General features: G+C 32.7%; 17 protein-coding genes, 1 long non-coding RNA gene and 4 pseudogenes across 21 annotated transcripts; 5 read left to right on the plus strand and 17 right to left on the minus strand.

Annotated features, from left to right (window-relative positions):
* Nucleotides 1-1,299: 1,299 nt before the first annotated feature.
* Nucleotides 1,300-7,393, minus strand: LOC128184608 (uncharacterized). Of its 2 annotated transcripts, XM_052854165.1 has the most exons (5): nucleotides 7,181-7,392; nucleotides 4,692-5,039; nucleotides 3,829-4,029; nucleotides 3,298-3,370; nucleotides 1,300-3,134 (listed from the first exon to the last, which is right to left on the minus strand). In XM_052854165.1, exons 1-5 carry the CDS (start codon nucleotides 7,266-7,268, stop codon nucleotides 2,666-2,668), a joined length of 1,179 nt encoding a protein of 392 aa, XP_052710125.1. In that variant the 5' UTR covers nucleotides 7,269-7,392; the 3' UTR covers nucleotides 1,300-2,665. The 2 variants fall into 2 exon arrangements, with proteins under 2 accessions (XP_052710125.1, XP_052710126.1); XM_052854166.1 differs by lacking the exon at nucleotides 3,829-4,029 and having other exon boundaries at nucleotides 7,181-7,393.
* Nucleotides 7,394-8,550: 1,157 nt separating this feature from the next.
* LOC128186081 (uncharacterized) lies at nucleotides 8,551-11,039 on the plus strand. The gene is made up of 2 exons (XM_052855809.1): nucleotides 8,551-8,695; nucleotides 9,214-11,039. Exons 1-2 carry the CDS (start codon nucleotides 8,639-8,641, stop codon nucleotides 10,768-10,770), a joined length of 1,614 nt encoding a protein of 537 aa, XP_052711769.1. The 5' UTR covers nucleotides 8,551-8,638; the 3' UTR covers nucleotides 10,771-11,039.
* Nucleotides 11,040-17,283: 6,244 nt separating this feature from the next.
* Nucleotides 17,284-32,482, minus strand: LOC128186403 (uncharacterized). Its single transcript, XM_052856217.1, has 5 exons — nucleotides 32,315-32,482; nucleotides 24,174-24,521; nucleotides 23,109-23,231; nucleotides 18,162-18,264; nucleotides 17,284-17,851 (listed from the first exon to the last, which is right to left on the minus strand). Exons 1-5 carry the CDS (start codon nucleotides 32,382-32,384, stop codon nucleotides 17,695-17,697), a joined length of 801 nt encoding a protein of 266 aa, XP_052712177.1. The 5' UTR covers nucleotides 32,385-32,482; the 3' UTR covers nucleotides 17,284-17,694.
* A 10,439-nt stretch (nucleotides 32,483-42,921) lies between these two features.
* On the plus strand, nucleotides 42,922-45,988 carry LOC128186400 (uncharacterized; annotated as a pseudogene).
* A 1,000-nt stretch (nucleotides 45,989-46,988) lies between these two features.
* Nucleotides 46,989-48,113, plus strand: LOC128185330 (uncharacterized). Its single transcript, XM_052854954.1, has 3 exons — nucleotides 46,989-47,445; nucleotides 47,690-47,836; nucleotides 47,996-48,113. The coding sequence occupies exons 1-3, from the start codon at nucleotides 47,276-47,278 to the stop codon at nucleotides 48,111-48,113; spliced, it is 435 nt and encodes a 144-aa protein (XP_052710914.1). The 5' UTR covers nucleotides 46,989-47,275.
* Nucleotides 48,114-52,910: 4,797 nt separating this feature from the next.
* On the plus strand, nucleotides 52,911-64,493 carry LOC128186396 (protein white-like). 2 transcript variants are annotated; one of them, XM_052856211.1, is made up of 20 exons: nucleotides 52,914-53,122; nucleotides 54,192-54,324; nucleotides 54,467-54,515; nucleotides 54,633-54,822; nucleotides 55,130-55,201; nucleotides 55,458-55,556; nucleotides 55,813-55,979; nucleotides 56,788-56,859; nucleotides 56,961-57,063; nucleotides 59,710-59,805; nucleotides 59,906-59,934; nucleotides 60,057-60,162; nucleotides 60,460-60,597; nucleotides 60,836-60,928; nucleotides 61,119-61,176; nucleotides 62,514-62,591; nucleotides 62,838-62,943; nucleotides 63,712-63,812; nucleotides 64,103-64,170; nucleotides 64,332-64,493. In XM_052856211.1, exons 2-20 carry the CDS (start codon nucleotides 54,207-54,209, stop codon nucleotides 64,434-64,436), a joined length of 1,848 nt encoding a protein of 615 aa, XP_052712171.1. In that variant the 5' UTR covers nucleotides 52,914-53,122; nucleotides 54,192-54,206; the 3' UTR covers nucleotides 64,437-64,493. The 2 variants fall into 2 exon arrangements, with proteins under 2 accessions (XP_052712173.1, XP_052712171.1); XM_052856213.1 differs by lacking the exon at nucleotides 63,712-63,812 and having other exon boundaries at nucleotides 52,911-53,122.
* A 5,874-nt stretch (nucleotides 64,494-70,367) lies between these two features.
* LOC128186405 (uncharacterized) lies at nucleotides 70,368-86,539 on the minus strand. Its single transcript, XM_052856220.1, has 5 exons — nucleotides 86,406-86,539; nucleotides 83,012-83,029; nucleotides 82,728-82,871; nucleotides 81,853-81,925; nucleotides 70,368-71,183 (listed from the first exon to the last, which is right to left on the minus strand). The coding sequence occupies exons 1-5, from the start codon at nucleotides 86,449-86,451 to the stop codon at nucleotides 70,925-70,927; spliced, it is 540 nt and encodes a 179-aa protein (XP_052712180.1). The 5' UTR covers nucleotides 86,452-86,539; the 3' UTR covers nucleotides 70,368-70,924.
* On the plus strand, nucleotides 72,401-75,001 carry LOC128186399 (uncharacterized). Its single transcript, XM_052856214.1, has 2 exons — nucleotides 72,401-73,024; nucleotides 73,315-75,001. Exons 1-2 carry the CDS (start codon nucleotides 72,582-72,584, stop codon nucleotides 74,444-74,446), a joined length of 1,575 nt encoding a protein of 524 aa, XP_052712174.1. The 5' UTR covers nucleotides 72,401-72,581; the 3' UTR covers nucleotides 74,447-75,001.
* LOC128186395 (uncharacterized) lies at nucleotides 75,009-80,752 on the minus strand. 2 transcript variants are annotated; one of them, XM_052856210.1, is made up of 6 exons: nucleotides 80,053-80,752; nucleotides 79,478-79,933; nucleotides 78,762-78,993; nucleotides 76,892-77,013; nucleotides 76,509-76,708; nucleotides 75,009-75,725 (listed from the first exon to the last, which is right to left on the minus strand). In XM_052856210.1, exons 1-4 carry the CDS (start codon nucleotides 80,599-80,601, stop codon nucleotides 76,973-76,975), a joined length of 1,278 nt encoding a protein of 425 aa, XP_052712170.1. In that variant the 5' UTR covers nucleotides 80,602-80,752; the 3' UTR covers nucleotides 75,009-75,725; nucleotides 76,509-76,708; nucleotides 76,892-76,972. The 2 variants fall into 2 exon arrangements, with proteins under 2 accessions (XP_052712170.1, XP_052712169.1); XM_052856209.1 differs by having other exon boundaries at nucleotides 77,704-78,993.
* Nucleotides 86,540-91,990: 5,451 nt separating the features above from the next.
* Nucleotides 91,991-96,032, minus strand: LOC128186407 (uncharacterized). The gene is made up of 7 exons (XM_052856222.1): nucleotides 95,885-96,032; nucleotides 95,112-95,129; nucleotides 94,623-94,958; nucleotides 93,880-93,990; nucleotides 93,209-93,281; nucleotides 92,561-92,653; nucleotides 91,991-92,509 (listed from the first exon to the last, which is right to left on the minus strand). The coding sequence occupies exons 1-7, from the start codon at nucleotides 95,937-95,939 to the stop codon at nucleotides 92,086-92,088; spliced, it is 1,110 nt and encodes a 369-aa protein (XP_052712182.1). The 5' UTR covers nucleotides 95,940-96,032; the 3' UTR covers nucleotides 91,991-92,085.
* A 1,349-nt stretch (nucleotides 96,033-97,381) lies between these two features.
* On the minus strand, nucleotides 97,382-102,905 carry LOC128186404 (uncharacterized). The gene is made up of 4 exons (XM_052856219.1): nucleotides 102,817-102,905; nucleotides 102,283-102,378; nucleotides 100,046-100,127; nucleotides 97,382-99,917 (listed from the first exon to the last, which is right to left on the minus strand). Exons 1-4 carry the CDS (start codon nucleotides 102,869-102,871, stop codon nucleotides 99,515-99,517), a joined length of 636 nt encoding a protein of 211 aa, XP_052712179.1. The 5' UTR covers nucleotides 102,872-102,905; the 3' UTR covers nucleotides 97,382-99,514.
* Nucleotides 102,906-103,574: 669 nt separating this feature from the next.
* Nucleotides 103,575-112,296, minus strand: LOC128186398 (uncharacterized; annotated as a pseudogene).
* A 900-nt stretch (nucleotides 112,297-113,196) lies between these two features.
* Nucleotides 113,197-115,270, minus strand: LOC128185331 (uncharacterized). Its single transcript, XM_052854955.1, has 3 exons — nucleotides 115,255-115,270; nucleotides 114,128-114,209; nucleotides 113,197-114,014 (listed from the first exon to the last, which is right to left on the minus strand). The coding sequence occupies exons 1-3, from the start codon at nucleotides 115,268-115,270 to the stop codon at nucleotides 113,612-113,614; spliced, it is 501 nt and encodes a 166-aa protein (XP_052710915.1). The 3' UTR covers nucleotides 113,197-113,611.
* Nucleotides 115,271-115,986: 716 nt separating this feature from the next.
* LOC128185332 (uncharacterized) lies at nucleotides 115,987-131,396 on the minus strand (annotated as a pseudogene).
* Nucleotides 131,397-139,157: 7,761 nt separating this feature from the next.
* On the minus strand, nucleotides 139,158-145,741 carry LOC128185333 (uncharacterized). Its single transcript, XM_052854956.1, has 7 exons — nucleotides 145,672-145,741; nucleotides 144,256-144,273; nucleotides 143,751-144,077; nucleotides 143,165-143,323; nucleotides 141,557-141,574; nucleotides 141,076-141,396; nucleotides 139,158-139,243 (listed from the first exon to the last, which is right to left on the minus strand). Exons 1-7 carry the CDS (start codon nucleotides 145,739-145,741, stop codon nucleotides 139,158-139,160), a joined length of 999 nt encoding a protein of 332 aa, XP_052710916.1.
* A 16,590-nt stretch (nucleotides 145,742-162,331) lies between these two features.
* Nucleotides 162,332-168,464, minus strand: LOC128186408 (uncharacterized; the record flags this gene model as incomplete). The annotated part of the gene is made up of 6 exons (XM_052856223.1): nucleotides 162,332-162,849; nucleotides 163,468-163,543; nucleotides 163,833-163,946; nucleotides 166,397-166,720; nucleotides 166,983-167,000; nucleotides 168,410-168,464. Coding segments are annotated over 6 exons (1,065 nt in total), but the record flags the coding sequence as incomplete, so codon positions are not given.
* A 7,124-nt stretch (nucleotides 168,465-175,588) lies between these two features.
* Nucleotides 175,589-179,524, minus strand: LOC128186401 (uncharacterized). The gene is made up of 2 exons (XM_052856215.1): nucleotides 179,152-179,524; nucleotides 175,589-176,902 (listed from the first exon to the last, which is right to left on the minus strand). The coding sequence occupies exons 1-2, from the start codon at nucleotides 179,358-179,360 to the stop codon at nucleotides 175,909-175,911; spliced, it is 1,203 nt and encodes a 400-aa protein (XP_052712175.1). The 5' UTR covers nucleotides 179,361-179,524; the 3' UTR covers nucleotides 175,589-175,908.
* Nucleotides 179,525-181,810: 2,286 nt separating this feature from the next.
* Nucleotides 181,811-183,232, minus strand: LOC128186406 (uncharacterized). The gene is made up of 3 exons (XM_052856221.1): nucleotides 183,130-183,232; nucleotides 182,640-182,715; nucleotides 181,811-182,433 (listed from the first exon to the last, which is right to left on the minus strand). The coding sequence occupies exons 1-3, from the start codon at nucleotides 183,143-183,145 to the stop codon at nucleotides 182,076-182,078; spliced, it is 450 nt and encodes a 149-aa protein (XP_052712181.1). The 5' UTR covers nucleotides 183,146-183,232; the 3' UTR covers nucleotides 181,811-182,075.
* Nucleotides 183,233-196,837: 13,605 nt separating this feature from the next.
* Nucleotides 196,838-203,662, minus strand: LOC128186402 (uncharacterized). The gene is made up of 6 exons (XM_052856216.1): nucleotides 203,315-203,662; nucleotides 201,321-201,338; nucleotides 200,405-200,740; nucleotides 197,812-197,973; nucleotides 197,591-197,669; nucleotides 196,838-197,479 (listed from the first exon to the last, which is right to left on the minus strand). The coding sequence occupies exons 1-6, from the start codon at nucleotides 203,367-203,369 to the stop codon at nucleotides 197,107-197,109; spliced, it is 1,023 nt and encodes a 340-aa protein (XP_052712176.1). The 5' UTR covers nucleotides 203,370-203,662; the 3' UTR covers nucleotides 196,838-197,106.
* Nucleotides 203,663-207,652: 3,990 nt separating this feature from the next.
* Nucleotides 207,653-225,186, minus strand: LOC128182772 (uncharacterized). The gene is made up of 2 exons (XR_008243466.1): nucleotides 225,097-225,186; nucleotides 207,653-209,044 (listed from the first exon to the last, which is right to left on the minus strand). It is a non-coding gene; the product is annotated as an uncharacterized LOC128182772 (long non-coding RNA).
* An 8,454-nt stretch (nucleotides 225,187-233,640) lies between these two features.
* On the minus strand, nucleotides 233,641-246,129 carry LOC128184783 (uncharacterized; annotated as a pseudogene).
* A 6,140-nt stretch (nucleotides 246,130-252,269) lies between these two features.
* Nucleotides 252,270-268,993, minus strand: LOC128184788 (uncharacterized). Its single transcript, XM_052854376.1, has 6 exons — nucleotides 268,939-268,993; nucleotides 254,918-254,935; nucleotides 254,453-254,791; nucleotides 253,815-254,033; nucleotides 253,283-253,385; nucleotides 252,270-252,554 (listed from the first exon to the last, which is right to left on the minus strand). The coding sequence occupies exons 1-6, from the start codon at nucleotides 268,991-268,993 to the stop codon at nucleotides 252,380-252,382; spliced, it is 909 nt and encodes a 302-aa protein (XP_052710336.1). The 3' UTR covers nucleotides 252,270-252,379.
* Between the last annotated feature and the right edge of the window lie 2,217 nt (nucleotides 268,994-271,210).

Here is a 271,210-nt window from a genome sequence, read left to right on the forward strand (position 1 = left end):
AATTTCTAAAATATGCATTGTCAAATACTGATGACGTTTTAAGTCTTTCTGTGACATAGGCAAGATCTATATATGATATAAACTAATTTGAAAATAAACAAAAATAATATAAAATTAAATAGATTTTACTTCTGACAAGGCACTAACCAAAGTAATTAACTTCAGCATACAATGCAATTATTACAAACCAATACTAACTCCCTTTCAATCAGTAACCTTCATTTGACTGCAGGGATAACGCTAGCCTAAGGAATAAAACATGAAAATCCTTCAAAATATCTTTCATCCATTTACATATATACCTTTTTTTCTTCAGAAGATTTCTCCTTAATACTTCTATGAAAAACGAGACCCATTGTCTCATTTTGAAACCGAAGGGATATGATCTGAATTAATATTAGAACGATGACGGCCAATATCGAAGACTACACTAATTAAGCTGAACAAAATTTGGTCAGAACCTTCAGATTATGCAAGCTTTATCATTTTATAAGACTTTTAGACGTATGAATAAAGTATTTGAATTGTGATATTATAGACACTTTTATATTAAAATATTCTACTGAACCACATCAACGAACATGGTCAAATTTGTCTGACTGGTTTTGACAACATATTCTTTATTTAGTTAGTGAAATGCATTTGAGGAAATACTTTTTTGTGGAAATAGTTGTGCCGAACATTTTTGTTAAATGAAGAAGTTGAAAACGTTTCTAGTAAACCGAGGTTATTTAATAACTTAATTCCTGTTTCATCTATGAAACATTTATGTGACGGTTTGTCTATCTGAATCAACACTTAAAATCTGCTTTCACCTCGATCTCTTGATCTCGGAAAAAAAATCTTCCGCATGCAAATTATGTGTTCACTTTGGTACATCATTCTGGTACAAATCTGTATATATTATATATAATACCGAGTTATTGTGAAAACGCATCAATTGCATTTTTCACCAAAATGTAACCTGTGCAACTACAACTTGTATTGTGCAGATATTTATTACAAACTGGATCATTTTATCTCGTGTGATGTCAAATGTTTTTTAAAATTACGAAAACCTAGAAGGAATTGACCAGAGATATTATTTTACACACCTTTTTTATATTTGAGTGCTATAAAAACTTGTAAACTACTAACTCTAGTGCGTCCATCTGTCCGTTTTTGTCATTTGAAGAAGACCACCCATTTCGTTTTAAAGAACAATCAACAGAAGACCATACCTAATGTAATACAGGGGGTGTGACATATCATCATCTTCCCCAAAGGTTTTACTTCGTAAACAAGTGTTATGACTTTGAGACAAAGCTATATCGTATATGCATTTTTGCATCGAATGTACAACTTTTGGTTGTGTATTCTAATTACCGTTTTTTAGGTGATTGCAGCATCCGCTAAATCAAGTACATTGCCAATTATTAAATCTATAATTACTTAAATTAAATAAGTACATTCAGGACTACGCTTGATCAAATGCCCGTTAGCCTGTGGAAAAATATATGTCTCTTACTTTTAAACCTTTTTTATGGTTAATGAGTCCATGATTAATTTAGCCATGGACTCATTGACGATTAAATGTTTTAATTAGTAAAAGAGATATTGTGCATGCCGAATATATAGTTTTTTTTATTACTAGTTATGTATTTTCAGTAACTGTTGCATTTATGATGAGACAAAGGCGTGAAAATAATGTGATTAAAGAATACCAAAGCAAATCCAAAAAATTAACTGACAGATTAATGAAAAACAATAAAACAAGTGTTTATTAGTAAAATATTATACTATAAAGTTCACCGTAATAACAATACAAAAAATGTACATGTACCTTGAAAGATCTCATTTGGTATTGAAACAGTGCAGATAGATTTTTGCAGATTTTTCCTTAAGACTAGCGTCCACATTCAATTTTCAGATCAACTTATTAAATGCAGTTGTAAGATTTGCTTTTAAAACTTATTTTCCAGGATTCAGATTGTAAAATTCAAATGAATAATTAAGACATATTCTTAATCAAAACCACAAATAGTAAATTATGTATTAACTATAAACCCCCGATTAATATTTCTGAAACACAGATGATTTATATCTCGACTTTATCTTTGCAACCATTTATTATCAAAATGGTGTCCGCGCAAAAAAAACCCCGAAGTTGTAAACAATTTTGTAAAGCTTTTTCCTTGATATATCTAGCTTAACTTCCGCATTTCAAGCTTTTTCATTTTGTATGCTCGTTTTTTAAGGTCAGACGACACGTTCCTCGAGAATCTTTCATGTATCTCCTCGTAATAAAGAGTTCTAATAAATAAATTAATTTTATAATTACTTTTAATATGATCAAAATTTACTTGGATTTTGATATATGTCTAGATGGCCGAGTGGTTAGAAACGTGGTCGCTCACTGCCAGAGGCGTATAGGTTCTAGAGGTCGTAAGTTCAAACCCCGTCCGGCGGAGATATAGTTCTAATATAATGAATTTCGCTGTGCTGTAGATCTATTTTATCTTATATCAGCAATTTATATTAAGTGTATTTTCAAGAAGATTATATAGGAAATTGCATACTCTAGTATTTTGCAGAAATGCCTGGTAAGGTATCCTAATTTTTTGCAAGAAAGATTGTCAAAGTAGTAGTAAACCATTAACAAATTCCTGGAAAAAGTTATCTAAAATTAAGGAACGTGTCGTCTGACCTTAACTTGAGCATACAAATTTTCAGTGGGATTGATATCTTCCACCTCAGACGTCGGTCTTTTTGAAACCTTATTTGGTTGAGCATAAATTGCATCACTACCGGTCTCTAACATTGGATTATCTTCTTTTCCTGTCTTATCTTCCACCATGCTACTGGTCTCTAACATTGGAATATCTTCCTGTTGTCCTGTCTTTTCTTCCACAATGCCTGCTGCGCCACTTGCCTTAATGTTCTCTTGATGAGAATGATCCAAGGGGTTGTCTTGAAGTTCATCGCAAGGACTTCTGTCTATGTCCTCCATTGTTGAATATCCTCCATCAGCCTCGTTATTGAACTGGTGATACGGAGGATTGTACGGAAGTTCCTTGTTGCCATTGGCCACGTTGCGTTGCCTTCCGTACAACTGTATGTCAGATTTATCTGTACTTCTCTCGTGGTTTCTTCTCCTGCAATAAAATCAGTATGCAGTAATTGCTTACAGATTATGTATGTTTGGTTGGAATGAAAATTATTCATTCTTTTTCAATTTTAAAAAGGAGAGAGAGATAGAGAGAGAGAGAGAGAGAAAGAGAGAGAGAGAGAGGGAGAGAGAGGGAGAGAGAGATTTACCGTATACAGAAAATTATCAAAAAAATAACAGCAATAATGGCAATTCCACTTCCTACAGCGACAAATATTAAGTCTAAAAAAACAGAAAAAAAGGATCAATATGAATATTTGTACACCATTGCATATATCAACGTAGCTAACTTAATTAGAGGAATGGGGAATCATATTTTTAGTACTAAAAGTGATATTACGGTGTTCAATTCCATCGAATATAGTCAAAAGAGCGTTTTGATATATTTGATCCCGGTCCGAATATATATCAATAATGAATTAATGACATTTTAACATTATTTCGTTTACTTAAGCAAACCCTATTTCCGCCGCAACAGTAAATCTTTTGCGACATTCATGAAATGCATTGGACGATGCGGTATACATTTGATTTCTATTGTTATCACACTGGCAGACAAAGACACTAGAAGATGTGAATATTGCTGGAGATACTATTGGATATTTATAGTAGATATAAATAATTTTAATCAAAGTAAATCAACAAAGTGCATCCTATTTATAACAACTTTGTTTTCATACATGGCACTTCCTCTGTTGCAGAGGGGGGTTGAATGCTCTCCAGATCCCTTTTAGAATAAGTTGAAACTGCAACTGGAGAAGTGTTTGTGAAAAAGCTGTGTTTTGCTTTTGTTATTACATCACTGGGCTTTGCTGATGAACTTTGAAGTGTTGACCCACAAGTAACAAATATCGGTATTACATTTGATGAACTGTTTGCAACTACAAGTAACAGAAATTGGTGATAAACTGTTAATTGCAACTACGTGTTTGGATACTGATTCGATTTAATTAATTATTGATTAACATGAATTGAACAAATTTCGATGTTCTTCACATTGCAATTTCGCTATTAATTTTTAAAAGGTTATTAGCACTGTCATCAAGTGTACAAAACTAAACGCATTAATATTCCATGGATGCATATTGCTACAAAAAGATATTTTATTTTACAACATGTATAGATCATAATAATCTTGTTATAATGGTCTTTATCATGTTGATCTTTTAGTAAAGACACAACAGACTTAGATATTAAACAAATGAAAAATTTTAATGTTGTATCAAAGATATAATGTATCTATGATCTCAATTGCAATGCCGCGCGCTTTCTATAAAGAGTTTGCAGACTGTATCTCAAGGGGTAAAGAGAATCAGGAAGATATAATAAAACATTGTGTTACGGTTGGTTACCCCCCCCCCCCCCCCTTGAAAAATGATACATTATAATTCATATAAAAACCTAGATGAAAGGTATAAAAATTGAAATTCATATTAAATTGGTCAGATTTGAAGATAATCGTCTGCGTTATTGTGCTTTTTCGGTGATGGTTAAAAAAATACATTTATACGAATATATCAAAATCAATTTCAAAATTGTATACTTCCAAATATCGTGATATCCTGGAGGAATCTCTCTTGTTCATTGTTAGTGTTGACTGATCTGGATGTCATATAAAGCACGTCATCATGTGTTACTGGGAATGTTTGTCTTAGTCTCGGGCCTTTACATGGTATTGTGGTACTCAGTTTCGTCTCATTCACTTTAAGTATGGAAATTTCCATGTAGCAGTTTTCGTTTATGGCAGTCGATGCGAATATTAAACTTCCATTATATTTTGGGAGTATTGTACAGTTACAGTGTGAATTTATTGCGGTGTAGTCTACACCAAAGTTATCTCCGGTCTTCATCTGTCCATCACAGCTGGAAATGACAATTTTTGCACTTTTACCTGGAAATAAACAATGCATGTTTAAAGTTGGTTGTGTTGTCAATAAATTTCCCAATAGATTTATCTTAAATTTAAGTGACGATTTTTAAAATTTATTGACTATTTTTTGTTAAAATTTTTTTTTCATAATTAGGTTTAAGATTTAAACGAGGAAGACAGATCGACGATGAGTCAGTGCAATTAATAAAGAATCTAATCTGCCAATTTCCATCACTTTTTGCGTAATATTTCGATAAACGTAAATACTTTAAGGTACAACCCACATTTATTTACTACAGTAAAAAAGACACAATAACTCATATTGAAACGACCCCCAACTGCGTTTGGTTGAATGACAAGTTTTAAAAAATCTACGGAGATTTTGCATTGTACACGACATGAAGTGCCCGCAGTATCAAGTTAAAAAATCAAAGTATGTCTTTCAAAAACATCCAAAATGGTTAAAAGATATACGATCTTTACTCGTAAGAAACTTTTCACGCTTCTTAATTTCTCCGGATTAAAAATGCGGATATGTCATAGATGAAATATGGACTTTTTTAATTTTTACTGAATTTAATTTTTTTTTTCACAGACAGTTACGTTTTATTTTTAAAAAAAATCTACAAAACACTTTAGATAGACTATTAACAAATGAAACGTAATCCCAACCAACAAGTCTATGGGTTGCTAGTTTGTGTTGCATAAGCTGAAGTTTATTCATCTATTCAAAAAGAAAGGAAAAGTCCCACGTTGAAACAGAATAAATTTCACGATGCAAATAAAACATTTGAAAATTTTCAAAACTTTTAAATATAGAAACAAACGCCATTACATCAAATTTCAATCACAGGATGAAATCACAGCTATATGAAGCTCTGCCATTCAGTCAACTGAATGATAACTGAATGGTCTGGAAAGGCAACTGAATGGCACAGATATGCCATTCAGTCACATTTCAGTCACCTTTCAATTGACTGAATGGCAGATATTCATCTTGTGAATATCTCAAACTGTGACAAACAGTTTAACTAATTATCTATTAGTATTTAATTAGCCTGTTATTGTACTTCCCTTTTTTGAGTGTTTTAAAAAATTGAAAAATAGGTCAACGTAATGTACAAGTGCAATATGCGTTGTATTCTGAGGCTATACATTTTACCAGACGAGATTAATGCTATAACATTGTGAAGTACAACACCACGCGCCAAATTAAAATAAGCCTGTTTTTCCTTTATATAGCACTTAAAAACAACTTTGTAACGGAAACATTTGAACTCCTATCTGCAGTTTTAAAAGTTTCTAATGCCTCTTCATAATATTATCAGGAAAACTGCCACAACTAAATCGTAATTAATATTATTACGTAATAATCAACGTAATCTTATTCAAATCATATATATATATATATATATATATATATATATATATATATATATATATATATATATATATATATATATATATATATATATATATATATATATATATAATGTTCCTTTTTTTTGCTAAATAGAATTTCCCTCTTTCTCTGGGGATCATGGGGGATTTTTATCCGTTGTGTAAATACGCGACTTCCTAATAAACGAACAATGCTGAATTTTTCCAGGAAACAAATCCTTCGCCACCGGAAAGAAATGTGGAACACAAAGTGACCTTGATATGAAAGTTATCTATTTTAAACTTAAAGCCTGCACTTATACATGTAACAAATAAAGACTTATCTACATACATGAAATTAAAAACTGAAACAATTTTTGTTAGTTCAAAGACTGCCACGATATGACGTCTTTAAGCAACCTTTATGTGGAAGGTATTTGGGATATGCAAATTGACGAATAATTGATTACAAATTCAGGTATTTCAAAATTTTTGGATTAAGAAAAAATCATTTTGAATTTCTTATCATTTGTGACAAATTACAACATCTTTCTTGGTTTATATTTTGTTTCTTGTCATTTTTAAGTAAGAAACTAAAATAAAATCACTGCAAATATTATTATAAAGGTCTTGTGATATCACGTCCAATCACATGTATTTTCTTAAAAATCGGTATAATTACTAAATGATCCAGGTTTTAAAAACATAGTACATTTTTTCTGCACACCATCTCTCTTAACCCCCCCCCCCCCCCAACTAATAAATTATCTTCCATGACTCACCATATAAATGGCAATCCAAAATAAAAACAGCGACACAGGATGAAAACAAAAGATTCTGAAGTATTTTCAACATTTTCCCTGAAAGCATTGTGATCTCAATAAACAAATGTATAACTGCTATAGGAACAAGTTATCACATTTTCCTTCACAGCGGCTTTGGAGTTTTTATGTGTTGATCAACATTATCCTAAGGCCGGATAAAACCTAGAAGTTAGAAAAATGCACATATAAAGGCAAAGAGGCGGGGATACTTATATCATGTAATATGATTTGATTGACGCGCATTGCTTGCAACTGATGGTCAGCCACAGAGGAAAACCTATATCTAGAATATAAATTTTTGAAAAAAAAGAAGAAAACAAAATCATCAGTCTGTTTCTTTGTAAGATACATAGGAGGTTTTTAATTCCTTTTTTGCCAGCAAAAATACACGTTGATTGTTATATGCATTAATGAAAAAGGCAAGGCCTTTTAAATGGATTTTTTTCATAACCGGTTTATGGTGACTTTCATAAGATTGAAGTATAAATGAAAATAAAACGAGTACGATTAGTTTATTGTTAATACTCCTAATATAAATAAAAAATATGACATGAACTTTGTCTTCCGTATTACTTACTCTCTTTAATCCATAAATCAGTAAAACAGCTTAAGGCTCATCATGTCTCTGTGTATTTTTTTTAAACACAAATGTAAGGTATTTTTGTTTTTTTCCCAAAAAGTATATTTAAAAAAAAAGTACGTTCTACGTGAAATATATTATCGGAAACAATTGGCCATCTTATTGACGGTGGACTAGCTCATTAAGTTATACTCAAAATCATGAATTGGTTGAATTCATTTTTGTAAGACCACACATAACAACATAACAAAGAAACGTGTGGTCAAAATCAAGACACGCCTTCAGGTCATAAGCAATCTTTGCGCAGTAAGAATTTTCAATGCTTCTTTATGAGAAATATATGGACCGGACACACATTTTGCACTTTTCCTCTTAATGACCTTGAACTTGCTCAAATGACCTTTGGTTAATTTCATGAAACGCCCATTGCTTATGACCTGACTGTGTTTCATGACTTTAAGTCAACGCCATTTAGACAAGTTCAAGGTCATTGTGAGAAAAAGTTCATAATGTATGTTTGCTTTGAAGCTTTCTTAATGAAAAACATTGGACATAAGATTGCTTATGACCTGAGGACGTGTCATGAACTTGACCTATTTTGTGGGGGGGGGGGGGGGGGGGGTCAAGTTTAGCATAAGACAAAAGATGTTCCCTCGAACATAGAACGAGGAAATCGGTTTGTTGTGTACGTTATTTACAATGTTTATCAAAATGTTAAACATAATTAATTTATACATGATTTCAAAAATTCGCGCACTTGGGTTACTTCCCCTAACTATGACGTCAGACGAGGAATCTTGATAACTCGCCACGCTGCATCATAAGTAATCATTGCAATGTCAGAGTCGATTGTTTCACCAAATGTGCCCAGTTGCAGTATAGAATCTACGTTGGTAAGTTATTTATTTATCGGTGTATATATATTTCCACTCATTTTTAATTATAATGCAATTTAAATGCCAACGTATGTTGTCAAGTGACGATGAAGAGGAAATTCGAATCAAAACATCTTTCTCAGTCGAAGACAGAAAGAAGCAATATAAACATGATTTTTGCATGTCAAATGTTAATTTTGGTAGTTACGTGTTTGTAATTCTCATTTATGCAAGTATGGTGTTCGAAATTATGTTTAACACTGTTTAAGGTTTATAAAACCTGAGACAAAAATAACATGTTTTTTTATGTCTCTGATAGAACTAAATGTAGTGAAAAAAGAAGTGAACTTCTGTTGAGTTTGAGACCAATGATTTTCTTTGACAACAGAGTTGTTATTTACATATCTGGTGACAGTAATTTAATAATTACTAAAACAACATTGTAGTAATTAAGATGTGTTTTAAAACATAATGAATATATATTAATGTTATGTATTAGTTATGTATAAAAAATAAATTAATATTTTTTATTTCAGAGTAATAGAAACTGCTGTGTTCCTGGCTGTACCACATATGGATACCCTATAATTCCAGGTCATGGAAAAATCAGCTACCACAATTTCCCTCCCGCTGGTGATCCATTAAGGAAACAATGGATAATTAATATTAAAAGAGATGAAAGTGATTTATTTAAAGTAACATCCAGCACTGTTGTTTGTTCACTTCATTTTACGAAAGAAAATTTGGAGTACCATCCATTTAGTGGAAGAAGAACCAAACTGCCCGGATGTGTGCCGACTGTGTTTAATTGTTGGAAACACCTTAATCACATTTACAAAGAACAAAGATCAAGACCATTAAATGCTCTTCAAAAGGCCAAGAATGTTACCAAAGTCGCAAACACCAAGTGCAGTAAATTGCATGACAACGGTGAGACATGTCCTGAAGCTGTTGATGAAGGAAGTGTATCGGAAGTACCAGTAGAAAACATTTTCAATGACGCTAGTGTTTGTGCTAATGAGCATGAATTGGACAATTTTTTCCTTTCTGATGAAATTAAAAAACTGAAAGAAAAAAATGAAAAAATGTTGAAAGAATTTGAAAAACTGAAGCTTGAAAATTTGACTCTAAAATCAAACATTAATTTGTTAAAATTTGCCATAGAGAACTTGAATGACAAAGATGTAAATTTTTACACTGGGTTTTCTAGTAGAGCAGTATTTAATGAAGTCTTAAATTTTTTGAATCCAGGTCCAAATGGAGAAAATATGATTCTTAATACTGCTAATATTGATAATATTGATGAGATTCAATGTAATGTTAAGAGTGGTAGACCTAGGAAACTTTCTCCAGAGAATCAGTTTTTAATGTTTCTTTGTAGAGTAAAAGTTGGATTATTTGAGTATGATTTGTCGAACAGATTTGGTGTTTCAATTAGCACTGTAAGCAATGTTTTAATATCTTGGGCCAATTTTTGTTATCAACGTCTTGGAACTTTGAATATTTGGCCAAGCAAGAAGCAAGTTTTTCAGTATATGCCCCAGTCTTTTAAGGAAAAATACCCTTCAACTAGGGTCATAATTGATTGTACTGAAATAAAGGTAGAAATGTCATCATCCTTACTTTTAAAGTCACAGACTTACAGCAACTATAAGAGTGCAAATACATTAAAAGGTTTAATAGGTATTTCACCGTCAGGGAGTGTTAGTTTTGTAAGTCAGTTATTTACAGGCTGTATTTCAGACAGAGAAATTACAGAACGTTCTGGTTTTCTTCAGCTTCCCTTTGATAAGGGAGATAGTATAATGGCTGACAAAGGCTTTAACATTCAGGATTTGTTAGATGAAGTACATGTAAAACTAAATATTCCACCTTTTTTAGGTATGTATGATCAAATGACAGGTGGGGATGTTTTAAGGACACAAAGCATAGCTGCAGAGCGAATTCATGTTGAGAGAGCTATAAACAAAATCAAATCATTTCACATTTTTGATCAAGTTATTCCTCTTAGTTTAATGGGATCCATCAATCAAATTTGGACAGTGTGTGCACTTCTTACTTTGTTTCAAGAACCTATTATTTCTGTGTCTTGATATCCTGTAATGAGTATCATTTGTACATGTAATGATGTGTAACTATCTTTTAATAATGACTGGAATAAGTGAATGACTGCTGAAGTATACTTGTTAAATTACAAAAGTTGTTATATAAATTCATTGTAATTTAGTTGAGAAAGACTGTTTATGCTGCATTTCGATAGTACATAATATATGTTAATGATACTTGTTTCAGTTTGTTGGTGTATATATTGCAGGAAAATTCAACTGACTGCTATTGAATAATAAACAAAGACATAAATACATTTTCTATTTTTTATTCAAATTATACCTGCAATGTTCAATGTCAAATTCAGGATGAATCTGAATGACAACTTTGTAGACTTCGAGTCTGATGGAGCACAGGGACAATTTGTGAAACATAAAACTCATGTAATTTGTTAATCATACTTGTCCAGTAATGTTTGTCAAAAGCAATGCGTTCAATAATCAATCCTTTGTTAGTATACACAACAAAGTCACACCAGCGAGCACCACATATTCCTAGTTGACCTTGCACTTGGCTGTAGTAGTGATGGTTTCTTTTCAAACATGGTAAACCTTGGTCATTCAGTTCACAGTAGAATGTTGGGTCACAGCAAGCATCAACTGCAGATATATCTCTATGCTTATAAGCACACTTGACTTCCAACAAGCCTAGGCCATACTTTGCATCAAATACCTTTCCATATCGAGAAGCTCCTGCCCAACAAATTTTTGGATTTACAAAAAGACCACTGCTGTAGATTTGTACTGGATTCCTTGCTCTTTCCATATACTGCTTATATTTATATTTAGCTTTTTCCTCATTTTCTGTTCCGTACTTTACAGAGGGGACATTTGAAAGATCTTTTTTGCTAATCACTGTATTTTTAATAAAACTTTGATTATTTTTTGTTTTTCTTTTCATTACAAGCCCAAATTTACTGGCTGTCAGCCTATTCCTGCGTTCGTTAAACCATCTATCTGATAAACTTTGTGTTCTTGTACTTTTCTCGATTTCAGTTGCCTCTGTATTGTTTAATTTTAGTTTAAATTCATCTTGGACATCCATAGGAACCTCAAGCTCACAGGTTTCTTCCCATGGGAATGGTATTGGGTCCTCTGGGGGTTTTTCCTTAGATTCTGGTATACCAGTGCAGTCAATATTTTCAGCAACATGAAAATTTGGCTCTGTTAATGACAGCTGATAACTTAAAACACTACCAACTGGAACAGTTGTTCCTAGTCTGGTCTTAACTCCATCTGTGTCATTGCAATTAAAAACAGAAAAAAATGCCAAGTTCCCCCCTAAAGTCTTTAAACCTGTTGCTAAATCTGAACCATTAGGATATTCTATGTCTGTTCTTGTTGATTGATACAGTGTAGGTTTTATTCCTGTAGACTGAGAGCCATAATTTGGTTTCACGACACGGCACTCCATTATGGGCTCTGAAGAAATTCCACCCGTCCGACATTTAGACCATTCTGCAGGCTTTTGGGTGCATGTCTTATTTAAGGGAAATTCAGTCAGCTTCATTTTTTTGGCATGATCAATTGTGTAAAGCAAAGCAAATATGTGATTGCAAAAGCCTGTTATACCAGCAACACAGGAGCACTTCCCTGACTCAACAGAGCCAGAATTTGAATTTAGTTTGACTGAGAGAGAATGAGGCTGTTCATTTTTCCTCTGTGAACGGTAACATTTACATTTGATGTGTACAGAGTTGTTTTCTTTCATACAAGTAACATCATGTATGTAACCATCCCAAAAAAATTTATAACCCTTTTCAATGGGTTTTTCTACATATTGTGTATTTTTTCCTGATGATTTAGCATGTTCAGATATCATAATATGTGAGAAAGTTTCCGGTAATATGACCGTACTTCTACTCCAGGCTTGCGCTTGTTTAGTACATGTAAGAGAACTTTTTGTTTTTTCATCTTCCTTATGAATTTTATTTTTTTCTGCATTTTGTTTGTTTGTTTTACAGTGAGAACATTTTATTTGTTTCTGCAGTAAGTGACTATGCCCGGGATCTGGGTCCGTTACTGTGAATGTTGTACACGCCGATAAATGCCTGATCCGATTACACAACTGCGCTTTTGTGTCTGACTTTTTAAATGAGAATCCTCGGCATTTCATCCACCATTCTAGTTCTGATTTTTTTACACTTTTCTGGTTCTTTTGAAAGAATAGACCCAGGGATGTCATCTAAAGTTAATACGGAACATTCTGAGTAGATGGTGTTGCTTGTAAGATTCGCCAATACTTGCGACTCGCTCATCATGACATCGACGATTTTTTCTTGTATACCTGTTTATAACATGACATCTTTTAACAATATTCGCTTTAAAGATACTAAACCATCGGTACTATTAATTTTAAATTAATTTAATGGTTCATTTGTGATTCAAGCATTTTTTAAAATAATCTACGGCAATATAACACCTTTAATTAATATAGAGCAGAAAACTACTGTTTACATCAGCGAAGTGAAAGTAGACTCGTAATCGATTATATTATATAGGCTTAATATTGATTTAATGAGCGTAATTATCGATTACATTAGTCAATTACAAGGAAAATGTTAACAGTTTCGATTATTGTTATATTTTTTCTTACAACAAAACGTTGCAAAACATATAACTCACGCAAATTTATGTCGTGTATAATATTCTTTCATACATGTACGTAATTACGTTTATCCTCGTTTGACGTCATCGCTAAGTAAGGTAGATAACCCTTCCGCTAGAGGGCACGATTTATTGAAAGCGTGTATAACATATTTAAAGTAAACCTGTGAAAAAAATCATTTATCTATGAATTTAAGTTTTCAAGTCGACAGGTATACAAGTTGATAGATAGATACTGATACCCCTTGCGTGAAAATAAAAACTATATGTGTCGTAACGCCACAAATGCCCTTGCAGGGGACCAAAATTTCAAATGCCAAACGTATAACATTTGTTTGATTGCAGATTAATTGATGATCAATGAAAATTACTCATTTTATTTAAAAATTCAAGAGGCACAACTCTGTCAAAAATCATCGGAGTTTAAGCTTGGCCTGTAATTCCTAATAAATTAACCATTATGATATATGAAATTTACATATGCATCATTCAGTGAAAACTACGAGTTTCCCATTTTTTCCAAGGTTCAAGAGGCATAACTCTGTCAAAAATCATCGCGCCCGAACTTAAAGCTGAACACCGCTCGTAAGTGGGCACCATCACACAGATACCTGCTATATATATATCCTTCGATTTCGTTACACCGAAACTCGTGGCTGACATGTAGTATTCCTTTCGTGGTCTTTGGATTTGTTGCATTTAATTCTTATTTTATGTGCACATTCTGTCTGTAAATTATATTTTGACCAATTTATTTGATGTACATTGTAAGTATTCCTTTGGCTTGAAAAAAGTGCGTAAAACTTGATAATTTCATCGCAACCGAGTTACACGGCGAGGCAAGATGTCCACACAGGTGAGAAATATACAGCAAAATACTTTAAACTGTTTAGAGGTCTGCAGCTTATATAGGGGTTGTAGGGATAACGGTGATGAGAGAGAAATATGGCGGACAGTGCCTATTTAGGAGCGGTGTTCAGCTTTAATTCAAACTTTATCTGTATTTTGCCAGTAAATAACCTACATATGAAAATCAAATATCAGATTTATATATGCATCCCTTAAAAAGCTAGAGAGCGAAAACTGAGAATTTAAAGTTCAAGGAACATAACTCTGTCAAAAATCATCTGACGAGAACCAGATTCGACCAAATCCTGTATATTCATAAAATACATCCATATAATAAATTTGTATTGAATATGTGCAACGTATGTTGAGATATTAATCGGAAAGTGAATGATGACGGAATGACAGAAGGATGGAATGGGGTAACGCTATATATTCCCCGGTCTTTTCATGGCGGGGGGCAATGATGGTTCTGGAATATTCCTCTTCATAGCTACGAAACAAGTATTTTATAAATGCCAAATTGTGCGAGAACACTTCATCAAACTTTAAGAATAAAATATGCAAGACACTGTTCTCATTTAATACGGATAAAACAAAATTTTATGCAGAACAGAAAATTAGAATCATATATAATCTTTCCGAAGAAGCTCAAACAAGTTATGAGTTAAAGGTAGACAGCTACGTTGACTACGCAAAAGAAAATAATGTCAAAGAATTTAAACTTTATCAAATTATTTTTTATTTAAAACTTGATGTATGTTAATATGACAAAATGAATATTTTTATACATAATTTACTTGACATTTAAAATAAATAGCAAATTCATTATATTTTTCAACATTTTCTCATACAAATTAATTGGATATCATATTATTTAATGATTTAAAAGACAATGAAAGCAACGTTGTTGATCTAAGCAAATAAGACACCGCTTTCCCCGAATTCACGACTGTAGTCAGTCCTAATTTAATTGCTTCCATCTCTTTTTGATGTCTTTTAATATAAATACACATACATGTGAAAACAACACAGTTGAAATCGATAAAATATCCAAGATATCTTTATTGACACATTTTCATTTTTCACTCATAAAAGTTCACAGGAACGAAAAAATATTTCTTACGGAGATTTATTTTTTTATATTAGTGGATGAACCTATTTTAAGCACAAGGGTATTAATGATTATCAAAATATCAAGCGGAAAGTGGTGGTAGCAAAAACTCAGGACAGCTAGGGTAAAGCAAAAACACGTTATGTACATTCTGCGTCTTGCAGTTTTGTTACACGTACTTCGTCAGCAGGTGAACTCTCTATTAGGAGAACAGGTAATGATCTTTGAAGCTTCCTCAGAAATGTCCGTTAAACTACTGAACTAAGCAAAGATTCTTTCCAGTGTTCTTAATGAACAGAAGGATACCTTTTTGCAGGTTTGTTTATTGTCTTTTTATAGAATATGTTTACTATTCTGCGAGATAAAGAACTTTCAGTTAAGACCCTAACTGCTATCATGTAAAAGCTTTAATTATTTGCTTTCTAAAGCAAAATGGATCGATGCAGAAGAAAGGGTATACCATCCATTGTTCAACATTAGTTGGGGGAACATAGCAAATACAGCAGTTAGTGTCCAATATCAAACGTTCCAACGAGTACACACAGAAATTTACCCCGGGATGCTGATCTTACAAATATCGAATTAAACTGATTTAGTCCAGAAGCATTAAAGAGAAGCGAGTCAAACTCATTTATAAGGATTCTATAAGAGAGAAAGAAAAGTCAAAGAACAATGATTCGAAGGTATTTACTGTAACAAGTGTAAATTATGTAATTAATCTGAAATGTAATATCAATCGTAAATGTTTGGCTTTTGATTAAAGTGTTCATCATCAATGCATTATTCTAGATGATTAAAATAGGGAGTTAAAGAGATAGTTCAAAATACATTATACTGTGTTACGTATTAAGAGGCACTTTATCATAATAAATGAGTTCTTTGATTACACAAGGCTTTAACAGTTCAAGGAGAACCATTGCTCGTAGATGGACATGACAGGGAGTCTCATGTTTGCATTTTACGAATTTCAGCTTCATTTTATAGTTAAAAATCTTATTCCAGACTCATCTGACTGTTATTGGAACCCATACCCTATAGCAATGAATGTTAGAAAAGACTATAAAAGTTAAGAAACAAAAATTTATTAAATTGTATACATGTTCACTATATGGCCATAATGACCAAGTAATAAGGCATCATTCTTTAAATATTTTGAGGTGCTTTGGGCTTTATTAGATTTGTTCACACCCAAACAAAATAATCGCCTCATAATACTCAAAATATTTCTTTTCAAAGCTGATCACAAGACAGATTAAAAATGACAGGGAAAAAACAATCTGTAATGATTGACAAATGCAAGGACTTCAGGGCCTGAAGTCCTAAACAAAACAAAACAAATAAAAACAATATAAAAACAGAACAGGTTGTGGTAGATGAGTTATAAGACACTTGTGCGTTCCTTACTGACTACTATCATTCTAGAGGGACTTATGTTAATGTAACTATTTTTGCGGCTTTATACAGTAGTTCAGACGCAATTGCCCCTTACTCTGGCTAAGTGAAATTTGAGCGCGCAAATTCATATACGCGTCCTTATAAAAATTCCTAGAATTTCAAAAAAACCTTTTAAAATACATGTACCTTATTTTCTGTTTTAAAAGACAAGACCATATAATTTTATTTTAATTGGTAGCAAAATAACGGTACCTTATAATATAAGTCCAAATGTATATTCCCATAACCATTCATTTAAAGTAATACATGTATAGCTCACAGTATAGAGCATACATGTATAAAGTATGATTACTTAGTATTTTTTCTCCCTATTAGTCAAGTCGTATAGCTTCATTGTACTTGAAGATCAGAAGTTTTGTTAAATTATCAATTTTTGTCCTTATAAACATACAACTCTTTAAGATTTAATAACTAACATCAATCTTATTAATTATATTATTTACCAATACCCCGTTTGTAACATCCCGACATTCATTTTGAGTTTTTAAATTGTATCTTTTTTTTCTGTTTTTATACACATTTTGATTATTTTTTGTGTACATAACAGCTACGGCTTTCTTTGGGCAACCGAATTCCATTATACATCAAAATGTAAAGTATAACCGCCTATATATTAATATATTAGTACGCATTTTTTTCACTGCATCTTTTTTTTTTAATTCCCTTCCTTTTAAAAAGACAGATATTCTGTAAAACTTATTTGTTTTATTTTATAGTCCGAATCAAAGAAAATAAAGGTATCATCACAAAGTTTGCATAGGGTAGTGATAACAAAACTTTTAGATAAAAAATCTATGCTTTCTTTTAGCTTGACAAACCTAAATGCTACATTAGAGACAAACAATATATACAGACACACAATAAAAGCAGATCGAGTCAAACAAGGTGTATTAAACATTCATGTGTGTGTAGTTATCCTGTCCGGAGAGGGAATCGTACTGGTTTTCTGATACCGTATTTCCAAGTTCTGTGTAAGTTTCAGCTGTTGCTTCAGTTCCACTTCGAGGACTTATTTGTACGTTTGTATTTTTTGATCCACATTTTTTCCTGACAAAAATAATGGTTTTAAGTTTTATTTTAACAAAATACATGCAGAAGTAGTATTAGCAGTAGCATTAGAAGTAGATGTAGTAATATAAATTTTTTAAGTAATAGTTATTCTTTTATTTTTTTAAAATCACGTTAAATTTATAACCTTTAGTTTACTCTTTATTTTAGATCGTCTTATTAATGTAATCCAAATTTATGATATCGCTGTTAAGCAGCTTTTGTGTTTACTGGATACATTCTTGTTATTGAAAATCAGATGATAAAATGCATGTAAATTGCAAACTAAAGACGGAATAAAAAAAATTACCTCGATTTGAAGTGGATATAGGAGTACATATTCATTATTGTTGAAACAATGGAAATTACCACAAATATAGCCAAAGGAATTTGTAAGGATAAAAATGCCTTGCCTATATTGTGAAAAAAATAAAACGTGTTAAACTTAATTAAACTTATAAGTTTAAGGAAGGAGTCTTCTCGTTATCAAACATACTTCTTATAATAAGAAATTCATGAAATTTTGACACAGTCAAATGAATAAGATTACCAAATGATAATCACAGTTTAATCAAGTTTGTCCTTTTTGTTTTCGCATAAAGGTCAGGTCAAGGTCACTACCTTAAAGGTCTGCTAAAACAGACTCATTAATCTGCAGCACTTCTGAATTGCGAAACATGTGATATTTTTCTAGGCCAATATTCCGCCAAAAATACAGTCCTTGTTAGATTCGAAACATTGATTACTTTTTCTTTGCCAAGTTGTATGATAGAAAACCAGAAAAGACTCCTTCCATAAATTATCATTTATCAATATGATTCCTAGTCAATTAATAATGAAAAATTCTTTAACTCCAATTCTACGACTTCTTACTCTAGGATATGAGTTATTCAATCAGAATTGTTTTATTGACAAAATATCTTATTTTCTTGACAAAGATATATTATCTATCAAAATGTTTTAAAAGTTTTGAAAATAATATATAACAAAAGCTGTGCTAAAGAGACTGATAACCTCGCAAGGCTAATTTCAAATGGGGCAAATGGGAATTTTCTTATACATTGTAATTCAAAACAATAAAATAATTGATTCATAAAGGTTTGTCAATTCAGAACTTCACTGTGAATAGATAGGCAGTGCATTTTACAGACTTCTGTACTGAATGGTATTTTTTTTTCTTTCAGAGAAACAAATCACACAGTAAGAATAACCCCTCATCTTGCAGTTGATGAAAAAGCCATGCGAGGCTCCTATGTGTATAAAACCTTAAATATGTTTTTAATCTGAGTCTCTTGACAAACGCAAGTAGGCTTTTCAAAATTTCCCTCATTCTCCTAAATGCAACTTTATTAATCACGTAAGATTCTGATGTTCTTGGATAAAGTCACAAAACATTATCAGAATTTGTATACTTCCATTATTTAATTGTAAAAAGGAGAACGTTATATTTCAAATATTTTCAAAATTTTCAATACACTCGTACAATCACAACAAAGGTTCTGAAAGTAATTTACATGTACATTTTTGCCCTATAGTGTCACTTCGTCAGTTCATTAACCTACATACAGTGTAGTTGAAACAAATTCTAAGCATCAACTTGCAAAAATCATTTCTTTCATTATGTTATTCATTTCTTTATCACGTTAAAACTTATGGTTTTTATGAAACAGCATAACCAACAAACCACTGTCCTTTTTACACGCTAAACAAAAGCTCTATTTAAACCATGGCTGAAATATGGCCCTCTTTAAACAACAGTTAGTCACAATTTTCTTTGATGTTCCCTATTAGATCCTGAGAAATGAACAAACAGCATATATAAAAGGAAGATATATTGGAAGCAACGCAAGGCTTATTCTTGATATTTTCGAATATTGTGAAAATAATAATCAAAACGGTATATTACTATTCCTAGACTTTGAAAAAGCTTTCGACTCAGTTGAATGGAATTTTCTTTTTAAAACTTTGAAAAAATTTAATTTTGGACCAGATTTTATAAAATGGATAAAAATCCTTTATAAAAACCCCGTTTTCCGTTTAAAAAATAATGGATGGATTTCAAAAACATGCGCAATGAATAGAGGTATAAGACAAGGGTGTCCGATTTCTGCTATATTATATTTATTTGTTGCGGAAATTTTATCAAGTAAAATTAAAGAAAATAATTTAATACATGGATTTACCTCGAAAAATTTACAAGATGAAATAGAAAATGTACAGCACGCGGACGATATGACGGTTACTTTAGGAGATATAGAATCCATGAAACATGCTATTGGCACCATAGATAAATTTTGCAAATTAGCTGGATCAAAGATAAACCTATCAAAAACTGAATGCATATTGTTAGGAAATTTAAAAGACCAGTTCGAAAATCTAGAAGGTATTAAAGTAGCTAAACAAGCTGTAAAATGCTTAGGTATTTTTGTAGGACACGACAAAATCGAGCGTTATAATAAAAACTGGATGAGGATTTACCACGATATTGAAATTTTGTTTGCATCATGGAAAAAGAGAAAATTAACATTATTCGGTAAAGTTACTGTAGTTAATTCTCTTGCCTTACCTAAACTTATATATGTTTCTAGTATTTTAGAACTTCCCGGAAGAAATTATGTGAATGATATAAATAGAGTAATATACAATTTCATATGGAATAAAACAGACAGAATCAAACGAAATACGATGATAGGTGATATTATGGATGGCGGTATAGGCATTACCGACATAGACTCTAAATTAAAGGCTATAAAGGCAACGTGGATTGCCCGCCTAATTACAACTAATCATGTTGTAAAAAAATATATAGATAGTCTCTGTAAAGCGCTGAATATCAATATAAACTATTTAATGAGCACAACAGAAATATCGACTGAAAATTATGGTATACTAAAAAACTTTCCAGAATTTTATAAGCAAGTTTTTACCTGTTTTAATCTATGTAAAGATTTTAAGCAAAATAATGACAGATCAATAAATACCGAATCGTTTTTATTACAACCAATTTGGTCGAATACTTCATTTACTTTTAAAGGTAAAACGATATGTTTTGATGAATGGATTAAAAGCGGAATACTGTATGTTAAAGATATCTTTGAAGAAAATGGTAAATTAAAAAGTACAAGAGATATATTTGATAGGTTAAACAAAAAAAGCAATTGGATCTGCGAGTATAAAATAATACAAGAAGTGTTTAAGAAATTTGAATTCATGTATAATTTTTCTAAAATCCCCTATATCAAAATGCAACAGAATGACGAAGAATACAAAACTAAATGTTTTTATTCGAAGCTTGTAAAGCTCAAATTTCAAAGTCCAATTTCACAAGGAAAGCTTGGTAGGGATTTCCAGATCCAAGATAAGGAAATTTGGAAATCAATATATTTCAACAAAATTAAAAATGTCAAAGATAAAAGTATTGCGGAATTTAATTATAAACTTCTAAACAATTTACTAAGTAATAATCTGTTAATCAGTAAGTGGAATAAAGGGGTAAATAACAAATGCAAAATATGTAGAACCGAGATAGAAAATGCACAGCATCTAATTTTTGATTGTGTAAATGTAAAACATGTTTGGCATATGGCAAGCCAATGCTTAAATTTTAATATTGTTTGGAAAAATGTCATTGTTGGCTTTTTTGTTGATGATAACGAAACAACAAAGCTTTATAATATCTTCCTCTCATTTATTGCATTCAGAATTTACAAATATAAAATGTTCTGTAGAGTCGAAAACTTAGAAGAAACAAGCCAATCGTTAAGAATGTATATTAAAGAGAATACTTTATCATATTGTTCTGTTCTATCTTTTTTACATCAAATGAAAGAAAAGAAACTTTTTCAAAATTTTGCATTTTTACTATGAATATTCATTTATGCTATGAATATGTACTTATGCTTATATCTATTATGTATGTATATATATATTTATATACGCCCACCCTCCGAGGGAGACAGTCCCTCTGTTGTATACAAGGGTTTCTAACATGGACACAGACTTTGACTGATGGTAGGGAAACCCTTTGTTATGTGTGGGCCAAAATATAAAAAAAATCACATGTAAATTATCAATGCAAGGATTTATTTTCTCTCACTTTTTTTTGATTAACACATACATGTTTAAATGTACGTACGGTGTACATGTAACATTTTTTTTCCCATAAAATCTTGATATATATCGTATACGTTTTTTCAACATATATTGATTTTTTCCCCCCTTTTTTCTGACTATCTCATATACATATACAGTGTACATTTTTAGTTTATAAAAACCTGATATATATTGTAACTCTGTTTTCACCATATGCTATTTTCTGATATGTTATTATGTACTTGTTTATAAGGAATCAATACATGGTATTAAAAAAAAAAAAAAAAAAATATCCTGAGAATTATAATTGGCAAACAAATATTTTGTATTGTGAGTAAATAGAATACTTATATATTTGGGACATATATTTGGTGTTTTTGTAACGGCTATCTCCCTTACTTTTCAACAAATGTACAAGAAAATCATTATATCATGTCTAATGTTATTAAGGGGGATGTGCGGCCATCTTGTACTTTTGAGGATAAAAATGTAAACATTTCTTTACTGGCTTGTTTCTGCTTGAAACTGGCGGCCAAATTTGTTACCAAAAGATATAAAAGCAATAAATATGAAGTCCTACATGTCATTTTGTTTGAAAAGTATGCATACAAGAACAGGACAATGTCTTTTTAATCACGTAGAACAGCTGTCGAACTGCACAGATATAGACTTATTTTGTAGATTTAAAAATCTGAAGAGCGTCTTTGGTTTGAACGACTTTCAAGATAGGAAGTTGTTGTTTTGCAAATCAATTATACATATATCAGAGCTGTGCATATTACTTGTTTTTTTTTTTTGTTTTTGATAATTTTTGAAAAAAATACCAGCTGTTGAACTTCGTCATTTTCGCGCAGATTATTGCATATAGGGTACCCAATTTCTCTGGATGGGTTGTGGTTATCAATTCAGGGATGGCAAATGAATTTTGAATACTGTTCACACAAACGAAAACCCGATTTGCTGTCACATTGACAGCTTTTTTCTTGTTAAAAGTAGCAGGTGCACATTTTTAGATGATGTTCAACATATGTACAGAGTATTCCATGCAGTAGTTATAAAGTTTATACGGAAAAAATATGTGTCTACAAACAAACGGTTAGACAGACAGACGGTCTGGCTGATTCCAATATACCCCACTAAACTTCGTTTGCAGGGTCATAATTACCAGACACGTCATCTTTGAGATCACTAGTACAAGTTGTTGTTATTGTTGACTCTTCTCCAAGGGGACTTCCACATACTACACTTATACTTCCACTGGATGTATCTGAAGGTATGGGTTCTCTGCCTACAAGAGAAAAAAAAACCTTTAAAAAAACAGATATTATATTTAACTAGGTTGTTAAATTATCAAGTGAGGCGAGTGACTCATTATTTTAAAAAATACAACTTTTTATTGTGGGGTCGACAACATAATGTATCTATAATCTGAAATACAATGTCGTTTGCTTTTTTAAAAGAGTTTGCAGGTCGGGTCTAGATCTCTAGGGGAAAAGGAAAAAGCGGCTAATGTAGAACATCTAAAATCATTGTTTTAACGAACGGTTTCTGTACAAAAATGATCAGAAGACGATAATTTATAATTCACAGCAAAACAAAAATAAATGGAATAAAAAGCAAAAAGCACACTTTAAAAATTTGTGTGTGTGCTTTTTCGGTAATGTTCCCTTAGGATGATTTAAAATGTACAGAAAATATATTATAGCTCATCATAATCATTCTATGTAACGCGATATCTGATCAGCTCTAGAAAATCATTTTCCAGGGCAATAAAACTTCATATTTCCCTGTCATCGTCATATTTTTCATCATATTCCACCCCTTCGAAAGCCACGTGAATTATCATTCCATTTTCATTAAAAATCTCGAGTGTAAGCAAGTTATATCATTAAACAATTTATTTAAAAAAATTTGGATTATATCAACATTTCAAATCCTTTTTGTATAAAGAAAACTAACATAGAAAAAAGCCAGTAACATTCACTTAAAGATTACAAGATCTGGAAAACAATTCAAACCCGATGTATTCTATATTATTACATGTCATTCGGTTTCATAAACAATTATTTGCACGAACGTTTATGAGATATGAAGATTTATTCTCCTAGAAAGATTATTTTTCATTCGGGCGTTGCCCTTGTGAAATATGATTTTTTTCTGGTGAAATAAATCTTCATAGCCATCATGCAATAAATATACAATGTTTTAAAATTAATAAAAAGTGGTATACCTTCAAATACGATATATTGAGAAAATATCTCTGGATCAATCGCAGTATTGGCCGATCTGGATGTTATATAAAACACACTGTCTTGTGTTACAATAACAAATAGCTTATGTGCCGCTTCTTTACATGGTATTGTGATCAAGGTATTAAATTCCGACTGCTGCAATCTATGTATGGCAATTTCTGTAGAACAATTTTCTTTTATGGTACCTGTTTCAAAGCTTAAACTTCCATTAAATCTTGGAGTTATTGTACAGTTACAATGTGAGTTAATTGCGGTGTAGTTTACAGTAAAGATATTTCCGGTCTCCATCTGTCCATCACAGCGGGAAATTAAAATTACTCCATCACCTGAAAATTAAAAATTCATGTTTTTAGCTTGTTGCGTTGTCAATTCCTAATCTTAAATTCAAAGATATGAATTTTTAATATACATGAATGAATCATTATTTTGTAATTATTTTTCAAGTTTAAAAATCAAAATTTTTCTTTTTATTTTTTTACATAGTTTTTCTTCACAAGAGGATTTAATCTAAATACCTGTATTGATTCGACCATTTATCTCTTTAAAATCTATAGATTTCAGTTGTTCATTAGTGAAGGATGGCTGTAAGCCGATGATTCAGATCAATTAATAAAAATATATAATGCTGTCAAAACTGCCAGTTTCCATCACCTTTTTGCTTCATATATCAGTAAACATAAGTTCTTTTTAGTACAAAACTGCAAACTATGCACTAGAGTAAAAATGTCACAAGAACCCATTAGAAACGACCATTACAATGCGTTTGATTGAAGAACACCATTTGAAAGATCCACATTGCAAACGATATGAAGTGTCCGGATGATAGTGCTAGAGGATTTAAAAGCGATGATTGTCGAACACATCTAAAAGGATAAATTAAAGATATAAGATTTTTTTCGTTAGAAATTTGTTTCACTTTGATTAATTTCTCTGGGTTAATAATACGGACATGTCATAGAGAAATTACGGACTTTTTCAGTACAGCGAGTACAACTTTTTTCCACAGACAAATAAGTTATTTATGAAAATCTACCAGACACAGGGATAGCGTATAAACAAGTGAAACGTTATTCTATACATCATGTTTTTAGCCGGGCTTTGCTGAAAGCAGAGTCCTGGATGTAGGCAGGCAAATCGCCAATGAAACTATAAATAGCACAACTTCAAAAAATAAACAAAAAACCGAGCAGCGTCAAAGTAAAAGCTTCCGCTTTACCAAATATTTACACAGAGAGCCATGTTTTGTCAAATCTTTCGGTTTTTTATTTGTTTGCGAATAAATTTAGCGTTGAATTTTTTCCCTTTCTTATTAATTACGTGTTTTTTAAACAAGACTTTGCGTTTTGGACACATGTAAAATGCGCATGAATTTCCTTGAACTTCTTTTCAAAGCACTCATTTGGTGTTTGGCCGCACATAGAAGTAATAAGGGGAAGGGGGTTGATTTTATAACGATTGTTTCAAATTGCATTGCAACTGTTGATTTTTTTCAACAAGACAGACATATTTTTAGTTATAGCCGCTAACAAGACAATCCAGTCGCTCTCTGGCGCATTTCCGACATCAAAAGCATGAGAGAGAGAGAGAGAGGAAGAGAGAGAGAGAGAAAAGAGAGAGATTGCCAGTTTTTACTACAAATTATGCATAATGACCCATCAAAAGACCCATCATTATGCGACACTCCTTGCTGATGTATGGATCTAGAGGGGGAGATAGGGTCCGTCCCCCGGAAAATTCAATATTAATAACTTCACACATGCAGTAAAAGGGGAGAGAGGGTCCGGATCTAACCCCCCCCCCCCCCCGGGAAAATTTAATTTTATTAATTATATATAACAAAATCTCCAAAATATGTCTCGGATTCCTCCCCCACCCCCGACAAATATAATTATCCATCTACCCCCCCCCCCAAAGAAAACGTTATGGATCTGCGCAGGCTGTTGAAAATAAATCATAGTTCTAAAAAGTTCATCGTCTGCCTCATATGGCCTTTTATACAGCTAAAATTGTCTTTAAACGATAGAGAGCTCCACAATTATAAAAAGGCGAAGGCGAGAGTGCGAAGTTGCGATGGCGAAGGTGCGGTAGTAGTACCGCATCTTCGCTCCTTCGCCGTCGCACCTTCGCCTTCGCAACTTCGCACCTCGACCTAAAGGCGAAAGTGCGAAGGTCGAAGTGGGCCCATCGGAACACCATACACAACAGAAAAGCTTGTTTCACACGGTAATGATATTGCTGATGCAAACGAGTTTTATCTTGCATTGAAATAAGGCCGATATTGCTGTGGATCTTTTAATGATCACAGATCATTCTATTCTTGATACGGACAAAATGTCCTCTATTCCATTGAAAGCCATTCCAGGCACAATGATGATTCATCAAGTTATCAGTCACCGCTAAACAAGTAACCCAAATGCAGTGAAAACCCAACATCCATTCTGTTTCTGCACAAAATCTATGGATTCTTCTTGTTTTAATGCAAAAGTTGTCTCCTTTACAATCCATTGCACTACAGCAAGATGTTTCTCAAGCATATGTACCAGATCAAGAGGAAAATGAGTTACATGATATACAGATGTATCCTCTTACTCATGGCAACGCTGACGTAGATATTATTGGAAAGTGGTGTGTAGTAGTATACAATAACATGCCGTATCCAGGCAGTATTCAAGACACAGACCAGGACTCAGTTGAATTGAAGGCGATGAATAAAGTAGGTATCAATCGCTTCTTTTGGCCAATGTAAGAAGACATAATCTGGTATGATTATGAACAAGTTCTAATGTTTGCTCCGGAACCGAAACGTGTTGTTCCGGAACCGGAACATGTGACAAAGCGTTATGTACAAATTCGACCGTACATTTGGTCAAAGATTACTGCAACACTTGATATGTAACCATTTATTAGTGAGTGTTGCCCAGTTGACAGTCAATACACAGTAAGCACAGGCAGTGTCTTTTCCGTTACACATTTTCTTTCCCGTTACATAACAATGTTTTTAACATCACGAGAATTGACCTGATTTTTTTCATCATTTTTTTTTATCAAACTTTGTTATTGTATTTTAAATTTTGTCAAAGATGTTTGTTGTTCTAAAAAGCTAAACTGCTCATATTGGCCCAAACTGAGAAAAATGGCCCAAAAACACCAAGACACTAAGCCTATATTAATTCTGAATTTGAAATGGGTGCTATGTGAATGGATTACTGGTTGGAAACATTTAAACAAACCAAGAAATGTTTGTAAAACACTCATGCCCCCCTCCCTTGGAAACATCCACAAAGAAAATGAACGTAAACTGCAAATATTTGGAATATCCAAGGGGCATAACTCTGTCAAAAATTGCTCTATCATACCAAAAATCATATTGACCTCGATATTATTTAGATAAACCTGTATACTAAATTTCATATCAATATGTGCACCCTCTGCAAAGAAAATGAGTGGAAACTCTAAATAACTTTAATTTTTCTACGTCCAAGAGCCATAACTCTGTCGAAAATTGCTCGATCTTACCCAATGTCAAACTTGACGTAGATAATATCACGATAAACCTGTATTCCAAATTTCATTCAATATGTTCATCCTCAGCGAAGATAATGAACGGAAACTGTTGGTGGACCGATCGACAGACCGGCGGACAGCAGCAAAGCAATATGCCCTCCCTTCTTCAAAATGGGGCATAAAAATGCTTTCTTTGGTGATTCATGGGGGATATGAATGTGGAATACATTATTACCAGCATTAGCGGATTATGTAATATTTTTTCCTGCAATGATCGCTACCTTCACAACCTGCATGAATCATCAAAGAAAGCATTTTATGTTTCGAATTTGGTAATACATCTTTCTTGTTAAACATTGTATACGATAAATTTCAATAAAAGAAACAGGTTCATGTATAACTCAATTTTCCAGGGAATAATTATTGGCTGTTTCGTCCATAGTGTTGGCAAACAATCCTAGATATATTCATCAAACTAAATCAGAGCTTTTAAACCATATATACAGGTACTATTATGACGCAGATTTTTTCTAAGGATGTACAACAATGTCGGGATGTGTCGGAAACTTACTACATCAACACCGGAACCCAAACTGATGTATACACAAATTATGAGCCATCAATGTACTGTTCAAATACTCAACACTTGTTATAAATTATTTTTTGATAAACGTGTCGCAGATAGTAATTGGTACATTATATTTCATGGTTTCAGGCCTCACACTGGTTCAAAATTTTGTGTTTGCGCAACCTTTTGCGCAGATAATCATCATTTTTCTTTTATAGTGTTTATCACCATATAATAATTCACTTTTGATAGGATTTTACCAGTACACATTCTAAACGGTAACACTTGTCAATGCATTGATTACTTAAAATTGTATAGCATGTATATTTCATTTTTTTTCTTCAAATTATCCTAATTATCTACAAAAATATTATTTGGAATCTATATGGCTATGTATAACGAAAACTTGTCACAAGTTTATAAAGCTTTTAAGATTTTTACAGAAAATTAAATATTAAAATAATAAACACCTCGCGTATGAAACACTGTGCCGGATAATTATGCCAGTGCCAAGGTGGCATTTTTGCACACGCGTCAGCTGCATATATCGAAAAATTCAAATATGCCATATGATAGACCATTGCTTAAAAAGTTAACAACCACCTTTGTTATCATTGAATCTCACCTGTCAGGTGAGATATATACCTTTCAAAAATGAATTCCTATAGGAAAATAATTTTTCTCATAGGAAAAACAATATTCGTATAGGTAATTTGAAATATCCTATCGGAATACAAGAACTTCCTATAGGAATTTCAATTCCGGTAGGATTTGATAAAATCTGATAGGAAAACTTAATATCCTATAGGAAAACCACATGTCTGAATCAAATTCCTACAGGAAATACCATTCTCCTATAGGAAATATAATTCCTATAGGACTTTTTAAAAATCCTATACGATTGTCAATATTTCCTGTAGGAGAGTCAATTCTCCTATGGGAAATATCATTTTCCGATGGGATGTTATTTTTTAAAGGTAAATATCTCACCTGTCAGGTGAAACACACTAAAAACAAAAGTGGTTTTATACTCTCTAGACAATGGTCTATCATTTGGTATACATGGATTTTTCCGAAACTGCATCTTAAGCGTGTGCAAAAATGCCACCTTGGCACTGGCATAATTATCCGGCACAGTGTTATGAGATAAATGTGGTTATTTAGCATATTCATACCAAATGGTTTGTTGTTTCACGGGGGAACATGTCTACAGACCAAAATACATTCCAAAAGAGCATTCTGCTTTGTAACGTTTCAAAACATAATAAACAAATGTGGATTTAAACGATTATTTACTTTCATATCTACATGTAACATTAACACGTGTAAGTTTCATGCACATATCGGGCGCTGAATAATATATTCCTTTCTCATAGTGACCAATTTCAATGAAACACTTTTTAGACCCCCTCTTCCCCGTAAGAAAAACTTTTGTTTTAAAAAATAATTATTTTACTACAAATTTTATTTCGTGATACAAATCAATTAGGAATTGATTTAACTTTTAGTAGATAACTTTCTTTTTGAATATCTGACAGAAATTCCAATATATTTGGATGTAAAATGTAGGAAAAGACGGGCGTTAGCGTTCTTGTTACATGCAATTATTTACGAATATTTATTTAGCTTGCACTTTCACTTCCTTTTTTATAGTGTTTAAATTAAAAATAAAAGATCAACCTGCTCATAATGGCGCAAAATGCGTTGTGTTCTGAAAATATATGTGTACATTTTACCAGTATATTGCTATAACACTTTAAAGTACGACACTAAAACTAATATAAATAAATGTAAAATTTGTCACGCGAAATATAACAAGCCAGTTTTCCGATATAATTAGAATAAATTAAATAATATGAAATTTTCAGCATTTTGGATCTGATATATCTTCTCATTAATAGCACAGATAAAATAAGAACACAACGATTGAAAACAATTGCCCATGACAATACGTCAAACCATTAAATTGGTATTTTTCTGTGCGTGATTAACATGAACTGCAATATTTGTAATCATTTCCATATGAGGCAAACGGCAAATTTTACTTTTTGCGCACGCATTCCGCATTGCACTACTTTATTTACTTTATATGCAAAAACAACCTCAATTATATATTTAATTACATGTAGATTACTGAAAACGTTACTCTTATCCGTTTGCCATTAAAACAAAACACTATTTAGCAAATACTTAATGATTAAAATCACGTTTTTTTTATATATCCGTAAGAACATTTATCGGAAGTATACTAAAAGTAAAGCTTATTCATGCCTTGCTATTTTATATATATATATATATATATATATATATATATATATATATATATATATATATATATATATATATATATATATATATATATATATATCTTATTCCATGTAGCGCAATGCTTTCGATCGTTTTACATTAACAGAGCTGACCAAAAAGATTACTTTAAATTTGGTGTTTATTTTGTCCTCGACATTGTTTTAAGGTTTCTCCACCCTCGATGTTTTTATGGTTTAATCTGTGTAATTTTTGTTTAAATTTGATGATCAATATGCAAACAATCAATTTGAAGTTAAATATCGGTATGTTGCAAATATTTTGTTCATGCTGTAGGAGCTAACACAGGTACACTATCAGGACAGTTATAGCAACGACTGCTCTCTTATCAAACATCACATTTATTTTAACTAATTTCGATATAATAAAGCAATTTTTAAAAGAAATTAATCGCAATCCTTTATTTTAAGTATTTTAACATTTTAAGGCCATTTAAAAATTGCCAGTATGAAAGCTATCACATTTACAGTGCATTTTGATACGATTTTTCAACCATGAATAAGTACAGTTTAGCAACACAAAACGTCTATAACTTTTGAAATAATGGTTCAAACTCACTGAAAATTGGTACATTTGTAATTCGTTATATATCCTATCGAAATCTGCAAAGAAATGTTTACCTTGCCAGGTAAAAAATTTTGATTTGTGGTCTCTCAAGTTTGCCTATATACGGTTTTATCAGTTTTTCATTGAATTCAGCGATTTCAACTCAAACTACGCTCTATGAATTGTTAAACATTGGTGTCATTTCACTTTACATAGCTTAAAATGTGTTAAACACAAGTATAAATCAAGAAATATTGGCAAAACTATGCACCACATAACACTTGATATATCCGATAACGGTAAAATATTCCGGAATGCTCACAATGACGTCACACGACAATCGAAAGACCTTAAATACATTTATTAATCAATCAAAGGAAAAGTTATTTTGATATATTTTTTCTCTTCCCATAAGTGTAATTTCATTTCCATTAGCAACTTAAAAGAATCCAGAAGCTCTGAGCGAAATTCAACTAAACCGGATATGTTTGTGATATTAAGCAAATGCCAATGTCTCGAGTCGCAACCAGAGGTCAAGATCAATGCATCATTTTTAACTACTTGAAATTAAAATGGAAATCAGTCATCCCGACGACAAAATAAATAAATGTGCTTATTTCATATATCAAATACATTATACTGTGTGAACACTTAGACCTAAAGTTCAGTGTTTATCACTTACAAACATCTTATTAACGAAAATACTTGAACTACTATCTGCAGTTTAAAAAAAACCATGTGTCAATAACACTTTGTAAATATTATCAGGAGGATTTTTACATAATTAATAGTAAGCATTATATAAAAATTTTCATTGACATCATTTAAAACAGGGCAATTTTTTTTCTCCATTTTTTCATTTCTTTCTTTCTCTCAGTGTAATGTGTGATTATTATCAGTTGTTTATATATGCGACTTCCCTTTAAACATACAATGCCGAGTTTATCTAAAATTAAAAATATAATTACTAAAATTATGATACAAAAAGCATGCATTACTCAAAATGGTCATTGGAAAGGACGCAAGACTCATTCAACTGAGACCGGGCACATGTATTTTTTTTGGGTAAAAATCGGTATAAATAAATGATTCAGTTAATATCATGCATTTTATCAGCACACCATACTTACCCCCCCCCCCCCCCCCCCCTCCAAACCCAGAAAATTAATGACTCACCATTACTTTGCGGCATCCCGGGATGAAAACAGCGGAAAAAGGATGAAATAAAAACAAGTGTTTTCAACATTTTTTCTGAAAGCAGAGTGATCCCAATACACAAAATGTCTTAACTTATTGAAACAAATTATTGCATTCTCCTAAGCAATCGGCTTACAGCTTTTATATGACGATGAGGATGATTTATGTAAGGCCGGATATGACCTAGGTCCTAGAAAATTACACATATAAAGGCAGAGGCGGAACTACTTATATCATAATATCATTGCATTGGCCAAACACTGCTAGCAACTGAGTAAGCAGTGTTTAGTCACAGAGGGAAAACTGTTTAAATCAAAGTACTGAAGAACTGTCGGGAGTTGATTTTATCGATTATTATCAATTTTAAAATCAACAATATGTGATTTTGCATGGCAAGTAGTTTCTAATCTGTATTTGAATAACGCACATTTTTATAGTATGAATTCTTGAACTTTTACGACAAGAATTTCGAGAAAACTTTATATGAATCATGTTGTGTAATATTTATAGATAGAATTAATTCCATCAAACTGTGTATCAGTAATCGAAATGTTTCTAAAAATTGTACGCGTCTGGATCCACGCAATATTGAACTCTTGTCTCGTTCAACCAGACGCTCGGCTGTCTCCGTTAATCTCCAACTACATTGAGAAACTCACTGCCTGTCGCAGATTTACGGATACAACCGAGCGTTTGGTTGAACGAGACTATATTGAACTCTGGCGTAGGAATACATACAACTACAAAAATAATTAAATTGTTCGTACTATATAAAATTTGATTTTTTTCAAGGTATTTATAAATACGTTTCCTTGAAAACCAATGGTACAGCATACAGTACACCAAATTTATCTATTATTTTCAGAAGTCTTGTCAGCGGTGATGATTTGTGCTTAGGTCCAAACACTGTTTCACTTTCGGTTTGCCAAAGTAACTGCACAGGAGAGTTGATTATAATCAACTCCCAAAAATGAAGAGTAAGAAAAAAAAATCATCAAAAATATTTCACAACTCTGTTGATTTGTAAGATCTCTGAAAAATTTTTAATTATTTTTTTTTCAGCAAAAGTAGACATTTATTGTTACATGCGTATTAATGAAAAACGCAAACCTATATATCTGGGGTTTCTTCACTATAGGATTGAGATGACTTTCATTAAACTGAAGGTATATATGAAAATGAAACGAAGACGATAAGGTATATATAATTTGTAATTATTATTCATGACCTAATTAATTGTCCAGTATCTGAATTTCCTTAACGGTAAAATGTCTAGTGGACTTCCAAACTTTTGGCCTATTCTGTCTTTTATATTATGTCCATACCGTTACGTTTTTGGTTTGGGCTACTTATTTTCGTTTTGAAAATCTAAATCTTAAAATATAATTGACTCAAAGTTGTGGACGCGCTTGAATTTAAAAGGAGGGTCAAGAAGAGAAGAACAAAGGGTCGAAAGAGGAAAAATTAACATGTAAGTCATCAAAAGAACAAATCAATAGCCTTGACCGTTTACATGTTATAATTAATTAAAAATATAGTGTATGGAATTCAAATTTTTTTAATGAAAGATTAAACAAATTTCATTCCATGGTTTAATTATGATAGTGATTATCTGGCAAGGTTATATGTCAAACCGATTTTTTAAACTTATTTTCCTTACTGTTGCAGTCTTTACCATTACACCTATGAGAATAACGGTAGAGACTAGTTCGTAACAGTAGAGACTGAATAAACTTCAAGTATACATTTTACAAGTTTTACATTTTACCTTTTACAAAATATTGTTTCATTATTTAGGAAATGTCGAAGAACTTTATAAAACGTCTAATTCAAAGTCAAGAGGCAGAACTTTTACCATTTGAAGAAGATCTGCGCAACCAGATATCTTTTTGTGATTACAATCAGGAGTATATCTAAATCATTAATTGAAAGAAGGTGGTAGGAAAAAACGCCAGCGAATATATTCAGGAACGGGACAAATTGAAATTGTTACTGTTAAAACATGGGTATGTCAGCAGCAGAGAGAATGCAAAATTACCGAGGGGAAATGAAAAACGATCCTGCAAAATATGCCCAGTACCTGAGCAAAGAAAAACAACGTTATAAAAAACGGGGGAAAACTGGTGAGCAATTTTAAATTGCAGCCATTGTAATTTCGTATGTTACATCTTTCAATAAATCAACACGGGGATCATTTTTATGTTATACTTAATCTAATCCTTTATCTTTTTGTACGATTTCTGGATATCTTAGACACGATCCTGGGGCGATTCGGGGGCATTTGTCTCCAATTTTGAGCAAATTAAAAGAAACTAGCCCAGACATAGAACAGTTCACTTTTTATCAGATGGCATTACAACCCAGTACCGGTCAAGGAAGAATTTTTCCTTATGAAAGAGGTAATGCACAATACTTATGGGTTTGAAACAGTTACCTGGAAATTTCAGAGGCAGGCCATGGCAAGGGGGCACCTGACGGTGTTGGGAGGGGGGGGGACTAATAAAGCGCACAACTATGGTGTTCCGATGGGGTCACTTCGACCTTCGCCTTTAGGTCGAAGATGCGAGAATGCGAAGTTGCGAAGGCGAAAGTGCGACGGCGAAGGAGCGAAAGTGCGAAGATGCGACGGCGAAGATGCGATGGCGAGGAAGCGATACTACTATCGCTCTTTCGCCTTCGCACTCTCTCCTTCGCAACTTCGCACTTTCGCCTTCGCCTTTTTTGATAGCATTCAGAAAGTCTCGGTCGATTACATAGAATTTGATGCAGGCATCGTACTCGCCAAGGTTTTCCGATTAATCCATGATATCATTGGTACGCATGCGCTAGGCCATTGTGCTTACTATGAATGTTTATAAATATTTTAAAGTGTATATGTGACATATATGTTTACCAGTGCTGGCTATGTCTAATCATTATATAATCAATATAAAAAGTAATGCCCGCCATAATGTATACATATGCACTTCCAGACTCCTGTCACTTACCAGCTGTCTGTTTACCGTGGGTCAAACACAGTAACATTCTAATTTCATTATGCGACACTCCTTGCTGATGTATGGATCTAGAGGGGGAGATAGGGTCCGTCCCCCGGAAAATTCAATATTAATAACTTCACACATGCAGTAAAAAGGGAGAGAGGGTCCGGATCTCACCCCCCCCCCCCCCCGGGAAAATTTAATTTTATTAATTATATATAACAAAATCTCCAAAATATGTCTCGGATTCCTCCCCCACCCCCGACAAATATAATTATCCATTCACCCCCCCCCCCCCAAAAAAAAAGAAAACGTTATGGATCTGCGCAGTCTGTTGAAAATAAATCATAGTTCTAAAAAGTTCATCGTCTGCCTCATATGTCCTTTTATACAGCTAAAATTGTCTTTAAACGATAGAGAGCTCCACAATTATAAAAAGGCGAAGGCGAGAGTGCGAAGTTGCGATGGCGAAGGTGCGATAGTAGTACCGCATCTTCGCTCCTTCGCCGTCGCACCTTCGCCTTCGCAACTTCGCACCTCGACCTAAAGGCGAAAGTGCGAAGGTCGAAGTGGGCCCATCGGAACACCATACACAACAGAAAAGCTTGTTTCACACGGTAATGATATTGCTGATGCAAACGAGTTTTATCTTGCATTGAAATAAGGCCGATATTGCTGTGGATCTTTTAATGATCACAGATCATTCTATTCTTGATACGGACAAAATGTCCTCTATTCCATTGAAAGCCATTCCAGGCACAATGATGATTCATCAGTTATCAGTCACCGCTAAACAAGTAACCCAAATGCAGTGAAAACCCAACATCCATTCTGTTTCTGCACAAAATCTATGGATTCTTCTTGTTTTAATGCAAAAGTTGTCTCCTTTACAATCCATTGCACTACAGCAAGATGTTTCTCAAGCATATGTACCAGATCAAGAGGAAAATGAGTTACATGATATACAGATGTATCCTCTTACTCATGGCAACGCTGACGTAGATATTATTGGAAAGTGGTGTGTAGTAGTATACAATAACATGCCGTATCCAGGCAGTATTCAAGACACAGACCAGGACTCAGTTGAATTGAAGGCGATGAATAAAGTAGGTATCAATCGCTTCTTTTGGCCAATGTTGGAAGACATAATCTGGTATGATTATGAACAAGTTCTAATGTTTGCTCCGGAACCGAAACGTGTTGTTCCGGAACCGGAACATGTGACAAAGCGTTATGTACAAATTCGACCGTACATTTGGTCAAAGATTACTGCAACACTTGATATGTAACCATTTATTAGTGAGTGTTGCCCAGTTGATAGTCAATACACAGTAAGCACAGGCAGTGTCTTTTCCGTTACACATTTTCTTTCCCGTTACATAACACTGTTTTTAACATCACGAGAATTGACCTGATTTTTTTCATCATTTTTTTTTATCAAACTTTGTTATTGTATTTAAATTTTTGTCAAAGATGTTTGTTGTTCTAAAAAGCTAAACTGCTCATATTGGCCCAAACTGAGAAAAATGGCCCAAAAACACCAAGACACTAAGCCTATATTAATTCTGAATTTGAAATGGGTGCTATGTGAATGGATTACTGGTTGGAAACATTTAAACAAACCAAGAAATGTTTGTAATACACTCATGCCCCCCTCCCTTGGAAACATCCACAAAGAAAATGAACGTAAACTGCAAATATTTGGAATATCCAAGGGGCATAACTCTGTCAAAAATTGCTCTATCATACCAAAAATCATATTGACCTCGATATTATTTAGATAAACCTGTATACTAAATTTCATATCAATATGTGCACCCTCTGCAAAGAAAATGAGTGGAAACTCTAAATAACTTTAATTTTTCTACGTCCAAGAGCCATAACTCTGTCGAAAATTGCTCGATCTTACCCAATGTCAAACTTGACGTAGATTATATCACGATAAACCTGTATTCCAAATTTCGTTCAATATGTTCATCCTCAGCGAAGATAATGAACGGAAACTGTTGGTGGACCGATCGACAGACCGACGGACAGCAGCAAAGCAATATGCCCTCCCTTCTTCAAAATGGGGCATAAAAATGCTTTCTTTGGTGATTCATGGGGGATATGAATGTGGAATACATTATTACCAGCATTAGCGGATTATGTAATATTTTTTCCTGCAATGATCGCTACCTTCACAACCTGCATGAATCATCAAAGAAAGCATTTTATGTTTCGAATTTGGTAATACATCTTTCTTGTTAAACATTGTATACGATAAATTTCAATAAAAGAAACAGGTTCATGTATAACTCAATTTTCCATGGAATAATTATTGGCTGTTTCGTCCATAGTGTTGGCAAACAATCCTAGATATATTCATCAAACTAAATCAGAGCTTTTAAACCATATATACAGGTACTATTATGACGCAGATTTTTTCTAAGGATGTACAACAATGTCGAGATGTGTCGGAAACTTACTACATTAACACCGGAACCCAAACTGATGTATACACGAATTATGAGCCATCAATGTACATTGATGGCGTTTATTCGCAAAGAAATAAAAAACCAATAAATTTGACAAAACATGGCGGAAGCTTTTTTTTGTTTTTTGTTTACTTTTGAAGCCCGGCTAACAAGAGGCTAACAGACCTTATCGGTCATCCGAGTACCACAGCCCATACTTAGACCAGTCGAGAAATTACTAAATAAGTAAATAAGTAATTTTGGCCAGCCAATTATAACTTTACTACTAACAAGTCTATTTGTTTATTTAGAAAGTTCAAAACTGTTTCAGCTGTTTTGTTTTCATATATAAAAAAAACTTGTTTAAATCTTTTAATTAGAAAACTTCTATATTACATTATGCTTAGTGATTGATTACTAAATATGAACATACACGGGAAGATACATATGTAGCCCCATTGTGAACAAGCAAGAAAAAATAACTCCATCAACTGTTAACCCCCCCCCCCCCCTTGTACTCTTTTCAACGCTTTTGAACGTTTGCACAATATCTTTACTTTGATTATACGAAAACTTAATTCATTCTTCTTTTTTTTTTTTACATAATATTATGTTAATATCATAATATTTGAAATTCCAGAGCATTTACCACCCCCCCCCCCACGCCCATAACCCTTGTCTTGCATGAAGGTAACATAAAATTGTAAAGAGTACATCCTTCCTGTGACCTTCAACTTGCACATATGACCTTGAGTCAAAATCATGACACATCCTCTGGTCATAGTAATCCTTGTGTTCAGTAGGAACTTCCAATATTTCTCCACAAGAAAGCACTGACAGATGGACGGACAGACAGAAAAACGGATAGACAGACAATAGATTCATATACATGTATACACCCTCCATTTTATTTGCAGGGGTCAGTATATAATAAAGATGGGGAAAGTTAGTTAAATGAGTATGTTTACTTCATGTTAGCAATTATATCATACAAACATCCAAAGTTTTTTTTGTTTTTTTTTTTTATCTCGGGATAAGTTTTATATGAAACAAAAGAGTTCTCTTCATAACTGACAAACCAGTATTTCATGAATATTGTACCAAATTGTACGAGAACATTTAACGTGTCTTTAAGAATCCAAACGCTGGGCATTGTTCTTGTTATGTACAAACCTTATGAAGATATCAAAATCAGAACCGAATTTGTTTTTTCCGAAAAAGCTCAATCAAGTTATGAGTAAATGGCAGACAGTTACGCTGACTACATAAAAGAAAAAAAATGCCGAAAAATTAAAACTTCATCAAATCTTAATTAAAGTCTTAATGTATTGAGCGAGTACCCATTATTGCCGGTTTCAATAAAAACAAGGAAAACTTCGCAAATCTTTGTTAATTTTTCATAACGACGTCAAAAACGTCATTTTTTTTATACACTCACGAAGAAGCCATATAAGATATCTTACCAACAAAGTTCAAGAAATTAGAGGCAACTCCTTCAATAAATACACAACCATTACTACACACTCGACAGCACATGACGTCTTTAAAATCCTTAGTATTTCAAATGCATACCTTGGTAAACTAAATTAAAGTGTTCGTGCAAGAAAAAGGCCTTAAAAAGAAATTCGGTAATACTGAAATCCATAAAACTTCTTATGCTCCTACTAATGAAATTAAACATCACCCGGTTCATTACATTTACATTTCACCCTAATGGAACGGGGCATAAATCCTATAAATCAGCCATTTCTGCAAAATTTCATTACCTGAAAAAGTTATTTATCTTGATAATAATAATAAGAACTAAGGGCAAAACTAATTTAAAGTTTATCTATATTTACAATTTGAAGTAAAGAAAAAAAGTATACAAATGCAGAGTAAATGAATGCTATCCAAGAGGCTAAGAATCACAAATCCGTAACAAATGCTGCTAAAATGTACATCATCCCAGTGTGCACTTTCGAGATAAAGATTTGGTCATCAATGAAAAGGATTTCCGGTGAGATGCCTCTGTAGGCTCCAAAAAGATGTTCTTGTGAACTACATTAAATACTGTGCAAAAAGGGCTTTTCTGCTGACATAAAAAAATGAAGGGAAAAAAAAACAAGTCATTATTCAAAGATCAATTGTAATGTCACATGCGTAAAACTTAAGGGGCTTGAAATTTAAAAAAACGCAAGGTGAATGAAGATATTTTAATAAGAATAAATATAAAGGTATCCCTTTTGAAGATTGTTTTTTAGGGAGGAGATACATTTACATTATTAACATTATTAACAGGTAAATTAACAAAAAACAAATTGACAAGAAAGAATACATCTAAAATCAATATATTCAGCTATATAAAACAAATAGTATTTAATAAATCAGATAAACATCGCGTTTATATATTATACCGTTACATTAACACAGATATATAAGACATGAACAAATGTAAAAAATCATAACAGTGATTAACACAAGAAGAAAGCACTAAATATATAATCAATCAAACAGGCTTCTGTTTGAATAAAATTTAGAAAGTAAATTACATAAGACATTTTGATAAGAAAACAGTACCATCAAAATTAATACATTTGTACATGTACATTGTTTATACACACTTAGAATGAATTCTAACACCTGTTATTTCAACGGCCATGTACAAGACATTTAGAGAAAATAGTGATATACATGTACACATGAACATTGGGCATAAGAAATTAGCAAATTGAAAAAAAAAATCTTTGTAGTGATTAACAAGAAGAAGAATGCATAATGAAAAAAAATCATTAAACACTGTCAGGCTTTTGTAAGAGAGATAATTAAAAATGGAAAAGAAGATGTAACTGGCAACACCAGCAAAGGACCATCTAATGAGTGGATAAGTTTTCTGAAGAGGCACCCTAAGATCACAATGCAAACACCAGATTTTTTCGACTGTGGCAGATAAGGGATGGCGAATTCAACTGTCATGAATGACCACTTCCAATTGTTAGAAAATGTGAAAGTTAAGGTAACAACACCGTTTTCATTTTGTAATTTTAATATAGAAAAAGCAACGATATCAAACATACTGCATTTAAAACCAATCATCAATATTGAACAGGATGCTCATAACTCTTAAAAAATTTCAAGATACTTGACTTTAATATACAAAATTTGAATTCGACAGAAAACTCATTTCGCTCGAGCTTCCAGCCATAAAACGTTTAAGATCTTAATGATATACATAAACATAAGATATGTTATTTAGTGCGTTCAAAATAGACTGATAAATGGTTTCATTTTAGTTGACATTTTATTACAAAATCCAAATGTTTTTATAATTTCTTTTCGACTATAGCTACAATCGATAAACTTGGTCAAATTGCCAATATGAACAAAACAGGCTTCGGAATATCAAAAGTAAAGAAAACGGTTTCGCAAAAAGCTAGAAAACATAGCTACACACGAAGTATCTCCACCACAAGTCATATAACTGCAAATATATGCGTCTTTGCAAGTGGAAGAGTGCTTCCATCTTCCGCTATGTACGAGAACTGTTTCCTAATTAAGTGGAACATACAGAGAAAGTGAACATACAGAATGCAAACAGTATTGCCTGAATCTCCGTCATTCAGACTCTTCCATTAATATTTTAAATAGAATGTGTCACAGGGGCAGATGAGCAGACGAGAAAGTCACGGATATTTTTTATTGACGAAGCCGTATCCGGGCAACTTTAATTTTCCGGATTGCTAAGTGACTTATGGCGGCAAAAATGAATAGAAAATCACTATGAATGAAAATGTTTTTATATCTTGTTATTATTTACCGTGTATTAATTCATTTTGTTTATAAAGGTAAAGTTTAAATATTTCAACTAATTAACTTAGTATACTTCAATCATTAACTTATAAATCAATATTTACATATCGCTAACCCCTGACGTCATGGGGTTATCATTCATTCTGAGCAATGATGAAGATGAGCTGCACAATTTCAATCATTATCCTTGTAAGTGGGAATTTAATATTTATAAACAATGAGATTGCAATCAAAATGACATAAATAAGTGAAAGAGGTAACAGGTATTGTTAATCGATCATTTTAAGTTTGGAAAGTTCTTATATTGCTTGTAATATATCACACACTTGTAATGTAGACTGACGTATGTAATCGCTATTAAAACGAGAGATTCCCTTAAACGTATGTGGTAGAATATCATGAATGATGATGAACAAAATCATTATGGTATTGTTTGTTGGTATATGTATTTATATCGTTTGATAAAAGCAAAACAAACAAATAAACAAGGTACTGTGCATATCGATATAAGTAAAGTGGGCGGGGCTCTTTGATTTAAGCAAAAAGGGTAGGGCTTTTTGTTTCCTGTTTATTGTAAGGCAAATTTTGTTTATAATAAAAAGATTCAGGTTAATGATTCCAATTAAGGGCCCTTGCATGTATACATGTGTATGATTGCTCTAAGGTTACAGTGAATGTCTATCAATGAAAGATACATATGCACAAAATATGGATAATGTACCAGACACTGCATGCACTGTTATTCATACCCACAACAGTTCAGAAGTTCACATACACACATGTATTATAGATATATTTGCATTCCAAATGTATTCCTCATAAATGGTAATTGGTTTATTTTGAAACCATACTTGCAGATATTTTGTTGTCAGATGCATTTTCACAATATCAGGTGTCCTATGTCCAGCAGTAAGGCTGGATCCCTGGCGACGTGGAAATGATGTGGTGCAACAATATTATAAGATTCTGATATTGTTTATCTTGAAATTGTCTTAACATGATAAAACAACTTGTTATATAAAATTGCTGTTATGCAATAATGCATATTACCTTCAATCTGTGAACTGAGTTCATCATACAGATGTGTAGGTCTGTACATTTCACAGTAGCAATATTGATAATCATCCTCTGCATTTACATTTTTTGAAATAAACTCTTAGTTAATATTCATAAAGGCACATACTGTTTAATATTAAAATTTATTTATTGATATTTTCTTGACTTTTAAAGGCATACATACTGAGCTTGATTATGTCAAGCTCATGCATGTATACAGGGATGGAGCATAATTACTTTTCTTTTTCAGTGAGTAATTGTGCTGTATATATGAAAATAGCTTATAGTATCATAATGGCCATAAATAATCCCTCACCTGGGGCAAGAATTAATCATCTTATCTGTTAGCATTTTTGGTAAAAAGTATTCAGTGCATCCCATTTTAAATTGTTCTTTTAGTTGTTACACACAGTTGTTTTATTTGTCTAAACAAAGTCAATGGTTTTATAATTTTTTACTAAAATTAATATTCATCCTAGCTTCCTACAGTTGACCAACAAACACCACAAACCGGAAACCCCCAGATTATGACGAATGGCACATCTGACCAAACAACTGAGGTAAACTACTGGTAGTTTTTATTGATTTAAAAACTTCCTAGCATACCATACATCCAGGTTTTTTTTTGTTTTTGCTTGGTACAAAATTTGCCAAAATTGGATAAATGTGCAATTTTTTATTTTCCTCAGTAATTTTTTGCAACTTAAAAAGTTTCTTATAGCTAACAATACCAGTTATAATTTCTGCTTATTTATTGAAAAAGTTTAGAATATATCATTGCAAATATTTCAAGATATACAGTACCTTAAGAGGGATAAATGGTTATGGCCAGTTTGAAACTATTTTAATCTCTTTAAGAATAGCTCTTTATAAAATACATGTATAGGAAAAAGTCAAATTTTAAAGCTAGAATATTTAATTGATTTTTTTCTTTGCTATAAAAGAAAGAGTTTATATCCAAAGATATCATATCTTAGATTTGAATAAAGGTCTGATAGATAATCCGGTGTTCATTTAGCCTCCTTAATTACAGTAATAACCTAATATTTTATGATATTCTTACAATTAATGAAAACAGATGTGATATATAAATTCACAGGATTGTTTTAATAGTTTCAGCTGCAAAACGTTGAATTGGAGGAAATGGAATTGAATGTTAAAGAGGTATTTTAACTATAAATTTCATTTATTATAAGATCATGTATAAAATTACCCAGCAAAAATGATAATGAAGGTTTGATGTGCAAATTTAGTCAAACAGCCTTACTTTCTACACTTAATAGCAGATAATTTAGATTATGATGGATGATTTCAATAGCTACCCTTAATTATACTTACATAAACTGGGTGAGAACAATTAATACTTTTTAAGAAAATGATTCACTTCATAGAAAGCATAAAATGTTCAAACTTAGTTTATACTTGTATAATTTATGGTAGCTTTTGAATTGTTTGATTGAATTAAGTTGCCTGAATATTTATGTTAGGATGAGGCATTATTTTATATGTTCATAAATTCAAAATGTTGGAAGAATTTATGTATAAACATGTACATGTTATTTAACTCCATTATCTGTTTCATTAACATGAAGATGAATTGTCAGTCTAATGCACTTTTCTGGTAAACTTTGCACCGAGTTCAAAGTACATGTAATTGTATATAGTGTCGTTTGTAATTGTCCAATAGAGTTTCATAGACTTACAAGACTTAGCTGCCAGTGAACAGTTAAACATTATATTGTTTGCAAAACATGTGCATCTGAAGTTATATTAAACCATGTGCATATGTCTTCTATCATATAGACTTGCTTCAAATTTTAGGCAGAAGATTTTAATGAGCTCGTGAAAACCTACACAGATGCAGATGTGGAATTTGAACAACAAAACGGGTACCTGTCATCATTTTGCCTGCAAAGAAATCCAATCACAGGTGATGGTAATTGTCTGTTCCGCTCAATAAGTTTCTCCCTGTATGGTCATCAAGATAATCATCAGGAGCTAAGAAATTTGGCCGTCAAAACACTGAGAGGTAATATGCATGTTTTTCAAAATTATTTTCTAGATGATGCAGGTACAATAGATGAACAAATAAACCGTTTAGGCCAACAATATACATATGCAGATCAAGAGTCAATTTTAGCACTGTCCATGGCTTTGAACATTAATATCTTGGTCACATTTGGAGGAGATGTACATAATTCTCAAAAAACTACCTATGAACATACTTTTTCACAAGGTCAGCCTCAACAAACCATCCATATTGCATGAAGAAAAGCTGGTGGAGGTCATTATGAGTCTATCACCGAGGTAGATACAAGTAACCAGTTCTCTTCCTTTGTCCCTAGGTTAGATCCAGTGTTGTTACCAGGTCAAGATCATAGCAATACAAAACCAAAAGGTTCACAATTTTCAAAGCCAATCAATATGCATAATTATAAATCACTTAGTTCTCCTCCTTCAATATCGGCACTGCACTCTTATGTTAAATCTGAGGACATTCCACTAAGTCACAGTCAAGGTTCCAAGATGTGTCATCAGTGCAAGGTCTCCTTTAAAAAAGTAGAGAATTTAAAGAAACATGTCAAAAGGTTTCATTCTGGTCAGGGTCAAGCTCCATCTGTTTGTTCTAAGCGTAAACTTCAAGCCTGTATGATTTCAACATGTTCCATGCAGTTTCAAACAGAAGATCAACTTATAGAACATGCTATAAATGTTTATGATGCTAATATTAAAGTTGAACATATGACATTTGACAATTTAGCTCAGTTTTCAGAATTCCGAAGCAATGAAGAGTTGTCCTCTAACACTAAATTCGTTCGGAGGTCAAGGCCACAGAAAAATAAAAAGGGAAATAAGGTCTATACTCTAGTCTGTCACAGGAATGGGCCAGTCACTGCACACAGGGCAAAAGGAACAAAACCAAAGACTTCTCGTAAAAAATAGAAGGGACACTGTCAAATCAATAGCCTTTGCCCAGCACGTTTTGCAGTATGTGAAACAAGTGATGGAAAGGTGGTGGTAAAGTATATCAAATCCCATACCCATTCCTTGTCATTTGAACAGAGTAAGTATTTACCTATTCCCGACAGTTTAAAATCAGAAATAACCAGTATGCTTGCTCTTAAAATTCCAATAAATAATATTATAGACAAAGTAAGGGAACATTTTAGTGACAGAGAGGGTAGGGATAATTTAGATGACCTTAAGTATTATCATTTGATAGATCAAAAGAAAATTCATAGTTTGAAAACACGACTTGTAGATCCTTCAATTATTCAAGACAGTAATGATGCTCTGTCAACTTCTTTAAAGGTGGAAGCTCTACGTCAAGAGTCATTCAACCCAATCCTCCTATATAAACAACAAGGCATTGAAGATCCTGCCAAAAGTCTGCCAAGGAGGACTTTATTTTGGCCATCATGACCAAACAACAGCTGGACATGTACCAAAAATTTGCAGGCCGGATTTTATACATGGATTCCACACATAAAACAAATAGTTATTCATTCAAGTTAATTACTCTCATGGTAGCTGATGAGTTTCGTAAAGGTTATCCAGTTGCATTTTGTATTTCTAATAGTGAAGATGAATTTGCAATATCTTTATTTCTGTCATCAGTTAAGGCTCTCTCCCCTGAAACAAAGGTCAAGGTTATAATGACAGATGATGACAATGCAGGGTGGAATGCAGCAAAGTCGGTCTTTGGTTCTGATCTTCAGCAGTTCCTTTGTACCTGGCATATTCAAAGGTCATGGATAAAAAATATCCACAATCATTTTAGGAATGATGCTCAGAAAACAGAAATATAATGTTATCTTTGTGCCATGCTGCAAGCAAAATCAGAGAATGATTTCAATAGGTATAAAGAATCATTGATCTCAAAACTTCTTACTATGAATCCTGGGTTCTTAAAATATTTGATGGATAATTACTTTAATCGTCCTGAGAAATGGTCATTGTGTTTTAGGAAAGGAATAGAATATGGCAATGTTAATACCAATATGTTTGTAGAAAGTTTTCATAACCAGCTGAAAACTATATACTTCTCAGGGAAGCGCAATAGGCGCATTGATGTGCTTTTAGACACTTTGTTAAAGATAGAGAATTACCATTTTATAAGACACCTACAACGTGTTTCTTATAACAACCTTTCTGATAGTGATGTGCATATTAAGGATAGGCATGACAGGGGTTTAGATATTGATAATTCCAGGGTTAAGCAAATTACCAGCAGTATCTTTTCACTAGTTTCTGAAACAGATAATCATATTATAGAGGCCATGCTGGTTGATTGCTCACAGAAACATTGTTACAGCAAATGTAAAAATTTACCATGCATAAATCTTTGCTATCACATGTATCAATGTTCTTGCAGTGATTACCATAATGGTCATATATGTAAACATATTCATAAAATTCATTCTCTTTCCAGTGTTTCAGATACTATTGTAAGAGATTTAGATGAAAATGAAGTGCAACTTTGTCATCCTGAACCAACAGCTGCATAACCTAAAGAAAAGACATCCAAAATACAACTGCAGCGAATTGATAACCTTCTCGATGAACTTGGTCATCAGGTTAAAAATCCACAAGTCATAACATATAGATTATCTACAATAATTAAGTCTTTAGAAAGTTTATTTTCAGGTAATAAAGCGTGCATGACCATTCAAGATGAAAATCCCATGAAGCTAAATCCCACCAAAAGAATTGCAATAAACGCAAATAATATACCGCAACCATGGTTTCACAAAACTGAAAAGAAAAGGGGACGGCCGAGGAAAACACCACTGAAGAGACCAGCAGAAGAGGATATGAAAAAACTTCTGAGGTTTATAAATATTTTTTTTTAAATATACTTATCAATAATAGGGATGATTTTGCTTTGGTTGAATGGTCACAGAAGATTCACTGATAAATACTTGAACTATATGTTAACTATGGAGAAATATATAAGAGAATATAAACCCTACATGTATTGTAAAACTTGATCAAAATGTGACTTGTATTAAATGCAATATACTAGAAATTGATTAACAAATGCTAACTTCTATTGAATCTCATTAATATGACAGGAATGAAGGGGAGACTCCTACACAGACACAGGGGACAGCAGAAGGACCATCTCATGGCTCTGTTGCTCCCTACCCTCCACTCAGGTTGGTTCATCCCCAAGGACAACCACTGCAAGTGTCTCGGAGTGATGGACAAAATGTGTTTTCGTAAGTTACTTCGTTAAATTGATTTTTAACATGAATTTTTTAAAGTATAATTTATAATCACTTACAAGCACATTGAAACTACTCCTGTCAAGTGCAATAAATATGTTGAATTTATTGATGTTATTGTGCTTATGTATGTTTATTGATTTTATTACAAAGTATTGGCCAAGGTGGACTGGGTCAACCATCTTGGATGAGAATACCACCATCTATGTTAAGCAAAAGGATAACTGTTGTCAAAGATGGAAAGCCTTTTCCACTAATGATACATAATTAATTGTTAAACTATGAAATTAAAAAAAACACGTTTTAAAAGTTTTTGGAAAGGTAAAAAAACAAGAGGCCAATTGGCCTTAACGGTCACCTGAGTAGCATATATCCAATACACAAACTTGTCATGGAGTCTCATATATGCATCTAATTAATTAGGTTTCATAATGGAGTAGAAAAATTAAAAATTTGTAATGACAACCACATTTAATTCAAAAAGAACTGTGAAACCTATAATTTTGGTGAAAAACTAAAAGATCTGGTCTACAAAATAATGAATTCAGTTTTCCTTTCAGGTGTGTGGGAGTAAAGAAGATAATTTTTTAACGTTATATGCATTAACATCTATACATCCATTTTGGCCCTGCCCTAGAGTCAAAACCCATACCCCAGGGGACATGAAAATTAAAATTTCAGTAGAGGACTTCCTGGTAAACATAATTATTAGTCGTTTTTTTTTATACAGATGTGTGAGAATAGAGAAGAAGATTTTTAAACATTATATGCATTAACACTTTATTGCCATATTGCCCCCCCCCCTCATGTCCTGAACCCCTGACCCAGGGGCCATGAATTTCACAATTTAGGTAAAGGAGATTGTGGATATCATAACCATGTATTCAGTTTTTTGCCCACATGTGTGGGAGTAGAGAAGAAGATTTTTTAAGATTTAAATCATTTTTACTATATGGCCATATTGGCCCCACCCTAGAGCATGAACACCTAACAAAGGGGTCATGAATTTCACAATTTTAGTAGAGAGCCTCATGGACATCATAATCATGCATTTAGTTTTTAACAAATATATATGGGAGTAGAGAAGAAGATTTTCTAAGATTTAATACATTTTTACTATTTGGCCATATCGGCCCCACCCTAGAGCCTGAACCCCTGACCGAGGGGTCATGAATTTTACAATTAAGGTAGAGGGCTTCATGGACATCATATCCATGCATTTAGTTTTTAAAAAATATATATGGGAGTAGAGAAGAAGATTTTCTAAGATTTAATACATTTTTACTATTTGGCCATATTGGCCCCACCCTAGAGCCTGAACCCCTGACCCAGGGGTCATGAATTTCACAATTTAGGTAGAGGGCTTCATGGACATCATAATCATGCATTTAGTATTTAACAAATATATATGAGAGTAGAGAAGAAGATTTTCTAAGATTTAATACATTTTTACTATATGGCCATATTGGCCCCACCCTAGAGCCTGAACCCCTGACCGAGGGGTCATGAATTTCACAATTTAGGTTGAAGGCTAACCCGGCTTCATGGACATCATTATCATGTATTTAGTTTTTAACAAATATATATGATAGTAGAGAAGAAGATTTTCTAAGATTTAATACATTTTTACTATTTGGCCATATTGACCCCACCCTAGAGCCTGAACCCCTGACCCAGGGGTCATGAATTTCACAATTTAGGAAGAGGGCTTCATGGACATCATAATCATGCATTTAGTTTTTAACAAATATATATGGTAGTAGAGAAGATTTTCTAAGATTTAAAACATTTTTACTATATGGCCATATTGGCCCCACCCTAGAGCCAGAACCCCTGACCCAGGGGTCATAAATTTCACAATTTTGGTAGAGGGCCTCATGGACATCATAACCATGCATTCAGTTTTTTCCTTACATGTGTGGAAGTAGAGAAGAAGATTTTTGAAAATTTGTCTTTTTTTGCATATTTGGCCCCACCCGTGGCACCACAGGGGTGGTAGAGCCATAAATTTCACAATTTAGCTTCTTCTTACCATAGAGATGCTTCACACCAAAAATGGTAATGATTGGCCTGGTAGTTTTCAAGAAGAAGTTAAAAATGTAAAATTGTTAACGCACAACGCACGACGCACAACGCACGACGACGGACGAAGACCAATTGCAATAGGTCACCTGAGTGACTCAGGTGACCTAAAAATTATTCACAGAGGATTACGAACTCACGAATCACAATAAACACCACTCCTGTACGCTGTAACATGACACTTTTGGAAAGGAAACTATTTAAAAAAATTATACTGCATTTTATAACTAATTCGTCACAACATAGATGTGTCTCATAACAAATAAATGATTTAAATTTGACACGGCTTTTTAAATCGCTGGTCAAAAATTTTCAATTTATTAAATTTTTTTTGTCGAGAACAATGAACAAAACTACATAGTCCTTGCATTGATTTTGATGAATCAGACCCATTGGCTCTCATCTAATGTTCATAACAGAAGCACTTAACGTAACATATTTTTCTCACAATTTTTTGCACAAGTTACAAATCGCTGCCATCTTGGAGTTATTTAAAACTGTGTCGTTGATGTCATTAACAAATGGAGTTTTTTGTGCTTAAAATGCATCAGTGATTTTTTGCGATCCTCTCCATCTTCCAAACGGTCAACGGCATCTAAGCTTTACATACACAAGGTGAGTTTGCAATATCGTTTGATTTAGAAAACATCAATAAAAATTAGTCAATCGTTTCCATCTTCGCTAGCCAAGATATAACGATCCATGCTGCTGCACTTTGCTCTTAAACTAGCGAAGATGTCCCTTTTCAAGCGTTTATATATGTTGTCAATAAGTCGCGTGTTAGGGTAGGCACTGGCACGATAAAGAGTCTTTGGTCACTTATATCTCAAAAGGGAGAAATATCAGTTTAAAAAGCATTTTAGAAAGAAAGATGGACTCGGAATGAATGAATGTAGTACTACATTATAATATTCATGAAATTGTATTTTAGAAATAAGGAAACATTCCTTGAGTATTACGAGCTGATAATTTTGGTCGGAGCGTGGTCAAATCCAATAAAAGCCCGAAGGGCTGAAGGGTTTTATGATAGAGGATTTAATTGGATTTGACCACCCGACCAAAATTATCACTTCATGATATTTAAAGAATGATTTTTTATTACTTAAATTTATATAATTTCCAATTATTTCCACACTTAAATCAACATGTTAAAATCACTTTTTTTTTCATGTAGCACAGGCTATGTATTGCAACGCGGCGCAAACAATATTACCGGTTTTCGGTTACACAAGTAGAATCGATCTTCTGTCGAAGTTTAAACTATGCAAAGTAATTTAAAATTAATTTCTTTATGGTAACACAAAACCAGCATTTTATGCATCGATGGTAAACAAAGCAAACGTCAAAAAGATTTTAAAAAATTGAAATAGGACTATCTCTGATTTGCCAACACATATTTGAAATCTTATTTCATTTATTTATAACGATTTTCAAAGTCTTTAAACAATCATTCCCACCTCAATCGAGGGACAAACCTTAAATAAGGGGCAAAATGACGCAGTAGCCTTGTATGTTATTTTTTTTTTTGTAAAGAAATTTTGTACATTAATTTCCCATTGATATATGGTTTATTTCACCGGGAAAACTACTGCAACGTCTTCTATCATACATTTTTACCATACACATACCCAGCAAAACATCATTAGAACGCTTAAACAAAAACATTATTATGAATTCGGACTAAGCAACTTTAACTGGCCTTAATTACATTTTTCTTCTCAAAAATTAATTGCTCTTTTTTTATAACAGTAAAAATAAAAATGTTGGCAGGATGTTATTCCCGATTTCTTTCATTTCATTATGAATGCATGCAATGTAAAAGAGAGACACATGTCTGTCGTGTTTAATTTTTTTAAACGGAAAATAAGAAATGATTTTTAATTTTCAAAGATAATGGATTAAACGGTCGGACAATCTATAATTTATCGATTGGCCATTCTGCGATCAAGTGCAATCCCTATATTAACTTCAGTAATCAATGCTAACAAGTTATCGTTGTTTTAGTCATAACCCAAAATGACCCAATATTTACATGATCAAAAATATTGATTCAGTCAGCTCTTTCACAGTTCTGAAAAATGTACCATTGGCAAGGTAATTTTTTGTCAATGGACAATGATGATTCTCCGTAGAAGCTAAAAAAACATACGATACAAGTATTTATTGACTAGTATGAGAAGAATGAGTGGGCCTCTACTTAAAAATTAATAGAAAAAACCCCGCATGGTTGCGTGTTTTACATTATACGCTTATCAATGTTATAAATAGGAAGGCCAATATAGTGGAGGCTTTAGTCAAGCGACGGTCGCGTCCCTCGAGCTACTTGTAAAGTATGTTAAAATAACTGTCATATTCAATAGTCACTAAAATTTCGATCGACCCTTGCAGAATTTACTATGTTAACAAAGTGCATTAATATCAACAATATAAACGCAATGTGAACAATAAAATTTTTAAAAAGCGCATTGACTTGGTCCCGAATTGAACGCACTTCCAAATATATATATATATATATATATATATATATATATATATATATATATATATATATATATAATATATATATATATATATATATATATATATATATATATATAAGTTAATAATTTTTCAAAGTGCGTTGAACATTGAAACAAGCGTGTGTTGTAAGGCGCTTTTAAAAAGGATAGTACATTTAAAAAATAAAATGTGTTGTTTGGTTAAAAACATCATTTAAATGTTCCCTACAGGGGCGATGAAGATTCGCATCATTCTTCACTTATAGTTCACAGTGATCTAAGTGGCCAATTGACAGCTTAACGTAGATCCAGAAACATAATGAGGATAAGACACAGCAGGCATCACATATTGATTAATCAAACATATACGTATGTGTATCGAATATTCTATTACATGTATGCCTCCTAGTTGCCCCATCTACTGCACACAAATATTCATCTATATAAAAATTGCTATGATAATCACAACTGCATCATTTACATACAAAGTTACAAGTGAAACATTAACGACGAAAACGTCAATTAACTGTACCCTCCAGGGCATTCATTGTTAATTCACTTGGAGTTCATAGTGTTATATGCGGCCTGTTTTCCGTACATCATTAAGGTTGAAGCACGGTGGGTTGTATCAATGATTGATGGATGTTAAGCTGAGATATGTGTAAAACATATGCTGTATAGTTATTCCGCACATTGAAAGGTAAGTGTAATCGATTGATTGAAGAGAATGTGTTACCTTTACGGTAGTTTGACTTTACTAAATGTGATACATACACATACAGACAAGTATATCTGTATGTTAACTAGTGTTAAGATGGTGTTTAGGGCACAAACATTTTTTCTTCACGTTAATACAGAGTTTGTTGGTTATTTTAACTCCAGCTTAGAACATGTCTATCTATATTGTTTTATTCTAAAAGTTAGTCTTCAGTATATGCAGGATTACACGAAACCGCGTTAAACATTATTTTCATTTTAAAAAACGTCCGCCTCGTATAATACCTGTTTGTTATTGTATAACAGTTTTCGTCAATGTTAACAAAGTATAAATAAAATGTTTATAGGGAAATGACAAGAGATACACGTGTCTATATAAATTATTTCCTGTTCTCTGATGACTATTTATTTAGACACTAAGTGTTGATATCGATTTCCATTTATCACAATATCCAGAAGGATACAGTACGTTTTATTGATTTTTGGCGTACTTAAAGTTTTAGGGCGACAATGACGCAAGCAAGACATGCGTTAATTTTCTTGACCACCAGCCTTCGTTATCACATGAAGTGTGTACTTTGTTTCATTTAAGCGAAAATTTGCATTGTATTTGGGAGCTACTTACGAAATACAACTTGCCGCAATTGTATTGTATGTGTGTGTCTTATGAAATCACAAAATTATAAAATTAAAATCATAAATAAATGCACACTTGTGCAGATCAAGAGCAATTGTTATGTACATCAGCCTAATATAGAGACATAATTGTCCAATACATAACAGATCGCCCTCAGCGCATGAAGGAGCAATTTTACTAGCCGAGAGTCTTGTTTTCAAAATAAACACTCCACACACTTGGGGTCAAGCTTAGCAATGTGTGAATGAATGTAATTATATACCAACCTCAGGGATTGGTTCTTGTTTATACTTTACCGAGAGTGGTGTGTTATACATGTACAAGTACACATTGTGTATCCATGTTTTCCATTGGGAATTATATTATGTAAACTTAAAGTTCTCATCATCAGACTGGTAGTATAATATTACTTTAGAAAACAACCATTTCCATGGAGGAGTTGGATCCGGTTACCCTGACTTGGAAAGATGTCAATGTTTATTCAACTCAAAAGAAGGGATGTTTTCACAGACGGAGCGCTAAGTTATCGAAACATATATTGAAGAACGGTAAAATTTTAAAATTGAATTATTTTAAAAGAAAGTTACATTAAAGAACATGCATTTTAAATGTTGCGATAAAAACCTACGGTGATGCTTTTTCTACAACTAATTGTTACTCTATAACTAATCAATGCTGAATTTATTTCAGTCAGCGGAATGATTAAACCCGGAAAGCTTACAGCATTTATGGGAGCTAGGTAGGGTATATATGAATTATTTCCCCAAAGTTACGTGTACATCGACAAATTCCTTTTATAGGAGTAAAACCGAGAAAAATAAATTACAACAAATGTTCATTGTTATTCATTTATTAGCGGAGCGGGAAAATCAACCTTGATGAATGTTCTAACGTTCAGAAATAGAGGAAAGCTCAAAATTGACGGCGATATTCGAGTTAACGGAGTCCCGGTGGATAAATCCAAGATATCCAATATATCTACCTATGTCCAACAGGATGATTTGTTTGTTGGCACCATGACCGTCAGAGAACAACTTACATTTCGGGTTTGTACATCTCGAATAAACATGAATATGCAATATGCCAAACCTTGGATAAAAATAAAACGCATGTATATAATTGAAAGTTAATTTTTAATAGCACTATGTTCTATAGATATATACTCAGCAGTTGCGTTGGAAGCAACTTAAAAGGGAGGGCTAGACCTTATCAGAAATCTTGACAAGCAAAAAAATTAGTATTTACATTATTAATCAATACGTTTAGAAATAAATTCTCAGAATAAATGAAGATAAAAGAATAAGCGCTTGTGAATACAGTAACTGTTTAAAATATTTATAGCACTATTTCTAGGCAATGCTACGAATGGACAAAAGAAAACACACACAGGAAAGACTACAGAAAGTGGACGAGGTTCTTCATGAGGTTCGACTAGTTTATTAAAAAATCTGGTTGCTTGATATACTAAAAATACATGCACTGCTTTTTATGTTATTGATATATGTTTACAAATGCTTATTTTCTCAGAATATATAGCTAAATTTGTCACTGATAGGTAATGTTACCTGTATGACAGATTGGCCTTTAACTAGATGAACTGTTGTATTTATATTTCTTTTTCTTGCCCTTGATTCAAAACTTTACCTAGGAAACTGTATTGTATCTAATTTTTATTTTACAGCTAGGTCTACAGAAATGTGCTGACACGATTATCGGTGTTCCAGGAAGAATCAAAGGAATTTCTGGTGGAGAAATGAAAAGGCTGTCCTTTGCTTCAGAGGTTTCATTTAAAAGCTTTACAGCAATGATAAGAATAGATCAAAGAGGGGTTGTTTAACAGCTCTGGTGTCGAAATATCAGACGATAGAAAATTTTACCAAAATTCTTGATACGACAATGTGATTATTTTCCGGAAACTCCATGGTCGGTGTCTTTTATAATAATAAGTAATTGTCAATTCTATATTAAATAGTATGATTATATGTAAACAATTGTGTACGTTACAATAATCGATTAGATCTTACTGTTTTGTTTAGCTTTTGACCAACCCCCCTCTCATGTTTTGTGACGAGGCCACTTCCGGTTTAGACTCGTTTATGGCTCACAGCGTCATTCAGTCTTTAAAAACACTGGTCTCAGAGGGGCGGACCATTCTCTGCACTATTCACCAACCATCATCTGATGTCTTTGAGCTTTTTGACGAGTGAGTACATATCTCAAAACTCATAATAATCAAAATTAAGAATCACAGTACAACAAATATATACGTCTAATTTAAAGTAGTGGCGAATGTCAACAAAACAATTTACATACTTTTAATGTATTGAAACATAGGGACCAAGCCCGCTTTAACATTTATTTTGATGTAACCATAAATAAAGAAAGGGGTCGAACTCTGACGCAGATAAAAAAAAACTACCAGCTCGCTTCAAAAGCCTATTAAGTCAATTAATTTTCATAACATTTGCAATATGCATGTGGTTTTAAGGAAAGTGGTGTCCGAGATACATTCATGCCGAATTTAAAGTTGATAGGTCTTAAAATAGCAGAGGTATACGTCATTATTCTCTCGAAGTCGCCAGTTTATTTTTACTCGGACATATACCGGTCCAGGGCTCCCGATGGGTTTTTGCCTATGAAAACAACAGAATTTCGACAGGTGGAGAAACATTCGCACTAATCTCGTAAAATCTCACATCTAACGCACGCTACTTACATCCTCAAACAATGATAACATTCCTTAAATTCCTTTTGCAACAACACCAACTTCAGACAAGGCCGGCCATTGTGATATCTAATGTTAATGTCAATTTCATTGGTTGATATTTCTGATGGTCCAATTAGAATCAGTCTTTCTCGAAGACGGCAAAATGGCTGGCCTTGTCAGAAGTGGATGTGGTTGCAAAATAAAAGTTAAGTTTTTAATACTTGTTAAAGTTTATTCCAAAAAAGGACGGAATGACTTCGAAAAACAGTGTTTCTATGTGAATGATTGAACTCCTGTGCTGTAGAGTGTTCCTGTTAGCAGAAGGTCGAGTGGCATTCTCAGGACCCGTCAGTGATGCTCTTGAATTCTTCAAAAGGTGTCGTAGAAAATGAGCAGTATCTTCTTAATTTCAAAGTTTCAAATCATCTCTGTATTCTCTTACTTGTATATTAAATGTAATTTTTTTCTACTCTTAAGCAATGGTCATCCTTGCCCAAACAATTACAATCCGGCGGACCACTTTGTCATTACTCTGGCTATTGAACCTGGGCAAGACACACAGTGCAGAGAAAGGGTTAAAGTAAGACACACATGTAATATGTTCAATTAAAGAAATATAAAATGCAATATCGGGAATGTTCAAATATAAAAATAGCGTACTATGTTGTTTACTACGTTTTGAAATGCTGACTCATTTTCAAAAAAGATGTGTTTAATCTTGATACATGAATAAATGGAAGATTCAATATTTAAGTAGTATACAGGAATGTGCACGTACCTATGTAGCATGCCATAATTTTGTGCATCATACATACAGACTCTGAAACGTACTACTACACCACACGCTCGCTAAACGGTTCACACGAAACGCTGAACGGTTTACACGAAACGCTGCACGCTTTGCCCGAAACGCTAAACGATTTACACGAAACGCTGAACGGTTTACACGAAACGATTCTCGCACGAAACGATTTGCTCGCTTTTCACACGCTTTGGACACGCTTTTATCCTGATCGATTCGGATCCTCTCGGATTTTTACCCTGAATCTGTTTGTAAGAATAATTTTAAGAAAACACGAAATAATAGAAATACTGATATTAGAAACATTTATGTACAGAAGTATTGAATTGATTAATTAAATTAATTTGGTACTTATATTTAAAGCCAAATTTTTTTTAGTCACAGAATTAACCAAAACTACTACTTCTATAAATATATTTGTTTTGCCTCGGACTAGAATGTCGCGACGTCATTGGATGAAACGCGTCACGTGGCTGCCTTACAAATTTCTTTAAAAGGCAAGCGTCAAAATTTATAGGGCAACATGGCGGACGTAACGTTATTTGAACTGATTTTCTACACAAACGTTTGTTTACATATCAAACTTTAGGTCCTCGACAAAACAAAACACTTATTAGGTTTGTTACTGACTGTTTAAAGAAATTTGTGGGGTCGGTAAAGTCCATAGAAGGCTCGGCTTCGCCTCGCCTTCTATGGACTTTACCGACCCCACAAATTTCTTTAAACAGTCAGTAACAAACCTAATAAGTAATATTATTGCTCAAAAGAAATATCTATGATTCTTATTAGTGCCGTAAATAATAAAAATTTCAGAGAAAAAAGTTACCGTAACAAAATATTCAATACCAAAAATAAAATCCGTATGATTACAAACTGAAATCGGTTTTTCAGTATTCGGCGGGATATCTTTTTCTTCTTACATTAGCATTTTTATTGGTTTCAGAGAATATGATGTAAAAATACGAACAATAAATTAAACTGATATTAATTACATTGATAATTTTGAAAGTTGCGTAAAATAAAATTAGTCACATAAGTTAGAAAAATGCTATATAACAACCGATTATTTTTCATGTTGTATCATTCGCGTAAATAAATATTCCGTACATAAAATCACAGAAAAAAATCAATCGATTAAACAATAAAGAAAGTTGTCATTACTATTTCGGATTTCGAAAAGAACAAAAAAAAAAAATGAATTAAATTTTTGTCTCAATATTCGTATACATAACCGGCGCCCTGCATAACGGTGTACAATATATCTATCATAATCTATTTGAATTTAGTACAATGCATATAGATTCCCTTAATAATTAATTACATGTGTACATTTTAGTAAAATTTCAGTGTGTTAATTACTTGTTGTTTTCTGTTATCAGTGTTTAAATAATTAAAATAATAACTTGTAGAAATATTTTTAATCGGGATTCAGAAGAATTTACTTCCCGCATTTCATAGAAATTAACAGTATATTTTCTTTCTATGTTTACATTTATTTTTGTTCAAATTAATGTTCAATAATCTATCATTAAAATTGTGTGCATCTTTAAAAACTGATTCCGACTACCTTGAAGTCATTAAATTTCTATTGGCTATTGACAAAAGAAGAGACGCGTGACCATCCAATGAAAACGAATACACAGAGTTTGATTGACAGGTTCAGCCAGGTGCAGGTCCTTCCTGATGTCCGAGGTTATGTGTGCTGGTTGTACACAGCCGAATGGTCTCAGTAACTAGTCTTCTTTCAATTCGCGTATCTTTCTTTTGTTTGTTTAAAATTAATTCAATTTTGTAAAAAGATAAGTATATCGTTTCTTATAGATTTTTTTTCATGAGAATATCTACAAAAGAGTTTTGCCAATCACAAACAGTTTAAAGTAATGTTTAACACAAGCGCTATTTTGAAACAATTAAATTGTCAGAGAGTTCCGAACGAAATCTGATGAACGTTTCACACGGTTCTCGCACGCTTTGCCCGAAACGATTTACACGCTTTGCCCGAAACGCTGCACGCTTTGCCCGAAACGCTAAACGGTTTACACGAAACGCTTCACGATTCACACGAAACGCTAAACGGTTTACACGAAACGCTAAACGGTTTACACGAAACGTTTCTCGCACGAAACTCGCACGCTTTTTTGGTGTAGTAATACGTTTCAGGGTCTGTATCTTGATTATTTGATGCATAAATTTAAAAACTGTCAACTTTAAATTATAATATTATTGGTTATAATATTATTATGATGTAAAATAGCTTACCGTTGCGAACGTTAATGGGTTGAGGGGTTTACTATTGGTATTTGACAAAACATTTGAGCGTAGCAGAATTTGTGAAGTCATTCATTTACTTGCAGGAATTACATCCATGTTTCATTCTAGTTTACAATATGAAATAAATAATATCTCGTTTCTTTTAAAATACAGAATATATGTGACAGTTTTGAGACCTCCGAAGCAAATAAAGAAATCACGGAGAAAACCAAAGAGATGTCAAGTCACCCCGAAGAACATTTACAACAAGTCAGTTGGTTTTTTCTTGCTCTTTCGCCTTTTTTAAGCTTGCATCATCTATTCCACGCTAAAATTTTATTTACATAATATGAAAAAAAAATCTTTGTAGGTGATGGACAGCCTTAAAGAAAGTTCAAGGTATATTTGTATACAACTTAGATTTATCCATGTATGCACATCAAACGGTATATTCTATCAGATGAAATGTGTAAGACAGTAATTTATTTTATTGATTTTGAAATGTTAATGAATTTATACAGGTATGAGGCATCAATCCTACAACAAGTGAAGTGTGTATTTTGGAGAAGTTGGATAACAAATATACGAGATCCTATGGTGGTTCGAATTAAGTTCATTCAAACCGTTGTAAGTATTCTCTTCCCCTCAAAATGCTGTTCTGTTTTCCCATAATATTAAACCAATAAAAGATGTTTTAAGTTTTCAGCACGTTATCTAGTTCAAAAATTAAAGTGTTGCATGTTTTAACTAGTATTAAAACAAAAGGTAATATTCTAAGTGTCAAGTTTTCCAAACATTTCAAGAAAACGTAATTATCATGCCATGTGAACGAATCTGTTAAAAATTTCGTTAAAAGACGAGAGACAAGTTGCGATAATACTCTTGATGTCTTTCATCGACCTGCACTATCTTCTTTTGTTTCAGTTCTTTGCCTTGATTCTTGGGTTGGTATATCTCAAAACAAACGATGATTATGAACAAAAGGACATTATGAACATCAATGGAGTCATCTTCATTATAATCACCAATCTCAGCTTCTATCATGTGTTCTCCGTACTTAATGTAAGGACAAGGAGTGATACACCTTTTGTTTCTTGTTAACAAATCTGAGCAACCTTTACTACAGTCAGTGTCTTATTTTTTGTGTACGGGTTTTATATTCTGGTTTATCAATCAAGTGTTATATTTTTCGAAGAGATTCAAGTAAGGAGCTTTTAAGGTCTTTATAGTATGGTAACCTCTCTTTAGTAGGATTTTACGTCTAACATTTTAAACTTTCTCTCCCTCTATTACTATGTAGGTGTTCCCCTTGGAGGTTCCGGTCTTTATGCGAGAGTATGGGACGGGACTATACAGCGCAGGGGTCTACTACTTAAGCAAGACTATAGTCGAGGTTGTAAATCATGTTACAGTAACTTCAATATTCTTTTGCAAGTTTTGACACATGACACAATGTTTATGTAGTCATAAAACTTTCATAATACCTGTGCATTGCCCCTATATTTTGTATATTTTAGTTCAATAATCTTCGGCATAACATTCTTACGTACCATTGTTTAAAAAAAGTTTTTTTTTAACTTTAGATTCCCTTTCTTATCATCATACCTATCATATACATGTCCATATTGTACTGGATGAGTGGTAAGTACTTTTTTTTTTTTTTACAAAGAAACTATTTTTAAGAAATTTTTAGATTTAACTTTATGGGAAAATTACTTGTTACCGCTTTATACATGTATTATTAGCTAATAATAAGGTAACAGATGCATACGAATGAGCGGACTAGTAATTTTAATTAGGACAACATTTTTTTAAACATTACTAACTGGGCATCAACAATTTACCTAGAAACTGTGTTTAAGGTCATTACGCTCCTGCATGTGTTCTTCAAGCATAGCACCAATAGGTAAACTTCTAGTCAGATAAGGTCTATGAAATAGCTTAAAAATATTTTCAAAATTGTTTTTAATTCATGTACATCGATCTGCTATGACTATGAATTTCAGTATTGACCTAAATACTACATTCTAGGTCACTGTAGCTGCAATTATGTAGCCCTCTCCGATTTTTATATCTGATGTTTAATGGAGAGGGCTACAACTTCATACGATTTCCTTAATGGTGCAAAATAAATTTTTTAATGTCTGAAAAAAAAAACGTTTTTATCTTTGACTTCTTTTAGATAAAATGATTATTTAATTCAGGTTGATCAAACGAACAGTATTTAAATCAAAACCAGATAAAACACATCAGCAAGTTTACCAGTCGTCTTTTTCTGCAGCCATTGCAGTTCTCGTGCGATTTTATTGGATTTACGCTCAGAGTTTTTCTGGGCTTAATTATGTGAATGTCCGTGTATGGAGTTGTAGCCCCCCCCCCTTCCCCCCAAAAAAAAAATCGGGAGAGGGCTACATTATTACTACTAAGGTCCCTGCACAATTTTCAACTATAATTTTGGCGAGGTCTTGAATAACTATTAGACAAACAGATGTTTATGCATTGAAAATCCAAAAGAATTAATTTATAATAATAATCTTCTAACCAAAACCAATACTTTTCTTACACGTATCAGCTTATCTATTTTGCTTGCCTTCTACTGCTAAATATACATACATATTTGGATCGACAGTTACATTTACATATAAAAAGTGTCAAGATGTGTTGTATTGGAAATGAGAGAACTTAATTATAGCTGAAGTTTAATTCATCCAAGGTCCTTTTAGAATACATCTCAGTACCTTTAATTATAAGATTACAGGACATGATATGTATTTTGGAATCATTTACATGTAAATTCGTTGGAGCCAATTTACGTGGATTGTGGGTTTTAGGCATAACCGTGGGGCTGCTAAAATGTGAAAGAGATCTACCAATGAATACCACAAAAGCCACCACAAATTCTAATGATTTCACAGTATTTAACTCCAAAACGAAATATATTTAGCAGCTAAATATGGAATATTTATTCTCTCATTAAGGATTTATTCAAGACGGAGAAGCATTCATCACCGCCACAGGAGTATCCATACTAATTTCCAACGCAGCAGCTTCATTCGGTAAAAAATATTTCTTTTAAATAAGCTTACCTACATTTAATGACATTTTAACATCTTCCCCGTTTAAAAGTGACATGATAATTTAACGGACAGACATGCAGTTCTTTGATTTTTCAATAGAGTTTTTGTCTGACGCCTGAAAGCAATTTAAATTCCTATATCTCTTTAAATGCATGTTGAATGCTCTAAAGATTAATTGTAACTTCAGTAACATGCGCTTATTTGTGTCAATGTACTTACATGTAGGTTACGTGATATCGACTGCCGCCCCCTCAACAACAGCAGCCTTGGCTATTGCCCCAGCTCTAATGATTCCCTTTCTGTTGTTTGGTGGATTTTTTCTAAACAGTGGGTATGTACTTTCTTTTTTTCAACCAAAGAATTCAATCTTTATGATGGAGTTCTACATGTACGTCAAGGCTATCAAATATTGGTTTTATTGCATAATTGTTATTGAGAGTTGTTTTTTTATTTATTTGAAATTTGTCATTTGGTCTCTAATAATTAACAACTTACGAATAGCGTAACCTTAAGTCAGTAAAGTTGAATGTGAGTATTTCAAATTGAAGATCATACTATTTTTAACAAGATAATTAAAAAAATATTTTTAAAAATTCGGCAATGATTAAGATATTGAGCTTCTATTAAGTTAAATTAATATTTTAAAATCTTTGATCTGACAAAAACCGGAAATGAACGAGGTTGAAAAGTTAAATGGAACAAACATGGATTGTCTGTAAACAATTTTAAAATAAAAATGATGTTCAATCTCACGTTATTATAAAAAGGACCCCTGATTTACACTCCCGATGTTGTTAAATATCCAGTGTGGCTAAATTAATAGGGTTCTCTGCTTTCAAAAATAAAACTTAAGGAAGATACATGTATATACAAAACTTAAAGAGCTCTTAGTTTAGTGATCGTTGTAACGTAATTGCCATTTGATTGTATTAAACATTTTGAACAATGGCAAACAGATAGTGATTGCAATAGATTGTTTTAGTCTTTACTGATGTTTCATCTTGTTTTCGATGGATTGAAACAAAATTCAAAAAAAGAAAGTGTCGTTAAATGTTTAAATTTTCTGAGCTTTGAACTTAATGTTCTGTTTATTCAATAGATCCACACCCGACTACCTAATATGGCTGAAATACATTTCTTGGTTTTACTATGGCAACGAAATGTTGGTGGTCAACCAGTGGGAGGATGTTGATAATATAAGTAAATATGCTTGCTGGCCAAGGGAATAATAATTACACAAGGCAGCTAAAAAAAAACAAAGATAAAAAAAAAATGAACGTGTAACGGAACTTGAACAAATGAAATCTAATATATTTTTTGAGAAATCGTACATTGAGAAATTAATTCATTATATAAAATTCAATAACTCAAAAAAATATGCTTGTCTCTTTTATTCATCCAATGTTATTATTCAAAATACAATATGAACATATAAAATGTGTGTATAAATTCTTCGTATGAAGTGGAAATGAAATTTATTTTCTTTTTAGGATGCAGCTCAGGTCCTTCATGTGTTCCAAATGGAGAACTAGTAATTTCAACTTTAAATTTTAATCGGGTATATTGCCTTTTAGTCACATCTTTAACACTGAAAAATTTTGAGTCTTTAGAAATTTCATATACAATGTAAGATTAAAAAAGTAAATATTTATTGATAACAATTATAACATATTCGGTTTTTGACTAATTTATTGGATACATGTAACTCTTGTTTTACAGGACAATTTTCATTTAGATCTAGGACTGCTCTTCGTTCTAATCGCAGCATTCCGATTAATTGCTTTCCTGATTCTTTTGATTCGAGCAAAACGGTCGTCTTTGTAATAAAATACTCATCTGTGATTTAAATTCGCTGTGCAATAAAAACATTTAAGTTGTCAATACTTTGTTGTTTTATAGTACATTTTTGCACTTTAATGTAATAAAATTTAGATATGCGTTTCCTCTTAAGGGTCATTTTACTAAATCTCGTATAATTTGCTTAAAATGATTCACTACCAGAAAATAGAATTCATCAGACTAGGTCAAAGGATTTTATCAAAGTTGTTTTTTTTTTGGCAGTGCCTCATCTGTCTTAATTTGGCAAAATGCTGTACATTATTGGCGTAAACTAATATAAGATTTTGCATATGTAAACGGCTTATAAGTTTCTTTTGAAGACATTTCAATGGATTTGGTAATGAAGTCAACGCTCTTAATTTGCAAACGAAACAAACATTCATGTATAGTTTACAATATGTATTAACGATGCCGTTGTACATGTAAGCGCATTTCACCCGATTAATGTAATTAAATTACCAACAAGAGGCCCACAGGCCTTGACGGTCTTCCGAGTGGTTAACCCTAAAATGGATTAAATAAGGAGGCCCATGTGTAAATATCTGACTGTGATACCCCCCTCCCCCAAGTCAATTTCATATCTCCGTTCCAGTCAGAACGATGTGAATTGTTTCAAACGTTTATTTTGAAAAGCCCTACGGGGCTGTTCCAAGGAACACCCTAACATAATACCATTGTTTGTTTTTACACAAATTATATAACGTGTTTGTAGTAATAATTTTACTAAATCACTCTCATTAAAGAAAAAGAGAAGTCAAACTTACAGACATAAAAGGCAGACCTAGACAACATTGAAATAGTAACCATCTCAAAGGCCCCGCTTAAATAATGGCGAATTTTGCTTTGACTTTGACCTATACCTTAAAAAAAATATACAGCTGGCATAGACATTCTAATTCAATCACATTACTCCTAACGTACAGGCATTTTTATTAAATCTGAGTAATATTAGACAAATGGGGAAATAATGTACGGTCTAAAACTGATCATAAAGAGATCTGGTATGACCTTTATTGGACGCCATTTACTAAAAAGCCCTGTTAAAGTAAAGTACTAGCAAATAGGGCTCAGTGGAAATAATAATATGCTCTAAAATTAAAGATTTTTGTGTGTGATCTGATATGACCTTGACACTTGACCTACAAACATAATTCAAGGTCAGTGCATACCCCATGTGGGTGAAGTATGAGTCGAACTAGACCAAAGGGAATGAAGATATTGTCTGGACAAGGATTTTTCATATTAATCTGGGATGAACTTTGTATTTGACATTGAAAATAGTTCACGGTCACTTCACACTCTTTTAAATTACTCAAAAGCTCTGTTTATGTGACATAAGATCCAAATAAGGCTAAATGAAAAGTATATATATGCTCTGAACAAAGGATTTTAGCGTGGTCTGATATGACCTTGACCTACAAACTTCATTCAAGGACACTGCATATCCTTGACCATAGACAGTGGGGAGAAAAGAAGCCCCGGACAAGGATTTTATATATAATTCTGCCATGACCTTAACCTTAGACCTAAAAACATGGTTCAAGGTCACCGCAAATCCTTTACCCAAAGGCACTCTGTGGGTGACGTAAGAGCCAAATTGGGTCAAGGGGGAAAGAAGAAATGCTCCGGACTAGCGATCTCAGACGGGCAGACGCACTAAAGGACAGAAAGGCGGACGGACAAACTGTATACTACAGAGCGCCCGCAAAACAGGATAGTATTTAACGAAAATTGGGATCAAAAATTTTGTACAGCTTTTGTGAAAATAAAAATAAAAAAAACTGGGATATGTTTGGGGGGTTGCTAAGAAGAAAGTTGCAGCTCGTGAAGTAAATAAAAAGGAAAGATGTAAAATGGTGAAAAGAGAAAAAAGAGTGGATAGTTAGAGAAAAGAGTGGACAGTTCAGCAAGAATGGGTTAAATGGATTTTTAGTGAAAAAAGTCAGATTGTTATTGTTAACAACATGGTCTATATGTGGAGAAAAGTTGATAAATTCAACCATCAACTCGCGTGTCCTGCTTCACGGCGAAGGCTAAGTGTTGTGATCTCAAGGTGTGTATGTTTTTAAGGTATTGGCACATTGACTGATGTTCAAAGTAATAATAATGCTCAAGAGCACTTGGTATTTAGCCCGTAATTGAAAGGCATTTCCCAAACAACGTTTATACATAATGCCCATGTCTGTACATTGACCTACTGATAGAATAAAGTATAATGTTATAATAATATAATATAATATCAGCAGCGTTACCCTGATACCTAAAACCATATACTTCACATTCAATAGCAGCATTATTTATTGGTCATAACGCCTAATTATTTGCATAAAGCATCGAAAGGGGGTGCTTTTGCCACCCCTTCCCTCTCAAACTTGTTATACCAAATATTTTCTTTAATTTATATATAGACAATTGAGGTATCACGGAGTTGCTCCTCACTGGAGCAAGTATAAAGTTGAATTAAAAAAAGGAAATTAAGGGAGTAGAATTTTCATGAATTTGGTATTTTTGGATTAAATGAGATTGCGTGCGACATTTTTTACAGATGTACTATCATTGTCTTTAAAATTCGAAACAGGCATATTTGGCAGCAAAGGGTTCTCGTGTTTTTTTTTGTTGTTTTTTTTTTTAGAATAAACGAATCGGACTACTGGCAATTATGGGAGGTGGTCTTAAATTTTCTTACAATATTTGTTTAGAAATGAAAACTACAAACTTGCTGGTTTTCAGGCCATTTTGATCATGGATTGTAAAATCGCGCTGTTTTGGCCTTTGTCTTCGGGGGATATGTTAATATTCACTACGTTTTTAGTTTTTGAAACATCTTACTCTATTCCAATGTAAAACTATTTTTTAATTGTATTCATGTGTAAATAAAGAAGCAGATGATATAATATACATGAGTTTTTGAACAAAAATAATTCAACATTTGATATAAAAATAACTTTTATGGTCAATTTGTGAATTGAAGAAAAACCTTGGTGGACAAATCAAAATCGTCACGAATGTAACCTATGGAAACCCGTTAATGTGACACATTGTGATTTTTTTCGCATTTAATATCTTAAAGAAATTTTTAGTAAATCAAACAAACAAATAAAATCATTCTGTTTTGATAAGGAAATTTGTTTTGCCTCGGACTGGAAGGTCTCGACGTCATTGGATGAATAGCGTCACGTGATTGCCTTATAAATTTCTTTACACGGCGAGCGTCAAAATTTATACGGCAACATGGCGGACGTAACGTTATTTAAGCTGATTTTTTACACAAATGTTCAACCATACCTTTGTTTTTTAGCCCCAAAATATTTAGAGTGACCCCCCTTTGCCCGTGACGTAATATTATGATCCTACAATATGGCATCCAGGTTTGCACAGGCGGCTGAAGAGAAAGGCAAAAAATTAGAAAATTAAGCTATGAATTTTAATATTATGTATTATCTTTTGTTTGTTTACATATCAAACTTTAGGCCCTCGACAAAACAAAACACTTATTAGGTTTGTTAGTGACCGTGTAAAGAAATTTGTGGGATCGGTAAAGTCCATAGAAGGCTCGGCTCCGCCTCGCCTTCTATGGACTTTACTGACCCCACAAATGCCTGTACACAGTCACTAACAAACCTAATAAGTAATAATGTGGGCTAAAGCAAATCGTTTAGAAATTCCCTATTGCTGGAAACCTAATAGCATCGGCCCTTTTTTCGCAGATATGCAGCATCATTTAATATTACACTAAAGCTGAGGACATGTTTGCTCATTACAAATATTTAATTTGTAGTACCATATTACATGTATGAATAAATATCCTTCAAAAGTATCTCAAGATTTACATTGTTATTTTAGCCTAGTTACCATAGCATCGGGTTTTGATTTAAATTTATATTGTCTTAGTTGCAAAGCCACAGACTAAAAAAAAATCCAATCAAAATAGTATTTTTTAAAAAATAAACTCAAATCATTTGACAAGGAAATTTTCTTTCATTTAAAAATTCACAATATTTCGTACTTATTATTTTGAAGTTTTGAAACTGCTGCAACTAAGTTTAATTTGTCTTCAAAATAGCTTATAATCACATTTTCTAATCGTTTGCTTGTTAACACAGTAACCGGTCCTCATAGCAACCGTTCAAGGTTGCCTTTCATATTATTAACCAGTGTGTATCAATTTATTAAATATGAAGAATATCAATGACTATGCTAGGCCATTGAATTTTTATAATAAAATAAAACTGATTTTACAAACACGCTGTAATCTTTCTACGCAATTGCGCGTAAATTACATAAATCTCTTCACAAAATGTTTCAAAGATTGTCTTCTTATTCCTGAATTAAATAATGATTTATTTGTGAACAGTTATCAAATTCCTCATTAATTCAAGGAATATACATGAAGAAAGGACAGGGCAGCAGCGATGTCTTTAAATGACCCCTAACCTTTGGTTTGTTGAGGGGTTTGGTAGTATGGTTACGTGAAATGAATATAATTTTCAAGAACCTTCCTAAGGGGGTGGGGCACAACGAAATGTGTAACTATACAATGACACGTTGCTTGACAAATAGCATTTTAGTTTTAAAAGGTTGTTCTCAAAACCGGTGCGTCTTTTTACCCCAATGAACCCCAATGATACCACAGTGAACCCCAAATGATAGCCAAATACACCTAATGATCCGCTCGTATATAAAGCACTAAAAATGGCTAGCGACACGAAAAATTGAAATTGTGAAAATTCGCGTTGTTAGCCATTTTCAGTGCTCTATATATTCAATTTACTGGCTTAGTATCTATACATTAGACCCGACACGTTAAAGGTGCCTTGTGTTATTAATATTGGGGATATGTTTTGTATAATTTAACACATGTATACAATGTACTTTGATCATGTTTGGTTTTTTTTTTTACGAAACTTGAGGTACTGCTAGCAAGCTCACAAATGAAAATATCAAAACTGAAGTCTTTCTCTAACGGAAAAGAATCGATATGTCTCTTTTTCTTAAAGTTATGTTGAACTAGCACAAATGAACAAAGCTCCCATCAGGACATAATTACAGGTCACAAACAATCTTTGAGTCAAACTTTTGCTCATTTCCCATTACAATATATGGCCCAATCAGTGAAAAATGGCACGTAGTTGACATTTCATTTGTGTAACATGTTGTTACATAAAATTCATTAAGTGCATCAATTATGAACATACTTAGTATCATATGGGTATTTCAAAGTTCATTGGGGTTCATTGGGGTAAAAAGACGCACCCCTAAAAACGGTCGTTAAGGAGAAAATATATCCCACATAAAGAGCCCCCATTATATCAATAGGTATAGAAATAAATACGTGAAATAAAATAACAATAATGGTAAATATTTACTTTTTCCAGTGTCTTTGCCTGTGATAACACTACGTATTGATTCTGTATTATATAACACATAACTTCAAATGTCGTATAATTGGGGCCCCAGCGGAGTTTGCTTATTTATATTTAAATTTTTAATCGTACAATGGCTTAAAATTATATACATATAAGTAATAAGGAATCATTCTTTAAAAATTATAAGGTGATAATTTCGGTCGGGGCGTAATCAAATCTATCATAAAGCCTTTCGGGCTTTATTGGGTTTGATCACGCCCCGAACAAAATTATCACCTCATAATACTCAAAGAATGATTCGTTATTCATTAAATATACACATAACACTCTTTTGCATAATATATCATAGATAGTGTTTTACCCTTTGTATTGGGTAATGACCCTTACCTTATTTTACACCTTTTGTCCATATGCAAGAAAAGTGAGCAAGCTTACAAACCTCCGCTCCCCCATTACTTGACAGTGCTACACGTATTGAAAGTCTGAGTATGCATTAAATACATGAAATAATTCAATACAGAAGGACAACTTCATAAAATACCTCTTGCAAAAATTCAAATCTATATCCTTTATTTTAATAACAACATTCTTAATTTGACACATTTTTCGTCTTCTATCTACATATATCTACAAGTTATACAAATTCTGTGCAGATGTGTTTATTTTTATATTCAATGTATGGCCGAAATTATAAATTCAAAAAGGTCAAAATTCCAATAAAAATATTTTTGAAAAGGAATTTTCCAGTAATATTATGCACATATAGCCATTGTGTAATAAACAGCTGTAAATTTGTAGTTTTCTTTTACACAAAACAGGGCTGACCAACGGATGGACGTGTGAAAAACAGTATGTGTCAGAAAGACTACAAATTATATACATTGTTTTTAAACAGAAGTACCATTATACATATGTATACTGTTGGGTTTTCACTTGTAGGAAATAAACAAAGTACAGTGCTCATAGCAGTTACCTGACAAATAGAAGCTAGCAAAAACAAAGATATATACATGTTGTTCAATATCTTGTAAATGCAGCATGTGGTTCAACAGGAATTCCAATCAGTGAAGTACGTAATCTTTATCGTCCTTGTGGTCATTCTATATATTACAACGAACCAATGTTTTTATGATACTTTTTCGATGCTGGTGCGTTGCATCTGTTTAGTCCCTGTAGTAAACTTGAAGCTTTTGGAATGGGTTCAGGTTCAGTCGATGGAAACCCTAGATTCCTTATTTCCACTGCAGTAAACCCCGACTTGTCGGGTTGAGGAACGGTCGTTAGTTCGGTTTCATTTGATTCCCGAGAGTCCCTCCTTTCCCTATTGTTGTCCGCCTTTTTATGTTTATCATGTTGCCAGCCTTTTCTTGTTAAAAAAATCAACAATAAATGATCATGATATACAAAAGAAAAAAAAGGTGAAATATGAATAAGTTTAATTAGTTTCTTAAAGGTGCTTGGTCCGATTTTATATCAAATTTTGTGACCGCTTTTAAGCGATGGTTATGCTACAGAGTGCCGTTAGCAAAGGATGTGCAGTGACCTTGAACCAAGATTCTAGGTCTAAGGTTAAGGTCAGAACAGAATTATCTGGCTCAATCTTTACCCACAGAGTGCTTGATTTTGAAAAAGAGTGTGTAGTGACCTAAATAAATCTAGGTCAGAGGTCAATATCATATAAGACTACCAAAGAAATTTTTCAGAGCAATTTATTTACTATCCCATAAGTCATATTTGGCTCAAAGTTTACATTAACAGAGCTTTAAGGTGAAGAGTATGCAGAGCTCCTCTACAAAGTTTCAAGGCCGAATTTGAAGGTCCTAGCAGGTCTCCTCCAGTTAAGGCGATAAATTATTTTCCAATGACCTAAGTTTGCTTTTATTAAACCCCAAAAATTGCTATAAAACCCCAATGCTACTCCTCTCAAACGGTGACACTTAGGTGCACGAAACCTTCACAGATAATCTCCGTCTTAAGAGTAGTGTTGCTTACAATGTATCTTTAAGAACAATGATTTCGCACTCCAGGCTAAGGATAGCTGTCTTTTTTGTTTTGAAGATTTTGCGAAGAATAAAAAAAATATATATAAAAACCACTGTTCCTAGTGACACAACATAACGTTCACCTTTCCGCATGTAAAAAAGTCGTGTCGTTAAAGTTTCTCTGTTATCCACCCTAAACAAAGACATTGATTTTTTGACCTTGAACACTATTAGAGACATTTACATATGCAGTAGGTATCAAAAGATTGAACTTCAAGGTAGGAAACTGATAACAAAGTCAGAATATCACTGTGTTCCATGGTACAATTATCTATACTATAATTCAATTGCAAGTCATCCTCGATTCACAGTTTGCTGAATTACCCAATATCAATTTAAATTTATAAATACCTTAGGACTCAAACGATGATCTTTTAAAAGTGAGAAATAGTTCAAGATTTCTGTTTCAAACGCCCCCTTAGCTTTACAGTTTAAATACTCGGCTAAAAGATATGTTTACGGGGATGTTGCATTGCAGCAGACATTAAAAGTACCGATGATATCATTTAACAAATTACGAAGTTTTCCCAAATGACCCCATCTTCGCTAGCCAAGTGTTTTCGGTCCACTCTGCTCCCCACAAACCCTTGGCAGATTAAGCGATTTAAACTGTGGCTGACAGGTGCGACATCTAGCGAATGCACTGAAATTAAACTACTGGGTTCAACCAATCGCGCGATAGCTTTCATAACCTACTTGATAAATATCGTAAACAAGACAACATGGCGGCTATCAGTGTAAAAATATCGGAGATACAGAACTTTTTTCAGATCCAACTGACAGAAAATCAAATTCGTGGGATAAAGGGCTTAGCGGCTGGCCAGGACGTTTTCGTAGGCACACGGACGGGAAGTGGAAAATCTTTAATTTACGAAAGTTGTCCAATTATCTTTGGCGAGTCGAGTGTGTGTGTGGTAATATCCCCACTTCTCAGCATCATGAAAGAGCAGGTGAATAGACTATCTGGTCTAGGTTTGAAAGCAACATATATTGGGAAAAAAGATTGCTGTATAGACGACGTTACGAGGGGATATTATCAGTTTGTCTTTGGAAATCCTGAAGTGCTGGTTGGAAACGACAAATGGAGAGGAATATTTCGACATCCCGAATTTTCTCAACGACACAAGTTGACAGTTATTGATGAGGCACACACAGTTTATCAATGGTAGTGTATATATGAATTAATACCTAACAGTATAAATACAGTTTATTTTATGATAATACAATTTAGAATACCCTTATAGGAATATTCATGCCCAACATTTCATGATTAAAAAATGTATTAATTTATTTGAATTTGAAATAAAAATAGCTAACACTTGTCAAGTAAGAGTGTCAAATATTTAAGCATTGAATCATTATTTCATGAAAGATATAGTAAATTGGCAAATAAATTATTAGTGACATAATTTCATCTACAAGGACTGACTGTTATTGCTATTATGTATTTCATAGGGGCGAGAAAAAGGATTCTGATGATGCCTTCAGGGAACATTTCTCAAAGATCGGCGAGTTGAGGTCCCTCAGTTTGAACATTCCACTACTCTCTCTTACAGCAACCGCAAGTCCGTCAAATAGGAAACGAATCCTGAAAAGTTTATGTTTCCGTGATAATCACATTGTAATAATTGACAGTCCTGACAGACCAAACATCAAGATTAATGTTAAATGTGTAAAAAATAATTCTGACATTAGTGACATATTTTCATGGGTTATTGACGAACTCAACTCAAGGAAAAAAAATGAACAAAGAATTGTGATATTCTGTGAAAGCATTAAAGACTGCGCCGTTCTCTACACCATGTTCAGACGGAAATGTGATGCTTCTTTAGTACAAATGTTCCACAGCAAAACCGCAGAGCACATCAAGGAAAAAATTCGCATTGATATGGAGTCAGAAGATGGCCAAATTAGGGTCCTTATTAGTACAAATGCTGCAGGAATGGGAGTGAACTTTAAAGGCCTGCATAATGTTGTTCACTATGGACCTCCACGTGACCTTGACACACTAGTACAGCAAATGGGCAGGGCAGGAAGAGATGGTGAATTCTCTGTTGAATTAATTTTATACAAAAATCATAAGGGACATTTAAAAAAAATAGACAGCGACGTTCTTTCATTGATAAAATCAGAGGATCAGTGCCGAAGAAACATTTTGTGTAAAGCATACAACGCTCATTCACACATTTTTGAACACTTGCATGAATGTTGTGATTTTTGTGAAAAGACCTGCAAATGCTTAGACTGTCCTAGGCTATCTCATCCTGTATTTAATGCAATTGAGCCACAGGAAGAGGACGCATTTCAACGTGATGTGACTGATGAGAATAAGATAACTCTCAAACATAAACTAGAACTTTTACAAAGTAATCTACCTAAGTTATTTGGCAACAATTCGGAACTAAGTGTAGAAACTATTAAGTGTATTACTGACAATTGTCACAGAATATTTACAACAAGCGATGTGATGGAATATGGAACAATCTGGCTGCTCGACACTGCTGAACAAGTGATTAAGATTTTTGATGATGTATTTGATGATATTATAATATATGGTTCATCAGACTCTGAAAACGACTTCACTTGATGTATTAAGTTGTGCATATTGAAGTTTAATTTTGTCAGAATTTAATAAAAGATAAGTAAATTTCACAGATAAAATTTTATTTTATGTATATTTTCAATCACACTTAAATAGCCTACATCATGCAAGCAGAATTTTTAGCATGGTGTAAATTTAGAACCTGAATAGTTCTGAATTATTTTCTCTAGAAGTTATTCTAGTGATTATATGACTCACTTTAAGAACCCGTGAGAACCTCATTTTTTCAAAATGGAATAAGTTGGGTTTTTTTAAAGTTAAATTGATTCCAAAATTACTAAAAATTCAGCTTAAAAATACATAAAAAATTATAACAAGTCAGAATCTAGCTATTATTGCCCTTTATGTTGACTCGTTAAAATGAATTCTCAGTTCATATTAATTGATAACACACATTCACAATGTATAAACTTTTACATCATTTCAAACGATGCTCTCTCCTTTTGCTTACTTATCCAAATGTGCAGTTTATGAAGGTTTACCTTTTCAAAAACATCTTTTATGTTTTTGAAATTTTCAAATTGGCGCCCTTGAATGTTTTCAAAGAAGTCACCTGCCATCAACTCCATCAGCATCAAATTTATGTCAGAAGATTTATCAGTCTTTGTCCTTGATTTACCAGAGGGTTTCATTGACACCTGATACCTAATATTCTCTCTCAGCTCATCTTGGATTTGACATGCTAATGCTGTAGTCTGGGCACTATTAAAGGTAAAGTTTGAACCCTGCTCTTTTATTTTCTTCTTTACTAGCTGAACACAAATTTCCACTAAGTTGTCATTTGGAATGTTTCCATCAATAGTTCCGTTAAGATTTGCTGTTGTATTCCATTTTTATTCAAAGGCTTGCTTAGGTGTTAAGATGGCCTGTTCATAGGCCATCATTCTCCACAGCCAAAGCTGATACTTGGTATGTCCGGCAACATTTGCACACAGCATTTCAAATTTTGCATTCAAAAATATCCGGTTTCCGTCGCCCATTTTATAAGCATCAGATGTATCTCTTAAGATAAGAGCAGCTTTCATGAACGACGACCGCCATACTGCAACCTTGTCCCCCTTTTTGGGTTCTTCTCGTGCAGCAGTAAGGAAATGCCAATTGTGTTCTCTCTCTAGATGGCGTTTAAAGTGTCCAATTGTCTTGTAGTTTTTCTGACACGTGCACATATACTGACTGGTGACGGCATCAAACATGCTATGTAGCCTGGCATTTTGTGCGTCTAGCCTGGCAGCTTCTTCAACCAAATCTTGGAGATGAGTTGATCCTGGGAGTTTAGAAATTTGAAAAGTTTCATTAGAACAAAATAAATGTTAACCGAACATAATAATATATAAATAGTGCCTGCTTGGGAGGGTACCAGTTGAAATTGACACCCCTCGAAAACCATTGAATATCAATTTCAACTGGTACCCTCCCAAGCAGGCACTATTTATTTTATTATACTGAATGTCTTTATTTTATAGCAAATTTTACTGCTTTTATATAGAAAAGACGTGAGTTCTACGGCGAACCGTACGCGCATAATATACGCGCATGTAACAATTCGTTCTATCGGCTTGTTGCCAAGTGTGTTGCTAACGCCGAGGGTATTAGAATGAATTGTCAACTGCGTCTAAACCAATCAGATTTTAGTATTTAACATGAAAGTATAATAATTACTATTATTCTATAAAACTTATACCTATGTGTCTCCTCAAAGATAAATAATAATTAGTATTGTTTTATAAAACTTATCCCTATGTGTCTCCTCAATGAATAATGTTCATGGAATTAACCTTGATTGATTTTTATGGTTAGATGGTTATGATTTTGCTATAAACTGCATAGGTGGAAAAGGAAGAAAATCGGCTTAAAAAAATGACTTAAATGTAAACTATGAATAATCAGCAGGTGAATTATGTGTTGTATTCAAAACAAAAAGCATATATTAGTCATATACTGTATTGATTTTCCTTGCTTAATTAATAGAATGTCATATTCATTATGAGAAAGAGAATCACGGTATGAACTTTGTACATGTTTCAATGGGGTTACATGTAATGTTAACCTTGCAAGTTGATATGTTTGTTGATCACTGCCTCAGCCAGATTTCTAAGCCATGATAGCTGCTCCTCATTTGAATACATTGATAAAATGTTGGGGTTCCACTGTTGAGGAGATCCATTTAGGTCATTCAGTCCCATAACATCCATTGTGGCCCCAAGTATAAATGCATCCAAAGCATCCTCCACAAAAGCATAATGAGCTCTATGAAAATTTTATGGATTATATGGATGTATAACTACATGTACAATTTTCAGTACACCCCCCCCCAAAAAAAAAACCCAAAAATAAACACACAAAAAACAAACAAAACCAAAACAGACTGACAATAAAATATCTGTGTTTATCTCCTTAAGTTAGGAAAATTAAACCAATTAATAGACATACCTGTATGCTTCAACAACTTTATCTTTTCCAGTAACATCCACTCTGTGAATGACATTTCGAAGTTGATAGAGTGTTCCTTGTTCAAATGCAGAGGATGGTTTGTAGAACTCCTGGTATATAAACTAGTCAAGAAAATACAAGAGCAATTATTGATACATGTATCAGATTAATAAAATGAATTGCAAAAATATTAAATAATATCCCCGATATACATGTACTGACTACTGATATGAAATATATATATTAACAAAGTATGCCTTTTTAGAAAACATAATTCATCAGATTTTTACTTTTTATGATTGATGTGCCATAGAAAAAAAAATAGTTGATTCTTTTGAAGTAAATTTGACAATTCAAACATTACAAATTCTTTCACTTCAACTGTTAGTAGGCTTTAATTTGTGAACAATATGCAATGTTAGTTAAATTTCAAATTTCATGCAAACAAACCTGAAGCATCATACTAAGGCATTGCATAACACTTGGGAAATTGTATATAATGGATTAAAGTAAAGTGTTTAATAAAAAAAGTGGTGGCTAAACTACCAGCATCCATTTTCAATACCTATGCATTTTGACTGTGGAATCACTTATATGTGTGGGGGTTATTTTTTTTTTAATTCATTGTATTTTTTATATTAAACTTGAGGCTCATAGAATTTTTACTATCTTGTTTAAAAATGAATAATAAATTCATTTATCAAGGATGTAAATTCACAGGTGAGTATCCAAAAATCTTGAAATCACAAATAATAATAATTCTACAGTAATTCATCTAACTTGTAATAAAATAATGATAATGGAACACTTACAAGAGTAACAAACACAAGCAGAAACCATCCAAATAACCAACAACTCCAAAACAGGAACTGAACCAATTCTTAGAACAGGAACAGAATATCAACCAAGGGGAATACCAGCAAAAAGTTCATCATTCTGTGAAGGCCCTCTGGTCTGTGAATAAGTCCTCCCAGTTTGTAATAATCTGTTTCACAGTTCTGCATTGCGAGTTGTGCTGTGTATGCTCGCTCATTAGTAAGCACATCACCACCAAATACTTTCCTTTCTAAAACTTCTGCTTTTTCCCCAAGAGTATGTGCTATATACTTCTGATGAATGTGCTCCAATATGCTAATTATGTCATCATGCAAATTTTCATTTTTGTCAAGCAAATCAAGTATGAAATGAGTTGACTTTTTTGAGGTTTCCTCCATGAAAGGATGATCGATGTGTTTTGGAACACAATGAGCAAAAGACTTTAAGCATTTAACATGTCTTGTGATAACCTTCAGTATATGATGGTTCATGTTTCTTTCCAAAATATTGATGTCTTGGGCATTGGGTAAAAATGAATGGTTTGGTAGTGATAAAATGTCATGCTTGGGTTTATCATCCAGCATAGTTGAATCTAGCACTCTTCGTTGTAAACCAACTAAGATAAACCAGTGAAAACTTTTCCTTTGATTTTCTTTTGTCATAGAAGAAGTCGATTTAAGAATGTCCAAATTGTCACCAATTATATCGAACGGGGGCTGAATTTCAGATTCTTTTAACTGACTTTCAATTCGAGAAATGTACTTCTCCCCATAACATTTTGTGGACTTGTCATTTGACTGGGCAACACAACTACTTGGATCTACCTCAAAGCTTGAGCACATGGACACAGCAGGACATTGTACCAACCCAACTTTAGTGAATATATTAAGTGGCAGAAGATGGCAAGCTTGTGGGACGGTAGATGTACATGTATAGTTGCATGAATCTGTTGTGTAGCATGACATATTTGACTTAGCAGTGGCTGTGTCACTGACGTAGGCAGTTGAAAAGTTCATGTCAAAGTATGAGTGCATTGTCACTCTAGAACATATACCTTGCTGACTGGAGTCTGTGAAATAACTGGAACTATCAGTCACATCTTGTTCATGGAGTGCAGATACCATTTCTTTGGTTTTCTTCTTGTTGAACTGAAGACTTGATTGATGCACCTGACATAGAATTGTGTTCTCTATCTTCTTCTTCTGAATGTCAATCAGTGAAACATGCTTCTTGTGAGTAGCTGAACAGCCCACAGAAAATCCAAGGCATCTAAGCAAATCTATTGTCTAATATGAAATGAAATGTAGATCATGTAATACATACTTATGTGCAATCACACATTAACACAAATCTAAATCTTAATTGTAATTTGATAAGGAAAACAATGGCAAGTGAAATGTTTAAAATCATAATGAATTTACATCAGTCTGAACATTAAATTGTTATCATACTGTCCAAATCTAATATGTTTCAAAATATAAAACCTACGAGGTAGGGTGATACAATCAACAATAAACAAACAAATAAATTACTTCGAGTAAATTAGCTGTTTAAATGATGATTACAGTGAGTAATGAATATCCTAAATATAATCCTTGTGTCCTGAATATTTTGAGTATTTTTTTCAAAGATTGCATTAATTTTAGATGAAAAAAGTAAAACTGGAAATGATTATTGTAAAAAATGAGTTTGTTTAGGGACTGAATTTTTAAGTCCTTAACCTTAGAATGAAGGTGATACTAGTGAGAATAATTGAATAAATGCACATACTTCATCAGTGGCTCCACCATGGTCTAATAACTGACCTACAGCATGGTGAATAAGTGACATATTTTGGTTTCTGTGGTGCAAAATAACTGCTGCTGAAGATACCAAAGCTACAGGCTTGGTAGTGTTCATAGTATCCTCCAGTATCTGGGAGAAGGCTGGAGCTTTCTCTTTCAGTTCATTTGCAATTTTTAGAAAATCAATTGAAATTATGTCCTCAGAGGTATTGCCCCTCAAAATTGAAGGATCATTTTTACCACAAAGAAGTTTACATTCTTCTTTCACACACTTTGAAAGAACTTTCACTGCCTTCTCTTTAAAGTTTTTAACTTTCACCAGTTTATTAAGAATGACCTCTGGTTTATTGCCTCTGACAATTCCCACCATCACACTATACAGTCCTTTCTCTCTTATTATTTTTGTCCGAACTTTTCTGTCATTTTGTCCTCTGTATGATATCTATAAGTTAATTTCAATATAATAATTATAATACATGTATATTGTTTGATATAATCTAAACTTGTGATTCTTTAACTATAACTACTAAAAGCTGATATATATGAACCATTCATGAGTACCTTGGCTTTCATTGGGGAGAACAGCAATTGTTGAGGCCGCTTTCTGGAGGAAGCTGAAGTTTCCATCTGCAACACTGTTTTCCTGGGTGTTCCAAGAATATGCACCTTGGATTTGCGTGGGGTTGGAGTGTGGAGAATTGTCCTTTTGGTGCGGTTAATACATTTTGTAGGGGTGACGGGACATGTAACCACACGCGAGGAAATTCCAACTGAAGCCTTCGTTGATACGGACGTCTCTATTGCCCTCGACGATAGTTTATTTACAGTATTTTTGTTCCGTAATTCTTGTAATATGGAAGCTTTTTCCACAGCTAATGCGTTTAACTTATTTTCAACGTCAAAGTCAATTTTCTCTAATTTGTTCAATTTGTTGAAACATACATAACACAAATAATGGGAATGTCCGTCATTTTGACTCGGGCTGTAATTCAGAACTTCTGTCAGTTGTTTTAAAACCTTAAATGATGATGAAAAGATTAATCGCCGGTATTTTAATGGTACCGGACCCCAACACAGTCGGCACATGCCTCCACTTACGGAGGCAGCCATTACTGTTTTTGCATGACGTATTTGATTATGAGAGATATCTTTTCATTGGATCCAAGCTTTACCCTTGGAACCAATGAAAATTAGCCACAGTTTTTATCGCTAAATCTGTCAAGGGTTTGTGAGGAGAGGTACGGATCAGAAACCCTTGACTTGGGAAGATGAAATGACCCAAGTGTCAACAATTCACATTTTAAATCTACGTACACAATAAGTTTTCGTTCTTGTGAATTTTCCGAGTAAATAATGATAATGTGTCAATAAAGATACATGTATTTAGAATATTTTACCTTTTATCATGTTCATAAGTATTTCATTTACAGGTACATATATGTGCATATCTAATAAAATCGTCCTAATGTTACACTATAAGACCTTGGGACAGGCTACAACATAATATTTATCTTAATCGGTAGATGTATATAGGAATCACCTTGTTCGTCCGTCTGTCTGTGCAATTATGTCCGGACTACATCTTTTTTATGGAAAAAAAATTGGAAGTTCTTCACAAAATGACCTTACGGTATGTCATGATTTTGACGATAGGTCATTTGAAAAAGTTTAAGGTCATTGGAAAGAAAAAGTGTATAATTTGTGTCCGGTCTATGCCTTCCTTATGGAGAAACATTTGGCATTCCCAATTCAGTTAAAAAATTGTTTATGACCTGGGGTGTGTCAAGAACTTGACAAAGGTTAAGTTGTTCAAGTGTTTAAAAAAATGCATACTGCCTGTCAATGTCATATCTTGTAATGGAATGGAAAATAATTAGAGGAAAATAATTAAATTTACATATATGTAATTAAACTAATTGAGAAATTCATTTAATCTGTAAATTTGTCCTGATCATGAGTTTTGGTCATTTTTGCAAGTTCAAGTTCACTGTAAGAAAAATGATGCATACATTACTTTCCAATAGAGAAATGCTTGAATTATTATATTTTCTTAGTGGGGGTTATTATTTGTGAGCTTCCTCGCAGTACCTCTAGCAATGTCAACTTTTAATTTTTTCCGATGCAATTGTCGCTTTCAAATTCCTTTCTACAACGTTCACTCTCCCACATCACCATGTATTAGGCTATGCATGTACGCGGTGAAATACAAATATCAATACCGTTACGTCCCTCTGTTTCTTAAAGTGATCAAATACAAAAGTTGGAGCGATTTCATAACATCATGAACATGTTACCTTTAAAAATTCTTCTTATTGAAGATATTTATTCCCACAGCTTGGGAATATTTGCTGAACTACATACCTCCTAGCAATCGTGAATATGCAGGCAATCACCACTAGTATTCCAGCTCCAACGATGCCTCCTGCAATAATATCTGAAATAAGGCCAAAATGTAGTACATATATCCTTAGTAATATTTTTAATATTTGGGCACGGAATGTCATTATTTCAGAAGAGGACATTATGGACATTATATACAATTGAATGCATTTCGTTTATCTCCAACAGCAGTAAAAGTACATAAGAAAGTATGTAAATGTTTTATATTTTTAGTATGCTGCATTATTGGTCAAAACCCCTGGTCCAAGTGTAATGAATTATACAAATTAGCTAGAGTGTTTCATAGCCATACCTTAGTTTTTCAAAAATATATAGGGAGTAGAGAAGATTTTTTTAATTTAATACTTTCACACTTGATGGCCATATCGTTCCCGCCCTAGGACCAAGGGAACATAAATTTCACAATTTTGGTAGAGGACTTCATGGGCATTATAAGTATGCATTTAGTTTTCCCCCACATGTATGGAAGTAAGAAGATTTTCGAAAATTTGACGTTTATTATAGTCTGTCCTGCCCATGAATTGATGACCCGAGAGTGATTAAGTAATGAATTGTACAATTTAGATTCATTCTCTCGAAAATATGCTTCAAACAAAAATTGTAATAATTGGTTTAGAAGTCAGAATGTAAAACGGACAAAGGTTGATAAAAATAGGTCACCTGACTGACTATGGTGACCTAAAAATAAATGGATTGTAAAAGTTCAATTAAAAATGATGTAATACAATTTTGTGACTTAACAAGAAAAGGTTTCTTTTGTTTGTATGATCTACAAATATTTTTATTTAAAAATGTGCCTGTATTGATTATTATTTACATGAAAAACAGATATTTACATTTAATGTTGTCTGGATCATTCGCAGCTGAAGAATCATTAACATTGAAAATTAATTGACTTGATCCCGACTTCTTGGTAGAGGATGGCATGGTAGTGTCTGATGTGTCACCACATGGTATACTGACGATTCCACCGTTTCCATCTAAAACACAGGTGTTTGTTATAGTCAAAATTGAAATAACTTAGTAGAATATTTGTTGCACAATATCCATCAGAACATTTTTCATTATTATTAATCAAATGTGTTATATATTAAATGTATTAAAAGAATCTACTTCTTACCGTCTGTAGTGCACTCCCCTGTAAAATAAAAAAAAATTAAATCAAAAGATATAAACTAGCAATACATATACTTACTTTAAAAATCTACTTTGTATGATGGCATACTTCGAAAAATAAAACTCTTAAGTATTACAATTTTATCAATGACGTCAAATTAAGACTTTTGCAATTCTTTCGAATCACACTCTTGATGTTTATATTATCTTATCAGTTTAACATATGGGCATGCATTTTAATGACTGACTCTGCGGTGAATGAAGATTTTTAATATATTCGATCAGTGCTTACTATCTATTCAAGATATATTACTTAACTCAGGTACTCTTTACACAGTTGCGCTGAAAAATATAGTTCCTTTCATCATCAGCAGATACAACATTATAACAAATTTTTAGGATATCAATGTATATTTTATACGTGAAAGAAAACAAAATTAACGTAAAATTGTTTTAAATAAATCATTCTTTTCAAAGAAATAAAAACGTGAAGTATTCATGATTCTACGCTATCTGCCTCTAGCTCAGTCTTTTTCACGAAAATATAGGTCATTCTTCGATTGACAATTTTTCATTAGTAAATATTGCTTATATTATTACAATAATTAAACTACTTTCATGATAATTGTTCGTTAGTTATCACATAATATCTTGATTATCTATTGTGTATTTCTCTTTTCGTTTTGCTAATGACGGAATGGATATGTAACGTGTGCACTGTTTGCTAGTGACGCAAGACTGGTGGCAGTATTTGCTACGGACATGAAGAACTATATTTTTTTTTTTACAAGTTCAGTGATTTTCACTTTGATTTTAACAGCGATCGACTAAGCACAGTAAATATTCAAGTAATTTAAAAGTCGAATATCTTGGATAAGGGGTAGCCCATATCTATTCTTATTTATGTGAGATTCATTGAAAATATTAATGCTTTTTTATCACAGATAAAAATAATGAACAATTCTGAATATTTTTTAACTAGTAAAGTATGTATCTAGGGAAATGAACCATATTTACGTGACTGATAACATTTAAAAAGCACGCCAATTTTTTTTAACCTTAAATGTTTAGAAGAGTCATCCTCCCTAGACGAAAAGAGAGTTTATGCATGTATTCACCAAACAGTTTGTATGATTTCCAAATTACTTTTTACAATATCTAAATGTTAAATTTGAGGTGTATTTGATTTGACAATAATCCAAACTTTATATATTCGTTTCGTGAACTATTTTTATTTGAGTACGCCTACAATGCTATCATGATAAAAAGTATCTGATCAGTGACTTATTAATATAAGATATGGCCGTAATACATTGAATAACTTTATTGCAAAGTGGCCAGTGTGTCGTTTAGAAAACATGTATGATTTTCTTGATCGGTTCGCAGATTAAAGATATGTTGGAAAATTTGCTCAACTTTAATTTAGGTAACGCTATTTATATTTAGGTCTCGTTTTCACGAAATTGTTAATTTGTTGAATGAATATATACTTGGAATCTGAGTAAAATCAGATCCTCGATCCAGGATCTGATTTCAATTGTTAATTCCACGTGATTTTTTTTAATGTAGTTGTTTGAGATTTACTTTTAATACCCTGAAAACAAATCATCTTCTGAGGGTTACTTTTTATTCATGAACTTCGAAACAAATACATTTATAAAGAAAAATGTATGGGAATAGACACAAATTATTAAAGCAAGAAAATAAATTGCTATCATTAATAAGTTAAATCAGTCTCTACTAAAAAGTGCAAATTTCTATGTTAAATTCATTCATAACTGGCAATGTATATGAACTCGATTTTAATATTTTACAATACAGATTATCAACAACTTTTATAAAGCCGTAGTTCAAGAAAATCTAGAATAATTATAGCATAACTGATATTTCATATTTAACATGCTTTGTAAAGCGATAACATCTTCTGATAAAACACTTTTTATATGTTTGTTCAATGTGCGATGCTTTAAAAGTCGCGTCTTTGTGCTACGCGTATTTGTTTAGCATTTTCGGCCCTGTCGAGAGGTTTAAGGTGTCATATTACATCAAACAGAAATTTATTTCCCAAACGCAGATTTATAACTTTTATATCAAAGAATTTCAACCATTTAAATTCAAATTTAAAAAACCACAGGTATGCTGATCTTTAACACAGTGTATCTATTTGCGAGACCGATCTCAGGGGAAATCCTGTGACTTTACATTTATTGTCTTCAATGCTTCATACGTTAACTTTACTGCTCTGAATGAATAACAATTAAAAATTCTTTACTCAAAATATGACAAGACATGTTTGTTTTGAGAATACATCAAGATATAGAAACAAGTGGCATTGTGCACTCCGATTGTAGTTCATTTCAACAGTAGTTTGACAACTGCGTTTAGTTTAGTTATGCTTACGAAATGTTGTGTAGGAAGTTGCTATGATATCTTCTCATATGGGCGGGGGGCTTACGAAAGCTCAACAACGTGTCTTATGTAAATTTATTTCACTCGACTTCAATTGAATTTCAATATGTTTCATCGAACGAGAGTCCCTGGTATATTTTTAAGTAGCTAAAAATTGATCTCTTTTGATTTTGTAGATCATTTTTTAATGTTTTGAATAGAAGTATTCTACAAACATGTACTTGAGATCAATTTGTTGTTCTTATAATCAGTTATTTATTTAATTATAAATGTAAATGTACGTATTAATCAAAACTTTAATCATATCTGTAATCATCCTGAGGCGTTTGTTTTTATAACCATTAACTTGAATTGTTGATTTCCACGGGACAATGACTAACATGAAACAGGTCACATTTTATTTGGCTAGGATGATATGGAGCTCAACTATGTGTCCCAAGAAAAAGGAAAAGGTAAGACATAAGCTGACGGATATTGAGATAAAATACTTATAAATTTATTTCTAATAAAAACATTCTAACCTTAGTGTTATTTCATATTTTTTCAAAAATATTTATGAGTTTAAGTTAAGTTGTACGTACCAGTAGCAATTTTTGATTTGAAAAGGACAGAAAGTTTCAAATAAATTTACGAGTACGTGATTATCGCTCGACTAATGGCTCAATCCGTTTAATCGACTTAGCCAACCAAGCAAAATTGTCATTTCTACTTTTTAGATATCGGTTATAAATCGTTGCAAATAAACCTTACAGCGCTAAAACTGTTTTATTATCATATTTCTTTGCACGATGATCCTGTTAACAATTTTAATTTACAATTACATGTTACGTAGAGTTCGTCACATTCAAACAAACTGTTATGTACTGAGAGAGTATTATTATTATTGTTAAACTTCAATGAAAAAAACCCCAGGAAGAGGTCTAAAATTATTTAACAAGAGAAAGCCAACATTAGGCTTGATTATTTAGGCAAAAACTTCAAAATCTTACCTTTTATCTTAGCAAACAGCAAAACAACCATAATAACGAAAAACATGTTTGCCTTACTTCCTGTTTACTGGGGTTACCCAGAAGTTTATTTTGTAAATCGAGAAACCGGTTTTTTAAATATAAAAATATCACCTATAATCATGTTTTTTTTAAAGAGACAGGGTGTGTGTGTGTGTGTGTTGGGGGGGGGGGGGATTCAAAATTCAATTTTCGAAGTCTTGATTTTTTTGCATAGCTACACGTAATTAGGCTATGGTCAGCAAAAGTCAATGGTTATCAATGTTCTGAAATGCAGAATGTAATTCTTTGATATGTAAATAAGACTTGTGAAGTATTTTTGTTTACATCTAGGTTCCCCTATCTATAAATAAAATTCAAGGCTAGAATGAAGATCTACATATGCACAAGCTAAAAGTAAAAAAAAATGATGAAATGTCTTTTTCATGCTTATTTCAATCATTTACAGTACAAAACAATCACTGATGTAGGCCATCCCTGATGTGGACAATACGGTGTAATATTTGGTTTCTTGTACCCATTCCAACATTTCACGACCTATTTACTTCAGGATAAGGTTCAAAGTGTTCCAACTTTTTACAGATAGTTTGTCTAATGATATATTGATGTTGTCCTAAAAACATTTTTGAACAATATTTTGATAATTCTATCGATATATTTTGGCATATTGAGCTTATATTTCATAAAAGTCAGGAAAAATTAACTCCAACTTTTGCCTAAAAATATCAATCTTATTTCATGTCATAACTCATTTTTTCGAGATATGACCCCTAACTACTTTACATTTACATGAGACATTAAATGTATGTCTGTTTGTATGCAAACTTTTGGAAAGATTGCATCACTATTCTTTATTTTATTTGAATTTTAATTTGATTGCTCGGAAATTTTGTAACAATCTTTTCATTTGCTGTTGTATTCATTATGTACTTGCATGATGCAGCCATCAGTAAAGCAAGGTTTTTGAAATTTTGATTTGGATATAACTTTTTTAGTCTCTACATGTGACCAACTTCATACTGTATTGAAATCATAACTAAATAATCGTTCAGACTATAAATATTTGTTTGTTTTCTTCAAATAATCAATTTTCATGCCAAATTTTAGCTATAATTTCAGGAAAAAAATCATTTCTGTTTAGGGCCAATTATCCCCCCCCCCGCCCTAAAAAAAGGCATGTGACGTAGGTCACAAATAAAATAAATGAACATCTTAGGTCCCCATTTTTATATTAATGATGTTTTTGATGATTGTTATTACTAGCATTTTAGGTGCCAACCTCATAAGGTTCTTATAAAGATAAACTTGTGGTTCGACGGAATTTTAAACATAGAACATAGTAATATATTTTCATATTTACGGATATTTTTTTGCACTCGAATAGTGTCCGTTTTATCAAAGCAATACTGTCACTTTTACAATCTGGCGTGCGACCAGATTTAACCATAATAAACAAATTATTTTCACGTGCTACAAGACTGCTGTATCACTTGTGGCACTCCTCCTATCGATTACAATACATCTTCTCGACATATGCCTTAAATATATCTAGAAAAAATGCCTATGCGCAGGAATAAAGGGATTCATTTTCTACACCGAAAGAAGACATGTTACAGAACCTACTCTCACTATCTTACAAAAGGAAAAAAAATACGCATTAAGAACTTCTAGAATGGCGCTGTTAAGCAAAGCAAGATTGTCCACTGAGTACTGTGTGACTATGATGCATAAGCAATGGTTTCTAGATATGTTTTAAATCTATAACAGGTCGATATGTATACACTGGTATAGTCAATGTAATACGAGTCAAACCGACGTGCATGTAACGTTTAATGAGGTCATTTGGATCTTTTGTACCGCAGAAGTTGCACGTATCCGTTTCATCGTCATCGGTTTCAACCGCTGCTTTCGCTTTTCCTGGCTTTTTCTCCTTTGTGTCATTGTTAATTAGTAGCGATGATCGTGCCATTGTTACCAGCTTTTACTTGCTGTCATTGGTTTCGCCGAAAAGATGCAAACATGGAAGATTGGTGTTCTTGAATGAACCGACCCCCCACCCTTGACCAGTGAATTTTCTCCAACAAAAGACCCACAAACAGAGAAAAGTGTTGTTGGCGGTTTAGGGAAATGGCATTGGTTCAGGTTGGATTTTGTTGCAGTGCTGATGTTTCTGGAAGCTGAGACTTGTCTATGGCATCCAAATTAAAAAGAGCTATCCTGGTTTTCCTAAATGCCTCGTTAACTCTCGCTGGGGAACAAATCTCGTCAATGGTGTTGGACTATATGATGTTTGTTAATTCATTTGCCCAAGTTGTGTAGCTGTGAAGCTGACTTTTGCTTTTAAAGGACCATTGATACTGATAAAAGGTTGAAGTATGTAGGTAGTATATATGGTGGAAGGCGTGCTTCTTGGTTTTCCCGTGCATATTCTATCAGATCTAAGGTTCTATGGAAATCATGATTGTCCATATTGAGAAGAACTGGTCTTTTGGTACCGCAATTTGGATGGAAAACCACTGTCCATGTATCCACTGTCATAATATCCGGACAACGTCCTGAAACAGACTAAAATACTGTTGCCTTACCTTACTATTTGACATCCTACGCCTGCTTCCATCCGGGGCTTTTTGGGTTCGTTCTGTTAGTTCGGCGTGTCAACTTATAAATTTTTGGAACCATTCATCACTGGAACCCTTCACAACAACGAGCACACTTTAAAAATATTTCCTTAAGTTGCAGCGTCTTAAAATTGCAAATAAATGACACTGTATCCCGGATACTGATATCGGCTACATATAGCGGTTCTCTATATCTAGGATTATATCAATAAACAAGTTGTTGTCCTTTAAAAAAGGACTACAATACGTGGACCATTTGCATGTGTTTCCAACGAAAACGCGAAAGTCTTAAGATTATCAGAGATCCCATCGACTCTAGCCCTCTGCTTTTAACCACTAAATTTGTACGTTGTATTATGTATACATGTATGTATAGCCCTGACTTTCTATTTAAAGGGTTCATACTCCTAAAATAATTATGATCTATCTATGAATGAAATTTGCAGGTATAGTACATGTATCAGGCATCCGGTGAATTCTACTTTTTACGCACACATTACGATTCGCACTACTTTGTTAACTATGCAGTGACAGCTTTGTGTAAATTAAAAATTTCATATTTGAATGCATTTTTCTTGAGATTTAAACTTTTATACAGTGACATAATTATTCAATCATACTTAAATGCTTAAAAATATTTAATCGGGAAGTACTCTAGCCTCGCCTACTATAAAAGTGAAGTTAAGTTACATGTGTATACGGAAAACAACAAAACATTGCAAATTATGCTATTTGATGCATGTTGTAGTTTCGGCATAACATTTACTTATTTCATAATACTGATTTATCACATACCACATGCCAATCATTTCTTTAAAAGGAATACTTTGTTTCTGTACTGTTTACCAACAACATCATCCGGAACACCTCGGGCCTTTCACAGAAAAAAATATTTTTCTGTGAAAGGCCCGAGGTGTTCCGGATGCCGACAACATTACAATTACAGCGCCTTTGAACTTATTTGTGCATATGGCACGGAATCCCGATCCCGATTCAGATAAACGTGTGATAGCCTGGTTCCCTTAGCTACCCATTACGCACAGGAACCAGGCTAGCTCATGCGCAGGCTGAATTTTCCCCATAGCATCCGGTTTCACCTCGCTTATATATTTTCTGCGTGGACCTCAGGGTCCACACGATAACGTTATAAGATTAAAAACACTTGCAAATACCAACAGTAACACAATTCATACGCAACATCGTGCAGTAGTTTAGAACATTTGAATAAAATGATTTAAACGTAATTTACAAAAAATATAAAAAGATATTTCATTTACAAGGTAAACCGCAGCTTACATGTACCAGGTATCTAAAATGTAGATGTTCAAAATAAGTGAATATCGTGCATATTGGTACACTTCACTGTGTCTACCATGGAGGGAAAAGTCATACGGTTGGGGTATTGTCGGGATTTTTGCTATTTATACCAGTGAACTTGTAAATAATTCATATTAGTGGATACCGTCGTAAATTTCTAATGGCCAGCTTTTAAATTAGTAGTAAACAATAAAGATGTGCTCAAAATACACCTGTAAACAAAATCTTCACGTGAGTAGCTAAATCTTATTCATCATTCACCTCTCATACACGCTCGATTGGCAATTTTTGGACAATTTTCGTGGTATTCGTGGGTTGCGCCGAAACAACGACACAACAAATATGCAAAGAAAAAAACAAACCAACAATCCACGAAAATTGGTTACTAAATTAAAGCACTCAACATTTTTTATATTTACATTGTACATATACATGTAACTTCACTGCTCATGCTGTGTCTAGTAAGGTGTAGCGCTTACAAATGTTATAGATGTTTAAATGCTGTATCTTTCAAACCCACGTCACATTTCCCCAAAAGACCACCTGCCAATTGCCTTTGAGGCAAAAAGGGATCGCTCGGGCGACAGTCGGCTATTCGTCAACCGTTTTGTTGACCGACTTCGACCTTTATTTTCGTCGGCCGACCAATTTTGTGTCCGTCGGGCCAAGTACATATTTTTCAGCATCGGTGGTCGATTTCTCCGGTTTAAATAGTCGTTGAATAGTCCGTCTACCAAACCTCGATCATCGTCCGACCATTGACTGACAGATTGTGTGTCTGTCGTCGGTCGAGCGAAGGTTATGCATTTCGATTTTTCTTAAATGTCGGCCGGCAGATATCGATTTACGACCGGAAACCGACAGAGGGACGATTCGCTTTCGGGGACGATATTAACAAATCGGATGACAGACGACCAAACGTTTACGGAATGTGTTAAACATCTGCCGTCTAACGGTTGGTAAACGGCGGCCATGGAATAAGTTGGTGGTGAATAGTTTGTGTTTTATGTACTTTTTTCTCGTGAAGATAGATGACTAAATATGTATATAAACTTGATTGATATATATATATATATATATATATATATATATATATATATATATATATATATATATATATATATATATATATATATATATATATATATATAATACGATGATGGAAATATTAATGTACCTTCATTTTACTCTTGCATTTACCAATCGTATACATTATTGTAGACAAAGATCAGAAAACTTTGAAGGCCATGAGGCTGGCTACTTGCACATGTGTGAGTTGCAATTGATTAATATAATTACATGACTTTTACCAACATGCTAAATGTCTTGAATCAAAAGGCATTGAAAAAGACATGTTTTAATACTTTATTTAAATGTGACAAGTACGCAACATTGGACGTATTCAATATATAAATCAGTTAGATCACACAAGCTATCTAAGCCGTTAAAAAGCATACAACACATTATTTGTTTCAATTAATGCAATTCAACTATGATAAATATTTTATAAAAACCAAAGTAATGTACAAATATGCTAGGTAAAATTAATTCATTTAAGATTACACAAATGATTAATTCAAACAAAGTATTCATAGAAAAAGAAACAAAACGTGTTAGAACGACATTAAATGATTATTTCAAACAGAGTATCTATAGAAAAATAAACCAAACGTGTTAGAATGACACGATATTGGTGTCCTTTATTCATGTATAATTTCAAAACAGTTCTATGTGTTTTGTTTTTCGAACTTCACTTCACGGATACAAACTTGTGCGTAATTTAGTCTTGCTTTATTCAGCATTGCATTTTTGTCCGAGTTGTTTGGAACTGCATGAAATTGTGTTGAACACATGTCTTGCTCTCTCTGTTTGTATTTCGTTGGTACTTCATGGTTCATGTTTACTTCATGCTTCGTATTTGTCTCTGTTTGATGTGAAAGATGGTCTTCTGTCTTTTCTGAGGGCAACTGAATTTCCTCCGGTTGTACATAACCTTTATGGTTGTCATTTACATGGAATTTATTGTTAATAAAAGATGCATCTGTGTGCCCTCTGTCCACTTTCTTCGACGCATCTGTGTGTCTTCTGTTCATTTCGTTCGACGCATTTGTGTGCCCTCTGTCCACTTCTTCGGATGCATCTGTCTGCGTTCTGTCCACTTTCTCCGACGCATCTGTGTGCCTTCTGTCCACTTTCTCCGACGCATCTGTGTGCCTTCTGTCCACTTCCTCCGACGCATCTGTGTGCCCTCTGTCCACTTCCTCCGATTCATTGTCGTTTTTTCTATTCTTTTTTCTAAACAAAAATAATTGTAAAATAAAAAACGACGGTAAGTGACAGAATGCAGTAATAAACGTGTAGTTCTCTAAATGAACTAAACGATTATACGAAAAGGACTTGTACCCAAGTAGTCAAGTACTCTCGTTAAGTCATCTTTAAGTTTTCTTTCAGTTATTTTTTGAGTGAAAAACGAATGGTATACGGTCAGGTTGCGTTATTTTTTGTGTTTAAGTTTACTCTTGAATCTGGATCTTTGTTAATTGTAAATGATGTAGATGTATTAGATTTTAAATAAAATCAAAAAGCATTCAGATCCTGATAGTGCATGTTCTTGATGATAAACAAATTAAGAGTTATCAGACTTTGAATTTAATGTAGCGACTTAGATATCGTCAGAGGTGTTCCTAGTTTAAAAACGAGGAAAATCGAATGTTGCCGGTGAATATTTTCGATGACTGACTAATCAACATGGACACTGAAACTATTTCACAGTTAGATAGAATAGCATTATTCGTTGTACTTTTACATAAAAAATATTCACAGAGGTTCACGAAAATTATATATATTTACCTTTTAGGCATCAGAACAAAAATTATTCCAAGAAGTATGACAATACCTCCAGCTATAGTCCCTGCCATAATGACTGAAATAATAATAATAAATGGATTACCTATCGAACATAATATCATAGTCTGGATAGCATAAGAAAATCGGCATAACGTACAACAATTACTGATATTGATAAATACACTAAGTACTGGTTTTAAATGTATTATTGTGCCCCAAGTTTACATACATTTTTTCACGAATTCAGCAGATTGCATATTTATTGTCCTTAGTTTGAATTATTAAAAAAGATTTTCTCGTACATAAAAATTGTACATAATTATTGTTTATTGTATAACGAATAATACACGAATTTTGACAAAATCTACCAATGATAAAGAGTGAAAAATAGATACGTCTATCCCTGTCATTCCTTAAACTTTCCAGTCCTACTGATTATATTATAGAAAGACCCAAATACATCCTCTAATACCGCACAACCTCCTCCCCAAACTAAAAAGAACTACATGTACCAAACCAACAAAACAATAAACATATGCACTTTTGTTAGCAAGTTATAAAACATTGCTGTTGAAACCTTGTGCATGCAAAAACAGATTTTTTTTCAAAACACTTAAATTTTTACCACCGCCAAAAGTTTTGTATAAAAGAATATTGTCGTACATATAACTCACATTTCGTTATCGGATTCGAAGGTGATGGAGCGCTTATAACAGTAATTTCTGGTGTTGGTTCTATATCTGGTGATTGTCCACACATTACACTTATATTTCCTTGTCCATTATCTAAAATAAACCGACACATTTAGATTTTGAAATATAATATGGAACGTTAATAGGGCATGGTCACGATTTCGACCAAATTTTTTTTCCTGATTTTAATGTTAACAATGATTCTGCAAGGAATTTTTAATAGGCAACCAATTTAAATTTGAGTGTCATTTGTAGAGTTATAAGTGAGTTACAAAGCTTACAATTCTTTGCTATGTAAACAAAGCTTTTGTTTACAAATAGAATGTTGAGGTGAAAATTCCTGTTTTAGCCTTAAAATGATTGTGATAAACGTACGGAACTTTTATTTATGCTTAAAGTGAATAAGAAGATAGACAAATACCTTGAAAAAGATTTTTTATTGGTATATTGAACCTATGTAAACGAAAACAGGACAGAAGCCATGTTTACATGACAAGGAATTTTGAGCTCTGTATCTTGCTTATAACTCTTCGACTGACTCCCAAATTTCATGTAATCATTTTAAATGCATTCCTTAAGCATTATAAATAGTAAAAACAGAAAAATAGAATTTGACAAAAAATCGTGACCTTGCCTCTTTAATTCGTCTCATTTGAATGTTTTAATTTGATTTAAATTGATGACAGTTCACTTTTGCACAAAATTTACAAATCGATTAACTATACCATTTTCAGTTATTTCAAGACATTGGTCCAAGTCTCCAAAATGATTTCCATCCTTTAAATATTCTGCATTTATTATAATGTTATCGTACTTCTTTACTAGGAATGTGTCGGTTACATGGGTACCGCACTCATACGTGGCGTTTTTGTTCTCTGTATACACTGTAACTTGGCTATTACAGGACTTCGATGCTCCTTTCCGTGATACAACAAGTAGATCCCCAGAAAACATAGAGACTACATTACATGTACACGGATGTTTGATTTTGTTGATATCCACATAGATAAATTTTCCCGATTTCGTTGATCCATTACATTTACTCACTGTTATGTTAGGATCTTAAATTTAAAAAAGCCCAGAAATAACTTTCAATATATGCGCATACAAAATCATATTTAAAACTTTTAAGAGAGCTGGTTGTGTTTATTTATACCAATATAAACTTGATTTCAGAAACTTAATATGTAAAAGGACAATAAAACTCCGCTTACCTCGTGATGGACATTGTGCTGCAAAATCATAAAAAGATGATAATAAGAACATGATGAATTTCAACCGGACGGCGGTGTGTAAAGGAATTGATTTTTTTTTTTTACAACCATGCTGTTTGTTGTTTCCTTTATGTAAGCTAAAGGAATGAATAGATTAAGTAACGTTCATTTGTGTTATGGTTTGTTATGCCCCACTCACAGAATCTACAATGTCCTAAAATGTACCAACCCCCTCCCCTTATAATAAAACCAAAATGGCTGTTTAAGTGCAATATGATGTATGTGCAATCCGTTAAGTTCTACTTGAATTTAAATTGTTGATAAAAAGGGTATCACATTCTTTTTTTAAGAATTGTAATGTGTCATTTCATAGCCTTTATTAAATCCGAAGCTAGTTTCGTCCCGTCCTATTTTACGTGTAACGCAGTTATAATGATTTAAACCCTTAAACAGCATTGCAAAATATTTGTAATATTTAACGTTTTGATGGTGACTCATCTTTGTAAATAAATTATTAGGCAACATTGGGAACAACTTTGATTCTTCATTCAACACTTGTTTTGTCATATACATGTAATGTAAACAACTAGATAGCAATTGTAGCTAGAGAAGGGTGTGAAATTCGTCAAAATTCAACACTTTTTACTTAATAAATAAAACAGGAAGAAAACGTATAAAATTTAAAGCAGGAAGTTTAAATGAATAAAGAAAACACATAGTTTGTGTCGTTTATTCAGTAAGTTAAACACGCTAAAATTTAGATCAAATCTTACCTTTTGTCATCACAATAAAAAGAATAATTATGATTATGTGGAAAATATCACCCATTTCCCTCAAAATTTTGCAAGGTCAGGCGTGAATCTTGAAATTATGAAGACAGCTTTAGGAATTCTAAAAATATCACACAAAATCGAGTCTCACTTTAAAGCTTAAGTCAGTAATAATTTAAAATCCATGATATCGAAATGGAAACCCTCGAAACACCATCTTGTAATCATTTTAAAATTAATTTGTAGAATATTGGACATCTCACATCTGGAGTGATTTTAATGATAGTTTAGTCAAGTTTTACTCGTACATATATGTAATATAACATAAATTTAAAAAAAAGGCTGGTTTGGTAAACAATTTAAGATTCTTTGACTCTTAAAGGTTTTAGCTTTATCACTTACACTATAAAAACCTGTCAAATTTAAAATCAAGATGTATAGGTGTTCTGTGTAAATAGTTTGCAAAATAGTGAAATTCACTTATGTCTGTTTATTGTATTTTGGAATGTATCCCTGAATTAGGCCAAAAGCAAAATGAGATCGTCTCGGCCTAAGAATAATGTCTAGTGTTCATTGATCAGACTTGGTGGAGAGGGTTTACATTTTTAAGTTGACAAGGATGCAATTCTAGAGAGAGAGAGAGAGAGAGAGAGAGAGAGAGAGAGAGAGAGAGAGAGAGTACAGGTCATCTTAGTTTTATACATGTACATGCATTTTGTTTTAAAATAAATGAATGTTAAGTGTTTAATGTAATGCTGAATCATGCAATACAACTGTTTACAACTCTCTTGTTCATTGCATTTATGAATCAAAGTACTGAAGTAGTACTGAAAGCCGGATTCTTTTGATGTGTCATTATGCATATTTTGTAGTAAAAACTGGCGATTTCTCTCTCTCTCTCTCTCTCTCTCTCTTTCTCTCTCTCTCTCTCTTTCTCATGCTTTAATGTCGGAAATGCGCCAGAGAGAGACTGAATTGTTTCTTTAGCGGCTATAAATAAAATAAGTCTGTCTAGTAGAAAAAATCAACAGTTGCATTGAAATTTGAAACAAGCGTTATAAAACCAACCCCTTTCCCTCATTACTTCTATGTGCAGCCAATCATCAATGCAATCTAATTAAAATTAGACTTGTAATTCCGCTTCTCTACGATACCCTATACAAGACCGAACCAAAAATTTACTAAGCAACGTGCTGATTCGTCAACATCTGAGGTCACTCTGAGATGACCCCGAACGGGATGTTGTTAGATCTTGTATAGCGTATCGTAGAGGAGCGTAATTAAAAGTCTAATTTTAATTAGATTGAACAACAATGATTTGAAAAGTAGTTCATGGAAATTGATGTGCATTCTATATGCCCAAAACGCATAGTCTTGTTTAAAAAACAGGTAATTAATAAGAAAGGAAAATATTCAACGCTAAACTAATTCGAAAACAAATAAAAAACCAATAGATTTGACAAAACATGACTCTCTGTGTAAATATCTTGTATAGCGGAAGTTTTTACTTTGACGCTGCTCGGTTTTTTGTTTACTTTTGAAGTTGTGCTATTTATAGTATAATTGGCGATTTGCCTGCCTACAGCCAGGACTCTGCTTTCAGCAAAGCCTGGCTAAAAATGCACTTAAACATGGCCATGACCGTCTATCGCTAGGATACATTGTATTAATTTTCTACACGTAATTGATTATAAACTTTTCTTCCATCGTTTTTTCAGTTCTGGGTTTTCCCGCACTCATGTGCAGTGGCTTTATAAATGGCGGATTACATTACAATTCATCAGACGTGTAACAAAGTTAAGAGACAAATAACTAAAGACATTATGTAACATGTTTTATGGACCCAGAGTTTGTGAAAATACTAATTAGAAGACACATGATGTATATTTTTACTTAAATGCATGTTATAAATTTTAATCCAAATACGCCACATATACCTTTAAAGAGTTGAATTAATTTTTGTTTGTTGGGACAGTGGGATTTAGAAATATATCTGGAGGAAGGAGGGTATTAATTTATTTGGTACCATGGGGGGGGGGCTCAAAATATTTAATTCCAAATAAATAAAACGATCAATGTTTACATTTCAATAACTTTGCAGCATTTGGATAACGGTTGGAGTTATTGTGTCATGCTACACGGGCAAAAGTGGCTCGCATGAATCTCATATGAAATACGCATGAGTTTCATAAAAAAATTTCTCATGAGAAAAAGACGAAAAGGAACACACAGGAAAATCATCCGAGCCACTTTTCCCTGTGTACAACTTTTACATGTACATCCCTCTTCCTATCCCTTGGCACGTAACATTTTTTGAAAATGTTTATACTCAATTTAAAGTTAAGAAATTAAGTCTTTATTTGGATACAAATTATGCCATATAAAAACCCCAATAATTTAGGTAAAAAAGAAATTATTTTTGTGGTATTATGAGGGGATATAAGTGGTCAGGGCTAGATCAAATCCAATAAAGCGCAAAGGGCTTAACGATATTAGATATGAAATTGCCATTACCGTATTAATTTGCTCAAAATATTCAAACAATGATTCCTTATTTTTTTATATATTATATTGTACTATTTAATATTTAATTAGTGACATACGTTATTTTCATTTCATATAATAATGCAAACCCACTTGGTACATATATCATTTGCGTCATTGATGAAATACACTGTACTATATTAAATAGTCACAGACAACGACACTGAAAAATGAAAATACATCCTTGAAAAGACAAATCGCATATGCAATTTGTAAATCACACTCAAATTCGTTTTAAAATGGCTATGGCTACCAAAAGCAATTTTGGCATAACTGATTTTATCAATTACACTCTAATTCATAAACTGCCTTTAGTTGCGTAGTAGGGGTTTACTGTCGTCCGTACGTTACAATAGGTTGTTGCACAGCGTTACTGAGAGAAGGCTACTAAAAAAGAAGTGTCCAATACGATATTTCCTGTGCAGTAAGAAATGTCTTAAAATAAAACTTGGTGGAAAGGAAGTTAGAGATAAATGGTTATAAAGCACTTTATATAAGAAAAAACTAAAAAGCAATGTACTATGCATATGAGTAATGGGACGAATTAAAATTACTTCCTTATAACCATGATTTCATTTCAATCAAGTTCCTTGATATGGTGGTCTATTCTATTTAAACCTGTCTATAAACTGTGTTTTAAAGTTTATTCGTTGTACAATATCTGGTAGTTATCCTCATTCAACGAAAGCAAAATAATTCTGGAAATAAAGGCATGATATACAGACTGTTAAAAACAATGTATTCTGATATTGTACTAGGATGAGGAGGAAAAGGGGGCAGGGGACCAACAGCTCTTTTAAAAAGTGCATGCATAAACTATTAACATAAAACACTACAAAGGAAGATGTATTAGCGTACAAACAGTTAAGTTTGTCAATGCGTTCAATTTAACTAATAGTTTCTTCGTTATGTTTTCATTCCTTCTTTGCGTTAGCTGATTTACAAAGGATGTGTCCAACCCACTTCTATATAGACGAGACCAAGCCAATGTTTTGTCTTTTAACTGAAGTCCATCGTGGAACTGTGTTCAGATTAAACCACGTGTGATGCTTTTTCCTACTTTAAATACCCTGTCACAAAAGTAATTTGTCACTCGGTGATCTTTTTCGGAACATCGTACCCAGGGTATAAAGATGATGGCTCAAAACTTACATGTTTGTTTGTTGGAACTGAATACATAGTTTTTGATGGTGCGCCATTCTGATACTTTATAGAACTTTTTTTTGGAACTGCATACCCAGGCATTGGCGATGCACCAATACCTTTCGGCCGTTTATTTGCTGGCACGTCATAATGAATGTTTGCTGTATCCTTCCCTTTTGAGTCTGTCAGTGGTAAAGGAGATTGCTGTTTTTGTTTTGGCGTGTATCCCAATTCATCTACAGGTATAGTGATAGCATACAATGAGGTGGCAGTATGCTCACAGTTGTTTTCAAAGCCATTGTATGTATAATTTGTGTATGTCTCCCTAAACTTCTCTCGATTCCTTATTCTAAATGTTAAGAAAGAAAAAAAATACATTCTGCTATTTACAATTAACATAGACCATCTTTGTCTAAAATGCGTTGGCATCTATCTGAAACTTTGTTTAATTTCAGGTAAATCACAATAGTTTCATACCTTTTCCGAATTATGCAACAAACTAATAGAACGATAAGTACTATACATGCAATGCCTCCAGCTGCGCAACCTACGATAATTTCTGCAAAAAATAATTTTAAAAATTCATATATATGTTACATATTATGCTTTATGTAAACATTTATCATGCTGTAATAATTTGTATTATCCTGGAAGAGTTCTTAATTGATGTATTCTCTTTTCCTTTATAGAAAACTATAATGGTCACAGCCAATAAAAGTATTTAACACAACTTTCCCATATATATATATATATATATATATATATATATATATATATATATATATATATATATATATATATATATATATATATATATATATAAATATATATATATATAAAACACATGATAATATTACCTTTTATAAATACATTTCCTTACGTACCTGATGTAGAGTAAAAACTCTATGATGTTGTATATATATATAAATGTACGCATTATACATGTAGAACCCTAATTACGTTAATATTTTTACAGATTTGACGTTTCTTTCCAAACGCCACGCAGATTTGGAAGGGTCGGAGAAAATTTCCCTAGAAATTCAAATTTCTTAAATTTACACCGTAAAACTATCAAAAAAAGGTCTCTAGCCAAACTGTAGCAATGATTTTCGAAAAAAATCTCTCAAATTGATCCTATTTAATTTTTGACAATGTAAGATTTGCGTCCTTTTCGATATTTCATTCTGGTACGGTGTTTATGGATTTTTCATAAAAATATTTTGATTTTGAATGTCGTTATAATTAATCACTTGCGCCAATGCACCAAATATTGATTATTTACCGTGTTAGGATACACACGTCACGTGATTAAGAAGTTTGTATGACGTCATTAAAATGCATCAAATATAAATTGTTAGATATCGATGTTAGTTTATGCAAAAAAGAAATTCGTCCGGTTAAAATATTTTTCTAGAATTAAAAAGTAACGTTTTGCATATTATATTAGCTTTGATTAGCCTTAACATACAGTCAATTCAAGCATATCTTTTATAACATACACCATAGCCTAACATGGCATTGAAATCCCATAGCAGATCATTGAAATCTCATACCATAGCAATGAAATCTCATAGCATAGCATTGAAATCTTTTTGATTTTCATTCGTCATATCATACCTAACAGAGCATACAGCATGATTTTTACTTGGTTTTAACTGCTTTTATTTTTTAAAATAAATGTTCACATAATAGGGGTAAACTTTGTTTGTTTTAATCATTTTACTTTGATATGTTTGGAACCCATCTGTTTTTGGAGGTGTTTTTGTTTAAATCTCATACCATACCATATCTTTACGCCATTCATTTTAATTTCTCATATCATAGCATTGCAGTAAAATCTCATAGCATATCACTAAAATCGCATACCATTGCATAGCATAAAATTTAAAAGATATGCATGAAATGAATGTAGCTGTGTATTCATGAACGTGCCATCGTTTTTATTAAAGTGGACAGGCTCATCCAAAAATTCTTGACAAGCAAATTCAAAACATTACCACCCCCTCCGCCGACTCTCCACCCGATGCTACGTACAATGTATCTGTTATTTGCTATACGGGGGACAAACATAACTTCAATAACCCAAAATACTAGAGAACAGCGCTGGCTTGATTTTTAAAGAATCTAAACATACATGTATTACTATTGCAGAAAAAAAATCTTACATCACCTTTTATGCTCATTTGAACAGTACGTTTCTACCAAAACTAAAACACAAAACTAATGTATTCTAAACCTAAATGTTTACATTATAGTAGTTAACGTTTCTTTGACTTTTGTAGACTTACATGCATGTACATGTTTTTACATTTATATTTCAGTGTATCAAGAATTTAAAATCTTGCCCTAAATCCATGACTTTACGATGAATTGAAGTTCATATTTTAAATTGCTGTAAACTTTTAAGTTTAGTTTCGCTTTGGTTTCAGGTTTGAAGCAAAGGAATAGGGTGATTTTCCATTTTTTATGATTAATTTCACCTAAACTAAAAATAAGTTTTTACAATTAATTTACTTCAATGTAAGGCACTTAATCAAGGCAGTAAATAAAACCTGTGAATTTAATGAAACTTGACGTCTAAGTGAGTGTAAATTAAATCAACGGTATGTATGACATTATAAAAAATCTTTAATTAAATTAAAAGGGTGCTTAAAGTTTAGTGCATGTTTATGCTAATCTGACGAGGGTAATTTTTATTAGTTCATGATACGTACCAATGCTGATTCCATCAGTAGATTCCTGAGAGGTTGAATTGGCTGTTGTGTTAGGTGGTAATTCGCATAGGTCACTTTCACTTCCTTGACAATTACCTGTAATATTTTTTTAAGTTTGTGTAACAAATTAGAATTGAAGAGGGCTTTACGAGTAGGTTGATAATAATTTGTTTTCTCAGTGTCGAAACATTTTGTCACGATTTTATGAAAATTTCATTATGTAGAAAATTACTCTATTTTTATCCGGCTTAGGATTGATATAAAATAGACTATATATAGCTTTAACAAAGTACGTAATTCCGTTTCATTATAAATGCGTAATGATTGTAGCTAATCTAGTTTAAATCTATCTGTTGATATCACGATATTGATACTTTTTAAAATGCATTACAAATGTATCAAACGAATCACATTTTCAAACTACCAGATAACAAAAACCGACAAGGATTTGAACACATGAAAATACAGGAGAAAAAAAACCTGTCAGATTTGAATTTATTGCTAGAAGAGAATTTAAATCGTATTGAAACTCACCGTTTGCCAATGCAAAAGTCGCATAAATCACAAAAGCATACAGAAGACCTTCCATTTTTCATTTATTTTTCTGACCCGGAAAATTTTTTATAAATCTTTCCGGTAAAGCAGGTAAAAAAATAATATTTCTTATTCAAATCGTCAATATCAGAACGCGTATGCAGGTGAATGAATTTTTGCATTAATAGTTACGGTCAAAAGAACGTAGAACGCACTGTCGACGTTTAGTACTCCTGACGTTGTCTTTGAGTCAGCTTATATTTCGCTGTCATGCGATTATTTTCTGTTTATACATCATTGATGATCATTGATGAATTATGTTCATTCCAAGCCCTGTTCATTTCATTCGATCTTCTTTTCCTCCTGATTTTGAAGAAAATGCTCAATGTATCATGCGACTGAATAAACATAGTAATCATAGAAATACAGATGAGACTCTGAACATTAAATTAAATACATTTGCGGAAAATTCAGCGGTAACGGTTGTCGAAAGAAAACCTATGCGAGAAAACGCAGTATATAAGTCGTGTTGAGCTACATTTGTACACGGCTACTAGTCGATTAATGAACCTAAAATGTGCGTTTTGTTGATACATGAACGCATGTTCTGGTCATAATTATAATGCGCGGATCTCTTTCAATTTCATGTTGAAATTTTTACAATTTGTCCATGGAGTATATGCAATCAAATATGCACCTATAAGCCTTCTCCTAACTGCAGTAAAATCTTTCAAAAATTAATCAAACTGATGCTTTCTAACATGAATCGTCTGATACGAGTATTAGTGAATATATTAAAACAGTAGAATTTTTTGATTTAATTTCATGTTGAAATATTTACAATTTGTTTATGGAGTATATGCAATCAAATGTTGAACAAAGAATATGATTTAAATGATAAAATAATTGGATAAACTATAATAATATGCACAAATGAATTGAAAAAGAATGAAAAGCAAAACAGATATAGACAACTTATTAATCAAACATTCGAAAAGGAAAGCACAAGTCTTTAAGCAAGCTTGACTGTGGCATAGCAGACCCGGTCATTGCTTTTACTGTCGTCCATGGAGTTGCTTTGATTAACGGCAGTCGATTCTATTTTAAACATCCACAAGTCCATCATCATCATGAGTCTGTGCTTGTATTGGAGCAAGTGGATTGCTGTTGTTTTGTTTAAACACCTGGGCATACACGTCTTCACTAATAACATCAGGGCAAAGTTCATCGTTCTTGTTCGGAGCTTCATTCTTAGCCAGTGAATACACTCCTTGATCTACAGTTTTGTTATTAGGAGGTACATCATAATCCGAAATAATTTTATAATTTAATTTTGAAGCCGTTTGTAGTAATCCAAGTTGCTGATCCTGTGCTGAAGAGTTATCGACTTCCTCCATATGTAGGGAAATGTTATTCAAGGGGTTGTTAGGTAAACTAATGCTGTTTCCGAAGGCCCTGTTTGTATTCCCTTTTGCCGATTTCATAACCAAACCGTTGTTTCTATCTTTCATAATTCTAAATTATAAAATCATTTTCGCCCAAATTGCAACGATTAACTAGACAAAATATAATTCAGAAAAAAATGATTTGAACATTTATTCTTTAAATCTATACAATGTTTAAACGCAAAATTGCAAGTTATCGTCAAAATTAGGATTACGACTAAACTGTTTTTATGAAAACAACATAATTATCGAAATACAAACCTGTTCATAATTATTATGATACAAATTACCAGTGCGATAGCCAAAACAATGCCTCCAGTTGCAATACTGGCGAGGACGGCTGAAAGAAAATAGCATGTTAAGTTTTCTTTCTTAAAACATGACACTGTGGTTATCATAATAAATAAAAAAAATAATATATAAATAAAATATTTACTGCATATTTACATAGATTTTCTGGATCCGTAGTCCTTGATTCCTCTAACGAAATTTTTAAGTCAGTAGTTCTGGTATTGAACACATATGTTGTTGTAAAGTATGCATCTTTTTTCTGTAGATCTGTAGCGACCAGTTTTACTGACGAAGGTTTTAAATCAGCAGTATTGGTGTTCAAAATATGTGCTGTCCAGGAATATGCATTTTTCTTCTCATTCTCTAGATCTACGGAAGTCCATTTCTTTGATGAAGATTTTAAATCAACATTACCAGTGTTAATGCCATGTTTTGGGGTGGAATATGCAATCTTCTTTTTGTTTACCGCAACTGTAGATTCTTTCAATGAAGCAGTAGAAGACATCTTTATGAATCGAGGAACAGATGAGCGGATGGTTTTGGATTTGATTGTTGAATTTAATCGAGGTTGTGTTTCGCATTTGATACTCAACTACCCTCCGCTTTCACCTAAAAAAATCATTTAGGTTTTTAAAGCCCTGTTTTACTTTTAAGGTTTATGAATTACTATCAAAGAAAAGATATATTATTGTAAGGTAAAGGGCTTTTTTTTGTTAAATTAACAACTATGTTTTTCTTGCTTTTGCGATTCTATTTAATTTGCCGGTTATTTAAAATGAAAAATATAACAAATTTAGATTCGAATATTGAACGTTTCATAAAAATTTATACTTACCCTTGTTTTAACTCAATAGCAATTACCTTATAGTAAAGGTATAACATGTTCTTGGTAAATATCTTCATGAACTACGTGCGTTGAGGGCAATTCCAAAATATTAATATTAATGATATCTTGTCTCAAGTTCTTAGTAAGACGCAGCCCTTGTGTTTTTGAGATATATCAAAATATGCACGCCAATAACATGGATTTGAAATTATTTATTGCAATGGACAAAACACATGATACAGCCATAATTTTCATTACATGTAAAAAAGAAACGTGTAACTTAAGTTACAAATTTTAGTATCGATTTGATAAGAAATTAAAAACTGAGGTTTACTTTAAGATTGTGATTTCTTTATTATACGCAATATCATTGCATTAACCCCTTAGTAAGCTTTTAAAAAAGGTTTTTTAAAATTTTTTTTTATTTATTATAAAAACCATACTACCAATCTTAAATATTGTAATGGATATTTATATATAGAAACAATTGCACACGGATACTTGTCTTCATGATGTATGGTTTTACTTGAAATTTTGAATGCATTTACCAATTTTGCGGACTCCCAAGCATTGTTTAAACTCCCCTGAAGTATTTCCTTGCCAAATGTCTGCCACAAGTAGAACTCTGTCTTTCATCCGTAAGTCAAACGTGCTAGATCCACCATCTTTGCAGTTGAAAGTCACGTTGTTGTTCACTGTAACTCTGTTGTTACATTTAGAGTGTTCTACTCTCCATGACGTCACGATTATTCGACCCAAAAACGAAGCAGTCACAGTACAAGCACATGGACGTTTTATCTTACTGAAGTCTACGTATAAATGTTTTTCAGATTTGGTCGTTCCATCACAACTAGTGGCTGTTCTGTATTCTTCTTTAAATGTATAAAATGCAGGAACTTTAGACAAATAAATGTCACTTTATGTACCGATATATCCGAAAGATTAAAATGTCATTATTGTATTAATGAAGGACACAAAAATAGATATAATGAACAAAAGCATATAAAAGATAAAAGAATAATTAACACTTACCACCATTCGGACATTGTCCTATTAAAAGATTACGATATTGATTTTTAAAAACATATATAGGTTCTTTTTATCTGAATAAATATTAAATATAATACACGTTTTACTTTCAAACGATTAAAAAAATCCATTTCTGCATATAAGAAAATTTAAACAATGTTTGAAGAAATGCATTACCCGTATCATTTTTAATGAATTTATGAAGTTTAAAACACTTTATATTACAAAGCTCAAACACTGATAAAAATCGCATTTGCAACATTATGGAGGTGCATCCATCAACTCCACTAACATGTTGTTACCTTTACGTTTTACACTTTGAACGAACTGAAAAAAATTTCTTGAAATTTTCTAAGGAGAGTCATTTTGCATTTGATATTAGTACGTCTGTCAGCCCATGGATCGCAGGAAAATTAAGTATTAGTTTAAATATCTCAACCTCGTCCACTATTTCTGATTTTTTTTTTTTGGGGGGGGGGGGGTATTAAATCAATGCTATGAAATTAAATGAGGAAAGGATATAATTATTTCCAATGAATCATTATTATGATATCAACTTTCATTATTACAAACTAAAGTATTAAATACTCATTTAATGTGTTTTAAGGTTGTTTTTAATTGGTTAATCTTAAATTTTTATAAAGATGTATGTTTTTACTAGATTTACTCGAGTGCACATAGCGTCAACTCTTTTACCAAAATAACCCTACTTCATCTTAATCAAGGCACGATGATTTGTTGTTTTGCTGTAATTAAAACCTATAGGTATCAAAGGTTGCTTCAAGTCTTTAGCAGACGGTATTTGTCGTTTAATACATGTGCATGACGTACAATAAAAAGTCAAAGGAATTTTGCATTGCAATCGACATGAACGTACCCCTGATATGAAAGTTAAGAATTGTGCGAGGTGTTCGGAGTACTTCCAAATGGAGAAAATATGTCAACAATAATAATTATAAATCTTGGAGTTTACCTCTATTTTTTATTTCAAGTTTCCTCAATTGAGAAGGTTCTCTTTTTTTCATTAAAAATTGTCAAAAGTCAAAAATGGACGGAAACAACAACTTGGGACAGACTATAGCAAGGAAGCTTATATTGCCACGTTACCACGTAACCCGTTTATTAATACATAGTTTTCAGTTCCTACCATTATTTGTTTGATTCAAATCATGTACAGTTGATGTTTTTGGTGCTTGTGACGGTTTTTAAATATACTTTTCAACTAATTTGCAAAAATGCAAGTGATTATGAAAAGGCAATTTCTGATTTATATCTACATTGTTCATAAAGGTCATAATCATTATCAATTTTTAATGATTTATTTTAAAATACCAATCCTCAAAATTAAAGCCAGTTGTATTACCTAGGTATTCAATTTAAAACATACTCAAATATGTTAACTGCATTGTCCTTAATTTCTCTGAAAAAGAATCAGCAGTAATGGTGGTTAAGACATAAACTGTGGTGAAATCCTTCTTTTTTTGTAGACTTAATCATCAATTTCTCGGACGAAGTTTTCGAATCAGCAATACTGATATTCAAGACAAAATTTTATTTCAACATTACCATTTTTCAAGTCATACTTTAGGGAGGGATATGTACCTTTTTTGACGTTTAAAACATCTGAAGATTCTTTAAACGAAGCAGTAGAAGACATATATATTAATCGAGAAGCAGGTGGTCGAGAAGTTGTGGTTTTAATTGATGATACTGGTCTGTGTTGTGTTGTACATTTGATACTAAACTTTCCAACGCCATCACCTGTAAAACACATTTTATTCCTAAAACAATGTTTAACTCGTACGATATATCAATTTAGTGCATATGAAAAAAATATCATTGCGTAAGAAAATAGTTTCTTTATCAACAAAATTTTTTCATCTTACTGTCGAATTCCATCTAACTTAATTTTCCGTTAAATAATCTGTAACATGCAGTCCTAATTATTTTGATATCAAAAATTATTTTGATTTAATTTATTATGATGAAAGAAACGCACACTCAAATGAATCTTAAAATAAAAAGTGATTTCATAACGATACTGAAAAACAATGCGTGACAATATAAGTAAGCTCTTAACAACAAAAATTTCGTATTTTTCAAAGTTATATACCAAATAACAAAGGCTATTTTTTCTAAACATAGTAATTTGATGCGTTCATAATGCATGGTGATAAAAGCAATTTCATTATATTAACCGTTATTATCGATTCCAAGGCATTGTTTAAACTGCCCTTTAGTGTATCCTTGCTGATAGTCGGCCTCAAATAGGACTGTATCGTTGATACTGACATCGAACGTATGAAATCCATTATCTTTGCAGTTGAATGTCACTTTGTTGTTCACTGTAACTCTGTTATTACATTTAGATGTAGCTCCCCATGACCTCACAGTTATACGACCCACAAACAACGCAGTCACAGTACATGTGCATGGATGGTTTATCTTACTGAAGTCTGCGTACATATACATTCGTTTTTCAGATTTATGTGATCCATCACAACGAGTTACTGTTCTGTATTCATCTTTAAATATACAGAATTAAAATTGCTATACAGATAAATGTTACTTTACGTTCTTTATATCTGGAGGAATATGATATATCATTACATGTACTGTTGTAAACAAAAGACACGAAAAGACATTACAAACTAAGAATTAAGACAATATAAAATAAGAGATTAAACATTGATAAACACTTACCACCAACTGGACATTGTCCTGTAAAAGAATAATGGCATTGGTTAATTGGAACATCAAATTGGTGTTGATTTGAGCTTTGATTATGAACAAATCTGATATATTCTTTGATATTTTTGAATAATGCAATACACATTATAATACAATGGGCTACATTGTTCACCTGAACAACAGTTTTTGTATCAGTTTTTTTTAATTGAATTTTTAAAATATAAAACTCTTTAAAAATATTGTTAAACTGTTATACAGTAGTCGGCCATGAAAAATGAGTTTGGAAAAATGTCCGACGTTTATTCAGGTCTCGTCGTCACCTGAATTTTTGAACCAGCTTTTTCTAACAGAAAGGTAAAATTTACTAATTAAGCAAACAGATATCGTACTTTGTATTTTATCCTTAGGTATGAAAATATCTCGGAATTTTCTTTGTTTAGCGATGAACAGGCTCCATATTTAATGTAAAAAAAAATACTTCTCAAAACGTTAACAACAACTCTTCCTATGTCACGAAAAATGTGGATTTTATTTGTGGACCTTTGTTCCTGTGTAGATTTGTTTCTATGTTTTAATGTTATTAATGTCTGGACGTTATTTATGTCAAAAATGTGTTGATGCTATTTTCCTGCTCAATTTAATTGGACATAGAATTCCTTTTATTATTGAATTTAAACAAACTATCGGCGATTTCAACTAATTAAGTTAAAAATTCAAAATTAAGTTTGAGTGTTTTTAAGGTTTTATATTTAGAATGGTTAATATGCGTATTTATAATACTTCGGCATAATTTGAAAGTCAAATATTGAGTTACAAGCAAGATACAGAGTTAGAAATTTTTGATTTCGTAAACAAAGCTCGAGATTTGATATTGATGGCATTTGTGATAAAATGGTATAAGTTTCAATCAAACATTGCTTCTTCTGTTGATTATTTAAACACACTTAATCAGTTTATCTTGTGTGCCTTGAGTCGTTTTACAGAAAACAAAATGTAATGAGTTGCTTTACATTATTTGTAAACAAATAATACTAGAGCTTTGTTTACATAATAATGAATCTGTATCTCTCATATCACGCGACTTCTACCATTTCAAATTTTTGGTCAATCATTCAAATTGCACAAATAAACCTTTTTATACATTAAAAATATAATATAGAAATATTTTGTTCTTAAAACGTGTTTAGGTTCCTTTAAAACCCACAGTTTTGCTGTTTATTTGGAACATCCTTCCGGTTTTTACATACAGAATCCTACATTTGACAACTGTAATAATATAACGACTTGCTCTTACCTTCCCCAAAGTTTTACACGAATCAGTGACATGTTGGTTTGCAGACGATAATTGTTTACCAAAAAGGATTAACTCAAGAAATAAGTCGGAATAACATCGGATGAGTTGTAATTTTAGTAAATTAGAAATAGAAATTTATTTCTTCTTCAAAATGTACCTTACAGAAATGCAACATTTTTAATTGCATTTTATTTCAAGTTTCTGCGCCCATTTTGCAAACTCATTTATGACACACGACTATATATTCCAATAATTTTCAAATCAATAAAGAATACCTGAAAAGAACCCTACATTTGACATCATATTATAAAATCTAAGATGCATCAACTGACTGAGGTCTCAACATGAAAAAGATGACAAATCGTAAAATGATTATGAACATTGAAAGAAGGCCCATGTGACCGTAATATGAAAATGCTTACATAGTGAAAAAACAAACACGTAGCAATGTATTTATTAGAAAGAAGATTTATAAACATTTTTCTTATATATAATTCTTTGATGAACTTAGAAACCTCTTCTGTGGTCACAGTGTTGGCTTAGGGATATTGCTTTAACAATGTAGAACCTACACTATCTGAATATGATTTCTTAATTATCTCACACTCTGTCACATTTTGTATAATTTAGTATAGCCTTTATTTTAGGACAATTATTAGGTAATCTCACAAATTGTAATATTGTTGTTTTTGAGAAGTTGTTAAACATTTTCACTATATATTTCTATAAATGTTTGAACCTCAGGCCCCAGTATTTATCCGGGGTTACTTCTTGAACAATTTAGAATTTACACTATTTGAGGATGCTTGCCTAGTTATCTCACAAATCATGATATTGTTTTATATTTACATTCCCTTTTTTCCTCCTGTTAAATTGCATTGATTTATTTGAGTGATATTTACGTATAACACAGAAGACCAAATCTGGTGCGTATGAATACATCCAGTCTTCCTTCAGAACATGACTGACTCTCCTCTCGACCTCAAACCGGATCACGACCTGATATTATACTTGGGCTGATTAATATTTCATGGATGTAAATATTTTTTTAATATTTAAATGAATTCAATTAATTAATTTCTTAAAATAACAAAAATAAATTTTATCAAATTACAGAATGAAAAATAAAATTGTGTTATTAGAATTTAAAACGCTGTGCACTAATTTAGTCAGCATAATTCGGCTGTTCCAATGGCTCTTCCGTTAATTGCGCATTACTCGTTGAATAAGGTCGAGATTTTTTTAAATAAATCATATTTGCGGAAAGAGAACAGATGTTTAAAAACGTAAATATAAGCATTGAATCATTATTTATTGAAAGTTGTGGTCTCATAACTGCAACGGCTAGCGTGCGTTCTTTAATTTGCATGCACACGCCGTTGCAGTTATGAGACCACATCTTTCAAAAAATAATGATTCAATGCTTAATTGGTCGAAGATTTTGAAACATTTTCCCTAAACATTTCTATATTAACTTTGAACCACTCGTGGGTTCCAATATTTAGTCTTAAGGTCGGAGCCTCAGTTTAACAATTTAGAATCTACACTATCTAAGGATGATTGCACAGTAATCGTACAAATAAGAAAGGCATAAATACGTATTGAACTCGGTTTACAAATAAAATTCTTATTTACATTTAGAATCATGTATTGCTTGAGATTGAAAAAAGTTGCTCGAGCACATATTCATAAGCTTTATTCAAAATACATCTATATTGAAATTTAGGGTGTAGTAGAGGAGATGATGTTAATCTTTCCTCCAGTAAACAAACTACCTTCTTTTTTTCTCTCTCTCTCTCTCTCTCTGCGAAACAATGTATGAAGTTTTACTCACCATTAACTCGCAACTGTATGCTGATGAGAAGAACAAAGAATGAAATATACACCATTTCTAATTTTATCATAGTCTTAGCAAAACCACATTAATTCAGATGAAGACTCAAAGACATTATGTCTTTAAGATGTATTTGTCTAAGTCGTAGAAGCACACGCTTCTTAACATTGACCTATTATTATACAGCTACAATCTACTGGCAAATGTTAAGTTGTTTTTTCCGCAATCAGGCCGAGAAGTTATCATAATTTCATTTGGTCTGCAAAACAAGAATTATAAGTAATATATCATATAAAGAACAATTTGAGCGAATGAGAGGCTCGTTCACGCAAACCTTTTAATCGCTTGAGTTTTATGTAATGTGATTAAGATGCAGTCTACGGTAGATAACTAACTTAGAATATGATTATTTTTCCATTGGCTTATCAAAAGTTCTGTGCCAATCAATTATGATCTCTCTTTTGTTTTCGGCTTTTAAGGCTGTCAATTAAGATTCGACATTTTTAACGAACGATAACATATGGAGAAATGGTGTACATTTTAGTTATTAGGTTGTTGCACTGTGTTACTAAGGGAAGGATACTAAAAAAGGAATGTCCATAGGGAGATGATGTAGCTTGTCCCAGTTGATATGTAGAGTTTCTAATGGTTATAGCTAACAAACATATGATCTCTAAAAATCCGTCGCTGCTAAAATTGTAATATTTTAAACACGTAACTATTCAATATTGTAATTACATGTATTATGAAAATCGTTTAAGATATTTCCTGTGCAGTAAGAAATGTCTTAAAACTTGGTGGAAAGGAAGTTGGAGATAAATGGTTATAAAACACTTTATATACTAAGTAAAACTAAAAAGCAATGTACATGTATATGAGTAATGGGACGAACTAAAATAACTTCCTTATAACCATGATTTCATTTCATTCAAGTTCCTTGATAGGGTGTTCTATTCATTTAAACTTGTGTATAAACTGTGCTCTAAAGTTTATTCGTTGTACAATATCTGGTAATTATACCTCATTCTTATAAGTTCAACTAAAGCAAAATTATTCTGGAAATAAAGGCATGGTATACAGTCTATTAAAAATAAACAGTGCATGCATAAACTATTAACATAAAACACTACAAAGAAAGATGTATTAGCATACATACACGTTAATTTTGTCAGTGCGTTTCAATTTAACTAATAGTTTCTTCGTTCTATTTTCATTTCTTCTTTGCGTTAGCCGATTTACAAAGAATGTGTCCAAACCACTTCTATATAGACGAAACCAAGCCAGTGTTTTGTCTTCCTGAAGTCCATCGTGGAACTTTGTTCAGATTAAACCACGTGTGGTGCTTTTCCTACTTTAAATACCCTGTCACAAAAGTCATTGAATTGTCACTCGGTTATCTTTTTCGGAACATCGTACCCAGGGTATAAAAATGAAGGCTCAAAACTTACATGTTTGTTTGTTGGAACTGAAAACATAGTTTTTGATGATGCGCCATTATGATACTTTATAGAAATTTTTTTTGGAACTGCATACCCAGGCATTGGCGATGCACCAATACCTTTCGGCCGTTTATTTGCTGGCACGTCATAATAAATGTTTGCTGTATGCTTCCCTTTTGAGTCTGTCAGTGGTAAAGGAGATTGCTGTTTTTGTTTTGGCGTGTATCCCAATTCCCCTACAGGTTTAATGATGGCATACAATGAGGTGGCAGCAAGCTCACAGTTGTTCTCAAAACCATTGTATGTATTATTTGTGTATGTCTCCCTAAACTTCTCTCGATTCCTTTTTCTAAATGTTAAGAAGAAAAAATACATTCTGCTATTGACAATAAACATAGACCATCTTTGTCTAAAATGCGTTGGCATCAATCTGAAACCTTGTTTCACAATAGAGTTTCATACCTTTTCCGAATTATGCCACAAACTAAGAGAACGTTAAGAACTATACATGCAATGCCTCCCGCTGCGCAACCTACGATTATTTCTCCAAAAAATAATTTTAAAAATTCATAATAACATATTATGGTTTATGTAAACATTCATCATGCTGTAATAATTTGTATTATCCTGGAATAGTTCTTAATTGATGTATTCTCTTTTCCTTTATAGAATACCATAATTGTGACAGCCCATAAAAGTATTTAACACAACTTTCCCCAATATATATATATATATATATATATATATATATATATATATATATATATATATATATATATATATATATATATATATATATATATATATATGACATGATAATATTACCTTTTATAAATACATTTCCTTACAAACCTGATGTAGAGTAAAAACTTAATGATGTTCACTGGTGTATATATACATGTACTCATTATTCATGTAGAACCCTAATAACGTTAATATTTATACAGATTTGACTTTCAAAACGCCACGCAGATTTAGAGGGTCGGGGAGAATTTCGCTTGAAATTCAAATTTCTTAAATTCACATCGTAAAACTATCAAAAATAGTCTCTAGCCCAACTGCAGCAATGATTTTCGAAAAAAAATCTCTCAAATTGATCCTAGTAAATGTTTTACAATGTAAGATTTGCGTCCTTTTCGATATTCCATTCTGGTACGATGTTTATGGATTTTTAAGAAAAATATTTTGATTTTTAATGTCGCTATAATTAATCACTTGCGTCAATGCGCCTAATACTGATTATTTACAGTATTAGGATACACATGTCACGTGATTAAGAAGTTTGTTTGACGTTAGCAAAATGCATCAAATATGAATTGTTAGATATCGCTGTTAGTTTATGCAAAAAAATAAGACAAATTCGTCGGGTTAAAATATTTTTCAAGAATTAAAACAGTAACGTTTTGCATATTATTTTTAGCTTTGATTAGCCTTAACATAAGTCAATTCAAGCATACCTTTTATAGCATACACTATAGCCTAGCATGGCACTGAAATCCCATAGCAGATCATTGAAATCTCATACCATAGCATTGAAATCTCATACCATGGCATTGAAAACTTTTTGATTCTTATTCGTCATATCATACCTAACATAGCATACATCATGATTTTTATTTAGTTTTAAAGGCTTTTATTTTTAAAAATAAATGTTCACTTATTACTTGTAAACTTTGTTTTTTTAAAATCATTTTACTTTGATATGTTTGGAACCCATCTGTTTTTGGAGGCGTTTTTGTTCAAATCCCATACCATACTAACCATACCATACCATACCATACCATACCATACCATACCATACCATACCATACCATACCATACCATACCATACCAAACCATACCATACCATACCATACCATACCATAGCACATCATTAAGCCCTTTATTTAATTTCTCATATTATAGCATTGCAGTAAAATCTCATAGCATATCATTAAAATTGCATACCATTGCATAGCATAAAATTGTAAAAGATATGCATGGAATGACTGTAGCTGTGTATTCAGGTACGTGCCACCGTTTTTATTAAAGGGGACAGGCTCATCCAATGTTCTTGACAAGCAAAATCAAAATATAACCACCCCCTGTATATGATATAAATAATTGGATAAACTATAATAATATGCACAAATGATTTGAAATAGTATGAAAGCAAAACATATATAGACAACTTATCAATCAAGCATTCGAAAAGGAAAGCACAAATCTTTAAGCAAACTTGACTGTGGCATAGCAGACCCGGTCATTGCGTTTACTGTCGTCCATGGAGTGTCTTTGTTTAACGGCAGTCGATTCTATTTTAAACATCCACAAGTCCATCATCACCATGAATCTGTGTCACAAATAACATCAGGGCAAAGTTCATTGTTCTTATTTCAGGGTTGGCCGGGAAATACCAGTGCTGGGAATTACCGGTGGTAAATACCGGTATTTCCCGTCCCGGTTAATACTACTGTTTTCCACTAAACTGGGAAATACTGGGAAATACAAATTTATAATCTTTATTTCTTTAGTTTGTTCAATGTAAAACTTATGTTTATGATAAAAGATATTAACAGTAAGCATCAAAAACCAATTTATTATACTTCCCCATTTCACTGTCAGTTTATAAATCTTTAATTCACCAGATCACCTATTCCAAAAGATTTCTATAGCTGCTAATGTACAAATTTTAGTCCAGTTTTTTTTAACTTCAAGTTTTGTGTTTTACAGATTTATAATTCAAAGCACAAAATAAACTGTTATAATTAGTGTAGGTGTTGCAAGTAAAAATTCAATAATCACACGTTGTTTTAATAAATAATTACACTTGACAGTTTTGTGCTCCTGTTTTGGGGAGATATATACTGTGAGTGGGGCTAATTGGCTTCTTCTTAGGTGTGTTGCATACTGAGGTAGTGACACAGTCACACTTTATTTTTCACAATTTTCTTGCCCCATTTTCATATTCTCCCAATAACCAGAAAATGGAACCTTTGATATCATGTTTATGATAACTGTGTAGATGCACCTATACCTGATTAAGCCTTAAAAACAAATTACAATGGTATATGAATGAACCATGTTTTGAGTATTCATAAGAGATAACCAATGCATTACTGACCTTAGTCAAAACTTGTTAAAATCAAAGACAATTATAAAATGTCATTGCTGACAAGGTGTACTATTGTCTACATCCCTACAGATTTAATTAAGACTAATGTCTTAAGTATGAAGTACTATAATATGTAGTTGTACTTTATTTCCCAGTATTTCCCGGGAAATACCAGTAATTCCCGGGAATTACCAGTATTTCCCACCGTCCTGGGAAATATGAGTATTTCCCGCTTTTTTGCCAACCCTGTCTTATTTGGAACTGAATTCTTAGCCAATGAATACACTCCTTGATCTACAATTTTGTTACTAGGAGGTACATCATAATCCGAAATAATTTTATAATATAATTTTAAAGCCGTTTGTAGTAATCCAAATTGCTGATTCTGTGCTGAAGAGTTATCGACTTCCTCCATATGTAGGGAAATGTTATTCAGGCGGTTGTTAGGTAAACAAACGCTGTTTCCGAAGGCCCTGTTTGTATTCGCTGTTCGTATTTCATATCCAAACCGTTGTTTCTATCTTTCATAATTCTAAATTATAATATCATTTTCGCCCAAATTGCAACGATTAACTAGACTAAATATAATTCAGAAAAAAGAATGATTTTAACGTTTATTTTTTAAATCTATACAATGTTGAAAGCAAATTTGCAAGTTATTGTCAAAATTAGGATTACGACTGAACTGTTTTTTATGAAAACAACATAATTATCGAAATACAAACCTGTTCATAATTATTCTATTTGCATATCCAATGTTCTTTCCCACTATAAGCCCATACGGAGGAGCTGCAATCATTACTCTATAATCGCAATTGCTTTGTATGTATGCGCAATTGCCCCCAGAAATTTTCGCCCCCATAGACTTTTAGGTAGCGAATTCTCAACAATCATAAAATGATTTTTAATCATATATATAGTGAATTTTTCTTAGAAAATTTGTTTGGTGTTTAATATAAATTATCTAAAGTTTAAAATAAAATACAGGGTATTTAAGTTTTATTCATATTTAATTTTAATACATTACAAATATTCTTTATTATTGTATAATACAAATGAGCCTAAATAAAACGAAAGTGTTTGATTTTTATATTTTCATGTACAAAATTCAATGTATAAGGAAAGATAACTCTTCCTAACTATACCATGATTTCTGTACCTTACTGTTGGCGTACTATGACGTCATAAAGGTGTGACGTCATATACTTTTCAATGACGTTATAGATTTAAACCACTAGACATCATGTGGTTTTCTCCAACTCCCTAAAATTGATGTATTTAAAACATGTCTTATATTAACATTTTAAAGGAATTACTGTTATGACATATCATTGATTTTGTTAACAGATATATGTGAAGTAAAAAACAACATTACAGTCTGAACGTTTATTTTGCTAAATGTCAAGGTTTAGGTTAATGCAGGGTATTTGCGAGTGGTAAAATGCAAATATAAGTAATAAACAACGATTATTTAGTGAACATGGCGTTATGAATAGCAACTGCTCTGCTGGCATATTCATAACGCCATGTTCACTAAATAATGTTGTTTATGTCTTAAATGATACAAATTACTAGTGTGATAGCCAAAACAATGCCTCCAGTTGCAATACTGGCGAGGACGGCTGAAAGAAAATAGCATGTTAAGTTTTCTTTCTTAAAACATGACACTGTGGTTATCCTAATGAATAAAATACATGTTCAACCTTCTGAACGATGAAAGTTATGAATATTTTAAAATTATATACGAGAAAATTAATCAATGAGACATTACTAAAATGCGGGTCATTATTAAAGCCTGATGAATTACTACGATATTCAAGTTTCGATATATCCTTAAATCAAGTTCAACTGCCTAATATTTACTGCATATTTACATAGATTTTCTGGATCCGTAGTCCTCGATTCCTCTACCGAAAGTTTTAAGTCAGTAGTTCTGGTGTTGAAGACATATGCTGTTGTAAGATATGCATCTTTTTTCTGTAGATCTGTAGCGACCAGTTTAGCTGACGAAGGTTTTAAATCAGCATTATTGATGTTCAAAATATGTCCTGTTGTAGATTTGATTGTTCGAAGTTGTGTTTCGCATTTAATACTCAACTTTCCTACGCTTTCACCTATAAAAATCATTTAGGTTTTTAAAGCCCTGTTTTACTTTTAAGATTTATTAATTACTCTAAAAAGAAAGATATGTTTTTGTAAGGAAAAGGAATTAAAAAAAAAATTAACAACTATGCGTTGTTGCTTTTGCGATTCAACTTAATTTGCCAATTGGTTTTTTTAACATGAAAGATATAAACATTTTAACTTCGAATATTTAACGTTTCATAAACATTAATTTTTACTAACCTTTAAGATAAGTAGCTTAAGTACCTTATTAAGCTTTTAAAACGATTTCTTAATATCATAATTTATAACAAGTACCAAAGTTAAAAATTGTTTTGGATAGATTTGTTTCGTATATACACATGCTGTATAAACAATTGCAAACGGATACTTGTTTGTCTTCATGATGTATGGTTTTACTTGAAATTTCGAATGCATTTACCATTGTTGCCGACTCCCAAACATTGTTTAAACTCCCCTGAAGTATATCCTTGCCAGAAGTCTGCCACAAATAGAACTGTGTCGTTGATTCGTACGTCAAAAATGCTATGTTTAGTATCTTTGCAATTGAAAGTCACGTTGTTCACTGTAACTTTGTTGTTACATTTAGAGTGTTCTACTCTCCATGACGTCACGGTTATTCGACCCGAAAACGAAGCAGTCACAGTACAAGCACATGGACGTTTTATCTTACTGAAGTCTACGTATAAATGTTTTTCAGATTTGGTCGATCCATCACAACTAGTGGCTGTTCTGTATTCTTCTTTAAATGTATAAAATGCAGGAACTTAAGATAAATAAATGTCACTTTATGTACCGATTTATCCGAAACATTAAAATGTCATTATTGTATTAATGAAGGACACAAAAATATATATAATGAATAAAAGCATATAAAAGATAAAAGCATAATTAACACTTACCACCATTCGGACATTTTCCTATTAAAAGATCACGATATTGATTTTTTAAAACATACATAGGTTCTTTTTATCTGAATAGATATTAAATATAATACAAGTGTTACTTTCAAACGATTAAAAAAAATCCACTTCTGCATATAAGAAAATTTAAACAATGTTTGAAGAAATGCATTACCCGTATCATATATTTTTTAATGAATTTATGAAGTTTAAAACACAACTTTATATTACAAAGCTCAAACACTGATAAAAATCGCATTTGCAACATTGTGGAGGTGCATCCATCAACTCCACTAACATTTTGTTACCTTTACGTTTTACACTTTGAACGAACTTAAAAAAATTTCTTGAAATTTTCTAAGGAGAGTCATTTTGCATTTGATATTAGTACGTCTGTCAGCCCATGGATCGCAGGAAAATTAAGAATTAGTGTAATTATCTCAAACTCGTCCACTATTTCTGATTATTATTTTTTTTTTTGGGGGGGGGGGGGGGTATTAAATCAATGCTATGAAATTAAATGAGGAAAGGATATAATTATTTCAAATGAATTATTATTATGATATCAGCTTTCATTATTACAAACTAAAGTATTAAATACGCATTTAATGTGTTTTAAGGTTGTTTTTAATTGGTTAATCTGAAATTTTTATAAAGATGTGTGTTTTTACTAGATTTACTCGAGTGCACATTGCGTCAACTCTTTTACCAACATAACCCTACTTCATCTTAATCAATGCACGATGATTTGTTGTTTTGCTGTAATTAAAACTTATAGGTATCAAAGGTTGCTTCAAGTCTTTAGCAGACAGTATTTGTCGTTTAATAAATGTGCATGACGTACAATGAAAAGTCAAAGGAATTTTGCATTGCAATCGACATGAACGTACCCCTTATAAGAAAGTTATTGTGCGAGGTGTTCGGAGTACTTCCAAATGGAGAAAATATGTCAACAATAATAATTATAAATCTTGGAGTTTACCTCTATTTTTTATTTCAAGTTTCCTCAATTGACAAGGTTCTCTTTTTTTCATTAAAAATTGTCAAAAGTCAAAAATGGACGGAAACAATAACTTGGGACAGACTAAAGCAAGGAAGCTTATATTGCCACGCTACATGTACCACGTAACCCGTGTATTAATACATAGTTTTCAGTTCCTACCATTATTTGTTTGATTCAAATCATGTACAGTTGATGTTTTTGGTGCTTGTGACGGTTTTCAAATATACTTTTCAACTAATTTGGAAAATGCAAGTGATTATGAAAGCGCAATTTCTGATTTATATCTACATTGTTCATAAAGGTCATAATCATAATCAATTTTTAATGATTTATTTTAAAAAACCAATCCTCAAAATTAAAGCCAGTTGTATTACCTAGGTATTCAATTTAAAACAAACTCAAATATGTTAACTGCATTGTCCTTAATTTCTCTGAAAAAGAATCAGCAGTAATGGTGGTTAAGACATAAACTGTGGTGAAATCCTTCTTTTTTTTGTAGACTTAGTCATCAATTTCTCGGACGAAGATTTCGAATCAGCATTACTGATATTCAAGACAAAATTTTATTTCAACATTACCATTTTTCAAGTCATACATTAGGGAGGGATATGTACCTTTTTTGACGTTTAACACATCTGAAGATTCTTTATACGAAGCAGTAGAAGACATATATATTAATCGAGAAGCAGGTGGTCGAGAAGTTGTGGTTTTAATTAATGATACTGGTCTGTGTTGTGTTGTACATTTGATACTAAACTTTCCAACGCCATCACCTGTAAAACACATTTTGTTCCTAAAACAATGTTTAACTCGTAATATTTATCAATTTAGTGCATATGAAAAAAATATCATTGCGTAAGAAAATAATTTCTTTATCAACAAGATTTTTTCATTTTACTGTCGAATTCCATCTAACTTAATTTTCCGTTAAATAATCTGTAACATGCAGTCCTAATTATTTTGATATTAAAAATTATTTTAATTTAATTTATTATGATGAAAGAAACGCACACTCAAATGAATCTTAAAATAAATAGTGATTTCATAACGATACTGAAAAACAATGCGTGACAATATAAGTAAGCTCTTAACAACGAAAATTTCGTATTTTTCAAAGTTATATACCAAAGAACAAAGGCTATTTTTTCTAAACATAGTAATTTGATGCGTTCATAATGTATGGTGATAAAAGCAATTTCATTATATTAACCGTTATTATCGATTCCAAGGCATTGTTTAAACTGCCCTTTAGTGTATCCTTGCTGATAGTCGGCCTCAAATAGGACTGTATCGTTGATACTGACATCGAACGTATGAAATCCATTATCTTTGCAGTTGAATGTCACTTTGTTGTTCACTGTAACTCTGTTATTACATTTAGATGTAGCTCCCCATGACATCACAGTTATACGACCCACAAACAACGCAGTCACAGTACATGTGCATGGATGGTTTATCTTACTGAAGTCTGCGTACATATACATTCGTTTTTCAGATTTATGTGATCCATCACAACGAGTTATTGTTCTGTATTCATCTTTAAATATACAGAATTAAAATTGCTATACAGATAAATGTTTCTTTACGTTCTTTATATCTGGAGGAATATGATATATCATTACATGTACTGTTGTAAACAAAAGACACGAAAAGACATTACAAACTAAGAATTAAGACAATATAAAATAAGAGATTAAACATTGATAAACACTTACCACCAACTGGACATTGTCCTATAAAAGAATAATGGCATTGGTTAATTGGAATATCAAATTGATGTTGATTTGAGCTTTGATTATGAACAAATCTGATATATTCTTTGATATTTTTGAATAATGCAATACACATTATAATACAATGGGCTACATTGTTCACCTGAACAACAGTTTTTGTATCAGTTTTTTTTAATTGAATTTTTAAAATATAAAACTCTTTAAAAATATTGTTAAACTTTTATACAGTAGTCGGCCATGAAAAATGAGTTTGGAAAAATGTCCGACGTTTATTCAGGTCTCGTCGTCACCTGAATTTTTGAACCAGCTTTTTCTAACAGAAAGGTAAAATTTACTAATTAAGCAAACAGATATCGTACTTTGTATTTTATCCTTAGGTATGAAAATATCTTGGAATTTTCTTTGTTTAGCGATGAACAGGCTCCATATTTAATGTAAAAAAAATACTTCTCAAAACGTTAACAACAACTCTTCCTATGTCACGAAAAATGTGGATTTTATTTTTGGACCTTTGTTCCTGTGTAGATTTGTTTCTATGTTTTAATGTTATTAATGTCTGGACGTTATTTATGTCAAAAATTTGTTGATGCTATTTTCCTGCTCAATTTGATTGGACATAGAATTCCTTTTATTATTGAATTTAAACAAACTATCGGCGCTTTCAACTAATTAAGATAAAAATTCAAAATTAAGTTTGAGTGTTTTGAAGGTTTTATATTTAGAATGGTTAATATGCGTATTTATAATACTTCGGCATAATTTGAAAGTCAAATATTGAGTTACAAGCAAGATACAGAGTTAGAAATTTTTGATTTCGTAAACAAAGCTCGAGATTTGATATTGATGGCATTTGTGATAAAATGGTATAAGTTTCAATCAAACATTGCTTCTTCTGTTGATTATTTAAACACACTTAATCAGTTTATCTTGTGTGCCTTGAGTCGTTTTACCAAAAACAAAATGTAATGAGTTGCTTTACATTATTTGTAAACAAATAATACTCGAGCTTTGTTTACATAATAATGAATCTGTATCTCTCATATCACGCGACTTCTACCATTTCAAATTTTTGGTCAATCATTCAAATTGCACAAATAAACCTTTTTATACATTAAAAATAAAATATAGAAATGTTTTGTTCTTAAAACGTGTTTAGGTTCCTTTAAAACCCACAGTTTTGCTGTTTATTTGGAACATCCTTCTGGTTTTTACATATAGAATCCTACATTTGACAACTGTAATAATATAACGACTTGCTCTTACCTTCCCCAAAGTTTTACACGAATCAGTGACATGTTGGTTTGCAGACGATAATTGTTTACCAAAAAGGACTAACTCAAGAAATAAGTCGGAATAACATCGGACGAGTTGTAATTTTAGTAAATTAGAAATAGAAATTTATTTCTTCTTCAAAATGTACCTTACAGAAATGCAACATTTTTAATTGCATTTTATTTCAAGTTTCTGCGCCCATTTTGCAAACTCATTTATGACACACGACTATATATTCCAATAATTTTCAAATCAATTAAGAATACCTGAAAAGAACCCTACATTTGACATCATATTATAAAATCTAAGATGCATCAACTGACTGAGGTCTCAACATGAAAAAGATGACAAATCGTAAAATGATTATGAACATTGAAAGAAGGCCCATGTGACCGTAATATGAAAATGCTTACATAGTGAAAAAAACCAAACACGTAGCAATGTATTTATTAGAAAGAAGATTTATAAAAATTTTCTTATATATAATTCTTTGATGAACTTAGAAACCTCTTCTGTGGTCACAGTGTTGGCTTAGGGATATTGCTTTAACAATGTAGAACCTACACTATCTATCTGAATATGATTTCTTAATTATCTCACACTCTGTCACATTTTGTATAATTTAGTATATCCTTTATTTTAGGACAATTATTAGGTAATCTCACAAATTGTAATATTGTTGTTTTTGAGAAGTTGGTAAACATTTTCACTATATATTTCTATAAATGTTTGAACCTCAGGCCCCAGTATTTATCCGGGGTTACTTCTTGAACAATTTAGAATTTACACTATTTGAGGATGCTTGCCTAGTTATCTCACAAATCATGATATTGTTTTATATTTACATTCCTTTTTTCCTCCTGTTAAATTGCATTGATTTATTTGAGTGATATTTACGTATAACACAGAAGACCAAATCACCAAATCTGGTGCGTATGAATACATCCAGTCTTCCTTCAGAACATGACTGACTCTCCTCTCGACCTCAAACCGGATCACGACCTGATATTATACTTGGGCTGATTAATATTTCATGGATGTAAATATTTTTTTAATATTTAAATGAATTCAATTAATTAATTTCTTAAAATAACAAAAATAAATTTTATCAAATTACAGAATGAAAAATAAAATTGTGTTATTAGAATTTAAAACGCTGTGCACTAATTTAGTCAGCATAATTCGGCTGTTCCAATGGCTCTTCCGTTAATTGCGCATTACTCGTTGAATAAGGTCGAGATTTTTTTAAATAAATCATATCTGCGGAAAGAGAACAGATGTTTAAAAACGTAAATATAAGCATTGAATCATTATTTATTGAAAGTTGTGGTCTCATAACTGCAACGGCTAGCGTGCGTTCTTTAATTTGCATGCACACACCGTTGCAGTTATGACACCACATCTTTAAAAAAATAATGATTCAATGCTTAATTGGTCGAAGATTTTGAAACATTTTCCCTAAACATTTCTATATTAACTTTGAACCACTCGTGGGTTCCAATATTTAGTCTTAAGGTCGGAGCCTCAGTTTAACAATTTAGAATCTACACTATCTAAGGATGATTGCACAGTAATCGTACAAATAAGAAAGGCATAAATTCGTATTGAACTCGGTTTACAAATAAAATTCTTATTAAGGTCTTCCGTTTCCAACGGAAGACCTTTCTATTATTGTGCGGGAAAGATTATTTTTCTTTTTTTTTTTTTTCTTCCTAGACGCGAACTTTGAGGCTTCATATCTTGCTTATTTCTGAACGGTTTTTGCTCAAATTTTCAGGGCTAATGTACTTTACAAAACACTATCTTAAGCAATTCATAAAATTTAGAATTCCCTTTCCGTTAAAGAGTTATTTCCCTTTTTTTAGGGCCTTTTGTTTCCAGACAAAGGCTCCGAGACTATGATAGCAGGGAATGGGAATCCAACGAATTTGAATAACAGAGACATTGTAGTTGTGCACATCTGTTTTTGTTTTTAGATCACGTTTTTTATTTAGGAAAAGGTAGGGGTCAAAAAACAGGATTCAAAAAAGTGCGAAAATTTAAACATATTTTCTTTTATATCTTTTAAACGAAAAATATTTTGTTAAGACATGTAGAATAAAAGTTGTGCAAAATATAGAGGGCTTTCATTTGACACCAATAAAAAAGGGCTGGCCCCTTAAATTAAGGGCCAATGGCCCCTAAAAAAGTTTGCGTAATAACTCAAAAACGGTTAGGATTTTGATATGACTGTCGCTGGAAAAGTTGTTTGTTGGGATCTCATAAAGGTCGCTACAATGTTATTTTGTATGTGATTTGTGTAGTATGAGTGTAAAAAGCTTTACATGTTAACATGTACCTGTTTTCATTTGACAAGTTAACGAAGTCTTTGCGCGTACAACTGACATAAAGTCACCGCAGAAAGTATGCTGGTTTATACAAACGGCATTAATTCATAAGAATTGTTTTTTTTAGAATATACGTGCTTTTTTTAGGAGTTTAAGTCATTGTTGTTAAGTTCTTATAATGCTCAACCCTTAAAAACGGGATTTGGAAAACAAATTATTGTTTTTCTTTTCTAGTAAACCACAAAATATGGAATTAAAAAAAATCTATGCATTACATTTTAGTTATTAACTCCATACATTTAAAATCTACCTTGAATCAGAGCTGGTGTGTACCATTACGTAAGCTCTCCCTCGCCCGCGGCCGAGAAAATCGGTCACCATGGTCGCGGCTGGACTACCTAGCGGTCAGGGGTTATCTAATACACGAGAGTTGCGTCTCTCATATATGATTTTATTTATCCGCAAACCCAAGAATTGTTTTCGTTTTGATTACACATGTTTTTTTATGGATTAAACGATTGGGTGTCAATTAAGAAATCGTTCAGTTAATTAATAAAAGCAATGTCATTCTCAATCTAAAGCAATAATAGATATAGATAAATTGTGGGTTTTAAGTTTAAAATAAATAACTTCTATTTGATAGAGTAAGGTCATTATACTGCAATTTTCAAGGCTTACTGGGTTCTGAGCTGTGTGGGTCTGTGCGTTGTACCTTTACGTAATCTATCGTTCGCCCACGGCCGAGGATCTCAGCCACGGCTGCACTACATAGCGGTTATTTATACACAAGATTCGCACACCGAGACGCACACTTCCATGCATATGAACGTGTTTGAGTTAATATAGTCGTAAATACAAGAACTGTTTTAATTTTATGTTATAAAAGTTTGTCCATTTTGTATTTATTTAATTAAATTTGAGTGTAAATGAATATTAATGAACGATATTAACCCAAATCGGAAACATCGTCAGACATAAATTAATGGTTGGTTTGTTTATATAAAATATTTTATAAACTGTACAAATAATGTTTTAAATCAACAACAACAACCCCCCCTAAATATTAAACATTTAAATGATGATCATCCATCGCCCATGGCTGAGGAGATCCGGCACGATTGGACAAGTGATCCGCGGTCGGTTCGTGATCTTGTACCTTATCACGCGTTCATGTTTCATATTTTGGCATTTTGCACGGACACAACTATATTTTATTATGTTTTCAACTATTATTTTGGTTTAAGATGAAAAGATAAATTTATTTTACTTGTACAGTTGATTAAGCATTGGTGTATACGATAGCGTACAAGGTAGTTTAAAAATCAAATCAAATTATAATCAAAGTTCCATGTTACATGTTTGCGGTAGGTGCTAGCACGAATAAAGAATATCCTGAGTTGAGACATTCGATGATTATTTAAAAGAATATTCACATGAGTTTTAAACAACTTTAAATTAGATTCTGTCGGTCATATATTAATCACTTCTGTAGTTTTTCTACATGTTCGTTTCATTATGGAAGCGAACTCATTGCTGCCCCCCCCCCCCCGCCCCCCTCCTCCCGCCCCGCTGACAGGAGCGCGCGCTGTATTTTTTTTTGGGGGGGGGGCGAAACGATATCAAGATCTGTCGAAAATCATTTTTGGTGGCTTCTTTTTATGTGTAACATTTTGTTTCACTTTCCCAACCGTTTGTTTATTCGGTCAGTCTGTGTTAATTCAATCGCCACGTGCGACCGAGAATCTTGTGTCGCTTCAGCGCACACAGCTCAGAACATATATAGCCCCGGGTCATCAATTGTTATGTAATTGAGTAACAGTTGGAATGGTGCTTTTACTACATAAAATATAAATAAAAAAATCATCCAGAAAAAATGTTACCGTAACTCAATAGTCAATACCAAAAATAAAAATCCGTATGATTACAAACTGAAATCGGTTTTTCAGTATTCGGCGGGATTTGATTTTTTCTTCTAACATTAGTATTTTTATTGGTTTCAGAGAATACGATGTAAAAATACAAACAGGAAATAAATCTGATATTATTTACATTGAAAATGTTGAAAAATATTTAAAATTAAATTAGTCACATTCGTTAGAAAACAATGTTATACAAACATCCGATAATTTTTTTCCTATGTCGTATCATTCGCGTAAATAAATATGTTCTGTACATATCCATGTACCTCAGAAAAAATTCAAATGATTAAACAAAAAAGAAAGTTGTAATTACTATTTCGGATTTTTTTCAAAGTAATTTAACATATTGAAAAGAACAAGAAATAAAAATGATTTAAATTTTTGACTCAATCTTCGTATATATTACCGGCGCTCCTTACATGTATAACGGCGTTCAGTGTATATAGATTATCATGATCTATTTGAATTAAGTTCCATTCGTAAAGATTCCCTTAATAATTTATTGCATGACTGTGTACATTGTAGGCAAATCCCTGTGCGTTAATTACGTCTTGTTTTCCGTTTACAGTGGTTTAAGTAATTAAAATAATTACTTGTAAAAATATCTATAATCGGGATTCCAAAGAACTTACTTCCCGCAATTCATAGAAATGATCAGTATGTTTTCTTTCTATGTTTACATTTAATTTTGTTCAAATAATTAATAAATTTTCTATCATTTAAATTGTGTGCTTCATCAGATACTGATTCCAATTACCTTGAAGTCATTAATTTTTCCATTGGCTATTGACAAAAAAAGAGACGCTTGACCATCCAATGAAAACAAATACACAGAGTTTGATTGACAGGTTCAGCCAGGTGCAGGTCTCACCCGATGTCCGAGGTTATGTGTGCCGCGAGTGGTCTCAATAAGAGTTATCGATGTAAATAAATTTAAAAAAGATACATGCTTATCAAAACATGCTCGTGTAAGTTAAAGTTGATTAAGGCTTGTTCCAACAGAAATCATGTTTTGCTAACTGTATTTAATATTTTTTATGTATAGCGAATTTTAATATTGTACAGTCATTTTACCGGTAACGAATCAGTATGCGGTTTCTCGTGCATGCAACTATTATTATCAAAATTCCAAATGTTTTTAGTTTTTGTTTAAATCGCGTTTCTTTGTCCTTCTAAACTGTATCAAACTTCCGAAAATATAAAGGATGAATTACGGAGACAGTAATTTCAACACCCCCTCCATGGCCAGTTTCCTAGTTTCGAATTCGTTTCCCAGTATCGAATTAAGCGCCCTTTATCACTTCTGACCGAATATTTTGAGGCGAATTAATTTAAAAAATATTCTAGAGGTACATGTTAATGGACTTATAAATGAACAAGGAAAAACGATTGTGGGAATATGCCATTTAAACAAATTATATGATCGTTATTTTTATCATACCGTTTTCCGGTCAAATTGAAACTGGACTTGAACAGTTTTCATTTCCGTTACTTTATAATATTGAATTTTCATAAAAACACTTTATAATAGTAATTGATGATAAGTAGTTGCCATTTTCCTTTGTTTTTCCCGTATATCTATCAATTTTTGCAGCCAAATAATACTGCTGTCGCAATGAACCGTAACTAGGAAAACTACACGTGGTTCTATTTGAAGTCGTAATATCATTCAAAGCTCCATTATTATTTGATATGATGTATTATCTTTTTAAATGAATTATATTTACTAATTATTCACTAAATAGGGATCAATAACAAACTTATTTTCATAGTTAGGCTTAATTGTCTTCACACTTTCGTTTTTTCCGCTTTGAACAATTTTTTATTTGTAAACAATTCGGTAAATAATCGTGCAAATGGCAAACAACTTCACGTACTGATATAATATTTATTTCTGTGTTATAATCACCTAGCTAGAATTTTTTAAAACCTCAACTTTGTCTTCCACCAATAATTTTTCTAAAAATTATTCGATACTGGCAAATATTCGTTACCGGTAAAACTGTACCAGTACTGAAACATCGTATAAAAACGTTATATATACATGTACTCTGTAACTAGTCGTCTTTTAATACATATACCTTTCTTTTGTTTGTTAAAAATAAATTCAATTTTGTTAAAAGATAAGTATATCATTTCTTCTAGATTTTTTTTTCATGAAAATACCTACAAGAGAGTTTTGCCAATCACAAACAGTTTAAAGTACATGTAATGTAAAACACGGGCTCCATTTTGAAACAAATTGTCAGAGAGTTCCGAATGAAATCTGATAAACGTTTCACATGGTTCTCGCACGCTTTGCTCGAAATGATTTAAACGCATTGTCCGAAATTCTGCACGCTTTGTCCGAAACGCTAAACGGTTTACACGAAACGCTTCACGATTCACACGAAACGCTAAACGGTTATTACGAAACGTTTTTCGCACGTAAGTCGCACGCTTTTTTGTTGTTGTATAGTAGTACGTTTCAGGGTCTGTAAATTTTGTCAGCACGCAACAATTCTAAATTGCACATTGTCTTCAAAAATTTACAAATATTTAAATAAAGAAGTTATCTTAGAGAAAAAGTTACGTGTTTTGTAAACGGGTTCGGTTTAAAAAAAAAAACCCACACAATTCCTGACATGACACATGAGTACATACTGTTTATTACAATGCTTGCTACCCTCTGAAAATTTAACTCGCCATTAAATATCTCATTTTTTAAATAATGTTTGTTACGATTACATAAACTGTGTGCGACAAATAGTTTTCCTAAAACATTTTCTTATTTTCTTTTTCAAAACACGTTTTATATGCAGGCTTTCAATCACAACACGTTTTTATAACAAAAGCAGAACTGAAAGTTTAGTAAGTATAATCGTTTGACACTATATCACATATATTTTCAACTCGCAGCAACAACGGAAGACCTACTCGTGGCTTTGCCACGAGCTCTGCTCTAGTTTACATTTAGAATCATGTATTGCTTGAGATTGAAAAAAGTTGCTCGAGCACATATTCATAAGCTTTATTCAAAATACATCTATATTGAAATTTAGGGTGTAGTAGAGGAGATGATGTTAATCTTTCCTCCAGTAAACAAACTACCTTCTTTTTTTTCTCTCTCTCTCTGCGAAACAATGTATGAAGTTTTACTCACCATTAACTCGCAACTGTATGCTGATGAGAAGAACAAAGAATGAAATATACACCATTTCTAATTTTATCATAGTCTAAGCAAAACCACATTAATTAAGATGAAGACTCAAAGACATTATGTCTTTAAGATGTATTTGTCTAAGTCGTAGAAGCACACGCTTCTTAACATTGACCTATTATTATACAGCTACAATCTACTGGCAAATGTTAAGTTGTTTTTTCCGCAATCAGGCCGAGAAGTTATTTCATTTGCTCTGCAAAACAAGATTTATAAGTAATATATCATATAAAGAACAATTTGAGCGAATGAGAGGCTCGTTCACGCAAACCTTTTAATCGCTTGAGTTTTATGTAATGTGATTAAGAGGCAGTCTACGGTAGATAACTTACTTAGAATATGATTATTTTTCCATTGGCTTATCAAAAGTTCTGTGCCAATCAATTATGATCTCTCTTTTGTTTTCGGCTTTTGAGGCTGTCAATTAAGATTAGACACTTTTAACGAACGATAACATATGGAGAAATGGTGTACATTTTAGTTATTAGGTTGTTGCACTGCGTTACTAAGGGAAGGATACTAAAAAAGGAATGTCCATAGGGAGATGATGTAGCTTGTCCCAGTTGATATGTAGAGTTTCTAATGGTTATAGCTAACAAACATATGATCTCTAAAAATCCGTCGCTGCTAAAATTGTAATATTTTAAACACGTAACTATTCAATATTGTAATTACATGTATTATGAAAATCGTTTAAGATATTTCCTGTGCAGTAAGAAATGTCTTAAAACTTGGTGGAAAGGAAATTGGAGATAAATGGTTATAAAGCACTTTATATATTAAGTAAAACTAAAAAGCAATGTACATGTATATGAGTAATGGGACGAACTAAAATAACTTCCTTATAACCATGATTTCATTTCATTCAAGTTCCTTGATAGGGTGTTCTATTCTATTTAAACTTGTGTATAAACTGTGCTCTAAAGTTTATTCGTTGTACAATATCTGGTAATTATACCTCATTCTTATAAGTTCAACTAAAGCAAAATAATTCTGGAAATAAAGGCATGGTATACAGTCTACTAAAAATAAACAGTGCATGCATAAACTATTAACATAAAACACTACAAAGAAAGATGTATTAGCATACATACACGTTAATTTTGTCAGTGCGTTTCAATTTAACTAATAGTTTCTTCGTTCTATTTTCATTTCTTCTTTGCGTTAGCCGATTTACAAAGAATGTGTCCAAACAACTTCTATATAGACGAAACCAAGCCAGTGTTTTGTCTTCCTGAAGTCCATCGTGGAACTTTGTTCAGATTAAACCACGTGTGGTGCTTTTCCTACTTTAAATACCCTGTCACAAAAGTCATTGAATTGTCACTCGGTTATCTTTTTCGGAACATCATACCCAGGGTATAAAAATGAAGGCTCAAAACTTACATGTTTGTTTGTTGGAACTGAAAACATAGTTTTTGATGATGCGCCATTATAATACTTTATAGAACTTTTTTTTGGAACTGCATACCCAGGCATTGGCGATGCACCAATACCTTTCGGCCGTTTATTTGCTGGCACGTCATAATAAATGTTTGCTGTATGCTTTCCTTTTGAGTCTGTCAGTGGTAAAGGAGATTGCTGTTTTTGTTTTGACGTGTACCCCAATTCCCCTACAGGTTTAATGATGGCATACAATGAGGTGGCAGCAAGCTCACAGTTGTTCTCAAAACCATTGTATGTATTATTTGTGTATGTCTCCCTAAACTTCTCTCGATTCCTTTTTCTAAATGTTAAGAAGAAAAAATACATTCTGCTATTGACAATAAACATAGACCATCTTTGTCTAAAATGCGTTGGCATCAATCTGAAACCTTGTTTCACAATAGAGTTTCATACCTTTTCCGAATTATGCCACAAACTAAGAGAACGTTAAGAACTATACATGCAATGCCTCCCGCTGCGCAACCTACGATTATTTCTCAAAAAAATAATTTTAAAAATTCATAATAACATATTATGGTTTATGTAAACATTCATCATGCTGTAATAATTTGTATTATCCTGGAATAGTTCTTAATTGATGTATTCTCTTTTCCTTTATAGAATACCATAATGGTGACAGCCCATAAAAGTATTTAACACAACTTTCCCCAATATATATATATATATATATATATATATATATATATATATATATATATATATATATATATATATATATATATGAAAAAAAATCACAACACCGAAATAAACTCAACTAGTTTCATTTTAAATCATCAGGAGTTTGAAAACATGTTGCTAAGTTACACAAATACACATACATACGAATACATATTTCTTATTGTGACGTCATAAAACGCTAGTATTATGTTACGTTATGTAGCCGAATTGATTATGACGTCATAATATAAAGATATACATTAAGTACGGGAAAATAAAATTCTCCATACAAATAATAGAAATATATAAAATAATTACGGGAAACAGTTTTTATCTGATACATTATATAATTATTAGGCATTTAAAACAGGTCTTTATTTGTTGATAAACAGTTTTTCTTTTGCCTCACGTTCTTTTTCTGTGGTATCCCTCAGAAACTTGTAAAAAGGAAAAACGGTAAAATTAGGACTTTTATTCCTTGCACAGTTCCTTATATGTTCACTGACGGACGTACATTGGTATTTAGGTTCCCTGATTTGTTGTCGGTGCACGGTCATCCTGTGTCTCAAGGTGTCTCCTGTCTGACCGATATAATTTTCACCGCAACCAGCGCAACGTATGACATAGATAAGGTTTGAACTGGTGCATGACATGGAGGTTTTGATGGAAAAATCGCTTCCGGTTTTAAATTGAAATGTGGATCCTTCTGTCAGATATGGGCATGTACTACATCTGGGTTTGTCGCATTTTTTGATGATAGGTGGTTCCTGGATTTTACTGGAAAACGATGCTCTGGTAAGAATACATTTAAGAGAAGGGCTTTGTCGTTTACTTTTGATGATATGTGAAGTATCTAATATTTTCTTCATGTCTTGATCCTCCTCTAGGATAGGTAGGTTATTTCTAATGATGTTGAACATTTCTGGATTTCTAGGGTTGTGCGTTGAAACGTATGGTATAACATTTTTGACGGGTTTAATTTTAACTAAAAGAAGGTCCTTTCGTTCATGGGATTTGGCTTTGTTAATTCCGTTTTGAATCAGTTGTGTAGGATAATTTCTTTGAAGTAGTAAATCTTGTAATTATGTGAGACGAAAGTCTAAGGTATCTGTATCGGAGATTATTGTGCATAAACGCCTTGCTAAATTGTAAGGAATATTATTCCTAGTATGTCGAGGGTGGGACGAGTCAAATAAAAGATATTGCTTAGTATCCGTTATTTTGTAGAAAACATCCGTTATTATCCGGTCTTCTTTTTTAAGTACCATAACGTCAAGGAAGGGTAGCATATTTTTATCCCATTCCATAGTGAATTTCAGAGTAGTGCTCAAAGTGTTGAGGATATTAACAAACTCAGTTAACTGATTTTCACTTTTGTCCCATATAATAAAACAATCGTCCAAATAACGTTTCCATGACTTTCTAATGAAGGTTTCATAGTCGTGACCAAATTTGTCTTGAATGTTTGAATATAGTTTTTCTTCTAATAAACATGAATACGAAGGCAAAAATCCTTTCATGAAAGCAGGAGATCCACAGTCAAAGAATAAAAGCAACCCAGAATCGAGAAATCACCAAGCTACGACAGATTCTATTACAAACTACAGCAGCAACCCAAGCACAAACAGAAATCAAACACGCCCGAGTATTCCTTTCCATCAGCCACCTTTCAGACAAAACAGGAAACAACGTAGAAATTATACTACACCTAGGAATTCTTTTTTAGGACATGGCCCCAGACAAAACCAAATAACATAACGCAAAACAAAGAAGCGGACCAAATACACGAACCAAAAGTAATAAATCTATCAAATCGAATTCTTTCTGACATTGAAATTAAAGTACTTGAAAAGGGATTAAAATTTACACCGACGCCTCGCTCAAAACATATTGAGGAAATTACCAATGATACAGATGCTTTTTGCAGAAGATTACGATTGGCTGAATTTTTCTTAGATACAGATAATGATGACGAATCTATTGTATCCAACAAAAGTGACTTTATGCCGCCTAAAGGTAGGAACCAATATTTGGATAAATTTATTGATACAGTGAAAACGTTTCCTATAGAACAACTTAGCGGTAAAAATACCTTTAGGAACAACATAAACAAATTAGAGTGGGATGCAATTGAAAACTTAAAAAATGATGAAAGCATAATCATTAAAGATGCAGACAAAGGGAGCGCTGTGGTCATAATGGATCGTGAATACTACAAATCATTATGCCTCTCTGTACTTGAAAATAGTACATACTATGAAAAACAACCATCATATGAAAGTAAGGAAGTCATGCAAAAACTAAAAACTATTATTAATGAATACGGACAACAACTAACAGAGAAGGAAACCAAATATTTGTTGTCATTTAACATTAAAACTAGTAACTTTTATGGTTTGCCTAAAATACACAAAAGCCAGACCATTAAGGACAAGTGCAAAATTTCCGAATCTACTTACATCAACGTAACAAGTCCAGATGATCTCACTATTAGACCCATAGTTGCAGGACCCACGTGTGAAACCCACAGAATAAGTAACCTATTGGATATTCTATTGAAACCTTATATTTCCAAAGTTCATAGTTATGTAAGAGACACTGTGGATTTTCTTAATACCATTCCTGAGAAAATCAACCCTCAATCAATTCTTGTTTCATTTGATGTCATCAACCTGTATTCCAATATTCCACATGATCTTGGACTTACTGCCATAGAACATTGGATTGACAAATTTCCCAATCTTTTACATGACCGATTTTCCAAAGACTTCGTTTTAAAAAGTCTTCAACTGATATTGGAAAACAATTATATGCATTTCAATGATATTATTTACAAGCAAAAATTAGGCACAGCCATGGGAACCAAAGTTGCTTCAACTTATGCCACACTTGTCCTAGGCTATTTAGAAGAAAAACTATATTCAAACATTCAAGACAAATTTGGTCACGACTATGAAACCTTCATTAGAAAGTCATGGAAACGTTATTTGGACGATTGTTTTATTATATGGGACAAAAGTGAAAATCAGTTAACTGAGTTTGTTAATATCCTCAACACTTTGAGCACTACTCTGAAATTCACTATGGAATGGGATAAAAATATGCTACCCTTCCTTGACGTTATGGTACTTAAAAAAGAAGACCGGATAATAACGGATGTTTTCTACAAAATAACGGATACTAAGCAATATCTTTTATTTGACTCGTCCCACCCTCGACATACTAGGAATAATATTCCTTACAATTTAGCAAGGCGTTTATGCACAATAATCTCCGATACAGATATCTTAGACTTTCGTCTCACAGAATTACAAGATTTACTACTTCAAAGAAATTATCCCACACAACTGATTCAAAACGGAATTAACAAAGCCAAATCCCATGAACGAAAGGACCTTCTTTTAGTTAAAATTAAACCCGTCAAAAATGTTATACCATACGTTTCAACGCACAACCCTAGAAATCCAGAAATGTTCAACATCATTAGAAATAACCTACCTATCCTAGAGGAGAATCAAGACATGAAGAAAATATTAGATACTTCACATATCATCAAAAGTAAACGACAAAGCCCTTCTCTTAAATGTATTCTTACCAGAGCATCGTTTTCCAGTAAAATCCAGGAACCACCTATCATCAAAAAATGCGACAAACCCAGATGTAGTACATGCCCATATCTGACAGAAGGATCCACATTTCAATTTAAAACCGGAAGCGATTTTTCCATCAAAACCTCCATGTCATGCACCAGTTCAAACCTTATCTATGTCATACGTTGCGCTGGTTGCGGTGAAAATTATATCGGTCAGACAGGAGACACCTTGAGACACAGGATGACCGTGCACCGACAACGAATCAGGGAACCTAAATACCAATGTACGTCCGTCAGTGAACATATAAGGAACTGTGCAAGGAATAAAAGTCCTAATTTTACCGTTTTTCCTTTTTACAAGTTTCTGAGGGATACCACAGAAAAAGAACGTGAGGCAAAAGAAAAACTGTTTATCAACAAATATAGACCTGTTTTAAATGCCTAATAATTATATAATGTATCAGATAAAAACTGTTTCCCGTAATTATTTTATATATTTCTATTATTTGTATGGAGAATTTTATTTTCCCGTACTTAATGTATATCTTTATATTATGACGTCATAATCAATTCGGCTACATAACGTAACATAATACTAGCGTTTTATGACGTCACAATAAGAAATATGTATTCGTATGTATGTGTATTTGTGTAACTTAGCAACATGTTTTCAAACTCCTGATGATTTAAAATGAAACTAGTTGAGTTTATTTCGGTGTTGTGATTTTTTTTCATATAATACTACGTTGTGGATTTATACTATTTATTTTTGGAATATATATATATATATATATATATATATATATATATATATATATATATATATATATATATATATATATATATATATATATATATATATATATGACATGATAATATTACCTTTTATAAATACATTTCCTTACAAACCTGATGTAGAGTAAAAACTTAATGATGTTCACTGGTGTATATATACATGTACTCATTATTCATGTAGAACCCTAATAACGTTAATATTTATACAGATTTGACTTTCAAAACGCCACGCAGATTAAGAGGGTCGGGGAGAATTTCGCTTGAAATTCAAATTTCTTAAATTCACATCGTAAAACTATCAAAAATAGTCTCTAGCCCAACTGCAGCAATGATTTTCGAAAAAAAATCTCTCAAATTGATCCTAGTAAATGTTTTACAATGTAAGATTTGCGTCCTTTTCGATATTTCATTCTGGTACGATGTTTATGGATTTTTAAGAAAAATATTTTGATTTTTAATGTCGCTACAATTAATCACTTGCGTCAATGCACCTAATATTGATTATTTACAATCTTAGGATACACATGTCACGTGATTAAGAAGTTTGTTTGACGTTAGCAAAATGCATCAAATATGAATTGTTAGATATCGCTGTTAGTTTATGCAAAAAAATAAGACAAATTCGTCCGGTTAAAATATTTTTCAAGAATTAAAACAGTAACGTTTTGCATATTATTTTAGCCATGATTAGCCTTAACATAAGTCAATTCAAGCATACCTTTTATAGCATACACTATAGCCTAGCATGGCACTGAAATCCCATAGCAGATCATTGAAATCTCATACCATAGCATTGAAATTTCATACCATGGCATTGAAATCTTTTTGATTCTTATTCGTCAAATCATACCTAACATAGCATACATCATGATTTTTACTTGGTTTTAAAGGCTTTTATTTTTAAAAATAAATGTTCACTTATAACTTGTAAATTTTGTTTTTTTTTTAAAATCATTTTACTTTGATATGTTTGGAACCCATCTGTTTTTGGAGGCGTTTTTGTTCAAATCCCATACCATACTAACCATACCATACCATACCATACCAAACCATACCATACCATACCATACCATACCATAGCATAGCACATCATTAAGCCCTTTATTTTATTTTCTCATATTATAGCATTGCAGTAAAATCTCATAGCATATCATTAAAATCGCATACCATTGCATAGCATAAAATTGTAAAAGATATGCATGAAATGACTGTAGCTGTGTATTCAGGTACGTGCCATCGTTTTTATTAAAGGGGACAGGCTCATTCAATGTTCTTGACAAGCAAAATCAAAATATAACCACCCCCTGTATATGATACAAATAATTGGATAAACTATAATAATATGCACAAATGATTTGAAATAGTATGAAAAGCAAAACATATATAGACAACTTATCAATCAAACATTCGAAAAGGAAAGCACAAATCTTTAAGCAAACTTGACTGTGGCATAGCAGACCCGGTCATTGCGTTTACTGTCGTCCATGGAGTGTCTTTGTTTAACGGCAGTCGATTCTATTTTAAACATCCACAAGTCCATCATCACCATGAATCTGTGTCACAAATAACATCAGGGCAAAGTTCATTGTTTTTATTTGGAACTGAATTCTTAGCCAATGAATACTCTCCTTGATCTACAATTTTGTTACTAGGAGGTACATCATAATCCGAAATAATTTTATAATATAATTTTGAAGCCGTTTGTAGTAATCCAAATTGCTGATTCTGTGCTGAAGAGTTATCGACTTCCTCCATATGTAGGGAAATGTTATTCAGGCGGTTGTTAGGTAAACAAGCGCTGTTTCCGAAGGCCCTGTTTGTATTCGCTGTTCGTATTTCATATCCAAACCGTTGTTTCTTTCTTTCATAATTCTAAATTATAAAATCATTTTCGCCCAAATTGCAACGATTAACTAGACTAAATATAATTCAGAAAAAAAATGATTTTAACGTTTATTTTTTAAATCTATACAATGTTGAAAGCAAATTTGCAAGTTATTGTCAAAATTAGGATTACGACTGAACTGTTTTTTATGAAAACAACATAATTATCGAAATACAAACCTGTTCATAATTATTCTATTTGCATATCCAATGTTCTTTCCCACTATAAGCCCATACGGAGGAGCTGCAATCATTACTCTATAATCGCAATTGTTTTGTATGTATGCGCAATTGCCCCCATAAACTTTCGCCCCAATAGACTTTTAGGTAGCGAATTCTCAACAATCATAAAATGATTTTTAATCATATATATAGTGAATTTTTCTTAGAAAAATTATTTGGTGTTTAATATAAATTATCTAAAGTTTAAAATAAAATACAGGGTATTTAAGTTTTATTCATATTTAATTTTAATACATTACAAATATTCTTTATTATTGTATAATACAAATGTGCCTAAATAAAACGAAAGTGTTTGATTTTTAAATTTTCATGTACAAAATTCAATGTATAAGGAAAGATAACTCTTCCTAACTATACCATGATTTCTGTACCTTACTGTTGGCGTACTATGACGTCATAAAGGTGTGACGTCATATACTTTTCAATGACGTTATAGATTTAAACCACTAGACATCATGTGGTTTTCTCCAACTCCCTAAAATTGATGTATTTAAAACATGTCTTATATTAACATTTTAAAGGACTTACTGTTATGACATATCATTGATTTTGTTAACAAATATATGTGAAGTAAAAAACCACATTACAGTCTGAACGTTTATTTTGCTAAATGTCAAGGTTTAGGTTAATGCAGGGTATTTGCGAGTGGTAAAATGCAAATATAAGTAATAAACAACGATTATTTAGTGAACATGGCGTTATGAATAGCAACTGCTCTGCTGGCATATTCATAACGCCATGTTCACTAAATAATGTTGTTTATGTCTTAAATGATACAAATTACTAGTGTGATAGCCAAAACAATGCCTCCAGTTGCAATACTGGCGAGAACGGCTGAAAGAAAATAGCATGTTAAGTTTTCTTTCTTAAAACATGACACTTTGGTTATTCTAATGAATAAAATACATGTTCAACCTTCTGAACGATGAAAGTGATGAATATTTTAAAATTATATACGAGAAAATTAATCATGAGACATTACTAAAATATTTAACGTTTCATAAACATTAATTTTTACTAACCTTTAAGATAAGTAGCTTAAGTACCTTATTAAGCTTTTAAAACGATTTCTTAATATCATAATTTATAACAAGTACCAAAGTTAAAAATTGTTTTGGATAGATTTGTTTCGTATATACACATGCTGTATAAACAATTGCAAACGAATACTTGTTTGTCTTCATGATGTATGGTTTACTTGAAATTTTGAATGCATTTACCATCGTTGCCGACTCTTAAACATTGTTTAAACTCCCCTGAAGTATATCCTTGCCAAAAATCTGCCACAAATAGAACTCTGTCGTTGATCCGTACGTCAAAAATGCTATATTTATTATCTTTGCAATTGAAAGTCACGTTGTTCACTGTAACTTTGTTGTTACATTTAGAGTGTTCTACTCTCCATGACGTCACGGTTATTCGACCCGAAAACGAAGCAGTCACAGTACAAGCACATGGACGATTTATTTTACTGATATCTACGAATAAATGTTTTTCAGATTTGGTCGATCCATCACAACTAGTGGCTGTTCTGTATTCTTCTTTAAATGTATAAAATGCAGGAACTTTAGATAAATAAATGTCACTTTATGTACCGATATATCCGAAACATTAAAATGTCATTATTGTATTAATGAAGGACACAAAAATATATATAATGAACAAAAGCATATAAAAGATAAAAGAATAATTAACACTTACCACCATTCGGACATTTTCCTATTAAAAGATCACGATATTGATTTTTTAAAACATACATAGGTTCTTTTTATCTGAATAGATATTAAATATAATACAAGTGTTACTTTCAAACGATTAAAAAAAATCCACTTCTGCATATAAGAAAATTTAAACAATGTTTGAAGAAATGCATTACCCGTATCATATATTTTTTAATGAATTTATGAAGTTTAAAACACAACTTTATATTACAAAGCTCAAACACTGATAAAAATCGCATTTGCAACATTGTGGAGGTGCATCCATCAACTCCACTAACATTTTGTTACCTTTACGTTTTACACTTTGAACGAACTTAAAAAAAATTCTTGAAATTTTCTAAGGAGAGTCATTTTGCATTTGATATTAGTACGTCTGTCAGCCCATGGATCGCAGGAAAATTAAGAATTAGTGTAATTATCTCAAACTCGTCCACTATTTCTGATTATTATTATTTTTTTTTGGGGGGGGGGTATTAAATCAATGCTATGAAATTAAATGAGGAAAGGATATAATTATTTCAAATGAATTATTATTATGATATCAGCTTTCATTATTACAAACTAAAGTATTAAATACGCATTTAATGTGTTTTAAGGTTGTTTTTAATTGGTTAATCTGAAATTTTTATAAAGATGTTTGTTTTTACTAGATTTACTCGAGTGCACATTGCGTCAACTCTTTTACCAACATAACCCTACTTCATCTTTATCAATGCACGATGATTTGTTGTTTTGCTGTAATTAAAACCTATAGGTATCAATGGTTGTTTCAAGTCTTTAGCAGACAGTATTTGTCGTTTAATAAATGTGCATGACGTACAATGAAAAGTCAAAGGAATTTTGCATTGCAATCGACATGAACGTACCCCTGATAAGAAAGTTATTGTGCGAGGTGTTCGGAGTACTTCCAAATGGAGAAAATATGTCAACAATAATAATTATAAATCTTGGAGTTTACCTCTATTTTTTATTTCAAGTTTCCTCAATTGACAAGGTTTTCTTTTTTTCATTAAAAATTGTCAAAAGTCAAAAATGGACGGAAACAATAACTTGGGACAGACTATAGCAAGGAAGCTTATATTGCCACGCTACCACGTAACCCGTGTATTAATACATAGTTTTCAGTTCCTACCATTATTTGTTTGATTCAAATCATGTACAGTTGATGTTTTTGGTGCTTGTGACGGTTTTCAAATATACTTTTCAACTAATTTGGAAAATGCACGTGATTATGAAAGCGCAATTTCTGATTTATATCTACATTGTTCATAAAGGTCATAATCATAATCAATTTTTAATGATTTATTTTAAAATACCAATCCTCAAAATTAAAGCCAGTTGTATTACATAGGTATTCAATTTAAAACAAACTCAAATATGTTAACTGCATTGTCCTTAATTTCTCTGAAAAAGAATCAGCAGTAATGGTGGTTAAGACATAAACTGTGGTGAAATCCTTCTTTTTTTTTGTAGACTTAGTCATCAATTTCTCGGACAAAGATTTCGAATCAGCAATACTGATATTCAAGACAAAATTTTATTTCAACATAACCATTTTTCAAGTCATACTTTAGGGAGGGATATGTACCTTGTTTGACGTTTAACACATCTGAAGATTCTTTAAACGAAGCAGTAGAAGACATATATATTAATCGAGAAGCAGGTGGTCGAGAAGTTGTGGTTTTAATTGATGATACTGGTCTGTGTTGTGTTGTACATTTGATACTAAACTTTCCAACGCCATCACCTGTAAAACACATTTTGTTCCTAAAACAATGTTTAACTCGTAATATTTATCAATTTAGTGCATATGAAAAAAATATCATTGCGTAAGAAAATAATTTCTTTATCAACAAGATTTTTTCATTTTACTGTCGAATTCCATCTAACTTAATTTTCCGTTAAATAATCTGTAACATGCAGTCCTAATTATTTTGATATAAAAAATTATTTTAATTTAATTTATTATGATGAAAGAAACGCACACTCAAATGAATCTTAAAATAAATAGTGATTTCATAACGATACTGAAAAACAATGTAAGTAAGCTCTTAACAACGAAAATTTCGTATTTTTCAAAGTTATATACCAAAGAACAAAGGCTATTTTTTCTAAACATAGTAATTTGATGCGTTCATAATGTATGGTGATAAAAGCAATTTCATTATATTAACCGTTATTATAGATTCCAAGGCATTGTTTAAACTGCCCTTTAGTGTATCCTTGCTGATAGTCGGCCTCAAATAGGACTGTATCGTTGATACTGACATCGAACGTATGAAATCCATTATCTTTGCAGTTGAATGTCACTTTGTTGTTCACTGTAACTCTGTTATTACATTTAGATGTAGCTCCCCATGACCTCACAGTTATACGACCCACAAACAACGCAGTCACAGTACATGTGCATGGATGGTTTATCTTACTGAAGTCTGCGTACATATACATTCGTTTTTCAGATTTATGTGATCCATCACAACGAGTTACTGTTCTGTATTCATCTTTAAATATACAAAATTAAAATTGCTATACAGATAAATGTTAGTTTACGTTCTTTATATCTGGAGGAATATGATATATCATTACATGTACTGTTGTAAACAAAAGACACAAAAAGACATTACAAACTAAGAACTAAGACAATATAAAATAAGAGAGTAAACATTGATAAACACTTACCACCAACTGGACATTGTCCTATAAAATAATAATGGCATTGGTTAATTGGAACATCAAATTGATGTTGATTTGAGCTTTGATTATAAACAAATCTGATATATTCTTTAATATTTCTGAATAATGCAATACACATTATAATACAATGGGCCACATTGTTCACCTGAACAACAGTTTTTGTATCAGTTTTTTTTAAATTGAAATTTTAAAATATAAAACTCTTTGAAATATTGTTAAACGTTTATACAGTAGTTGGCCATGAACAATGAGTTTGGAAAAATGTCTTGTCGTCACCTGAATTTTTGAACCAGCTTTTTCTAACAGAAAAGTAAATTTACTAATTAAGCAGACAGATATCGTACTTTGTATTATATCCTTAGGTATGTAAATATCTTGGATATTACACTAGAATTAACACTATTTGAGGATGCTTGCCTGGTTATCTCACAAATCATGATATTGTTTTTTAAGAAGATTTTGAAACATTTTTCCTAAACATTTCTATATTAACTTTGAACCACTCTTGGGGTCCAATATTTAGTCTGGGGGTCGGAGTCTCAGTTTAACAATTTAGAATCTACACTATCTAAGGATGATTGCACACTCAGTAATCTCACGAATTGTGGCATTATAGTCCTTTAAAAGTGGCATTGTAGTCCTTTAAAAGAAGATTTTATAACATTTTCCCTAGTATATACATTATATAATGATGTAATTCTTTGTTAAACTTTGATCCTCTCTTTGGTTAATATATCCAATAAACATTCGAAACAGGTGAGCTAATTAGACGATTAAAACACGTTTAAAATATACATTACGTGACATGTGACCTTTATTATACGATTTTTTTTAAAAAGTTGAAAAATTTGGACAAATGCACAAACGTAACCTTTGAATTTGAACGTACAAATAAGAAAGGAATAAATACAATAATCGTTTCAATTCAAATAAAATTCTTATTTACATTTAGAATCATGTATTGCTTGAGATTGAAATAAGTTGCTCGAGCACATATCCATTAGCTCATTATTCATCAATCAAAATACTGATATATTGAAAACTAGGGGGTAGTAGAGGAGTTGATGTTAATCTTTCCTCCAGTAAACAGACTACCTTCTCACTCTCTCTCTCTCTCTCTCTCTCTCTCTCTCTCTCTCTCTCTCTCTCTCTCTCTCTCTCTCCGCGAAACAATGTACTGTGGTTTCATCAATATTCGTTGAATACCAATTTTCGTGGATTTCGTTGTTAAGTTGATCCACGAAATTAAATGTTCATTGAAGTTCAATTTCAACTAACATTTTGTATTGATTGGATCATTGGCCACGAAGTTACGTATTCTTGAAACTGTGGTTTTCAGAAAATCCACGAAAATTGATACCCACGAACATTTATGAAACCACAGTATGAAGTTTTACTCACCATTTACTCGCAACTGTATGCTGATGAGCAGAACAAAGAATGAAATATACATCTTTTTTAATTTTATCATAGTCTAAGCAAAACCAAATTAATTAAGATGAAGACTCAGAGACATTATGTCTTAAACATGTATTTGTCTTAGTTTAAGTCGTAGTAGCACACGCTTCTTAACATTGACCTCTTATTATACAGCTACAATCTACTGGCAAATGTTAAGTTGTTTTTTTCCGCCATCAAGCCGAGAAGTTATTTCATTTGCTCTGCAAAACAAGAATTATAAGTAATATATCATATATAGTACAATTTGAGCGAATGAGAGGCTCGTTCACTCACACCTTTTAATCGCTAGAGTTTTATGTAATGTGATTAAGATAACTAATTTAGAATAATTATGATCATGACCCATTTTTCCATTGGCTAATCAAAAGTGTTGTGGCAATCATTTATGATCTCTCTTTTGTTTTCGGCTTTTAAGGCTGTCAATTAAGATTAGACATTTTTAACGATAACATATGGAGACTTTCATATGTTTGGAACCCATCTGTTTTTGGAAGCGTTTTTGTTCAAATCTCATACCATACCATACCATACTATACCATACCATACCATACCATACCATACCATACCATACCATACCATACCATACCATACCATACCATACCATATCATTAAGCCCTTCATTTCAATTTCTCATATCAAAGCATTGCAGTAAAATCTCATAACATATCATTAAAATCGCATACCATTGCATAGCATAAAATTCTAAAAGATATGCATGAAATGACTGTAGCTGTGTATTTAGGTACGTGCCATCGTTTTTATTAAAGGGGACAGGCTCATCCAAATATTCTTGACAAGCAAAATCTAAAAAATACCACCCCCTACCTCGACTATCCACCCGATCATTTTACTTTGATATGTTCGGAACCCTTCTGTTCTTGGAGGCGTTTTTGTTCAAATCTCATACCATTCCATACCATACCATACCATACCATACCATACCATATCATTAAGCCCTTCATTTTAATTTTTCATATCATAGCATTGCAGTAAAATCTCATAGCATATCATTAAAATCGCATACCATAGCATAGCATAAAATTGTAAAAGATACGCATGAAATGACTGTGGCTGTCTTTTCGGGCACGTTCCATCGTTTTTTATTGGGCAGGCTCATCCAAAAATTTTTGACAAGCAAAATTGAAAAATTACCCCTCCCCCTAACCTCAACCCGATGCTGCGTGTGTGCTCTTTGCTATTGCTATTCGAGGGACAATCATAACTTAAATTACCCAAAATACCAGAGAACAGCGCTAGCTTGATTTTGTAAAGAATCTAAATATATATACATATATCTGCAATAGTGATTGCAGAAAATATTTTTACATCACCTTTTATGCTCATCTGAACAATAGGTGTCTATCAAAACTAAAACACAAAACTGATAAAAAAAAAAAAACCCGAATTCCCAAAATCATGGAAATCCTAATCCGTGGGGGAGGGGGGGGGAGTATACCTATACGTCCAAAAAAATTCTTACCTACCAACATTTTTTTCACCAAATCATGAAATTCCTAATCAGTGTGTGTGTGTGGGGGGGGGGGGGGGGGGACGGGGGGCGGCTTTGACTCCAATTTCTCAATCTTTCAAGGTAAATTTAGGAACAATTATCTTTGCTGCGAGAAAAAGTGGGGGGCTGAACCCTCTATGATGCTATGTCCTTAATGGTTAGGTCTAATTTTGCAAAAAAAGTGTGTGTGTGGGGGGGGGGGGGGGCTTAGCCCCCCTAGCCCCCCCCCCCCCCCGGTTCCGACGCCTATGATAGAAGTTAACTTTTCTTGGACTTTTGTAGACTTACATGCATGTACATGTTTTTACATGTATATTTCAGTGTATCAACAATGTAAAATCTTGCCATAAATCCATGACTTGACGATGAATTGAAATTCATATTTTAAATTGCTATGAACATTTTAATTAAGTTTCACTTTCGTGTCAGGTTTGAAGCAAAGGAATAGGGTGATTTTCCATTATATATGATTAATTTAACTTGAACTAAAAATAGGTTTTTCAAATAATTTACTTCAAAGTAAGGCACTCAATCGAGGCAGTAAAAAAAAACTGTGAACTTAATAAAACTTGACGTTTAAGTGAGTGTGAATCGACGGTACATATAACATTAAAAAAAAACTTTAATTAAATTAAAAGGGTGCTTAAAGTTGAGTGCATGTTTATGCTTATCTGACGAGGGTAATGTTTATTAGTTCATGATACGTACCAACGCTGATTGCATCAGTAGATTGCTGAGAGGTTGAACTGGCTGTTGTGTTTGGTGGCAATTCGCATAGGTCACTTTCACTTCCTTGACAATTACCTGTAATATATTTTTTTTATGTTTGTGTGACAAATTAGACCTTAAAAGGGCTTTACGAGTAGGTTGATGATCATTTGTTTTCTTAGTGTCGAAACATTTTGTCAGGATTTTATGAAAATTTCATTATGTAGAAAATTATATATAGCTTCATCAAAGTACATAATTCCGTTTCATTATAAATGCACAATTATTCAAAGACAATATAGTTTAAATCTACCTAATATCAACACTATATTGATACTTTTGAAAATCGTAGTTTTCACATTTTCAAACTACAAGATAACAAAAACCAACAAAGATTTTAAACCCTAAAAATCTAACAGAAAACCCGTCAGATTTAAATAAAGAATAAAATTCAAGACGAGAACTGAAATTTACCTTTTGCCAATGCAAAAGTCACATAAATCACAAAAGCATACAGAAGACCTTCCATTTTTCATTTATTTTTCTTACCCGGGAAATAATTTTTAAAAATCTTTACGGTTAAGCAGGTTAAAAATATTCCTAATGATTTATACCTTCAATATCAGCACGCGTATGCAGGTCAATAAACATATCGCATTAATAGTAACGGTTACAACGACTTAGAACGCATGGTCGACGTTTAGTACATATATTCTTTACGTTGTCTTTGAGTCAGCATATTTTCGCTGTTTTGTGATTACTCTCTGTTTGTACATCATTGATAAATTATGTTTGTGAAATCTTAGCCCTGTTTAATTCATTCGATCTTTTTTTCTCCTGACTGTGAAGGAGCATGGTCCTGATTTTGGTCAAATTCTATTTTTCAGTTTTTATCGTTTACAATTCTTTAAGAAGACATTTCTGATGATGATTGATGTTTGAGAATCAGTCGTAGAGTTATAAGCAAAATAACAAGCTTACTATTCTTTGTCATGTCAACAAGGCTGGTGCCCCGTTTTTGTTAACATAGGTTCAGTATTCCAGTAAAACTTAAAGCATTGTTTGGATAGCAAAGAATTGTAAGTTCTGTAACTTGCATTAAACTCAACGAATGACACTCAAATTTTGGCCGCCCATTTAATGCCTTACTAAACCATCGTAAACATTAAAATTAAAAAAAAATAATTTTTGACCAAAATCGTGATCATGCCCCTTTAAAGAAAATGCTCAATGTACCATCGCGACTGAATAAACATAGAAATCAAAGAGATGAGACCCTGAACATCAAAATACGTATTGTTGAATGTCAGCAGTTAGTGTTTGTTTTAAGAAAAACAACGGGAGACAATGCAGTTTATGAGTCGTATTCAGGTACCTAGCTACTAGTCGGTAGTCAGGTACCTAGCTACTAGTCGTTTTATGAGCTAAAGTGTGCGTTTTGTCAGTAAATATACACATGTTCGGAATAGAATTATCTTTTTTCTAAGTATCTGTATATCTAGATCCATTTTTTTTTCTTTTACAAATTTCACGATTAATTACAATGTACTACATTTGGGATTTTCACTTATGGACCTTATCTGTACAAGGCTTAACTTATCACTTACGGCTCACATATGCTCACAAGGCCATTGCCCTTTTACACACTCATAACTTGTGTTCCAAACCAAGCACAGTCCATCGGCCAGCACATATATCCAGCCACCGGCTTCCATCGTTATGTCCTGGATACCAGATTCGTGTACGTTCACATCAAAATATGTGTATTGCTCAAACAAGTGTATGAAATATGATTCTGTACTTGTGCATTTACAGACATGCAATATTTTTGCCTGTCTATTCATATACTAAATGATAGAGTGTACATTCTGACTGTAATTTGAAAAATCCATAAAAGTTGTTGGATACTGTTTTATTTTATACGCTCATTTTACCAAATACAACGCTTAAGACACGCACCCTTAGTATACAAGCCTGCTCAGAACTGCAGTTATGCCTCATAATGATTAAAAAAGCAAACTCTTCTTTTAAAGGAGAACGTCTGATACAAATACTAGTTAATTCATCAAAACATCACAATTACTTTATTTAATTTTAATTTATGCTGATAATTTTTACAATTTTGGCATGGAGTATATACAATAAAAAGTTTAACAAAGAATATAAAAGTTATAATACAAACAATTCGTTTTATTAAATTATAAGCACAAGTGTTTTGAAAGATTATGAAAGCTATTAAAAAAAACAACAAAAAAACTTATCAAACATTGAAATTGAAAAACACAAGTTTTCAAGCAAGGTTTACTTTTGCATAACAGATCCGGTCATTGCATTCACTGTTGTCCATGGAGTTGCTTTGTTTTACAGAAGTCGTTTCTATTTCAACTTTGATAACAAAAAGTTCATCATCTTGATGATTTCGTGCCTGTACCGGAGCAAGTTGATTGCTGTTCTTTTGCTTGAACGGCTGGGCATACACGTCTTCATTAATAACATCAGAGCAAAGTTTATCGTTCATATTCGGAACTACATTCTTAGCCATTGAATAGACTCCTTGATCTACTGGTTTGTTATTAGCGGGTATGTCATAATCCGAATTGTTTTTCTGATTAATCTTTGAAGCCGTTTGTGGTAATCCAAGTTGCTGATTCAGCGCTGAAGATTTCTGGACTTCGTCAGCATGTTTGGACACGTTATTCAATGGGTTGATAGGTAAACCATTGTTGTTTTCAAAGGTCCTATTCGTATGAACTGTTGCTGATTTCAAAACTAAACTGCCATTTCCTTCTTTCATGATTCTAAGATATAAGATAATTTTCACACACATTGAAGATATTAGCTTTATTTTAAGTAATTCAAAACAATTTAATTTGAAAGTTGATTTTTATATATAAATACAATGTTGTTAAGCAATATTGAAAGTTATCTTCAAAGTTAAGATTATTGGTTAGTGAACTGATACAGTTTATTGTGAAAACAACGTTAACATAGTCGAAAAAACAAACCTGTTCAAAAGTATTAAGATGCAAACGATCAGTGCAAGAGCCAAAACAATGCCTCCAGTTGCAATACTGGTGAGAACGGCTGAAAGAAAATATCTTATTTAAGTTTTCTTTCTTGAAACATGAATTAGAAACAAAAATGAATACTTTCACATTTGAAGAACACAAAAGTAAAGAATTGATAAAGAACTAATCAAGTACGAGAAAAAATAGGCAATATTAATATATATATTCCAGTCACAATGTTTCTTTCGTCTTGGATAATAAAACGCCCAACATACCTAATCTAGCAATTCGATATATTTTAAACAATAAAGGAAATCTAAAAATCGTCGAGTATATCTATTATTCATTCAAGAGTAAGTTTTGTGAAAATTTATATTTGAATTAAAAAAATATCTTCGTTAAAAAAAGACATCATAATATACATTATTATGATGCAATACAATAACAGTGGCTTCAAATTTTTAAACAGATTTATAATACAATCTTAGAATAGTGCATATTTACATATATTCTCGGGTTCTGTTTTAACCGATTCCTCTGATGAAGATTTTAAATCTGCAGTACTAGTGTTAAAACATATGTTGAGGTAAAATATGGATCTTTCTTGCTCTCTGTGTCTAAAGTTGTCGTGTCGTTTGACGAAGAATTCAAATCAGCAGTACTGGTGTTCAAGCTATATGTTGTAGAAAAATATCCACTGATTTTAGTCAGTAGATCAGTAGTCGTTAATTTCTCTGGTGAAGATTTTAAAGCGGCTTTACTGACGTTCATGACATACGTAGTGGAGATATGTGCACTATTTTTGTTTTTCAATGCAACTTCAGATTTTTTAGATGAGGCGATAGATTTTGAAAACTTTTTGGTGAATCGTGGAATAGTAGAAAATACAGCTGTAGTTGTTTTTGATAATGGTGGCGGAGGAGGTCCACATCTAACGCTCAATTTGTCATCTTTAGAAGCTATAAAGTAAAATTCAAGTATCTTTTTCGTTTAGCAACTTCGTTTGAATTATAAGATCCTACTATTCATTTATCAATGGGAAATTTAATTGATCGTGATTATTTATCGTTCTCACACAGCATAACATGTCTTGGTTCATTAATGCAGTTTGATTTTCTGTTACATATATATGTATCATATACAGACCTGCGCTGCCTTGTATAGGAAAGTGTTTAACCTACGACCAAACTAATAGTATCTGTTAACTTAAAGGTGTTCAATTTTTGGAAATGAAAACATTTTAAGTAACTTTAATAATTCTTTTTACCTATTAAAGCCGTCGACTTAGCCTCCTTTTCTCCACTTTTATACGTAACCATAACCAAAGCCCCCCACCTTTTTTTCTGGCTTGTAAAGATTGTTAAAGGTTTTTAATAAGTGTAGCCCACTTCCCCTTTTTAATTTGTTTTTCCATAAGCAGACTGATGTGCTTAAAATTAAAAAAACACACATGTATTAATAAACTATCCAGTGATTTAACAATGTATTGAAATAATGCATTTGAATATATTTACTGTATTTGTTGAATCCCAGGCATTGATAAAACCTCCCAAAAGTATGTCCTGGCTGGTACTCTGCATAAACTATGATTGTGTCGTTGATTTGGACGTTGTATTCTTTAAATCTCTTATCATTGCAGTTAAAAATTTCTGTGGTGTTCACTGTTACTCTGTTTTTACACCCCGCGTCTGTTGCATTCCATGCTATGACATGTAGCTCTCCAACAAACGACGAGGTTACAATACAAGTACATGGACGGCCTATTTTACTGAAGTCTGCATGTACTCCCGATCCCGATTTAATTGTTCCATCGCATCTTGTCACTGTTCTGTAACTATCTAGAATTATACAAGATACAACGAAGGAGAAATAGATATATTAGTAAGTTATACATTATGTGATCAGGGAATATAATATATCATATATAAATGTAATAACGCCACTAAACTTATTTTTATAATATATTTTAACCTATGTTAAAGGTGAAAATGAAATAAATAAACTCACGATTATCATCACACTGTCCTGTAAAATGATTATGACATTGTTAAAATGAAACGTCAATACATAAAAATTAGGTCTTAAGACTGCGTTTTATACAACAATATTTACATCTTCCAAAGTATTATCCCCTCTAATTCTTACCGAAACTTATAGTTAATTCATAGCTCTATAGAAACAGCCAGACTGAAATCTACACGCCCCATTTATCGATTGGTCGAAATCTACAGTGGCTGAAACTGACAAGAAAATGACAGGTCAGATATCGACACGCCCTATGTATCGATTGGTCCAAACCTACATGTTATATAGCGACCTAGGAAAAATCACGGACTGCACGAAATAATCATGACGATGTCAGACTCAAAGTCTCACAGGAGACGATTTGGCTGTTTCTTTTAGCTAACTTACTTACGTACATCAACAGTAATTTAGTGAATTTTACTTACTTTTCCTAATCAATTTATCGATTAGCTTAAAGAAAGATGTTAATATAAACAATAAAATGCTTTCTTTGATGATTCATTCGGGTTATGAAGGTAGTGATCATTGCAGAAAAAATTTACATAACCCACGTTAGCGGGTTATGTATTTTTTCTGCAAGGTCACTACCTTCATATCCCGAATGAATCACCAAAGAAAGCATTTTATTGTTTAAATAGACTCTAACTGTTAAAAAAAATCGGGAAGTCAAAGCAAAATAAACTTAGATTCGTTGAACAGTTTCATAATATAAAATCGAATATGATTCGTTATTATTATATCTAGTATGATTTAAAACTTGTCATCTGTGAGGATCTGGTGTATATGTTTTTGTAATCTAATTTAGCATTCTCCATCATTACTTTATTAATATACCCCTGCTACGAAGGACAGGGGGTATATCGTTTTATCCTTGTGTGTCTGTCTGTTCAGCCGTCCATTACAAAACTTTCTGTTGCTTTTTTGTCATCAACCATTCCTTGCAGATGCTTGAAATTTAAATACCTTTTTTGCTTAGGGATGTCGTTTAGTGGGATCTATTTTAGCATCAATCGGACGACATCTTGTTAACTGAAACACAGGGCGTCCTTAAAGGTGGCTTAAAGGTGACTTAAAGGAGCTTAAAGGCTATACAACCTTTAAGCCGCCTTTAAGTCACCTTTAAGCAAGTGCTTATAGGTCCTTAATGTCCAAACTTCTTTAAGCCACCTTTAAGCCACCTTTAAGCATCTTTAAGTGGCATTTACGCTCTCTTTACACTGCCTTTACACTGTCTTTAAGTGGCCTTTAAGTCAATATTGATCAAGCTGAACATCAAAAACATATATTAAATGCAAAAGCTCTTTTATAGAAATGGGAGGGGGTCATCCGAGTGATATTATCATTTTCAAGGAAGGGGGGGTGTTCCAGGCGGTTTTAATCGTCGCTCCATTAAACACAGATCGCTATCATCAGCACCGCTCCGATGGACACAAATTGCCGTTATAAAATTCTTTATAATTTTTTTGGGGTTTCAAAATTATTGTAGGGATGAGCGCAGTCTCTGTATCTTAATATGTGCATAAAACTAATTAAAGTATGTTTGTTTCCTATTATAAATTAATCGGTGAAAAAAATCTCTCTCTCTCTCTCTCTCTCTCTCTCTCTCTCTCTCTCAGTTCATCCGGTTATTAAACAAAATAAAGATAATGAACCAAAAATGCATGATTTAATTTGATAATCGGTTTAAGGTTTTTTTTTTTCAATTTTCATTATTTCTAACTCTAGATCTGCTAGATACATGTTAAAGATGAAAAGACTCTCAACTGCCTTTGTTATATTTGGCAGGATATTACTGCTTTGTTTGTCTACACATAGTTTAGTTCGTTTGTGTATATCTAATTAGAGTCTACTGTTTGTCCAACTTAAGAAAACCCCTGGAACTAACACAGAATATACAAGATATACACAACAGTTGTGTCGTGTGCCCAGGTGCATGTTTGTGTATATCTAATTAAAGTCTATTGTTTGTCCAACTTAAGAAAACCCCTGGAACTAACACAGAATATACAAGATATACACAACAGGTGTGTCGTGTGCCCAGGTGCACGTCAGGGTTTCTAAAGGCGTTGAATCTTAGTATGTACGAGTATACGATAAGTCTAGTGAATAAAAGTTAATTTACATTTGTAATTCATTTTCAAAGTATTATTTCCTAGCTTTGGGTTTCAAAGATGTTACGTCTACAAATTAACGATACATGTATGTAAGAGTAAACTCTTGAGGCTTATTAATTAATGTACCGGTGATCATAAATAGGGGTTGATCATTTAAACATATTTATAAGGGTAAATATGTCAAATATACCCGGCCTGGCACATCATACAATTGTATATATAAGTCATTTGCAATTGCCACATGCAGTAAATACGTCACCGGTAATTGGTAATTTTGTTTGTTATAGAATTGATAGTTTAAAAATCATGTACATACAATTACATGTAAATATTTAAACATATTGGAACGGCGCCGCGATCATGAAAACCGGGAAATTGCGGGAAATTGAACAAATACCCTAATAGTATCAATGCATTTAATAAAAGAAATGATTTCATTTTCTTTCTTACATTTTTATAGCTATAAATTAGATGAACGTATATCTACTCGGTTTAAATTTATTAACTAAGAAAGCCTACTATAGTGAACCTAACGGTTTCCATTTAAGTATAATATATTTTTGTTCACTGAAGACCAAGTTCTGTACATGCATGCATGTAATTTATAAATTAGGTATAATTGATTGTTACAAACTGAATGGTTTGTCAAAATCTTTTCAAGTAAACACATTCAATACAGTGATTCAATATCCACTGATATATAGAATATAAAAAAGTGCATATATATGTAAGTTGCCGTGGCGCAGAGGAAGTGTGGTGATGCTAGTAAATTAAGGGTCCCGGGTTCAATTCTCGCCGTGGTCGGTTTTTTTGTGTTTTATTTTTTCATTTTTCTTTCTAGAACAAAAACCGTTTTAATACCTTTTCTTTCATAAAGATAATACATTTTGTTGGAAATTAAGCACAATATTGAATTAATTTTTTTTAATGGCTTAAAGGTGGCTTAAAGGTAGCTTAAAGGTGGCTTAAAGAAGTTTGGACATTAAGGACCTATAAGTTGGCCTTAAAGGTGGCTTAAAGGTGGATTAAAGATAGTCTTTAAGCTGCCTTTAAGCCATCTTTACGCTTTCTTTAAGCCACCTTTAAGCAACACATATAGCTTAAAAGTGGCTTAAAGATCGTCTTTAAGCTACCTTTAAACACCTTTAAGCTATCTTTAAGGAGGACTAAAAGATGGTCATTCATCCTGTGAAAATTTTATTTATTTAAGCCTTTATTTTCAAACACATTTTCGTCAAAGATTCCTCAGCAACTTTTGCAGATGCTTAATATTTTAACATACTTTTTAAGGCATGCTATTTGGTGGTAGAAGTACGTTTTATCGGATGTATCATGGATACCCAAGAGGGCGATGACGAGTTTGCGTATCCATGATTCACAAGACTTTAATCAAGGACAAATCAAAGCATTGAGTCATTATTAGCCAAAAACTGGACAAAGATGGACGCTTGTTGACTTTAGACCTGGGCGATCTCGACTTTTTATGCGGGGATATTGCAACAAATGAAGACATTTAGCTATTACAAGTTTGTGAACAAATAGAGCAGGAACACAATATTTCCTAAGACGTTTGCCAAGTATTAAGTCTCGATGTTGATGTAAATACGGACACAAAAGGGGGGCTGAGTTCGGCTCATTTGAAATGGATTATCATTATGCTTGCCATGGTCAGGAACGACGGATTCTGCCCCGATACTGCCAGCCTTGAAATTCGAACCCAATGAGAATGACGATACTCGTTTGGAGAACCTGCGACGGTTGGGGACATTCCCAAGCTTATCGCATCAACTGAAAACACAGCACACCCCCCCCCCCCAAAAAAAAAAAATACTGCATGGGATATGAGGGTCTTCGAAGAATGGCGAAACTTTTTTTAGTACAGTAAGTTTAGGTTCTATGCATTTGAAGAGGTTTACTTTTCCTCTTCTGGTTTGTTCATAAGGAATGTGCCAGCAATTTAATTTCTTTTTTTCGATTTAATAATGACAAACAATTTACCGCAATCATAACAAGTGAACGGAAGCATAAAAAGTGGCTGCAAAACATTTTAATAATAAAATTAAAAAAAAAAACCCGTGGATTTGAAACCAAAATATTGCAATTCATGAAAAAGCCATTTAACAGACTTATGGGCAAAGTGCTGTTAGCCTTAAGTCTTAATTAATGCATAGACATATGATAAATAGGCCGTCTAAAGATAAATAAACACATCGTATAAGATAAAGTAATTGGAATCATTTCATAACATACACTGTAGTTGTTTGATAAAGAAAAAGAATAATAAGTGTATTACTTGTAGTTTAAGCTGCTGAGGACTTAACGGGTTTCAAATCAGAATTATATTACATGTGTATGATCAAATAACGCCCGATTTTTGATGAGTCAGGATTAACAAATACTTGTATCTCTCTCTCTCTCTCTCTCTCTCTTGCGCGCGCATGCGTGGAAATGATCCTCTTTAGGAATAGTCAGCTTTGATAACAATGGTCACGAAATGTGTTTTAATTGTACAAAATGCAAAAAGTCAACCTTTCTACATTTAGGAATATCTTATAGGAATTATTTTACACTACGTTCTAAATAAATGACTGCACAAAGGATAATTTAGCCTGTTCACTGTGTAACTACATGGATATATAAGTGCAGAAACATATCATCGAAAACAAATCTTTGAAATACAAATAAATTTTCAGTTAGTTTCTCTCTCTCTCTCTCCCGCTCTCTCTTCTCTCTCTCTCTCTCTCTCTCTCTCTCTCTCTCTCTCTCTCTCTCTCTCTCTCTCTCTCTCTCTATGTCTCACCGCTTTTTCTCTTTGGGCAGAGGAGTTGTAACATTAGTTAGAATGTTTTACTTACCATTCATTTGGGGCATAAAGCAGATGAGAATGGCAAAAAACAAGATAAACACCATTACTGCTTTTAACACCGATGTCGTATCTTTAAAACCAACAGAGTTATGATAAAAGTTTTTATTTGCCTAAGTTTAAGTAGAGTTTTTGTGTTACACGATTACCAACATCGCCCTATTTTCCATTGGTCCATGTTTAGTTGATTTTGTTTCGGCAATGGTATGAGGGGTTATCTTCTATTTTTACAAATAAAAATAATAAAGAAGTATTTAGAATTAAAAGATATATATTTGAAAGAAAATTTTCTAAAAAATACACGTATCTCCTTAAATGTAACTTTGCATGGACGTAATGTTAATAAAAGCAAAATTGTTTTCACATTTCATTTTTAAATTCATTTCTTTGTAACTTTTTGCTTAGTTAGTTGATACCTTTTTCATCTTTTCCTCAAATATAACCATTATATAATGTATATGAAATCATACTGGTGAACCGCTGATCCCTTGTTTGAATACGACTACGAATTTTGTTAAAGCAAACCATGTACGAGCTGGGTGTTTTTAAAATTCAATTTTGCTGCAAACAATTGTTATTATAATAACTATTAATATAATTTAAACCGTTGAATAAATGATAAATACTATTAACATAGATCATTAAATTTAATTAAGTAAAAAAAAAAAAATCTATGAAGGAATATTTTGTACACGAGACTGTAATCCAATATTGCTACTATCAGGGCCTCTATATTGCTTTCCTCACAAAAAATGACTACAAATGTAGCAAAAGTTTATAAACTATGATGATTCTTTTCATTGGTAAAGTAGAAATTAATAAAATTTAACAATAACAGCATTTTGAAATGAAATTTTTTATAAAATTTAAGTTACTATACGTTATTATATATATATATATATATATACATATATATATATATATATATATATATAAAACTTAAATAAATGAAAACACAAAGATCGAGTAAAACATAAGCGCTTTCATTTTCTTCAGATGTTTTACAATACTAACATGGTAACGTTTGTTATGACGTCATAATAGTTTAACGGCGTCTTCAAGTCTCTGAATGACGTCATATTTTCCCGTATTTTTAGATATCACAATACTAATAATAACAGATTATATAACACGGTTAAAACATGAATAAAACATTTAGAATACTCAGATGTTACATTAAGCTATTCAATTTAGGTTTAAAAGTTCTTATAAAATGTTTTTCTTTATCACGCCTTTGAACAGTATTAGAATTGTACATTTTATAGAACGGAAAAACAGTGAATGATTTTTTTCCGCACAGGTCAAGGTGTTCACTAACTTTTAGTTTGCGGTATTCCGGTTGGTTGATGTGCTGTTTGTGAATTCGGATTCTCTCCCGTAAGGTACTTCCCGTTTCTCCAATATATAGTTCCCCGCAACCTGAGCACGTGATAACGTATACTAGATTTCTGGTTTGACACGACATGTTGTTGTTAACGATAAACTGTTTCCCACCAAAATTAAAATGATGTCCTTGTTTAATATAGGGACAAGTGCCACATCGCGAATCCTGGCATTTAGTGACTTCAAACTCCGATTTTTCTTTGAAATTGGATTTAGTAAGGATGCGTCGAAGATTCTTCGGCTGTCTTTTGCTGTTTATAAATTTTTGTTTTTCAAATATCTTGGCCATTGTTTCATCAGTCTTCAAGACGTCGTTTAGATGGTGAACAATCGGGGCGATGTTAGTATTTCTGGGATTATGGGTGGTAACCAGTGGTAATATCTTCGATTTTTTATTGTTGTTTTGAACGGGATTGAGGAGCTTCTTTCTGTCTAATTTCATGGTTTTTTCAATAGCATCGTCAATAATTTTATCCGGATAACTTTGTTTCTTTAGATACTTTTTTAATTCCTGTAATCTCTGTATTTTGACAGAGTCGTCGTTAACGATTGTGCATATTCGTCTAGACAGGTTATACGGTATTGCTCTTTTCGTATGTCGTGGATGACATGAGTTGAAGTGTAAATACTGATGAGTATCCGTAGGTTTGTAGTATACATCCGTCATAATGACTTCGTCTTGTTTGGTCAACAAAATATCTAAAAATGAAATTCTATTCAGGCTTTCGTCCGCTGTAAATTTGATATCTGGATTAAGTTCATTCAATATATTTTTAAAAACTGACAGATTGTTGTCTCCAGAATTCCAAACAATAAAACAGTCGTCCAGGTACCTTTTCCAGTGCTTTGTTATATACATTTCCGTCTCTTCGTTAAATAATCTATTTATTTCCTTATACATTTTCTCTTCCAGGTATCCTAATGTAAGGGTAGCATATGTTGGAGCCATTTTAGTGCCCATGGCGGTTCCTTTAAATGGCTCCAACATATGCTACCCTTACATTAGGATACCTGGAAGAGAAAATGTATAAGGAAATAAATAGATTATTTAACGAAGAGACGGAAATGTATATAACAAAGCACTGGAAAAGGTACCTGGACGACTGTTTTATTGTTTGGAATTCTGGAGACAACAATCTGTCAGTTTTTAAAAATATATTGAATGAACTTAATCCAGATATCAAATTTACAGCGGACGAAAGCCTGAATAGAATTTCATTTTTAGATATTTTGTTGACCAAACAAGACGAAGTCATTATGACAGATGTATACTACAAACCTACGGATACTCATCAGTATTTACACTTCAACTCATGTCATCCACGACATACGAAAAGAGCAATACCGTATAACCTGTCTAGACGAATATGCACAATCGTTAACGACGACTCTGTCAAAATACAGAGATTACAGGAATTAAAAAAGTATCTAAAGAAACAAAGTTATCCGGATAAAATTATTGACGATGCTATTGAAAAAACCATGAAATTAGACAGAAAGAAGCTCCTCAATCCCGTTCAAAACAACAATAAAAAATCGAAGATATTACCACTGGTTACCACCCATAATCCCAGAAATACTAACATCGCCCCGATTGTTCACCATCTAAACGACGTCTTGAAGACTGATGAAACAATGGCCAAGATATTTGAAAAACAAAAATTTATAAACAGCAAAAGACAGCCGAAGAATCTTCGACGCATCCTTACTAAATCCAATTTCAAAGAAAAATCGGAGTTTGAAGTCACTAAATGCCAGGATTCGCGATGTGGCACTTGTCCCTATATTAAACAAGGACATCATTTTAATTTTGGTGGGAAACAGTTTATCGTTAACAACAACATGTCGTGTCAAACCAGAAATCTAGTATACGTTATCACGTGCTCAGGTTGCGGGGAACTATATATTGGAGAAACGGGAAGTACCTTACGGGAGAGAATCCGAATTCACAAACAGCACATCAACCAACCGGAATACCGCAAACTAAAAGTTAGTGAACACCTTGACCTGTGCGGAAAAAAATCATTCACTGTTTTTCCGTTCTATAAAATGTACAATTCTAATACTGTTCAAAGGCGTGATAAAGAAAAACATTTTATAAGAACTTTTAAACCTAAATTGAATAGCTTAATGTAACATCTGAGTATTCTAAATGTTTTATTCATGTTTTAACCGTGTTATATAATCTGTTATTATTAGTATTGTGATATCTAAAAATACGGGAAAATATGACGTCATTCAGAGACTTGAAGACGCCGTTAAACTATTATGACGTCATAACAAACGTTACCATGTTAGTATTGTAAAACATCTGAAGAAAATGAAAGCGCTTATGTTTTACTCGATCTTTGTGTTTTCATTTATTTAAGTTTTATATATATTTCACCGACCACTGAGGTTTTTCTTGGATTTATATATATATATATATATATATATATATATATATATATATATATATATATATATATATATGTATATATATATATATATATATATATATATATATATATATATATATATATATATATATATATATATATGTATGTATGTATCAGCAATGATGTAGAAACACACACAACTACGAAATTGCAAATTGGCATGTATATGTAACTATTAAGGCGTCATGATATTACACCTTTGTCTAAATATAACTGACTGTTGTTGTGCAAACAATGAACAACCATTATCCATGCATATCCTGCATATCCAAATGTACGCCCATATATCGTGACCAAATGTACGCCCATATATGCAAGATGTCTTTATGCACTGTTAAAAAAAAAGCAAATACATAAATTATCAAAGTCAATGTCTTTTTAAATATTCCTTCTGAATTAGCATCATTGCTATGCTATTTTTATCTAAAATGTTTTAGATAAAATATAATAATTACATATGAAAACTGGTTTTACCGATGTTTTGTAGTGCTTTTGTAGTTTTTGACATAATGGAACACCTTTTAAAATGTGTAATATTGACAAGTTTGCATCACTGACGTCATTTTTTGTTTAATTATTTTATTTCACTGATTAAAACGGATTTTTGGCCATGCTATAATACTGATTATTAACGTTTCCATCTTTGACTTCTGGGAGACGTTCAGGGTTCTTTTGAGGAACAGCATATATAGGCGTTGGTGATAGGCCACGGTTTATAAAGCTGTTGTTTGGAACTGCATAAAGGGGCGTTGGTGATAAATCACGTTTAATAGATCCAGTGTTCAGAACTTCATACAATGACATTGCTGGGGCATCCTGATCTATGGGCTTGCTATTTGATGGTACGTCATAATCCAGATCGATTCGACGCATAGTGTTTAAAGCTTTCTGCTGAGGTGAAGCAATTTCTTGGTTCTGTTTCGATGTCGAATGTAAGTCCACTTCCTCTTCAGAATGACAGGTGTTATACAAAGGGTTGTCTGGTAGTTCATTGCTGCTGTCAAAAACCTTATACGAAAGTGTTAATTGCACATCCTGATATACCGCTTTATTTTTTCGATTCCTTCGTCTAAAGTTTATAACAGAAAATGTACAAATAACAACATGCAAAAACTATCTAAATAAAATACTAGCAAAGCCTTATTAATATTTTACCACATTCTCATTAATTTTTGTCAAATATTATCTGGCAATTTACGTTTTGACGTTGCATATTAAGGGCGTTATGTACATAAAGTAAAACTATGTATATTTCTGCTCCGAAGAAGAGGTGGATATATTATTTCATCCCTGTGATTAAGTCTTCTTGTCCGTATGTCTGTTCGTAACAAAATTTTGTCACATTTTTTCCAAACAACTGTCAATCGAAGATTCTTAGAATTTTAACACACACTTTGTTACGATATTTTATATGGTAGGATACATCGTTATACCAATCAGACGCCAAATTCCTGTTAAATGACAATTTTGTTAATTTTTAGTCTATCTTTTCGTCAACGATTACTCAGCAACAATTTAACACATAGAAAATATGCCATATGGTAGGATTTTTTGAAAAACGATTTCGATGTCTACTTCCTGTTAAATTTCTATGTTGCTTATTTTGTATGTTCACATCAGAGCGGGAATATCACCAGTGAGCATTGGCTCATATATATCTTGTTTTGTTACATAATTTAGTACATACCTAAACATGATAAAGCTGCACACTACCAGAAAGACAGATAAAACAATGCCTCCAGCTGCAGACAATGCGATAACATCTAAAACATATTAATTTAATTTGGCTCAGTTTCATTAACAAACACATAAAATATTATACAATATTGGTTAGTTTTCTATTAAAAGTAGTTTAAATGTCGTTCTAATCAGAAATAAACTGACTGAGAGCTGACGCATTCTTCGTTAACTAATAAGTAGATCAAATAATATTTTTTTGTTTCTGTCTTCATTCAGAAAAGAAACAAGAAAGTATTTTTTTAATTCTGCGAGTGCGGTTCCTTAGGCAAGTTATTAAAACATTAAATAAGTGTTTGTGAAAAAAAAACTTACGTAGAGTGGATGAATAAATTATAGTGGATGAAGTAGTGGTTGTATAAAATGTTGGTGTTGTTACTTCGCTAGGTAGTGCTCCACAAGTTACACTTAAATTTCCTCCTCGTCCACCTAAAACCCATTGATCTTTTAACTTTTAAATTGTGAAAGATTATATTTCATTGCCCGATTGGAAATATTTCAAAATCTTGGCAAGATTGTGACATATACTGAACAAAAAAAGAAAGGTATAGCATAAATAATTTGTTGTCAATTTATTTAAAATCAAAGGATCAGAACATTTGAAAGAATATTTGTTTGTAAAAAGTCATTTTTAGAAACAAACGGGCTTAGAACAGTCTTCTGATCTACCCTGGGGTCAGAATGGAATTTCACAAGTCAGTACCGTGTGTGGCAACAACCTGCATTTAATACTGCGACACACCTTCTACGCATAGAGGATACATATCGTTGAATTACATGCCCCGGGATAATATTCCATTCCTCCTCTAGTGCTGATGCTAGTTGCAAGAGATTCTGAGGCTGGTTTCTGCGCATCCTTACTCTCCTACCTAACTCTTCCCAAACATGTTCGATTGGCGAGTGATCCGGAGATTTTGAGGGCCAGTCTAGCATGTCAACGTTGTTCTGGTTTAGGAATTCTCTTGTTGCTTGAGCCATATGAGCTGTTGCGATGTCCTGTTGAAATGTTAGACCAGGGCCATTGATGCGCAGATATTGCATTACAACGGGGGGGGGGGGGGGGGGGGGTTCATCTCCATTCCTTTGGGATGTTAAGGTACCGTTCACTACAACAAGTCTTGTTCGGTTTCCACCACAAATTCCTCATCAAACCATTACACTACCACCACTAAATCTGTCTACTTCTGTCACACAGCAACCAGCAAAACGCCCTCAACGTCTCCTTCCTCAAGACACGGGTTCTTCAAATGGCAATCTTCAAACTAAAACGAGACTCGTCAATAAATAGAACTCTGGACCAGTCTTGCACCCGAAAGCGCAAATGATGCCGCGCCCAGTGCCTTCGGGAGGTTTTGTGTCGGTCTGTCAGCTCTGTTCCTTTGTACGGTCTACGGGCTTTAACACCGCAACGCTTCAGTCTTTTTCGTACCTTCTGAGAGCTAATTCTCCTCCCTAAAGCATTTTGGCATTTTGAGCTGAATCTACCGTCGTTAAAAATCTCATTCTCAGATGAAGCAATTGGATTTGACGGTCCTCCCTAGGCGTGGTTACTCTAGGTCTTCCACTGAGGGGCCGGTCATCGGTAGATCCAGTGGTCTATCGTCTTCTGAGACGTTCCGACTTTGGCTGCAACAGCGTTTTGGGACATGCCTGCTTGAAGCATCACAACGCAGCGTTCAGGGTTTTCTTTAGAGAATCGGGGCATTTCAAAAATCGCATTTCATGAACTAAATTTTTGATTTTCTTTTTTGACATACAACAAAGATTTTCTTTGCAAAGAATGGTGCGGATACATGTGGTCAAACTGTGTGAAGCACCGGCTTTTACCCATTGTACTCACTGTTAGTTAAAGGGTGTTTCGGTTGAATAATCAGGATTTTTTCATCACAATTGAATGTAGTTTAACTAATTTATATTAGACATTTATTGTCAAAAGCTTTGTTCGAACGAAACTAAAACAAAATTGTACACTTACATAGATACCTTTCTTTTGCTTGTTCAGTATATAATCTATCATATACCAAGTACTGATCCTTGTTGGTCAGTTATCATAATCTGTACAATAACAAACAAATGCTCTAATCCAATTTTTAATCGCGTGTGAGAAATTTTTGCGAAAGGGGCGAACCAGTTTATTACATCTAAATGTGAAATAAAGTAGTCGCAAATAAAATTTTGTTTACAGTATAAGGTGGGTTGGAGGAGAAGACACCCAGAACAAAGAACACTGCTTTAAATTTTCGATCTTTCTTGCATATAAGGCCCTAGAATAAGTCAAATACTTTCATAATTACATCATATCTCTTATCACATAAAAGGTTATAAAAATGTAATATGATCTTAATGCAAAAACGTAGTTAGGTGACATATATTGATGATAGAAATAAAATGAGGAAAAATCAAAATTTCAATAAGTTTATTTAATCTTTTGATCCAACGATGTAACACATCAAGAATCGCTCTATTTCTGTAACAAATATTTTTGAATATGGGGCATTTTTTTTTTACATGTACTGACAACAAGTTTATAAGACAAGTCATTACGTTGGTGATGATTATCTTTGTGTTTTTTGTTCGCTAACCAAATACTGAATTACTATGTAAAAATTTACTTTTTGATAGTTTGCGTATGACACAAATTTAATTTGTAGTATATTCTTACATTTGGTATATTTATTTTGTTGCAATCATTAATTCCTCTTTCTTCATTGTGACGAGGCGATACTTAAAAGTCCACTAACTTGACATTATATCAAATATATATTGTATAAAAGCTACCAACGAATGGTTATTTGTTCCAATAAATTTAAACTACTAGGATATGTCATTTCTAAACTAAAGTGTAATCTATTTCATAAACAGACAATTGTATAAATTACCTTTTTCACTGAATCCAACACATTGTTTAAAGCTATATTTATTGTTCCCTGCCATAGCTTCTGTCCTTATAGTAAGTTTGTCGTTCACTCTGACTTTAAACGTAGAAGATATAGTTTGATTGCAGGTAAAAATAATTTCGTTGTTTACTATAACTTTAGTATTACACCACTGTGTTGTTACTTTATATGATGTCACAAGTAGATCACCAACAAACAGTGAGTGTACAGTACAGGTACATGGGCGGCCTATTTTATTCATATCGACAAAAACATAAGATCCAGACCTGACCGATCCATCACAGCTTCTCACTATTCTGAAATCATCTGAAAATTTAAGATATATAAACTCATATTTTACATAAAGCAAATAGTCGACTAATACTACATGTAATAACAAATATTTAAAGAACGTGTAGTTAACAGAAATGATATAATTATAATATATTTATGTCAAGAGAGTTGCGTAGCAAACAATCTGACCAACCAAGATTCATTTTTAATTCAATAAAACTTATTTTTTACAGCATTATATTATATTTTTATTATTCCATGAAAAAAAATGAAGTAATGATGAAAATTCGCTTACTGTCATCTAAACATTGACCTGCAATAAAAAAAGACAAAACCATTTTTGAATTTACAAATAGTGAAGAGAAAATGTTAACAAGAGAAATAAAAATCATAGGATCAAAGTATGTCAGTCTGTCTGTCTGTCTGTCTCTCTCTCTCAGATTTAAAACTAAATAATTCAAATCACAAATTGACATATGGACAAAACATTAAAAGGGATCGGCATGAATGATTTAAATTTGAAACTTCATTTGCTGGATGAAGAATACGTAAGTCAAAACCCTCTTACCACCAATTGATGTTAAAAGACAAAAACTTATACCTACATTGAATACACATGTACCTAAAAAAAATAGTCTGATATATGTAGTTTTCTTTTCAAATTTCCTTTTTACTGACCTTATAAAAGGACATTAATTAAATAGAATTTCCCTTTTTCAAATCATTCTCATTTTAACTGATAATCATGACACCATTTAACATGTGTGTTTGTGGATCAGTAGGCATTATTGGGAACGTTGAGCTAAAAACAAAACTTAAAATTCTGAATACAAAAGAGTAACCATATATGAAACAGATCCCAGCTGTAGGAATAAAGGAAATGTTTTGATTATTTAAACAATTTCCGTGTGTCGTTCGAAATAAAAGTTCACCAAGTGACATGCATGTATTCTTAATCAGTCGTTTTTATGAAGATATCTTCCTGTTAATTTAAGTAGTTTATTTGAATGTAAATAAATAAACCAACGATGATGACGAAGACCTGCAACTTAATGCTTGAATGAAAAAAAAAATATTCAGCTTTGATGTGAAGGTGCAATAGAGGTCATTTTCCAGAAGTAATATATACACATCAGGCTGGTGTCAAGTTATTTAACATTATTTCATGATGCAGATAAATTCCGGTCAGAAAGTATAATATAATTTTTTACCAATAAAATGTCTATCCATATTTTTTTCGCACAATGCTGCTATAAAACAAATAATTTATATTTTTGGTTTAAACATTTTAAACCATCTTTTTCTACATTCCTTCGTCTGTTTTCTTGTCTGTGTGCAGAAAAATAATAAAACATTTTTCATTGCAGTAGTTGGGCAACAAAACAGGTCAAACTAGTGTATGGCCGACGACTAAATATACTTATGTTACCATGCCCGGTTCTAGCAGGGGGAGTGAATGGTCAGGTTCCTAGAAGTTTCAATCTTAATTCACTAGGTAAAATTGCCAGCAATTGCCATTCCCCGTACCCCCTCCGCCATTAATAAAATCGTAGGCTGCGTGTGTTAAATATTTGCATGGGTTATTCAAATTACATCAATTTTGCATGATCAAAGTAAGAAAAACATGTAATTGAGGTGGGCTTATAGATTCATGTACACGTATATCAAAGCATGAAGGAAAATGATTCAACCAATTTATAAAGACGACAAAAAAGAGCCCACCTTTTGCCAGTGAAAAGGACATACAAATCAGAACTGCACAGAATAAAGTCTTCATTTTCAGCGAATGTTAAGAACAAGGAAAAATAACCGACGTAATAACAGAAAAGTCATTTCCGGTATTATGAGTAACTTTTAAAAAAAAAGCAAAGATATATAACTTTAATTTAGACATCTGACGACATGAAACAGGATTTCTAAATTTAAAACAAAAATTAGTTTTCCTAACCGGCTTTAGTTATTTTGATCCTGTTAATATAAAAATATATCATATTTACAGCAATCATATTTATATTTTATTTATTTGATGTTACATGTAATCATAGATGTAGCATTAGCGTGTCTCAAAAATAGTGTACATAATCGTTCATTTTTAAGCTTTAATTTTCTGTTGGTTGAAGTAAAATTTGTCAAAGATATTTATAATAGTTTCAGGGTTTTTTAAGGTTTATGTTTTGTGAAATATGTGAAGAAATTGGATTAACTCTCGCACTTTATATATGTACATGTAAATGAATTACAATAAATATTGAATACCGCGAAACTACATGTATACATTGTCCTCATTGTTATGAAAAGAAGCTTTCTTTATTTTCCCCACAAGCATAGACTGCTTTGCAGCAGCTAATGTTAGGAGCGAGAATTTTAAAAATAGAAATATTTAGAAAGCGCATGTTTCTCTAAATGTATGTGTATTGATCTCATAAAAATTCTTTTAGATCTAATAGTACGTAGTTTGTGTATTTCTGTATATAAATCTGTGAAAAAATGCTAAAAACTGCAACCGACATACATGCAAACAGCAAGTTCGTGTTTTAACCTGTAGCATTATACATTTAAAGAAGTGAATTATGCGTATCATCATTACATGTGTGCATTTCTCATTTTCTGGTCCTAGTAACGTTTTAATCATCTATAAAATTGAAAGAGTTTTGCGCAAAATGGTTTAAAACATTTTATTAATCTTTCCTTTGGAATGTAAGTACGCAAGCTGTGAAATTAATATACGTCTTCCCAGTTTTTAAGAATTTAGATTCTCTATTCAAAAAGTCCAAGAACAAATTATCCATAGAAATTAACTAATAGATAATTCTAAGATATCATCTCTTAGTCATTATAATTTTCCCTATTTTTTCTTAAACCGAGTCGTAGTTTTTACAGCATAGTAATTTTGGAATGAAAAATGGGGAACAAAATTTCAATGTTCATATACCAGTCAGAGTAGACACCATATTTTGAGTTGATTTTATTAAGTAGTAATATGCATTAAATGATGATTTTTGTTGCAGATTGAAGTTCCATTTCAAGAGAACGCGACAGAGATTGCACGATAATTTTGTATTTTATTGACTGATTGCGCTTGTTTTGGAGCACTTACCCATAATCAGTGTTGTTATGATTGAAAAGGAAGTAAGTATTTTATGTTCGTTGAGATTGTTTGAATTAGAACATAAAAAGTCTAATTTAGGTTAAAATATAATAAAACCTTATGATGAAAACTATTGCTGATGGCAGTAGCTTTTTCGTATATCATTTCCTTTTAATGACAATTGAAAGAGATTCCCCATTTTATATCAGTAAAAGAATAATTTTATTAGATTTTAGCTATATGAAAACAAGAAAAATATTTCCGTATGTGAATGTTCATTGCAGTAGTTTTTTATGTTTAAAAAGTAAACCAACGATGCTGAAGATAGCATGCAACTTCGTGCTAGATTGAAAAAGGAGACAGATAAATAGATAGATAGATAGATGGATGGATGGATGGATGGATGGATAGATAGATAGATAGATAGATAGATAGATAGATAGATAGATAGATAGATAGATAGATAGATGATAGATAGATAGATAGATAGATACTGCTATAAAAATCCCATGTTGGAGCTGTCAAGACCCTGTCTTTTTGCAGAAAATTCAAATTTGATTTATGGACTTAATTTATTAATTTATGGGTTAAATGCCCAAAAATAATTCTTCCTCCCCCCCCCCCACCTACTCTCCCAGCAAAAAAAAAGCTTATACATGTACTACGTATGTTTAGTATATGTACGTTTTTAAAGAATTTTAAAAAAATCAAAATCGAAAGTTAACGTGAATTTTACATATTTAATTTAAGGAAATACAGGTATCTGACGTGGACTTACAGTATCAAAGAAAGATTCTTAAAAACAATTTGCTGAGAAGAAAATAAAAGAGCTCACCTTTTGCCATTGAAAAAGATATACAGATCACAGAAGCACAGAACAAAACCTATATTTCTCACAAATTTTAAGACTAATGAAGAATAACCGACGTACATGTAATAACAGAAAATCCATCCCGGTTTAATTAAGCAAATTAAATTCGACATCTGACTATAAAAACAGTTTTCTAAATCAATTTCAAAATGAATATTCATTTGACAAATAAAATTAATTTGCTTAACCGTCTCTAAATGTAACATGTACTACATTTATCTTTAAAATTTGATTGCTGTTGGCTGAAGTCGTTGAAAAAAATAGCAAAACATTTATATCAGGTATTTTATAGGTTTAAGTGATCTGTAAAACATAAAAATATTAAATTTTCTTGCTACTTTATGTGGGTGAATATCAATAACTATTGAAAACCGCGCAACTTCATGTATACATACTCGTCATTGTTATGAAAGAAAACTTTTATTATCCCATAAGCGGAGGCTGCTTTATAGCGGCTAAAGTTTAGGAGGAAAATTATAAACATGGGAATATTTTTGAATGAGAGCGTACGAGTAAAAATCTCTCATAAATTTCTTGGATATTTATTAGTAATTTGCGTTTTACGGTATATCAATCTGTAAAATGATGCTAAAATATGCACCGACATTATAACTTAAATTTCATGTTTTTATTATACAATTAATAAGTAAAATTTATGCATCGTTGTATTATAGAGCTTTCTCGGTTTTTTGTCCTAGTAAGGTCAAATGAATCATAAATATTGTTAACGTATGCAGTTTGACGTTGAAAATTGTGTGAAATATGAATGAGTTGAGAGATATCAACATTTTACTTTGACTTTACTTAAAAATCTAGTTCTGTTAAATAAATAATCCATTTAATTATCTTAATCAGAGCACTGTGTACATTGTATATGTAAACCAAACCGGAATAGATGTAATATATATTAATATATATAAATAATAAAATAAATATTTTTTAGTTTTTAATAAAGAGTTCTACAATATGTCAGCCTCCAGTAAATATGATTACTCCAATTTTAAACGTTCATTAAAGCTTAATTACGTAGTTTATTTTCAAAAAAGCATGACCACATGTGATGATTTACACCCCATTATTAAAATAGATAAATTATGTTTTTGACTCTCCTTTCCCTTAAATATCACACCTATTCGTAACGCCGGTTATTTTTTACTTGTTTGAGAAGTTTTTTCAAAAGATGGGGATAACCTTTAATATTGTACACTCTGACTTTAATGACATTAATATATAGTTTAAATTAAAATCTAAAATATATAAGTACAACAGCTTCATACATAAATATTACATAATTATAACATAACTTATGGCAGTTTGTTTCATTATTTAGTAATATTATAACACTATTGATATATAAGAAAATATTATATAACTCTAAGGTTCAAGCTGAGTATTACTTTTATTAGCTTATAAGTGTAAACAGTAAAAGGAACACATAAAAACTGCTGATAATTCTGCGGGTAAAAGTTATTTGTCTGAAAAAAATACATGTAAAACAGCAGAGCTATTGTTTCTCATATTTTATTAAAGTATCAAATTTGATGTTTTGTTTCCGGTAACAAAATCTCTCTCCTTGCGTGTAATGTGACAGATAAATGGCCGACTATTTATGGGTATCATAGTTTTTCGATCCAATATTTAAAGAATGATTGACAGAACATTCAAAATAAGACTTTTTCTACGTAAAAGCTGTCATAAATGATAAAACAAATGATTGCAATCTTTTTGTAACCTTTATCTAGTGATATGTGTGCAAACTATGAACGATCATAGAACATGTATGCAGCTATCAAAGAATCAACTTTATAAAAGGGTTAAGAGCTAACGCACAAATCGCATCGTTAGTATAATCGCAATCCAAATGTACGTTCCCTTAATAATCGTCCAATATACAATATTTCTTCATTTTTTCGGAATAAATGCATTTCAAAGTCGATGGCAATCTAACTAAAATTAGGTCCTTTGATCCGCCTTTGTGTAGCGATCGCATGTGAGTGGATCAAACGATTTAATTTCAAATAGAGTAATACGATGTTTTTTTTTTTTTTTTTTTAAATTAAAACCACTGTTATGTGCTCTTAAATCCTGGTAACCCTACATTACTATTACTGTTGAATATAACCTGAAGCACATTTGCAGCTCTGTTCTGCTGCTACCTTGATAAAGAAAAACTATGGCTTGTGTGAAGAGCATTTATTAAAAATGCCAGATGAAGTTATACTGAATATAAGAATGAAAATGTGAGACTGCATACATTTAGTAAATTATCAACAATGCAGCAGAAGGTGGGGCCCAAAAAATAACCCACACCTTTTACAAAAGGAAGTTATCCATACCAATCAAACAAAAATAATAATAACTAGAACTTTTTTTGTCTTCAACAAAAAGTAAGGGCTTTTCGACATCCCCTTTCTCTTTTTTGATTGTAAATGTCGGGTAAAATCGTATCTATTTTTTATTTAAAAATTCTTAACCGCCTTGGTATAATCAGTTGCCTATTAGAAATATAACCTTATAAATAATGCAATGTCAAAAAAAGATAACTTCAGCACTTTAAAAGTAAATATACTTTTAATTTCTAAAAGAATATTTCCAAAAAATTTTAAAAAAGTAAGCATTCCTTTCTCAAATAGAAACGTGGTATGCCTAGAGTATTAATGCTTTACGTTCATTGAGCAAAGCGAGATAACTCTTTCTAAATCACTTTTTCAACTTTTAAAAAGTTGCAATATTCACACCCTTAATACTTCTATAAGAAGTCAAAAAATGGCCCTACGGACCATAATTTTTAAATTGTACTCTTTACTCATAACTTAAAACCGAAAAGATTTTAAAAATTGGATGAAAAATAAAAAAGATACAGCTAAAGTGTTGTTTTTAGCTTTGACCCCTCTAGATCCCTTATCTTTCAAAATTTTTATCTCAAAATATTTTCAAGTCTGCAAATTAGGTCCCTCAATATAAATATTAAATATTGAAATATTTACTTGAAAACTGTATGAGAAAAAGTGGCACGCATGAATTCAGTTTAACATTAAAACACCCATAGACGATTTTTTATCAACTTATAAAACCGGAAGTTCTCAATGGTTTCAAACGAAACTTTAAATATATGATTATTATGACAGTTTTAACATTTTCCATTCCTCATTTTTACAAATTTGATGGTTATTTCAATCTTCAGTTTTTTCATCCCCCCTTTTTCATAGTTTGAAGTCTTATATCTCAAAAACTGCAAGAGATGCAAAAAAGTTGTCGCTTACGATTTTGTATATCATACTATGAAGTATCTAAATCCAAAATTTCATAGTTAATAATCAAAAAATAAAATAGATACAAAGGTCCTTTTAATATTTTGTTTTTTGCATGTGTAAACCGGAAGTATATAGACCGGAAGTCCAAAAAGGGACATACGGGAGAACTAAACAATTGCTAAAAGAAGCTAACATTAAATTTTGATTTTTCTATTCCGTTTTCAAAAAATCCATGACGAAACTTTGTCGAGAAGAATAATAATAATAAAACAGAACGAAAACAATAGGTCTTTTCGACCGAAAGTCGAAAAGCCCTAATAATATTTAGTAAGGAGGATAGAAGGGGTGGAGGTGGGCAAAACTTCCGATGCAAGCTAATTTGGAGCCAAAATTGAAATATTTAGGATCAGGCTAATAGCCTGAAAATGCTCTTACCGGTATGAGTATAAAAACCCCCAAAAGACCCTTTAAATCCTCATACTGTACAAATATGACTAATTAAATGTAACATAGTAGAAAACTATATAATACCTAAACTATAAGTATTTAGATCACATAAATTCCTTTATAAACATGTACATAAATACACTTATGTGCTCTTAAATCCTGGTAACCCTACATTACTATTACTGTTGAATATAACCTGAAGCACATTTGCAGCTCTGTTCTGCTGCTACCTTGATAAAGAAAAACTATGGCTTGTGTGAAGAGCATTTATTAAAAATGCCAGATGAAGTTATACTGAATTTAAGAATGAAAATGTGAGACTGCATACATTTAGTAAATTATCAACAATGCAGCAGAAGGTGGGGCCCAAAAAATAACCCACTAGAGGAACACTGAACTGCATGAGAAGTGTCCCTCGCCCCACCCAAAAATGTGCTTCGTTTAACAGTAAAGATTCTAGTAGAGAATCAAAATTTAAAGTAGAAATTAGTCTATCCCAACTTATGAAAATATTTCCTAAGAACATTAAGAACAGTGGTTAACTAAATTTACAGCAAAAAAGAGATGCAATAACATGTGTTAATTTTGACATGCCTGCTCACTGTGAAATGAAATACATTGTTATTGCCCTAGATAACCCATTTCAATAATCATAAAGTTTATTAACTAAGACATATTTGGAATGCATCCAAATGTAAAATGTACATGTTTAAACTGAAACAATTGCTGTAACAATGCAAAACAAGCCCCTAAATGTCTATATATCTAAACATGTAAACATCCATGTACACTTCCCTTGACAACCTTAGGTGCCACCTCAGTTAGTCACCTCCCAAGCAATGCTAATTAAGTGATCATGAAATATGTCAGCCCTTTTAAAAGCTGGAAGTAAACAATTGTTCTACTGAAAAATATTCTTCACACATTTCTTGCCAAAGAAACAAAATTAAAAACACGTGAACACACCTACATCTTGATGTTAAATACCTTGTAACACCCGTTACACATCTTACAACTTAATCCCAATTACTTTTTCGAATATGGGGGTGCCACCTCAGATAGTCGCCCCTTAATATTAAAATTAAACCTGGAACATGATAAATCTTTGTCATAAGACTTGTTAAAATAAAACCTGAAAAGTATATAAACTATCAAGATGATAAATCATCAACTCGCAACACTTAGGGTCTCATGCCCTATATTGTAAACATCTATTATTGCAATACAATGTACTTCTTCCCACTTTACTCTAATAAAACAAAAGGAAATTGCAAGATTTCAACATCATGAAAATAAAGAGCCACCGATAATGGATACTGCCTCAGTCAGTTATCCATTATCAGTAGACCCTATATGACAAATATCCTACATTGTATATGTGTTAATCTTGTAAAACAGCAAACCTGACAATATGAGATTTATTAAAACCTCATACAGACACCTGAATGTTAAAAAGACTCAAATACATAGCCAGTAATAATGGATACCGCCTCAGCCAGTTATCCATTATTACTGGACCCTAAAAAAACAAATATCCCAGAACATTATTGTGATATAGAAACTACAATGTTGGAAACAAGGACACCCTGATATATCTCTGAAATGACTCGGAGTGCCATCTTCCCATAACTCTTATTTGTGAATCTGAGAAGCCCTGCAGGTGAGCCTGAGTTGCTGCTCCTATTCTGAAACTGTGTGCTTTGAATTTATGACTGTCCAACTTTGAGAACTTCAGAGCCGATTTCAGCACCTTGCAGAATTCTGAACGGGATATAGGCCTTCCAGAGCCATAGCAAAACAGAGGTCCATCCTTCACACCTCTCACTTTGAGATAATTCTTCATGATTTGCACAGGACAAAATTTGCGGATTGGCTGAGGTTTGATTTCCAGATGCACAGGATTTTTCCCCAGATTATGCTTTAAGTTGGTCATTGTTATGATCATACAACTTGCTTTGGCTATTGTCTTGAAGGATACATTACTCAAAAGCAGCAAGTTTGGGTTAGAATGGGAGCGAACTGTGATTTCTCCTACTCGGAGGAAAGCATAAAATGCTATTATAAACATAGCCATGAACAAACGTCTTTGGTAACTAGAATTGGCTACATGAGGCACGGCTACTAAAAGGTTTTCCAGGATATCCAGAGTAATAGGCTGCCTCACATCAGGAGAGCTGGCCAGACGCTTTGCCCCACTTAACATTTTCTTTATCAAGAAATGATTTGAAAAGTCTGGAATATTAGACATTTTAAAATAATATGCCAGCGCTGCCAAGTATGTTGTTATCGAGCTTGGTGCTTTGCCTATACTAAATAGATAGGAAATGAAACTAATAATGTGTTCGAGAGAAACATCCTTAATACTGCATGTATTGTAATAACTTTGCATGAATGTCTGAAAACAATTTAGGGCCTGCTTGTAGACAATCTTTGTATTAGGGGCTAAAGCTGCCTCAATCAAGGTAACAGCTGTGTTTTCGATAGCTGCAAAAGGTGGCTTGGTATGGCTGTTGGTTCGTCCTCGCTGTCCAATGACACCTCCAGAAATTTTTGACCTGTAACCGTGAAAGTAAATCAGGTAGAGTATTGAACAAACCTGGAATGTGTTCTGCAGAAAACAATATATTGTACTTCATAAGTGCCAACACTAGTCTTCTAACCAAAATCATGATTTTCGAATCCTTTGATGTCTGTGCATTTACAATGTTGACCACTGCAGCATTATCAGAATGGAAAATCACACATGAATTCTGCAAAACGCGGCCCCATACTTCCACAGCTACAACAATTGGAAATAATTCTTTTAGAGTAATATTATATTCTTTCATACTCTCTGGCCAAGCTCCATAGAACCATTTTCTTCCAAACACAGCTCCAAAACCCCAAGAGCCAGCAGCGTCAGTATATAAATGTAACTGCTCTGATGTCTTCCAAATGTGTTTAAACAATATGGATTTCCCATTGAAATGATTGATGAATAATGACCAAGCCGCTAAATCTTGCCTACTCTCTTTAGTAAGATCCTTGTGATGATGTGGCTTTGCAATACCTTTAGTAAGGTCTATAAGTCGTCTTAAGAAAGTGCGTCCTGGTATAATCACAAGACATGCAAAATTAAGCAGTCCTATTAAAGACTGAAGTTCTCTTAGGCAAACTTTGCGTTTGTATTTCACTGCATCTATCGCTTTTTGTAGCTTAACCAATTTGTCCTCAGGAAGCCTAATCTCCATCGCCACAGTGTCAATCTCAATACCCAAGAACACTAAATTTGTATTTGCCTGAAATGTCTTTTCCTCATTTAAATAAACACCTAAGCTCTCACAAATAAGTCTGAAAACTAACAAACTCTGATTACAAATTTCTGATCCAGGTGGACCGATAAATAAGAAATCATCCAAAACATGTACTATGTGTGGAATGTGACCCTTTACCCTACCAATCCATTCTAGTCCTGAGGAAAATTTCTCAAAAATAGAACAAGAACTAGCGCAACCCATGCTTAAGCATTTATCAAAGTAAAAGCAACCATCCCACTGAAAACCCAGTAATTCATGATCTTCTCTGCAAACAGGTACGATGCGAAAAGCTGATTCAATGTCAGTTTTGGCAATCAGGCAACCCTTACCCAATGAAACAATAATATTCATAGCATCATCAAGAGTAGCATAATGGACTTTTGTAAACACTTCTGGTATAAAATCATTAATAGAACTGTTTTCAGGAAAAGATAAATGGTGTATGAGCCTAAACTGACCCTTTTCTTTTTTTGGCACAATACCAATAGGGGAAATTTGGAGATTATCAAAAGGGAGTGTAACAAAAGGTCCCACTATTCTGTGAGCCTCGAGCTCTTTTTGTAGTTTTTTGTTCACAATAACAGGGTTCTGCAAAGCCGACAAAAGATTTTTAGATGACCTGAATTGTCTTGGTCCCTCATAATGCAATTCAAACCCTTTAGTAAAACCTGCCACCAGATAATCTGCCATAGCAGTATCATAGCCCTTTAAAAAATACTTCAAAACTTCGGGTCTTACTGGGGTTACAATTTCATTGTTGTTTTGTTGTTCCCAAAGAGGAGTTGACACTTTGGTTCTTAACGACTGCTTGGGTTCTGCATTTTGTTTTAGGGTGGTTTTTCTTACATTCTGTACAGATGTGCTGAAATTTGCAGCGCTTAAGCTTGCAACCTCCCTCTCTATTGTAAGACCAGCAGATACCTCTTGGTAATTGGTTTGTAAAAGCTGATCTTTGTCCAGGCCTTGTACGAAAGGAACGAAAGGACTGCTTGTTTTCTTGTCTGGATCTCTGGGCCTGCAGCATGAACTCTACATTAATTTTACCCCATGGAGTACCCCTTATCTGTCTATCCATTCTTATTTGCTTATCATATGTTTGCCATGACACCTTTCCCGATGCAGCCATGTCACGTACTGTCTCTGCATGTTTTATGAGATTTGGTGTTACATTTGGAAATTTCTCAGCATATATGGCAACAAAGCGCAAGAAAGCTGTCGTCCATTGAAAAATGGAGTTAATAGACTGTTTGGCCTTTTTTGGTACTATCGATATGTTGTCATTCTTCTCGAGTTTAAATGTATAGTTGCTACTCTCTGGACCAGGAACCAAGTTATTAGGGAGCAGTACCGCGAGATCAATAAACTGATCCTCCCATATTTTCTGTTTCAACTTCTGAGGAACCATAGCCGAAATAGGGGTTGACCAAGTAAAAGTATCTATTGCCTCACTGGAAGCATACTCATCATTTGACCTTTCTATCTCTTTAAATGTAATCTCTGAATCAGACTCACCATCCAAACTCTGGGGGGACTCACTCCTGTCTGGAATGGCGGGGACAGCTCTGTCCTCTAATGCTTCCAACACCGCCTGTGTTACTCTCTCTACCAATGTTTCCTCCTGATGATCAGAGCTCTGATCTTTTTTGGACTCTGCTCCTTTTCTTTCCGCCGAACCAGCTCTTTTTCTTTTCACACCAACTTTTGGTCTAGGCATCATGCTGTAAAAAACTGTACCCTACAGCTGAAGTTTTCTATGACTTAATGTAACCAACCCTTATTCTTGATACATTGCCTTATCAATAACAGTAAATTCCTACAGGATCTAAAACCCAACTTGAACTTTATCCTAAACCCCAGTGAGTCCTTCCAATGTGTGAACAGAGATTAAAATTTGGATTTCTTTGTGCCTATTCATGCCTTTTAACAATTGGAATCACACCATCAAACCTAAATTTATAATACATCAAAAAATTTATGTCATTCAGTAATGACTTAAACCATTGAAAAATGTAATGTAAGTACAAAAGTAATGGCAAGTACATGTACATTGGCTCCGTTAACCACAAGTTTCTGACCTACGATCCAAAGCACAAATATGCTAAACCAAATATGCTATTAAACACATATCCCATGATTCAAAATAATGGTTACCAAACATATATATTAAACCAAACTTTTAGAAATTGATAACCTACAACTATACCATACATGTAGACCTAGCAGCTTACAATAAAAGAACTCAAAATTTAAACCTATCTATACATCTTTGTTCACAAAGCTAACCAAACTTGTACTGCAAACTCAATATGCATGCAAAGTATGTATAACTCACCCCACATTAAGGTAACCACCTAACACTCAACCATGTAGAAGCTAATTATCTAAACACCTCATAGACTAGTCACACTGGATATGATAACTGATCACTAAGCCATATGGTGACCAATAAGTAAACATATCATAACACCACCACACTGGATATAACATCATAGGTAAACCGCCAAACATAATCCAACTACATCAGATATTACAACGTTGCACCTAAACCATAAAGGGGCTCCTTGGTAAGCCATATATCATAATCCAACCGTACTGGACATGACAACATAGCACCCAACCATAAGGGGGCTAAATGGTTACCAGAAGATCCAAGCATGCTGGACATAACAACATAGCACCCAACCATATAGGGGCTCTTTGGTAAGCCATACACATGTATATCATAATCCAACCAGACTGGATATGAAAACATAGCACCCAACCATATAGGGGCTAAACGGCTACCATATGATCCAAGCATGAAGGATATTACATAACATAGCACCCAACAAACTAGGGGCTATTTGGTTTACCAAGTATCATAGTCCAACCATGGGGGATATCACCATATAACACCCAATAGTATAGGAGCTAAAGCGTCCATCATATATTAGTACATACAGATATTGGCCAAAACAACTAACCTACACTCAAGCCTATAGCAATGGACCATGCGCAACACCTGAGTCCAAACGATAGTAAATATTTTGTATCAACAACATGAACAATATGATTAAAGTCATTACAATTTAACCCTACTTGGTATAATACCTATGTTCAGTGTATGTCGTACTAGAACAAACTGCGAATATCAGCTGTGAATCTAAACTTATATATTTGAACCCTTTATGTTTGTGACATTTTATATACTATTTTTCTCCAGCACTAAACACTGAGCTGTCATTTTCCACAAGCTAATGAAGCTATAGGCTATTAAGTCCTGAAACCACTGATGCTCTGACACTGTTGTAATACTTAGGGTAGCCCTGAGTCTCATTCAAATGCACACCATCCTCACAAAAAACCATAGCTTTATTTTCAGGTGACCAAAAGCCAGCATGGCGCCAGAATCTGACTCCTGACAAAAAATCTCTTCCTAGCCTCTCATCCAAAAGCCTGTTAACTAAATCTACCCTAGAATTGAACCACTCTGAGTCAACAGCAAATCTACCTGGTTTAGTGGGAGGCTTCCTGTGCAGGATTTGGTATACGCAAACTCTGCGCACTCCCCGACCTCGAAGCATCTCTGTAAAGTAAACTATTTTATCAACTAAATCATGTACTTCTACATCAATACTGCAGAGATCGTTAGAGCCTATTTGCAAACACACTAAAGCTGGTTTAAACTTATCCACCTCCCGGATACCTCTCTGAGAAAGTCTATCAATCGTGCAACCCGAATAACCTCTGTACACAACGTGTTCACGGTTAAGTCCTAAGTTAGTTCTAAAATTCACTGAGTGATTCAAAAACCTATGCAAGCGCACGATGAATGAATGTCCGAGAAACAAAATTGTATTCTGCATGTCCCCAAAAAATTTAGATACTCACAAAAAAGAACAACACCTGCCAAAACTTCCGATGCAAACTAATTTGGAGCCAAAATTGAAATATTTAGGATCAGGCTAATAGCCTGAAAATGCTCTTACCGGTATGAGTATAAAAACCCCAAAAGACCCTTTAAATCCTCATACTGTACAAATATGACTAATTAAATGTTACATAGTAGAAAACTATATAATACCTAAACTATAAGTATTTAGATCACATAAATTCCTTTATATACATGTACATAAATACACTTAAATAACATTACTGCAATGCTAGTTTTTATTTAGGGTTATTTTGATGATATAAGTATATATGCAAACTTGTTTCATGAGTGTTTTGTATATCTATTCTTAGTTTTGACATAATTAATCCCTTAAATGTTTTATTTAGTAATATGGAATAAGTTTGTATATGGACGTCGCGTATTGTTGAATTTTTCTACTAATATAAGTATAAGGCGGACTTTTTTTGCACAGTTGTATTAGTGATCATTCACTTCTCTGGTTTTGACTTTATGGACACATCAATGGCAGCATTCATAACCGTTGGCAATGGGCCACGTTTAATGAAACTGTTGTTTGGAAATGCATAAAGGGGCATTGGTGATGAATCCGTGATTCATACTGTTGGTGTAAGGAACTTCATACAAGCACATTGACGATGTATCCCGATCTACAGGCTTTTCACTCAATAGCACGTCAGAGTCTGGGCCGATTCTATGCATAGTGTTTAAAGCTGTATGCTGTGATGAAACAGTTTCTTGGTTCTGTTTTGATGTAACATATAACTCCACTTCCTCTACAGTTTGACAGGTGGCGTATAAGTGGTTGTCTGATAGTTTATTTCTGCTGTCCAAAACCATATACGAAAGCGATGCGTCCACCTCCGGAGATTTAGCTTTATTTTGTCGATTCTTTCTTCTAAAAGTTAAATGTATAAATGACAAAAGACAAAATATATCTCAAAATGTAATATTAGTTAAGTTTTTAACTCAGTTATATCACATTTTCGTTTAGTTTCAAAATACCATTTGGAATAGAAAAAAACAAATTGCAAAGCTTTGTACGTTACCTATCAAAGACAATACACATATAAAATTATTTCTATCATATAATGTAGAAAATACCTAAGCATGACAAAGCTGGACACTACAATAGAGACAAGTAAAACGATTCCTCCAGTTGCAGACAATGCAATAACACCTGAAACATAATATTAGTGCTGTATTCGGCTCAGTTTATAAAGTTTACAAATACATAAAATTATACACAAGATTGATTTGTTGTCAATTAGATGTATTCATTGTTAACTGATAACCAGAATAATTATTGTTTTGTCTTCGTTTAAAATGAAATGGAATAAGAATCTTATGTTCCTTTGTTTTAAAAACGTTGCTTAATTAGGCAGAAAACAGAACACAATATTAGAATGAATAATGTCATTCATTTAGTAAATGACAATAAAATACATGTATGTACAAAAAAGGGGTCATCCATAAACATATTACATAGTAATAATACATGTTGTGCTGAATGCAATCATGACTCATTATAAAACAGACTTATTGAATATAAATAACAACACAAGACACAAGAAATGAGGCAAAAGAAACTTACCCATGTTGCTCTGCATTGGAAATTTATACTCTAAAGTAGATGAAGTAGTAACTGTAAAAACAAGCGGTGTTGTTGTCGAGTCAGCTGGTGTGCCACAAGTTACACTCAAATTTCCTCCTCGTCCACCTTAAAAAACATTTTTTCCCTTTTGATATGTGCATAATTAGAGTTATATTTTACTGTGGGTTATCCAACGAAACAATAAGAATTGTTTAGTTCAACACATCTGAATTTCAAGGCGGTAAGGTTTGGAAATAAACTACATGTATAATATCAAGTGCTGGTCCGTGTTGGTCAGTATAAATACAAGCATTGACAAACATACGCTGTAAACTGTTTTCGCTTGCGAGAAATCTTCGCGCAGATTGCAAAGGCCTCGTCGTAGCCAATATATCTCACCGCGTACATGTACCAGTTTATTACAAGTAAATCGGGAAATAAAGTCGTCACGAATAAAAGTTTGTTACAGCATACAGATTTCAGGATTTTGGTCATACTGCAAATGAAAGAGTATATCGTCTTGTGTTTACGGTTTTTGCAAAAGAGGAGATGGATGGAAAGACATACAGAGCAAAGAACAATTTGATGTTTGATCTTTTTTGCATATATAACGGTTTAAGTTGTCAAATACTTTCAAATCTTTTGTAAGATATAATTAGATTACAAGAATGCATCTGTAATGATCTTAATTCAAAGAGGTATTTGTATGATGTACTGATGATAGAAAAGAATAAAGAAGATTAAAAATTCATTTGTTTGCTGACAACAGTTAAGAACAGTACAGCACCCGCAACGTTATTCTTTACAAGGGTCATGTTGTAAATTTTGAATTTACCGCATGGCAGTAAATACAAAATTTACAACATGATAACTGATTAACGATAGGATAGGATTCACGCACGATAGGATAGGATTGATACAGGATAGGAAAGGATAAACGATGTTCATGATAAACGTATACTCGCGTTAAACGATCTTAAGGATTAATCTAATAATGGCATTATTTGAGAAAGAACACATACGAATCGAGATATACGTAGAATTATTTGTTATTAACAAATGCTGAGTTGTTAAACTGCGCTGCATCATTTATGTAATGAAAAAATTAACCACCCTTTTTAACAAAAAGTATGAGCTTAGATGATCAAAGTATTATCTGTATTGTTGACATTATTTTCATTAACGAGTTTCCTAACCTATCGCCAAGAACATTTCAGCCTGAGATCAAACTACAAGGAAAATAGCGGGTTCATTAAAATACAACTCTTGTTCTAAATAAATGTAATATATAATAGTTGTAAACAATTACCATTTTGAATAAACCCCAAACATTGGGTAAATCTATCTGTAATGTTTTTTGACATATGTTCTGCTTTCATAATAATTGTGTCGTTCACTCCGACTTTAAACGTTAAAGATATAGCTTGATTGCAGTAAAAAATAACTGTGTTGTTTACTATTACTCTGGAATAACACAAATGTGTTGTTTCTTGATATGATGTCACAAGTAGATCACCAACAAACAGTGAGTTTACAGTACAGGTACATGAGCGGCCTATTTTATTCATATCGACAAAAACATAAGATCCAGACCTGACCGATCCATCACAACTGCTCACTTTTCTGAAATCATCTGAAATTTAAGAAATATAAACTCATATTTTACATAAAACAAATAGTCGACTAATACTACATGTTATAACAAATATTAAAAGTAACGTGTAGTTAGCAGAAATGATATTATCATTATAATACACCGATGTCTAGAGATTAGCGTAACAAACAATCTGACCAACCAAGATAAATACATTTTTGTAATTCAATAAAAATGTTAAATTTCACAGTTTAACGTCATTATAATTAATTGTTCCATGAAAAAATGAAATAATGATGAAAATTCGCTTACTGTCATCTACACATTGACCTGCAATAAAAAACAAGATCATTTTATGAATTTACAAACAGTGGAGAGAAATGTTAACACGAGAAATAAAACTCATTAAGATCAAACGTCTCTCTCTATCTCTCTCTCTCTCTCTCTCTCTCTCTCTCTCTCTCTCTCTCGAGAGAGAGAGAGAGAGAGAGAGAGAGAGAGAGAGAGAGAGAATTCAAAACATACATGTAAACTGTCACAATGAACGCGGCATCTTTTTTCAAAATAAAACTGGACCTTTTTCCCATTAAAACTTTTCAGAGAGAGTTTCAGAGAGAGTTTCTGTGTTGTTGATACGTCGATGTGTGATAAATCGAATGAACTTTTAGTAGAGTACGCGTTTAATTCTAAAAGTAAAATAAATTTCAAATCAAAGTACTGAAAGTACTGATAGGCGGAAGCATGATTGCAAGTTGTCAATGGCATAGTGTTATTATAAATATTTTCTTTTTAAGAATTAGTTTGATAACATAAAACACTATTCTAATATGTCAATTAAGGTATATACATGTAGTAAATGTGGAAATACTCTGTTACTGCACCAGATTAGTCTGGATCATGCCTGAAATAAAGATTAAATGAGAAGGGCAATTTAAACATCAAAACATTTATTTTGTGAAGTAAATTCGTATAACAGTTGATACTTATATTCAAGCTGAAATTACAGGAATACATTTTCATTTATTATGCCGATTTATTAAAAATGTTCATTTTGACATCAAAATGATGAAAGAATATTATAGTATTAGAATTTAGTAAACTGAACTTCTGAAACTGTAGTATTTTATTCTTACAATAATGTTTCACAAAAATGCAGAAGTTACATTTATACATCACTTGATTACAGTATTTTACAGAATCAAGTAGTATGTGTGTTACTTTGCTTACCTGAGAAGCAATAGCCATTGAGAAATCAGCTTCATAGAATAATTCACAAAATATCTGGACAATGTGTTGTGAAAAAGGTATTCAATAAAGAGATTTTGATGTTTTCTTAATATATTCTCAAGTTTAACAGTAACAGGATGATTTCAAAGTCATTTTATATGTGGAGAATTGCAGACCTCTAATTGATCCTCAGATTGCAGTTCATATATTTTGTTGACAAATGTTTAAAACTTAGAAAGAATGTATTTACTTACTGTACTGTATACCAAACATATTTTACAAAGATCAAACATATATGCAAATGTTGAGAATTACAATACAATGTAAAAGCCCAGTAATTTACATCGTCGGAAACCCACGCCCAGTCTCGCATACGCTTACTGTAAGCGTATGCGAGACTGGCCGTGGGTTTCCGACAATGAGTAATTTATGGATAACTATATATTGATATTCAATAATGTACAAATTATGTGTCCTTTACAATTGCTCCATGTTGTACTGTCAAATCGCAGGTATCTAGTATTGAAGACATTTAAACTTTAAACTTTTAAGTTTTTATCTTAATACTAATGGAATCTTCAAGAGAACTTCCACCATTACAGAACATAGACTTTCAAAGAATCCCTTTATGGCTGCATGCTCTAATGGTGTTTTTGGAAAGCATGTAATCCTGGAGTGTGCCATTTGTGGTAACAACAATTTCAATTCACTAGTGTTGTCTTGCATCTCTTATACCAATGATAACTGTCTTTTTCAGCACGATATTCTAAAATGTGTTGATGGAAAATGAATAATGGATATGTTATCAAGCAATATTTCATTACAATATACTTGACCTCCAATAAAGAAAACATGGATTTAAAAAAAAAATAATCTATAAAATATTTTGAATTTATATGTGTTGTACCTTAAATAATTCATTTTCAAAAGTATACATGTATTTTGCAAATAAAGGATGATATATATAAGAAGATCACACGATATGAATTATCAATAATTGTAAGGTTATTTTGGTATATTACATACAAGTAATGGAAAATATAGTGATTGAACTGGAAATGAAAGTTAAATTTTTTCCCCAAAATTCTTCAGTTTTTAATTGCATTTAGTACAAGAATATTTACTATATTATTAAAGATATGACAACAAGATATCTGTGAGTCAATGCTCACCAGTGATACCCCTGCTCTGATGTGTATACAAAAAAGCATAGTTAACATTACATGTAATGGGAAGTTGACATCAAATATTTTGAAAAATTAATCCTACCGAATGGCATGCCTTAACAAAGACTGAGTTAAAATTTCAAGCATCTGCGATTGTTTCTGAGATAATTCTGACAAAATTTGTGTTATAGACAAACAGACACACAAGGGTAAAATAATATACCCCCTCTCCTTCCGAGCATGGGTATAATTAGTTCATACTTTAACAAGAAAACCACGGGGAATATCGTATTTAAATTTAGTTCTATTTACTAACCTTGAAAATGGCACTAAGGCCATTAAGATGAGGATTCCAGCATATTTCAGATGCCATGCTTCCATTTAGAAGTTGCAAACGTGCAATGTTTGTCCCTCTTTAAAAGTGCTGAACTGGCTGTACTATCAACATCGTAAATCTACCACTTGCTATCTTTGCTATAGGCATTTTCAATAGATAATTAAAAACGATGAAGAAAAAATTTAGAGACATACCACAATTCTAACATCAGAAACGATGTTTAAACGGGGGTCGAACAGTGGGGGGGGGGAGGGGGGGTAAAGAGTTGTGTGCCCTTAGTTTAAATAACATCCGATAGTTTACCATGAAAAAGGGCAGGAATTTGACCTATGACGTAGAAGGTCATGAAAGTAATTGCAATAGGCGCTTCCGCCTAAAAATGATTGTACTTTGTAGAAATGTTATACCTCCTCTGTTCCTAGATCCGCGCATACAGTTAGGTAGATCACTTAATGTATCTTGATGTTAACATTGAACAATTTGATTTATACTTGCTAGCGTCTTTTAATTATACATGTAATTCTTCGGAGCTTAATTAATAAATCTAATTCTGTCTCTTCAAAAACGTTTAAACTGAGTTACCTTCCTCCTGATTGTTATAAAAAATCGTTTTAGTATCCATATAAACTGTGGCGCTTGAAACAAACTTATCCGTACATCGCTCATTCATTATTGCACGGCTTGCTTTTAACGTTGTCGAACAGTATGTACATTTAATTTTGAAAACGACATATTTTACCAAAAGAATACATTAACTTTATCAATTGATGCGTTACTCTGTTTTAAAACCCCTCGTTCAGTAGCAGATGTCTACAATTCATGTTTATAATGTGAACAAAGTCGGTAACGTTGAATAAAAATCAGCACACATGTAAAATATTACAATGACAAGCGTTTTGAAACTTTTTTTATCCCAACATTGATTATTTTCAAAACCATCGGAATAGGGGTATTAAATTTTCGTGCGATCAAAAATTAATCTAATAAATATCTATGGAACGCCATAGCTGCCTTAAGGTCAATTTCATATTATATGAACTGGTATTTCATTTATATGCAATAGTAATATCATTATATGCAGTGCTAACATCATTATATGCAGTGCTAACATCATTATATGCAGTGCTAAAATCATTATATACTATTATTTTACCATTATATTTAGGGGTAAAATCTTTATATGAAGTGGTAACATTAATACGTGATGTCGTAAGATCATTATGTGCAGTAGTTTATTCATTATATGCTATGAATAAATCTGTATATGATATGATAAACTCATTTCATACAGAGCTAAACTCATAATGAACTATTGTTCAATCGTTATGTTATATGGTACACTCTTCATGTGCAGTTGCAAAATCCTTTTATGCGCAGCAGTGCAACTTCTTAACATTAGGTGATAAGTTCATAATATGCAGTACTAACATCATGTTATGGTGTATTAAAACCATTATGTATGGTGGTAAAACCTTTATGTATTGTGGGGAAAGCTTTACATGCAATTGTAAATCCTTTATATGATGTGACAATTTTATAATATGCCGTTGATGAGTCATTATATTATGAGGTTAGTTCTTTACATGATGTGATCATTTCATTATATGGAGTGGTAACTTCTTTATATGCAGTCTAACTCTTTATGATGAGGTTGTAAACTGGTTCTCGCTGAAAAGTTTTAATGGGGAAGAGATCCAGTTTTATTTTTAAAAAGATGCCGCGTTCGTTGTGACGATGCACATTTCCTGGTCAACTTGTCGTTTGTTTTGAAGAGAGAGAGAGAGAGAGAGAGAGAGAGAGAGAGAGAGAGAGTTTATCTGTCCTTTAACATCGATAACATAATATCAATCATTGAACCCATTTTGTGTGAAAAATCTTATTTATTATTAGTAGAGTATGCTTTTAATTTAAGAGTAAAAGAAATTACAAAAAATGAAGCAAGCGTTTCAAAATCAAAGTCGAAAAACCTTTGTTTCAATGTACCAGGTAGATGCTACTCCTCGCTGATTAATGCCTCCAACGCAAAAGGAATAGACAGATTTTTATTCATAGACATAAATAAAAATTATTTTTCATTTTTCTTCAAATTAATTTGATTTTCAAGAAATAATAAAGAAATTGGTTGGTCTTAACCTCTTTTTATGGTTGTTTCATCCACTGTATAAAATTTAAGCTCACCGGGTATGTATTTTTGTATTTTAAATCCAACAAAGAAGGTGTTGCAGTTCCTGTGCTATTTTCCATAAAGCTGTTGCAGATATTGTCATATCATTTTTATAGGACCATTTTATACGCGGATCAATACAAAATTTTCGTGGGGGGGGGGGGGGGGGGGTACGATGAATACTGAAGTTTGTCGAAGGGGTGGGGGGAGATGGGTCCGAGGCAAATTTTTGGTAATTTCATGGAAATTTTAAGAAATTTCAAGACCCCCATGCATTAAACAAATTGTAAAATGGTTTCACTGAAAAATGTGACTGGTTTCAAGGCTTATCCGATTTTTGTTTCAAAGAGGCATATTTTTAAAGATTAAACTCCGAAGTTAAAAAAGGTGTTTTAAATCTTAGCAAACTTCATCGTGTCTAGTATAGCCGAGTGGTTACGCAGGATGTCCGAATAATCACCGAGACTAACTGCTTGAATTTTTTAAATTAATTTTTGAAAAGGTAATACCCCTATTCCGATGGTTTTGAAAATAAATGATGTCGGGATAAATAAGTTTCAAAACGCTTGTCATTGTAATATTTTACATGTGTGCTGATTTTTTCAACGTTACCGACTTTGTTCACATTTTAAAAAACATTTGTATCTGCAGATCTGTAGCTCTCTGGTTGACAAAATTCGGATTGTCTATCCGAATTTTTTCAAACAGAGAGCTACAGGTCTGCAGCTAGAATACTTGCTGCTGAACGAGGAAGTAACGCATTAATCGATAAAGTTAATGTATTTTTTTTGGGTAAAAAATGTCGTTTTCAAAATATATATACACATTGTTCGACATCGTTAAAAGCAAGCCGTGCAATAATGTATGAATCAGCAAAATACGGATAAGTTTGTTCCAAGCACCACGGTTTATATGGATGCTATTAAAATTATTTTAAATAACAATCAAGAGCAAAGTAACTCCTCAATTTAAACGTTTTTGAATAGACAGAATTAGATTTATTAATTCAAAAAGCTTCAAAGAATTACATATATTGTTTAAAACACGATAGCAAGTAGAAATCAAATTGTTCTATGTTAATATCAAGATACATAAAGTGATCTTCCTAACTGTATGCGCGGATTTAGAAGCAGAGGGGGGTATTAAATTTCTACAAAATTCAATCATTTTTTGAAATTTATTTCACTTTTAAAATTAAACGCGTGCTCTACTAAAATTCATTCGATTTATCACACATCGATGTATCAAGAACAGTCTCTCTCTCTCTCTCTCTCTATCTCTCTCTCTCTCTCTTCAAAACAAACGACAAGTTGACCAGGAAATGTGCATCGTCACAATGAACGCGGCATCTTTTTAAAAGTAAAACTGGATCTCCTCCCCATTAAAACTTTTCAGCGAGAACCAGTTTACAACCTCATCATAAAGAGTTACGACTGCATATAAAGAATTTCCACTCCATATAATGAAATGATCACATCATGTAAAGAACTGACCTCATAATATAATGACTCAACAACGGCATATTATAAAATTGTAACATCATATAAAGGATTTACAATTGCATGTAAAGCTTTCACCACAATACATAAAGGTTTTACCACCATACATAATGGTTTTAATACACCATAACATGATGTTAGTACTGCATATTATGAACTTATCACCTAATGTTAAGAAGTTGCACTGCTGCGCATAAAAGGATTTTGCAACTGCACATGAAGAGTGTACCATATAACATAACGATTGAACAATAGTTCATTATGAGTTTAGCTCTGTATGAAATGAGTTTATCATATCATATAAAGATTTATTCATAGCATATAATGAATAAACTACTGCACATAATGATCTTACGACATAACGTAATAATGTTACCTCTTCATATAAAGATTTTACCCCTGAATATAATGGTGAAATAATAGTATATAATGATGTTGGCACTGCAAAAAATGATGTTAGCACTGCATATAATGATATTACTATTGCATATAAAAAATACACCAATTCATATAATATGAAATTGACCTTAAGGCAGCTATGGCATTCCATAAATATCAAGCAGTTACTTTCGGTGATTATTCCGCCATCCTGCGTAACCACTCGGCTATACTAGACACGATGAAGTTTGCAAAGATTTAAAACAGCGCTTTTTAACTTCGGAGGTTTTTTTAAGTTTAAATTTTAAAAATATGCCTCTTTGAAACAAAAATCGGATATGCTATTAAACCAGTCACATTTTCCAGTGTAACCATTTTACGATTTGTTTAATTCATGGGGGTCTAGAACAAGGGATGGGGGTCGCGGGGAGGACCCTACCCCAGGAAAATTCAAATTTCTTAAAATTCCAAAAAGTTTGCCGCGGACCCACTTTCCTCACCCCTTAGGCAAACTTCAGTATTCATCGGACCATCTTCCCCCGAATCTTTTTTCTGGATCTGCGTATAAAATGGCCTTATAAAAATGATATGAAGATAACTGCAACAGCTTTATGGAAAATAGCACAAGAACTGCAAGACTTTCTTTGTAGGATTTAAAATACAAAAATAAATGCCCGGTGAGCTTAAATTTTATACAGTGGATGAAACAACCAAAAAAAGGAGAGTTTAAGACCAACCAATTTCTTTATTATTTCTTAAAAATCAAATTAATTTTAAAAAAAATGAAAACGAGTTTTTATTAAATATGTCTATGAATGAATATATGTCTATTCCTTTTTGTGTTGGAGGTATTGATCAGCGAGGAGTAGTACCTACCTGGTATATGAAACAAAGGTCTTCCGACTTTGATTTTAAAACGCTTGCTTCATTTTTTTTGGTAATTTCTTTTACTCTTAAATTGAAATCATACTCTTCTAATAATACATTCGATTTTTCACACAAAATGGGTTCAGTGATTGATATTATGATATCGATGTTTAAAAGACAGATTAACTAACTCTCTCTCTCTCTCTCTCTCTCTCTCTCTCTCTCTCTCTCTCTCTCTCTCTCTCTCTCTCTCTCTGTTCACAATGAACGCGGTATCTTTTTCAAAATAAAACTGGACCTCTTCCCCATTAAAACTTTCCAGCGAGAACCAGTTTACAACCTCATCATAAAGAGTTACGACTGCATATAAAGAAGTTACAACTCCATATAATAAAGTTGTCACATCATATAAAGGATTTACAATTACATGTACATGTAAAGCTTTCAACACAATACATAACGATTTTATCACCATGGTTTTAATACACCATAACATGATGTTAGTACTGCATATAATGAACTTAACACCTATTGTCAAGAAGTTGCACTGCATAAAAGGATTTTGCAACTGCACATGAAGAGTGTACCACAAAACATAACGATTTAACAACAATAAATTATAAGTTCATCTCTTTATGAAATTAGTTTATCATATGATATAAAGATTTCTTCATAGCATATAAATTATAAACTACTGCACATAATGATTTGACGACATAATGTAATGATAATGCCATTTTATATAAAGATTTTACCCCTGAATATAATGATGTAATCACAGTATATGATGTTGTTAGCATTGTATATAATGATGATATCATATGAAATTGACCTAAGGCAGCTATGGCGTCCATAAAAAACTTATGCCTACATTGAATACACATGTACCTAAAGAACAAATAGTCTGATGTATGTATAATCAAAATATCAAGAAAACTACAAGTGTTATCAAAGGATTTTTCTTTTCAAATTTCCTTTTTACTGACATTATAAAAGACCATTAATTAAATAGAATTTCCCCTTTTCAAATCATTCTCATTTTAACTGATAGTCATGACACCATTCAACATGTGTGTGTGGATCAGTGGGCATTTTTGGGAAAGATGAGCTAATTACGAAACTTAAAATTCTGAATACAAAAGGGCAACCATATATGAAACAGATCCCAGTTATAGGAATAAAGGGAAACCTTTTTAATATTTACACAATTTCCGTGTGTCGTTTGAATTAAAAGTTCACCAAGTGACATGCATGTATTCTTAATCAGTCGTTTTTATTAAGAAATCTTCCCGTTAATTTAAATAGTTATTTGAATGTAAATAAAAAAACCAACGGTGAGGACGAAGACCTGCAACCTAATGCTTAAATGAAGAAAAAAAATATTCAGCTTTGATGTGCATGTGCAATAGAGGTCATTTTCTATGAGTAATATTTACATATCAGGCTGGTTTGAAGTTATTTAACATTTTTTCATGATGCAGATAAATTCCGGTTAGAAAGTATCATATAATATTTACCAATAAAATGTTTCTTCCTATTTTCTTCGCAAAATGCTGCTATAAAACATATAATTTATATTTTTGGTTAAAACAGTTTAAACAATCTTTTTTCTACATTCCTATGTCTTTTTTGTCTGTTTGCAGAACAAAAACATTTTTCATTGCAGTAGTTGGGCTACAAAACAGGTCAAACTAGTGTATGACCGACGACTAAATATACTTGTTTACCATGCCCGGTTCTAGCAGGGGGAGAGAATGGTCAGGTTCCTAGAAGTTTCAAATTTGATTCACTAGTTAAAATTGTCAGAAAATGCCATTCCCCGTAACCCCTCCTCCATTAAAAAAAATCTTAGGCTGCGTGTGTTAAATATTTGCATGTGTTATTCAAATTACATCAATTTTGCATGATCAAAGTAAGAAAAACATTTAATTGAGGTGGGCTTATAGATACATGTACACGTATATCAAAGCATGAAGGAAAATGTTTCTTCAACCAATTTATTAAGACGACAAAAAGGAGCTCACCTTTTGCCATTGAAAAGGACATACAAATCAGAACTGCACAGAATAAAGTCTTCATTTTCAGCGAATGTTAAGAACAAGGAAAAATAACCGACGTAATAACAGAAAAGTCATTTCCGGTATTATGAGTAAGTTTTCCTTAAAAAAAAAGCAAAGATATATAACTTTAATTTAGACATCTGACAACATGAAACAGGATTTCAATATCTAAAGAAAAAATTAGTTTTGTTGACCCGTTTTAACTATTTTGATCCTTTTTATATACAAGTATATCATATTTACAGCAATAATGTTTATATTTTATTTATTGGATGTTACATGTTATCATAGATGAAGCATTGGCGTGTCTCGAAAATAGTGTTCATAATCGTACATTTCTAAGCTTCAAATTTTTGTTGGCTAATAAAGTTGTAAAATTTGTCAAAAATATTTATAATAGTTTTAGGGTTTTTTAAAGTTAATGTTTTGTGAAATATGTGAAGAAATTGGATTCACTCTCGAACTTTATGTACCTGAATTACAATAAATATTGAATACCGAGAAGCTACGTGATTGTATACATTCTCCTCATTGTTATGATAGAAAGCTTTCCTTAGTTTCCCCACAATCGTAGGCTGCTTTGCAGCAGCTAATGTAAGGAGCAAGAATTTTTTAAAAATGGAAATATTTCGAAAGCGCATGTTTCTGCAAATGTATGAGTATTAATCTCTTGAAAATTCTTTTTGATTTAATAGTACAGAGTTTGTGTATTTCTGTATATAAATCTGTATAATAATGCTAAAAACTGCACCTGACATACATGCAAACAGCAGTTTTGTGTTTTTAAATGTAGCATTATACATATAAAGAAATGGATTCTGCGTATCATCATTACATGTGTGCATTTCCCATTTTCTGGTCCTAGTAACGTTTTAATCATCTATAGAATTGAAAAAGTGTTGTACAAAATAGTTCCACACATTTTATTCATCTTTTCTTTTGAATTTAAGTACACAAGCTGTGAAATTAATATACGTTTTTCCAATCTTTAGGAATCTAGCTTCCCTATATAAAAAGTCCAAGAACAAATTATCCATAGAAATTCACTAACAGATAATTCTAAGACACCTCTTAGTCATAATAATTTTCCCTAGATTTTCCTAAACCGAGTCGTAGTTTTTACAGCATAGTAATTTTGGAATGAAAATTGGGAAAAAGATTTTCAATGTACATTTACCAGTAAAAGTAGACATGTTTGTTGTAATACAACTGTACGTTCATTTATGTTTTTTTTGTAAATAGCGCAATAGATGGAGAAAATAAAATATATAATTTCTTTACTCCAATATAGCATTGAGTTACAGTACGTATTTGTTCCATCGAGCCGACCCAACGATTATTTGATTATTTAATTTGCACTCAGTTTAAAAAAGTGTTGAATTGATTGATTTGTCAACGGCGTAGAACACTTCCTGTAAATTATTGAATAAACAACATTGAATTACCATTTTTAGAGTAAAATATGAACAAACATGACCATTTCCTTACACTTATAAGCTCATTATCTTTTTGACAAACTGACATCCTAAATAATCTTGGGCAGTAATAATGTAATAGCCAGTTTATATATCGATATTTTAAAATTCTACAACGTATAAAGCCATTATACGTTGTAGAATTTTATGTTTTAGTTTAAAGTAGGTCAATGATTGGACGATGCAATATTAAAAAAAAGACGTGCTTTCATCAAATAGTGATACATGCAAAGAAATTTTTACTTTACTTACAATATTATTGGTTTCAGGACGTCTGGGGCATCTCATTGACCGGTCTTGGGTATTTTGTACAACTCCATTTTTTCCCCTCACATATATATCTTATTATTTCGGCATTCTTTTTGTATAATGAGTCTAACATACTTCATTTTATGTTATCTTTATTAAGTGATATTGACTTCTTACAACGTTATAATGTATAGAAAGGACATCAGCTTGAATTTTATGCAAAGCTGTAGATTACACCTTTGTTACAAACATTTTCTCTTCGACATTTGTCTTTCAGCGTTTTTTATAACACCTTAAAGAAGCATATTTTAAAATTAAAACTTTTGAAATTAATATAACCATTCTAACTGTTGTATTGTAGACCTACATGTAATATAATGGATATTATTGTTTTCAGTTTTGTTTTGATGTCTTATCGTTTTCAACATATTTGATGTTTTGGTTGTTGTGACAATATTTCAAAATGCTATCGAATTAATTGATCGTGATATATGTGCATTTTTTACAATTATACATACATTGTCATGATGTGTAAAAAAGAAATCGAAAGACTTTTACATATAAAAACGTAGAAAAGAAAGCTAAACATGAAAGATATAGAATAGAATAATTAAGAAAATACATGTGCATAGATAATATTGTTAAGATATATGTATTATACATAAAAGTTTCGACAATCATGTTCATTAATATACAAAAAAAATTAGTTCTATAAATTAACCTGTAATGCATTTCTTATTTCAGTTTTGTGTTAGAAAACACCAATAAATATTACAACTCATGGTAAATAAATATAATTGTTTGAACTAGAGAAAGTAGAGCTGTATTTATAAAAAGAGTAGGAAAGAGAGACGTAAAACTACATTAAATAAACAATGTCATAAAATGTACTTTCCTTATTAAGTACGCTTAATCTCGGCATAACAGACATCTTCAGTTATTTAATTTCTGTCATTGGTTTTCATACCGGAAACTGCGCCGTGCCTCTGTTTGGTTTACATACCTCCGCATAAACATCGCCTGATCTAACCTCAGATGCACGGTTCTTACTCTTTTTAGAAACGGCATAGACCGGCATAGAAGACGCACCTTGATCTAGGGGTTTATTGTTAGCAGGAACGTCAGAGTTCGAGTTAATTTTTTCCTTCGTTTTTGAATCCGTCGGTGGTAAGCCAAGTTGCTTTTCCTGATCCGAACTGTACCCTAATTCGTCCAAAGATTGTGAAGAAAAATATAATGGGTTGTCGGGCAATTCAGGGCTGCTATCGAAGATTTCATTTTTATGCACTTTGTCTCCTTCCGAAGATCTTTCTTTGTGTTTTGCACTCCTTGATCTGAAAAATAATATTAAAACCATTTACTGATAATCATCAGGTTAACAGATAAGAAATATAAATGTGGTTTTTACTTGACTATCATTGTATTTAGAAGTAAATATTTAATACCTCTTCATTAATATTAAAATAAGAAGAACAAGCCCAACAAGTATTATTGCGCCTCCAGCAGCAGAGCCGGCGATTATATCTAAAAATGGAAAAAGGGTCAGATTTTATTGTGTACATTCTTACAAAATATTCTATAATAAGACTGTTCAACTGCATAATTAATATCATCTCTGGATAATCTTGTGTCGACTTCACCAACAAAGAATCAAAACTTGTATTACCCGTGTTTGAAGACCTGGTGACATCAGTCTTTTTGTTGTTGACTGCTACTGATGTAGATTCTATTGGTGATGTAAAAATGGGTGTTGATGATACAATTGTTGTTGTTACTGTTGTTTCTGATTGAGATCCACATATGACTTTTAAATTCCCAGGGATTCCACCTTTAAAACCAGTAACATAAGATTATATTATTGTCAGTCTTGTTAAACGACCCAGTGGCTATCGTACATGTAGTAACTTATTTGTTTTGCTATTTCAAAACAATATAGAAACAACACCGAATTTTAAATGTGACTATTTAAACAATAAAATGCTATCTTTGGTGAGTATTGCGGACTATAAAGGTAGCTACATTGCATAAAAAATACACAACCCTTTTTTCCCTACAATGATAGCTATCATTATAACCCACATGAATCATCTACTAGGGCATCTAAGAGGGATTTTTATTGGTTTCTTCTCACAAAATTTTGAATTAATCGTTAAGAGAACATGCAAGTAAGATTAACTTAATCATTTTTAATATATATCAGTATGTTAGATGAAAAAAGAACCAAATTATATTGGAATTAATATGGATATTTTTTTGCAGTCCTTGGGTTTTCTCAGGTTGCGGACGGTTTGTAGCGTTTCATTAACTAGCTATTACAGAACAGTGTAGATGTCATTCCTGTCAGCTTCTATAAAGTTATGAATCACAATTGTTTGTCTCAAGAAATAGAGAAAAACTAGAGCCGAGATCGTTGCAAAGCAAGGAGTAAGTCTTTCTTGGCAGCTGCGTTATAAACGTGACGTAATACAAATTGATCATCTGGCAATGTTCAATGATATATTGTAGGTGTAGGTTCTTATTATAAAAGACAACTGCTTTCCATCTACATTTTATTCATGATGAAGTGCCTGTGAAATACAATTGGTCTCGATTATAGCCAAGTATAGATACAATACTGTACCTCTCGAGAAACTCTGGTTGACGATCGTGGACATGCTGTTCAAGCCAAAAAAAAACTATAAACAAAAAAATTGTATATTAAATGGGCCCAAAAAATTGCCTAAACCGATTTAAAAGTTGCTGAAACCAATTTAGGATTACAAATACCCGAATTTACCGTGGATCTACAGTTTTGCAGCTAAATAAACCAAATTGTGATGTATACATTAATGTTTCTTTATATACCATCGACATATGAAGTTATTCTGTGCGAAATAGTCATGCTTAATTCTATAAGTCTGATGTAATTAATTATGTTTACCGCATTGCATGTGTAAACATAAAGGTACTATTATTGCTTATTTCGAAAGAAGTGGATCGTTGCACATAACTGTCTTTTGACTAAAATTTATCTTAAGACCAAGCCTTGTCATAAAATCTCGTCACTTCTGTTCCATGAAACTGTCATATCTAATGATTGTCTTAAGATCTTTTAGAATATTAAGACAACCAAATACATGTGTTAAGCCCATGGCGGCAGCCAATATTTTGGTTCAAAAGAGAAGGTTGAAAATGATTCGACTTTGCATAGCCTTTAATTTTCATGCTGTCGTGCAAAATTATTTAAGCATTGTAGTTTTAATCAAGTAAATATTATCCGTAACATCCGTGGCATTCATCACCTTGTAGCGTACAGAGTGAAGAAAATAATCTACAACTGCGTCGACTGTAATATGTATCGGTTATTATCTATCGTGGCAAAAATCTTGAATGTGCAGTGATCTTACACTAAAATTATTATTCAAAGGTCAAGACCATAGATGTAGCAGACTTATGTCACTTCTATATGTCTTTTTTGTCCATTACGGTTTTAGTATACCTGAAAATATAAGTGATATGTTGTGGCCTTTAACTATTTATTATCAGTGAACGGTTAAATAACGCAAATTTCTTATTGATGTACCTAACAGCTGTGACATAAAAACAGAATCAGATGACAAATATGCTATACAATGTTTTTATAGCTCTTCCTTCTTGCAATGAAAATTCATTATCATATATTTGGCTTTCGCTTTTAAACAGTTGCTGAAAATTCTTCATATTTTGCGTGCATTTCAAACAGATTATTAATGCGCTCCTAAATTAATAAAATCAGGTACCATTTTTTCTTCATGAAAGAGTTAATCACTGGATTTGGATATATACCTTTTTCAATACGGGTCTGAAACAAGCCATTGTTAATTTACTATACATTGCTAGTAATAGCATATTACATCATGGCTACTATCATTGACATTCCTTTTTAGACACGAAGCTGCAACGAAAGACCTTTTCGTTGCTTTGCAACGATCTTTGCTCTAGTTTTGTTACTTTTTCAATTTACGGCAGTTATTCAATTTAAAGCTACATGAACGTTATATTTAATATATGACGTATTCTTACGCCAAGTACGGTTTCATGGCATGAGAATACACAATGTAGAATAAAAAAAATACATATATAAAGTACATGTTTGATATCCACCGCATACTGAGCTATATTTATACATGTTATAAATATATTTAAAATCAAAACAACATAACTGCGATTGAAACTGTACCGTTTTCATTAATACCGTCTGAATTGTTAAGTTATTTTAAAAAACATATACATCATTTTACCATTTTGTTGAAATTCAATACAATGTTGGAACGTTCCTGATGTAGATGAAGATACGTATCTTGCTCGTACTTTCACTGTTTGATTGATTGTGACATTTAATAACAGAAATGAAATAACATCCGTTGGACAACCAATTATCGACGTATTTTGAACAAGTACTTCTGTGTTACATGCATATTCTGCTTGTGCTTTTCTGGAAATCACAAGCAGATAACCATCAAACGACGGGGTCACAGTGCAAGAACAAGGACGACTGATTTTAAAGAAATCCACAAAGACAGTTGGTCCGTGTTTCATCATTCCTTCACAGCTTGATAGTAGTGGCCTGTTTCCAACTGCATAGAAAGGACACATTCAATAATCAAACATGTTTTTCCAATATTAAGGTCAAGATCTAGTAAATGATTTCAGAGCGTCTTTTTGGTGCTAGAACCATTATGACGTCATAATTGATTTGAAGAATTGTTTTCCCCGTAATTTACGGCTTTATAGGAATTACATAGAAAAATAAAAAAAATTCTTGACATTCTATGTTTAATCATGGGAAAAGTAATCCCGATACCTATTTTCAATTTGACATCATTCTAGAGAGGAGGTCAAGAGCTTGTTTATTTCAGTTTTGGGGGAGACTGTAGGCATTTTAAATATATTTTATTAGTCAAAAATGGACAAAACTCCGAACTTTTTCTTCAATTCCTTCATATTTCATTGAAAATGACAGTTTAAAACATGATTTTTTCATTGTGTTTACCATCTATTTTAGCCCCTATACACCCTATCAAACAAAGCTATTGTTATGAAGCATCATTGAAAGAATTTGTATCTTAAATTTTATGAACCTGTAGGCACCTTTCATTTACTAGATATTGACCTTAAATTGAAATTAGAGCAACTTTTATGATTTAATTTACTCACCATCAACTGGGCATTGTCCTAAAAGAAAGGAAAACATGATTCCTTAAATTTATTATATATGATCTTCAATACAATACAAATTGGACAAAAGTTTTCAAATGACAGGTTTTAAAATCAACCAATGTAATATAACTCATGCTTGAAATTCGTTCAACAAATTCAAAATTATTTTGATAGGTCTTAAATGAATTTTTGTACCTTACGCAACATCAACTCATTTTTTACAGCCTTACATGTAACTGTGACTTGAGTGCCATAGCCAATACACAAAATTGACAAAATCAATTATCAATAATAAACAACATTTAATTTCCCCTCCCCCCCTCCCGGGCGGTTGCTGGCGCTAGACTTCGTGTTGTGTCCCGATATCACCGTGTGCCTCGACCATTTTGTGTATTGGCTATGGCACTCAAGTGAAACATAAAAACTGACCTCAGTAAAAAAGATGACCCCCTCCATAAACACGAATAAATTATAAGTATATAAAAAAAACTGTCGGTCGTAGAATGATTTATATTTTCGTGAAAAATACTAAGGGGGCAGCGAGCGTAGGCTTATAAAAACTTCTTATTTACATTTCTGGGGGAAAGTTATTTTTACGTTAATTATGTTTTCTTCCACGTATTAGATATACATGTATATTGATATTCTAAACATTTGTTTTAATGTTGTATTTGCTGATCATGACTAGAATTACATTTTTTCTGACTATATAGATTGATCGAATATATTTTCAAATCTATATTATATCTAAAAACGTTGATAAAGTAAAAGGAAGGGCATTTACATATAGTTCACTTTATGTATTTCAGTCTTTATGTATACAAAATTTTAATTTCAATTGTATGTAAAAGTAAATGCAATGCATTTGTGATCACCGTGTGGAAACGGACTGAAGAATAGTGTTGTTATTAACCACTGAGTTTTAAGGGAGGTTGTGTGGTCAACAAATTACACATTAGACATCTATGTTCATATACTAACATTGATAAAGGAAAAAGTCAAAACATTTAGCTTTAAAATTTATCAGTTTCCAATAATTTTATACAAAGCTTTTCTTCAAAAGAGATTTATAGAGTCTAAAAATGGCCACAACTGTCAGGCCCACTTCAACATCTTTTTTCTTTAAAATGTGGTTTCATAAAATACAGAGCAATGTAAATTGTATAAATAAACGATATTTTAGAGCTTAAGATAAATCATTTAAGTGAAAATTCCTAACAGTGGAGTAGATTTTTTTTTTTAATTTTAGCTTAATAATTAATTCCTGGTGCTTCACTTGCATATCCAGTACTTATTTGTAAACAAATTAACAGAATGTCATTACATAGTGACTTGTATCTTGAAAATTTTCACTAGTAATTATGAGATGAATAATACTCGTTGTGATAAGAATTATGTTCAGTATAATTTTGTCAATATCTTATGATGGTTGCTATAGGATCCTATAACAGCCACATTGGGGTCATTATTCTTCGTCGAAAAATGACCCCCGGGCATTATTCTACGGGGGTCATTGTTCTGCTTTACACCGGCCGATAAAGTTTAGCGAGCTGCTTCTGTAAACTTTGCTCTCACCAAGTGGGAAAATCGACGATATTTTGAAACGAGCTCTAACCGTAATGCATCCATTATTTAAAACGAAAACTGAAAGCATAAGGACAAAATTTCTTTTATAATATACAAAACCGAGTAAGTTTTGGTGTTAACATTATATTTTTTCTACACATAATACATGCATGCTGTGATACATGATGTAACTCTGGTTTTTTCTTCTTTTCATCATCAAACTAAATGTTTGCGGTCTTATGAATGCAATAGACTCACAGGATATGAATTAACTTATGCAGAAAAGAAGAAGAATTAAAGCACATGTAAAACATGTATATTTCTATAAAAAATGAAAACACGTCAGGTGATAAAAAACCTGTCGCTGTTGAAGAAAATGTTAAATACTTTAACTATTTGGCTCTAAACATGTACCGTCAACTTACCATTTGTTGTCACAAAAAACATACCGATCACAATCACACAAAATGGACCTTTCATTTCTACCCTGAATCAAATCACACAAACCAGGAAGTTGAATTTTTTCAAAGTAACGGTGTTTCAAGGTTTTTACAACCTGATTTTGTTTTCATACGAGGTCAATCAGTATTCAGATTACAGACATTTAAAAAACCAGCCAATGTGTGTGTCATCTCCGTTATATCATTGATCCGTTTTCACTGAATTTGCTCTCTAAATGTTTTATTGTGGACAACTGTTGAAAGAAATCTATAATGCACAAATAAACACTTATAATATTCCTATAATCTATGATATGACCTTTTCTTTAAATATTTTCGAAAAACAAAACATGTTTTGCATCTTTTTTGTATATTTATGACACATACAGAATGTGCTTTTTTTTATCTTGCCAATTGTTACTATAAAAAAAGTGTCAAGGGGTCGTTACTCCTCGTACAAAACAAATAATAGGATGCATGATTCAGTTTTCCAACGTTAATTTATTATGATGAATAACAATGATCATGATGAGAAGGTGACCTGGAAAACAATTATTCATTCAATTGACGATAAGATAAAAACAGTTCAAGAAAGTATTTTTCACCAAATTCGCCTTCAGTAGAACTTCTACGTAATAGGATGAAACTAATGACAGTTTCAAACTATATATTTACACAGACAAGTCGTAAAACTGTCGCTGTCTGATGGTAAACGAATTTTATTCTAAAATCATGGTGCAAAACATTATAAATTAAGTATGGTGTCCGGATAGGGCCATTTGCGTTAGCGCGACATCGCGTTCAGATAAACGAGACAACACGCCGTCGCGCTAACGCAACTTTGCACAACACGCCGTCGCGCTAACACAAAACACGCCGTCGCGCTAACGCAACTTTGCACAACACGCCGTCGCGCTAACACAAAACACGCCGTCGCGCTAACACAACTTTACTGCACAACACGCCGTCGCGCTAACACACAACACGCCGTCGCGCTAACGCAACTTTGCAAGTTTCACAGTCTAGAAGGAAGTCGTGTCCGGAAATATCAGACTGCGCATGCTGAAATATGTAGGCATGCACGCAAGCATGGATGAAAAATAAATGAAATGTACTTTGAAAAATATATATCATTTTCATTTATTATCAATGCATATGAATAAAAATATAGTTACTAGTGTGTCACTGTATAAGGATATGAATTATTATAAATCTACCAATTGATACATTTACCTTAAATATTTAAAATAAATTCATTAAATCAACAATAATATATTCACGACAGATAGGCGTCGGACCCGGGGGGGAGGGGTGGTTAGCCCCCTCCCCCCCCCCCCCTCTTTTTTTGCTAAGTTATACCTAACCATTAGGAACATAGCAGAATAAAGGGTTCAGCCCCCCCCCCCCCCCCCCCCCCACTTTTTTTTCGCAGGAAACATAATTGTTCCGTAATGTACGTTTGAAATCTTTAGAAGTTGGAGTAAAAGGCATAACCCCTCCCCCCCTCCCTCACCCCCCACGGATTAGGATTTTCAAGATTTGGGAAAAAAAGATGTATGGTCGGAAAGATTTTTGTTTTGGAAGTATAGTATTACCCCCCCCCCCCCCTCCCACGAATTAGGATTTTCATGATTTTGATTTTTGGAATTAGGTTTTTTTCTCTTAATATTTCTGATGATCAGTGTGACATGTTATATACCTGTAATTTTACATTTTAAAATTTCTTTGCTTTGGTAATATACAGAGCACCTAATATGAATTTGTTACATGTACATGTTATAAATATATCAGTGCCGAATTTATTAATTATATCAAATATTTAAGGTAAATTTATCAATTGGTAGATTTATTAATAATTTATATGCACTCTAGCATATCCTTATACATTGTGCAAAGTTGCGTTAGCGCGACGGCGTGTTGTGTGTTAGCGCGACGGCGTGCTGTGCAAAGTTGCGTTAGCGCGACGGCGTGTTGTGGGTTAGCGCGACGGCGTGTTGTGCAAAGTTGCGTTAGCGCGACGGCGTGTTGTGTGTAGCGCGATGTCTCGTTTATCTGAACGCAATGTCGCGCTAACGTAAAGGTCCCTATCCGGACACCATAATTAAGGGCTTTCACTCACACATGCGCACTAACTATACACACCCTTATCACTTCCAAATATAGATATGTTGTAGCTATTACAGTATATGATGAATCACAATCCAAAATAACACAATCACGCGACAGAACACGAAAACCTGTCAAACACGAGTAAACCATGAATGAGTTTATAATGAAATGCATAGATGCATGAATGAGTAAATAAAAAAAATACTAAATACTAAATTATATTCAATTGCATCCCTGAGACATAGTTTTCGCATTAGTTTTCTACATGTAAATATTTAAGGAGGAGTATTTTCTTATTATTTTTTTCATTACATCACATGCACTTTGATTGTCAAGCAAACGTACGTGTACTTCGCAAACTTTTTAACATTAAAATAACATAGATGATAATCCATGCACAGCCATTTACAACTAAACAAAACAAATTGCAAACAAGTTAACTTTGTTTGCATCAAATCAAGCCGTTTTGAGGTCATCCTAGATTTATTTCATTATCTCAAATTTAATAAATACTGTTATTTTAATTTATTACATACTTAGTGATAAAAACAGGTTTTTTGCATATGTGATACAGATGACATCACAAAACTCGTATCGACCTCCGAGACTGATACTGGTTATCAACCCTAGGGCTGATACAGCCCGTATCACACCCATTTCGGAAACTCTCTGCGCTTTTTTCATTTGTGCATGTTTACAGACAAGAAAATAAAACTTTTCTTATAGTCGACATTTTTAAGTACTGTTGAAAACTTCAAAAGCGACCAAATTTTTATGAGAAATTATCTTTTAAAACCTGGGGAAATTCCGGGTCTAAAGCTACATGTTGGTTAAAACAATAAGATTGAACGATAGTAGAGTTCAATTTTGTTTGGATCCATATATTTTCTCATAAGAATTTCGATTACTAATACGTAGTTTGATGGAATAATTCTTTGAATATTACACAACATGATTGATATTGGATTTTCACGAAATTCCTGTAGGATTCATATTATAAAAATGTGCGTAATTCAAATACTTACAGGAATTTACTTGCCATGCAAAATAACATATCGTTGATTTTAAAATAAATAACAATCGATAAAATCAACTCCCGTCAGTACTTCAATTAAATTTGTTAGCCATAGTTTTGTGGAAAAGGCCATTAAGAAGCCTTTTTTAGAGAAAATTGAATTATTGTCGTCTTGTACAAAAATTGATTTGCTATATTTTCCTTAGAAGAGAAATATTTCCTTTGACAAAAATCCATGATGTTTTCAAATCTTATTTATCATAAAAGTTTAAGTTATATGCAGACCTATCATACCAGCAGGTTTTAGCAGCAAAATAAGATTCTAAAAATACAGCTCATATTGCTTTAAGTTCACCTTCGGAGATTCAGCTTTATTTGTTTTTTTCGATTCTTTCGTCTAAAGTTTATACAAGGAAATTGTAAAAAATATCAACATGCACAATATAAATAAAGTCCTTGTGATATTCTTTTTCATAATCATTTAATTTTTCTAAATATCATTTGGCAAAAAAAACAAAAACTAGATGCTGTCATTAGACAGTAATACCCGCACCAAGTGTTTGCCCGCAAATAACACTGTTTTGTACCAGTTTAATTAAAAATGAATGCCACATCCAAGCTCCGGTAATACATTTGAAAATTATAATCTTCATAACTGAAGGATGAGATCCCTTCTCATATGATAATACACATGAGCAGCACTTTATGTGCAATTTGGGGTTGAACTATTTGCAGTGAATTTTCAGTTAATCAATAATCTTAACATTTCATGTCATAGAAAGTATAATGGTCTATATAATTATTACAAACAAAATTAAATTCTGGCCCCCTCCCCGTGGCGGCTGCCGGTTTTAGATTTGCTTCTGTGTGCCTACATGTACATGTACATCATCGTGTCCACAGATTTAGAGAAGAGGTGGGAGTGAGGGTTCCAGACCCCCCCCCCCCCCCACAATGACAATTCATTTATATCAATTGTAAAATTACCAAAAATACACATTGGAACCCAATGCTCTTACAGACATGTAAACGCTCTCATCCATTGCGCTTCAATGTTAGGTAACATTATATGGGGGGGGGGGTAAATATTTAATTAATTATAATTTAATATACTAACTGTTTCTATTAAGAAAGAGGATTTTCTATTCGTGTCCTCTTTTTTTCAGTGCAAAATGAAAAATGAACACAATGCAAAAACAGAAATGAACATGAATTTTATTCATTTTGGTCGTTGAACACAACATAAATTGGTGAACCCACCATCTTTTTTACACAAAAGCACATTTTACAGTATCTTTAAACCTTCATATTCCACAATGACAGTCATAATATTGGTGATTCCACCAATTTCATTCATCGATTGTTTCACTTACGAAAAAACTTGGTGGGTCCACCAATAATAAGATAATGGCGATTCTGTTATTTAAAACAGCATCATATATATCAAAAACACAGGACCTTGGTGATTCCACCAATTTTATTCATCGACTTTCTCACTTTCAAATAAACTTGGTGTGTCCACCAATAATAAGATATTGGCGATTCTATTATTTTGAAAAGCATAAAATATCTCATTCACACAGGCCCCTGGTGGTTCCACCAAAAATCAATTGTGAATTTGTCTGTTTACAGTTTTGTATTTCATTCAAAGAATTGGTGAACCCACCAACAAAGCATTTTGCAAACATTGTTTGGTGATTCCACCAATAGTCAAAGAGGTAAAATTTTCTAATATGTCAATAATATGTCAATATATAAATACTACACTGAACAAATTTTAGGAACTTGTCCAAATTGTAAATGCTGTCGCTATTTCAATACTTGGTGGATCCACCAATATAAAATTGTGCGAAATGTGAAATGAAACTAGAGTTCAAAATTGGTGGACTCACCAAGAATTTTTAAAAGATTAAAAGTTGTTAATAAATCGCCGTGTTAAATAGAGCAGGTTTGGCAACCAAAAAAGATGAAAATGTTTGCTTCTATACAAGACAAGAAAGTTGGTGAATCCACCAGAAAGATCACATTAACATATTTGTAGTTTTCGCTGATGCAGACTAGTGGAATGAATTTACCTTGTTGGACTCACCAAAACAAGCACTTTCACTTTAGATTTACATACTTGGTGGATCTACGTTGACTTATCATCCAAAATAGATTACATAGCTGGTGCATGCACAAAAAAAAATCCCTCAAAAACACTTTGTTTATCAGTCAAATAAAAATATAGATTTGTCGGAGTCTGCTCTTTCTGTGGGTCAAAATACGTTTTCCTTTTTAACGGGATTATCAATGACAGAAAAAAATTATATTATAAAAGATAAAAGCAAAAATTATCATCACTAACTCCTAGGTGCAACTTATAAGGATTTCCACCGATGGTAGGTGTTGTAAATAAACTAGTCACCGTCACTATTCATCATTTCAATAATTCGTCGATTATTATCCCTTAGAAAATCACCAATACTACTCTCTGGTCATGTTTTAAAGAGTCCTCGAATTATCGACATACGAATAGTGTGTCTTTCCTCCTCAGGCTTCTAGATGGAGGTGGTGCCACAGGGATTTTATGTGTAAACCAACACAGCGATCTGTAAAAAAGTACAAAACTAAATACTTTACTGGATAATTATGAAAATGGAAGGAATTTTTCAACTTTCTTTTTGATATGATAAACTTTCACAAAGATGATTTTACTTGATTTTGTCAGCTCAAGTACAGAGAAAATGAAAGAAAATATAATCACATAAAGTCAATGTAGAGGCCATGCGTTGAAGTTTAAAATAATCAACAAAATGTTGATATCACGAACAAAATTGCATAAAGAAAACTAGGTACTCAGTTTCAGTTTCGTATATAAATAATGACAATAAATAATAATCAATATGTAATCAATAAATGTTTTAAAAAGTGCTAGTCTCTCATGATTGTAAATAATATTTCCTAATTTGTTTGCTGGAAAGATAGTTTTACATATGTAATGTTTCATGAAGATGGCTATAGAATACATATTTTAACTAAACAACCCCTCCAATTATCCAGGGGCCGGAGAGCAATTGTACCGGATTAAATGAAAATATAAATGGTATATAATGCTTCAGATTTCACTTAATTAAGGTCTTCCGTTTCCAACGGAAGACCTTATAGTTTTCGTACGATTTCTTATTAAGGTCTTCCGTTTCCAGCGGAAGACCTTATTGTTTTCGTACTGTTTCTTATTATTATTATTTTTTTTTTCCAAATTTTGTGCACGAGATTTCTCGAAATCTATTCGACCGATCTCAACCATTTTTTCACAGATGTTTTGGCGTGATCTAAACTTAATACGTTTTTCTTAATTTTTTCGTAGTCACTTCCGGTACCGAATTATCGGCCATTTTGTAATTTTCGACGACCCATTTTGTGCAGCTATAAACTCGGAAACCATAAGAGATATGAATATGAAATTTTCTGGATAGGTAGACGATAGTTTGAAGTTGTGCAACATGTAGTTGTTTAATGCCTGTTGCGCCATTTCTTGGAGCTCGCCTGGGCACGAAAATTGGGTACGAATTTTCATTCAAAATTTTCACATGTTTTGATTTATATCTTTTTATTAGTTGATATTTTGTTAAGACATGTATAACAAAAGTGGTAGATAATCAAAAGTTCTTTCCAACGAAATCAAGAAAAAGGGGCTGGCCCCTTTATTTAGGGGCCAATACAGTCATAAACTCTATTACAAATAACTCAAAAACGATAATGATTTTGTAATGCATTATAGAAGCAAAGTTGTTGATCGTACCAATATCTATTAGAAAAAATCATTGCCACGCCCATTTATTACGTAATTAGGGATTTTTAGGGGCCAGAGTACTTAAACTTTGACGCAATATAACTAGAGAAGCAGAAATATTTTGTTAGACATCATAGAAGAGAAAATGTTTGAATTTATGATTTAAATCGATTCCACTTATCAAAACACGAATTTCCGTCCCCATTAAGGATTTATAGGTCTGGCCCCTAAAATATTCAAACATTTGTATTTCAAAAATGAAGAACAATTTTAAATAGATATCAGAACAAAAAATGTTAGAATTTATGAGACCTTTCGATTCAATTTAAGAAAAAGGGGCTGGCCCCTTAAATTAGGGGCCAAGACACTCGTAAACTCTATAACAAATAGCTTAAAAATGATAAAGATTTTGTAATGCATTATAGAAGCATTTTGACGCAATATATCAAGAGAAGTAGACATATTTTGTTAGACATCATAGAGAAGAAAATGTTTGCATCAATGATTTAAATCGATTCCACTTATCAAAACACTATTGTCTGTCCGCATTAGGGAACTACAGGGCTGGCCCCTAAAATATTCAAACATTTGTATCTCAAACATGAACAACAATTTAAGATAGGTGCAAGAGCAAAAATGTTTGTATTCTTAAGACCTTTTCAAAGAAATCAAGAAAAAGGGGCTGACCCCTTTCATCAGGGGCCAAGAGACTCGTAAATTCTATTACAAATAACTTAAAAACGATAAAGATATTGGTATCAATTATAGAAACAAAGTTGTTGATAATACCAATATCTATCAGAAAAAATCATTGCCACGCCCCTTTATTACGCAATAAGGGATTTTTAGGGGCCAAAGTACATAAACGTTGACGCAATATATCTAGAAAAGGAGACATATTTTGTTACACATCATAAAAGAGAAAATGTTTGCATTTATGATTTAAATCGATTCCACTTATCACAACACCAATGTCTGTCCCCATTAGGGATCTACAGGTCTGGCCCCTAAAATATTCAAACATTTGTATCTCAAAAATGAACAACAATTTAAGATGGGTGTAAGAGCACAAAATGTCTGTATTCTTAAGACCTTTTCACAGAAATCAAGAAAAAGGGGCTAGCCCCTTTAATTAGGGGCCAAGAGACTCGTAATTTCTATTACAAATAACTTAAAAACAACTCTTACAAATACCTTAAAAACGATTAGGATTTTGTAAACCATTATAGAAGTAAAGTTGTTGATTGTAACAATATTAGTTTGTAAAACCCATTGCCACACCCACTGATGACGTCATTAGGGATATTAGGGGACTAAAATCTTAAATCTTTAATGTGCTGTATGTGATAAAGCAAAACTCTTTGTTAAGCATTTGAAAGGATATTGACAATCGTATACATTATCTGAAAAGGAGGGGTTGAGTGGAAATTCTGAAATTTCATTGATATTTTAATGGAATCGTTTAAAAAATTGAACGGAAGACCTACTCGTTACTCGTAACGAGATCGTATCTAGTTATTATTATTTTTTTTTTCCAAATTTTGTGCACGAGATTTCTCGAAATCTATTCGACCGATCTCAACCATTTTTTCACAGATTGTTGGGCGTGATCTAAACTTCATACATTTTTCTTAATTTTTTCGTAGTCACTTCCGGTACCGAATTGTCGGCCATTTTGTAATTTTTGACGACTCATTTTGTGCAGCTATAAACTCGGAAACCATAAGAGATATGAATATGAAATTTTCAGGATAGGTAGACTATAGTTTGAAGTTGTGCAGCATGTAGTTGTTTAATGCCTGTTGCGCCATTTCTTGGAGCTCGCCTGGGCACGAAAATTGGGTACGAATTTTCATTCAAAATTTTCACACGTTTTGATTTATATCTTTTTATCAGTTCATATTTTGTTAAGACATATATAACAAAAGTGGTAGAGAATTAAAAGTTCTTTCCAACAAAATCAAGAAAAAGGGACTGGCCCCTTTATTTGGGGGGGGGGGGGCAAGAAACTCGTAAAGTCTATTACAAATTACATAAAAACGATTAAGATTTCGTAATGCATTATAAAAGCATAGTTGTTAATTGTAGCAATATCTATCTTGAAAACTCATGCAACACCCATTTATTACGTAATTAGGGATGTGTATACATTATCTGAAAGTGTGTGTGTGTGTGTGGGGGGGGGGTGGGGGGGGGGGGGTAATTCTAAAATCATATCGATTATTCATGGTATGATTAAAAACAGAAATCACAAGGAAGACCTACTCGTTACTCGTAACGAGATCGTATCTAGTGATACTAAATATTGGACCATTTTCTACAGAAGTCTGTTTGTGTTTGGCGTTTAAGAGTGGTTGAAAAGAAGTTAGTGAAGTTTTGTCTGCAGTGGGTATGGAACGCACCCTTGGGTCCGCGCGTACGAATTTCACGCAGAGAGTGCCATCAAAACATTTCATTTATGCACGTTAGGGTGTGTAACTGCCAAGTCGATGGACATAAATGGAGAGGCTAGGTCTGAATAAGGTTAGTAATCGCTTGAACATTGGAGGAAATGTCAGATTTAAAAGATGCGATCGGAAGGCAAACCGAAAGTAGAAATCGCGGGTTCAGTTTACACCTACGCGGGGAAGTCCAAAAAACAATGGATAATGCATTCTGCACATGTAATACAGTCTTAAGAGAATGCATTCTGCTCATTTATTTCTGCCTTTAGAGTTGTTGTCACGTCGTTTACGAGAATTTTCTAATGTTTGAATTAAACGGGATTGATCTATTCTTGATAAAGGAAGAAATGACAAAATACGTAACATGTAAATTTATTCAGTATAAAGTCGATGACTTAAATGTTCATAACTCTAACATTCATAAGTCATTCATACGCTCTCTGTGGTCTAGATTTAATGGAATACAAAAATTATACATGCACCAGAATTATCATACGAATACTTACATCCCATGCATTGTGTACATTTGGATTCCCCGTACAATCACTAAGTGCCGTTTGATTTCAGGATTTCCTTATAAATTGTTCATTCCGCTCTATATTTAGCAGACAATAAGAATGAGGTCCGATGTACATTTACACCAGTTTCTATTTGGGTTGAGTGTAAAGTTTTGGAGTTAGAATGTTTTTCTACAGTACAAGTCAAGCAAGGCAACTGAAACCCAAAAGCCAAAAAAATTATAACTCCGCAAAAAATGAACGCGATGGCCTGGTCTTTGGTACACTATTTTATTAGGACATGAAGTTGATGTTAAAGAGAAAACGAGTTTAGAAAACTGAATGACTGATGACTGAAAAAGGGGGGAAAAAGGAGGGGGGGGGAGGTGTTACGGTAACTTCTAAATTACATTGTAAATAAATGCTATCAATTGCAAACATTGAACGATTTTCTTGGGGCGTTTCTTTTTTTTAAATATTTTTTGGTATGTTGCGTATGAGGGCTTCAGATAAAAATATCAAGGTCAAAGGTCATAGGTCAAGGTTATATTAGGAATAAAAATTAAAACAACACTTGTGTTATTTTTCATAGTCTGTTAGGAAGATCAATGCATGTCACTATGGACGGCTCTAAAGGGGGGGGGGGGGGTGCACAACTCCAGGGGGTCAAAGGTCAAGGTCAAAGGTAAAGGTCAAAGATAAAGGGTCAAGGTCAAAGGTAAAGGGTCAAGGTCACTCTGAATTTTCGAACATTCATTCTTCAAAGAGAGAAAATTCTTGGGGAAAAAAAGCACAACTCGGTTAGGGGGGGGTCAAAGGTCAAGGTCAAAGGTAAAGGGTCAAGGTCACTCTGAATTTTCAACATTCATTCTTCAAAGAGAGAAAATTCCTATAATAGTCATTTTTAGGCCCCTCAAACCCCTTTAAGGTGTCAAAAAGTAGCCCCTCGGAGCATGTTTTTTAAATTGTACTTTTCGATCTGAACAATAAACCGAAAAAATTTTGAAAATCGGATGATTAGTAAAATAGTTACAAATTAAGGGCTGTTTTTATCTTTGGCCCCTCCAGACCCCTAATTATTTGCCATATTATTCCCAGGACCCTTTTCAGGTATGCGCATTGCGTTTATCATTATGTAGATGAAATATTAAAAGCTACACTCTAAAACTATGCGAGAAAACTTAAAACGCGTGAATTCGTGCTCTTTCTTATTAAGGTCTTCCGTTTCCAGCGGAAGACCTTATTGTTTTCGTACTGTTTCTTATTATTAAGGTCTTCCGTTTCCAACGGAAGACCTTATTGTTTTCGTACTGTTTCTTATTATTAAGGTCTTCCGTTTCCAACGGAAGACCTTATAGTTTTCGTACTGTTTCTTATTATTATTATTTTTTTTTTCCAAATTTTGTGCACGCGATTTCTCGAAAACTATTCAGCCGATTTCAGTCATTTTTTCAGAGATGATGAGTCATGATCTGAATTTTATATGTTTTTGAAATATTTGTTGTCGTCACTTCCGGTACCGATTTATCGGCCATTTTGTAGTTTTTTACGACCTATTTTGTGCAGAGCTGATCTCAGAAACTATCAGAGATATGACTATGAAATTTTCAGGATAGGTAGTCTATAGTCTGAAGTTGTGCACTATTATTTTGTTTTACGCCAGTGGCGCCATTTCTTGGAGCTCGCCTGGGCACGAAAATTGGGTACCAATTTTTATCCAAAAATTTTATACGTTTTGATCTGTATCTTTTTATCAGTTGGTATTTTGTTAAGACATATATAACAAAAGTGGTAGAAAATCAAAAGTTCTTTTCAACGAAATCAAAAAAAAGGGGCTGGCCCCTGAAATTAGGGGCCAAGACACTCGTAAACTCTATTAGAAATAACTTAAAAATGATAAAGATTTTGTAATGCATTATAGAAGCAAAGTTGTTGATCGTTACAATATCTATCAGAAAAAATTATTGCCACGCCCATTTATGACGTAATTAGGGTTTTTTAGGGGCCAGAGTACTTAAACTTTGTCACGATATATCTAGAGAAGGAGACATATTTTCTTAAGTATTGTAGAAGAGAAAATGTCTGTCTTAATAATAATAATCAATTCCACTAATCAAAACACCAATCTCTGTCCCCATTAAGAATCTATAGGGCTGGCCCCTAAAATATTCAGTCATTTGTATCTCAAAAATGAAAAACAATTTTAGATAGGTGTTAGAACAAAAACTGTTATTATTCGTGAGACCTTGCGAATGAACTCAAGAAAAAGGGGCTGTCCCCTTAAATTAGGGGCCAAGAAACTCGTAAACTCTATCACAGATAACGAAAAAACGATAAAGATTTTGTAATGCATTATAGAAGCAAAGTTGTTGATCGTTACAATATCTATCAGAAAAAATCATTGCCACGTCCATTTATTACGTAATTAGGGATTTTTAGGGGCCAAAGTGCTAAAGCTTTGACGCAATATATCTAGAGAAGAAGACATATTTTGTTAAGCATTGTAGAAGAGAAAATATCTGTATTGATGATTCTAATCGATTCCATTAATCAAAACACCAATGTCTGTCCCCATTAAGGATCTAGAGGGCTGGCCCCTAAAATATTCTATCATTTGTAATTATAAAATGAACAACAATTCTAGATAAGTGAAAGAACAAAAAATGTTATAATTCGTGAGACCTTTCGAATGAACTCAAGAAAAAGGGGCTGGCCCCTATATTTAGGGGGCCAAGACTGTCGTAAACTCTATTACAGATAACTTAAAAACGATACAGATTTTGTAATGCATTGTAGGAACAAAGTTATTGATCGTAACAATATCAGTTTGTAGAACTCATTTCCAAACCCATTGATGACGTAATTAGGGATTTTAGGGGACAAAAATCTTACATCTTTAATGTTCTGTATGAGAAAAAGCAAAACTTTTTGTTAAGCATTTTAAAGGATAATGACAATCGTTTACATTTTCTGAAAGGGAGTGGTTGAGGGGAATTCTGAAATTTCATTGATATTTTAATGCTATCGTTTAAAAATTGAACGGAAGACCTACTCGTTACTCGTAACGAGATCGTATCTAGTTATTAAGGTCTTCCGTTTCCAACGGAAGACCTTATTGTTATTGCTTTGTTTCTTTTTCACTATTATTTTTATTGTTTTTTTTTTTCTGTCACGTTTTCTCAAAAATGCTTCAGCCAATTTTCATGAAATTTTCAGATCTTATTCATGACAAAATTTGTAAGAAAAGTACACGGGCTTTTTTTGATCGTCACTTCCGGTACCGAGATATTAAAGATTTTACGTTTTTGCTTGTTCACGATTTTTCTCAAAAAGTATTTACGATAGAACCTTCAAATTTTCAGAGAAGGTAGAGAGTGAACGGCCGCAGTGCCCTTCGTATATCCGAACGTCCGCCGTCACTTCCGGTTGTCACCGGAAAGAAATGAAAAACCTTAATTTTTCAAATTTTTAGATTTGAATTTTTTTTAAATTTTTATTCGATAGAGACGCTTAAAACACTTCAGAATATGAAATTCGTGTTAAAATCGATCCAGGCATTCCCGAGATTTTGAGTTCAAAAGTTCTGAAGCGAGAGTCCGCGTAGCTCAGTCGTTAGAGTGTTGGACTTGTGCCCAGGCGACCCGGGTTCCATCCCCGAGTGCCGATTATTTGTTCTTCCCTAATTTTGTTTTGTTTAACGATTTTACCTTTAAAATGATGGTTTTTATTGTTTTGCGTTTTATTTTTATCATAAATAAAAATAATAACAGCTTTTTTAGTACAAATATAGAGCTCGTTTTTGTCAGCAGTTCGCATCGCCGCCATCAAAGACATGCCGCCGAAGCGCCCCTGCAGTACGACCGCATTAGAGTTCACTGGGTCGCTTTGCCGGCATCAAAGAAATGCCGCCATCTCAATGACTGTATGCACACAACATTTAGCAATGCACCAACGTTATTCTACATGGCTTTAAAAGGAGGACTGATTAGTATTTGTTCACATATATAGATACACGCTTGCATGTATGCATGCGTTTATTGACATACGTTGCTGATATACTAATTCCCTAAACACTATAAAAAACTAGAAAATCTCTCTCTCTCTCTCTCTCTCTCTCTCTCTCTCTCTCTCTCTCTCTCTCTCTCTCTCTCTCAAGTACATAAGAACTAAGTACAGGTAACATGCAGTAAATTGGATAGAGGCTAAATGTACATTGGCGTCAAAAAATTATACATGTATTTATTTCAAGTTACGGGATAATGTCTATGGATTCAAATAATTTGAAATTCATTGTTTAATGATTGTCTTCTTACTGATTGGAAATCAACGCTAAAAAGTCATTTTTATTAATGATGGTGTACTTTTTCCTTTTTTGTGCATGTCTATATACTGATACAAATCTGTTGCCTGTCTGGGATTAAGAAAAACCTCCGAAGTTTATACTCGTAACTATACAAACGAACGGGTGACTGCGACAAGATTTGAAAACTGACCACCCGTTTATGAGTGTTTGAGCCTAAAAATAAATAGATGTAAAAAAAAATCAATAGTTACATCTTTCAAACAACGCTTATACATTGTTTTTAACATATGTATTTTATTTAATACCACATATTGCAATATGTGATATTTAGAATTTAATTTTCTACGTTTAATATAGAAGTCACCGACCGACCCCCCCCCCCCCCCCCCCTCCAAATTCATAAAATCATAAATTATTTAGTTTTTCTGGCCCGATTTTACTTGATCTTTGATCTTCGACCTTTAATTTCAACTAATTACCATTATAGATTACTGTACTAATTACCAGACCAATTCGTTCATTATTAACAGAGTTATGAAGCGTTTGGCATTTGAGTTTTAGTTGTTGTGTTTGACATGTACTGTAAAAAAAAATTCTGACTCCCAAGCCCTTCACTCAATCCTAATGAAAATTCGTGAAAATGAACCTCTGACCCCATTCTTATTGTCTGTCAAATATGCAGCGGATTGAACAATTAAGACGAAATTCCTGAGATTAAACGGCGCTTGTTGCCTATACGTGGAAATTAAATTTACACACTGTACACGCACCGACCCCCCCCTTTCCTATTCACAAATTCATTTAGTTTTTCTGGCCTTATTTTACTGGATCTTTCATCTTGAGCCTTTATTTTCAATCTAATTCAATTCTAGATTACTGCACTAATGACCAGACATATTCGTTCATTTTTAAGAGAGTTATAAATTTTTGGGCATTTGAGTTTCGATTGGCGTGCTTGACATGACTGTAGAAAAAAACCTTGGACCCCGTTCTTATTGTCTGCCAAATATGCAGCGGATTGAACAATTAAGAAGAAATTCCTGAGATCAAACGGCGAGTATAGCCTGTACGGAGACTTAAAATTTACACAGTACAAGGGATGTAAGCGGCCGCGTTATATTTCTGTTGCATGTATATTTCTTGTTTTCTATTTTGTCTGTATTTACGATAGCGTGTGAACTACTTATGAATGTTAGACCTGTGGAAATTACTGTCATCAAATTTTTACCGAATAAATTTACGTGTTACTGATTTCGTTATTTCTACATTTATAAAGATTTTATCAATCAAATCAAACAGTCAAACATAATAGAAAACGACACGAAAAAAAATCTCAACACTGAAATACATGGGTAAAATGCATCAGTCATTGTTTTAAACCGCATCCGAGATCCACACCTCAAAATTCTATTTTCGATTTATTTAAGACGAAAATCAAGCTCGGGTCTTTTCAACCCCCTCCAGACACAAACACGCATCAATATTTCAAATGACCTCGCACTGTTACCAAACCTGAATAGTCAGACATCTTACACGTTGTTTTTCATTTCATACAAAAACTCAGCTCCTCTTCCGGGCGAAAACGCCCCAAATTCAAAGACAAATTCGGGAATTATTTCGCGTCAGCCATGTTTTGAGATACCTACAAAGGTTGTGTGTTCGAATCTCGATGGAGCCAAGCTTTGCTCTTTCTCTCTATTACTTTCTCTCCTTTTTGTTTCTTTTTCTAACTAAAATATTCAACATAAAAGGGTTGTTGGACTGTAGTACAAGTCGAAAAACACTCTTCAATTGAGATTTAGACAAAAACAGTTTTTTATTATTAGGGTCTTCCGTCTTCAGCGGAACACCCTTCTATTCTTATTGTTATTAGGGTCTTCCGTTTACAAAGGAAGACGCTCTTTTTTTCTTTGGTTTCTTTTTATTACAGGTCATTAGACCTGTTATTAGGTCAAAAGATCTCTTATTTAATATGATATAAAATGGGGCTGGTCCTTCAAATTAGGAATCCAACGGGGTCTATAATCCTTCATCCATCGCTCTTTTAGATCACATCTGCATTTCTTGATATGTTTCGTTGATGAAGATAAAAGGCAAGGTCATTTCCTCTTCTAAAAATCGGACGGAAGACCTCCTCGTTGCTCGCAACGAGATCTTGTCTAGTTATTATTATTATTATTTTTTTCCACAAATTTTGTGCACGAGATTTCTCGAAAACTATTCGACCGATTTCGACCATTTTTTCAGAGAAGATGAGTCTTGATGTAAACTTCATACGTTTTTGAGATTTTTCCTGTCGGCACTTCCGGTACCGATTTATCGGCCATTTTGTACATTTTTACGACCTATTTTGTGCAGAGCTGATCTCAGAAACTATCAGAGATATGACTATGAAATTTTCAGGATAGGTAGTCTATAGTATGAAGTTGTGCACTATTATTTTGTTTTACGCCAGTGGCGCCATTTTTTGGAGCTCGCCTAGGCACGAAAATTTGGTACGAATTTTCATTCAAATTCTTCATACGTTTTCATCTGTATCTTTTTATCAGTTGATATTTTGTTAAGACATATATTACAAAAATAGTAGATAATTAAACGTTCTTTCCAACAAAATCAAGAAAAAGGGGCTGGCCCCTTAAATTAGGGGCCAAGACACTCGTAAACTCTATTGCAAATAGCTTAAAAACGATCAAAATTTTGTAATGCAATATAGAAGCAAAGTTGTTGATTGTAGCAATATTTATCAGGTAAAATCATTTTCACACCCATTTATGACGTAATTAGGGATTGTAAGGGGCCAAAGTACTTAAACTTTGATGCAATATATCTAGAGAAGGAGACATATTTTGTTAGGCAATGTTGAAAAGAAAATGTTTGCATTGATGATTCTAATCAATTCCACTAATCAAAACTCCAAAGTCTGTCCCCATTAAGGATCTATAGGGCTGGCCCCATAAATATTCAATCATTTGTATCTCAAAAATGAACAACAATTTTAGATGGGTGTAAGAACAAAAAATGTTAGTATTCGTGAGAACTTTCGATTGAACTCAAGAAAAAGGGGCTGGCCCCTTAAATGAGGAGCCAAGACACTCGTAAACTATATTACAGATAACTTGAAAACAAGCAAGATTTCAAATATATTTGGTACTTAGCCTTTTTTTACAAAATTGATACCAGCGAGATTTTAGTCACTGTAAGTGATTGAGACACAAACTTTTATAAATGATAGACAATCGATTGAAGATATTTTTAACGGGTTTTCTTTTGTCAACCGTCACTTCCGGTACTCACCAGAAGAGTTCAAACAATTCATTTTTTTCACAAGTTTAACTGATTATTTTTGGTGTTTCATCTGCTATGATTAACAGTAGTGTACACTAAACATATGTATAAAAAACCCTAGCTTTTATTTTCATAAACCTCTTTTATTCGTCCGTTTTCGGTCTCGAGACAAAAAACCTAGATTCACCAAGATCGCAGATTTGGCAGAGAATATCGATATTTCATCGTATCATATGAAAACAAAATCGGACGGAAGACCTACTCGTTACTCGTAACGAGATCTAGTTTGCATTACTTCTCGTATCAACATATCTAAGAACAGAATTCGTCTCTTCCTTAGCACATTGTATTGTATTAGACCATGACCAGGCGTCTTAGTCCGTACCCGCTTCACCCGAATTTTATACGAAATGCGAGAAAGAATTACGTAATAATGGCAGCTACCGAGAGTGCCTCTTGGACAAACGAAAAAGCTCCCATTCAATACATACAAATATTCCGTTTGCCTCGTGGTTATTTTAACGTCAACCGACCTTGCAACCGACAAGGCAACTTGCCATCTAACGCCTGGCTATTCTACTTGTCGATGTCACTTATTTAAACAAAAGATATTGCAACTTTTCACTGCACAGTTCTCTACCTAATGTTACATTGTAATCAAATTATACAGATTATACCACAGTGATATTCTTTTTCTGCGTACATGTACTTCTTCTGCATCTTATATTCAGTTTATTGAATATTAGACAACATAGCTTAACCTTTCAGTATTTATTCTTACACTTTAATAGAAATACAAACAACCATATATATATATATATATATTGGTGAAAATATCTGGCATTTAAGTCCAAAAATCTTTTCATAACATATTATGCAGTGTTATCGGGGTAGGAAATTGTTAATTTTCTATATTTACACCCACCAAGTATGATTACCTCAAATTATAACAGAAAGGATGACTGCACTTAAGGACATGCGATATTTGTGAGAAAATAAACTTTTAAAACAAGAATTTTCTTTAAATTGCAGAAATGGTCAACATCTAAACTGCAACTTTACGTAATTGCGTTAAATAAAAGTATGTGTTAACAAGTACGAATTTGTTTTATAGGCGGGGGTCATCACGATTTCTTGAATATCCTTACGATAATGAGGACACCCACTTTTACACTGACTTCATACAAAATCAGCGCATGTTTGTCTATTGTATCACGATTAACAGTAGTTGTATATTTGCATCATCAAAGTTATGTCAAAGGGAGATTAATAAACAAACATGCGCTCATGGTTTAAATGAGAAAAAACTGCTTCTTCTTACTTCCGCTTTACCCGTTGTAACCAAGGGTTGATGCATGTTGTATATTATATAAATCATCACGTGATTTCTCACCTCAGGTAACTTTGTGAATACAAAATTCTATCACATGACGTGTATGATAGCATTTTGTGTGCTTACTAGGACAATATTTTCAAGAACGTTAAGTTGTCAAGCAGTGATTTAAAAGGACTTGGACACGATTTAAGCTTAAATTTCTCAAAATTTAATTTGTCATATTTAATGTCTAAAATAATCAGTATGGGTGTTTTTAATACTTTGTCAAAATTTGAAAGTACAATATCGGGTTACAAGCGAGTAACAGAGGTAAAAATGTTTTGTAAACAAAGCTTGAGCCTTGTTATTGTTTAAATATGTGTTATAATGATATGCTTCAATCTAATGTTACTTTTTGTTGTTGGTAAAATTATTTATGAGCCAATTTGTTTCCACAAGTTATTTTGTCAAAGAAATTGTAATTTCTTTACTTTACATTATTTGTAAGCAAATATAAGACTCGAGCTTTGTTTATATAACAACGATTTCTTTCCTCTGTCTCTCGCTTGTAACATGACTTTTAACATTCAAATCTGGGTAATTCGTTCAAAATACACAAGAAAACTATTTTATGTATACAAATCAAAAATAAAATTTCCATCTGAAATTGTGTCTAAGTCCTTTTAAAGTCTTCTGTACTTTCCTAGGCGTGGTCTAATTGTTGAAACCATATTAAATAGTATACTTGTACCATATAGAATAGATAGGGTTATGGTGAAAAAGTGATCACATAAATTTTATACACGGCATTGTTATTCATGCTAGTATAATATTAGTACCATTCTGATAATGTCAGCTCCCCCTCTCATGGATATTAATATCAATCGTATGTTTGATCAAGGGCAGATAAGCAAAAAATCTCCTTTTTTCGAAAGTTATAAGGAGCAAAACATAGAAAGAGCTTAATGTATCACAGTCATGTTGGAAATTGACTTGACTCTTTAAGATTTTTAACAAAAGTGGAACTAGGTTAAGAAATAAATGCAACAGAAGCGACCAAAAGGGGCCCAAAACCCGGTGCCAAGTGCAGTCATCCTTCATGAAATATATAGCTATGTAGACACTCACATAACTGAAATCTACCCAACCCTCTTATCAATTGGTCAAAACCTACAGTGACATAGGGAAAATCACGGACTGCACGAAATAATCATATATATATACATCTTACTGATGTATATGAATTGTAATTTAAATAGTTTTTAATTACTTTTGACAATCTTTTCATCAATTTGTTAAAAGAATGGTGTTTATACAAACAGAAACGAGGGTATGTTTACTTTGATGATTCATACAGGTGATATGAAGGTAGCGAAAATTGCAGAAAAATTTACTAAACCCGATAACGCGAATTCTGGCCACACCCTGCGAAAAGAAACCCTACCCTGTGGTTGTTGAATTCCTAATTTTGGACTTTATAGTCTTTCTTAAAATTCATTCAGTTTCAGTAGAGAAAAAGAAGAAGAGTTTCAACCATTTTACGTGTATATTAACACTGCATGACCATATTGGCCTACTGAGTTCATCAGGTGACAAAACAAAATCATATTTGCGCGTATGTTAATTTTAAATCTGTTAAAGAAAGTGGGCGCTAAAGATGTACATTCGGCGGGAATCTGGGCGCACACGGAGAATGAAAATTCATCGATCAATTTTGCACATTTTCCGAATTATAACAGTTATTTGGTTTTTGTTGGATTTGAAATGGGTAGAAAAATGTTTGTAATGCAAAGGTTTTATCATAATATGGGTCTACATGTTAATATAGCAACACGATTCAATTCATGCAAAATCCTACTTATTTATTGCTGTCTTTGAATGATTTTGTCGTCTCTGGGTCTTCCCTTTTAGTAATAATAGTTATAGTTGTTTACGTGCTGAAAAGTTGCAATTCCCGTGGCTTAATAGCTAACGCTAATTTTTGAACTCGTTAATCTGAAGCTTACTTTCACAAGGTCTGTGGATATGATTAGTACCATCGATATCTCTAGACAAGTTTTTGCTTTAAAAGCCTCGTAATATCTCTAAAAACCGTTAACCGACCACTGAAAAAAGTAAGCTGAATTCGCGTGCAGATCAAGTGTCGTCATTTATACGTGTGAGCAAACTACAATACTTCACTTACATGCAAGTTATTTTGGCTAAGCGAACATAGTGGTTAAAATATAATGATTTAGTTTGATTTATCATTCCTGTCTCCTTATGTATTTTCCCATCACTTTCCTGATTATTTTTGTAAATGATAAAAATATTTTTAAGGCATATTATAATTAAATTTCACTGCACTGAAACTATAGAAAAACATAGCTTTGTATACTTACACTAGTGATTAACTATTCTTTTTCAATGAAAATTTATTTCGCGCGTGTTAAAGACTTACATTTAGAACAAATAAAATGAAAAACACTTAATATTTAAAAAAAAACCATTATGACAGCAGTTACAGGCACGTATCATCGTTATTGAAAGTGTATGGGGGCAAACTCATCCCAAGCAAAAAATAAGGAACTTTCAAAATCATAAAAATCGTAATCCGTGGGAAGGGGGAGGGGGGGGGGGGGGGGTGTCAGAGCATAGCATATCTATAACTTCATGTAACATCAACTTCCTTTCAATTAATTTTTTACATTTTCCCAAAAAGGGGGAGACAACTCCATTTTAATTTCCCCCTTTATATGTAGATTTAAAAAAAAATGTTTACTGCGCAAAAAAGCAGGGGAGATGCTGCCACGTTCATCCCTACTTCACCCTCAACCCCGATGCTACGTGCCTTAGTTACAAGGTAATTGTATAAAGGCCAGGTCAATGATACAGATATAGCTGTTGCATTTGTAATGTTTATACTTCCATAACTTTAGCAATCGTCAAAACTTCGCATTTTTTTCAGCAGTTAATTGTGGACACGGTTAAGTAACATATTCACAAAAATTCCAAGTATTCATGTTGATGTAGTGTATTACTTACCATAACTAGGCCGACTTCATTTGTTGTCTATTTCTTTTTTTCTTTCTTCATTTATCCCACCATCGGCATCCATATATATATATATATATATATATATATATATATATATATATATATATATATATATATATATATATAATTCTTTTCTTCCCTTTCACACACAATATCCAATATTTCGGTCATTATTCAAACAGATGAATCATTATATTTCGTGGTAATTCAAAATTCCGTTGTTGTTTATCCGTATGTCCTATTTTAGAATGTTGGTCATTCGTACTGTAAACTGTTCTGTGCATGCCTCATTCACCCAGCCTTCCATTGGTTGATGGTATAATGTTTCAGAGGAAGGCACAGCAGGAAGTCTTTATGCAACCGTTATTTGTCGACTGTGCCGTGCATTTCAAATTCAAAATGAATAAAATACTATATCTAGCTACATTTAACTGTATTTATTTGTTGAATAGTACTAAAAATAAGCGAAATATTTTTTCAATTATGCGATCATTGGTTCCTGTTTTACAAGTTTTTCCGACCCACTTTTATGAACCACACTAGTCCATAATACATCATTCTATTCATAATGATAAAGTAAAACTACATGTAACCTTAAAGGGAAACTTGTTAATCCTAATCTAGGATGAAATCAAATAATTAATTGTCATAATTTTTTTTCCCTTTCTTTATCTCTCTCGCCGATGCCGATCTTGCTGACTTTGACATGTGTCTATGTGGGAATTTTACGACATCCAAGAGCAGTGAAGAATTATCTCTCATCGGATAAAGTTCGATTTCTCCGCTTCACAGGCGGGCCCGACTTTTTAAAATAGTTTTCGTTTCGTTAAAATACATTTCATTACCGTTCAAATGAAAACTTGTTAAATAGAAAGAGTTGAAGGCATCAAAGAGAAAAAAACTGAGGATGGGGGTGTCTGAATTTTACTTATTGTTTGATGATGAAGAGTTTCACTTTGGGGGACAAAGTCATCATATCGTACATAAATTGCTTTAAAAGCTTTTCATGAATTAAGTGTCTGGTAACTGGAATGGGTTCTTTCATATCAATCGGATTATTCATCTATTTTGAGTACAAAGTATCATAACAAAAAGACATGTTTTGAAGGGTACTGTTTAAATCAACATTTTTTGTATTTATTTGAATTAATCAGTTAGCAATGTTTAAGCGTTTCTTCGCTTTTTGTTGAGACACTCATATCACATTGCTGAAAAATGTCACTAAAAAAACATATGCATGTATATAACCAAAATATATACTTAGTATTCCTAGCACTTTCTTCAAATGTCATTAGAAATCAAGGTGGATTTAGGTCATATAATATTTTTCAAATTGTAAACACACACGATAAGGCCGCTAGGATATAGAAGATATTTTGAATTGAGATAAGGAGACACAAAACGCGGTTCCTCTTGTCCTGCACAAGGTCAGCAATGTTTATCCTCCCGCTGGTGTGAAGACCCAGCGAATTCAACAGAATGTAGCCTCCCGCTGTGCCGACCAAGAAAGTGATCTTACAGGTGTTTGTAATTGTCTAATGAAAGACGTCCCTCTTTGCTGAGCTTCTAGCACGGAATTATTCTGAAATTCTCAGATATTGCTGAATTTTACGTAATTTACATTATGTTCTAATGAAACATGCTCCTGGAAAGTGACTTATAACTCAATGAATATAAATATATATCTTTTCAGTTGAATACTTGTCAAAACTTAGAAGCAATTATTAAAAAGTCTTTATGTAAAAATAAGTATGTACCTTACAAAAATACGATTGAGATGAACTGACTGAGCACCCACAGGAATGTTTATGAAGCTATATCTTATAAATAAGAAATTTTCGAGAGGCGGGTATGACGCATCTTACATGGAGGTTCATGTGCTGCTGAATATTTGTCTATTCTTAGGACAACTTCTGATACTTTATGTACATGAATGATGTACATGTACATGTACTTTCTTTTTTATTTATTCGCCGTCGCATCAAATCCAACAGTTTGAATGAAATATCAAATTTGAGAATAAATCATTCATTTGGATTAATTTTTATCCAATTAATGAAAATGATGTTTATTTAAGATATGCATTAAACGGATGCATAATCTTTTCCCCACGCAAAAAACAGAATTGTTTCTGATGCTTGTAATAAAAATTCGCACATACGAACGCGTTCTGTCCGCCGCCACTGTAGTTTTCAGAGTTACATGTATACATTGTACGTACGTCCGCCGGTGAACATAACGTGACGATTTTTTTTTTTAGAAAAAAAGGCAACGGCGATCATAATGTGACGGCGGACAAAACGTGACTGACCCACCTCATATGTAATAAGAAATATGCAAGTACGTGATAAGTTTATGATACAGAATACACTGAATTAAAAAGTGCAGTCTGCCTCCAAAAGACAATGCAGTTTTATAGAATGATAAAGAGGGTTGTTATAGTGGTATGTCCCCTCCCCCTCCCAATTCATCTGAGCTTGCAGAGATATAAGGAGTACATACATGAACAGTATGTAGTATTGAATTAGAACCCCCCCCCCCCCGCCCCCCCAACCATCCTCGGGAATATAGGAATATACCAGTATAGTATACAACGCTTTCTCCAACCGTTGCCACCCCAAATGTTTAGTTCTATATACATGCACATTTTTCACATACATGTACATGTGTATTTCCCTTTTTAAAACCAAAAATCCTGCATTCGCGCCTGAATAGAGAGAGAGAGAGAGAGAGAGAGAGAGAGAGAGAGAGAGAGAGAGAGAGAGAGTTCATATAATTTTGTTACTTTCGCTGCTAGTTAACTACTGTATGACGTTCTGATCATTTATCTATACTTATTATTTTAGACATTTTGCCAATAGCAAAGAAAAGAAAACACCAGTGGCAATGTTCATGAAAGTATCTTAAAATCTATATTACGACATGTCCTAGATGTAGGATGTCTTAAGACATATCTTATGACCCCTCTAATACAAAACAAAAGAAGTAAACCGAAGCTGTCTTATGTATACAAAATCATATAAAGGGATATAGAGGGGTTTTCAAAGCAGAAAAATAGGAATGGGAATAGGAATGTATAAACTTTCAATTCTTCATCAAATTTAAATTGCGTGTATTGTTTTCTCACACCATAAGATTATTTGGATCTATAAATGTTTTTTTCGATAAGATATAATTTGCCGATATTAGTTTTTTTAATAAAATGAAAATTGCAAAAGGCTTACTTAGATCTACATGTAAATATTAGACGGGGAATCTTCTTAAAATTTAGAAAACGGATTTTGTACTCAGTGTATTTAAGTAAACACAAGTCATGCGTGGATTGGGAAGAATGAATTTAATTTGAATACAATCACATAGGAAAGTTACTGAAACTAGCGCTCGGAACCTCCACCCACCTTTTGGAGAAATGCAAATTCAGATATGATCAAAAAAGTGTCCTTGTTACAAACCCTGAAACGTTCTACTTTCCCATTTTTTCCTGTGTTCACCGTGCGCTCATAGTGCGCTCAATGTGCGTTCACTTGCGCTCTCCGCTCCGCTCCGTTCGCGCTCACCGTTCACAAAGCTCATAGTGCGTACACTGTGCGTTCACAAAGCGTTCACCGTTCGTTCAGCGTTCACGTATCGTTCAGTCAGTTTTCATTCGGAACTCCAAAATGAAAGACACGGTCTTTGCATGCGAGACACAGCAAACTGCAGAGGTTGTTGAAAATAAATTCTAAAAAGTTCGTCTTCTGCCTCAGATGACATTTTATACAGCTAAAATTGTCTTTATACGATAGAGAGCTCCACAATTATAAAAAGGCGAGGGCGAAAGTGCGAAGACGCGAAGGCGAGAGTGCGAAGTTGCGAAGGCGAAGAGCGATAGTAGTATCGCTCCTTCGCCTTTGCAACTTCGCATTTTCGCCTTCGCTTCTTCGCGCTTCGCCATCGCACCTTCGCACGTTCGCCTACGCAACTTCGCACTCTCGCATCTTCGCCATATAGGTGAAAGTGCAAAGGTCGATGTGGCACCATCGGAACACCATAATTTTGTCCTTATTACCGACGAAATACAATTTAAAGAAAATCTCCGAGGCACTCCAAATATATCGTTTTTCTTGCGTTTACAAAGCGTTCACATATCGTTCATCGTGCGTTCATCGCTCACTTTCCGCTCCGCTTGCGCTCTACGTTAGCTCATCGTTCACCAAATTCCGTTCAGTGTGCGCTTACCGTTCGCTCAGAGTGCGCTCACCGTTCAAGTGGGAAAGTAGAAAGTTTCAGGGACTGTACCCCCCCCCCCCCCCGCTATGAAAATATGTGTCGCGCGACGCACCACCTTATGCATTATTTGTAAACAATAAACAAATGGTGTAGATACGTCTTTATGCATATGGATAAATTATTTATGCACAAAATGGGGAAGATGAAGAGGAGGGGGTGACCCCCCATCCTAATTTTTACTTTTTTCAAAGCAGTATTTTATCTGAAATCCTTATTTGGGTGGATGATAAAAATAAAAGGGACCTAAATCACAAAATTTTGAGATACAATGCACAAAATATATACCCACTTACTGGTTTGATATAAAAAAAAAATTTCAGTCAGCTGCATAAAAAGAATTATGGCCACGTACATTACATAAATCATGAGTTTAGATTGTTCAACCCTATCCTCTCCTATAACTTTTCATTTTGCAATTGCGTTAATTTTATTTTAATTTTAAGGAATAGGTTCAGAAAGTTATTAAAAAAAATTGGACACGATATTTACAAAATTAACTAAATATTCAAGAAATTAAGATATTAAGCATTTCATCATATCAATGTGTAAGTGATACATAAAATATTCGAGCTTGTGCGGGATATCATCTAGTTTTAATGCAGGGACGCATCAATGATTTTTCTTAAATTTACATATAAAAAAATAGAATTTTGGGACCAAGTAAAAAATAAAATCGAAAATAAGGAAACGAACAGTAAAATCCACGGATTGGGATTTTAATGATTATTGAAAGGTGTCTTTTTTCTTTTTTCCTTCCCTTTTTTTTGTGTGTGTGTGGGGGGGATGCTTGTCAGTATTTTATCATGGATGAGTCTGTCCCCCCCCCACACACACACAAAACAATGCTACGTTCCTGTTAATGATGGAGACGGGGACTCTTAATCATAAATTGTTCTTCTCTTTTGTAAATTGCTGAGAATCATATCCTCGGTACTCTTTGCTGCTGTGGAAACATTCACTTTTTTAATAGGTTCTGTTTGTGGATACTGTCTTTTACAAAAAATAGGCCAGTGTGAATCAATTCAAGTGCAAGATTTTCATTATCAGGATCAGGATTATTTCTCGAAACTTTTAAATCTGGCATACCTGTCAAAATGATTTCAGGAAGTCTCTGAAAATCTCAGTGTCATTTGATTTCATTTTTACATAAAGCACAGGATCCATTATTTCTGCCAAAATATTCCTCTTTTCCATAAATAAAAAGTTGCGTGCGCTGTAATGCCGTCAATTACATTTGCATCTACACTTAGCGACCTAGAGCACACCGGCACTGAAAACTACCATGCACTGTAATTGTGGTTGGAACTGCATGCTAGTCTAGGTCCTGATACATGTAAGTTAAAGTTAAGGGAAATCGCTTGACCGGAATGGGCGTGAATCGTATACCCGGTACACATATCTGCACCAATAATCCGTTTGGAATTTCTTTAACATTTGCTAGTAATGCCCAGTGCAGAAAGGATTTATTTGGAACGATTATCGACGTAAAATTACATGCAGCACCACCAATTAGGACCACTGTACAACTCGATCGATCCGGTTGTACTAAAACATGATTGACACTCGATCAAATGGTGGTCCTCCAAATGTTAATTCACCAAGTAAAATCAAATTAGCGCTTCATCATTTATCATAGATCTGAGATAAATTTTGATTCAGATCGGTGATATCCGGACGACTGTCCGATTCCGGCTGATGTTAAGAGTTTCAACAATTTTTCAAACAAACAACTACATGTATATTGTTTATCTCAATAGGAAGTATACATCACAATATGCAGGTGTCCTGCACCACCTTAAAGCTGTTATTTACCTATTAAAATAGTGCAAATGGATTTGAAAATAGGTCATAAAAATACATGCATGTTACAAATAACTGATCTTTGTCTGAAGTTACGTACACAACACAGGTCTGCAGGTCTCATTAACGGGTACTAGTTTTACCCAGCTCTTCGGTTGTATACATACATGTCTGTGTTTTTCATAAGCAGAAAAGGATTAGTTAAGATCAGCTAAAGGAATTCATTATTGTGTTTTAATTGGATTATCATTATGATGTTGACCAATATAGGTAAGCATAATACATGTAGTAGCAGTAGCACAATATAATGAGATGCCAGCATACATAAGTTCTACTTTCACTTTCTAAATGTGATCTCCCTTTCAGCATACTGTATCATCATCTTTTAATATTTAAATAAGCTTATCATCGTTAACTATCCTATCTCATTTGTAAAGTTTCTGTCATTTTAGTCGCAAAAGTTATTTTTTTCTTTTGTCAGACTTGCACTATTGAGTTGACCCCATATTGACCCTATATAAACAATTTCTTCTTAAATTTGTGTATTACATGTAAGTAAGTGTAGACACTTATCATTTTAATATGAGTTATAATAGGAAGGAAGGAGTATCTCTTTTTTAATGTATTATAATGCATCAAATACAATGTAGGTCATGACCTTATGGGACTGTTCTGACCCCCACGAAACAGGAAAAAACAAAATATCTTCTTATGTCATTATGATGCATCAAATGGTGTAAAGTACATTAATGACCCCCAGGTGTTGTCTTTAACACCCCCCCCCCACCTGCCTTTATGAAAAAGGAAATGATGATGCACTGTATATTTTGTTAACTTCTGAGATCTAAAGATCCACATCCCTAAACCATATAATATATTCTTGCTCTTTGTGTCATTGCGCGTAAAATTGTATATAGATTATGCCCCCTTGGAGACACCCTGACATTCTAGAACTAAAAATAATAAAGTATATTTTATCTTATTCATATGTTACAGTAGTGTTTGATCCATGTGGGTAATTCCTAGCCTAATGATGTCACTGCTTTGTTTAGGAGACTTTACAATTGCCCCAAATAGGCGAATACAAATGCATATAACATTTTGTTTATAAATCTTAAAAATTGAATTAAGCAATTTCCAAAATGTTAATGTGCATCACAAGAGAAAAAGCAATCAAGAAATGATTTAAAATTTGCTACTGTACACATGTAAGAATGTATTAAGAAGACTGAATCTTTAGAACCAGGTTAGATTGGGGGATGGGGGTGGGGGTGAATGTGGAGTATAAACATTTATAATTTGAATCATTTACCTCTGATCAAATCTCAGTAGATCATTTGTCAAATATGCAAGGTGTAATGTAATTTTTTTGTAGAATACTATTTTTCTATAGGATCTATGTTTTTTTGAAGTGATAAACGTCAATTTTCTGCTACTTTTTGACTCCCTGGTTGACATTTAAATTTTTAGAACCTTAATGCACATATATAGGACAGTCCCTATCATATCTTAAGATATGATGTGTCTTTCCATTAAATCATAAGAGTAGTTCTGGGATCTTTATCATGTATGTAATAAATTTTGTTATACTTTCATGTTAAAAACTGAAATCTGATTGGTTAAGACGCAGTTAATAATATTTTCTATTACCCTCAGCGTTAGTAACGCACTTAGCAACGGGTAACATTAAAAAATGTTACATGCGCGAAAATTATGCGCGTACGGTTCGCTGTAGAATTCACGTTATTCCTATATTAAAGCAGTAAAATTTTCTTAAGAATTAAGACATTCAGTATAACATTCAGTATAACAAAATAAATAGTGCCTGTTTGGGAGGATAACAGTTGAAATTGACACCCCTCGAAAACCATTATCAACCTCCGCTTCGCGTCGGTTGACAATGGTTTTCTCGGGGTGTCAATTTCAACTGTTACCCTCCCAAACAGGCACTATTTATATATTACATACATGATAAAGCTACACACCACCAGAAAGACAAATGAAACAATACCTAAAGTTGTGGACAGTGCAATAATATCGGAACGCCATCGGAAGAGTTTGAGAGTTAGTAAATACATACAATTAAATACAAGATCGGTTTTCCTTCAATTTTAATTGGTTACAATGATATCATTATAAGAAATAAACTGAGTGAAATATGACGTATTGTGTGTTATAGATTACATTTACTCAGAATGAAAAAAAATCAACTGACGATAATAAAAAATCATCTATTGTGTGTCATAGACCTTCATGGTAGTGAACTTTTTTGCTCTCAAAAAGTAGGACAATGGCCTACTTTTTGAGTTAATGATCATTGAATATTTATTGGAAATTTAAAAAAAAATCCTTAAAAAATTCACACTAATTGAAATTTTCTTAATTGTGAATATAATCAAAATTGCTTAACACTTTTTAAAATAAAATATAGTTCATTAATGGCAGTGACAATTATTAAATACAAAGAAATAATGTAAATGTGCCGCCTCAATTACGTATTTTATTTGAGTTGGTAAGAATTGTTTTCGTCATTGCTGTTAAATGGCGTCATGAAACTTTGAGTGTGTCATGCCGCGCACCATGTTTTTGTTGTTTTTGGACAGTAATCTTGGAGAAAACAGCTCTTTACCCATGTAGAATAAATTTGTTAACTGACTGTAATCTTATTTGGCATCCCACGGATCAACAATATTAGTTAGTGACAGTACATTTAAAGAACTATCCCTACAGATACTGTCGGATACTTAGAGAAGATATTTTCAGATCCAGAGAAAAAGAATTTGTTCCTACCAGAGCGAAAAATGACACCAAAAAAATATACTTGTGCTTAGATAATCTTGTTAGGATATATGTACTTTAAATAAATGTTCAGACAATCACCAAAAAAAATTAATCTAAAAATTAACCTGTGATGCATATTTGCGAGAAAACATAACATCAATAAATATTACAACTAATGATAAATATACATAAATGTTTGTACTAGATAAAGTAAAGCAATATTTATAAAAAGAGTAGAAAAAAGAAAAACGTAAAAATACATTAAATAAACAATGTCATAAAATGTTAGCTCTCTAAGTTTGTTTAATTTCGGCAAAACAGACACCTTCAGTTATTTTATTTTTGTTAATGGTGGTTGAGTGTTTTGTGGCAGCAGTGTTTTATTCAACTTCCATGTAGAAAAGACCATCTTCATTACGTTTTCTTACCGGAACCTGTGCTGTGCCTCTGTTTGGTTTACAAATTTACATAAACATCACCAGCACTGACCTCAGGTGTATCGTCCCGACTTCTTTTTGGAACAGCATTGACGGGCATTGAAGCCGCACCATGATCTATGGGTTTATTGATTAGAAGAACGTCATAGTTCGAGTTAATTTCTAATTTGTCAAAAGGTTGTAAAGAGAGATATAGTAGGTCGTTGGGCAATGCAGGGTTGCTATCGAAGATTTCAATTTTATGGACTTCGTCTACTTCCGAAGATCTTTCTTTGTTTTCTGCACTCCTCGATCTGAGAGATTATAACAAAAACATTTACTGATAACCAACAGGTTAAAAATGTTAAGAGTAAAAATATTTTTGTTGTTTAAACTATATTACTGTTGTATTTAGAAGTAAATGTTTAATACCTCTTCATTTTCTTTAATACTAGAATGAGAACAACAAGCCCAACAAGTATGATCGCACCTCCAGCGGCAGAGACGGCGATTATATCTAAAAATCGAAAAAGGGTAAGATTACATTGTGTACATTCTCACAAATATTTTATAATAAGAATGTTCAACTGCATAATTACATATCATATCTGGATCATCTCGTGTCGACTCCATCAACAAAGAGTCAAAACTTATTTTACCTGTGTTTGAAGACCTGGTGGCATCAGTTGTCTTGTTGTTGATTGCCACTGAAGTAGATGGTTCTATTGATGATGTTATAATGGGCGTTGATGATACAATTGTTGTTACTGTTGTTTCTGATGGAGATCCACATTTAACTTTTAAATTCCCAGGGATTCCAGCTTTAAAACCAGTAACATAAGAATATATAATTGTCAATCTTGTAAAAAGATCCAGTGGCTCGATCTCGTACATTTAGTAACTTATTTGTTTTGCTATTTCAAAACAATATATTAAGAACAACACCGAATTTTAGATGTGACTATCTAGACAATAAAATGCTGTCTTTGGTGATTTTTGCGGACTATAAAGGTACATGTAGCTACATTGCATAAAAAGTACATAACCCGCTTTTTTCCCTGCAATGATCGCTACCATTATAACCCACATGAATCATCTAAGAAGGCATCTACGAAGGAATTTTATTGCTTTCTTCTCACAAATTTTTGAATTTATCGTTAAGAGTACATGCAAGTAAAAGCAACTTGATTAATGTTAATTTACATCAGTATGTTAGATGGAAGAAAGAACCAAATTATATTGGAAATCAATATGAATATTTTTTGCAGTCCTTGACGGTTTGTAGCGTTTGACAAACTAGCTATTACAGAACAGTGTATACTTCATTCCTGTCAGTGTCTATAAAGTTATGAATCACAATTGTTTGTCTCACGAAAAAGAAGGGAAACTAAAGCCGAGATCGTTGCAAAGCAAGGAGTAAGACTTTCTTGGCAGTGCCAGTGACACACAATACAATTGCTCTCGATTATAGCCAAGTTTAGATGCAATATTGTACCTCCTCGAGAAAATCTGGTTGACGATCGTGGACACGCGATTCAATCCATGCAAAAAAAACCTATAAACCAAAAAGCTGTCTATTAAATGCGCACAAAAAGTTGCTTAAATCGATCTTAAAGTTGCTTAAACTAACTTAGGATTATAAACACACACATTTACCGTGGATCTACAGTTCTGCAGCTAAGTAAGCCAAGTTGTGATGTATACATTTATGTTACTTGATATATACCATCAACATATTACGTTATTATATGCCAAACAGTCAAGCTTAATTCTGTAAGTCTGATGTAATTAATTATATTTACCGCATTGAATGTGTAAACATAGAGGTACTATTTTTGCTTATTTCGAAAGAAGGGGACCGTTTCACTTAACTGTCTGTTGACTAAGATATATCTTAGGACCAAGCCTTGTCATAAAATCTCGTCACTTCTGTTCCACAAAACTGTCGTATCAAATGATTGTCTTAAGATCTTTCAGAATATTAAGACAACTAAATACATATGTTAAGCCCATGGCGGCAGCCAATATTTTGGTTCAAATGAGAAGGTTGAAAATGATTCCACTTTGCACAGCCTTTTATTTTCATGCTGTCGTGCAAAGTTTTTTTTAGCATTGAAGTTTTAATCAAGTAAATATTATCTATAACATCCTTGGCATTCATCACCTTGTAGCGTAGAAAGTCAAGAAAATAATCTACAACTGCATTGACTGTAATATTATTATCTCTCATGGCAAAAATCTTGATAATTATTTATGATTGTGCAGTGATCTTACACTAAAATTATTATTCAAAGGTCAAGACCATATATGTAGCAGACTTATGTCTCTTCTATATTAACTTTTTTTTGTCGATTACGGTTCTAGTATACCATAAATTGTAAGTTGTGTGTTGTGTCCTTTAAGTATTAATATCAGTGAACGGTTAAATAACGCGATTTTTCTCATTAATGTACTTTAGTTGTGACATAAAAACAGAAACAGATCAAAAGTTTTGATAGGTCTTTCTTCTTGCAATGAAAATTCATTATCATATATTTGTCTGTTGCTTTTAAACAGTTGCTGAAACTTCCTCATATTTTAGGTGCATTTCAAACAAATTATTAATGCGCTACTAAATTAATAAAATCAGGTACCATTTTTTCTTCATAAAAGAGTTAATCACTGGGTTTTGATATGAACCTTTTTCAATAAGGGTCTGAAACATGCCATTATTGATTTACTATACAATACTAGTAATAGCATATTTCATCATGGCTACTATCATTGACAATCCTTTTTCGACACGAAGCTTCAACGAAAGACCTTTTCGTTGCTTTGCAACGATCTTTGCTCTAGTTTTGTTACTTTTTTCAATTTACGGCAATTTTTCAATTTAGAGCTAAATGAACGTTATATTTAATATATTACATATTCTTACGCCAAGTAACAGTTACATGGCGTAAGAATACACACTGTAGAATAAAAAATACATGTTTAAAGTACATGTTTGATATCCACCGCATACTGAGTTACATGTATAGATATGATAAATATATTTAAAATCCAAACAACAGAACAAAAATTAAAACTATATCGGTTTCATTAATACCGTCTGAATTGTTAAGTTATTTCAAAAACATACACATCATTTTACCATTTTGTTGAAATTCAATACAATGTTGGAACATTCCTGATGTAGATGGTGATACGTATCTTGCTCGTACGTCCACTGTTTGATTGATTGTGACATTTAATAACAGAAATGACACAACATTCGTTGGACAACCAATTATCGATGTATTTTGAACAGCTACTTCTGTGTCACATGCATATTCAACTGCTTCTCTAGATATAACAAGCAGTTTACCATCAAACGACGGGGTCACAATACAAGTACAAGGCCGACTAATTTTATAAAAGTCCACAAAGACAGTTGGTCCATGTTTTATCATTCCTTCACAGCTAGATAGTAGTGGCCAGTTTCCAACTACATGGAAAAAACGCATTCAATAAACAAACATTTTTTTTTCAATATTCAATTGATATTTCTACTATGTTTTTTATTACGTCATGTACTCACCTAAAGGACATTGTCCTAAAAGAAAAGAGAATATGATTCCTTAATCTATTTTACATAATCGTCCACACAATACAAATTGGACAACAGTCTGTAATTAAAGGTTTTAAAAACAAACAAATGTAATATAACTCACTCATTCAATTTGTTTAACAAATTCAAAACTATTTTGATAGGTCTTTCATAGATTTCTGTACCTTAAGCAACATCAAATCAATTTTAAATAGGCATTAACGGTGACTTGTGTGCCATAGCCAACAAAAAAAATTACCAAATTATTCATCAATAATAAACAATATTTAATTATCCCCCGGGCGGTTGCTGGCGCTAGACCTGCTTTATCGTTTGCCTTGTGTTTTAGCTATGGCACTCAAGTGAAACATAAAAAAAACCCTGACCCCTGTAGAAAGATAACCACTTCATAAACACAAATAGATTATGGGTTACCTCATAATACAAACAACTGTCAATCGAAGAATGACATATTTTCGTGAAAAAGACTATGGAGGCGGCGAGCGTTGCCTTATGAAAACTTCTTATTGACATTTCTGGGGAAAAGTTATTTTTTTTTAGTTAATGTTGCCTTCCTCCACGTTTTAGATATATATCTATATTCTAAACATTTGTTGTAATGTTGTATTTGCTGATCATGAATGGAATTATATTTTTTCAGAGCAATTGTGAACAGAGTATCTGACTATATAGATTGATCGAATATATTATAAAACAATATTACATTGTACAAAAACGTTGGTAAAGTAAGACGAATGGCATTTACATGTAGTTGACATTTTAAATTTTATTCTTTACGTATACAACGTTTCAACTGCTATTTTATGTAAAACGTAAATACAATACATTTAGATCTGTGATCACTGTGTAAAAACGGACTGAAGAATAGTGTTGTTATTAACCACTGAGTTATTAGGGAGGTTGTGTGGTCAACAAATTAAACATTAGACATCTATGTTCACATACCAACAATAATAAAGGGAAAAAGTAAAAAAAAATAGCTTTAACATATTTCAGTTTTCTATAATTTTATACAAAGTTTTTCTTCAAAAGAGATTTATACAATCTAAAAATGGCAACGACAGGCAGGCCCACTTCGAAATCTTTTTTTGAAATGTGATTTCATAAAACAGCAATGTCGGTTTTGAATTAATTTATGTGAATTGTTCATGCATTGTTTAAGTGAAACAAAAACGGTATTTTAGAGCTTAAGATAGATAGATCATTTGAGTTATAATTTTTAACAGTGGAGTAGAATTTTCATAAATTTGGTTTAATAAATAATTCTGGATGCTTCACTTGCATATCCAGTACATGTACTTATTTGTAGGGGATTTTTTTAAATACGTAAATGCAAGCATAAATCATGACCAATATCTATATATATTCTATCATCGCAAATTAACAGCATTTCATTTTATACTGACGTGTATCTTGATAAAGTTCAAAGTGTGTTCACTCGTAATAATGATATGAATGTAACTCGTTGTGATAAGAATTGTTTTCGGTACATTTGTTCAATATCTTACGGTGGCTGCAATAGGATCCTATAACAGCCACCGTAGTATCTCGTTGTAACGAAAGGGGTTTTTTTCCTTCTGAAATTTGCACAAATTTTTAAAATCAAATAAAAAATAGAAAAGTTTCAGCTAACGGGCTGTTTTGAATATTGACCCCTCAAGTTCGGAATTTTATTTGCAGAACCTTTATCGGTCTGCGCATTAGGTCCCATAATATGAAAATGAAATATAAAAATATTTGCATAAAAACTGTTTGGGAAAACGTGACACGCGTGAATTCAGTTTACATTGTAACATTAAAACTCCCATAGACAATTTTTTAACGTATAAAACTAAAAGTTCTCAGTAGTTTTAAAGGAAACTTTAAAAAAATGACGGTTATGACAATTTTAACATTTGCCATTACTTAATTCTAAAAATTTGTTGTTTATCTTAATTTTTACCTGTTTTCACCCCCCCCCCCCCCATTTTTCAAGGTCTGTATCCTCGTCTATGGAAGCCGACTAAGAAGGTGGTTTAGACACAGCAATCTCTCTACCCTCAAACTTAACTGACCACTTAGCTTTAGTTGTTTTGCATTGTTTACTAATTTGTTTTCGAAATTTAATAATTATACAAAATAAACAGAAAATAGCCAAAATTATTGATAAAAAAGAACCAATGCGATTGTAACCATTGTTCATGGGGCATGGACTTAATTTTTTCAAGTGATATTTCTTTAATAGGTTTGAATTTCTTAGGTTAAGATGCCGTTTGAATTTGTGGAAAATTATCATTAAAAGATTTCTACAAATCAATTCTTTTAAAATGAAAGTTTTATTTTTTTTTTATTTTTTTTTTCGAATGAAGGTGAGAGATCAAACATACTTTTCTTATTATAAAATGGTGGTAATACCAACGAACCATGAAACGCTGTGCATCTCTGTCTTAATGTTAAAGTATCAACTGGGGATTTAATGCTCTATTGTTGAACTTTTGCATTACATATTACTTTTGAGGAAATAATTAACCATTTCCCATCATTTAAATAAGTTATTCTTGGATAATTTTGATTAGGTTCAATGAGTATATTGCAGTGTTTGTTAATGTCACGGCTTTTCCCCAAAAATAATTGTATGATACATTCTTTATTAGACGTGATAGGGTAAAATAGACTATTTACATGTAATGAACAAAAATCACCTTCTTGTTTTATTCATTGTTCCAATTCATTATTATTTTAAGATACCAAAAATGGTGCGAATATCATCTACTGCAATATTGCGTTACCACTTGTCTCATATTTTGCCAATATTTAAATTAGTTTGATTATTTTTTTGGTTTGGTATGGGGAGGTTATGCATTTTATATAACTCAAACGTTTTTCCTCTATTTAACAACGGATTTGACAATATAACTAGAAACGAGCTCGTTGCAAGCAACAATTAGGTTTTCCGTCGTAGCTGCGTCATACTTATGACGTATTACAAAAAATTGATAGCTGACCATAGTACAATATTAGATGTGTAAACACTGAGAAACAAAGTATTATATTTCTGTGACCGCGTAGATTTTACGGTGATAGAGAATTCGTCTGGATCTGCATCGGTCGTGTGCAGTACGAACCGGGTGAGAGAATGTTGGCGTAAAGTGTATAAGGTTGGGGCGCGCTGTGGGCCGTAAGCGAAGGGTAGGTTTGCGGTATTCCCGAAGGTCCACCAGTATACAGTTCCAGAGAAATAAACGGGCAATTGATGCAGGATTCCACATTATTGGACGAGACTCGACGATGGCAACATTATAGCAATTTAACAGACAGACATGTTACAAACAAGTCGGATATGGCCAGAAGTGGCCTCCGGACTCAAGACTCTGGGAGAGTCGGACGTGGCCGGGGCTGGCCGCCGTATTCCAGACTGCGCATTGACAATTGTACATAACTATTTACAAGAATCTTAACAATGAGTATAAATTAACAGGTAATGATATAAGTAAACTGAGTGAAAGGTTCACATATACAAAATAATTAAATAAACTCAATGAGTCTTTGATGTCCAAGAAATAAAAAATCTGATAATTGCACAATTAAAAAAAATTACCTTTATTTATTTTACAACGATTGATAAGCAAGTTCTACAACTTATATTAATATCTCTCGTTGGCACGGATGTTAGCGCGAGGAGGTCATTGGTGTGGGAAGAAGCCGGAGTACCCGGAGAGAACCCACGTGTCCAAACGGGCGACCGCCATACCCTATCACATACAACCACTGTCGATCACTGGGATCGAACTCGGGCCGCAGCGGTGATAATTGCACAATGTTGTTTTAAGAGATAAACAGTACTTGAGACATGAAACTCTATCTCTTTGAAATGCTACATGCTACCAAAATAGGGGGGGGGGGGGGGCAACTCCATGATAATTCAATTTTTTTTTATGTAAATTTTATAAAAAATAGTTGCTTCGAGAAAAAGTGGGGAGAGGACATCTTTATGTCATATAACATGTGAAACTGATTTCATTCCACCCACAAGCTTGAAATAATGAAATAATTTTAATGAAAACAATATTAATAGACGTCATAAATCCCATATCTAAATCCCTAATTATAAGGGTCAGCCCCTTTTTCGGTATACCGAATGAAAGGTCTGGGTAAGACCAAGAACTTTTAAAATACATGTTATAACAAATTTTTATCAGGTAGAAAACTAACACGGAAAATACGCGAATTTTTTTGATTTTTTTTTTCTTACCTTTGTTTCAACATCTATACCACCATTTTATTTGCATTTAAATAATAAATAAAATATATCTCGCACAAATTCAATGTATTAACTTCCAAACCAGCCCATTTTTGAGACTCTGCCAGTCATCGTTAAAGCTAAACCCCCTGGACAAATGAAGTCGTTAAATTTTACTTAAAGGGAAATAACTCAAAACCGGATAGGGATTTTCCTCAACTAAAATATGCAACGACAACATCACGCGGCATGTTATCAGTCCTGAAAATTTCAAAACAATCGGTGAACAAACGAGCGAGATATTAAGGATCAAAGTTGGCGTCTAGAAGAAAAAAAAATAAGAAGAAATTTGAAATTTTTTCAGAATAATAGTAAGGTTTTCCGCTCTCAGTTGTACATGTACACCACTTCATAAAAAGACCACAGTTGTTTCTCAGGACTAAAAGATAAACATAACTCACTAGGTAAATGTTTTTGGATATTTATTAAGAATTGACGTAAATCAACTGGTGCTATAACCGAGGGGGGTAACCAGTTTGTTCTACAATCAAAAACATACTTATACTTGCAACATTTTCCCCATACTCTTAAGAAATTGCGTAACAGTATTTGTCACTTGTATCCACATTACACAACTTATGTTTTTGAGACTTTCTTGATATGACTTCTAGCTTTAACCTTCGTTTCATACTTTCAATACATCCGTAATTCAATTTATTAATACTATTTCTTAGTGTTATAGGTGGTTTTACTTAATTATTAAAGCCTTTTTTTACTTGGTGATTATCATGAACACCCTTTACTTCATAAATTTACATTTCTTGTTCTATTTCCAATTGTTGTGGTGAATCAGTTATTTCAGTATTTATTTCTAGCCTATTTTGCTCGTCTTTAGAGTCAGAATCAGCCGACGGACGGTGTTTAATCAAAAGAAGAGTCTGAATCATATTCCATTCGGATTGTAACTCTTGATAATTTATATTAGTTAATTATATGTTTCATAATTATTTTGTCATTTTTGGTGTAGTTTCATTATTCGCATGGTTGTTTAAAGCACGAGCGCGAATTCTTCTTCTTAGCTCTTGCAACAGAATGTCTTCTTCGTCCGAAATATCGCGTTCAACTCTCGTTTGACTTACCAGTCTCTGTAATGCTGTTTCTTCTTCCTCGTCCGATTGTTCTTCTTCGGATACATTTTCAGGTGGAACTACATAACGTGTTTGTCTAATAGCTCGTCCGCCCAAATTTTGTGGTATTTCCAATTCATCTAATTTAGCATGATAAAGGTGCCTAGCATGTGCATTAGTGGTGGTACCAATAAGTTTGGTCTTAGCTATAAAACATACTGGTCCTGCTCAATTGTGCATTAATATGGCACCCATTCTTCATCAAGCTTACCTCTTCTGCTATAATTTTTCAAATAGACAGGATCACAAATATGAAAAATTTCTTCCTTAATTCTTTAGTTAGTTTTTTAAGTTTTAATACAGTACAGTGTATCTAAAGGTAGAACTACATGTCTATTGTACAACAGGTAGTAATATAATGAATGTTTAATTATCGGAGTATGTCTTCCATTTTTTATTTACATTTTCCGTACCATTATTTGTCAAATGTTGTAAAGGACAGCCATAACGAGGAAATATCTCATCCAAAACTAGAAAACTGACCAGTCAGGAAGGGCCCCGCTATGACAATTAATATAGAGAAGTGAAAAAAAATTTGAATTCCATTTTCTTTATATCAACAATGATGAAAAATAAATGCCCGGCAGAAGATGTAAAGAACTGGAATATATAGGATCTCGTGATTTGTAGTTGGATATGATTTTCATCCAACAATTAAAGTGTTTTTTTCTTGAGCCTTAGTGAGGGGATAAAACACACAAGTTGGATAAAAATCATATTATACTACAAATCATGAGATTCTATTTATCCCATATTTTATACACCGCAATCAATGTTTACACTGTTTATAAAACTCTACATTATTTTACTTCATTATGCCTAGGCAAATCCCATTGTAAAGTCACAACTGTGGGATATCAAAAAAATATCCAATGAGTCATATCCACGGGATAAAGTGGGTTAACATGGGATGAAATAAAATTTGTTAAAAAAACAAAGAATTGATACCAATGCAATGATACCTAGGCTTTGCCTCTATTCAATAAAATTATTATAAATCATTGTGTACGGTATTTTAACCAAAATAAAATATGAATATTATATTTTAAATCCATATTTCAAAAAATGTACACAATACTACACATCATTCAAAATTGACCTTAACTTCAAAACAAAGTTCATTTGCAGACACAGGCAGTGCAGTAATTAATCTCAATGTGACAGATAAAGATAAAGCTTAGGATTTTCTTCCTTTGGAAGGTTAATTAATCCCAAAGGAAAAATATTGCACAGCCTTCCATGTATACAATGGTAACATTCTCAGCAGTTATCTCTCTTTGCCCATTCATTCTCAGCAGTTATCTCTCTTTGCCCATTTTTCTTGTGCATAGTTAGGAATCTACCCCACTACCCCAGCTCCAAACCAGAAGACATAGAGAACCAAACTTAGCATCAAAATATGTATTTCTGCCTACTGAACTACCATACCAAATTTGAACTTGATTGGGCAACCATAAAAAAGTTATTAGAAAAAAACAGGAAATTTGTGGACAGAAGAGTGACAGACGGACGGACGGACAGAAGGACGGACGGACAGAGTGATTACTATAGGGCACCCGCAAATTCTTGCGGGGCCCTAATTATGTGAACTATATATCAGCTGATTTATCAGCTACACAAAATGCTTCCGGCCAACTTGAGTAAATATCTATTGAGGACACAATGTATTTGTTTCCGGAGAGGTTGGTTGGATAAGGGCCTGACAAGTCAAGTGCAATACTAGCAAAAGGATAAGGGGGGGGGGGGGTTCGTTTCTTGTACAGGTGGACGCCTTTTCTGGAACTCCTAGTTTTACAAGTTACACATTGTTCAATGAAATTAATTAACTTTTTGAAGAAATTCGGAATATTATTCTTTTGTCATATAGTATCATATATACGTTTTGTGTACTGCCATATTACTTAAGTTATCAAATATTGTTTTAAAGTAATTTCTTCAGGTTCTTGAGGAACATTTAAACGCAGTCTTGAAGATTCGTAATATAAGAGTCCTTCAATCTCTAAAAAAAGTCTACAGTCTTTAATTTTACGTCATAGTCTTACTCAAAAGTAAATGTAATGTTAACATAAATTTTAGCGATGTTCAATTATTGTTGTATCGGCTCCCCTTAATAAATTAATATCCTGGTTTTGTTTACATTGTCCGTAATGCGATTAACAGGTTCTTTTAATACTTCGGAAAAGTCTCGGAAAAGTATTACTTTTTCACATCCCGATCAAATTAAAGGTCAATGTACTTAATCGTAAGTACATCGTAAAAGGTCAATATATTTTATCGTAAATATACTGTAAAAATGCTCAATATGTTTATTGTTTTCAGACTAAAATAATTGTCTCAAACCCTATAGGTTTACAAAAGCATGAGGACAACATTTCATGTTTCATATACAAAACCGAGTAATTTTTGGTGTTAACATTATCTTTATTCTATGAAATAATAAATGTATGCTGTAACACATGATATTTGAAACTCTGAAAGTGTTTCCTTCTTTCCATGATCAAACTAAATGTTTGAGGTTCTATCAATACAATAGACTCACAGGATATTAATTAACTTATGTAGAAAACAAGACAAATTACAACACTTGTTGTACATGTATCTTTCTATAAAAAATAAAAACACGTCAGGTGATTAAAAATTTGTCGCAGTAGAAGAAATATTATGTACTTTTACATTTTGACTTTTAATATGTACGATAAACTTACCATTTGTTGTCACAAAAAACATACCGATCACAATTACACAAAATGGACCTTTCATTTCTACCCTGAATCAAATCACAGCAACCAGGAAGTTGAATACAATTTTTTTTCATAGCACCGGTTTTATTTATTTAAGTTTAAATTTACAACCTGATTGTTTTCATACAAGGTTAGTCAGTATTCAGATTACACATATTTAAATCAAAGTACTGAAGTACTGAAAGCCGGGCTCTTTTGGTGTGTCTCTATGCATATTGTATACTGTAACCTCCAAATTAAACGCGAGAAATTAATGTCCGAGTAAAATCGCGAGAAGTCCGTCTCGCGAATTATAAATTTTCGCTTTTAATTTTGAGACATATGTAAACTACATGAAACTATGATAAAATTTCGGCATTCGCGATTTTATGTTCTCGCGATTTGATGGTAAATCATTGAATCGCGGAATTAAGTACTCGCAAAAAATAAGGAATCCTCAGTAGTAAAGACTTAAAATCCCCCCCCCCCCTCTCTCTCTCTCTCTCTCTCTCTCTCTCTCTCTCTCTCTCTCATGCTTTCAATGCGTTACAACATTTAAAGAGCAAATTCACTGTTAATGGATCAATGATATAACGGAGATTACATACACATTGACTAAGTTTTAGCCAGGCTCTGCTGAATGCAGAGTCCTGGCTCTAGGCAGGCAAATCGCCAATGTTACTAGAAATAGCACAACTTCAAAAGTAAACAAAAACCAAACAGCGTTAAAGTAAAAGCTTCCGCTATACCAAATAGTAACACAAAGAGCCAAGTATTTTCAAAAGTGTTGGCACTTTATTTCTCTTTGTTTGAATTTCGAGAGAATTGCCTATCTTTTCTAGTTTTCTTATTAATAACGTGTTTTAAAAACAAGACTATGCATTTTGGACACATACAATGCGCATGAATTTCCATGAACTATTTAGCTGCGCGTTGAAGAAATGAGGATTGAATATATAACGTTATCATATTCCTATAATTTTTGACAAGACCATTTCTTTTAATATTTTAGCAAAACAAAACATGTTTTGCATCTTATTTTCTGTATTCTTATGTCCGGTCATATTAAAACGCGACTGCCTACACGACTCTACCTTTATTATTTAGCACAAAACTAGCAAAATTGTTCAATGTTGGTAAATATAGATCATTCTTACGTAGAATTCACACGCATGTCGAGAAAATCTATACGCCTGCCGTTTATTTGATGAATTATTTTTATTTTTTTCTTTGATATTTTATTTCTTTTAGTTTTCAGTTTACTTTTCAGTTCGTATTCTGCGCAAACATTTTCACATTTATTTAAATAACATGGATCATAATTAATGTACAGCTATTTATAACTAAACAAGCAAACTGCAAGCAAGTTAACTTTGTTCACATTAAAACAAGCCGTTCCTATGTCATCCTGGATTTCTTTCTTTATTTAAATTTCATTAAATACTGTTAGTTTAATTTAATATAATTTTAAACATTTTTATTACTTTTCTGTGAAGTTTTTTCACATACTATATAAGTTTGTTTTATTCCATTTGCATATTAAATTTTAATAAGACATATCTCGTATTGATAAAATTGTTATTAAAAAATCGGGAACATTTAAATTCACTTGACTTCCGAATCAAATAGAATAGGAAAATGAGGCATAGACCTTGACATATTTTCTTGAAATTTTAATATGTTAATGTATTATGATGATTTTTAATTTTCAAATTGTAAATGTATAGCAAATATATCATATTCTATATATATAAATAATTTGTACTGATGAAAACACATTTCTCATATCGTTTATCAACTTTTAGCTCTTGTTCCTGATTTAATATAAGTCAATCAGAAAAAAATTTACCGTTCTATACGCCAATTGTACGTGCAGTAAATGATTAAGATAAAAGTTTTTTTTACTTTATTGTTAAAATTATGGATTTAATTTATTGTGCTTTAATACCGGTTACTGGGTGAGAACTGTCTATTGCGTGAGATAGCATAAACATTGTACCTAATAAGCCCCTGTCACACTGTAACGATTAATACTACGATTGCCCATGGCCACAAATAATTAAAAGTTAAAAATTGCCATTATTCGGTATTTTAGTTTTGCGATGTTCCTAGAGACAGTGTTATTTTTGTGATCGGCTTCGGCCGATCACTGTTGTGTCCATATGAGGCATCCGGCAAATGCTTCCACGTGCGCACATATTCCGCTGGCATAAGTAGTTCTTATAAAAACTTGAAGCTTTGGTTTAGTATTTATATAACATTTTACTCAGTTTTATTTCAATTCATTTACCTTAAGAGATGCAAACATACATTAAATACAGTTCGACCTGTTAATTCAAGAATGCACATTTTGTCTCACGCGTAAGAATTTCGATCGAAAGATTCATTCAGTAATGCAGTTGACCTCGATGAACTCCATGAAGATGCTCCATGAACTGACCTCGATCTATTGATGTTGCATAATAGTAGCTAGGAAGACGGCTTGATTTATAAACAAGGTTACGTTATAATGCGACCTCAACAGCAAGTTATGATGTCATTCAATGTTTTTCGGTCGTGTTAAATTATTTAAATACAACTCTTTCTTTGTATACGTGTTAATGCTCTTTGAAGAGCCCTACTCAGTATTCTGAAGAAGAAGAAGAAGAAGAAGAAGAAGAAGATACATTAACATTTAATAATTAGGTTAAAAATATAAAACTAGACAAGGAGTTTACTAACGGCTTGCTCCAAATTTATTTCAAAATTAAATTTGACGACGGTTTATTATGATGAAACTATGGTGTATAGGTTAAAAATATTCTATATTTTGTAAAAATACAGAACTTTTCAATTATTTTACATCAAACTGATCATGTTGATTGCTTCTAGCTATCTATATATCATTATTGCCGATCATTCCTTTAAAGGGAATACTTGTTTCGAATCTAAGACACTCGACTACGATGTCTGCTTGACAATGTAAGATGTTTGTGCGATTACCGGGCGAGATGTGGCGATTCAGGTACGAACGCTTTGATATCTTCCAACGAGCAAGTAGGATGGAAGACGATTTTTATACAATACACTCACAAATGAGTACGGAATCGTACGATTGATACACGATATTGCTACGAATAAATAAGTTTTTTACGATTATATATATGTTTTTTTAATTAATAAAGTGATTATTAAACAAAAACAAATAAATGATTGCATTTTTGCTTGGAAGTATTTATAATTTCACATAACATAATATCTAGATGAATAACGCAATTAGAGTAATTATAATACATATTATAAAAGATATATGAAAACACATACACGTTGATGTTTTGTGAGTTACATGTAAGATTGTCAAAAGAAAATTACTCGCTTGCAAAAGCAGGATGAAGATTTTGTTCTCCAATGATGCATGGTAGTTGCATTCACACAATGTAGCTTGTATGAATTAAGACAAAAAAGTGCGTTAATTTCTTTATCCTTTTTTAATATTTCAAGTATAGTAAGGCAAACGTAATTTGAATTAATGCAAAAATAAGTAATGTTTCTAAAACCACATGAAATTATGATAATATTAACATTCAGTGTATATTGCCCCTAATATTTTCCTTGGAAAGCTGCAACATTCAATTTTCTATGAATACACTTTGCTAACTTTTGCGCCTTAAGCTCAAATATAAACGTTTTCACGTGTTTTGAGTATATTTATTTTTTTAAGATTAAATGAAACTTTCGATTTTACATAACCAGTTTGATATGTACTTTTGAAAAACAGTCATTAATATATATATCTACATGTATCCTTAATAAAAAAGATTTTCTCCACAAAGCATCTGGCACTATGTTTTTTTCGCGGAAGCTAAATAAATAACATGTTAATATCCATGGCTGTTCCATGTATGTTTCATATTCCTGACAAAATGCGTAAATAATGGCGATACACAATATTTCATACAAATAGACATTAGTATGAAAATATAGATATAAGCATTGAATGCTTATTTTTGGATGTCGTCGGTCCTATGACCGCGTTAGCGCGGTAAGATAATTTGTCTGCACCACTCGATGTGTCATAGGACCGACGACATCCAAAAATAAGCATTCGATGCTTAAAAGCATATACAAAACAAATAACAATATTAATAGACAGTGCAGTCCAATTCTTCTAAACGGGTATTATTATAAAAAGTTACTTTCAATACATATCACAGGCATACTGTTGATCAGTCAAGAAATAAAACACGCACAAACAACACCAATTAAATAGTAAGAAAAGGCGCGGTACATTTACCTCAGTATAGAAAAAAAACAATGTCAATCATTACTTTTTAAATTATATTTTGCTTTGAAATCTTTATCAAAAGCAAAAAAGGATCACAATCATCATTATACAGCACTTTCCCATGTGGAACTTTTTTGGCTTTTGAAGGAAAAACAAACAATGTTTACGTATAGTCAGCGTATGTATGGATAACAAAACTTTTACTTATCCACAGTTATCACCCTCATACTATGATACATGTAATACATTTGGCTGTGTATTCTTTCAAGCATTTTGTTTTGATGGAAAGCCGTTTCCGCTAAATCAAAAACATCGCTAAATGCTTATAATTTATGTAATAGAACAGGCACGTTGAGAAAAACGCCAATTCAAATCCACGCTAGTTTGTTGAAAAATCATTTTCCACCAAATATTGGACACGCTGGATATAATACGTTTACAGTATTTTTCAAATTGTTTCAATCTGCTTTTGTGCATTCCTATGTCACATGTTATGCATAAAACAGTTTTCTTGAATAATTTAGATCAAACATGTAATACAGGGTATTTCACAATATATGTCACACATCTTAACGAGTGTCAGGCATAGTGTCAAAGAAACTTTAATATCTTAAAGAAGCTTAATTACTTGAAAGTATGATATTGCAAAATATCGGGAAAATAATTATACGATGAAGTCACTGAGACGTTAAAATCCATGTCATAATTTCAGGTCTTTTCAAAATGGACTATAATTAACAACAAAAAGCTGAAATTGTAAAACTCTATTACATACATAAGTATCCTAAAATTATACAGAATTTGTTGAAGAAAGAGTATCCAGAAAACAAAGTACTGTTTATATTTCAGGTATTAAGGATTGTTAAGAAGTTTGAACGAAAAGGTAGTGTAAAGGATGAAAGACACTTAAATCCTGGGCCTCCCAACAAAGTCGATGAGCGATAAAAACATTGAAAAAGTGAGGTCTATCATTGAGAAAACACCTAGAAAGTCTGCCAGGTCAGTGTTAAGGGAGATGGAGTGTGACAATGTCCGGGTCTAAAGTGTATTCAGAATTCTGCGATTCGAATTGTGTCTCGCTGCATACAAGATTACAGTTAAGCAGTTATATCCAACTGACATTAAAAGTCGATTTGATTTTGCAATGTGAATTGAAAGGCAGAGCCATGAATGGATGGACAGCATATGGTTTTCAGATGAGGCACACTTTTAGTTAAATGCATCTGAAAATAAACAAACCATGCGGTTTGGGGTTCTGACATTTGTTCAGTTAAAACATTTGCATGCGGAAAAAATAACTTTTTTTGGTCTTTTTTTTTGGTCTACAGGAATCGTTCGTCCTTATTTTTTTTATGATTCTGATGGAGAATGTGTGAGTGGAAACGAAACATAAATTTGCTGAACAGAAATTTTTTACCAGCCCTTCAACCTAATACAACCAACTTTTCGAGTGTTTGGTAACAACACGATTGAGTTACTTCACACACAGCTACAAGAGTGCTTGAGGAGTTAGACTACACATTTTCAGGATTATATCTTTCACACAGAACTTAAAAAACTATGGCCACCACATTCGCCCGATTTAAATCCTTTTGAATTTTTCCTCTGGTGATATTTGAAAAACTGTTTATACTGACAATCTTGATGAGATAAAGGAACTGAAGAACAATATTAAGCGAGGAATCCGCCAGATATCCAGTGAAACGTGCAGAGCAGTGATAAGGAATGACCGCACACGTGTCTCTAAAGTTTTTTTTTTTTTAGAAAAGGATAAAAATCTGGAGCATATCATTTGAGGTAATCGTTGCCGTGGAAGCGGAAGTGGAGTGTATTTAATATCACTGATTTAAAATAACAATTTTGGATATCTCTTGCCGAAAATGATGTATAAATTGTGTAATTTATGTAATTGTGTTGTTATCATTCTTTTTGCCTTTAGATTAATGACATATATTGTTAAACACCCTGTACTACTTCCAATATTGAGTCCAATTGCAAGTGACATGAATTCACCTGTAAGAAAAGTTTAAAGGACATTCGTGTTCATGTAGTTATTCTGGCGTGAGATAGAGTCGTACTGGTTTTCAGATTCCCCTGACACCGTATTTCCAAGTTCTGTGTAGGTTTCAGCATTAGTTGCTGTCCCACTTCGATGGTCTTTTATACCTTTAGAGTTAGATTTCCCGTTCCAAGATTTCTTTCTATTGTGAAAAAATATAATTTCTTTGAAATATGCCCATGTAAACTCAATGCTGGCTTGCCAAAACATAGCTTGCTTACATTTATAACTTTGTTATCAAATAACTATTTAAAATTATTATGACAACATTTTTGAAACATATACACCATATTTTGTAGTGGTGTAAAAATAATAGCCAAAGATTTATTTCATGTTGGGCTCAATACATGGTAAAATCATCCATGAAATAATTTCTTTTATATAACACTGCATATAATAAATTCTTTATTTTATGCGCGTACTTAATTCCGCGATTCCGCTATCTTGTATCAAATCGCGAGAATATAAAATCACGAACACATTTTTTTGTTATCATTTGCTATATTTCAAAACTTAAAAAAAAAAAATTAAAAACGAGATTTTAAAATCTGCGAATGTTGCTTCTGTCGATTTTATGCGAATATAAATTTCTCGTGTTAAATTAAGAATTTGCAGTATGACGTCAATATGGCTGTTACTTTTAAATTCCTGTAAGGTTATTTTAGATAAGAAACTCTCAAAATTTGTTATCATAATCGTAAATGTTCTTTATCTAATAACACGTTTTGTTATCCATTTGTTAAAACTTAAAACTAAATAAAAACCACACATAGTTCGATACAAATCAATCAGATCATAAAAGATTTTCATTATCATATCATGTCTGTGAATGATGTTACAAATATAAAACTGAACTTTTGTTAAACATACCTTGTTTTGATGTATCTATAAAAATATATATTCAAAATTGTTGAAACTGTCGAAATCATCACGAATAGAGCCAACGAAATTTGTAAGGACAAAAGTGACTCGGCTGAAAAAGAGTAAAATAAGAAAAAATCGTTTGCTAAAATACGACCTTAGTATGGATGCGGAGAAAGAGTAATTACAAAAGGGGTGCTATACGGATCAACTCAGCCCTGCATATCGACATCAACCCTAAAAAGACCCTTATCTGCACAAGAAGATGATAGATAAGATATTCTATGTAATTAAGCAAATTTTCTGTATTTATAACTTAGTTTGTGATAATGCGTTACAGAGTGAGAATATACTGTCTATTAAAATAAGAAAAGAAACGTTTAAGGTATTTTCCAAATTCTACGGGTTCTACATGTACTTATTGCATTTGACAATAGTTTAAACGAAACTTCTTTGATTCGTAAAGTTGACAATAATCAGCAGGTTTGGATTTTTAGATATCATATATTCAAAAAAAAAAATCTACCAATTAAAGAATCACATTTATTTTCCTCCGACAAAGTAGCAGCAGTTGACCCAGTAGCATCCGATATATTCTCATTTATTGCAGATGTAGTTATAAGTTCCACTGATGACAACTCAGAAGTTGTACTTATTAATCGTGTAGTAGACGAAGCGGTTGTAGTAGATGTTTCCATTGATGTTGTTTCTGCTGAATGGTTACTTCCACATACTACACTAAGATTTCCACCTAAACCCCCTGAGATTATGAACAAAATGTAATAATAAATCGAAGCCTGTAGAACAAGTACATGCATTTGAAAACTGCTTTCTTTTGAAACATTCATTCATTTTTTGGCAATAGATTGAAAATCATACTTTGGAACATAGATATTATGATAACAATCATCGTAAAACTAATTTGCATTTCATAAAGGTTCATTTTCACTGTAAAAAGCAGCATAATACATGTATCCATGTTGTATAAATGATACATGTGAAAAAAGCGGTAGTATTTATCATTTTCATACATGTAAATATGATTCGTTTTTTGTTTTTTATACTTTTAGTAACATTAAAGAGGGAGTTTATAAATCGGTCAAATTATTCAAAAGACGAACATTACAAACCTTAACTCCAATCATAACTTAAAAAAGAACGACAAGTAAGTAATTGTACCGTTTTCGTTAAATCTCAAACAATGATAGAACGCTCCTGATGTAGAAAGTGATGAGTATTCAGCTAGTACGGATACCGATTGATTGATTTTGACATGTAAAACGGCAGATACTTCTGATGCCTGGCAATTAAACATATATCTGTAATTGTAAACGGTTACAACGGTTACTTGTGTTTCGCATATACGACCAATTCCTTTCATAGACGTTACGAGCAGATCACCAATAAAAGACGTGATCACCGTACAGTAGCATGGACGGTTGATTTTATAGAAGTCAATGTAAATATATGGTCCATTTTTGGTTGATCCATCACAACTGGTTACAGCAAGGTATCCAACTTGAAAAAAAAGAAATAAAAAATACACATTTTCACTTATTTGCGCATCATGTTGTTATTCAGATAAACTTGAGATAAATGCTTACTATTATACGTATTATGTAATATACAGTTTACAAAACGTACCATTAGGTGGGCATTGACCTGAAAATAGATCAAACTCATTATGAACCGTGCTTTCTGAAGAAAGATATATGTATTACTTATCTAGCATTTCATAAATAAATCTGGCATTTAAGATACAGGCATTTTCATACCACAAGAAATTTATTTGACGACATTACCTTACCGATTTACGATTTCAGTTTCTCAATACAACTACTTAATAAAATCTAATATTATTTTCATGCATTATAACAAATTCTATCATTACTTCTTTTGATATCAGGTGTCGAAGTATGAAAATGTGAATTGACCTGTACTTTCTAAAAATAAGCTTTAAAAACTCGGATTGACCTGTACTTTCTAAATATAGATAAGGGAAATTTTGCTCTAATGTTAAAAATGAATTTGATTGGCTGGCGTGATTCACCCCAACCAATCAAAATTCTCTCCGCGAAAACAAACAACAAAGATGGAAGTTGCAGACGTTAAAGTAAACGGTCGTTTTGCGACAATTAATGACGCGGAAATGAAAGTTATAATGGAAAATGTTGATGCAAGGAACACTTCAATAGGGTAACTGCAACAGCCGTTAAGCTATTTCGGGAATATCTCGAGTCGAAAGCGGAGACTTCGTAAATTTCGAGTGCGAGAAGTTAGACGACTTGCTAGCTAAATTTTACATGAAAGCTAGAACGAAGGATGGAGATATGTATAAAAAGACTTCAAAAATAATATACATTTGTATAATATATCTGTTTAACTACTATTCGAAAATGTTTTAATATTTCATTATATTTATATCAAATGCATACGCGTGACATAATTCAATCAAACTGCAGTTGTAGTATTACTAAAAATCATTTTTTATAATTATGAGTAATATGTTGTAACAATTAAAGTCACGCGTTTGTATTTTTGAAATGAATTGTCCGAAAGAACAAAATCGGTATTCCAAAGTGTTACCTGTGCAGCGACAAAAAAATGAATCTGTGCTTCTTTGTAAACAAAGGGGGTCTTTATTCCAACGTTTACTTTCATTAGTCAAATGATAATACCAACACTACGTGGCCAAATAGAGCTCTCACTACGTGTTGATAATTACCCCCCCCCCCCAAAAAAAAAAAAAAATTTAAATAAAACAAAAATTCTGCAGCATTTTTACCTTGGATATAAGAAGAGAAGTAATTTATTCACATTTAATTAATTATTTTGTAAAAAGAAAGATATAAATATAATAATAAAACGCTTTCTTTGAAGATTTAAACTGGTTATGATTTATGTTTTTCAGGAAGGGTCTGGGGCACATTTTCTGGTAGTTTAATAATGTAAATTTTAAGAAATTTGAATTAATTTTCCACAGGGCTCACGATCTTTTTGATCCCTTCTCTCTAGATATGCGCATGCGCTGTAGTGTTGCTACCTTTATATCCCACATGAATAATCAATGAAATTTTTTGTTTTGTTTTAAAACTCAGATTTAAATTGTGCATGTCGTACTTTCTTAGAAACAAGCAATAGATTAAATTATAAACTCATATATTTAACATTTTCAAATTTTTAATTATAAGTTCAAAAACAGTTTTAATCTTTCTAAGTTATAGTTTTTAAAATAAATGTTGGGGTCAAGTCGGGCATAAAGTGGTAGCAACGTTATTGTTGACAAACGACACGCACGATTCTAATACACGACCGATCACGCACGATACACCAACGATTCTTCACGATACACGGACGATCACTAACTTACTGAATTTTCACGATACACGAACAAAAACGATAAAACAAGCAAAATCAAAATTAATTTTTAAGATTAGAATTAAGGAAACGTATTGCATTAACTTGTATTGCTTCATGTTTGTATTTTATTGAAAAGCAGCATGTACAGTAGCCATGCACTCGTCTGTTTATATTTAACGAGTAAACAATTTTACACACCCATACACAAAAATATAGGATTCATACACAATTTTCTTGTCTCCATAACAAATAATAACTTAAGTGTAAAAGAAATGAAGATAATGCATAAACTACACGAAATTATTTACATACGAGTTGACTGTTTATGTAATCCAATTCCCTCACGTGCGATTTAATTATGAAGGATACAGGTAAATTTGTTACCTTGTTCCATAGATTTTCGATTTTACACAGTCATCCAATATTTTCATAATTTACAGTACATAATTGATTTATTTCTATTTATTCTAAATTTTAAAGCGTCTAAACAAATTTTATTTCAAACAATTGTTTATACAATGTACCAGATAGGAATGCGTATCGCGATTCTCATTTGAAAGAAAAACGTTGGGAATTATCGTTTAGTTTAAAACGTAGAATGGGTAAGCTTGACCGATTGCATTTAACGTTTCGCTCTTGCTAATATGATTAAAATTATGTGTCAAGATACAATGGATGTTTGATATAGGCTGATTATAAAATTATGCAAAACTAACTCGACCAAACAAATGATAGAATGATCTGTGGAAATACTTGCTGAATGTATTTAACGAGTAAAGAGAGAATGAATGTTAACAACTGGCAATGGTCTTCTATAAAAAAAAGTTTAAAATTCACATTGTTTTACAAAAAACTACCTGTCGTTGTTTTAAGAATAAATCCTACCATTCCGTAAAAAAAGTTACAAAACGAAAAAAACCGCACGACCACGCACGGTAACAAGAGGCCCATGGGGCCACATCGCTCACCTGAGCAACAATGGCTTGATAAGGGTGTTCAAAGGATATTGTGCCATATGGCCCCTCGGTGGAAAAACAAGAAAAGGATACCATAAAAAAGGTGTATCAAAATTTTACACTTATTTTCCTTCACTTAATCTTTGACATTGTACCATTTTAGCAATACCATTTTTACCAAAAATACTAAATTTTTGCTGGGGGTACACTGTTAACTTCCAGTTTCCTTTATTTTAGTTATGCCCCCTTACTTTATAAAACGATCAGATTATATATGAGAATATGCATGTAGGTACATATTCATCTTCAACTACATTGTACTAGCTAGTTATTGTATTTTATTGAACAAAATCCTATTGCTCTGTTTTACTAAGGCCCACGTACCCTTTATTTTCATTTTTATTCAAAATCAACATTAACAAATGGCTACAAATCAAGATGATTTTCCGCTGTAATGTTTTCCTAAAAATAGCGATAATACATTTATCCCCGTAGCAGTAATGTTTTAAACTGTTTTAAAGAGGTCGTTTTAATTTAATTGTGTCTGAAAAACCAACAAAGTTGGTGTAGTTTCATCATACAAGGTGGGGGCCCCAAAAAGTTGTTACAGGATATCATCCTTTAGTTTTTTCTGTATAAGTATTTAACGTTTAGTGAGACATTTCTAGTGATAAATCAAAATGTCAGCGTCAATCGTAGAATTATAAGCAAGATACAGAACTCACAATTCTGCTTGGTTTGAGTCAATGTTTTGTTCACAAGAGTTAAATTCAACTTAAGATTTTTAAACTTTTTATTTCCTATTCAGAATGAACAAAAGCATGGCCTCAAGCAAAGCAAAGCTCTGTATCTTGCTTATAATTCGTAACTTGACACAGCTGAATATGGTTAGTAAAGAGAAAATTGTAAATAATTAAAACAGAGGAAACATGCACTGAAACAAAGAAAAAGCACAATTTATTTTTCATTATATATATATATATATATATATATATATATATATATATATATATATATATATATATATATATTTTTTTTTTTTTTTTTTTCTATCAGCAAAAACAACCATCGTTTACGGTGCGTCTTTTTACCCCAATGAACCCCAATGAACCCCAATGATACCCCAATGAACCCCAATGATACCCCAATGAACCCCAATGATACCCCAATGAACCCCAATGATACCCCAATGAACCCCAATGTTACCCCAATGATACCCAAATACACCTAATGATACCCCTATGATACCAAATGATATCCCAATAACCCCCAATGATACCCTTATGAACTTTGAAATAGTAATACCCCAATGAAACTAAATGTGTGCATAGTTAAAAGATCTTCCGCGCAAGCGTGTGAATAAACACCGTGCATGTATATAATTAATATCAAGGGGTTATTTTTCCTTTTTGTTTTTGTTCATTTTTGACCTAAAGTTTTTCTTAATTCTTTTTTAAAAACTATTCTTTAAAATTAAAATAAAAAATCCAAACCATGGCTGAATATTTAGTGGAGCTGGCAGGGTTTTAAAAAATCCACACTGAAATGGATGAAATATAAAATTTGTTCCAAGGTCAAATTTCTCTATAATTTTTTATTACTGTCCCAAATAAGAATATAAAGCAATTGGGGAGCAAAATTAAAAAGCAATTGGGGAGAGAGGGGTTATCCCATTCAACTTTCCCGTTTTCTGCATTCATCATTTATTCGTAAAGACGTAGAACACAATCCGTTCACTGTTTACAATTAAAGTATAAGTATTAACTACCAATCTGCCGTGCATCTTCCCAATTCAAGGGTTTCTGATCCGCAACGCTTCTCAAAAATCGGTTTATATATAGCGGAGCGGATCAGAAAATCTTGAACTGGGAAGATGTCTGTCATGGTATAAAAATGAAATTATAAAACGCTAGCGTATGCGTGTTTATTTGCATCAGATTTGCTTGATCAAAAGTATCAGTCCAATTGTTAACTCGCCTTAAACATCCGCGTTCATGAAAATTTAAACACACCCCACCGACAATCTTCAATTGTTATTACGCACCCCTTTCCACTAAGCATTGGCTATTACGACGTACAGTTCGGTATGCGACGTTCAACTCCGATCTCCGACTGTATATGTCGTCAAGTTATTTTAAGGTCAAGATCTAGTAAATGAAAGGTGCCTACAGGTTTATGAAATTCAAGATATAAATTCTTTTAATGATGCTTCATAACAATATCTTTGTTTCATAGGGTGTACCGGGGCTTAAATATTTGGTAAGCGCAATAAAAAATCTTGTTTTAAACAACCATTTTCTATGAAGTATGAAGGATAAAAGCAACATATTTCGGAGTTTTGTCCATTTTTTACAATTGAAATGTATCTAGAATGCCTACAGTCTCTCCAAAAACGGCATTAAACAAGCTCTTGACCTCCTCTTTAAAATGATGTCAAATTGAATATAGGTACCGGGATTACTTTTCCCGTGATTCAAGTTCAGTTTATTCACTCAGACCAAATAATTTGGTACAAGAGGAACATATATATAATACATACAAATACAAATCGTCAGAGGTACAGACAAACAGGTACATTTTCATACAGGGAAAAAATATAAATAAAAAAGAACAGACTATAGAATCACTACTTATATTAGATTTTAGTATAAAGGATCATAATAGGAAAACAACTAAGAGGAGCAGACAGCATCAAAAATTTTTGAAATTTTTGAAATAAATACACATAATTTTCTTAGCGATTTACAATTGCAATTAGTCATGAGTTCAGAAAACTTAAAAAAATTTGGTCTTTTCAAATATTTTGTGTTTATGTATTTTTTCCTTATTTCTTCCACCCGACCGTTACCAATAAAGTTATATGGAATTATAGATCTATATATTCTCACTATACATTCAAACAGAAAGAGATCATATATAATGGAAAATAATTATGTAATTAGGGATAGTCTTTAGTTTGGGGGGATAAGAATATTTTTATTACATAAAATAATGAAATAAAACTAAGTCGTTTCTATGAAGTATGAAAAATATACTTGTAACATCGTGTACAGTATATAATTATAGCAATGCATGTTTTAAATTATACATCTCACAAGACCGACGATAACACAATTAATTTGGTATATACAAGTAAACTTCATCAAACCGAAAATATTTCTCAGTGTCCAGTTTAAATTTTTTGAGAAAATCTTAATTATTAAAGACAACACAGAGTAGAACCTTTGCGCCTTCATCAACGCCTACAAATAGATATGGAACACCGGGACTGTCTTATATGGGGATTAAACATTATTATACGCAGTGTTCTCCTCATTATATTTGGTAGTATATTCATTATGTGAGGGTTGGTTTTTTTTTTACATTATATTATGTGCATTTTCCATTATATACAGTACTTCTTTCATTATATCATGTAGTTATTTCACTATATTATGTACATTTATCATTATATGAGGTGCTTCCAACATTATATGGGGTGCTTCTAACATTATATGCGGTCGTTCTAACATTATATGCGGTGAACACAACATTATATTATGTACTTCTCAATTACATACAGTATATTCATTATTTTATGTAATAATTCTGTTATTATGATGATGATTAGGATGAGCGTTTAATATTATTTCCGGTCCTGTCTGCATTTCGTGCGGTAGATTTTTCATTTCGTTGTGATGTAGTCACAGTATTATATATGCTGTGCTTTCATCTTTATGATGATGATCTTTCGGAAGAATTTTTTCGGAAGTCGTTCTATGAAAAAAATGGATGATATTTTACGGGACCTTAAAATGGCTCAATTTATAGATGGATGTACCCATTGCCGGGCAATGCTATTTGTCTAGGCCTGGTTAAACATTCTTAAAATACTTGATGAGGCACATTGTCTATTTAAGATTTTTTTACCTGATAAGTTTAAAAAAATAATTTCAATACTACACAAATCACAATTCAAAATTTAAAGTTAAGTTTTCCATATTTCTAGGACCTTGCCAAAATTTTAAAATATTCTCTTAGAAATACCCATTTAGCGTTAAAGGAATTCTTTCTTCTTGGTTTTGGAAAAGAGGTTGGGGTGGAAATGAATATTCGATCTGTTCCTGAATACTTAATACAATATTCATTGTTGTGCCTTCCCGTGTACATGTTCGCTTGCCAAAGGTACACGATTCGTTAGTTAGCGCAGAGACATTTTAAGTTTTTATGTTTAAACTTTTTTATGCCCCCGTCCTAATCGAAGATTCGGAAGTTTATAGTTTTTGCCCTGTTCGTCCATCTGTTTGTCCGCAAAAATTTAAACCTTTAACATGTTATAAAATGTGTTAAACAGCTAGTCTTGTCAAGAAATGCATTTCAATTTTGGTGTTTTAAGAAGTAAGGAAATGATGACGTCAGGCTAACGTCGTAATGAAAATATAAGGTTTTGAGAAATCTATTAAATCTTTAAAGTTTTTTTGCAAAAAATTGGCCGAGAACACATACTAATGTTTTTTTATGAATTGATTCATAATTATCTCCTCTGTTTTTGTGCTGAGTATGATTAATTTCGTCTGATTCGTTTAAAAGTTTGGAGCATAGTTTTGTAATGCGTTTCTCGGTTAAAATGTGCATTTTACTATATATTTCATTGAAATGGCGTTGCTTAATTTTATTAATGACACTGTATTTGAAACACGATAACATTATTACCGCGCAGACGAATCTTAAATAAATTTTAGAAATAAAACTATAAAACCTATGGATCACGTGGACAAATTTTCAAGGTAGGTTTTCTCACAAGCAGGTAAACCCGCGAGCTACCTTAAGGCCACGCAATTGCTTAAACAAAAACTATACGATGACAAGGATAAAGAGCTTCAGTTCGTCATATTTTTTTTACTGATGGTTTTACTAAAATTAAAACAAAGGGACTAAATATCAAGCTCTTTTTACATGATAACTTTTATCAACAGTTCTGAAATACAAAATGACTGAAGGAGAAATTAACAGTAATTTGACTTTCGTGTAAAAATAACCCGAAATTTTTTCCACAAAAACTCAAGAATGAGAGAAAATATAAATGATGACATTTTGAAATGAAAACAAAAGATGAGAAATAAAGAGCAAGTCTTATTTCTGTTCGTCTGTAAGGTGTTTAAAACACAGGAGCAATGAGAAGCGTTAAAATGACGTTGTGAAAAATTTGCAGAACTTGCGCCGGGTCACTGGTAGATAAGGCACGTTGAACAGCTAACTAGGGATGATCTAATCATGCCGTAGACAGAAAACTTTTTACTTCAATAAACTATATCCTTATTTAGATATTTGTGAAATTGCAAGGGTTATTCTTTGTTCCTAAACGAATAAGAGAAAATGTCTCAATAAATACTGAAAAACCCTCGTATATAAAGCACTAAAAATGGCTAGCGACACGAAAAATTGAAATTGTGAAAATTCGCGTTGTTAGCCATTTTCAGTGCTCTGTATATTCAATTTACTGGTTTAGTATCTATACATAGACCCGATACGTTAAAGGTGCCTTGTGTTATTAATATTGGGGATATGTTTTGTATATTTTAATACATGTATACAATGTACTTTGATAATGTTTGGTGTTTTTTTTTTTACGAAACTAGAGGTATTGCGAGCAAGCTCACAAATGAAAATATCGAAACTGAAGTCTTTCTCTAATGGAAAAGAATCGATATGTCTCTTTTTCTTAAAGTTATGTTGAACTAGCACAAACTCAAATCAGGACATGATTACAGGTCACAAACAATTTAATCTTTGAGTCAAATTTTAGCTTAAAAAATTCTAATCATTACCCATTACAAGATATGGCCCAATCGGTGAAAAAACGGCACATAGTTGAAATTTCATTTGTGTAACATGTTGTTACAAAAAATTCACTAAGTGTATTAATTATGAACATACTTAGTATCATTTGAGTATTTACGAGTTCATTGGGGTATCATTGGGGTTCATTGGGGTATCATTGGGGTTCATTGGGGTATCATTGGGTATCATTGGGGTTCATTGGGGTTCATTGGGGTAAAAAGACGCACCCCATCGTTTAGACTGAAAATGCCGAGCATCTTAACAAAACAAGTTGCATTATACCGGTAATCAACCATAATGTAGAGATTGTACCGAATTACCAATAGAATGTATAGTATTTATAATATAATACGTTGTTAGTGCATCAAAATTTGCTAATTTGGCACAGGTAAACAATTAACTGTCTGATTTACCGAAGCTGTACAAACTTGTTATATTACAAGGTCATTGATGTACAATATGACCAACAGTTCTGTAAAGCAGCTATTTCAAGACTATGTTTATTTTACTTCAAAAACTTTTACCAAGAACAGTCAATGACTTTTTATCTGGCAGATTTAAGATTAGTAAAAAATATGTTAAATTTTCTAATTGATGCACATACATGTATATGCAGATAGATGAAGTTTGTGATGTCAGACGTAAAACTGAAATTATATAGTAAACTTACTATGTTTTCAGTCTGTGTTAATTATTTCTTCCTGAGCATGAAAAGTATTCAAAATACGTTCAATATCACACCACATCTTCTATCCTCAATTTTACACAAATAAATGTTAAAAAAAATATAAATGATGTAGAATTTAATTTTCATCATACTAATAAAGACTTCTAACAATAGTCTTAATTCAAAATAAGGCTTTACCTAAAACATCATTAGCATTTGTAAGACTATTAGCAGATATACTCAAGGCATCATAAAGACCTTAATTAGACTGGTATATGAAACCTAACACAAAATTTATGTTTCAACTTTGTGTCATATACATCCGTTAAACATTCAAATATTTACTGTTACATCAGTGAAACTTTGAAATATCATTTGCACTCATCATCATCTTTATTAAAATCAGATCTCAAATTTACCAATGCAACACAAACGATCAAGTAGTCACTGAGCTTCTTTGCGGAGGTAACTGGAACTACCTGACTTAGTAAGCGGAACACAACACCTTTAAACGTCCAAAGGACATTTCCACGGGAATCCGTACGATGGCAATTCGTCGCGTTTTTTTTACATCCTCTTCTGAAAGGTGGTCTTTACCTTTGGTATACGTAAAAGCTGGAATGTTAAGTTTCACTTTCAGAAGAAAGAGCAAGTCACAAATGGTAAAGCCACGATCGGCCATGATTTCATCTCCTTGAAGACGGTAGTTTAAAATGCCAGATTCTTCTACAATTGCTTTATCACTAGAAAGTCTCCCAAAACCCTTAGAAATGAACATTATTTGTCCGTGTTGTGCGGACCAACCGCATAATTTCCTGTATTGTGGGACTTGTAATGACTGTAGGTTTCACCTCTTGTTTTTTGCTCGTTAATTGAAAGTCTCGGAACAATCAATGATGATTGTAGTCTTTGGATAGTTTTCACGAAAAGACTGGCCTAGTTGCTCGAATTGTTTCACGGGGAAGCAAAACTAATAGGTTCTTCAGTTTCAAATCTTTGATTAAAAATGGTGCATACATGAGACCCCGGTATTCCATATCTGTTGGCAATATCCCCAAACAGTAGACTTAGCCGTAACTTTTTAGGAACCAACAAAAATTGACCTGAAACAGGCATGGTAAATTTAAGTGGGTCATCCATATTTTGCATAACACTCAGAACAGTTTTAAATTTTTTCAAAGGCAGTCCTGTGTACAGCAAGGATAAGAAGTCGGACGATATGTCAGCAGAGGTTAAGGAGGCTTGGGGGTCCAAATTTAATATAATATAAAACCATCAGATTTATTTGAAAATTTTATATGCAATTTCTGAAGCTATCAACTACTACTTGATAAAGAAAAATGTCATATATTTTGATATAAAATTTTATCATTTTCCATTATCTTTATATGGAGCTCTTCTTCTAAAGGAGATCAATAGTGTCTAAAATGGCAGCCACCCCTCAGCCCCCTTAAGCGATAATGTAAAGAGATGCAGTTTACTCCCTTGTCTTCCGTCTCACTGGGTCTCATTGGTGTTCCTGTATCTCTAGATCCTGAAATACAGGGCCTTGCATATTCCTTCTCGTGTAGTGTGGGATCTATCCACTGCGTGCTGATCTGCTTTCATTCATTTCTGTTTGAGTGGAAAATGATGTTGTTTTTGGTTCAATGGTAGACCGATCAGTGTTGACGGACTCAGATCTTCAGAAACCAATACAACACACACAAAACTTGACAGTTCTGTCAAGCTAAGAATATACTTCAAAATATACCAGGACATCCCTGATTATACAAACCTTATTTTCACACATTTTATATGCAACCTTATTTAAATAGCATATTAATAGTCTCATGCATATTCACTGTAACAGTTATGTTAATGTTTTCATTCATAAATATTCGGGTTGGCAGACCGTATTGTCAACCCGAGTTTTTCCAAAGGGGCTTGGTTGTTGGATAGTGAAGTTCTTAATTATTTGTTCCCGAAGAAACAATTGATTAAGATTGGTAATCTTATGAGTATTTCTGTGAATTGCAATAAATAAATTCACTGAACCCCCCCCCCCCCCCCCCGTTTCAGTCATGTTAAAAAAGTGTATTCAATGTACATTAAAAAAAGTAAAGGGACGACACTCGCCATCTTGGATTTATAGGGGGTCCTCGTTTCAAGCTATGTTTTAAACAAGTTCTTCCATTTCTCCAACGATTTCTGACAAGATATAGTTTGGAAAATATTCAAATGACTTATTCCTATCGTCTGACTACATCTGTATGCTGCATAATAAACACATCGTTCCGAAATGTACTAGATACTTGCCAAACTTATCGAAAGCAACGGAAGTATAGTTTAAAGTGACGTAAATTCTCCATATAATCACTGAGATGTTCCGAAAATGTATGATAAATCTAGAGAGAGCAAAACTTCCGCGAAAAGATATTCCTCTTGGTTTATCCAATGCTTTCGGATCTCCTCAGTGATTACATGGAGAGTTTGCATCAACTTCCGTTGCTTTTTAACATGACTGAAACGGGGGGTTTTAGTGAATTTATTTAATGCAATACATAGAAATACATCTAAGATTACTAATATTAATCAATTTTTTCTTCGGGAACAAAAAATTCAGAACTTCACTATCCAACAACCAAGCCCCTGTGAGTTTTTCCGCATACTACCGTTCGAGAGCGATGCAAGCGCAGTTAACCTGGGTGTTGGATATCGTGCTGTTGGTCGCCCGTCAATAAAATGCGTGGAACACACGAACATTCCGATGTAATGCCCGCTGCCATTTCAGTCTCTCGCTCTCCTCTTTGAGTATTTTATGCAGGCTGAACGGGACGACACAGGGGCAATCTTTGTGCAGAATAACTCCGTGCTCTTTGTATATAGATTGCTTCCATAAATATTACACCTTTCTGTTGATAGTGCAATTAAAAACTGCACAGTACAGTTAAAAAACTGCACAAGATTCCCCACTTCCGCCTTTATACATCTTCAAGGTTTCACGGTTGTAATGGCGGGTGCTTCACGTGACTATTTATGTATGTGCACAGAAAATATGACGTAATTGCGGGAAAAAGTCGTCTATACACTAAATGAGTGATTTGATTCAAATCCCTATATAGGGAGACATGAAATTTAACATTTTGATAGACGGCTTTATTTTCTTCCTTTATACGCAGTCAGTTTTTATTCAGTATCAGCTGAATTAGAGAAGACAATTTTTTAAACATTAAATGCATTAACACTATATGACTATTTTGGCCCTGTCCTAGAGTCATAACCCATACTCCAGGGGACATGCAATTTATACTGTTAGTCGAGGACTTCCTGTTAAACATAATTATGAAGTCAGATTTTCTTAAGAGTATAGATGAACATTTTTAAACCTTTTTATGCTTTAACACTCTATGGCCATATTGTCCCCCCCCCCCCAACTAGGTCCTGACCCAGGGGCCATTTCACAATTAAGGTAAAGAGGTTAGTGGTATCATAATCATGCGTTGTTTTTTCCCCACATGTGTGGCAGTAAAAAAGAAGATTTTCTAAGATTTAAAACATTTTCACTACATGACTATATTGGCCACGCCCTAGGGCCTATACCCTTGTCCAAGGGGTCATGACTCTTACAATTACATATGTAAAGGAGTTAGTTGAGATCATAACCATGATCTCAACTAGTTTTTAACAATTATATTTGGGAGAAGGGGATTTTCTATGATATAGTACATTTTTTATGTATGGCTATATTAGCCACGCCCTAGGACATAAACCATTGTCCCAGGGGTAATGAATTTCACAATTTTGAAAGAGGACTTCATGGACATCATGACCATGAATTTAGTTTTTTAGTTTTTAACATATATATATGGGAGTAGAGAAGAAGATTTTCTAAGTTTTTATACGTTTATACCTTATGGTCATAGTGGTCCAACCCTAGACCCTGAACCCCTGAACCAGGGGCCATGAATTTCACAATTAAGGTAGAGGGCTTCATTGACATCATAGCCATGCAATCAGTTTTTCCTCACATGAGTGGGAATAAAGAAAATTTTTAAAATTTTGGTTTTCTTTTGCATATTTGTCCCCGCCTGTGGGGAGGGAGGTTAGGAATTGTGCTAATGGATGGGGTGGTTCTTTATTTTAGTCGGGAGTAAATACCACTCTCCCTGAGGGATGCATGTACCGAGAGTGTTTATTTATTCTTTATTCACAAATTCCTCTAAACGAAAATCCACACGTGATTTATAACTTAAAAAGTAAAGACATAGAACACATGGAGCACTTACCAACCTGACTAGCAAAACCCCTACAACCTCATGATAAAAACTTAAGTTTAATTCGGCTTTAATTCCTATTCCATTAATCTACATGGTCTCCGATGGCAATCTTCCCTTTTTCTTATCTTTGTCAGTCTGTCTCTTATTTCTTTCTTTGCCAAATATGTCAAACTTAACGGAATGCCTATCTTTCGTCGCCATTGTTGTTGTGAGAAACTGCGCGTGGTATCACGTGACCGATTTCAGGCGAGGTTAATTCAAGTGCTGTATTTATTGTGGACTCCAGAATAATTAGAAAAAAATATTTATTAGTTTCTATATCTTTTTAACCCGATTGATATAATTTGCGTAATTTATTGTGAAAGTATATCTTTATATAACATATTTAAATAGATAAATAAATCAAATATTTCTTAGCATGAAAAATACACTACATATACCTTTAATAGTACGTGACAATACTTTAAGTTTACACGATATAAATCAATTGCGACTCGCTTATAATGCCTTTAACAAACAAAATTAACTTAAGGAACAAAAATAGGGTTCAGCATGAAAATGTGCTACTTTTGTTTTACGAAAATATGTAGGCCAATAACTTACCTATTGACGATATAATGAAATAACTGACTGCAAACGCAAAGATAAACCCTTTCATCATGTATGAATTTTTCTTTCCAGGAAGAAAATTCTTTTTTAAAATCCTTGTTAAGTAATTCTTTACCTATTAATTAAGGAAACCTTACCGATCGTTTATTGCTGCGCATGACTTTATAGTCTTTCCCAGGTTACACTGTTTATCTTTTAGTCATCTAAACGAAAATTCATATACTTGTAAAAAAAAAATGCATGATCAATTAAAACCAATGAGAGAAAAAATACCCAATATTTCTTAATTTACATAACTCTTTTGACCCGGAGTAATTGACAGAAACAAAAACAGATTTCCTACGGAAATTTATAGTGCAAAATATCTATATTTTTTCTCCATTCAGAAGTACTCGGATCACCTCGCACAATTTTTAACGTATTCATCAGGGATACTCTCATGTCGTTTGCAATGCAAAATCCCTGTGGACCTTTATGCAATACATTGAAACATGACAAACAAGAGGGGGCGCTTCAAAGGAGAAATATCCGATAAATATAGAACAAATAGATAAACAACTCAGAATTTATGTATGGTTACATGTACATGTAATAGTACACCATGACACAGAGTGAACCTGTATAGTTGTGTGGTGTCAAGAGATACTTCAGAATGAAAAATACATTTTAAAAAATACTTCCTGTCACAAGAGAATGCTCCACTGTGAAGCACTATTTTATTACCATTGCCCAAGACAGTATACATACGGCTACCAATCGCTTTAATGATATTCATCTCAAAGAATGATATAATCGTATATATTTTCCTACTACCCGACCCCAATTGTATTTAATTTTGATAAAACGTTGGTAAATACTTTCTTTTTGGTACAATGTATTATAATAGCGATATTTACTGATTAATTGAGTCGGTGATATATTTTACAATGTACTTGTGACATATTGGCTAATAATTCCTTAAACGTTAAATGTATTTATTTACCATAACTTCCGTGTTAGACAAATGTTGTTATGTTCTTCCGTACACCCATGCGAATGTTATTGTCATTTAAATTAAGCCCACGTGGTTTTATTTGACTCTCTCAGTTTCGCAGTAAAAATCGTGCCTCTTGTTTATAGTCTTTTCCCTAGAATATATGTGCTTGTAGTCAAATATAAAAGTTTATTGATTTTGAACATTATCAACATTAATTGGTGGATAAAGATGAGTTATAAACATAAATGTGACAATAGAATATTTTGGTTTTTGGGAGTTGATTTTAATCAACTCTCCTATGCAGTTACTCTGGCAAACCGGAAGTAAAACGGTGTTTGGACCGGGACATACTAAAGACCTGAATGATCTGAAACGTTATATAAATGATATACTTTTATGTTTTGCGTAAAAATGACTTAGTGTGTGTGATTATTAGTCCCCTACCGGGTTCATCTGAGGGGACTAAAGCTTTCCTCTGCGTCCGCCTGCCCGTCCGTTTGTCTGTCCCACTTACACTTTTTTTCTTTAAGCGTTTGAGGAATAATATGAAATTTGCTAAACAGCTTCAAAATGTCAAACTACAGATCAAGTTTACACTTTTGTAGCGTCTGGTTGACATATTTTCGAGAAAATTAATTTTTTTATATTCCAATTTTTTAATGTTCGGGTTCGTTATCGGGTTTGTTGTGCAATAAATAAACGAGGCAAGTATGTAGTCAGTAATAATGTCGTGTATTACTTGTATCATTCCTTTTATTGTGTCTTACAAATAAAAAAGTTCTGTTAAAAAGTATCAAGCATTGTGTAGTAAATTTAATCGACAGGGTTTTTTAACCGGGTTTTCCAACGGAAAAATCCGGTTATTAAAATGGTGAAAATGGCGGGCGGGCGCGCGGGCGGCAGCCAAAAGGGTACCTAATTGTACGGATAACTCCTCCTACAGTTTTCAAGATAGGAAGTTGTTCTTTTGCAGATCAATTGTAAATATATCAGATGACTGTGTGCATATTGCTAGGATTTTGATTTCTGATTTTTTATGAAAACCATACCAGCTTTTGAACTTAGTCATTTTTTGGCAAAAAATTGCATATAGGGTACCCTCATTGTACGGATAACTCCTCCTACAGTTTTCAAGATAGGAAGTTGTTCTTTTGCAGATCAATTGTACATATATCAGAGGTGTGCATTTTGCTAGGATTTAGATTTTCGATAATTAATGAAAAAATACCAGCTTTTGAACATTTTTGGGCAAAATATTGCATATACATGTAGGGTACCCTTTCACCTTAT

Source organism: Crassostrea angulata, chromosome 5 (assembly GCF_025612915.1).
Source record: "Crassostrea angulata isolate pt1a10 chromosome 5, ASM2561291v2, whole genome shotgun sequence".
In the NCBI taxonomy this organism is placed as follows: domain Eukaryota; kingdom Metazoa; phylum Mollusca; class Bivalvia; order Ostreida; family Ostreidae; genus Magallana; species Magallana angulata.

Coding starts and splice junctions, on each gene's coding strand:
- LOC128185330 (XM_052854954.1), top strand. CDS start 47,276: ATGACCATTCAAGATGAAAATCCCATGAAGCTAAATCCCACCAAAAGA. Junction 47,446..47,689: donor GATATGAAAAAACTTCTGAG/GTTTATAAATAT, acceptor TTAATATGACAG/GAATGAAGGGGAGACTCCTA. Junction 47,837..47,995: donor GATGGACAAAATGTGTTTTC/GTAAGTTACTTC, acceptor TTTATTACAAAG/TATTGGCCAAGGTGGACTGG.
- LOC128186404 (XM_052856219.1), bottom strand. CDS start 102,871: ATGGAAGGTCTTCTGTATGCTTTTGTGATTTATGCGACTTTTGCATTG. Junction 100,128..102,282: donor TACTGATGGAATCAGCATTG/GTACGTATCATG, acceptor TATTTTTTGCAG/AAATTATCGTAGGTTGCGCA. Junction 99,918..100,045: donor TGTTGCATAATTCGGAAAAG/GTATGAAACTAT, acceptor CTTAACATTTAG/AATAAGGAATCGAGAGAAGT.
- LOC128186395 (XM_052856209.1), bottom strand. CDS start 80,601: ATGGCTGCCTCCGTAAGTGGAGGCATGTGCCGACTGTGTTGGGGTCCG. Junction 79,934..80,052: donor TCTCCCCAATGAAAGCCAAG/GTACTCATGAAT, acceptor ATTAACTTATAG/ATATCATACAGAGGACAAAA. Junction 78,994..79,477: donor ATGGTGGAGCCACTGATGAA/GTATGTGCATTT, acceptor ATTTCATATTAG/ACAATAGATTTGCTTAGATG.
- LOC128186399 (XM_052856214.1), top strand. CDS start 72,582: ATGGCGGCTATCAGTGTAAAAATATCGGAGATACAGAACTTTTTTCAG. Junction 73,025..73,314: donor GCACACACAGTTTATCAATG/GTAGTGTATATA, acceptor TGTATTTCATAG/GGGCGAGAAAAAGGATTCTG.
- LOC128186406 (XM_052856221.1), bottom strand. Junction 182,434..182,639: donor TCCAGCTTTGTCATGCTTAG/GTATTTTCTACA, acceptor TTTAACTTTTAG/AAGAAAGAATCGACAAAATA.
- LOC128186396 (XM_052856211.1), top strand. CDS start 54,207: ATGGAGGAGTTGGATCCGGTTACCCTGACTTGGAAAGATGTCAATGTT. Junction 54,325..54,466: donor GAAACATATATTGAAGAACG/GTAAAATTTTAA, acceptor AATTTATTTCAG/TCAGCGGAATGATTAAACCC. Junction 59,935..60,056: donor AGCCTTAAAGAAAGTTCAAG/GTATATTTGTAT, acceptor GAATTTATACAG/GTATGAGGCATCAATCCTAC.
- LOC128184788 (XM_052854376.1), bottom strand. CDS start 268,993: ATGAAAGGGTTTATCTTTGCGTTTGCAGTCAGTTATTTCATTATATCG. Junction 254,034..254,452: donor TTTGAGATTTAACGAAAACG/GTACAATTACTT, acceptor TCATAATCTCAG/GGGGTTTAGGTGGAAATCTT. Junction 253,386..253,814: donor TTTGTCGGAGGAAAATAAAT/GTGATTCTTTAA, acceptor ACTCTTTTTCAG/CCGAGTCACTTTTGTCCTTA.
- LOC128186403 (XM_052856217.1), bottom strand. CDS start 32,384: ATGTTGAAAACACTTGTTTTTATTTCATCCTTTTTCCGCTGTTTTCAT. Junction 23,232..24,173: donor TCAATATATCGTATTTGAAG/GTATACCACTTT, acceptor TTTCTCTTGTAG/GCAGAGAACCCATACCTTCA. Junction 17,852..18,161: donor TATATCCACTTCAAATCGAG/GTAATTTTTTTT, acceptor TATTTTTGTCAG/GAAAAAATGTGGATCAAAAA.
- LOC128184608 (XM_052854165.1), bottom strand. CDS start 7,268: ATGCTTTCAGGGAAAATGTTGAAAATACTTCAGAATCTTTTGTTTTCA. Junction 5,040..7,180: donor TTTGGATTGCCATTTATATG/GTGAGTCATGGA, acceptor GTTTATTTCCAG/GTAAAAGTGCAAAAATTGTC. Junction 3,371..3,828: donor TGCAACAGAGGAAGTGCCAT/GTATGAAAACAA, acceptor CTGTTTTTTTAG/ACTTAATATTTGTCGCTGTA.
- LOC128186405 (XM_052856220.1), bottom strand. CDS start 86,451: ATGTTTTTCGTTATTATGGTTGTTTTGCTGTTTGCTAAGATAAAAG. Junction 81,926..82,727: donor TGATCCAGACAACATTAAAT/GTAAATATCTGT, acceptor GCCTTATTTCAG/ATATTATTGCAGGAGGCATC. Junction 71,184..81,852: donor ATATTCACGATTGCTAGGAG/GTATGTAGTTCA, acceptor TTTTTTAACAAG/AAAAGGCTGGCAACATGATA.
- LOC128186401 (XM_052856215.1), bottom strand. CDS start 179,360: ATGATGCCTAGACCAAAAGTTGGTGTGAAAAGAAAAAGAGCTGGTTCG. Junction 176,903..179,151: donor CCCCAGAGTTTGGATGGTGA/GTCTGATTCAGA, acceptor TCACGGTTACAG/GTCAAAAATTTCTGGAGGTG.
- LOC128186407 (XM_052856222.1), bottom strand. CDS start 95,939: ATGGGTGATATTTTCCACATAATCATAATTATTCTTTTTATTGTGATG. Junction 93,991..94,622: donor TCTTGAAATAACTGAAAATG/GTATAGTTAATC, acceptor GGTTTATTTTAG/ATAATGGACAAGGAAATATA. Junction 92,654..93,208: donor TTTGTTCTGATGCCTAAAAG/GTAAATATATAT, acceptor ATTTTTGTTTAG/AAAAAAGAATAGAAAAAACG.
- LOC128186402 (XM_052856216.1), bottom strand. CDS start 203,369: ATGAAAGGTCCATTTTGTGTGATTGTGATCGGTATGTTTTTTGTGACA. Junction 197,974..200,404: donor TATTGAATTTCAACAAAATG/GTAAAATGATGT, acceptor CTGGTTTTAAAG/GTGGAATCCCTGGGAATTTA. Junction 197,480..197,590: donor ATTTTAATATTAATGAAGAG/GTATTAAATATT, acceptor ATTATTTTTCAG/ATCAAGGAGTGCAAAACACA.
- LOC128185333 (XM_052854956.1), bottom strand. CDS start 145,741: ATGATAAAATTAAAAAAGATGTATATTTCATTCTTTGTTCTGCTCATC. Junction 143,324..143,750: donor CCTTGGAATCTATAATAACG/GTTAATATAATG, acceptor TGTGTTTTACAG/GTGATGGCGTTGGAAAGTTT. Junction 139,244..141,075: donor TTTAAGAGTCGGCAACGATG/GTAAATGCATTC, acceptor TGTTTAAAATAG/AATCGACTGCCGTTAAACAA.
- LOC128185331 (XM_052854955.1), bottom strand. Junction 114,015..114,127: donor TGTGGCATAATTCGGAAAAG/GTATGAAACTCT, acceptor CTTAACATTTAG/AAAAAGGAATCGAGAGAAGT.
- LOC128186081 (XM_052855809.1), top strand. CDS start 8,639: ATGTCAGAGTCGATTGTTTCACCAAATGTGCCCAGTTGCAGTATAGAA. Junction 8,696..9,213: donor GCAGTATAGAATCTACGTTG/GTAAGTTATTTA, acceptor TTTTTATTTCAG/AGTAATAGAAACTGCTGTGT.